This window comes from Gopherus evgoodei, chromosome 9, assembly GCF_007399415.2.
Source record: "Gopherus evgoodei ecotype Sinaloan lineage chromosome 9, rGopEvg1_v1.p, whole genome shotgun sequence".
Classification (NCBI taxonomy): Eukaryota; Metazoa; Chordata; order Testudines; family Testudinidae; genus Gopherus; species Gopherus evgoodei.
This window is the reverse complement of record NC_044330.1, coordinates 12798510-13086867: the sequence shown is the minus strand read 5'-3', so window position 1 is coordinate 13086867 and position 288358 is coordinate 12798510. Positions and strand designations below refer to the sequence as shown.

General features: G+C 42.9%; 1 protein-coding gene and 2 long non-coding RNA genes across 5 annotated transcripts; all 3 read right to left on the bottom strand.

Moving 5' to 3' along the window:
• Positions 1-74824: 74824 nt before the first annotated feature.
• Positions 74825-102706, bottom strand: TBL1XR1 (transducin beta like 1 X-linked receptor 1). Its single transcript, XM_030574699.1, is given in 16 exon segments — positions 74825-80171; positions 83052-83153; positions 83843-84008; positions 84232-84359; positions 88477-88551; positions 95082-95203; positions 96227-96289; positions 97730-97758; positions 97760-97783; positions 97785-97825; positions 97928-97979; positions 98789-98819; positions 98822-98929; positions 99022-99035; positions 100160-100295; positions 102511-102706. Coding segments are annotated over 16 exon segments (1281 nt in total). The 5' UTR covers positions 102674-102706; the 3' UTR covers positions 74825-80144.
• A 1921-nt stretch (positions 102707-104627) lies between these two features.
• On the bottom strand, positions 104628-260579 carry LOC115657222. Of its 3 annotated transcripts, XR_004001925.1 has the most exons (6): positions 260182-260579; positions 192421-192485; positions 144728-144795; positions 128149-128303; positions 108934-109035; positions 104628-104714 (listed from the first exon to the last, which is right to left on the bottom strand). It is a non-coding gene; the product is annotated as an uncharacterized LOC115657222 (long non-coding RNA). The 3 variants fall into 3 exon arrangements; XR_004001923.1 differs by lacking the exon at positions 128149-128303 and having other exon boundaries at positions 260182-260571; XR_004001924.1 differs by lacking the exons at positions 128149-128303; positions 144728-144795 and having other exon boundaries at positions 260182-260569.
• Positions 145633-166136, bottom strand: LOC115657223. The gene is made up of 3 exons (XR_004001926.1): positions 166127-166136; positions 162601-162609; positions 145633-145732 (listed from the first exon to the last, which is right to left on the bottom strand). It is a non-coding gene; the product is annotated as an uncharacterized LOC115657223 (long non-coding RNA).
• Positions 260580-288358: the final 27779 nt, after the last annotated feature.

Here is a 288358-nt window from a genome sequence, read left to right as displayed (position 1 = left end):
ACATGTAATAAATATTTCCCTAAATTGTGCTGGCAGAATCGATATCTTCTTTTAAAATATATTGCTCCCAGTTTACTTATTACTTTGTGCTGGGTCTTGCCCATTAAAGAGAAATATTGCTTGAGAATCCACTCCTCATTTAAACAAATCCTATTAAACCAGAATGAGAAGACACTAAGGAAGCTACCAAAAAGGTTCCATAGCTGCACTAAATCAAAGCTAATAGCCTGAGATAAAGAAACTGTGGAGTTGGTCTTCAGTTCTTTGTCAGTGTTAATATTTTAAGTTACAACTCCTTGCTAGAATTTTTTTTTTTTGCCGGAATTTCCATGGAGCAACCCTAGCGAATGGCTCACTCCTTCATTCTTCATGTTTGACTCGAGCTTCCAAATGAAATGCCTCCAGTCCATGGCATTAGTGGGTTTGCAATACTGCTCTCTGTGCATTCAATTTCTCCATGCTAATTACAACCGAGCAATGTGCCAACTGAAAGCATAGTTTGCCAGGAATATGTGGCCTGGTAAACTAATTAGGACAACATGGAATGCTAATGTGTCTGTGCCTACTTCACAGAGAGTAATAAAGTCAGGAACTGAAAGTCCTTGGGAGCTGTTATTGGTGAAACAGAAATTATTTCCTGACTATTTTTCTTCCACAACACATACAGTTTCCTTCTCTCTGGTCCACACTCATCCCTCAGAAGCATCCTGGAGTGACTATCTTCACGACCTTTTCCCCCCATAAAGAGGAATTCTCTTCAGAATCTCTCTGCTGAAGCTATTTTCTTGAAGAATTAGGCCATTTTGGGTAGCTCTGAACACTGAATTTCTCAAAGGCAAGTGAAACTTCTGTCTGACATATGACTGTAGTTGAGCTTGTGATATGATGAAAACATGAGTTTGATTTATTCAGTAATTGCTGGGAACCATTCACCCAGTAAGTTCTTTGCCAAATTATGAAAATATGAATTTGCAATAAAAAGTTACATGGTAAGTGTCAAAATTCACCCGATAAATTATTCACTGTGAATAATTTGCCAGTCATCATGCATCACCCACCTGCAACTGGTAGCTCAAATCCTCATGGGTTTTATCAGAAGGTGGGGGCACTGATGAAAAAGTAAAGGCTTCTGGAAACATTCCAACCACATCTACGTCACGCCAGCAGCCATTCCCTCCACACCTCTGCACCCCGGCTGAGAAGCCAACAGGTTCACTTAAATGGCATAGACAAAAAGATGAAAATCAAGAAAAGTAGAGGGGGAGCGGATTTTTTTTAATAGAGGAGTTATTTTAAGTTGTTAATGGTTTAGACAGAGAAAAGAAGATAAATGGTTTCCATGAGGTGGAAGCCAGGCTGATGAGAGAGAGGGAAAACACGGATGGAAAACACGGATAATTGTACTGGGGCCCTGAGCTCAGAAGGGCTCCCAAAACATCTGTAATGTCTCCATAAATAAAGTGAAATGGGAAGGGGTGGGATTCCAGCAAACATGATATACCAGTGCCCCAAATTTCTCTCCAATGACCTAGTGGAAGAGGATTCTCTCAGTATAAGATCCAGCAAACCAGCTGCCTGGAAATACAGAAGTGCAATGCAAAGAGAGCAAGAAACGTATATCCCCCTCTACCCACTCAAATGCGCATTATGTCATCTGGGGACAGCCCTTTGTAGATTATTGAAAGGAGTGTGTGGCAAGCATGGGCCAGTGGACAGGGCACTAGCCTGGGATTCAGAAGGCCTGTGTTCTATGTCCACCTCTACCACTCATCAATTGCATGTCCTTGAGCAAATCTCTGCCCCTTGATTTCCCGTGCCCCAACCTATTGGCTGTCTTGTCTAGTTAGATTGTAAACTCTCTGTGCAGGAATTGATTGTGCAGTACTTACCACAATGAAGTGCCACTTTGCTTGGGGTCTCCAGGCACTATTGAAACAAAGGATCAAAATCAGGTTTATGGTCTCTTAAGATTGTAAGCAACAGGGCAAGGGCTTTCATTACTTCTCTGTCTTGAATCATGCCAAGAACAGCAGACTGGGAGTCAAGGAGAAAAAGATATAAGAGGTTATGTCAGATCCCTCACTTCACACCAGTGCAGTTTGAAAATGGAAGATCATCCTGAGGAATAATTGGGCCCTAGCATTGCTTTTATGGGGGAAGTCATAATTTAACATGGGAGTAGGGGCAAACCTCTACTTCCCATACTCCATTTAAGCACCAGTTTCTTCATTTACTTGCTGCTCTGACTCTAAGGTTGCATATTTAGACTGATCCTTAGCCTACACTCAGATTGACTTACTTTCCAAGAGACAAGCTTGTTATTTGGTGTTGTGAAAGCAGAAAGTGGGTGTGAATTCATTTACTGTTGACTGACAGCAATTTAACGGCGTTATTGAAATGAAAGAGACAAAAGGGCTATTTGAAACAAATACAATTCTGGAACTTGCAAAAAACAGCAGCTTCCTACGGTTTTGAACAAATACAAAACTCATTTTTAGAAAAAGGGCAAACTCTGGATGTCACCTAAGTTTCTGACATGTGAACAACAGAGTGAATAAATTATTCAGTTCCAACTGCTTTTGAAATTAAGCAGCTCAGAGCTGCTTAAAGCCTGTTATTTAGGTTCTAGTGTAAATCACTGAAGCATTTAACCAACATACTAATCTTCCTTTACTATGTGAACCTGAATTGACTCTTGAAAGCAAAATCAATTAACTAGATTTACCAAAGGAATGAGTACCAACCTACAGCGTAATCATGAGATAAGGAGGATTGGCACCACGCGCACTATTGTCTTCTATGGAAACAATAGTTTCCACTTGCTTGGGAGCAGGCCTTCTCATGCGGATTAAGCTACAATAACAGCTCTACAACTCCAGGAAGCTTTGTCATCCCCCGATTCTGTATTGATTTAGTCTTTTTTATTTGCAGTATTCTAGGCAATAAAAAGTACCATGTCATCATCCCAGGTCACCATGATGTAACCAGTGACCTGAAAACATTTATTTGGGGGTGGGGTGGAAGAGACTGGAGCATTAATTGTGGTGTTGAGGAAGAAGGGTTGGTGATTTTTTTTTAAACTGTCATAAACAATAGTTAAGAGTTAATAGAACAGAAGTACTTCATGTCTCTTTTGACTGTAAAGGGTTAACAAGATCAGTGAGCCTGGCTGTCACCTGACCAGAGGACCAATCACGGGACAGGATACTTTCAAATCTTGAGGGAGGGAAGTTTTTGTGCGTGCTGTTAGAATTTGGTTGTTGTTCTCTCTGGGTTCTGAGAGTGACCAGACGTGCAACCAGGTTTCTCTCTAATCTCCCTGATACAGGTTCTTATAGATTCAAAATAGTAAGTACTAGGTGATAAGGCAAGTTAGGCTTATGTTTGTTTTCTTTATTTGCAAATGTGTATTTGGCTGGGAGGAGTTCAAATGTGTATTTGGCTGGAAGGATTTTAATTTGTACTTGTATACTTAGCTGGGAGGGTATTCCCAGTGTCTATAGCTGAAAGACCCTGTAACATATTCCATCTTCAATTTACAAAGATAATTTTTACTGTTTTTCTTTCTTTAATTAAAAGCTTTTCTTGTTTAAGAACCTGATTGTTTTTTTATTCTGGTGAGACCCCAGGGGACTGGGTCTGGATCCACCAGGGAATTGGTGGGGAGAAAGGAGGGGAGGGGGAGAGAGAGGTTAATTTCTCTCTGTGTGTTGGGATTACTTTCTCTCTCAGGGAGAGTCTGGGAGGGGGAGAGAGAAGGAGGGGGGAAGGTGAATTTTCCTCTCTGTTTTAAGCTTCAAAGAGTTTGAATCACAGTGATCTTCCAGGGTAACCCAGGGAGGGGAAGCCTGGGAGAGGCAACGGTGAGGGAAAGGGTTTACTTTCCTTGTGTTAAGATCCAGAGGGACTGGGTCTTGGGGGTCCCCGGGCAAGGTTTTGGGGGGGACCAGAGTGTACCAGGCACTGGAATTCCTGGTTGGTGGCAGCGCTACAAGTACTAAGCTGGTAATTGAGCTTAGAGGAATTCATGCTGGTACCCCATCTTTTGGACGCTAAGGTTCAGAGTGGGGAATTATACCATGACAAAAACACATTCCTATGTTGCATATCTGGATTAAGGAGTTGTTGTTCTCTACCACAGTTGCAAAATACTTTCTAGTGAAATGTCTTCTGGGCAGTTAAGCCTTCTGATTAAACGAGGTTGCCTCACTGTTAGTGTTTCTTTAATCTACTTCAAATATAAGATTGGTCATAGTCAGGATGGTGTTTCTGGAGCTGTTTTAGTAATAGCAAGGCAGATGATTTGTTGGCCTTGATAGCACTGACCATGAAGTGCCGTTAATACTTTCAGGGGATAGCCTGGGTGGAAGAAAGTTGACTTAGAATGGTTTTAGTCACTTATGTCCCAATGGAGAGCAAAATGCAACTGTTCTTCCTCCCAGAAGGGTCATTTTTGTCATCCCTCTTGTTCAACATGTATGCAAAGTCATTCTGAGAGGAAACATTGCCTGGGGATGTCGTGATCAATCTTGCAGGGGTGCTGTAAGACTTAACTCCGTAGTGCTTGAATAGTCCTTCAAAATCCTTGGCTAAAAGGCACTCACTACCAAGTTAGTATCATATATACAACTGTAATTGTACCATAGAGAAACCTTATCATACTGTTGCCCCTTTTTGATCCAAGCTTTTAGTAAAACTTTGGGGCCCTGGGGATGATCCAGATAGGAGTAGAATTTGATGGTGGAGTCTAGTATTTTCTTTGATGCCATCTTGTCTGTTTTCCAAGGAATATACAAAGTCCTGCTTCTCCAAACACGGGAGGAACCATAACCAGGAGATAGTTTCTTTGCTTAGAGCCCAAGTTTTTTTTTGCAGCCAGCACACTCAACTCAGAAACTTCCTCTAGGCTTCTCCCAAGGTCACACCAGACTTACAGGCTGCTGCTTGACTTTCATGCTGCCTTTGAGTCACTCTTCTGGCCCCCTACCTAGGCTTTTTCCACACCCCCACTTGGTCAGAACAATGCCCAGTGGAACCTTCTGCCCACATGGTGCTAGTCTCTGAGCAGACTCTTAGGTCTTACTTTAGGTGAGGCCCCTTAACTGTCTCTCTTATAGCAATCTTAAATGAAGGGCACGTTCCCACATCAGTTTCAATGAGGGTTTAATTCAACCCATAGCAAGTTTTAACCCAGCTCATAACATTACTATGGATGCACAAATATTGTGGTGACAAGCACTGCCTGCCAGTAAATACTGAGATGGAATAGACAGTACTGTTCTGCTACTTTAGCAGGTAATTTGCACTTATCCTCATGTTAGAAATGAGGGTAAGTTAAAACTCATATTGCCATTTATGTCTATCCCAAATTTGGCCCAGTGTATTCTACCATTATGATGTCCTTATTCCTATCAGTACTGCCTGGGGGCTGATATCCTATGGCACTCCACAATGCAGGTCTCTCAACGTATAATGAACTCCTGGTACCGTGTCTCCAAAGCACATCTTCTGAAGCCCTGCTTACATCAACAAACAAGGAAACAAAAAAGACAAGGTGAACTGCACATATCAGATGGGAGCAGAACAACAATAAGCAGGAGTCCTGTCACTATTGTGGAATAAACTGTGATGAGGCAACACACAAACAGGTGAAAGCTCACTTGGATAGAATTGCTTAAAAAGTAACGAGACTTCAGCTGAACATCTGACCTCACTGAAGACCACAGATCAGAAATTCGGTGATACCCACAACATCCACATATTCTGTATTCATATACACAAATCTACTTCCTTCACTGTTTCTTATTTGTTAGCTCTGTATAGCTAGACAGCTTGTCTCTTTCACCAACAAAAATTGGTCCAATAAAAGAGACTTCCTTACCCAATTTGTCTATCTAAATCTTAAAATAATTGGGAAAAGGCTCGAGCTGCTCAAGCTCAGATTCATCTATCTTTAATGGAGGGCTCCTTATCAGAGGCTGCTAACAGTTTCTCTTTCAAACTGATACATGGTAGATGCAAAAAAACAGATGCCCTTGACCCTGTGAAGCTTGTTCCAAAATGTCCCTGCCTGGCTTCATTAAAGAATTTTCAAAATAGTCTTCCGTTGCTGAAGCCAAGTTTTGGGAGATAACTCAGAGGCACGCAGCATTAGGCTCTGACAACTGCTTGCTGATGCACAGGGCATTCACCAGCCTCATTAGTAGCTGGAAGGTAGATTCAGGAAAGTTTCTTGCACACAGCATTTTAAAGTCCAACCAGATCATCTTCTGCACTGCTTTTCAAAAGGGGGAAATAGAGATGATCCTTACATTTTTCATTTGATCCCTGCGGCTCTTCCATTTCAGCTATCATTACTATCTGCCTACAGAAAAGGAGCTGGTAAAATGACAGAGAGAATAGCTGATTTCTCCTTTGTTTTATCCATGGTTCCCTAAAACTAGAACCATGTAAAACTTGTTATGTTTACAGTGATTCAAATCCACAGGACTATTCCTAATCAGCGAGCACATGGCACTGAAGAGCAGTGCAGCTCTCACCCGGCCTATGAAGCTTGAACAATTCGTCTTTACTAACAGCAATCCCCAGGTTTCTCCCAATTCAAGTATTTGGCACTTCACCATTAACAAAGTCAGGCAATCTCAGCCCTGGCATTGCTTTCACAGTGCCTAGCAGAGGCTGTATCACATGTGCAAGGAATGAATCTGCAATCAGCTAGAAAGCAGACAAACATCTTGTTCGGTTTCAGTTGTAAAACTTGTGAGCTGCATGCGCATCCAAATGTAGAATTTGGCTCTTTCAGAGTATGGTTCTTATAGTACTGTATACAGGCTGGAAATGAAACTCTGCTGAGATTTTCAACAGAGGATTTAGACACATACTTTAAAATATAACGAAAGATGCATCTGAGTCCCTTAAACTCCCAAAACTTTCCTGGCATGGAAGTTCTATGACCTGATCAGATATAAAATAATCTCTCAGATAGGATATATCAAGAAAGTTGCACAGTCACTTCTGTAGAAGAGAGTAGATTAAGTAAATATATTCTAATGAACTGGCTTGTGTGTACTATTACTTGATGCCCTGCATAAAGTCAGAACTGTTAAGTTTTACACAGGCACCTTTCACCATGGAATCTAAGCACCATGCTCAATTGTGGAGGGAGGGATAGCTCAGTGGCCGGGGGGGAGTATTGGCCTGCTAAACCCAGGGTTGTGAGTTCAATTCTTGAGGGGGCCACTTAGGGATCTGGGGCAAAAATCAGTACTTGGTCCTGCTAGTGAAGGCAGGGGGCTGGACTCGATGACCTTTCAAGGTTCCTTCCAGTTCTAGAACATAAATAAAAATAATTAGAGATATACCTATTTTTTAATTGTGTGCCATAAGCCTTTATACTGTTAGCAGCTGGTAGAGGTTCTCTTTGATCTCACATTCAAGGATTGCGGTTGTGGAGCACAGAGGATACGAGTTTCACCCTTGCTGTCACAGCAAAGTTCCAAGTTGCTAAAGTGTGACAACTGCAGAGGTAATAGAGTGTTATGGATCTGTTACACAATACAGTAATTCCAGATATTATATATTGTGACAAAGTTCCTCCTCTACCTTGGTGGGTTCTGCACTTATTGGAAGATTTGCTCACCTCAGTGATCTTCCCCACAGTCTGGGTCAACTCCTCCTGTGTCTGATCAGGAGTTGGGAGGTTTGGGGGAACCCGGGCCCGCCCTCTACTCTGGGTTCCAGCCCAGGGCCCTGTGGATTGCAGCTGTCTATAGTGCCTCCTGTAACAGCTGCATGACAGTTACAACTCCCTGGGCTACTTCCCCATGGCCTCCTCCAAACACCTTATTTATCCTCACCACAGGACCTTCCTCCTGGTGTCTGATAACACTTGTACTCCTTAGTCCTCCAGCAGCACAGCCTCTCACTCTCAGCTCCTTGTGCCTCTTGCTCCCAGCTCCTCACACGCACTTCCTCTCCTCTGGCTCCCCCCCCTCCTCTGCCTGACTGGAGTGAGCTCCTTTTTCAACCCAGGTGACCTGATTAGCCTGCCTTGATTGCCTGCAGGTGTTCTAATCAGCCTGTCTGCCTTAATTGGTTCTAGCAGGTTCCTGATTACTCTAGTGCAGCCCCTGCTCTGGTCACTCAGGGAACAGAAAACTACTCATCCAGTGACCAGTATATTTGCCCTCTACCAGACTCCTGTACCCCACTGGTTTGGGTCTGTCACAATATATATATATGGGGACTAGACTAGAGAGAGAGCGAAAGAGCATGTCTAGTCCATAATGTATCACATACACACTGTATGTGTAACTAAAAGAAAATACATTTTTAAATATATATATTTGCCTTTCAATGTGTAATCTCTTCAGATCTTGGGCCTCTAGCCTGTGATTTTCAAGTGCAAAACAGTCTCTGAGTTGACTATTATATTTTCCAAGAAAAGTTACTTCTGGTGACAATAAAACTGAAATACCCTTATGTTGGCAACTGGAAGAACCAGCTCAAAAGGCAGTAAATAGAACCTGGTGTGTTGGAATTTGTTCCGTTATTAGTTCATTCATATTTGTAGAAAGATCTTCATTCTCATTGGCTGTAAAGTAGGCTTTTTGAGACTTTGAAACCTAAGGGAGAAAGGAAAACACAATAAGCAATATTGTAGCAACAGTTGTCCTATAGCTTCATAAGTGTTTTTCCCATCAAACAACATTTCCCTTCCTAGGAGTTTTGATGGAAACATTCACATTGTGTTTAAGAGATCCATCTGTTTCTTCAGTACTGGGTCCATGTAAGATTAAATTAATTCTAATAGCTTTTAAGGTACAATTTATTACATAAACTCAAATAAAATAGCCGAACACACACAGTCTCTTGGCAGAAGACTATAAAAGGTTTGTTTAGAATTCATAGGGAGATGTTATCAAAATTATCACCAACACCAGGTTGGTGAAGGCATATTTGTTTGTGTGAAACAGAAATCAAAGATATACAGCTCAGAACAAAAAAATATTTGAAGATAAGTCACAAAAGTGCATTAAATGGCAGCTCAAAAGAGCTTTTTGGTAGTTTGACAACTTTTATAATATGTAGATCTCTAGAATCTGAAACTGCTGCTGTTACAGTGAGATGACAAACCCATATGGTGTTTTCTTGGCATCAAATTTTCAAAAGAGCTCAAATCCCATTTACCGAGCATGTTGAAATCTTCTCAAAATCTCTCCACTGTGTCAAAATGGGATCTTTTGGATGTGGAGCCCTTCTGAAAATTGCGGGTGCTGAGCAATTCAAAATCTGACTCGGTGCAGAGCTCAGCCAAAAACATAGCAGCACTGTTGTTCTGATGAATCTGAGATAATAAAGATGTATAGTTCAAATTATACCCATCATCAGTAGGCACTCCATAAATCAGTTAAAAAAACCCACAACACTGGAATCCATTTATATTGGCCATATTTTCAAGTTTTAAAATCAGATCCGTTTGAATGCTAGCCCTAGTGTTAATTTATTTAATGTAAAACTCAAATGCTGTGTCAGGTTTTCAGCTCATGTAAATTAGCGTAGCCTCGCTGAGATCAATGAAACTACATCAATGTACACCAGCTGAGAATCTGACCCATAGAATTTCAGTTACCACACTATGGAACAGAAGGGGTCATCTTCAAATCAAACATTTTACAGGATATGCTTGAACAACATTGTTTTTTCAGATTTTTTTTTTAATGAATTAGGCCAAATTCAGAAGCATGTATAAGGAAGAAAATGAGATCACTTTGTAGGTGGAATACAAGTGTGCACAACCACCTTCCCCCTACCACCCCCAATTCAACTCCTGTGCAGACTCTAGCCTACTCATGTTCTGGAGTGCGTGCCTAGGAACGCAGCGCTTTCTGAGTCTGGGCTGGCAGCACAACACATTTGCAGCTATGTGATGACGCCATCATCATCACCAAGTAACAGCGAGAGCAGGTTGGGAAATGGTTTTTGTCCCTGTGAAAAATGTCATTGAAAAAGAAAAAAAATCATTTTCATCAACATTTTTCCTCAAAAATTCCAAAATTAATTTTTTGACTTAATGAAATCTTATGCCCCGGCCCCCCAAATTCAATATTTTCCAAAGAATTTCTGTTTTGATAAAAAGTCATTTTTCATCAAAATAACCCACAAAACATTTTGAATGAAAAATTTTGACCACTATTAGTATTTTAACTAGTCATAATACTAACACTGAATTCACAAAGGTTTGACGTATTCCAGCCACCTCAGACAGATTCTGTTTCCTATCCTGTTTCCCCTTGGGATCAGGCCTTATCTCATCACCAGGTTATGAAGGGTTCTGAGAAACCTTTGCTGCAAGACCTGCAGCAGCCCATGTTCATTAAATGACAAGATTATATGACAGGGTGGCCTGTGTTCTCAGGCAACTAGCAGGTCCCTTCCAGTTCTATGTTCATTTTAGCCATGGTTGTTAAGGCATTCCTTTCAGTGTAGCCCTTAATCATCTGTCAGAAGATACTGATTTTCAACTAACTGAATAATTTTGAACATTTTTATGTGCCTATAGCTTGTGAAATGAACTGGCTTGACAGCCTTAGAGACTGGACTCTGGTTATCCACCAAACAAGTACAGAATGCAAGCTTCCTTTTCCATTGTGCCGTGCTCCTGATCGCTCCAGGGAGGAAAGATTACTTCAGTCTCCGTGGCCCACTCCATTCTCCACTTCTTTGAGGAAGTTGCCAATCTACTAGCAATTTAGCACATCTAGCACTCTCTGCAGTCCCCAACTCTTATAAAATGGCTCATGTCTCTCCCCCTGGCCTTTACTTATGATCAGTTCTATATACTTGCTCACTTCACTAGAAAACAAGAGGGGATTCTGGGACAAGCAGACTTAGGGAAGGATAAGTGAGAAAAGGGGCAGACACACAAAGAGCTGGGGTTAGACTAAAAAGAGGAAGTCTAGAGGGAGACTCATGACAAGAAGCCTAGGAGAAAAAGAGTTCAGATGATAGGCAGAAGAGAAGCTGAGAGGAAATTGGTTGCACACCTGTCAGAACTGCTCCTGCCTGGACCAAAACCATCAGGCTCATTTCCACTAAACAACCACCAGGGGTTTTTGGTCACTGTTGATGGAGGCAGGTTCAGAAGTTGAACCTCGAGGTGAAAGACCAGCCCCTCTCCAATCCACCAAATCCCCCTCACTAGCTTACGTCGAACTTTTTACTGGCACTGAAGGAATGAAAGATCAAACCAATCTGCCTCTCTCTTCCAACTCAACCTCTTTAATAAAGGCCTTGATAAGCCAATCCTAAATAAAGCATGTGTGTAGTTGTGACAACTTGCTCCTTCGCAACACAAGCAAGGCAGTACCACAGAAGGCTTTATGAAGTTGATATTTAACCACACAGGAAGCAGAGCAGGAACAGGTTGCTATTGTTCTGAAATGTATTTATTATAGCAAGTAGAAACCAAAATGTGCTTCACAGAGCACTGTCTGTGGCCTTTCTGAGTTCCAGTATCGTCACAGTAGCCCTGTCTTGTTGCACCTGATGGATAATGCAATAATAGGGATTTTGGCTTGAAACAAATTAACTGTTAATCTTACATGAATGAAAGAGACAGGTTTTTGTTTTTGATAAACTGCCCATGCCGCGAGCATTGTTAGCAAGCAATAACATTAGTGGCTCTAGTTCCCTCATTTATAATTAAGGTGACACATTTCAGTTATATATTCAGTAGGACTGGAGATTGTGCGGTGGCTCATTTCAACAGCAGGATTTTAATTCCCTCGCCCATTGTTCCCTAGCAGGGAAAGTGGAATGCACCGCACAACTCACTGGGGGTGGGAAGTGCAAACAACGATAACATTTAAATCTAGCAGAGGATTTAAGAATGTCAAAGCCTCAGCTGTCCAGCTGGCACAACCACGACTCAGTGTTTGTTATTACACTAGAATACGCTGACCTGACCCAAGCAAGAAAAACTAAAAGACTCTCCCCACTTCCGCCAAATGTTAAAGTTAGGCTCCCCTGTGGAGCCATAATCCACAGCAACTGTTTGATAACTAAGGACCTGGGAATAGGGTTTTGGTTTGGTTTGGGGTTTGTTTTTTTAATCCAGGGTTTGGCACAGCAAACACAAGAGGAAGGATGAGCTAGTGGTTGGAGCAGCAGCCTAAGAATTGGGAGACCTTGGTTCAATCCCTGCTGAGACACAGACCAGAGCAAGTCATCTAGCGTCCCTGTGCCTCACTTCCCCAGCAGTAAGAGGATGATAATGGTAGTCCCCCGCCCCACAGAGGTGTTTATCTTCACAATACATTAACAGATTGTGAGTTGTTTAAATACTAAGCCACTGGGGGCCATGTGGGTACCAGATCAACAGAGTTCCTTCATTTCCAGAGATGATTCAATGGCACTAAGATGGCAAATAGAGAAGATTTCCTTTATACCTCTCATTATCTATCAGTAAATATCGTAACTTCAAAGGGTGTTTTCTTGTGAAGGGGAAAAAATCCCACATGCAGCCCTTCATGATAGCTTCCTTCATAATCTGGATGCAATTAGCTACGGATGTTAAAGTCATACCAAGTCAGACCACTATATCGAGCTCCCATTACTTCATGGCATATTTTAAAGAGTAGATAAACAACTATTTCTTGGTCAGTTGGGTCCTGCAAGATAAAACTGTTTTGATTACTGTAGTCCTTTACCTAACAACTAAAGGCTTTTGTGAGAACACCAATGAGCTAGTCCCACATCCCCATCTCATGGGACGCACGTAGCTTTTATCTTCTTAAAACTACCAATCTAATTCATCTAAAACTGGCATACACTGCTATTTCTGCATGCTGGCATTTCTCTTTCCCATGTGAATTGTGGGAAATAGGGTCTGTCTTTAGGCAAAGTATAATACAATAGTCTACGTAAACTTCAGTGTACTTAAAATAACATTTCTCCTTTTGTTCTGGCATGTTTCAGCCACAGATTGATACCCTCAGCTCTGATTTGTTTTCCCGGTCTCCTGGATATCACTCGGGTGCTTGTGCTTCTTGGGTGAAACCCTGGAAGTCAATGAAAGTTTTGCCATTGACTTCCACAGAGCCAAAATTTTACCCCTTGCCTTGATCAACACTCAACTCATTTACAGTGGTGTCCATACCTGCTGGAACTAGGAGTGTGGGAGGTGCTGCCACAAGCCCTGGCTTGAAGTGGTTTCCATTATGTACAGGGTTTACAGTTTGGTTCAATGGCTTTCAGCACCCCCACTATAAAAAGTGTTACAGCTCCCTTGGTGCTGTCAGCTTTTTGAAATAGCTCTCACAGCTGCAGGAATCCTATCCCAAATCTTTGGGGGTTTCCCCTGTCTCATCAGTAAAATGGGAACCCATGCTTGGATTACCAGTGAGTGTGGGAGGGCTCTGGAAGGGGTATTTCCTGTAACAGAAGCTACCTCTCTCGTCAGTAAATTAATGTTAATAGTCTTTCCCTATTAAACCAAACTCCCTCTTTGAAACTTCTCTCTCTTCCATCTCTCACATTTTTGGAAGAAAGTTTTGCTATTTAAACAGCTGCCAGAGTTTGCAGACTGAAATAATTGCAATTTACAGTACTTACTAAATCATTTTTCGGCTTAAAATGCATAGGACAGACAAGGCTCTAAACTGACATCCTGTCTTTTATGGACATTAAAAGGTTTGATCTCATGACATTCTTTCAAAAGCATCCCCAGTGCCCTGCCAAATCATCCCTACAGTGCAATGTATTTTTCAGGGACAGACATAATGATAACAACCTGCAGGTTTGTACAATCCACTGTGTAACTGGTACGGCTGAGCTAGAGGAGTTAGGTCAGAATCAAAATCACAGTTTGTGAAACATGTGGAGCATGTGCAGAATGTTTGCAGCTCTTCCCTAACACCAGCTTTTGAACACCAGCTAACAAAGAGTTGGCATTACAGACACAGGCCCAATTCCTCAGCTGATGTATACAGCTGTAGTACTATTGAAGTAAAGGGGGTTAGGCAGAGTTACACCAACTGAGGACCTGACCCATGGGTGCTGCTTTGTTGGCTCAAGTATGAACCTAAACTCCCCATTTCCCTCCATCAACTTAACACAGGGAGCAAAGGAAAAGCAAATTCATGGCCTGTCCAAGTCTTCCCAAATAGCAGCAGGGCCAGGGAATGATAGACTCTTCTTTCATTGTTTTAACCCCCTATAGTCCCACAGGCAGGCGCAATTAGCAATGACCATTTTTTTTTAATTTTAAAATCTCAATGACTTTTTCCCCATAAAAAAAAAATCTGAAAAATGTTTGTTGAAAAACAAACAAACATTTTTTTGCCATTAAAACATTTCCACTAGTTTCCCATCAGCACAACTGCAACTATGGCCAGATCTACATTAAAGAGTTAGCTTGACCGTTACATCAGTCAGGGAGGTGAAAAATCCCCATGCCCTCCGCAATGTAGGTAAGCCAACCTAACCCGTGGTGCAAACAGTGCTAGGTCAATTTATAGACTTCTTCTGTTGCCCTAGCTATATCCTCCTCGGAAAGTGAATAAACTCCAGGAAAGAGAGTGTCTACACCAGTGGTTCTCAAACTTTTGTACTGGTGACCCCTTTCACAGAGCAAACCTATGAGTGCAACTTCCCACCTTATAAATTAAAAACACATTTTTTATATTTAACACCATTATAAATGCTGGAGGCAAAGCAGGGTTTGGGGTGGAGGCTGACAGCTCGCAATCCCCCATGTAAGAACTTCGTGACCCCCAAGGGGTCCCGACCCCCAGTTTGAGAACCCCTGGTCTACACTGAAGCATTACAGTGGTGCTGATGCAATGTTTCTAGTGAAGACATTGTCTAAGTTGGCACCGTATGCCAACAAGTATGCAGCTGGGATACCTGGTGAAGTTACCACCCACTCACATGCTTCTCACTCAGTTGCCTGTACATCTGGAATGAAAGTCTTGCCCAATTGAAGTCAATAGGAGTTTTGCTATTGACTTTAGTGGGGCCAGAGTTTCCCACACACACACCTTCTGTGATCACCATTTACCTCAGTTAGAATAATATTGTGAAAGCTGGCAGCACTTTGAGTTTTGTGTCAGTTAATGTTTTTCTTAAAGCCCCAGCTCCTAGAGTCATGTGATTACATGGGACCCTTGCCTTTCATTAAAACAAAAATAGTTTCTTATCCCTCATCCCGCCACACGCACACACATACACACACCTGCAGATGAAAGCTTGAAAATCTGACCTTCCCAAAGGGAATTAAAATGAACACAAAATTTATTTCTAAACTCATTATTTTTAAGCTAGCTTCCTAATTTTTTATTTTTGGCACTATTACAACTCTCAAACTTGTGATTACCAGTTAGCACATTCTGTAGCTTTGCTCTACACCTGCTAATATTTTTGGGGCTACCCACTTCCATGCAGATTTTTCATTTCCATTTGCAACTGTTCATATACATAGCTGCTTGAAGAGTAGGATAACCTTTCTTAGGGGTCAAGAAAGGACACAAACTGCTTCTCCAGGTCTTTCATTTTCACAGAGTTTAAGGGTTTGAGGGAACCTCTCACTACCAGGTTCTGAAAAGAAAGTTTGTCCATCACAATGTTTATATTTTTTTTCACACATTAAGGGAGCTTCTTCACTCTGTCTTAGACAGTTTTCAATTCTACAGACTCTGGGCACCTCTCTATGATAAAGAAATCTGCCATTAAGCAGTCAGCCACTGAATCTGAGGTCTAGGATAGAGACCTGGAGGGGAGACATAGGAAGCAGGATGTATGCAGGCAGGGCTGGCTCTAGCCATTTCGCCTACCCAAGCACGGCGGCACACCGCTGGTAGTGCTCTGCCGCTCGCTGGTCCCGCGGCTCCAGTGGACCTCCCGCAGGCGTGCCTGCAGATGCTCCACCGGAGCTGCGGGACCAGCGACCCTCCGCAGGCACGCCTGCGGGAGGTCCACCGGAGCCACCTGCCACTCTCCCGGCAACCGGCAGAGCGCCCCCCGCGGCATGCCGCCCCAAGCACGTGTTTGGCATGTTGGGGCCTGGAGCCGGTCTTGTATGCAGGGATACCGGAACTTGGGGTACAAAGGTGAAGTAGTAATAACAAACTCTAAATACATTTTCCATGGTTTCCATCAGCAGCACCCCTGGATGTATGTTGCAGTGCTAGCTTCTTCCATTCTCCTGCCACATCCTACTATACGAAACACAAAACAAGCCACTCTTACCTTGAAGAAGCATCCCTCTAAAATGGCAAAACAGCATCTGCAACTGGGAGCATAGGAAAAGCTGGCAAAGCCTGTTCCATGTTAACTAGGAAAACACCATTTTGAATGATGGGAGTGGCTGTGGGGAGAGCGTCTGATTTATATTTGCACACACATGGTGGCAGGAATGCAGTATTGCAGTTGCCCATTGGATAGGAAAACAGTAAATACCAACTTGTGTTCATGCTGTTTCTTTCCTGCTCTTCTCTTCTATTCCTCCTTGTTGTTATTATCTTTAATATGGTAACACCCAATTGAGATCAGGGCCCCATTGTGCCAGGCCCAGTACATACATATAGAAAGAAACAGTTCCTGCCCCCAGGAGCGTACAATCTAGACAGACAAGAAAAACAAAGGTAGGCGGGAAAACAAGCACAGAGATTTTCCAAAGATTATAGAGTAGGTCAGTGTCAGAGGCAGGAATATGGAGCTTAGGTCTCCTGACTCCTAGCTAAGTGTCTGAGCCACTAGACTAGCAGTGCACAAACTCTTTCAGTCATGTCCCCCACATCATTAATGGAATAGGTCAGTGCCCCCCTGGCCCCTCCATTTCTGTACAGCCAAGGCTTCCTCACCAGCGGAGCTTGGGCTGAAGGTGGAGTTGGGGGCAGAGCTGGCAATGGGGAGGGAGCTGGGGATAGAGGCGGAGCTGGTCTGGAGGCAGAAAGGGAATGAGGCAGAACAGAGGGCAGCATGGAGCTGGAACAGGGGGTGGATCTGGCCTGGAGGCAGAGCAGGACAGGGGGCTAAAAGGGGTTGAGGGCAGAGCTGGTCTTAGGACAGAGTGGGGATGGAAGGATGGTGCTCCCTTCCTACCCCCAATGGGGGCTGGCCCAGGCCTGGAGGCAGAGCAGGACTGGGGGCTGAACAGGGTTGGGGGGAGGAGTAAGGCTAGGGATGGAGCAGGACTGGAAGCATGGTGCTCCCTTCCCACCCTGTGGGGGCTGGCCTGGGCCCCACTGGGTGCTTCCCGGATGTTCCTATGCACCCACTTAGGGGGCCAGGCCCTACGGTCTGGGGACGATGGCACAGACCACGCTGCCTTCTCTTCACTGGCAATGGTAGCGCCTCCCTTCACTCTAGCCAGAGGAGGTTAAGGGAACATACAGGGTTTAATGGGTTTTTTTAAAGGTATGGCGGGGAAAGGAGACTAAGACAAGGTGGAAGGGCCTGACTGAAAGGAACCAAAGATTAGAGGAACCCTAAGTAGGGCAATTCAGTACAACAGAAGCATCCTCCATTTTAGCTGGTGGAACCTAGCCTTTTAAAAGAGGACTATCAGATAGAAAATGACAGCATACTGATTTGTCTTCGCTTTTCCTCCTCACACTGAACCAGCAGGAGCCCCTAACCCTCCCGCTCCCAAAAAACCCATGCCAGATTAGTACATAACTGACACTCTCCTATTTTCACCAGAGTCAAGGCAGGCTAAAAGATTTAGAAGTCCCTCTCTTCATGGAATCCAGGCTTCTTCTAGAAAAGATCCACTATACATTGATTTTCACTTGCACTGTCAGAGCTGTTGCTTGCGGTTATCCAAGCCCCAAGCTAAGCCTGCTGCTTTGGAGTTCAGTCTCCACTGTGAGAAGGCAATACTGAAGTGTAACCACATACGTGTAACAGCATCCGATTGAAATTCCAGTCCTGCCTCTGGATTTTCCTGTATAACCCTTCCCATAAAGGGGAACCAATCACTTGTAAGTCAATTATAAATTAGCTGGTCAAGCCACTTTGTGGCATAAATTGACATTTCCCTCCCCTAACATTTTGAAACAATGAAGTTGGCAGCATTGCATGTGTGCATCCTGTAGAATGAATTATGGTCACTAATATACCAAAAGTCACAGTGCAGCAACCTAACACAATAACCAGCTCATCTCAAAGGACCAATTTTGTTTGCTCTTTTCCCCCAATTTTCTTGTATCTTTCTATAACTTTAAAAAAAACAAACAGTGGTGCAAACAAAACCCTTAACTGATTGCAGAGTCAGCTTTCTACCCCCACTTGATGGAATAACTATAGGTGGATCTATGCATAATTGGTAATGTGCAAACCTCAAAAAATTCGAAGTTTGTACTTTAGTATGGGTAATGATCCCAAAGTTCACGTGCCCATCCAGCTATTCAAACCACTGAATCCATAAAATTGCACTTGAGAACAACAGATTTTCTTGCACTGCTTATTGCTTTTCTTCTCACAGCTGCAAACAACAGTCCCAACCCTGGAAACACTTGCACACAGAAGTAACTGTATCTACCTGAGTTGTTCCATTGAACACAAAGAGATTACTTAACTGTACAAATGTTTGGAGGATCAGGGCCCAAAAGTTGGGGAAAACTGTATCTGAAATCTGTAGTGCCTCAAAATTCAATTCATTTCAAGATCAGTTCAAAAGACAGAGAGGTGGAATTTTACATATTTTTTTCCAAACCAGACTGGCTATTTCTAATGACTATACATCTTCCAAATAAGCCAGATCCAGGTGTTTCATGGAAAGAAAGGCTACTTCCCATTCTGAGGAAAAGTCTACACTGTCTCACAGTTGGGATTATTATAGGGGTGTGAATAGCAGTGCGCACCAAAGTGCTGCGCTGTAACTCCCTCATGTGGACACTGCAGGTATGAACTAAAAGGTTCTTCGTTTGCATTAATGTAATCCTGTTTGAATAAAACTGGGAACCTTTTGGTTTGTGCCTGCATCCTCCACGTGGGGGAGATACAAGGCAGCCCTTTGAACACACGGATATTCACATGCCATAGTCCAAATTCCGGGGCAGCGTGGAGATAGTCCCATTCTCAAATTGAGGGAAAAATGTGTAAAGAAACCAATATTATTAAAAAAATAAAATCACATAAATGAAACCAATGCCTGGAGGAAAATGATTACTTTAAATCTGTGACTTACATTGGCTGTATGTGAAATGATACCAAAGAAATTATTTGGTGATTAAACAACATCAAGCAACTTCCCTCTGGACTTACTTGTTGCCTCTAATCACATGAACCTTCATACACATCCCTTATCAATCAGTCACACACTCCAAAAACTGAAATCACAAAACTAATCAACATTAATAATAAACTCTGATTCACTACCATTAAACCCTCCATCGCCTTTTCATTACATTTCCTCATTTTAAAATTATTGCTTAAAGGAACAGCACCCCGATCTCCCCTTCTCTTTAACAACAGCGTTAACAGAAGACATGTAAAATATTACTGCTGTCATTATTGTCCTTGTACAAGCCAGCCATTCTGAAGAGCATAACTTCCCAGAGCAACAAACCTAAATGCAGAGCTAGGACCAAAAGAAGCGGGCTGGGGCAAATTCCACTACTAGTTACACCATTGTAAATGACAGCAGAACTTGAGCACTTGATTTCAATTACATCAATGGAATTATTGTTACTAATCATTTTGTGACAGGGATTGGGACATGTTGTCCTAGTCACTGTAGGCACACTGAACAAAGAGACAGTCCCTTCCCCTAATTGTTCACAATCTCTTTACTCATGTGCATGAGTGTATAAAGAATCAAGACCATAATGTACTTACACTCCACAACAGTCCTGCATTTTACAAATGGAGAATTAAGGTAGGTTTTCCAAGTGGGTCAGTGACAGAACCTCTTCTAGGACACTGAGGTGAGATTCCTGCCCTGCTCTCACCCCTTTAAAACCAGATGAAAGGTGCAGAAGTTGTGTAAAGAGGTATCTAAAAGCCCAGGTCCTGACTGGGGGAGAATTTCCCCTTTCATAGGAACTGCAGCGGACTGCCATAAGGATGCCTTTAGAGGATCCGCCTACACACACACACACACACACACACACACACACACACACACACGCAAGCCCAGGCAAGAAGGTATGCCAGGGGCAAAAATGGGGGCAGGAGGGGTGTGTCAGGGCAGGATCACAGCACAGAGTGCTATGGAGATTCCAGGCAATGCTGTAGCCCATGAGAAGACTCCAGGAGCCTGCGGGTAATTTAGATGGGTTCCCAGTCTAAATTGTATCAGGGCCGCTGCAGTCCCTGAAGCAGCCCAGAATTGTGAGGACACAAAGATGGCTTTAACCAGCATTGCACTCCTTCCCCCTGGCCTGTGAGTTCTTTGCTGTGTGACAGCACAGAATCTCAACCCAGGAATTTTTATGATCCACTAGAATGCACAGCTTGCCTGGAATGCAAATCCTTCCCCATAAGCAGACGCTGTGTTGCCGCTGCCAGTGGAAGACTGACCTTAGACCTTTATTCCTGCTTTGTTGATGACATGCTGGGCAGTTCAGTTCCTCCACTGATTACGGTCAGTCACTAGTTGTGGTAATTCTTCCCAGGTGATACCAGCTGATTCAATATCCTCTGTCAGTTCTTCCTTGACCTTCCTCCTGGTTCTCTCTTTCCTTCCTTGAGTACCCAATGCTTTCTTCCCATTGTCCATATGCTGTACAGGTTTCAACCATTTGAGCCTTCCTTCTTCTGTGATATTTTCTAACATGCCCTGCTCTGTCAGTTTCCCTCATTGTCGCGTTTGTTATTTTGTCTTTCCATGAAAGTTGTAGTATTGTCCTCAGCCATCTGTGATAGGCAGCCTCCACCTCTTTTTGTTAGCCACTGTCATCGATCAAGCATCTACTTCATGTAAGAGCACTCTCAGAACAGATATAGTCTGACCTTTAGTTTAGGCAGCGATCTCTTTGATCAGATGTTGTTCATCCTTCCAAAAGTGGTGTTGGCTTCTCCTAATCTCATATGACTATCTCATCACACTCCCCATATAGTAGAACTCTCCTATCTGCTCAATTATTTTTTCCATTCCATATACACGTTTGCATCTGTTGTTCAGTTTCTTATCTTCAGAATCTTGGCTTTTTCAGCATTTACTTTCAGTCTAGTTTTTGTCGCCTCCTGTTCTACCTCGGATTCAGGCGTAATCATTCCATTCCACATCACACTTAGTAAAACAATGTCTGCAGCAAAGTCAAGGTCATAAAACTCATCTGCACTAATCCATTTTATGCTCATGTTGTATTTTGTTTTCCACTTCACCACCCAATCTACTGCTAATATAAAGAGGATTGCTGATCACACATCCTTGTGTGACTCCAGTCACAATAACAAACCACTCACTCAGACCTGTATCTCATCTTACTACACATCTACTTCCATCATATAAACTCCTTATTTTGCTGATCACCTCATCTGGTATCCCATACAAAAATAAAATAATCTAGTTTAAAATAAATGTCTCAATTGCATTGATTAAATCCCATTCTTGTACCATTGACAGTAGCAACAGCAGTGCTTTGCACCCATGTAGTACTTTCCAGCCAGAAATCTCAAAGTGCTTTATAGAGTAAATTTAGTCTCGCATCACCCCCGTAAGATAGGTAAATCTTTACCATCTCCATTATTCAGATAGGGAAACCAAAGCATATAGCAATTAAGTGATTTGCCAAAGGTCACACAGCAGGCTAATGTCAGAGCTGTGAATATAATCCAGATCACCAGGCTCTGAGTTCTTCCTTTCCCCACAATCTCCTTTACCTTTTGGAATTGTGTGTGCTCATCACTCATCAACCATTTTTATCATGGATCAGCAAATTATACAGGTGAGGTAGTACTAGTCATGTCCCATTCCACCCATTTTCTGTCCAATCAATACAACAATCAGATCTACACAATAAGTCACTTCTAACTGTGGCCTCAGATATTAATTGCTGATAGGGAACAACGATGAATTGTTGATAGAGAATTCTCATCTCAGACAGATATGTATTGTGTTCTCAGCCAAATAAATAGTATTTTTAGGGAATTAAATTTTGAAAGAGACACAGGGACCTTTCTTTCCTATGAGAATGAGTACAAACAGCTAGCATAATGAGCTACAACAATTTGCATAACAAATACACTTCATAAGAAATTGCATAATATGCATCTAAGCACTGTAAGATGATGAATACTTTGGATAAGTAAGCAGAGCAGAGAATGTAAATAGAACAGAAGAAAAAATTAAATAATCCTTGCTGAGGCTCCTTTTTGATCTATAAATGGAAATCCTGGATGGTGGTGTACATACTAATCTTTTCGCTTTAGCTTGTCCTCCTTTCTTAAGGCATGTTGGCCTAAGTTTCCGGTTGCAGTTGTTTTAATTTTCTACCACAATCATTGATGAGTTGTATCAAGTTATTTAGGCCCAAATATGCAAAGGTATTTAGGAGCCTAACTCCTATAGAAATCAAAGCTGTAGTCATTTTTTTTTCCATAATGGGCTACACAACATCACCAACCCAGAATAGTCAAACATCATGAGTCTGGCTCCACAAAATCATGAATTTGGCTTAAAAATCATGAGATTTAAAAAAAACATAGTTGGGTTCTTGTTTACTTTCTTGCTGATTTTTTAGCCTCTAGGTCATACTTGCTTTGTGTTTCAGGCTTTTCTTGGCAACTGGGGGGGCTAGATTTTTTTGTTTCTACAAGAACCACAGCTTTCGTTTAATCATGAAATCCCAGCAGACACTAAAGATCACAACAGTAACGATAAAATTACTAGAGTTGGCAACACAGAGCTAGCCCTTCTCTGAGGGTACATGTTAATTTTATTTCTGTCATGAGAACGGTCAACATGGATTTCATTATTTTAGCACAGGAACACCGATAGCCCCCAATTGGCATCAGGGCCTGATTGTGCTATTCCATAGGAAAGATGGAAGTTTTGTCTCTTTTGCAGCAAAGATGGGAGCAACAGAAGGCCAGAACCATGCCTAGTACCATAGAGTCCCAGTCCATAAGTAGGGCTCCTATGTACTATGATAATAAAAATAATAATAATGCGTAGTACCCCTTTGCTTCTGCACCATCTCTATGGACCCAACCCCTATTCCCAACTCCTAGTGCATGTCTGCTTGGTTCGCATAGGGAGACCATGGAAATGTTTTAAGTTATTTGTATTCAGATTGGAAAGAAATGTTTTCATGACTAACAACCCCGCAGACAGACGTCAAGGGCTACATTCACAAGCCTTGTTTTTTCCCCATTGTGTGTGTTCTGGAAAATATAAACCTTCAGTCATTTCAGCACAAACATTATGAAACTGAGTCATTTACACAGTAACAGCCAAAGGTTAAATTCACATATTTTACTGCTGACTTCACTAGTCTTAACCTTTGAAGCTTAATGGTGAAAATCCCTTGCTTTTTCACATAAAAATCACACAGAAAAATTCAGACAACTACAGCATTTGAGATTACACGGGGATGTTAAAAGATGCAGTAACTTTCTCTTTACCTCACATTTTCCAGCAACCCCTGCAGAGTCACATTCCAAAGCCTTAGAGCCTTAGGGATCTGGGGGAATCATGACCTGAGGATTTGGAAGTGTTGTGCTGGGCAAAATGATTCTCTCTATTTTATGAGGGCAGATCCTCAGCTGGTGTGAATGGTCATAGCACCACTGACTCAACAAGGCATTGGTGAAAGAGAGCCAGGAGTGGCAGATTGTGAGGGGAATGGGCTCTTCGTTTCCGGGAGAGGAAGAGAGTCTGTAGGAGTGAGTGGGTGTGTTTTCAACCATGCTTGGGCACCACAAGTTATTTACATTAGATCTAGTTGCAATTAAACAGATGATGCCATAAAGCAGGACAACACAATCATAATGCCCCTAGGCCCATCATATCTCTCAGCTAGCACTGGCTAATGAAATAGAGAGTTACAGGCATTTGAGCATCTGACCCTAGTTCCTAGCAGATGTTTGTATGCCATACAAGGCCACTCGGCACCTATTCATGGAAGCACAGGAATAAGAGGGGAAGTCTGAACAAAGCCTCCTTCACACGGTGGCTGAGGTTTCCCTAGCTACAGACAGAGGCCTCAGGAATATTTCTAAGACAACCTCTCCATTTCAGTAGCTCCTATGACAAGCCACACATAAAGAGTTGGGGGCACCTCAGCTTTGAGCGGTGAAAACAAAGTAGAGCAGCTGGGCAGGATCTTTTTCAGATCCTGCTGCTTCAGTTTGGAGGAATAGGCAACATCAGCCCTCCCCTACCAATCCCCACCAGCTTTCAGTGATTCCTACGTATTGGAGAGGGCAGCTGCTCTAGGTCACAGCGGGGGAAGCATCCACAAGGTTCATCCTGAAGAGTTAAAGAGAAATCAGTTTAGTGATGGATACTGGAGAGAAACCAGAAAGGAAGTTGTAGGCAGCAGGCTGCTCACCTGAAGACACACAGGGCGCATCTTCACTAGGGGGAAAGGTGTGTTCTTAACTCGAGTTAGCTAATGGGAGGGAAAATCCTAGTGAGAGAGGACAAGACAATCTGTAGTTTCACATATGTTTGCAGGTCTAGTTAAAGAGTAGCAGGGAAGGGTTTACCTTGACCCGTCAGCTTCTGTGGAACTGGAAAGTACAAACTGTCCTGTCCTCACTAGGTTTTTCCCTCATGTTAGGCATGTCCTCACCTCAGGTTAGTTTTCTCCCTAGTGAAGAGAAGGGATAGAGGCAAAAGGGCATCCATCCTGGGTTTGGTGAGTGAGAGGGGGTGATAGAGATCTGAAGAAAGGGGCTTTTTGAGTTGGGATGGGAAAGAATGGCCAGAGGAGTGAGTGGGAGATCTTTTCAAACAAATGCAGGACTCCAAAAACTTTCTAATTCCCTTCAATATTCTCCAACAAGGGCTGCTGTTCAGAACAGCCAGGGCATTTTTCAGTTTGGGTGCACCTCTCTAGCAATTTGTACAGGAGCATCAAATGATCCTAGAATTAAATATACACCTGTGTTTTGCGGAGCTTGGATCTAAAGCCAAAATGCCCTGTAGTTTCCCCTTTCCCCTCCCCACACTTCTTGATTGTTGATCTAGGCAGCCTACTCCTTTGGGAACAGCCCTGGACATGCACACGAAGGCGGTATTTTCTCCACCACCATTGCCTCCTGATCAGAGAACATTTTCATTGCAAAAATGTAAATATTTGTAGCAAACCATCAATTAGAGAAACAAAGGCGAGTTCTGAGCTATGAATGGAAATGTGCCTGCAACTGTTCCTCTCTCATCAAATGTGTCACCTCGTACTTCCTAAGGGGTCTGATCCTTCTCCGGAGACATGCACATTAACGGGAGCAGCACACAGGCATCCAGGAGAGAATTAGACCCCTCGAGGGTATAGCAAAACCACTCAGCATTATTTTGCAGCCCTGCAACAATGCTCTTGACAAGAGAAGAGATGCAGAAACACATCCATCGATGCCGTTGATAGCATATGTCAACATCAGTGCTTTCCATGGTTATAAAGCATTTGATTGAATAAAGGGCCATGCGATGAACTACAGGAGTGGGTCAATCACACGCCTTTTATGCCCTGGAGTATTACACTTCAGATTGGTGACATGAGCTACATCCCATATATATTAGCTGTCACACACGCAGAGGAAATATTTAATTGTATTTTAACAGATGCACATTCCCCATTCCCATCAGAGCCCTGAAGTCCATTGGATTGCAACACATTCCTTTGCTTCATGTGTGATCTCAGCATGGATAAATGAGCCTGAGATATTAAAATGTAATTTGTTCTGATCTTTGCCCTCAGGGCGAGCCCTAAGATGCTGTCATCAGCCAGAAAATTTGTGATCTAATTTAGAAGCAGTGAGGCATGCTCTCTTTTCTTTGAGGCTTTGGAAAACAAAGCCAGGTTCTCATTTTTAAATGGTCTATTAAAAGTTTTTTTTTCTTTTAAGCAATAAACAATGTTCTACCTTGCATTGGAGCGCACCAGGCTAGCATGTGAACATATTTTGCTGTGAGGTGCTGGCCCAGCACATTATTCTCGGTCATAGCCAGGATGGCAGTTATTATATTTTGATTATGAGTTTGCATGGCGTCTCATCACCAAGCAGTCTGAGCTGCTGTTTGTGATTGTGGCTCATATACTGGGCCAGAAAGGATGGAGGTGGGCTATTTTGATTCATTTCTACTGCCAGCCAGCCTGTTAAATATTTAAATGGCTGTTCTATGATTTTCTTGTACTTCTACAAAGTTCTTACGTGGGTTGAACAGAGTAGAGTGCTATGGCTGTAAGTGGGGATGGCCTCAGATGGTTTGAGGTTCAAGATTGGTTCAGAGAAGCATCCACGTTTCAGCTGTTTTTCCAAACAATCCAAACCTCTTGACTTTGCCAAATCTGGGCTAGAAACATCATCAAACCAGGCTGTCTCGTGGACATAGGGAGGGTGTGTAGGTGAGTGTGTTCCCCTCCCCCAACAAGATTTCTAAATACATTCTGCTTCTTCCAGGCAAGCATGAAGTAGTGAAAGAAGAGCTGCTCTCACTGAATTTTGGAACTTACAAAGAGAGACTTTCCTAGGAGTCACAGCATGGGATTGAGAGTCTTGACTCATGTGTTCTACACTCAGCTTTTCCATTGACTTGCCATGGCTTGGTCAGCAAGTCTTTTAACCTGGCTGTATCTCATGAGAAATGTCATGGCAGATCACACAGGTAGGCCATCTACTCCATTGTCCTGGCCCTGAAGATGGTCAGATGCTTCAGAGAAAGGTGCAAGAATCCCCAGCAATGAGCAATTACAGAAGGACATGCCATAGGGAAAGTTTCTTCCTAACCCCCATCAGTGGTTGGGAGTTGGTGCTTGTCTCAAATTATGAGGGACAAGAGTCATTGTATATTCTGGGTGGAATTTTCAAAAAGTACATAAAGGAGCTAGATACCCCAACTACCATTGAAATTTAATAGGACCTGGTCACCTAAATCCTCTATTAAGTAATTTGAAAAGCAACTCTTTCATCCTTGTGTAAATGTGGCTATTTATTGTTACCATCTTCCCAAGGCTCTTATGAAAAGACCTGGTTGGGAATTTTTTAATTAAACTTGTTTTTTCCCCCCCTGTCAGAAGATGCCAATACATCAGACCCAACACTTTGGGAAGGGCAGGAAAGGATTGGTTTTGATGAATTTTTCAACTTAAAATATTGGAGAAAAAGTTTTGAAATTGTTGCAACATTTCATTTTGCCATTTCTGAAGCAAAATATTTGAACTAATTCTCTGGTTCAAAATGACGTTTTCTTCCAATTGGTTCAGATGATGTTTTCTTCCTAAATTTAAGCTAGTTATAATAAAATTTTAAAAAGTGATGAAGATGGACCCAAACTGGATTTATTTATTTTTTTAGTTCACACAATTCTTTTTAGGAGATCTACTTTTTGCCCCAATTTGGGATGGAAAATGTTTCAATCTCTCAAATGTTCATGGGACAGGAAAACCATTTCCCACCCCGCTCTACTTGTGAGGCTTCCTGAACTGATGCTTGTAATGAGCTTTGAGATCCTTAGTAGGGAGATAGGGGTGAGATTCCCAGCTCGAGTAGACATGCTTGTGCTAGCTCTCATTGACCTGGTGAGCTAAAAATAGTAGTGTAACCATGGCAGCAAAGCCAGTGGGGGCATAGGTTAGCAGCCCTGGCTTACATCCACAGGGTTTGTACTGATAGCAGCTAGCTGCAGCTGCCCATGCTATTACAGCTACACTATTGTGTCCAGCATGATAGCTCAACGCATGCTACCATGAGTATGTCTACTCAAGCTGGGAATCACACCCCCAGCTCCCAGGACAGGCATACCCTTAGATTAGGGGAAGCAGTGTTTCCTAGTAGATAGAGCACTGGAATGGAACTTGGGAGATCTGGGTTCAATTCTTGGCTCTGTTCCTGCTTTGCTAGGTGACCTTGGGCATGTCATTTCACCTCTGTGCCTCAGTTTCCCCATCTAGTAAATGGTGATGGTAATACCTCCTTTGTAGAGCACTTTGAGATGTATGGCTGAAAAACACCATGTAAGAAATATGTATTATTAGTATTAGAAAATGGCAAAATAGCAAAGTGAATAAAATGTTATTCTGCTGTCCATGTCTGCAGGAACCTCAGAATGCAGAAATACACATATAACAACAAATAATGGCACAAACCACTAATTAATGGAACCTTTCAGAACCTCAAAGTAGGCTCTGGTCCTACAAATATAACATACCCAGTGTGTGTTATGTTTCCGCAGCCCCCTGACCAACAGAGAATGCTTTTGCTACCATTCTCAGGTATCAGAAAAGATGGCAACTGTCTCCCAAAGACGATGCATATCTAACTTCCCCATTGACGTCAGTCAAACTACACTCAATGCATCACGTTAAGCACATGCAGAATCGGAGCCTACATGTGGAGAGGTTTTTTGTTGTTTTTTTTAAATTATTATATCCATATCAATTCCCCTATCCTTCATTGTAACCACCACCAATCCAAGAATTTTGAATGAAGGACTAATTAATATAATAGAAATTATTGCTTTTTCCCTATTGAAACTCCTAAGAGGTAAAACCGCTAATTTATAAAAGTCTTGCTGCTGTTGTGAAATTCAACATTTTTCATCTACATTAAATGCAGCTTAACACAAATGACTGAACTATCCATGTTTCCAGGCTTTAAAAAGTTAGTCAGACATTCAGTGGATTCAAACAGACACAAACCAAATCCCCTTTGTGAATGCTAATTTCCTAAGAGCTTCTTAACTATACAATAAAAAGGTTTTCCAGGCTTTTTTCATATTCCACCCTGCAATTCAAGTGTAATACTGGCAGGAAGGCAAATATAATTCCACGGCAAATGTGTTGTGGTAATGTATTAACAAGTGAGAAATAGGTGTTAGCTGCTTGTATGGCAGACAACATCTGTACCTTCAAACAACCTTAGCAATGACAACAGAAATCCATCAGGAGCACATTTTAAAATTCCATTCACCTTCTACCCGAGGTTCTGTCTAACTTAAAGTCTCTGTTGCAGAGTTACTACAGAAAAGCAATTCAGTCTGAAATTACATGAAATTGGGCACCTCCAGTAAATATTTACATGTTTGATTTCACCTTTCAAATATGATCTCCCAAGATAAGAGGTTCTTGAGTGCTAGCTGCATAGAATATAACCACCTAGGGCAAGGTGAAGAGGAAGAACAGTGTGCTTGGATAGTTGCAGGGCACAGCCATCCCACAAATACAACTGTTCCATTTCTTCCCTGTTGATGGGGGGGAAGCTGCAGCATTAGGCAATTCCTATTGTCCTCCCCTCTTTAAATCTAGCGTGAAACCCATTCAAATTATTTAAAAGAAAGTAACTTTGTAAGGGCCTCACCCAAAGCTCATTGAATTCCATAGGAAGGCTCCAGTTGATTTCACAGGGCTTTGGATCAGGTTTGCAAATACATGCATGTCAGTTTCTAGGAACAGGAACAAACTATTCCTTCCACCTCTTGCCCACCCCCCCCCCCTGGAAATTATATCAGAGAATCTAAACTAAAAAAAGTGTGTTCTCCGACCATAGCATCTAGTGTTATACTGTACTTCTCTAAACATATTTTATATAGCTGGTGATTGTTCATCATGAATATAAATACCATAAGCCACATCTCAAAACACCACACTCCTGGCCCCACATTAAAATAGAAATTGCACAAATTGTTGCTGGAAAATTATACAGCCATATTACCAGCATTTCAAATTGTACTGATTAATTCTTCATAGACCCAACCCATTTTACAGAGATAATTCGGTATCTTATAAAGCCCTGGTATTATAAAATCAGAAAAGTACCAGCCTAAGCATTGTCTGCCAGTCGAGACCATTTCTGGGATGTTTATAAATCACGAGTGCCACCTGGTGGCATTTTGTAGAAACTGCAAACCAGCCTAAGCGATGAAGTGTAATTGGTTTGGATTTTCAATATTGCAGGGTACTGCAGACTAAACATCCTTTCTCCTGCTAGAAAAACATCCTGGAGATCTTGGGGTGGAATTTGCACCACATCCCAACTTGTTGATTTGTCTTGGTTAGTCTTGGTCATTAAGTGCCTGATTTTCAGAGTGACTAGGCACCTGCAATTCCACTTGAGGTCAGTGGGAGCTAAGCACCCCTCAAAACTAGGCTTTAGGGGTTGACACTCCAATTTAAGAGCTCTTCCTGAAAGACAATGAGTGCCCTTCGCTTCCAGGAGCTTCTCGAAGGATCAGTTTGCTTTTATTTAATGGAGGAGAAGAACAATTGGGTCACTTGGGAAACAATCTGTCTAATCAAGGGCCACAAAATGCCTGTATAACTGCACCTTAACACATTCCCTTCACTAGTTATCATTATTGCTTTTTTGCAGCTCCCAGGATATGGGAGAAAGAAGGAGGATGAGATCATATATTTTTTGGGATCACGAAAGAGAGAAGCTTTCAGGTTTCACAGTCTCCAGACTCAGCCCAAGTTGGCTGAGGTCTGTGAACCAGTCTTACGGCAAAATTGAGTTGAGCTTAATCTTCATAGGCAAGCCCCGAACCAAGTAAAACGTGCCTGATTAGGAAAGCTTTGCGCAGCTCCACATGGCTGCTGACTCCCAGCCTCCTGCCATTAGCCATCATCAAGCCCAACTTCCTCTGGGGAAAAGGGGAGGGGAGAGAAGAGGCTGTAGGAGTTGTTGACATGGCTGTAGCACGTTTTTGCATGCCGCATGCCATTCTTTCAAAGCAACAAACAGTTGTTTACTCCTCCTGTGCCTCTGAACCGAACCACTGAGTGACATGGGGGAGCCACACAGGAGCCTCAGTGGCAATGCTCCTGCTCACCTCCAGGGATTCCCCATTCCTCTCCCCAAGACTTCTCCATGCAGCTGTGATCTGCCTCCTGCACTGCCAATTACCAGCCCTAGAACTAAGGCTGGGGGTGGGGAGCACATGACAGGAGCTGCTACCCCCGGCCTCCAAGGCTGAATCTGACAAGGAACTTCGGGAGACAACGTGATACACAGACCAGTCTGGTGCCTGGGTAACTGGGGATTGCACTGGTGTCATTGCACTAGTGACAGGGAACGACACACATTTGGCCTTAATCTTACACATGTGTAGGCCTGTGGTGCAGCATAGGAGCAGTCCTGGTGAAGCCTAATTACAGTCAGAAGGCCAAATGCAGCCCTCTGAGTTTTATAATGCAGCCCTCGGATGGGCTCATTACACCTCTATACACTGCAGGTCCCAGTATGCATCAGGGAGGCACTCACGTGTTGTACTATGTGAACACCTCCCAAACATTAATAGCTTTTATCCTCCCAGCACCTACAGGAGGTAGGGGAGCATTACACTAGCTTTACAGATGAGGCCATGAGGCACTGGGTGGAGTGACTCACCCAAGGTCATGAAGAAAGTCTGTGGCCGAACTGGGAATTGAACCTAGTCCCGGTGTTAGGCTCACTCCACTAAACCACTCTCCCTATCCTTCAGCGGCTACGTGCCTCACGTCAGTATTAAAGATGAGGGTGTTTGCTCCATTTTATGCTGTTTAGAAGAGGCCCTTTGGTTTCTGAGCAATTTCCAATGGAGTCCAGGGTTGGGTGAAATTAGGACACTCTTGGATCACACTGTTAAGAGGTGGATAAACAACATTCATTTACTAGGCTTTTCCCTTGTCTTCTCACAACAATATTTCACTTGTGGGGGATAGCTCAGTGGTTTGAGCATTAGCCTGCTAAACCCAGCGTTGTGAGCTCAATTCTTGAGGGGGCCATTTGGGGAACTGAGGCAAAAAAAAAATTGGGTTGGTCCTGCTTTGAGCAGGGGGTTGGACTAGATGACTTCCTGAGGTCCCTTCCAACCCTGATATTCTAAGAATTCTATGCGACTTCATTTTGAAGGACCATTCCGCTGTCATTAGCATGATCGTGACTGGCAGTTTTCTTTTTGTTCTGTTACATGCTGCAGGTCTGAAGGATGTTCTGGTGGCAAATAGCTGACCGAGTGTCATCAGTCACAATGCTGGCACAGGGAGCCAGCCTACACACATTGAGAGGAAAGATCAGGGTGGAATCCTGATCCCTCTCAAGTCAATGGCTTTTAGAGAGCCAAGGTTTCACCTCGGAATCTAAAGTCCTTCCCCTTTGGAAGAGCCAGATATATCTCAGTGTTTGATGTATTATATATGACTAAAATGAGCTGTGTGGCTTGGAGGACAAAGATAAATGTCAGCTCTGGAGATTTAGATTCAAGCCAAGGTCATGTTGTAAGTGAAAATGAAGATTCCTCGTGAACCTTGGTCCATGTTATGAAGCCATCACATCATCTGGTGCGACTGTCCATCCTTCCTCAGAGGTCTGGATAGAAGGGCAATGGAAAATGCGTGTGGAGAAGCTGTCCCTGTCACCAATTGCAAGGCTGTTAAATATAATTTAAGGAGTGCCTAGAGGCCCTGGCCTAGGTGGGGACTCCAAGGTGTTAGGTACTGTACAAACACACAGACTGTCCTTCCCATGAAGACAAGACAGATGGGTGGCGGGGGGGGGGGGCATAGGGAGGTAAAGTGCCTTGCCCATGGCTATGCAGAATGTCAGTGTCAGAGGCAGGACTAGAACCCAGGTTCCATAACCCCAGTGTGCTAACCACGCTGCCTCACATTCATAACATACTAGTTTTAGCTACCGTTATTGCAAGTTAGAAACACGCACGTATATTTAACGTTAAAAATGTAACATTTAAATCCTTTGAAAAGACAATACTAATGGTCCAAATTGCTACTGTAAAAGTACTGTAGAACATAATGATTTGATCTATTCATGTTCAGCAGTGTCATTGTTAAATGAAACAGAGTATTTACTTTCTTTTCATTTATTGTGGGTGCCAGGAGAGACTCACTTCCATCAGGCAAGGAATTGCAGAATACACTGTGCATTACTGTTTCTTACTTTATACCATTGTCAGCAAATGAGAACCGATCTCCAAAGGATAGTCTTCCCCTAAGCCAGTTGGCATCTGAGATAAGAGCTGCTATACGGAATAAGATGCAAACATCCTTTATGATGTATTTCCTCCCTCCCCCACCCTGGTCCCCCTCAATCCTTCCTTTTGATTCTAGATGTATTGAGGATCACCTCATTCTTCCTTCCTCACCTCCAGCACCTTCATAGGCCTGAGATTCAGCCTTTGTGACGTAGGATGAGTCACTTGACCCATCCTGGGCCTTAGTTTCCTATTTTTAAAATGGGCATAAAGAGGATGGGCTTCCTTTTGTGCAGCTATCATTTCCAGTAATAAGTCAACCAGAGCGGCTGCTGTGAAGGAACATATGGCGATGTTTCCTTCCACCTCCCATGGCAGGGCCTGAACTTGCTACCTTTGCAGCACTCCTAGCCTCCGCCAGCTGGTGATGATGAAAACGAGATACGGGAATGTGCATAGCAAGGCGCTGAACCACATTTCCACTGAGTGATCCACATTTGAAAATCTAATCAGAAGCATCTGCAGCTGTTTCATACAAACATTTACATTACTCTGCAGAATCTATTTGCGTGCGTGCGTGTGTGTGTGTGTGTGTAAGAGAGAGAGAGAGAGAAGTGTGCCTGTTAGCCAAGGGAAAAAGGATGTTCCCAGGCACACAGCAAGATTCCCTACTGTTCACATACAATTTCCCTGATGCCACCAGCTTGAGCTGAAACTGCTTTGGGAAGAGAGTAAACTAGGGACAAATCAAATCCTAAGGTTATGAAATGTTAACTTTGAATATTATTTTAAGAATATCACTTTGCCTTTCTAACGGTGTTTTTCATCTATGGATTTCCAATACAAACACTATTTATCTAACCTCCAGGCCATTATAAGGTACATTAAGTAAGTAGTATTGCTCCCATTTAACAGATGGATAAATTGAGGTACAGGCAGGGGAAGCGACTTGTCTAAAGGTCACACACGGCAATCACTGGCAAAGCCAGGAATAGAAGTTGCACCCAAAGTGCTGATTACCAATCCTTTTACTATGAACACCCTTCTGGCCATTTTGCACTACCCATATGAGGCTATGTGATCAAATCTGGCCTTAAGCAGCCAGCTGAGAATTCTTTAAGCACAGAGAAGCTTTCGGCTTCAGTCAAATTACAGCTTGCCAAAAATATGGAATTCCTATCCCGAGGGAAATTCCAACATTCTGGCATTGTGTTTTCATTCTGATTGAAACAAGAAGCATTTTGTTTTCATTCTGAATTGGAACAAAAAGCCAAATTTTCAAAAAACTCTTATGGAAAAGAAAGTCTGAAAAATGTTGATACAGAAAATATGAATATTTCATTTCAATAACATCAAATCATTTTGCCAGGACAAGGCCAAACTATTATAACATAAAACATTAAATATAATGTGTTGCAATATTTTAAAATAAAAATTTCAAAATGAGAAAATTATGGCATTCCTGCAGAATGTTTTGGTATTGACAGAATTGCATTTTGCATTAGAAAACTGTTAGATCTAATTTTTTGTTTTGACTGGTTCTATGTAAAATTAGCCTAGCCAGCTTCCAGAACAACTACACCCAGTAGTCTGTTATAAGATGTAGAAAGGAGTGACTCAGGGCAAGGTGAACCTGTGCTCCTCCAATTCTCAGCTTGACATATGGTCTCCTGGGGATCTTAGCCAGGATGCCCCTAGGCTGCTCTAATTTATGCTGATGGTAGGGCTAGGGTAGATTAAGACTGAGGCAGCCGTAAATGGTTTCCTGACTGTCTTCTCCCCCTTCTTAACTAATCTTGGCACAAAAGACAATCAGGTCCACTAAGTTCTACATGTAAGTAAATGCTAGATATAAGCAAACTACATAGAAAAAAAATCTCTCCAGACACATTTTAAAAATTTACCTGTTACTAATTTGGGACTTGATTCAGATCCCCATTCTCACACTGAAGTCAACGGGAGCAAGATTAGGTAGGCCTATGGTTAAAGAATTACCATGATCTAGGTCATGCACAATAGCGTGCATTTAAACTCATCACCAGGCACATCTTCCAAACACACCCTGCTGGCATTGCCCTGCCGTGTGTCCAGAAGTTCCCTGGAAAACTGCAACATAAAGAGCTTCCAGAGCCACAGAAAAGGGTTAAAAGCAATAGCTACAAACTCCCCCCACCAAAATCCCTTTTTGGTAATGGTTCAAAAGAAAATTGCACTCATCAGAAAAAGCAAACATAAAATAGTTATCTCATTAGAATTACAAAGCACATACAGCATTTGAGAACATCTAGTCAGTTCCATTTATGCTATCCCTGCTTCTAAAGTAGTATGAAACCATCCTGGCTGTGCAAATGGGTAATTAAAAGGAGGCGGTTTACTGCTTACTGAGTGGCTTGTAAATCAAGAGGAAAATAGGAATAAACTGGTCCCATTAGTGCTTGTCGGCTAAGAGTTCCCCTCCACTTTCTTCTGTATTGCTGAAGAAGCTTCATACCACATTATTCCTAAAACAGGATTTCTTTCATACCTTAACTATTGCAGCTTTCATACAAGTGTTGGATTAACCCTTCCTGCAGCCGTGGGCTGGGACCAAAAACGTTGCCACCCCCATCTTCTCCATCAAAGGTCAGGAAATAAAAAACGTGCTGCCCTCCATTGCAGGCTGCCGAAGATATATGTGCCATATTGATGAAGTGGACAAAATTTCGGGTATACACAAGGGCAACCAATGAGCCATTGCATCATACTCGGGGAATCCATGGGGTATTTCTTTTACTTGAAAAACCATGTGTCCCCCTTTTCTTTCTCTTCCGGCCACTGCACATCAGGGGTGAGATGTTAAATAAGCACTGCTCTGTGCTCCTGTTGAAGTAAATGGGAAAACTGCCATTGGCCTCACTTTGAACAGAGTTTGGCCAACGCTGAGAACTTATGAAAATTCTGCCTCCAACAACCAATCCAGAGCTTGGGAAACGGAGAGAGGAGGAGGAGGAGAATCGGGCTTCAGATAGTAGCCCTGGATAGTAGCATGAGAAAGAATGTTTATTTCTTGCGCTACATCCCTCTCCCCTCAGCTGCATATTGCCTGCTTAGATTGTTAGCCTTGGGCCTGACTTTCAATAATTTTGTGAATGCTGCAGTCTGCCTATTATAAAAGTGTCCAGAGTTCTGTCGGCTTCATTCCTATTAAATTCTACAGAACTTGGCCACAGTGGGTAAGAGTAGGCTTTATGTCTTGAAATCAGACATTCATCAGGCCTCACGAATAATAAGCTCCCATCCTGAGGCCTCGGCTCTTTCTCACCATCAGACCACATCACCAAGGTACCAGAAGCTTTCTCCCATCCATGTTACAGAACAGAAAAAAAAGATACCAGGCTGGTAGGGAAAGACATTCATAAGGTCTGTGGGCTAACAATAACAAAGAGTTAAAACAATCCAAGTCCAGAGGAGCCTGTGATCCCAAACAACTCATCCACTTCAGCTCTCCAAGGCACCCTGGGGAGGTCAGAAAGCAGGTATCTGACCAATTAATGTTTTTGCTGCTCTTCTTCATCTCTCCCACCTACCTATGGAGGAAGACCCCAAACCTTTCCACTCCTAACTGCGTAATATTACACAGTACGGCAAAGTTTCTTCCTGAGGCCAACTAGTGATCAAGTTTACGCTGTGAAGAATGAGGACCGATAAACCTGGGCTAGAGTTTAATAATTTTACTTCAATGCCTGTTTTCTTATTCTCATACATGGATGGATGTCTCCCAGCTAAGTCACTTGGGTGTTTGCAATATCAAGTAGTCTGCATTGTTTTCATTTCTCTAGATCCCAGTATTGTATTATTTTTACAGCTGACAAGCAGCTTTAGCCTGCAGATAAGCTGTAGAGCCAAAGGAAGATTGGATTTGCTGATTGCTAGTTATTTGTGCTGCTCAAACAGAATTTTTTTCCCCTATAATACATCTGTTTGTATATTCGATAAAGTTAATATCTGTGAAATCAGTCATTTCCCTCCGCTCTAAATTATACCACAACAGACAGAAGATTGACTTCATTGTATTGACAAGAGAGAACTCTCAGTGCTTATTATTTGTGATGGTTTGGAAAGATTACAAAAGCACACAGAATTACTTTATATATAAACCTGATAAAATGATGTATGTGCATTGACATTGCGAATGGATAGTTGACAATTTTCACCTATTTCACAGTTTAGGGAGAAAGAACTAAAGAGACAATGTATTTCAGTTTATCTTTACCTTTCTTTTTTTGTGGTAATTCACATAGAATTCATGTGCAATATTTATGTCTACATAAATAATTCAGTGGCTAATTAATCCAATTCTTTTATAATTACCTCTTATAATGGCACACAGCCCAAATCCCAGCAGCTTAATTGCTACTGAATGGAGATATTTATGACATCAATGCTAGTAAACAATATAGGAGCACTCTCATTTTTCTTTAACTAGAGATGAGGCTGGAGCCACTAAAATCTAGGTCTGAATTTTGAGTACTTCAAAAGCTCTTGGATGCAGAGATTGAGGGTTCTGCTTCTAGCTTATTCCTCATTTAGACAATGTGGGTTTTCTATAGGTTTCAAACCCTTTGTTTTAAAGGTGATATATAATTCTGACATTATAGCAAAACTCATCTACATTGATCATGAAGCACTGTAGTATTTATTTTGTAATTGCACTACAACTCACAGAGGTGTTGGTATAGTGTTTTGATCCAATGCTGTAGAATGTATCAGGATGTTTTTTTCCAAGCAGGTAGCGCTCTCTCTCTCTAGTACTGTATGAACTTAAACAGCTCAGCCCAAGTTCTCAAAAGCTCTGATCAGCTCAGCCCATGTTCTCAAAAGCTCTGATCATGTGCCTTGTTCAATCTGTGAGAGCAGCTTGAATTTTTACATCACTAAAGATCTCAGAAGGAAATGACACAGAGTAAAGCCTGCCTTAAGTATTCCATGGACCAACAAATTAGTTTCTTAATGGACATGATCACTACTAAAGGTGGAGCAGAACTGTACTCCATATATCTGTGGATACTTTAGAACAGTCTCTTAAAACAGATGATTTCTTGCACTATGTTCACTGTAGTCAATTAGAACATGATCAGGGTCGCAGACTCTAATATTTCTACAGATTCCCAATTTATATATCTAATTCATAGCTTATCACTTTCCTTCTTTAGCCTGTATTTCTGTCCTCCAATGTACTGGGAATCCCACAGGTAAGAATCCAGTTTGGATAACTAGAAGATGATCTCTGAGAGCTTCAACCTCATGATGTGAAATGATACAGCCTCTTTTTTCCCCTCTATTTTAATGGTGTAAGTAAATTGTCAATGCCTCGCTTAATGCTGTCTCAGCAAAGTTGTTATAATCTCCATATATTTCAGTTTAAAGAATTAAATCCTTAAACACTATCATGGTAGGTGCCCTAAAATTCCATAGATTCTATGAGACAGGCCAATCATAAGGCCCTCCAAGATTTCAAGCTGCCTATGCTGAAGTCTTCTCACATTTTCACCTGCTATATGTTGCATTAGGCATACTATTTGTTATTATGATTGATGATACAAGAGCACTTCGAGGCACCAGCCACGATGAAGGACAGATGCTACAAACACAGAATTAGAGACAACCAAAAAGCTTAGTCTAAAACAGACGAAATGGGAGGAGAAACAGAGGCACAGAGCGATGAAGTAACTTTGTTCAAGGGCACACAGTAGGTCAGTGGCACAGCCAGGAACAGAACACACCTTCTCACCCCTAACCTACTGCCTTCTCCACTAGACCACATTACCTCCTCATGTCATGTGACAATTGGGTCATGTGACGTATGATATAATACAGCAAACCCCAGTGCTTAATTTGTGCCAGAGTGAGCCCCAGCACCTCTAGGCTTTGCAGTTCATAGTCCCGACATCTCTGAGTTTACCACTTCAGTTATGAATAGAGTGACCAGATGTCTCGATTTTATAGGGACAGTCCCGATATTTGGGGCTTTTTTTATATGGGCTCCTATTACCCCCCACCCTCCATCCTGATTTTTCATGCTTGCTATCTGGTCACCCTAGCTATGAAAGTAAAAAAATTGCGCAAGCCCCAGGGTCCTCACTGCTTGAGCCCCGGCACCTCTTTCATTACAAATTAAGCGCTGACAAGACATCCACATAAAGCGAATAGTCACCAAATTACAGAAAGCAAAAAACACCCAACACACCATGAGGTAAGAAAATAATTTTTTAGTCTGGAGAAAGAGCACATATTATGCTACAATCTCTACCCAGAAATTCATCTGCAAATATGCCCAACAGATTTTTCTCTTCAAATATCTTTTTTCTTCTTCTATATGATTTAGAAATCATCTGATAATATTAGGGAAAGATTAAAAATTTCCTCCTACAGATACCCCAAATGAGAGTACAGATCTACCACCCTCCCTACCCCCCCCCGCCCCCCACAGCCTTTAGATTGGTTTTCTTAACAATGCAATGTCCTCTGTGCAGACATGAAGTGCAGGTACACTTTACAAATTAAGGGCCTGATCCTCACACACAGAAACCAGAGCTGAGAATCACTGGGCTGAAGGGACCACAAGGGTCATCTAGTCTAAATAAATAAAACAAACCAGGAATCCTGCTTCCTAGTCTCCTGCTGTAATCTCTAGACAATGCTTAGTGAAATGTTACTCAGGGGGATGGCTCACCACATCCTGATGTATAAATATCAGCCAGTTAATATCAAGATAATTAAATAACATTGTGTGTTCTCATGAACACACAGTGACTAAAACATTTGATTCGCTGGTTTAAAACTCCAGAGGATATCTTCAGATGCTAGTAAAAATAAAACAATCATAACGTTAACTGACATTCCGTTTGAAGCCGTATTCCTGGGGTTTTGAATGCTTTAATATGAGATTTCCATAAGCATGTTTTCAAATGCGTTAGTGCAGCCCTTAGAATAATTGGGCTCCAAGCCCGAGTCCCTTGGATATTACTATAATATTTTATCATAACTTATCCTTGTTAGTTATCTTCTTGTAGTTTGTTACATCCTGTGGATACTGTAACAGGATACCAGAATCTAGGGGTCTGATTCTGATTTCAATTGCACGGACTTACAGTGGGGTAACTTCAGCGGAAGTGAGATCATAATCAGATCGGAGGATGGATTCTTCCCCCAATTAAGTCCAATGGCAAAAAACTCACTGACTTCAACATGACCAGAAAAGGATCCTCTGACGAACAAGAGACAATGGAACAAAATCCCTTATCAGTTATACCCTGAAAATTTAGAGTAGGTCCTTTGACTTCAGATGAGTTAGTAAACTCTGGCTATACACAAATTAAACAAAGAACAGAATCTGAGCCAAACAAGTGCAGAATTAAAATGCAGTTGCCTAGCTGGCAAGTGGTACATAGTCCAAAAAAAAATTCTTTCCTCTTTATCATGGAATTTCCAAGTTTCTTCTTCAGATTAATTTTGATGCTACTCTGGAAAGAACAAGAACATAAAAACATCCATACAGGGTCAGACAAAAGGTCAATCTAGCCCAGTATCCTGTCTTCCGACAGTGGCCAATACAGGGTGCCCCAGAAGCAAAAAACAGAACAAGTAATCAAGTGATCCATTCCTTGTCGCCCATTCCCAGCTTCTGGCAAACAGAGGCTAGGGATGCCATCCCTGCCCAACCTGGCTAATAGGTCCATCAATGGCTATCTTCCATTAACTTATCTAGAATGATAGAAATACACATGTAGTTCATACACCTTCAAATATAGTTATTATTCAGTATATTCATACCTCTGCTCATACATATATGACCAATTTTCACATAGAAGTCCCATTGAATTAACAGCACAGACTAGAAATTTCCCCTCTCTATTTAACAATTAGAATTCTATGGTAATTTCACAATCAACAATGCCTAGTGTTAAGGATTTCATTACTGAATCTGACTGAATATGATTAAATATGACCCATGCTTTCCAAAATGGGTTGCATGATAGATTTAAATGAACTCATTAGTGGTTAATGCAAAAAAGCTCTTTCTAAATGCTAATGTTTGGCTGCCTTTGGCTCATTAATTAAATTTGAAGATTGTGTAATTATCAGAGCTTTCGATTAGCATATGTCTGCTTCCTTTAATTGCCAACAGACATTTGTTTGCATGTAACTATTAGAAATTAAATTACATTTATAATGGAAATAGGACATCAAACTGCCCCATAATGCACGGGAACAGACTCTTCTTTAAGGTATTTTGATCCTCAAAAAATGATGGTCCAAAATGAGTAGCTTTGTGTCAACACAGACAACTGGTGGAAAATGCATGGCTTGACTAGATAACTACACTCTTTGGATTAGTTGCGAGACATGAGCAGCATTTGAATGGGGTTTGGGAAGGAGTAATGGGAAAGGTCAGCTTTTAGACCCTTTTTTTTAAAACCAGTAGCAGTGAGATAAGGGGATACGGCATAACATCCTTCGTACACCCTCCCCAGTTTGAGACCTGCCAGCTCCAAGACAGACAAGTACTTGGGACAATCATATCACTGTTTCATACACCAGCTCCCTAAACAGAACCTACAAGCCTGAGCTGGGGGGTTACGTGTGCGTGTTTCAAAACCATATGGATAGCAGACCTGAGTGCCCTATGAAGCGTGCGAGAGTGATTCTCTGAGAATGAGTAGGCTGGCAATGCTCCTTTAAACAATGTGAGAGTATAGCAATAGGGGGGAAATCACCTATTAGGCAGATTTTAGATGCTAAGAGTACGTCAACACTGCAGCTGAGAGTGAGCTAGCAAAGCTTGAGTAAGCATGCTAACAATAGCCTCGTGGACGCTGTGGCTTGGAGTTTCAAACCCACCCAACCCCCTAGGCTTGAGAGGCCAAACTCCTGCCTGAGCTACAAGGTCTGCACTGCTATTTTTAGCACGCTATCTCAAGCCCTGCTCATGTGAGTCTGTCTACCTGGGCTGGGAGGTTTGCACCCAGCTGTAGTGTAGACATACAGAACCATTACTGCGATAAGGCAAGTTAAAAGAGATAGCTAACGAGAGCTGCATGAATTACTGTAATAAAAGCTTATGCCTATTTGAACAGAGCCAGGGGTCTCAGGTCTGGTGCTTTCATTAAAGCTAATGAACATAGGGTGGGGCTGAGGCTGTCCCTGAATTTCCATAAAAGATTCTGGAATGGTAGGCTCCAGGACAGGAGGAAACTAGAACTTCATCTTCTGTCCTCCTGCAAACATCTGAAATGATGCAGTGACCAAAAATTTGAGCTGGCCACAATGCTTGTAAAGGGGTCTTTGATTTCTCTAACAAGTCTCCACACTCATCTCCACTGTGCATTTGGAATTCAGATCAGTCCTCTCCGCTTTTGACAGGAAACATGTTTGTCATCAATGCATTTTGTTTCCACTAAATACGAGATTCACTGTTGTAATTATCCTGAACTGTAATCAGCTAAAGTGGCAGCAACAGTGCTGGAGCCAGAATAGAAAAATCTTGGGGGTTCATTAACATGCACACAACCACAAACTAACGGCCTCCCAAGGAACCTCTTCCCTTCAAACAGCTGTGAGACCAACACAGCGCTAACCTGCAGAACCATTAAGCACATTAAGTGATTATTATATTTTCTAGTGAGATGGAAAAACATCATATTCCCAAATAGTGAACTTGGATCATTAAAAAACCAAGATGCATCGTTTCAGATAAATTATTTGATCGGCTTTTTTTTAAAATGTATTTTAATCGTGGGTGTTTATCCTTGTGAATTTTTAAGCTGTGATAATTTATTACTGCAACATGAATATTTAGCTATGATTTTAAAAAAATAGTTCTTCACATCCCCAATGGCAATTTTAAAAATAGCCTCATCTATCTAGATGATTAAAAAATAAAACATGGCACACATGATTTTTAAGCAACTGCTTGCTTCCCTTCCAAAAAAGAACAAAAGGTGCATTTTTTCATTGGGATAATCCACCCTATACCCTACATCTGTGGTTGATGTCAGACAGCTATCTAGAGGTAAAAAATGCAGTGCCTTGTTTCCCCTAGGACTTTACAATGAGACAGTTTCTCATACAAGGTTACTTATCTTTATCTACAAGCATTTTTCTGTACTGAAGATATAATCCTTAGTTTTACTGTAGCAGCACACGCAGCAAGGCACAGCCCAGTAAGTTACCAGTTGCTCAGAAGCCCTTACTAGTGGCCTGTACCATCTCAGCCTCCACTTTCCATTCCCAAGGATGGTTAGTGTGTTGCTTTGCTACATATCCAAGAGAAAACCAGCCCCCAAACACTGGCTCACTGTCATGATTTGCCACTCACAATGCAACCATGTTCATTCAGTCTGAATGATCTTATTTAGAATAAGGGCAAAGAAGAGAAATACAATCTCCATGGACAAGCACAGTGTGTCTCTTCTAACATGCTGCACCAGCTCTCCCTGCAATGGCGCTTCCCCCTGCAAATAGCCAGATTCCTTAGAAATGTGAAGGTGCTATACAGATTTGGTTGCCATCCCTCCAGGATTATCCTGGAGTCTCCCGGAATTAATCTTTAATTAAAGATAATGTCATGTGATGAAACTTCCAGAAATTCAGCCAACCAAAGTTGGCAACCCTATGTACAGAGATGATGATTGGATGCTCCATCCATTCAATACATGTATTCACTGAGAGAACTCACTGGAAATGAGCACTATGGTCGTTTGCTGGAGCAGTTCATTCAAATTTCCCTTCCACCACAATTCCAACCCACACTGTCATTTCACTAGAGACCACATACTACTTAATGTTATATCAATCAAGCAGAGATTACAATTAGCTGACAAAAGCAGAGCGCACATGCATCATATGGGTGCCCAACCTATGCAGAACTAAGAGGAACATTGGCAACTTGCCAGGTGCCAGAGTAAAATTTGCATATCATTTACAAAAATTGTGCATCTGTTTCTTTACTTGTTACTCGATTTCTTTTCCTTTTCCTAGTCCTTTGTCACCATTTTCCTTTGTCTAGTCTCATCACCTCTTTCCCCCTCCATTCTTAAACTGGCTACTTTACAGTATTCTGCTCACTAGCTTCATTTTACTCTGCCCTCCTTCATCATCACCTTCCTACCACCTCAGTTTTTCCTGGTGCTTCATCATCCTTTTCAACTTTCCACCTCAGGGCCATAGACAGTTGGAAAGAACCTCCTCCAAATGGCCAGACTGACCAGAGCCACAATGCACTGAATACAGGGCCATGCTTTGCTCCCACTGGAATTGGTCTTGTGTGTATGAGGCATGCCTCACCCACCCAGTGAAAGGAACTCATTCTGCTCTTTGCTGACTGGAGTTGGCAGGTGCAGAGAGGAACTAGCATTGATCAACCACAGGAAACAGGATTGGAATAAAATAGCTGATAGCTGGCTAGGAAGATGGGATGTCATATTTCCTTAAATTAATGGTTTAGTGTAAAATGACTCTAGATATTGCTTTCCCTCAGAAAGATCAATTTTTCCCTTTTCCAAGTTAAAGATTTAGAACATGCTTCTTTCCATATGGCCCTAGAGCAGTGGTCCCCAAACCATCGGGCATACCTCCCTAGGGGCAGAGCTGCCCAGAGACTTCAGGGGGTCTGGCGTCTTTGGCGGCAGGCAAAGACTCAGCACTTCGACGGTGGGTCCCGGAGCGGAAGGACCCCTTGCGCCGAATTGCCGCTGAAGAAGCTCTGGGGGCCCAGGCCCCGCGAAAGTTTTCTGAGGACACCAGAGTGAGTGAAGGACTCCACTCCAGTGGCCCTGAAAAGCTCTAGTGGGTTTGCCCCACTTGCCCCCCCCCCCAAGCGGCCCTGCCTGGAGGGAGGGTGCAGCCAGGGTTTTTGGCGCCCTAGGCAGGTCATTGGCACACCCCCCGGTCATTGGCACACCCCCCGGTCATTGGCAGCAATTCTGCGGTGGGGGAGGTCCTTCCGCGCTCCCGGTCTTCGGGGCACTTCAGCAGCAGGTCCCAGAGCGAGTGAAGGACCCGCTGCAGAATTGCCGCTGAAGATCTGGAGCGCAGAAGGACCCCCCTGCCATCGAATTGCCAGCGAGGACGGCAAAATGCCACCCTCCCAAATCCTGGCACTCTAGGCGACTGCCAGCCCTGAGTGCAAAGGCATGTTGGGGGGGATGGGAGCGAGTCCTGGGTCAGCCCCCACAGGAGGGAGCTCCACCCAGCCCCACTCTGCCCCAGCCCAGTCCCAACCCCAGCTGCAGCTTCATTATGCCCCCTGCACTGCTCTCAGCCCAGCTCTGCTCCCAGCAACAGCTCCACTCGACCCACTGCCCAGCTCTGCCCTCGTTCACTCTCTGCCTCCAGGTCAGCTCCACCTTCAGGACCAGGGCCTCTGCTGAACCAACTGTGCAGTAATGGAGGGGAAACACAGATAGGTCCCATTACCGATAACACTGCTCTAGAGCCAAAATGCTTCTGAAATAAATGTAGTCCAACTTTACTAATTCTGGCTCACTGAGAACGAAAACGATGCTTAAAATTGTTGATTGGCTCTAGTTTTCAAGCTATGCTATTGGGTCAGTATATATGACCCTTGACTTGGGAATGGCGGAGGATAAGTGAGTTATAAAGGGAAGGGATCTCAATTTAAACCAGAAATGACTAAAATACATCTTTGACTGGATCTATGAATAAATCTATGACAGGGTTTGGACAGTACTTGCTTTTTAGGCAAAACAATGAATGATGCAATCTGAAGCTGGTATTGTGTCATACATGATATGAATTGCATCATGTTATTCCTAGAAGTCATGGATGATGCAATCATAACGAAGCTTCCATCACTCTGCTGAACAAATTGCCCTATATCAGCTCTAGAAATCATACAGTGTCGTGCTCTCTTATTTGTCAGTGTTTGATTTTGCAAAGGGACACATTTCTGTTTAGCCAAAGTGAGCAGAGATGCCTCGTACTTGTGTGAACAGTGCAGATAACTTCTGCTATGTTTGTGGTGAAGTGACTTTTGCATCACAAAAGCGCAGCATAACCACTATGGTTAAGAAAGCCTATCACTTTTATTTTGGCTGCAAAATTGGAGATCAGGACAAGAGGTGGGCCCCACACATATGCTGCAACACCTGTGCAACAAATCTTCGCCAGTGGTTGAACAGGAAAAGGAAATCTATGCCTTTTGCAGTGCCAATGATTTGGAGAGAGCCAACAGATCATACCAGCAATTGTTACTTCTGCATGGTGCCTCCAGTTGTGAAAGGTGTGTCAAAGAAGAAAAAGTGGACTGTGCATTATCCAAACATTCCATCAGCTATACGCCCAGTACCCCACAGAGAAGGACTGCCGGTTCCTGATGCACCAGAATCATTCTCACTTGAGTCAGACAAGGAAGAGGAAGAGGATGAAACTTCTGGTCCTGAACCATCAATGTGACAGGACCCACATTTTCTCCCATCCTCCTCCTCTGAATCACACCTCATAACACAAGCTGAACTGAATGACCTTGTCAGGGATTTGGAACTACCCAAGAGTAAGGCAGAGCTGTTGGGCTCCAGACTACAGCAGTGGAATCTCCTGGCAGGCTATCAGGGCAAATGGAGCCCATCAATGCTTGCAGACTATTGCTGGACAGTGACAAGAGATGCTCCATTTAATGAATACAAGAGACAAGCCATGAAGTGCCGAGTAGACACTGAATAGTACTAAACTATGTACATAATAGTTTTTTGCCTTTTGTTTCATAATAAATTTTATTTATATAACCCTTTTGCTGATTTTTAAAGTGTTACATAAGCAGGACAGGTGAAATATCATGTAAAGCAACTATAAACACATGAAAAGACCTAGGTTTACAATTTATGATTAAAACTTTGCTATCTACACAATATACATAGACATAAAATGTAAAAGCTTAAATATCTTCGAAACAGTAGCCAATCAGTTGTTTTAATTGTCATATTTGAATTCAGCACATCAAAATACATAATAAATATCATATTTTATCTCTGAAGCAGACGACTTCTCAAAAATTGTAGACCAGTGTAAGAGGAGGCACAATAGGAAAAGTTTGGGCACCAGTGGCCTAGAGTACAGCTAACTCAGCACCCTGCACCTGAATCAAGCCCTTGGCATTAGATAAATGCTAATGCCAATTATCATGTCACCAATGGCAAAAGATGGGAAAGCAGCAGCTTTTAGGGGAGAACTGTAACCACCAACACAGGTATAGGTCCTACCAAGCAACTGTGATGAGGTTCTAAATCCACTTCGTAGATTTAAAATGGGTGCTGCCTACAGTTGGAGTCGTGGATTGAAATCCTGATCCCATTGAAGTCAATGGGAGTTTTGCTATTGACTTTGATAGGGCCAAAATTTCACCCTGGAGCTTTGTATAGTCCAAAAGGAGAAGGCTCCTTCTGACCACAGTGGATGCTCCACTTACCTAACAGGTATACAGTTGGCAAGACATCCAGATATTACTTGTTACTGGATTGCAGGCAATACGCCCAATTTTTAGATTGTAAACTCTTTGAGTGCAGGGGCTAGTTGTTTGCAATATTGCTGTACCTTGTCCTCCTTGGCTGTTTCTGCAATAAGCTATATAGAGACATTGCTTAAAGTCTGGCGCTTAAATACTGGCCTAAAACTGAGCTGAGGAAGCTTGCAGGGCTGCTGCCCATGCTGTACCAGTTTAGAAGATGAGCAGAAGATCTGAGGGTGAGATTTTCAAAGGCAACCACCTTTCAACAGGGATTAGGTGCCAACTACCTTTTGTGCCTTTGAAACTCGCCCCCTCCTCTATGAGGCTGACACCCTGGAACTTTTCATAAAGCACCGAACACATATATTCACGCACGCACTCCTGCTGTATATTGTTAAGATTTCATTTCTGAGAACCCATCTGTACAGACATCAGCTCTAAGGATCGTGGTCCCACTGTATAATTTTCTGCATCTATCTTTAATCTTTCTTTGAAGAGTAGGATTTTAAGGATGCTTTGGAGTCTGCGCTTCTCTCGCTAGCAAAGGCTGTACACTATCATTTACTCAGCAGACTATGAATCTGACTGCCTAATCTGAACTTTTTAACAGCTGTGTTTATTTACTAAAAGTAGTAAATTGTTTCCTCTAACGCACAGCGGGGTTGGTTTGAACAAACTAAAATCTCTGCAATTTGGTCAAGGATCTTTCTTGCATATGGCTTCACACTACACATTTTTCTATCACTGAAGGATCTGAATTATAGACAATTTTAGGATGCAATCTTCATTTTAATGACTCCTCCGGCTGTTGTTTTGTACAGTGGAGAAAGAAGGCGGGAAGTACAGCAAATTGGCTTACAGGAAACTGACATAATAACACCACTTATATTGTGAATCTTCCGAAGTTCACTCATATTCCAAGAAGCATTTCTGCTTCCTATTCAGGGCCTCATTCTGATTACACACATCACTCAAATGCATATTTCATTTAATCTCTCTTTATACATATAGGAATTATACATTGCACTGACACTAATTAAAACCAACTAATAATCCGGCTCAAAAGGGACATCAGAAAAACTTCCTTAAGAGAGAGATCTGCAGCCTGAAACTCTTAACTCCATCCTATAAACCCAATCAGTTCCTCCGTCCTGTGGAAACAGCCTTGGAAAACAGGTGAACCTTGCAGGGTGTGTTGGAACAGGGGAAGGATTTAAAAGATGAGAACTCATCCCTGAAACTAGCCTGTAAGCATCCATTCCTAATCAAACTAGGACGGGCAGTACCTTAGATGCCTAAACTGAATCCAATGACAGTATGACCTCTGGAGAGACAGGCGGGAGAGAGAGGTTCTTTTATTTTGTCAGGAACTGAACCACTAAAGGTTTTATTATAGATGCAGTACAAACCTATACCTTAAAATTTACCCAGAAGCCAGATCAGACCACACAGTGCATGTTTCATGTGCTCACTGCAGGAAATGTTGCTTAGTAAGTGGGCAGATATAGTCATAATTATTAGAACCTGAACTTGTCAAACAGTCTAAGGTGGAACTCCCTGAAGTAATCCAAATTGCGGTGGCAAAGATCTGGGTAATTGTGTTGAGGCCTTCATCCGATGGGAAAAGAATACATCCTTCGTACTATGCTTGATTGATGAAACCCAAAAACGATTAACCTTCCGTAACTGCTGCTGTTCAAGCTGTGTTGCTCACGTCCATTCCACTGTAGGTGTGTGTGCTCGTCACATGCACCGGAAGTTTTCCCCTCACTGGTATCCGTAGGGGATGGGCTCTAGCGACCTGAAGTGGTGCGCGTATGCACTGGTACAAGGGGTGCCGCTGGCTCTCCCCTCCCTCAGTTTCTTCTTGCCAGAGCTCTGACAGAGGGGAAGGATAGTAGGTTATGGAACGGACATGAGCAACACATCTCGAAGAACAACAGTTACAGAAGTTTAGTAACTGTTTTCTCTTCAAGTGCTTGCTTATGTCCATTCTATTGTAAGTGATTCCCAAACAGTATCTCTGGAGGTAGGAGTGGGTAGGAGTTCATGGACATGTCACTTGCAATACAGCTTTGCCAAAGCCAGCATCACCTCCAGCCTGATGACATAATGCATTATGAACATGTGTACGGAAGACCACATTGCGGCCTTCCAGAAGTCTTGGATTGGGACACGTGCCAGGAAAGCAGCCAAAGACGCCTGAGCTCTCACAGAATGAGCCTTCACTATCGGTGAAGGCACAGCCTGCGCCAACTCGTAACAAATACGGATGCAGGTGGTGATCCAATTCAAAATCCTCTGAGAAGACACCGTAAAGCCCATCATCCTGTCAGCTATCATGATAAAGAGCTGAGTCAATCTGCGGAATGGCTTGGGTACTTGGATCCAAGTACAAAGCCAGGGCACGCTTTGTCATGTGAGGCTTTGGACAGAACACCATGAGGTAGATATCCTGGTTGACATGGAAGTGTGACACCACCTTTGGCAGAAAGGCTGGATGGGGCCGCAGCTGAATTTCATCTTTTTAGAAAATCATGTATGGGGGCTCTGAAGCAAGGGCTTTAATCTCAGTGACTCATCTCACCAAGGTAATAGTTATAAGGAATGCGACCTTCCAGGACAAGTAGGAAAGGGAACATGAAGCTAGAGGTTCAAAGGGCAGGCCTGTGATCCTGGCAAGGACCAGGTTGAGGTCCCATTGGAGAACCAGGTCTTGGACTGGTGGAAAGAGTCTTTCGAGGCCTTTCAGGAACCTGATTGTCATCTCATTTGTGAATACCAACCTACCCTTGACACAGGGATGGAAGGCCGATATGGCCGCCAGGTGCACCTTGATCAAAGAGAAGGCAAGGTCGTGGTGCTTCCAGAGAAGCAGGTAATCCAGGATAGAGCGTAGAGATGACTGGGCTGGGAAGATATTCCTTTCTGACTCCCAGCAGGAGAAACACTTCCACTTTGTCAGGTAAGTTACCCCAGTGGAGGACTTTCTAGTGTCCAAGAGAACCTGCTGCACCACACTAGATCAGGCTTGTTCCTCTGGGCTCAGCCACGCAGCATCCAAGCTGTGGTGGAGCGAGGTGAGGTTTGGGTGCAGCAACCGACCATGATCCTGTGAAAGTAGGTCCAGGTGGCTGGGAAGTGCCCGTGGGGCTGTTACAGCTAGGTCCATGAGCATGATGAACCAATGTTGGTGAGGCCAAGCCAGGGAGATCATAATGACCCATGCCTTGTCCCTCTTAAGAGGACCTTGCTGACGAGTGAAATTGGCGGGAAGATGTATGTCAGGTCTCCAGACCAAGACAGGAGAAAAGCATTGGAAAGCAAGCCTCTGCCAAGACCTTGCAGAGAGCAGAACTGATAAAACTTTCCGTTCTGTCTGGTGGTGAATAGGTCCACTCAGAGAGCTCTCCACTTCTGGAAAAGCGTCCTGACTACCTCCGAGTGAAGGGACCACTCATGGTGAGAAAAGAAGGACCTGCTGAGGTGATCTGCTAGCGTGCTGCAGACATCGGGGAGGTGCAATGTTTCCAGGTGGATCACATGCAGGATGGAAAGTCCCACAGATGGAGGGCCTTCTGGCACAGAGCCGATGAACAAGCTCCCCCTTGCCTGTTGACATAGAACATGGAGGCTGTGTTGTCCATCAACACCTGCACCACCCAACCAGACAGATGGATAAGGAACACTCAGCAAGCCTGACGGATGGCTCTGAGCTCCCTGACATTTATATGTAGTGCAAGCACCTCTCGCGACCATAAGCCCCGACTTCTCAGGGTGCTAACATGCACTCCTCAACCGAGATCAGATGCATCTGATATCCAGGAGACCGTGGTCAACGGTTCACAAATGGCACACCCTCCAACACCAGAACTGGGTCAGACTACCACTGCAGGGAGGTAAGTACATGCAGCAGGATCGTGAGGACCTTTTCCAGATGATGCTTGGCCAGGGAGCAGATCGACACCAGTGACATCTGTAGGGGATGTAGTCTGAATCTTGAATCTTGCAAGTCGAACAAGGTGTGCGCAGACCCAGGTAGTGGTGAGCGGATAGGCAGTGATGCCAGTGATCAGATCTGAGACTGCCCTGCACCTGGCCTGTGGCAGGAATGCTCTGGCTCAGGTAGAGTTGAGGACCGCTCTGATAAACTCTATCCTTTGACCTGGAACCACTGTTCATATTTTTTCATTTATCAACAGGCACAGAGTTTGACAGATGGCTCGCAATGTCTCAATACTGCACTGGACGTGGACCCTGGAGTGGCCCTTTATGAGCCAATTGTTGAGGTATGGGTCAATCTGGATACCCGGACGTCTGAGGTAGGCCACCACCACGACATGCACTTTGTAAACACCTATTGCTAGGCCAAAAGGGAACACTGTGAATTGATAACGAGAAGTCCTGACTGACTGTGAATCGTAGGAACTCTCTGTGACCATGAAATATTGTTATGTAAAAGTAAGTGTCTTTCAAATCAAGGGTTGTGTACCAGTCTCCCGGATCCAGGGAGACCAAGACGACCATGCAGAACTTCAGCTTCTTGAGATACCTGTTGAGATTTCACAGGTCAAGAATGGGGCATAGATTCTGCCCCTGGTCTTTGGGATAAAAAAATAGCAGAAGTGAAACCCTTTTCCCCTCATGTGCAAAAGAACTTCCTCCGTGGCTCCCACCCGCAGGAGGTTTTGCACCTCCTGAGTGAGCAGACACTCATGAGAAAGGTTTGTGAAGAGGGACAGGGAAAGAGGGATAGAAATTAACTGGAGGGTATAACCCCCTGCTGAGGACTCACTGGTAAGAGGAAACTGAGGGAGCGGGAGCCAGCAGCGCCCCTTATACTAGCACATATGTGCACCACTCCAGAGGATGCCAGAGCCAGTCCCCTGAGGGAAAAACTGCTGGCACCAGTGACGAGCGCAAACACCTACAATGGAATGGACATGAGCAAGCACTCAAAGAACTCCTAGTAACCACTCCTATAACCAGAAGCTCTGAATATAATAAATCGCCCAGGTTGTGAACCTTAGCAACCAATAGTTAGCATTCTCCTTCAGTTGGAGCTGATATAGCTGCCATATCTTCTGGCTAATTCCCTCATAATTGGACTTGCGACCCCATATAGTACCCTGGGGTGCCCAGTTGCTGAAAACTACCTTCTGTGATCTCTCAGAAAGCATGGACCACCACGGAAAAGTGCTGGTGTTCTTTCCATGTTTTTAAAGGAATTCTATTTAACAATGAGATTTCCCTCACATTGTACAAGTTGTCTGCATTGTCCTTTATGTGAATATAGTAACCTCCTGTTGGATGCACCCAGCTAAGAGGCCCAGGTCCAGTGTAATCTAGGATACAGCACTGGATGGGGAGTCAGGAGACCAGCATTCTAGTCCTGTCACCAACCTGCTGTGTGACCTCGGCAAGTCACTTTCACCTATCTGTGTTTCTGTTTCCTCTCCCACCTTTTGTTTCTCTTGTCTATTTAGATTGCAAGATCTTTCGGGAGGAGACTGACTCTGACTACGTATATGTGCAGTGTCTAGTCCTACGGGCCCCTGACTGGGGCTTGTAGATGCTATTATAAGGAATAGATTCAGAGGTGACTTTCCAGTGGCTTACAGCTTCCCAATCCTGCCCTCTCACCATCACCATTAGGACTGAAGTTTCTTGTGTTTATCTTCAGTATAGAAGCAATTTTTTGGTTGCTATTCACTCATTTATGGGTGATTGAATGCTTATTTTACATACTGGGGTCACAAAAGTGGGATTTTTTTTTAAAAGCTTCCCACATAGTACGTGCTTTGTTGTCTTTGAAGCCAAGGGCTTTTGGCATCTTTAAAGGAAGCTGATTGGCAGAGAACATACCTATGCATTTAGACTCCCCTGGTTCACCCCTCAGATGGGAGCAACTTTTGATCAAAAGCATTTTTTAAGTATGTTAGAAAACACTTAGTGCCTGAAAGCGTGCTTAACATAAAGTGGCAGAGAGTCTGTCTCAGTACTTATACCAAACCTCATTACCATACTATCGAAGCACCTTATCAATTCAATTCTTTTATAAAGGTATCATGTACATCAACAATTTCTGTGCCTTCCCCCCACAATATTACTCCTTATGGAAAATGTTAAGAAAATACAGTCATGTCCTTGAGAACATATAGGCCAGATTGTGCCCTTCTGCATTAAAACCCAAAGCCAGGAAAGCCCTGGACCTATCTTTCCAAAATGAGGTGGTGTCTGTTAGTGGGGACGGATCCACTCCATGCTCACCTATGGGGAAGAGGCAATAATCCCCCACCATGTTTTGAAGTAAATCATCCTAAATATAGTAGAGTAGAAAGGCAGCATGGTCTAGCGGGTAGAGCACTGGTCTGGCAGCCAAGAGACCTAGGTCCTATTCTGAATCTGCTGCTGACATGCAGTGAGAACCCAGAAAAATCACTTCACTCCTCTGTTTTCCCTCTTACTCTTTTGTACGTATTGTCTATTTAGATTGTAAGCTCCTTGAAGCAGAAATAGTTACAAAGTAGTCCCAATTCATGTTGATTATACCATTTCATTCCCAGTGTTTTTTCCCCTCTCTCTTTTACTTATGGGAGTGGCCTCATTTATTATCAAGAAGAAGTGGACCTCAGTCCCCAGTCGAATGTTTGTCAAAAAGAAGAGCAGCTGGTGTTGGTGGACTGTGTAAGATGCTCATTCACTTTAGTTTTCCTGATTACTTGATTTATTTGTTTTATTACAGAAACCCAACAAAGGAAAATATCCAACATCAATTCTTTTTAAAAGTCCACCTAAAAGGAATAGCATGAAAAATACTGATGGTGATAAAAAGAATGAAGTGAAGTCCCTTTGATATAAGTTCAGTGATGGAATCTCTAGAAACCCTTCATCTGCACAGGAAAATGATACAGTAACAAAGTCATGTAGTACATTAATGTTCAAATCAACATTCCAATGCCAGGACAGATATTTGAGCTCAACTTACCTGCTATAAATAAAACATATGACAGAAACCACTGGGTTGATTAATCCATTCAGCCAACAAAACGATAATTGGCTAGGAGACAAATAAATGGGTCAACCGGTATTTCGCACTTCAGTGTCTGCATAAGAAATCACAGACGTGAAATCCAAACTCAGAGGCATACCTGCAGTCTGAGAAACAATAAACCATATCTCTGTTTAAAAGACATTTTAAATGGGTTTCTGACTGCACATTTCAGCAATTTAAAAGCACATAATGGAAAAATTTGATAACTCTGGGGATTTGTTTTCAAGTAAAAATATAATGAGATTTATTAGATAATGACTGATGCTTTATTAAACTAATTGCAAGAACCAGAATGTCTTTTATGAAACAACTGATAGAAAAGACGGTTACTCACCTTTGTAACTGTTGTTCTTCAAGATGTGTTGCTCATATCCATTCCAATTAGGCGTGCGCGCGCTGCGTGTACGTTTGTCAGAAGATTTTTACCCTAGCAATACTCGGTGGGTAGGCTGGGTCGCCCCCTAGAGTGGCGCCGCCATGGCGCCAGATATATACCCCTGCCGACCCAACAGCCCTTCAGTTCCTTCTTGCTGGCTACTCCAACAGAGGGGAAGGAGGGCGGGGTTTGGAATGGATATGAGCAACACATCTCGAAGAACAACAGTTACAAAGGTGAGTAACCGTCTTTTCTTCCTCGAGTGCTTGCTCATATCGATTCCAATTAGGTGACTCCCAAGCCTTACCTAGGCGGTGGGGTCGGAGTGAGATGTCACAGAGTGTAGAACTGCTGATCTAAATGCTGCGTCATCTCTGGACTGTTGAACCAATGCGTAATGTGTCGCAAAGGTGTGGACCAAGGACTAGGTAGCTGCACGACATATTTCCTGGATGGGTACATGAGCCAGGAAAGCAGCAAATGAAGCCTGAGCCCTGGTAGAATGGGCAGTAAGGTGGCTCATAGGAACATAAGCCAAGTCATAGCAGGTGCGGATGCAAGATGTCACTCAAGATGAAATCCTCTGGGAGGAGACAGGTAGGCCCTTCATCTGGTCTGCCACTGCGAAAAAGAGTTGTGGTGTTTTATGGAAGGGCGTTGTTCGCAAGCCCTACAGATGTCTAGGGAGTGCAGTTGTTGCTCCCGGCGTGATGAGTGTGGCTTTGGGAAGAAGACCAGAAGGAAGATATCCTGGTTGATATGAAGGGCCGATACCACTGTAGGGAGGAAGGCCGGATATGGTCGCAACTGTATCTTGTCCTTATGAAACACTGTATACGAGGGGTCCACCGTGAGAGCCCGAAGCTCGGAAACTCGTCTTGCCGATGTAATGGCTATGAGGAAGGCTGTCTTCCAGGACAGGTACAGCAGCGAGCAGGTTGCTAGCGGTTCGAAGGGAGCAGTCATAAGTTTGGCTAGAACTAGGTCGAGGTCCCAAGTTGCAGCAGGGCGGCGTACGTGTGGGTATAATCACTGCAAGCTCTTGAGGAACCTTGAAACCATGGAGTGAGAGAAGACCGAGCAGCCGCTCTCCCCTGGGTGGAAGGTAGAGATGGCCGCCAAGTGCACGTTTGATGAAGATACCGCTAGGCCATGCTGTTTGAGAGACCAGAGGTAGCCCAAGATGGTAGGGATCGGAACCTCGGTGGGAATAATATTACGTTGGTAGCACCAGCAGGAGAAGCGCTTCCACTTGGCCAGATATGTTAACCTAGTGGAAGGTTTCCTACTACCCAAGAGCACTTGTTGCACTGAGGCAGAGCAACGTAACTCGGACTGGCTTAACCACGCAGTAACCATCCTGTGAGGTGAAGAGACTGCAGGTCTGGGTGGTGAAGTCTGCCGTGGTCCTGAGTTATCAGGTCTGGGCAAAAGAGGTAGAGGGATTGGGTTGGCTATTGACAGGTTGAGCAACATGGTGTACCAGTATTGCCTTGGCCAGGCTGAAGCGATCATGATGAGGTTGGCTCTGTCTCGGCAGAGCTTGAGCAGGACCCTGTGAACCAGCGGGAATGGTGGGAAGGCGTAAAGCAGATGGCTCGTCCACGGTATCAGAAATGCGTCTGAGATCAAGCCCTAGGAGAGACCTTGGAAGGAGCAGAATGTCTGGCATTTCCTGTTCTCGTGGGAGGGGAAGAGGTCTATGCGGGGAAAACCCCACTTCTGGAAAACAGAATGGATAACTTCCGGACAAATAGACCACTCATGAGACAGGAAGGATCTGCTGAGTTGATCCACCAGAGTGTTCCGAATCCCTGGGAGAAAAGATGCTACCAGGTCTATCGAGTGGGCTATGCAGAAGTCCCAGAGCTGAATAGCTTCCTGGCAAAGGGGGGAGGAATGTGCTCCTCCCTGCTTGTTTATGTAAAACATGGCCGTTGTGTTGTCTGTGAACACTGAGACACAACGGCCTTGTAACTGCCCTTGAAACGCCTGGCACGCAAGGCGGACTGTTCTCAGCTCTCGCACATTGATGTGCAAGGCCAGTTGCTGAGTTGACCAAAGGCCTTGAGTGCGGAGATGTTCAAGGTGGGCACCCCAGCCAAGAGATGACGCGTCCGTTGTGAGGGTCATTGAAGGCTGAGGCGGATGGAATGGCATCCCTGCACAGACAAGGGAGGGCGTCAACCACCAGTTCAGGGAGCCTAGGATGTGCGAGGGGATCATGAGGATCGTGTCTATATTGCCTCTGCCTGGGTGGTATAGTGAGGAGACCCAAGTTTGAAGGGAACAGAAATGTAGTCTGGAGTGTTTGGTCACGAATGTGCAGGCAGCCATGTGACCCAGGAGGCTGAGACAAGTGCGAGCCAAAGTTGTCGGAAAGTTTTGGCCTTGTATAATTGATACCATCGCCTTAAACTGAGGCTGTGGTAAGCAGGCCCTGGTGAGATTGGAGTCCAGAATGGCCCTAATGAATTCTATTCTTTGTGTGGGAACCAGAGTGGATTTCTCTATGTTGATCATCAGGCCTAGTTGCTCAAATAGGTCCTTGACGATGCCCACATGACGGGTGACTTGGGTCTCGGAAGCCCCTTGAATGAGCCAATCGTCGAGATACGGGAAGATGTGTGTCCGACGACGACGGAGGGAGGCGGTGACTACAGCCATGCATTTTATGAATACCCATGGGGCTGCAGAAAGGACAAATAGAAGGACTGTAAATTGGAAATGTTGATGGTTGACCACAAACTAGAGGTACCGTCTGTGCGGACGCTATATGGCAATGTGAAAATATGCGTCCTTCATATCAAGGGCAGCATACCAGTCTCTGGGATCCAAGGATGGGATGATGGTCCCCAGGGATACCATGCGGAACTTCAACTTTATCATGACCTTGTTGAGTCCTCGCAGGTCTAGGATAGGCCTGAGACCTCCCTTGACCTTGGGGATTGGGAAATAGTGGGAATAGAAGCCCTTGCCCCTAGAGTCCTTCGGTACCTCCTCTATAGCTCCCAATGCAAGGAGCGTCTGTACCTCTTGCAAGAGGAATTGCTCGTGAGAGGGGTGAAGAGGGACGAGGATGGCGGGTGGGGGGTGAAATAAACTGGAGGTGGTATCCGAATTCTACTGTGCGTAGAACCCAACAATCCGAAGTTAGTTGGGTCCACGCAGGGAGGACAAGGGAGAGGCGGTTGTAAAAAGGAGAGGAAAGCTCCTGGGAAACAACTGGTACGCCGTCCTCGGGCGTGCCTTCAAAAGTTTGGTTTCAGTCTCGCAGGTTTGGAGAGACCCTGATTCTGACCCCCTTGGGGTCCTGACTGCTGTCTGCGATTGCCTCAGCCATGCCTTCTGCCGAAGTCCTGCTGTGGCCTAGGTGGGGGGTAAGGGCGGTGAGGTTGGGGATGGAAGGATCTGCGCTGAGTCACCAGTGTGTGCATTCCAAGTGAGCGCATGATCACCCTGTTATCCTTTAGGCTTTGCAGCCTAAGGTTAGTCTTTTCAGCAAATAGGCCTTGGCCATCAAAGGGCAAGTCCTGTATTGTGTGTTGCAGTTCAGGTGGAAGGCCTGACACCTGAAGCCATGATATTTGCCTCATGGCAATATCTGAGGCCAGAGTTCTGGCATGGAGTCTGCTGCGTCCAATGAGGCCTGGAGAGAAGTTCTTGCCACCTTCTTCCCTTCTTCCAAAAGGGCAGCAAACTCTTGACGAGAGTCTTGGGGGACTAACTCCGTGAATTTTCCAACCATCGCCCAGGTGTTATAGTTGTACTGGCTAAGCAGGGCTTGCTGGTTTGCCACCCTGAGTTGGAGGGCCCCCGCAGAGTATATCTTGCGGCCCAATAAGTCAATGCACCTAGACTCCTTTGATTTTGGAGCCGGAGCTTGCTGGCCATGGCGCTCCCTTTCGTTGACTGATTGCACGGCAAGGGAGCAGGAAGGAGGGTGCACGTACAGGTACTCGTACCCCTTAGAGGGTACCATGTACTTCCGCTCAACTCCCCTGGCCATGGGCAGAATAGAGGCTGGAGACTGCCAGATGGTATCGGCATTTGTCTGGATCGTATGAATGAATGGCAAGGCCACTCTTGTGGGGGTATCAGCTGACAAAATATCCACCACTGCGTCCTAGATCTCTGGGACCTCCTCCACCTGAAGATCCATATTCAGGGCCACGCATCTCAGGAGGTCCTGATGTGCCCTCAGGTCAATTGGAGGAGGGCACGAGCAAGATGTCCCTGCTACCGCTTCATCAGGAGAGGAGGAAGAGGAAAGGCCAGGGACAAGAGGGTCCTGCACAGGCTTCTGTTTGTGGGCGACGTCAGGCACAGGTGGAACCTGAGAGTCTGTTGACTGCATGGGAGCTTCCTCCGTACCTGCAGGAGGGGGGCGGCTGACCGTTGCCTCCGGCATCTGGGGTGTTCCAATGGTACGGAGCGTGATGACACTGGAGGCACACCTTGGGCTTGGTGATATGCCCAAGATGTCCAAAATGACCACGAATGAGGTCCTTGTTCTTGGGCCTGGGTCTCCTGGAAGACTCGGCTGGGCACATCTGAGTCACAGTCCTGTGCATAGGAAGCACTGTCCGTGCGAGATGACACTGATGTGTGTCGAGACGGCCACAGAGGAGCTGAAAAGTCCTGGGAAGGGTCCCCATCTCTAAAGGATCTCTCTCTCTGCGGCACCGGGTTACCGGGAATGAGACCGTGACCTGTGACTGGAGCGGTGCTGGGAGGTTGACCGAGATCTCGACGCTTGATGTCTGGAGCGGCTGCAAGAGTCACGGTGCCGGGAACGATGCCGAGAGCTGGATCGGTGCCGGGAGTACCGGGTTGGCAAACGGGATGCTGAACAGTGCCGCGAGTGCAACCGGTACCGAGATGGATAGCAGTGCCAGGACTGTGAGCAGCGATGAGACCGGGATCGGTGACAAGACCGAAAGCGCTGGCGGGACCGCGATCGTGATCAATGCCTCTCAGCGGTGCCGACCGATGATGGTCTCAGCAGGGCAGGCTTGCCAATCGATTGTATAACCCGTGCCGGCGGTGCCGGGGGTTGAGGCAGTGCAGACTCTGTCAGCGCAATCAGCTCCCTCACCGTGTAGAAGGTCTCCGGCATGGAGGGAATAGTGAGCTCAACCATGGTGTGCGCAGGGGAGCTTTCAGGCACCAGTCTCAATGGCCCTTGTAGGACCGAAATCGACAGTGCCGAAGCTAGCGGTGCCACAGCAGGTGTCGGTGCCGGGCGGTCCGACTTAGGTGGGTGCTCTGACTGTGGTGCGGGCGGCACTGATGCAGAAGAGGTCTTGTTTCTTAACCCACGGGGAGAGGAAAAGGTGCTGAGAAGACATCTGTGCCGGCGACGGTTGGTGCCGAGGGGCCTTAGCGGTACCGGTGCGATCCGGTGCCAAAGAAGCGCTTCTCCCTGGTATGGACTGTCTGGTGCTCGGTGCCTAGGGCGGAGTAGTAAGGGCTGCCTCCACCAGGAGCTGTTTGAGACGAAAGTCCCGCTCCTTCTTCGTCCTCGGCTTAAAGGCCCCAAGGCACTTAAGATAGGAGTCGTGGGGAATCTCCCATTGGCATCGGCTTGTGGCAGGCCGAGCACGGTTTGAAGCCCGGTGAACCAGGCATGGGCCCTGGTACCGGTTGCGGGGAAGCGGCTAATCCCCAAATCCCTGTCAACTATATACACTAACTATATTATAGAACGAATAAAACTAACTACAACTATTGAAATTATAACTATATACACAAGAATTAGTAAGAGAACTACGAGTTGCTAGGGAAGTGGAGATCAGCTAAGCCACGCTCCACTGTTCCAACAACCGACACGGGCGGTAAGGAACTGAAGGGCCGTTGGGTCGGCAGTGGTATATATCCGGCGCCATGGCAGTGCCACTTTAGGGGGCGACCCAGCCAACCCACTGAGTGTTGCTAGGGTAAAAATCTTCCGACGAACGTGCACGCATAGCGCGCACACCTAATTGGAACCGATATGAGCAAGCACTCGAAGAAGAATATTTAATTTAGAAAATTCACCCTGAAATTTCAGTTAAAAACTACTTAATTGAATATGTAATTATACACAATGCACTTGTAACAAACTACTGACATTAAGAATATAAGAATGGCCGTACTGGGTCAGACCAAAGGTCCATCTAGCCCAGTATCTGTCTACCGACAGTGGCCAATGCCAGTGCCCCAGAGGGAGTGAACCTAACAGGCAATGATCAAGTGATCTCTCTCCTGCCATTCATCTCCATCCTCTGACGAACAGAGGCTAGGGACACCATTCTTTACCCATCCTGGCTAATAGCCATTTATGGACTTAGCCACCATGAATTTATCCAGTTCTCTGTTAAACACTGTTATAGTCCTAGCCTTCACAACCTCCTCAGGCAAGGAGTTCCACAAGTTGACTGTGCGCTGCGTGAAGAACTTCCTTTTATTTGTTTTAAACCTGCTGCCTAATAATTTCATTTGGTGACCCCTAGTTCTTATATTATGGGAATAAGTAAATAACTTTTCCGTATCCACTTTCTCCACATCACTCATGATTTTATATACCTCTATCATATCCCCCTAGTCTCCTCTTTTCCAAGCTGAAGAGACCTAGCCTCTTTAATCTTTCCTCATATGGGACCCTCTACAAACCCCTAATCATTTTAGTTGCCCTTTTCTGAACCTTTTCTAGTGCTAGAATATCTTTTTTGAGGTGAGGAGACCACATCTGTACACAGTATTCGAGATGTGGGCGTACCATGGATTTATATAAGGGCAATAATATACTCTGTCTTATTCTCTATCCCTTTTTTAATGATTCCTAACATCCTGTTTGCTTTTTTGACTGCCTCTGCACACTGCATGAACATCTTCAGAGAACTATCCACGATGACTCCAAGATCTTTTTCCTGATTCATTGTAGCTAAATTAGCCCCCATCATATTGTATGTATAGTTGGGGTTATTTTTTTCCAATGTGCATCACTTTACATTTATCCACATTAATTTCATTTGCCATTTTGTTGCCCAATCACTTAGTTTTGTGAGATCTTTTCGTTCTTCACAATCTGCTTTGGTCTCAACTATCTTGAGTAGTTTAGTATCATCTGCAAACTTTGCCACCTCACTGTTTACCCTTTTCTCCAGATCATTTATGAATCAATTGAATAGGACTGGTCCTAGGACTGACCCTTGGGGAACACCACTAGTTACCCCTCTCCATTCTGAGAATTTACCATTAATTCCTACCCTTTGTTCCCTGCCTTTTAGCCAGTTCTCAATCCATGAAAGGACCTTCCCTTTTATCCCATGACAGCTTAATTTACCTAAGAGCCTTTCGTAAGGGACCTTGTCAAAGGCTTTCTGGAAATCTAAGTACACTATGTCCAGTGGATCCCCCTTGTCCACATTGTTGACCCCTTCAAAGAACTCTAATAGATTAGTAAGACACGATTTCCCTTTACCGAAACCATGTTGACTGTTGCTCAATAGTTTATGTTTTTCTATGTGTCTGACAATTTTATTCTTAACTATTGCTTCGACTAATTTGTCTGGTACTGATGTTAGATTTACCGGTCTGTAATTGCTGGGGATCACCTCTAGAGCCATTTTTAAATATTGCCATTACATTAGACATTCATATGCTCTGGCCCAGGGAATTGGCTTCTGGCTTGAAATTACTTACTACTGGAAAGCACATTGTCTGTATTCATTTTTATCAGCATCAAACTTATCTGACTTTTTCTCACTGCTACAGTATCTGAGCAAATTGAAGACAGATGAGACTTGCAATAGAAAATGAAGGAATTGCAAAACTTCCAAATAGCAGCTTAAAAAAGAAATTAAGTAAAAGTAACTGGAATTCTTCACCACCATCTTTGTGCTATGAAGTCATAACTTCTTAATGGATAAGAATTAATCACTTACCGGTAACTACAGAGACATGTTCAAGTAATGCATGTCCTCAACATTTATATATTGTAAATACAAGAGTTGACAAAATTCTAAAACCAGCAGAAATGTTTGCACTTTTAAAATTCAGCGGAACTATATTACAACAAAACCGCAAACAGACATTCCCGCCCCTGCAGCAAACACCACAGCTCCGTGCTGGTGTACGAGACTCAGAAGGGCCAAACTGACTCTGTAAAGACAATGCACAATGTCTAGTTTGTTTTCATTGTCCAAGCAGAGACAAGCTCAAAGTGTGAGCAACTTTAACAGGAGCAGAGTTCAGACAATACTGAGTGCCCTGGAAAATTCCTCCCTGCAATTCTGCACAGAAAGCACTGTCTCATCAACCTGCAGCAAAAAAGGAGCAATTCATCAAGCTACCTGTCATTAAAGAGCTCAGTCCCCGCAATTGCTCTTCAGCAAACTTCTGCAGATAACCAACTAAAAACAGAAAACTAACCTCCCCTAAATGTAAGGTGCAAGAAATGCGAGGTGGGTAAGAAATCATGACTAATAGTTGGTAGTTCGTATTCTCTGTTCTGAGCCTCCTGGGATTTTTCTGGGCTCCAGAGCTCCACACAGTGGGCCTAGTTCTGATTTTGCCCACACCAGCTTTTCACTGATTTCAAAAGACACACTTCTAATTTATAGAAGTGTAACTGAAATCACAGTTGGGCTCAAAGCACGGCTGGAGTGAGCTGCCCCTTAAAACAGAGGTAGGCCTTACTTACATCGTAACATTCCAAATTACTGTCCTGTTTGGGGCGTGTCTACGCTGTCCTGCAGTTTGCATTACGGAGTGTGAATAGCAGCATGCATCCAAGTGATGTGCTTTAACTTCCCCTCTGCAAGAGTGAACTTAAAGGTCTCAAGTTTGCTTTTGAAAGAGACCCATCGCTGCCCATAGCCACTGATGGACCTATCCTCCATGAACTTACCCGATTCTTTTTTGAAGCCAGGTATACTTTTCATCTTCACAACATCCCCTGGCAATGAGTTCCACAGGCTGATTGCACGTTGTAAGAATCACTTAATTTTGTTTTAAACATACTGCCTATTAATTTCACACTTCAGTTTCTTAAACCTTGAGTCCAGTGCTGTAGCTGTCTTTAGAAATCTCACACTGGTACCTTCTTTATGTTTTGTCAAATCTGCTGTGAAGGTCTTCTTAAAGTGAACAACATGTGCTGGGTCATCATCCAAGACTGCTATAACATGAAATACATGGCAGAATAAGGGTAAAACAAAGCAGGGAACATACTATTTTCCCTCAAGGAGTTCAGTCAAAATTTAATTAACACTTTTTTTTTTTTAAATGATTATCATCAGCATGCAAGCACATCCTCTGGAATGGTGGCCGAAGCATGAAGGGGCATACAAGTGTTTAGCATATCTGTCACGTGATGCGGCTACAAAACTGCCATGAGAACGCCTGTTCTCACTTCACAAATATTGTAAATAAGAAGCCACGAGCATTATCTCCCATAAGTGTAAACAAACCTGTTTGTCTGAGCGATTGGCTGAAACAAGAAGTAGGACTGAGTGGACTTGTAGGCTCTGAAGTATTACATTGTTTTGGTTTTGAGTGCAGTTATGTCACAAAAAAAATCTTAATTTGTAAATTGCTCTTCCGTGATGAAGAGATTGTACTACGGTACTTGAATGAGGTGAACTGAAAAATATTTATTTTTACAGTGCTAATATTTTTAATAAAAATAATACAAAGTGAGCACTGTACACTTTGAATACTGAATTGTAATTTAAATTAATATATTTGAAAATGTAGAAAAGCATACAAAAATAGTTACTAAATTTCAATTGGTATTCTACTGTTTAACAATGTAATTAAACCTGTGATTAATGATTGCAAATAATTTTTTTAGTTAATCACGCGTTAACTGTGATTAATCACCAACCCTAATTTGAATATTTCACAAGTTCATTTGTCAATGTCACCTGTATATTTTACTTGAAAATTTTGATATTCTTATTCCTGTATTCTGACTAGCTCTAAAGGTTTGGAACCTACAAACTGTGGCTCTTGGTGTCAGGTGCACTTTGGACCTGCAATTTTGCTATTTTTAGCCCATAGGAGAGCCCTTCATTGGTTTCAGTCTAGTACTTTAGTGTTCTCTCTTCCTCAGTTAAAGCACCAAGGAATTTTGAATGGGCTCTTAGTTGATCCCTCAGAAGGAAATCTTGGCTTCATGGAGCATAATCTGAGTTGATCTGTTAGACAGTCATTTTTAAGACCCTGTTGTTTAAGAGGGTCTTAAAACTAAACCATAACAACAAAAACCCTAAAACAAAAAAGCTGCAGGAGTAAAAATAATGGAGGCAAAAGTCCAGCAACAGAGTGGGGGCTGTCTAATTTATTGCACTGACTGCAGCATGTACGATTACCTGCCTTGTGGGCAGATGGCATATGTGTGAACCTAGTTTAAGCAGCTCACGGCCTTCAGAGACCGAGTACAGGCTCTTGAGACCAGAGTGGCTGAACTGGAGGACCTGAGGGAGACAGAGAGGTACATAAATAAGACTTTCCAAGACACAGTAGAGTCATCTCAAGAGCACAGAGGCTGTCAGACTGGGGGTGGGAAGGATGAAAGTCTCTGGAAAGGAAAACATCAAACTGGAGTGGAGGGAAATGTTCCCATAATTGGGACCCTCCTGCCATATGATAACATGGTATCCTCACACACTGAGGATACCCCTTCTAGGTGAGGGAAAAGACAGTTACCTGTTCCGTAACTGGTGTTCTTCAAGGTGTGTTGCTCATGTATATTCCACAGTAGGTATGCATGTTTGCCATGTGCACCAGTGCCGGAAGTTTTTCCCTTAACAGTATCCATTTCGGGGGAGCACTGTGGCAACCCCTGGAGTGGCGCCTGTATATCACGCTATAAGGGGAGCCACAGGCTCCCCCCACCCTTGGTTCCTTCTTGCCCGACAACTCTGACAGAGGGGAAGGAAGGCGGGGTGCAGAATAGACATGAGCAACACATCTCGAAGAACACCAGTTATGGAACAGATAACTGTCCTTTCTTCAAGTGATTGCTCATGTATATTCCATCACAGGTGATTCCGAACAATATCTGCTGGAGGTGGGTAGGAGTTCACGATAGTTCGGAATGAAGTACCACCGTGCGAAACGCGGCATCCCTAGACTAGGAGACGATTGTGTAATGCGAAGTAAATGTGTGAACTGAGGCCAAAGTGGCTGCCCTACAAATGTCTTAGATAGGGACATGGGCTAATAGGCTGCTGATGAAGCCTGAGCCCTCGGGACAAGACCAGGTTTAGGTCCCATTTTGTCACGGGGGTCTAGTGTACGGGAACAAACAGTCAAGGCCCTCCAGGAAATGGGAGGTCATCGAGTGGGAGAACACCAAATGCCCTAACACTGGCAGGTGGAAGGCCGATATGGCCACCAGGTGCACCCTGATCGAGGCAGGTGCTAGTCCTTGGGCCCTAAGGGATAGTAGGTAGTCCAGGATAAGCTGGAGAGGTGCAGCGGAGGGAGAGACTCCCCCCTCACTCGCCCACCTGGCAAACCTGGACCACTTCGCCACATACATTCGATGCGTGGATGACTTCCTGCTTTCCAGGAGGACTCGCCTTACCTGCTCGGAACACCTGTTCTCCTCGTTTAGCCACGGAGCAGCCACGCTGTCAGGTGGAGCGCGGCCAGATTGGGATGGAGGAGGTGGCCCTCGTCCTGGGAGGGGAGGTCCAGGTGGAGCGGCAGCGCCCTTGGGGGAGCCACCAAGAGGCGTAGGAGGGGCCCGTACCAGTGTTGACAGGTCCACGCTGGGGCTATGAGAAAAGACGGTTACTCACCTTTGTAACTGTTGTTCTTCGAGATGTGTTGCTCATATCCATTCCAGTTAGGTGTGTGCGCCGCGCATGCACATTCGTCGGAAAACTTTTACCCTAGCAACTCAGTGGGCTGTCAGGTCGCCCCCTAGAGTGGCGCCGTCATGGTGCTCGATATATACCCCTACCGGCCCACCCGCTCCTCAGTTCCTTCTTGTCGGCTACTCCAACAGTGGGGAAGGAGGGCGGGTGTGGAATGGATATGAGCAACACATCTCGAAGAACAACAGTTACAAAGGTGAGTAACCGTCTTTTCTTCTTCGAGTGATTGCTCATATCCATTCCAGTTAGGTGAATCCCAAGCCTTACATAGGCAGTGGGGTCGGAGTGAAATGTGGCAGAATGAAAACCGCTGAGCCAGAGGCTACAGCATCTCTTGACTGTTGAACCAGGGCATACTGCGAAGCAAAGGTATGGACCGACGACCAATGAAGTTGCGCGACAGATCTCGTGGGTAGAAACACGAGCCAGCAAGGCGGCAGATGAAGCCTGAGCCCTGGTAGAATGCACGATGATGTGGCTTGGGGAAATATGAGCCAAATCATAACAAGTGCGGATGTACGCCATCACCCAAGATGAGATCCTCTGAGAGGAAACAAACAAACCCTCCCTTTGGTCTGCTACCGTGACAGAGCTGGGGCACCTTACGAAATGGTTCTGTCAGCGCAATATAAATGCGAGCACTCCACAGATGTTCAGGGAGTGCAATGGTTGCGCCCATTGCGTTGAGCTGTGGGTAACATGAAAGGCCGAAACCACCTTAGGGAGGAAAGCCGGGCGCGGTCATAACTGCACCTTGTCTTTGTGAAACCTAGTGTACGGCGGACCCACCGTAAGAGCTCTGAACTCGGAGACCCGTCTGGCCAATGTAACAGCTATGAGGAAAGTTGTCATCCAAGACAGGTATAGCAGAGGGCTGGTCGCGAACGGCTCGAATGGGGGAGACATAAGTCTGGTTAAAACTAGGTTGAGGTCCCAGGTTGGGGCTGGGCGGCGCACCCGAGGATGCAAGCGCTCCGAGCCCTTGAGGGACCTCGAACCCATTGAGTGTGAGAACACGGAACGTCCACCTTAGCCTGGCTGGAAGGTAGAGATGGCTGCGGAGTGTACCCTCAGCGATGATACCGCCAGGTCCTGCCGCTGAAGGCCAGAGGCAGGCCAAATAGAGGGGATCGAGACCTCAGTAGGAGCAAGATCGAGCGTATTGCAGCTGTAGAAGAAACGCTTCCACTCGGCCCGGTACGTTGACCAGGTGGAAGGCTTCCTGTCACCCCGGCTCAGTTACGCAGCAGCCACACCGTGAGGCGAAGAGGCTCCAGGTCCGGGTGACGAAGCTTGTCGTTGCCCTGAGTGAGGAGGTCTGGGTGGGGTGGCAGGTAATTGGGTCGGTTATTGACAGGCCGAGCAACGTGGTATATCAGTGCTGCCTGGACCACTCTGGAGTGATCATGATGATGCGCGCTCTGCCCCCTGCAGAGTTTGAGCAGGACCTAATGAACCAGTGGGAACAGTGGGAAGGCATAAAGGAGTTGGCCTTTCCACGGCATCAGGAATGCGTCCAAGATCGATCCCGAGGAGAGACCTTGGAAGGAGCAGAACATCTGGCATTTTCTGCTCTCGCGGTGAGCGAACAGGTCTATGTGAGGAAACATCTCCACTTCTGGAAAGCAGAACGCCTCACATGGGGCAGAGTGATCACTCGTAAGACAGGAAAGACCTGCTGAGTCAACGCGCCAAGACGTTCTGAACGCCTGGGAGAAAGGACGTCACCAGCTCCATCGAGTGGGCCATACAAAAGTCCCGGAAATGGATGGCCTCCTGACAAAAGGGGGGGAGGACCATGTCCCTCCCTGGTTATTTATGAAGCACATGGCCGTTGTGTTGGCTGTAAACACCGAGATACCACGGCCTCGCAGCTGCCGCTGGAACCCCTGGCACACCAGGCGGACTACTCTCATTTTTGGGGCATTGATGTGGAATGCCAGCTCCCAAGAAGACCAAAGGCCTTAAGCTCGGAGGTGACCATGAGCACTCGAGCAGAGAGATGACGCGTCCGTCGTCAGGGGCAGTGAGGGCTGGGGTGGATGGAACCGCATCCCTGCCCACACCAGGGAGGGAGTTAGCCACCACTCTAGGGAGCCTAAGGTGCTCGAGGGAACAGTGACTACCATGACCATTGGCTCCCTGTCCGGGTGGTACGCCGAGGTGAGCCGGACTTGGAGAGGACGGAGGCGGAGCTTGGCGTGTTTGGTTACAAACTTGCGGGCAGCCATGGACCCAGGAGACTGAGACAAGTACGAGCCGAGGTCGTTGGGAAAGCCTGCAGACCTCGGATGATTGTTGCCATCGCCTAAAACCGCAGTTGTGATAAGCAGGCTCCGGCTAGGTAGGAGACCAGGATAGCCCCTAGGAAGTCCAACCTCTGCATGGGAACCAGAGTGGATTGCTCTATAGTAATCATCAGGCCTCAACCTGTGAATAAGACCGTGACGATGCCCACGTGCTGAGTGGTTTGTGTCTCGGAGTCTCCTCGGATAAGCGAATCGTCCAGATACGGAAAAACGCATATCCGACATCAGCGAAGGTAGGCGGCGACTATGGCCGTAAACCAGAAGTACTGACGGATGGCTAGAAAGCGGAGGTATCTCCTGTGCGGAGGGAAGATGGCGTTGCAAAAGTACGCGTCCTTCATATCGAGGGCAGCATAGTAGCCCCCAGGAGGCAAGGATGGAATAATGGTTCCCAGGGATACCATGCGGAACTTCAACCTTATCCTAAACTGGTTGAGTCCGTGCAGGACTAGGAAGGTCTGAGACCTCCGTTCGAGTGGGGGACTAGGGCATAATGGGAGTAAACCCCCTTGCCCCTTTCGTCAGTCGGCGTCTGCACCTCCTGTACGAGGAATTGCTCGTGAGAGGAGTCCCTGAAGGGGGACAGGGCTGGAACAAATTACAGGTGGTACCTATGCTCCACCGTGCACAAGACCCAGCGATCTGAAATTAACTGGGGCCACGCCAGGAGAAAGCGGGATTGGGATCCCGGCCTGTGACTGGTATACCGCCCTCAGGCGCACCTTGGAAGGTTCGTCTTTGGTCCCAGTGGTAATTGCGAGGGACCATGACCGTGGCTCTTTAGGGGTCCTGACGTTCGTCTGCGACCACCTTGGCCTCGCCGTTTGCCAAAGTCCTGTCTCTGGCTAGGCACAGAGTATGGCGGCTGGGGACAGAAAGGCCTGCGTTTGGTCGCTGGCATATGTATGCTGAGAGAGCGCATTAGGACCCTATTGTCCATCAGGCTTCGCAGCCTGGGGCTGTCTTTGCCGCGAAGAGGCCTTTACCAACAAAGGGTAAATCCTGAATGGCATACTGCAGCTCCGGCCGGAGGTTTGAAACCTGAAGCCATGAGATGCACCTCATGGCGACACCAAAGGCCAGAGTCCTGGCTGCTGAGTCTGCAGCATCCAACGAGGCCTGGAGGGACGCTCTGGGTACCTTTTTCCCCCGTCCTCCAAGACGGCAGCGAACTCTTGGCGGGAGTTTTGAGGGAGAAACTCCATAAACTAAACTACCTTCACCCAGGTGCTATAATTATAGCAGCTAAGCAAGGCTTGTTGCTTTGCTACCCAGAGCTGCAGGGCCTCTGCAGAGTACACCTGGCGGCCAAGCAGGTTCATTTGCCAAGCCTCTTTCGGTTTTGGGGCTGGCGCCCGCTGGCCATGCCAATACCTCTCCTTAACAGACTGAAAGACTAGTGAGCAGAGAGGAGAGCGGACAGACGAGTAGTCGTACCCCTTAGAGGGCCCCATACCGGGTCCTCTACCTCTGGGACCTCCTCCACCTCAGGTTGTCGGGGGGCGTATCAGAATCGTGGTCCTGAGCATAAGATCTGCGCATGTGGGATGACACGGATGCGTGTCTGGATGGCCACAGAGGTACTAAAAGGCGGCACGGGCAGAGTCTCTGACTCTATCGGACCTTGCCCAACTCGGCACCGGGGACCGGCACCGGGAGGCGTACCGGTACCTGGAATGAGATCCAGACCTGCAACCAGAACAGTGCTCGGAGGTCGACCGAGATCTCGAGGCTTGGGGAGAGGCTACATGAGTCAAGGTACCTGTCGCGGTGCCGGGAGTCGGAACGGTGCCGATAGCGGGTCAGCGAACGGGATACCGACCGGTGCGGCGAGTGCGACCAGTACAGATGAGGAAAACAGCACCGGGACTGCAAGTGGCGTCGGGCGTGCCGACAGGACCTGGAGTGTCTGCGGGACCGTGATCATGAACGGTGCCTGCTGTGCTGAAAGAGGACGGTCACATGAAGAGACTGTATTACCCGCCCCGGCGGTGCCGGGGTCAGGCAGCATCGACTCTGTCATGGCAATGAGATCCCTCGCCGTTGGTAATGTCTCCGGCGTGGAGGGAACAGCAGGCTCAACCACAGTGCATACTGGGGAGCTGTCAGGCACCGGATTCGACGGCCCTCGTGGGACCGGGATCGACGGTACCAAGGTTGTCAGAGCTTCGGTAGGTGTCGGTGCCGGGCGATCCGACTTAGATGAGCTCTCTGGCTGCGGTGCCGTCGGCACGGAAGCAGCAGGAGCAATAAGCTCAACCACGGCGCGTGCCGGGGAGCCGTCAGGCACCGGATTCGACGGCCCTTGTGGGACTGGAATCGACGGTGCCGACGTTGTCGGTGCCTCAGAGGTGTCGGTGCCGGGCGATCCGACTTAGACGAGCTCTCTGGCTGCGGTGCCGTTGGCACGGAAGCAGCAGGAGCAGTAGCTCAACCACGGCGCGTGCCGGGGAGCCGTCAGGCACCGGATTCTACGGCCCTTGTGGGGCCGGGATCGACGGTGCCGACGTCGTCGGTGCCTAAGCAGGTGTCGGTGCCGGGCGATCCGACTTAGACGAGCTCTCTGGCTGCGATGCAGGTGGCATGGAAGCAGCAGGAGCAGGGGACTCAACCACGGTGCGTGCCGGGGAGCCGTCAGGCACCAGCAGGAATCGTAGGCTCTCTCGACCTCGGAGGAAGGAAGCGGTAACGAGTCGACTTCGGTGCCGGCGACGGCCAGTGCCGAAAGGCCTTGGCAGTACCGGTGGGGTCCGGTGCCGAGGAGGCGCTTCTGCCAGCCGCTTGACCATCGCTCGGCACCAAAGGTGGAGGGGTAAGTGAAAGTCCCGCTCCTTTTTGTTCTCGGCTTAAAAGCCTTGCAAATGGGGCACTTAGCTGTCAAGTGTGATTCCCTGAGGCACTTCAAACAGGAGTCGTGTGGATCTCCCTTCGGCATCAGCTTCTGGCAGGCCGAGCCCATTTTAAAACCCGGTGAGCCGTGCATGGGCTCCGGCACCGGGTTCATGGAAGGGGCTACTTCCTGAATCCCGCTAACTACTACTAAACTAACTATGTTAGCAAAGAAAAAACGTATAACTATACAAATATATATATAAAAGGATTATAACTGCATAACTATATACGAGAACTACGAGTAGCTAGGGAAGTGGAGGTCAGCTACGCCACGCTCCACTGTTCCAACGACCGACACGGGCGGTAAGAAGGAACTGAGGAGCGGGTGGGCCGGCAGGGGTATATATCGAGCACCATGATGGCGCCACTCTAGGGGGCGACCTGCCAGCCCACTGAGTTACTAGGGTAAAAGTTTTCCGACGAATGTGCACGCGCGGCGCACACACCTAACTGGAATGGATATGAGCAATCACTCGAAGAAGAATGAACCAACTACTTCGGTACCCGTGACGGCGACGTGAGGTCCAGTGTCCCGGTGCCAAGGCACCCTGGGGGGAGTCTCGAGCGCGACATCTAACTGATTGGGAGCTGGAACAGGAACAACGGCATCTATTCCGTCGAGAGTGGCTGCGGTATCCACGCCGCGCAGCGGCGCGTTCCTGGTGCCTCTTACGGTGCCTAAGCTCGCTGGCAGGAGGTGTCGAGGGTCCCCACGACTCCTGTCCCTACGGCGACCTGGATGGTCTGGCTGTGTCAAGGGTGCGTGGGAGCTGCAAGATGAGCGGCCACTGTGCACCGAGCAGTGCAGGGAGCGATCCTCAGAGAGGGAACTGCATCACACTGGAAAGGCCTGGTGAGGACCCAATAGAGGCTTGCCATGACACCTGGGGCCCAGGCCTGGCTGAATGCTCAGGACCGGCAGGCACATAATGTCCTTTGCAGCCTGCATCGCTTCTGGCATTCCTGGCATCTGTACTGGTGGGGATGCACAGGCCGACGGTGCCGGGCTGCTCCGTTCCACACGAGTCAGAGGCCTTGAGCCCGGAGGGGATCGAGGGCTGCGCAACGCGGGACCAGCCTCCTCCTTTTCCTTGTTATGGTGCCACTGCGAGGCAGGGCCCTTCCCTTGCTTTTCAGAGGGATAGTGGTGCCGACTGGTCGAAGGGGCCTCGCTATGCACCGATGACGCAGCAAGTGGTGCCGAGTCCGATCGGCGCACTGGCGTTGTGACCAGCACCAACTCCATCAGGAGAGCTCGAAGTCTAATGTCTCTGTCCTTCTTAGTCCTTGCTTTGTAAGACCTGCAGGTCATTCAACAGTCGCTGATGTGAGTCTCACCCAGGCAGCGGAGACACTCAGCGTGCGGGTCACTCCTAGGCATAGAACCGCTGGCGACAGGAGTCACACGACTTGAATCCTGGGACATGCCCCAAGCCCACTCTAACAACTGAAGAAACGATCCAAGAATGGTACGACTAAAGTTGAGAAGAAAAAGGCTGCAGTAGAGCTGGAGCACAAACTTTCGATTAACTTCACTGGTGGCAAGAAGGAACTGAGGGTGGGGGGAGCCCATGGTTCCCCTTATAGCACAATATACAGGCGCCACTCCAGGGGTCACTGCGGTGCTCCCTCCAGTACAGGTACTGCTAAGGGAAAAACTTCCGGCACCAGTGCACATAGCGATCATGCACACCTACTGTGGAATACACATGAGCAATCAGTCAAAGAAGAACCTCAGTTATTAGGGAGACAGGTAATAGTAATAGGGGATTCAAGCATTAGAAATATAGACAGTTGGGTTTGTGATGACTGGGAGAACTACATAGTGAATTGCCTACCAGGTGCAAAGGTTGCAGATCTCTTGAAACATCTAGACCAACTTATGTGCAGTGCTGGGGAGGAGCCGGTGGTTGTGGTACATGTTGGTACCAATGACATATGGAAAGTGATTTCTTCTTCACTGTTGTTCCTCTCACAATATTCAAGCTATAGTAGACAAGTCCTATAAAGAATTCATGTACCAATGTGGATGGAGACCAAGACTGATTTTGTATTTAAATTACTACTTCCCCACCCCAAGATGTTTTTTTTTTTTACTTTTAACACATTAACTAAAATTTTGCAACAGAAGTTTTAACATGTTAAAATAAAGTTACACTTTGATAACATGTTAGATTAATTTTAACCATAAAAATAACCAGACTGAGTATCATTACTTTTTCCTGAATGTGGTACAGCAAACAGACAACTATATAACAAAGCAATAATTCCATTTCTGAGATCTACTGGCATCAAAACAAACAAATAAAATCTAAATTTCCTCTTTTGGTTTATGATAGCAACCAAATTTTGAAGGAATTATAGCTTCATTATATACAAATGGATGCACATTATTCCATATTTAATCTTAAAATTTTTTCCAAATGTCTAAAATAGAACAGGCATAAAAATATTCTAAATAAAAATATAAAATGGCAGCAGTCCCATTGAAACCAAGGGGGCCAACGTCCCCTGCTGAATCAAGGTCATAAAGCACTCCTGCTGCTATGGATCTGTTAAGAGTACTACCCCTGTAACATTACATAAAGTGTTACTTTACATTATTTTAAATATAAAGAACAATAAGTATGTCCTAACATAGACGTAAACCTATTGTAACATTTCTCTTCTTTTTACTAAGCCAACTATTTGCAACTATCCTCTATTTATTAAATGTTTTACAGAACATCCAGCCAACGTAATATCAAAATATATTTTATTCTGGACCTCTTTCAGATCTGATTCAAATTACAGTTGTCAGAGCAATACAATGCAAAGGGAAACTGCAACAGAAAATGTGCCTAGAAGGGATATGGGTTTTGGGGACAAATCATTGTGATGTAGAACCAAAATAACATCATAGTGTAATTAACATGGTCCAGGACAGTATAGAACATCTATATCAGTCTCCTTTAGACAATAATCATGAAAACTGAACAATAAAAGTCCTTTAAACAAGTACAAAAAACTGTCATGGGCTGGTTTACACTTTTACAACAATTGTAGTTTAACTGGATAACTGAAGAAATGATGCAGACATTTTAATCCAGTGCTATAGGAAGGCTCACAGAATTAGACCCAAAGGATGTGTAACTTCAACTACAGTGTGAATGTCAGGAGAGAGAGAAAAAATTATTTCTGTATTCTAGGATTACTAATCTGCACACTGCAGTCTGTTGTGAAACAAGACTGCAAAATATACTGGACTAGCAACAACATGCAGACTGTTTTTCTGAATTTATCCTCTAATGCCAGGAAACCATTATGAAGTAAAAATGCTTGTTACTTAAAAGAAAAAAGTAATTAATATCCTACAATATCATCAGGCCTCAACCCTGGAAACTTAAAGGATGAAAAGGAGAATTTTGTAGCTCTTCAAAAACTACGGAGCTGAAGCACTATTAACACAAAATCTGCAATTTTTAAAAAGAAACGGTGCACTTTTCTGTTGTTTTGCCTGCCTTCAATCATATTTATGTTGAAAAAGTTACTATTGAACGTGATATTTCAGAGTTTGCACTAGAGGAAGGAGTGAAAACTGCATCACACCTTCCTCTTCACCAGGGAAAATGCCAGGCATCTTCATGGAGATTTACTGCCATCTCCCAAACCAGTACTTTCTTCCAGCATGCCACAATATTGCTCCTGCTTTGTGCAGACTACTGGAGATCCCTCTTCATACAATTCTACAGGCATTTTCGGTAGGAAGAGGAAGTCTGTAGGAGAGTACTGCTTGCCAAGCAAATGGAATACTGAGCTAAAGCCTGCAGAGCTTGCCCAGGCACAATTCTCACTAAGTTTTTCCTGGCCCATTATACCCAAGTGTCACACTGTCCAATACTTAGAAGGACCCAATCCTCCAATGATTACTTAGGCAAAAGCTTCCCCTTGAAGTGAAAAAGTTGATGGGATTTTTGACTGAGTAAGGACTGGAAAACTGGCCCCTATGTCTTCTCTTTACTAAACAGAGGAAACATACAACCTTTTATTTACAAGCTGAAAAGCCACTTTTGAAATTCTAATGAAATTCCTTTATAAGACCGAATTAAATTCATTAGCTGTTAGATTACTCTATAGCTTTAAGGTGAACTGGTACAACAGCCCTATTGTACCTACTACACTTCCTAAAGTTGGAGAACGCTTTAAAGTCAGCAATATCTCCTTAAATACCCTAACATGAGGTAAGCAGTGTAAGGAAAAAGGAATGCATTTAAAAACAAAAATTGAAGTTGTTACAAATCTTTGGCCTTTCTGTTAAGATTCACTAAAGTGTCCTAAAATCCAGAAACATGTTTCAACTGTCATGTCATTCAAACTCTGGTAATTATTACTTCCTTCCCTCAACCCAGAAAAAGAGGCACTTCTAGTATTTCATACAAGAGTTCCAGTCCTCTGCCAGACACACCATTTAACCCCCTAAAGAAGTATTCTCCAAACAAACTGAATTATCAAGACCACAAAAGAATTTAAAAAAAAAAAAGTTTCTATGAGGACTTAATTACTTTGTAAACAATAGTACAAAGTCAAAGGGTTGGGACTCTTTACATCAATTTTAAATCACAGGAGCCAAAGTAAAAATAGAAAATGATGATATCTCCAGGAAAACCTGGAACTCCTTATACAGAAATGGAAAAAAAAAATACTAAGTTGATGATAAAAAAAAGATTGCAAACATGACAGCAGGCTGTGCCTCATCCCATCTACAAATGTGACCCCAGTTTTCCCTAACTGAAGTTCCCTCCCAAGAATTCACTCTGTAAGTCAACATTTCTTCCAGCAAACATATGCAAAGATTTATACACCTTTAACTTCACATACTGGGAGCAGCCCCACTGGATGTCAGTGAGACCTTTAGCATGTAAAGTTAAACATGTGCTTAAGTCTTCACAGAATTGGGGCCTTAATAACATTAGGCATGTACCCCTTAAAAGGAGGAGTGTGGAAAATCTACTTTGTTCTACTATATACGAGTCTCTGCACTAGAAAAGAATCTAATGACCATGGTACTCCTCCTTGCCTCACATAAAACATGGAAATGAACATCATGCATGCACATGGTTAACTCTGTATAAGACATGAGACAAGAGGAAGTTTGTGCAGAACAGGAGCAGCACTGTGGCATGTTGATACAGAACAGCAGCAAAAAATATACTGGCCAGATCCTCATAGCTCCATTGCAGCAGAGCATTGGTGATTCACACCAGCTTGATGTCTGGCTCATGTATCCAGAGACACCCAGGCCTATGAAACTGATATTCCTGCAGTGTATACAAACATCTGAAAACCCACAGTCCTGTGGTAATGAAGCTCTGTATTTTCTAACTGTGGATACCTGACATTATGCTTAAGCAACTAGATTTACTCAAAACTAAAACAGCTGAAGATTGAGAAAAAGAATGTGGCAATACCATCAAACATGGCTGTGGTTTAGCAGTTATGTCACAGAATTCCACAACATTTTTTTTTAAATTCGCTGAAACAACCATCCAATAACTTGTATGAAAATGAATAAACTGTCCATATTAAAATACAAAAGTACTATCAAGAATCACCTCTGACTTTCAATTTAAATTCAGTGCAATCGACAAATGCATTGCTAAAGGAAAAATGCAGCTTAAATATACTCAAAACATTTGTGTCTATTCCTGGGAGCACAGTTTAAAATTATTGCACAGATTTTTTTTTTATTTTTTCTTAATAATGACAGAGGTCAGCCACAATCATGGACCTCCAGCAATAAAAGCGATATTTCAAGTGCCAGACACTCAACATATTAGGTTTCCTACATATTGTAACTCACTGGGTAGTTGTTCTAAACAGTAATATGTTCCAAAACCCTAAAAACAGCTGGCACAGAACCATCATGGATGACTGCCTTTATGGATATGAATGTTTGGTTGTTATTAGATTCGTGTATTACCTGCCCCACTGATAATAACTGGGGTACATATTATGAATGCATGTATTCTCTTTACCACCGGCAAACTGCCACCCTACCTTAGCCAAACTCAGACTTGCTTCAAGTCATGTTAGTCTCTGGCAATAGCAGAAATCAATCCCTAAAGAACAATTCTGTTAAAATGTAAAAGCTGCATTATTTGGGTTAAATCAATTTATACTTAACTACAGAAGTTAAAGTTAAGTGATCATAAGCCACAAAATTAATTTGTGATTGAAATAGTGTTATAAAACTGATAACTTTGCAAAGCTTTCTAATATAAATCATTTCTTAAGTAAAATGTTTGTGACATAGATTTGACAACCTCTTTTTATAGAGATTTATACGCCTAGAATCTTAAGCGAGACAAAACCCTTTCAACTCCATATAGGCATAAACACGACCCTCATGCTATAATTTACAAATAAAATCACTATCAATATACTTTTAAATCACATGAGCAGAAAAAGGTTTGCCACATATATGTCGCTGTAAGAAAAATATTTGATATTGTAAACAGAGTAAAAGACACAATATAGTAGTGATTATTAAAAAAATAGCAGCTTACATCTACCTTATATTTGGGGAAAATGTAGTCACAAGATACAACAAATTGCAGGACTGGAGCAGCAGGGGAATTAGTGCAAGTATTCATCTCTTAAATAAGCTGAATCACTGCTATTAAAATAAACTTGAAGCAAGTCTTCTGTTTTAAAGGTTTTTTTTAAATCTAAGGTAGTAAACATTTTGCCTGATAACGGCAGTGTTATCAAATATATGCCAAAGATTTTTTTTGTATAAGGAAAAATTACATTAGATACTTTTAATACTGGAATTTGGTTACATTAGACATCTGAGCTCCTACGAACAATGATGGGCAAGTCTTGTAGAAGCTGTGGCATGAACCCGCATCCAAAAAGATTTTAATCTTTTAAAAAAGCAAACAAACAAAAAACCAACCACCAATCAACCACCCCCCTTCTCAAAAAAACCCCAAAACTACATTTTGCTCCTTTTCACAATAGTGCACAATTTAACCATAATTTAGCTATGGTCTCAAAACAACAGAAGATGCATATTTTTATTTATTTATTTGCATCCCTGTAGTGTGTGTGTGTGTGTGTGTGTGTGTGTGTGTGTGTGTGTGTTGTGTGTGTGTGTGGTGTGTGTGTGTGTGTGTGTGTGTGTGTGTGTGCGCGCGCGCGCGCCCCCTTCTATTCTTAAATTTGGCAGAATTATGTCCCAAATAAGAAACTACTGCATTTCAGCCATGTCACTAGAAAAAATCCACAGCATTATACCCATTGCTGACGTACTTTATAGATTAACAGGACATGAAATGTCACATCTCAGAGGTGAGTTTCTTTTCTCTCTCACCCAGTAACACATCTTCCACACCCCCCTCAAAATTGTGCTCTCGGAGCCACAGAATGTACCAAATATCAAGTTCACTCTACCTCTTGAAATAATGCATTAAAATATATTTAAAAGAAGCTCTGTTTAAAGGTGAAAAAACAAACAAGGAACCGATTCACTCCCTTACTTCATGCATCCGTAAACTTAACCAAAAGAAACAAAAAAACCAAATGTTTAAAAGCAAAGAACAAAATACCGCTGCAGGTTTATGCAAGTCCATTTTCTCTGTACACGCAAACTGCTCAACTACTGAGAAGGGGGAGGGGAAACAAAACCACAAACCATTGCGACTCTGGATTAAAAAGGGAGAAATAAAGGCTGTCATTAGTATCTTCCAAATTTGGTACATGTATGGTCTGCTCTTGTATGGTATATTTCTCTCTCTTCTGTTTTTCATACGCGAAACTTCTAAATGTTATTTTGGGGCACAGGCAGATTCCAGCACTTGGTGAACAGGATTCACAAGCTGTGACAAAACTCTGTCATCCTCTTCAGGGTGTAATCTTTATTTTATTTTATATACAGTATATGTATATATTTCTTTTAGATTTGGCTGTACTGGACTGGCCATGGTTCAACTGGGACTATAGCAGTACATGGGTTAGGGACAGTCATTTTGGCTATGTACACATTCATAGTCGGTCCATGGCTTCCAACTAGTAGCGCTATTTCCGTAGGTCTAATACACAAACCTGTAAGAAAAAAGAAATACATATACAGAAATGCACACTGCACAGCATTTTTACAGCTATACAATTCTATATGTAATATAAGGTCATAACAACAACAACAAACAGGTTACGCAAATCAACCATAAACCTATTATTGGGAGGAAAAATAAACCCATGAACAACATTGTGCATCATCTGTAAACTATGAATACAATAGACAAAACCAAATGATTCTGAGTAAAATTTTCAAAAGGACCAAAGTGATTTAGCAGCCAAAGTCCCATTGACTTTTATGGACCTGAGGCTTCTAAGTACCTAAGTCATTTTTTAAAATGTGATTTAGGTGCTATTGAAAGTTACCCTTTACATTGTTATTCCCTGAGTATTTCTCCTGGTGCCCATTTGGTTAAAAAGTGGCAAAAAAATTTTACCATGTGCTGTGTTAACAACATGTAACCAGGTGCTCCTAATACTGCCATCCTTGTCTTCCGTTCCACAATCTCCAACCCCTGTGGTATTCTACACCCCACTGCTGTGTCTTGTCCTTCTTTAAACTGCAAGCTCTTTGTAGCAAGGTCGTTCTTTTTTCTTTTATGTTTGTACAATTCCCAGCACGCTAAGGCCATATTAAGGGTCTCTGAATGCTTTGCTAAGATATATAATAATCACTGCCATGGGATTCATCGAATATTGTGACAAAAATAGCTGGTCTCAGGTCATTCCTATGCAAAAGCAAAAGTTGCTCATAAATGACAATGATATTGAACTACTGCATTTCTTTTGCCCCATGGAGAATTCATTAGCATGTAAAGAAACACAATGGTTAATGAGAGGTTTCATATGGATTTTGCTTCTCCAGATTAAAAAAAAACCAAGGGATTAACATGGTTATATCCCAGTCATTCAAAACACGACCTAATTGGAACTTCAACTGTTTCTTTTTTGTTATGGGAAACAAACAAAACCAACAAAAAAGGATACTGTGAATTGTTTTGCTTAATATGTGGTAGTTAAAAGCCAAGGAATCTATTTGGAGCCAGTCTGTGAAGTACTGTAAGATCTCATTAAATCTCCATTGTGGGAGAGTGAAAATATTAGAACAGACTGGATCAGCCAAGAAAAGAACACATAATAGTACACAGTTTCCTATTATAATCTAATCAGAAGATGGATCAATTGCTAGAGCCTGGAGTTCCTTCAGGTCTACAAATTGAGATTACCCTACCAGAAAAAGAAAACCACATGTAAACTACATTTGCATTCATCATTTGTTTCATTATTACCCAGTTTATGGTAGAACTAGCTCTGGATTAGTGGGGAAGCTGTGGGTGGATTTAAAGATATCATTTTACTAACAAATCTCACCAGAGACAGTAGAAATAACAGTTTTTTAAAATGTTCAATTAAAACATGAAACATGAACTTAATGGGGAGATATCTGTACATTTTGAATGAATATATTCTAATTATCTCCCCTTTAGGATAAGTAGAGGACAAATCCCTATGCTTTCCCAGCAGATAATTTAGGGCTTCCAACACCTTCCTAGAGATACCAAAATGCCAGCTACTCATTTTTACATGATGCAGACCATATGAAAACTTCCTTTCACTGAGATGAAGTCTCTGCAATGTGGTTTCATTTCTTTTCATATTCAAGAGAGCTGTCCACTTTCTGTTCTGAACCACAACAAACCAATCTATTTTGGCCTTCCCAAAAGTTGTTCTCAGTTTATTTACTTTATCAAATGTCCTCTTAAAGGGTCTGAAAGGACCATTTTCTATCATCCAGAAAGATTTAACTGGAAGCCACTTGACTTCATTGTTTGAAGGAATACTTCTTGGTATCAAAGAGATAATCCTGCCTTTCCCCAGCTGTGCTCTTTCCTTCTGTATCTATATGTATGTGTGTCAGAAGCTGGGGGGAGGGAACATGCAGACTTTTTGGCATGTGGGCTATCAGATCATTTGAGTCTCTGGACTGTGAAGGTACCAGGTTAGCTTCTCTCACTTACTTATTTATGGCACTCCTTCAAGCTACCAACTCCCAGAGTACATGCCCATAATAGCTCTTACCCAATGCTCTTATTTCTGATTTGTGTTGGGCTTGACCCCTGTCTCTCTCCTTTCTTATTAACCCATGAGATTAAGAAGTCACTGTTTGCCTGGCTGCTGTGCAGAGTCACACATGAATATTTTTAATGCGGTGTTGTTGCAGTCTGACATCAAAAGAACTGAAGGCCACACTGTCACACTGCTACAGGGAAGAAAGGGCAGATTCATGCTTTATTAGAACTTACAAGCTCATCTCCTGGGCACTCCAAACAATGTAAGCAAAACGTTACTTGTATAAAAGGGACCTGTAACCAAATGAGTGCTCAGAAATTCATATCTTGACTTAAATTCTCAACAGCAACTCAAATGATACTTCATTCATATCAGATATAAAAAAAATGCCCCCCCCCCACTGATCAGTTCTCTTGAAATGAAAAGGTTGCAAGCAAGAACTAGCTTCCACACTGAAATGAACAGAGCAGTTATTATGTACATATTTCTATAGTACATGTTGTTTTATAGCCTCTCCTGGCTCAAAATCGTAATATTTCACACTTGCATCTGACAATTTTAAAGGACTTGACAAATCAAAATGGATTACACTTCCCAAAACCCCTGTGACCAAGAGAGACAACTTCCAACCTTGCCTTAATTTCAGATGTTAATTTAAGTGGAAAACAAGTGCAGCTTGTTTATAGGTAAAATTTTAGATAACTGGCTATTTGTACTCATTCTTCCTTAGAATAAGCACAATTTCTCTCCATTTAGTCAATAGTCCTCCAGCCCATCTGATTGTCTAAAAAAATATACACGTGTAAGAAATGTTGGAGATTGTTCTACTATACTTACTGAACCATCTGAAGCACTTGCTCCAACTTTGTCTCCTGCTGCATTCCAGCAAACCTCAAAAATCCCTCCTGTTCCCCGATAACTGTGAACTAAAGCACCTGTCTACACGGGGGGGAAAAAAGATATGCAATTAGAATAATAAAATGCACACGAGTAAGTAGAGTTTGTACGGTATGTAGAACTTCCCTGTTACTTTTAAAGGGTGAATTCTCCCCAGGGGAAGTGATCCATGTAAGATCTCACATACAACTTAAGCATCATGTTAAAACATTTATGAAACTCTGTTATCCTGTATACCAGGATATCCTAGTACAAAGGTCTCCTTGCAAAACAGCAATTACTTTTCAGAATTTCTGGATATACAGCTATTCTCTTCTGGAACTGGATCCAACACATGCAACAACATCATATATCACTGACTGTAGCAGCTTTGGATAATAGCTGTAACTATGTATGAACAAGTCACCTATTTATACTTTTCAGAACCCAGTGTATGCGTGTGTGTTGAATCCTTATGCTGAAGCTGTGACACTGAATAAATATGCCTGTGAGAATTAGTTTGTGGTTTACAGAGAGAAGTCATATTTTAAGTTTTAAGTTTTACCTTGTCAAAAATTTGCAAAAAGACCCATTTGAACTGAAGAAAGCTACTTTCACATACTATATTTAATATTTATATTGAATATACAAAGCTACAGCAGCTGAAACAGCCTTAGAACAATATATGATTCACTGAATAAGTCTGAAACACACAAATCAAACAAACTGGTTCATATAAAAACAGCATGTACCTGTGTATTCCAGATGTGAACACATTTGTCAAAAGAGCCACTGGCCAAGTACCTGCCATCAGGGCTGAAAGCTACACTGTACACAGGTTCTTGATGTTTTGTTAAAGTGTGGATGCAAATTCCTCTGTCTACATCCCATAACCTAACAGTAGAATCAAAGGATGCACTGCCAAAGGAAAACAAATGGATTACATTTCAATTTTATTCAGTTGTTTTCCTTTGATGGTGTTAAAGTCTCTCCTTTAATGTCAGAGTATCTCCTAAAGTAGAGGTTCACTTAGTGCTAACATTCATTTACAAAAGGAGAAAAGGGGAGGGAGGGGGAAAGGGGTAGGTGCAGGGGGAATTGTCAGCTTCTTGACTGGTATGATAAAAGAATTAAATATTACCTTGCTAACATAAGATTGGCATTTGGATTGTTTGTTCCTGGTCCTGTAGGACTCCATTTGATAGTATAAATTTCTTTGTTGTGTGCTTGTAAATCATGGACACAACTATCTTGTTTCATACTCCAAATCTAGGGTAAAAATGAAAGGAAAAAAACAGATTAATATCCTAAACATAAACACTACACTAGAACATACGGATTCTCCCACCCTCTTCCTTGCTCACAGCTAACAAGGCCCAACTGACAGCTTTTTAGGTCACCCAAATCATACACCATCGCTGGTTGCTTTAGAGTGGAGACAGGTGTATGTTTTCTTTAAGGTTATCAGTACAGCATGGGGTTAAAAAATAAACAAAGGAGTGACATGCAATGTTTCCTACCTAAACAAATGCATGCATGCTCATTGAGAATCCAATCCAAAGACCACTGAAGTCAATGGACATGTGCTAAGATACGGCATGCATATAGTGGTGTTTGTGTCAAAGTTGTATGAATGGATTATCACAGTTATCACTGAACTTTGTTTTTAAATAGACTTTGTGCTACCAGGGTAGGATGCAGAAAAGGATATTGGGGAAATATACTTCTTCAAACAGAATAATATAAGCACAATGGAAAACTGTTAAGGTGTTTGACTTGGTAGGGTAATATGACTTTACTTAGATTGGGCAGGGATCACCTTTTTGTTCTGCGTTTGTACAACACAATAGGATCCCAATCCATGACTAGGGCTTCTACATGCTATCATCACACAAATAATGAAACAAAAACAAAGTATTCTTTTAAGGGTTTGTGTTTTCATTACAAAAAACAGGTTTGGGAGCGTTCATAAAGCTTTGCATACATTTGAAACTTGATATTCATTCAAATTACTTGTACAAGTGCATTTTTTTCCTTTAATGATATCTAATTTGGTGTAATTTTAGCTCGCCTCACTTTAGCTGTGACTCGGGAAAGCATTTAAACATACTCCTAAGTCCATCTCTGTTACGGCCAGCACTTAAACATGTGTTTAAAGTTAAGATGCTTTCCTGAATCAGAATCACTTTAATGACAGCGGGAACCGGGAGGGGAAAGATTTAACTATATTTCTGATTTAAAATGGCTGGATCTAAACATAAAATCTAGTTCCTTTTCCCTCATTGTGAAGAACATTCAGCACCAGTAAAAGTTTCTGTATGAAGAACCCTAGAGACTTCAAAAAGAAGTCTGGGATCCTATTGTGTTGTACAAACGCAGAACAAAAAGGTGATCCCTGCCCAATCTAAGTAAAGTCATATTACCCTACCAAGTCAAACACCTTCGTCTTCATTTTATTCACTGGTTTGAAAACACATTGGCATCATCAGTCCAAGGCTCCCCTTACCACCATATCCAGGTGGCTCAAACATAACCTGGAAACAAAACCTCTAAACATGAGTAGTTCAATCTTCTTCCACATTCACTCCTTGGGAAAGGCCAAGGAGTGTGCTAACTGCAATGGAAAGGGGGTGGGGGGGTTTAATGATGTGGATATCTATCCAATAGTAACTACAGTGGAAGACCACGAAACATCAAACAGCTTGTGAAATGGTGAAACGAAGAGATTGCTGTCAGTCTGGTTTAAATGTGAAGCAGCAACCTGGAGGTGAAAGGCTCTACATCGAGAAAGAGCTGCAGAGTACACTAGGCCCTTTTAATAAATAAATAAAATATAAACAACAGAGTTTTCCTGGTTTGAAACATTTGCAGTATCTATTTGCATATTTCTGTTATATAAAGTCTTAGTAAAAGAAAAAGCACTGATGTGTTGTAAGAGTACATCCAAAATCCCAGTTATATCACAATTAGAGCCATAATGGTCAAAGTGTATTTAGAGAGAATCTGAAGGGACTGTGACCTCTGTATTAACAAATGTAAGACAACATTAAATGCCAGGTTCTCATACTCTGACTCTGGTTTAGCTACATCTTAACTCCATAAATAGTTCTACTGACTTCAGGGGGATTCCTTGTAAAGTAAGATATTATTCAATGTAAGGAAGGGTATCTTAACCTGTCCTTCAGGGAAACTGAAGAATGGTGGTGCCCACTCTCAAATACTGTGACAAAGTTCCTCCTCTACCTTGATGGGTCCTGCGCTTATTGGCAGATTTGCTCACCTCAGTGATCTTCCCCACAGTCTGGATCAACTCCTCCTGTGTGATCAGGAGTTGGGAGGTTTGCGGGGAACCCAGACCCGCCCTCTACTCCTGGTTCCAGCCCAGGGCCCTGTGGATTGCAGCTGTCTATAGTGCCTCTTGTAACAGCTGCATGACAGGTACAACTCCCTGGGCTACTTCCCCATGGCCTCCTCCAAACACCTTCTTTATCCTCACCACAGGACCTTCCCTCCTGGTGCCTGATAAAGCTTGTACTCCTTAGTCCTCCAGCAGCACAGCCTCTCACTCTCAGCTCCTTGTGCCTCTTGCTCCCAGCTCCTCACACGAACATTCCTCTCCTCTGGCTCCTCCTCACCTGACTGGAGTGAGCTCCTTTTTAAACCCAGGTGCCCTGATTAGCCTGCCTTGATTGGCTGCAGGTGATTTAGTCAGCCTGTCTGCCTTAATTGATTCTAGCAGGTTCCTGATTACTCTAGTGCAGCCTCTGCTCTGGTCACTCACGGAACAGAAAACTACTCATCCAGTGACCAGTATATTTGTCCTCTACCAAACTCCTGTACCCCACTGGTCTGGGTCTGTCACAATACTTAGGTACAAAAGACCTGATGTTCCAAAGTATTGCCAAGTGTATGGAATGTAATAGCAGAATGTAAAACACCTGCCACTAGCTTAACATAATGAGGTGAGTAAATGAAATGATACTGGAAAGTATCAACTCTAAAATGAGAATGGTCGAGGCATTCAAGTCAATTCAAGTCCATCTTCAGTTTTTCTAAGGTACCTACCACTGTGGGATCTAAGCTTGGACTCCTAATGCAATGGCAGACCCTTCATGCTAATCTATTTCCATAGTTTCCCCCAGTTAAACAAGCTGTATTGTAAGGTGTCATGCGGCTGTAAATTATTCATGTGCATAACAAGGAGTCCTGCTGAGTCAGCAAGGCCAGAGGACTGCAGACAATCTTTCAGGGAAACTGTGTAGCAACTAATATGGTAAACGTGATCATGTTGAGAATGTTTCTTTAGACCCATTTACAGGTACTTGCATGGCAGGCAGACAGGTTGCATGACGAAAGACGCTACTGCTCACTTGTTAAATTCTCAGTCAAACACCTTTATGCATTTTCCCACATTGCCCCATGTGCATGGGAGAAGGTCTCTGTAAACATCCGCAAAACTAACTTATCATCGTCCTTCAAATGCCTCCTTAAAACTTTCCTCTGCCATGGTTCCTACAGAAAAACCTAATGAAGGACAGGCTGAAACCACTGCCTGTCATGACTCCTTGTTTCCTTGTACTTCCCCATCACTCTATCTGTTATCGCTTGCCTAATACTTAAATGGCAAAGCTCTTTGGACAGGGGCTGCCTTTCTGTTCTGTATTTGTGCAGCACCTTGCACAATGAGGGCCTGGTCCATACCTGGAGTTCTAGGTGCTATGATAGTACACCTCTACTCGATATAACGCTGTCCTTGGGAGTCAAAAAATCTTACTGCGTTATAGGTGAAATCATGTTATACTGAACTTGCTTTGATCCACCGGCGTGCGCAGCCCCCCCCCAAGCACTGCTTTACCACGTTATATCCAAATTCATGTTATATCGGGTGGCATTATATCGAGTAGTGGCGTACTACCAGTAATACTAAGACAGCTCTGAAAAAAGCCAGCACAGCAGCTAACTATAGTCTGGTCCTACATAAACCATACACTACACTGATTGTAACATTTCTCTTTGAGCAAGACTGAGCAATCTCTCTATAACTACAAGTGTAAGTGATAGCACAATTATTAATGGGCCCGATCCTGTAAACCGCTACATGTGTATAGTAAATTATACTCAAATTCCCATGAAGTCAATGCATAAATTCACAGGGCTGGGCCCTTTGGATGAAAGACTGTCGTTAACAAATAGAGATATTTTAGGAATGTCTGTGTCAGGTTTTTTAAAAAAGGAAAAATGTTAAAGAATAAAATAATGACATTAAAATTACTGAACTGCCAAACAATAAGGCTAGTAGTGCACATGGTAGATCTCTACAAACAAACACAGAGGTTGCAGTGTACAATAACTATAAAATGGTACTATTGCCCAAAATTGCAGTTACCTTTAAAGTCATGTCATCAGAACAGGATGCCAGAAGATTACCAGTAGGATCCCATTTGATTGCATTTACTTCATTCTAAAATTGAATAATGAAAATAAAGTTGAAGTCTTTGTTTCCATTATAAACCACAGCTTACAAAAATAAAGTTAGACAGTACACAGGAGTACTTGTACAGTTACATTTCAAAATACTATCAACTCCCATTTCTACTCCACCAACCATACCAACCCTTATTGCCCAATAGTCAAAATTTTCCCAAAGCACCTTTGTGCCTTCTTCTGCATGGGTGCATCTCAAAGCCACCTTTTTACTCTCCTTCAAATCTTTCTGTTAAGCACCACAGCATAGGGGAACTTCAAAATCACTTGACAATGGTAAGGCAGCTGGTGTGCTGTGGCTGCTGATTACTCTAATCATAAATGATTCACTGTTACCTTGTGCATCCTACCCTGTTTGTGGTATCTACCTATTGTCTCTTGCCAAGGACTGGTTGGATGTTATATATGCATATAGTACCTGGCACAATACAGCCCCCATCTCTGATTAATACTACTAATAAAAGACGATTACTCACCTTGTAACTGGTATTCTTCAAGATGTGTTGCTCATATCCATTCCAGGTAGGTGTGCGCGCCGCGCGTGCACGTTCGCCGGAAACTTTGTTACCCTAGCAACTCCAGTGGGCCGGCAGGTCGCCCCCTAGAGTGGCGCCACTATGGCACTTGATATATACCCCTGCCGGCCTGCCCGCTCCTCAGTTCCTTCTTGCCGGCTACTCCGACAGTGGGGAAGGAGGGTGGGTATGGAATGGATATGAGCAACACATCTCGAAGAACACCAGTTACAAGGTGAGTAACCGTCTTTTCTTCTTCGAGTGATTGCTCATATCCATTCCAGGTAGGTGAATCCCAAGCCTTACCTAGGCGGTGGTGTCGGAGTGAGAAGTCGCGGCCTGGAGCACTGCAGAGCCAAAGGCCGCATCATCTCTGGACTGCTGAACCAGGGCGTAATGGGAAGCGAATGTGTGGACCGATGACCAGGTCGCCGCCCTACAAATGTCTTGGATCGGCACGCGGGCAAGGAAAGCCAGCGATGACGCCTGTGCTCTGGTGGAGTGAGCAGTCACATGGCCCGTCGGAACGTGGGCCAGGTCATAACAGGTCCTGATACAGGAGGTAACCCAGGAAGATATCCTCTGCGAGGAAATCGGTAGTCCCTTGACCTGGTCCGCTACCGCCACGAATAACTGGGGGGACTTGCGGAATGGTTTGGTCCTGTCCACATAAAATGCTAGCGCCCGATGGACATCTAGCGAGTGGAGCTGTTGCTCCCTGCGGGATGAATGGGGCTTTGGGGAAAAGATGGGGAGGAAGATCTCTTGGTTAATGTGGAAAGCTGAGACCACCTTGGGAAGAAAGGCAGGGTGTGGTCTCAGCTGCACCTTGTCTTTATGGAAGACTGTATACGGGGGATCTACTGTGAGGGCCCGTAGTTCCGACACCCGTCTAGCTGAGGTGATGGCCACTAGGAAGGCGGTCTTCCATGAGAGATAGAGCAGGGAGCAAGTAGCTAACGGCTCAAATGGAGGACTCATGAGCCGAGTTAGGACCAGGTTGAGATCCCATGAAGGGGCAGGCGGGCGGATCTGTGGATAGAGACGTTCCAGTCCCTTCAGGAATCTCGCCACCATAGGGTGGGAGAAGACGGAACGTCCGTCCCCTCCAGGATGAAACGTGGAGATAGCCGCTAGGTGAACCCAAAGGGACGACAACGCCAGACCCTGGGCCTTGAGGGACCAGATGTAGTCCAGAATAGTGGTGATGGGAATCTCCATAGGGAGAAGACCTTTCTCCGAACACCAACAGGAGAACGCTTCCACTTAGCCGAGTAAGTAGCCCTGGTGGAAGGCTTTCTACTGCCCAGGAGAACCGCCCGAACCAGGGTAGAGCAGTGTAACTCGGAGCCTGTCAACCATGCAGGAGCCATGCCGTAAGGTGCAGAGACCGAAGGTCCGGGTGACAGAGCCTGCCGTGGTCCTGGGTGATCAGGTCCAGATGAAGGGGCAGGGCAACTGGGTTGGCTACTGAGAGGTCCAGCAACACAGGGTCCAGTGTTGTCTGGCCCACGCTGGAGCTATCAGAATCACACGAGCTCTGTCTCTGCGCACCTTGAGGAGGACCCTGTTTATCAGCGGAACGGGAGGGAACGCGTAAAACAGGTGGGTCGCCCATGGGATCAGGAAGGCATCCGCTATAGACCCAGGCTCCCGACCCTGAAAGGAGCAGAATGTTCGACATTTCCTGTTCTCCCCGGATGCGAAGAGGTCCATCCGGGGACAACCCCACCTCTGGAAGAGTGAGAGGGCGACGTCTGGGCGGAGGGACCACTCGTGCGAGCGGAAGGACCTGCTCAGTCGATCCGCTAGAGTGTTTCGTACTCCCGGGAGACAGGAGGCGGAAAGGTGAACGGCATGGGCTATACAAAACTCCCAGAGACGCATCGCCTCGAGACATAGGGGAGAGGACCTGGTGCCGCCCTGCTTGTTGATGTAGAACATGGTCGTCATGTTGTCGGTGAACACCGCGACACAACGACCTTGAAGGTGATGGACGAACGCTTGACAAGCAAGACGGACCGCTCTCAACTCCCGTATGTTGATGTGGAGGTCCAGCTCTGAGGGGGTCACAGGCCCTGAGTTCTCGGGCGCCGCAGTGCGCCCCCCAGCCCAGATCTGAGGCGTTCATAGTCAGGGATGCTGAGGGCTGGGGCGGATGGAACGGGAGTCCCGCACAGACTACGGACTGGTTCCAGCCACCACCGAAGGGAGTCCAGTACCCTTTGGGGACAGTGACAACTGTGTCCAACGAATTTCTGGCCGGCCAGTACTGCGCGATGAGCCAAGATTGAAGAGGCTCATGCGGAGTCGGGCATACGCTGTCACGAACGTACAGGCCACCATATGTCCCAGGAGGGCCAGACATGTTCTAAAGAGGTTCAGCGGGGCCGCCTGCAAGCGCAGAATGATGGCGACAGCAACTGGAACCTGGGCAAGGGTAGCAAGGCCCTGGCTAGGGTAGAGTCCAGAACGGCCCCAATGAACTCTGTCCTCTGCGTGGGGAGCAGAGTAGACTTGTCCACGTTGATCACGAGGCCTAGGGCAGCAAAGAGGCTGCTGATCCCTGCGGACGTGGTCACGGAACTGCAGCTCCGATGTGCCCCGGATCAGCCAGTCGCGAGGTAGGGGAACACGTGAATGCGGCCGCGCCGAAGGTATGCGACGACGACTGCTATGCATTTCGTGAACACCCTCAGGCCCGTAGAGAGGCCAAACGGGAGGACCACAAATTGATAATGTTGGCGGTTGACCACAAAGCGGAGGAAACGCCTGTGCTGGGGGGATATGGCGATATGGAAGTAAGCGTCCTGCATGTCGAGGGCGGCGTACCAGTCTCCGGGATCCGGGATGGATGATGGTTCCAAGGGATACCATACAGAACTTCAACTTTACCATATACTTGTTGAGTTCCCGCAGGTCGAGGATAGGCCTTGAGCCCCCCTTGGACTTGGGGATTAGAAAGTAGCGGGAATAAAAACCCCTTGCCCTTCTCGCTCTTTGGAACCTCCTCTATGGCTCCCTTGACGAGGAGCGTCTGCACCTCCTGACGGAGGAATGCTCGTGAGAGGGGTCCCTGAAGAGGGACGAGGATGGTGGGTGGGAGGGGGGGCGATGAAAACTGCAGGCGATAACCGGCCTGCACAGTGCGCAAGACCCAACAGTCTGATGTTATTTGGGTCCACGCCGGGAGGAAAAATGAAAGACGGTTGGAAAACTGCGGGAGGATCCGGAGGGGAAACTGGTACTGCGCCCTCGGGCGCACCTTCAAATGAAGGCTTGGGTCCAGGAGGGCCTTGGCGGAGCCTTGGTTTTGCCCCGTTTGGCCACCCAACTGTCTGCGTCGGTTGTTCCTGCCGCAGTGCCTAGTGAGGTCCTGCCGCGGACGGAACTGAGGATACGGCCGACGCTGCTGTTGTTGGTTCTGCTGCCGGAATGGCCTGCACTGTGTCGCAGGCGTATGCATCCCCAAAGACCGTATTATGACCCTATTGTCTTAAGGTCCTTTAGTCTGGGGTCTGTCTTAGCAGAAAACAGGCCTTGGTCTTCAAAGGGGAGGTCCTGGATAGTATGCTGGAGCTCTGGCGGAAGGCCAGAGACCTGAAGCCAGGAAATGCGGCGCATCGTAAGCCCCGAGGCAAGGGTCCGAGCGGCCGAGTCCGCAGCATCTAAGGAGGCTTGTAGCGAGGTCCTCGCTACCTTTTTGCCCTCATCCAGAATGGTGATAAACTCCTGACGGGTGTCCTGCGGTAACAGCTCTGCAAATTTTCCCACCGCTACCCAAGAGTTAAAGGAGTAGCGGCTAAGGAGGGCCTGCTGGTTCGAGACCCTGAGCTGTAGCGCCCCCGCTGAATAGACCTTGCGGCCCAGGAGGTCCATCCGCCTCGCCTCCTTAGACTTGGGCGCCGGGGCCTCTTGACCATGGCGCTCCCTGTCGTTCACCGACTGGACCACAAGGGAGCAGGGTTGTCGGGTGAACGTGCAGGTATTCATAGCCCTTTGAGGGGCCTGTACTTCCTTTCCACTCCTCGAGCGGTCAGAGGGATGGAGGCCGGTGACTGCCAGATAGTAGCGGCGTTGGCTGAATAGTCTTGATGAAAGGCAGGGCCACTCTGGTGGGCGCATCGGCGGAGAGGATGCTCACCACAGGGTCCTCGATTTCAGAGACCTCCTCTGCTTGAATGTCCAGGTTTTGCGCCACGCGTCAGAGGAGGTCCTGGTGTGCCCTAAGATCTAGAGGGGGAGGGCTGGAGGACGAGGTACCCGTCACTGCCTCATCAGGGAAAGACGACGAGGAAACCCCTGGCAACAGAGCGTCCACGGGGGGTTCTGTCTGGAGCTGCACCTCCGTCACTGGAGGGAGCTCTGGGTCCTGGTGGCTGAACCTGTCTTCTGCTTCCGGGGAGGGAGGGGGTCTAGACACTGTTGCCTCTGGTAGCCTGCGTTCCGCCGCAGGGCGGGGAGTGATATGTTGCAGACCCTGGGCTTGGCGGTACGCCCATGGGGTCCAAAACCCCCACTGTTGAGGCCCTCGTTCCTGAGGTGGAGGGTCCTGAAACAGGCCGAGTGTCTGTCCTGGCCAGCGTATAGGCGCTCTCTGCCTGAGAGGACACGGATGGTTCCCTTGAAGGCCACGGAGGCGCTGAGCCAGTTTGATAGACCTCTCTATATGCCGACGCCGACGATCTCCTCGGTGCCGAGGATCGGTACCACGAGCCGTACCGGTGCTGGGATCGGGACCGGGAACGGCGTGGTAATCGGTGCCGGGATCCGGATCTGCCTCGAGGTCGGTGCCGAGAGCGGGGACTGCGATCTTTGTTCAGCGCGGTGCCGGGATGGCAGTGGGGACCGGGACCTGCCACTGACGCGGTGCCGGGAGGTCGACCGGGATCGGGACCTACCACCGGCTCGGTGCCGGGAGGTCGACCAAGGAGCTGAACGCCGAGGTGAACGGCTCCTAGAGTCTCGGTGCCGGTGGTAAGAGGAGCCAGACCGGGACCGTGCAGATGCTGATCGGCGCCGCAAGTGCGACCGGTACCGCCGAGGAGAACAGTGCCGGGACTGCAAGCGGCGCCCTGAGCGCGAGCGTTCACGTCTCCGGGGCGATCGGTGCCTGGACTCCGGAGACAGCGCTCTCAGCATCGGTTTTGCCTCTGGAGGTTACCCGTCCTGGGGGTGCCGTGGTTTGAAGCTGCGATGGCTCCGTGAGCGCTATCAAGTCCCGTGCCAAGGCAAAGGTCTCCGGCGTAGATGGGACTAACAGCTCGACCCCTGATCTCAAGGAGGAGCTAGGAGGGGCTGGACTCGACAGACCTTCCGGAGCCGGAGTCAACAGCAGCCCTGCAGGCGGTGCTGCGGCCAAGGTAGGTGCCGGGCATTCCACTCAAGCCTGCCTAGATGGTGTTGCAGACGTCGAGGGTCTTGGATCTGCTCCCGGTGCCGGGGATGGACGGTGCTGGGGAGTCTTGCCAGTGCCGGCGCAGTCCGGTGCTTGAAGCCCGGCGAACCAGGCATGAGCCCGGTGCCGGGAAGGGCAACGGCCCACCCGCGAACAAGTTATACAACTATATACAATAAACAACTGACTAATATACTACTTTAAACTGCTATAAACTATTTACAACTACGACTACGAACAGTGTACAAGAGAGCTAGGTACGTGGAGGACAGCAAGCTGCACTCCACAGTTCCAGCAACCGACACGGCGGTAAGAAGGAACCGAGGAGCGGGCGGGCTGGCAGGGGTACAATCAAGTGCCATAGTGGCGCCACTCTAAGGGGCGACCTGCCGGCCCACTGGAGTTGCTAGGGTAAAAAAGTTTCCGGCGAACGTGCACGCACAGCGCGCACACCTACCTGGAATGGATATGAGCAATCACTCGAAGAAGAATATACTGATACTATCAAATAGCAAACACACATTTTCCAACAAATTAAGTAATAAGGAGATTTTAAAACTTCATTCAGTATATAGAAACCAAGTCACTACTTACTGTGTGACCCTGGAAGGTTTTGATAGGTCTATCTTGTCCTAATTTACAGACATGAATACACATGTCTGTGCTGCAAGAAGCAAATGTGTTGTTACTCTGCCAGTCAACATCTAGCGCTGGTGCTAGAAAATAAGGAGAGATATTTAAGTTAATATGTACCTTGGAAAGGTTTGATTTGTGAGTCTGTCAGTGCATCAGCCTTGTAACTTGGAACAAATGCCAACAGGGAGTGACTAAATCAAGTTGAAGAATTAACAAAGGGTTTTAAATATGTTAGAGCAGTGGGAAATGTAGACCAGCAAATGCAGTTTAATGTAGACACATGAAATTAAGTTTAATAGGAAAGAATCAAAACAGGGAACATATCTGAAATGAAACAACTCTACAGAAGACAAGACACACATTGATGTCTAATAGCACAATAAGCCACTATGAACTGATCCAAATTTGAGACAATCATGGTCCTTGCACCCCAGCTGGCAGGAGCTGGAAGCTCATTGCAAATACTACTCCCAGCTCCTTCCAAGTAGCCATGAATGCTTTACATTATTTAGTAGTGACCCCTCTAGTTGTTGCCATGCCATTAAGTCCATGAAGTTAAGGGAGTCAAAAAGGTGGGAACATGAGGGAGTTTGGAACAGGCACCAAATGCCATACACTTTGCTTCCTCTGCTCCATCTCCCAAGCCACCAGGGGTAAAAGAAATAATGAAATGGACTTGTCTGTTTTGATTTTTAAATAAATCTATTTTAATTCTGGATCATCACGAAGATATAAAACACAAACAGATCTTAATTTTGGGTAAGTTCTTAAATACACTCACACAAATGATACGAAAGTTAGTTTTCATTAATGTTTCATTTAGCAAGAGGGACATGCCAGTTTACAATAATACATGTCTATTATAGTTTTTCCCCACATACAACATAACAGACTGAAATACAGGTTATCAATGACGGTAGCAGACACACACAAAATTGGTTTTTCAAAGGGATATTACTAGGACAGTTTCTGTGCTGTCAGATCCAAATTAAAAAGCTATAAATAGGTATATTAGATTTGAAAAAGCTCAGCACGTTAACATTTTAAAACTTTTTATTCTGTTTTTGACCAATCTGAGCTGTCACCTCCAGAGAAGTACTCACCAGAATGAAAGGGAAACTGCTGCTTGGCTTCTCCAGTATGGGCATCCCAAATAATTGTGGTCTGAGTTGAAAAATAAACAAACTTGTAAAACTGCTAACAAATCATAGGCCTTTTCCATCATTAATGTCTATTAGGTCCTCTACACCCATCTTCCTGCTGGCCAGGATTGGTCACTATTGTACACTTTCTAGTGTTTTATCAAGTCTAGTTTCACACGTCCCAAACAATGGGTCTTCTACCACTTCCTTTCAAAGACTACCCTAATATATTTTAATTGCCAGGAAGCAAGCAGTTCCTGACTGCATCTTAATTTTTTCCCTCTTTTAACGTAATCACATTACTCATAATTATACCTTTTTGTCTTATCCTAAATAATTCCTTTAACTTCAAATTTTGTATGGCCATTATGTGCTCTCTGTTACTGACACTTAGAAGAACTATACATATTTCTAGCTTTTAAATCTATTCTCTAAATCAACTTTTCAGCTACTAAATTATTTCTGTTACCTTCTTAAACTCTCTTTGAGCAGTTTGCTAATACTCTGGCATCTTTCTGCTATACAAATATTTCATATGAGTAAGTCAACTATTACGGCAAAATAAACATATTTTAAAAATAATTATATTATATCCTATCCTATGGGTCTGATTCTACTGTGACAGAAGTTAGTGAGGATTTTGTTACTGCACTTCAATGGAAGCATGAACAGACCTGATATTTTCTTACAGAAGTTAGGTCATGTATTCTGCGAACTTTTTCATCTCTCAGATAATATAGAATATTTTCTGACACTATATTTCAATTGTATTCTCCAGTTGAGTTTTAAATGATTGAAGCAATGAGGCTTCTACCTCCTCTTTTGGGATATCATCACAATCAAACTGGATCTAATTAAATTTTTCCTGACAGCAAAGCCTGCGTTTACCTTTGCACATTTTGTACCACCGCTCTGAGTTATAAGCCCAGAAAATCCTAAACAATCCCTCTCAATCCTTTATGCTGTTACTCTTCAATACCTCCCTGTTCTCACTACTGTCTGAATGAGAGGTTTTCAGAAACAGCTTTACCTCTTCCTTTATTTTTCTTAAAGATGTGGTCTAAACCTGATTCAGCAATGATTGCCACTGCACTGCACTGCACTGGCCACTTCCCCACATTTAGATACATTGCCATTTTTCGTTCTTCCATTTTTCGAGATACTGTACCTCAGAAAATAAATCCTAGATACACTAGTTTTATGCCACTGATTTCAGGGAGTTACTTTTGACTACATTGTTATAACGAAGAGAACCAGGCCCACTTATCCACTGCATTCAAATCAACTAGTTTCCCAACTCTACATCACATGATCAAGTTTATCTAGCACAACTGGTTCTTTATAAATCCATACTTTCTATGATCTTATATCTTCTACGTGTTTACCAAATTCTTATTTTAGTGTTTGTTACGCATAATTAAATCATGAAATAAATAATTTATTTAGCCAATAATTATCTCCCCTTGTCCACTCCGGAACTTAAAATGAAGTTCCTTCTTGTTCCATTTTAATGCAAATAGGTCCTTTATGTTGCCCTAAGGTGCTGGCAAGATTACCTGAAAATTTACATTGAAATTATTACATTCTAGAACTGAGAGAAATATGTGTGGAGGCCCTATGCAGAAAAATCTAATGGAAATGTAAAGCATTTCGATACCATCCTTTAGTCCATATTCTTGCAAATCCATCATACGACCCAGTTGCTAGAAGCGTACTTCACTCTGTCAGCAAAAAGTTATTACATTATTATACAATTCAAACCTAAGGGCACAGAGCAAACTGTCAGATAGAAAATGTTTTGCATAAGGGTCATGCTATTTAGTCCAGAACCTGCAGTATATTAAGAGGAGTGCATACGATAAAATGAAAATATAATTCTGATATGACTCTAAAATAGAAGCACTTAACAGCAATAACAGAAGATGCAAAGCCCTTGCCATTTAGGGTATGTTCATGCTGCAACCAGAGGTGTAATTTCCAGCTTGGATAGATGATCAAGCTAATGTGCTAACAGTAGCACAGTGTAGTTGTGGTGGCCTGGGTAAGTTAGCTGCCAGTGCTAACTGCGGCTTGGTCCACACTGCAGACTTACGTCAGTATATCTGTATCTCTCAGGGGTGCAGAAAATCCACATCCCCTGGCGAGGCCAGTTATACCAATTGAACTCAGGTGTAGACAGCACTATGTCGATGACATTCTCCCGTTGACATGCAATTGCCTGTTGTGGAGGTGGAGTATCTCTGTTGGCAGGAGAAGCTCTCCCGTTGGCCTAGACAGCATCTTTCACTAACCACTGCAGTTGTGCGATGTGCTATATGTACAGACAAGCCCTCAGACTCTAGGTACGGGTGGTTAGTTTGTCACACTGCAGCTGTGCTGCCATTTTTAGCAGATGTTAGCTGAATAAGCTAGTACTGCATTCATCTATCCAAATTGGAAATGGAATCTCAGTCCCAGTGCAGATGTACCCCTTAGCATCTGACTGTGCAAAATTGCATTTTTTTCTTCAGGTTATTCAAGCACTTATAATTTCCACTTACATTCCAATCCAGGATGTCACATCTTTGTTGCTTGGTACATCTTGCCACCTTCTCGTATACAATGTCGGAAGAACCAACTGCGTGGAGCCACTAGTGCTGTTTTCACTGAGGTTCCATATCCGTGCTGTGAATCTCCAGATCTAAGCACTCAAAATATACATTCAAATTAATTCATAACAGAAAAGACAGTGTCCTTTTCAACAAGCATGGACATACTAGTGTGGTCTCCTCTTTAGAAACTGAATTTTCAAAATGTATATGTTATATATTTCCATAAAACATTCAAAAACACATCAGTGTTAAAAAAAAGTCAGTAGATCTGAGAGCAGGTCCCAGTTAGAGCACTCCAGGGACAGTTATAATAGTCTGGTGTGATCAGACTCATAGGAGCATTCTCGCTTCATATACACGTTTGTTTCAGTCAGAATTTTATTCTGTAGGCTTTCCCTTCCTGATAGAGAAGATCTGTAAGATGTGTGTAAGTTAGCCCAAACAAATCCTAACATTGTTATCTTCTCAATCCCCTACAAATTAGCATCAGAATATCTAAATTATTACACATATCTCAAGTACTGGAAACTATAACTGAATTTCTAAGGGAGATAATGATTCAGGTAAACTGGTCTGTTCAAGATTATTAGACAAAAATCCAACCACTACTGGTCTTTAGTACAAAGTAAATAGATTTACAAGTACATACAGAGCGCTCTGAACATTAAATGATTTAATTGTCACAACATTCACGTGAAGTGGGAAAAGTATTACTATTCCATCTTACAGATGAGACGCAGCAAGAGTCAGTGCCTTCTTCAAGGTCTCATAGTGCGTTGGCATACTTGCAACAGTCCTGATCTCAGCTGGAGAGTCTCCAGCTTTTATCCTCCATCTCAGCTGTCTTATATTTGCCCTGAGTGTCCTTGCTGTATTTCTCACCCTTGCAATGCAAGGCCATTGTTTTCACTGCTGATGGAAAACCAACTCTGCTTATATAGAGATATAACTATCAAGGAGTTGACTGCTTGCTCGAAATCTGGGGGATGCTGTCAACTCAGCTATGCATCTGACTAACTGGCCTTCCCCTGTATAGCTGGAGAGGGGGAAAGGAAGCCATATATCCCTAATATTTAAAGTTCACCCGCACTGAGTACACTGAAAATCTAGCAGCTGGATGCTGACAAAGCGCTCATACCTTGCACGGAAAATTGTTCCTAGGGTAAAAAGTTCTAATGTCAGGAACTTCAAGACAGTGGCAGAAGAGATACTGTTTATGGGGCATAGCGTATCGTTGTTCTGCAAAGTCTATGAATAACCCAGTTGCAATGAGAACTGCAATTTTTGTTCCTTTTGTGAAAACATACCTGAGGCCAGAAGGTCGCTAACAGGGTTCCAGGCGCAGATGAATACTTCAGATTCATGACCACGCAGCACCACTGCTTTGTTAGGAGGGATTTCGGACATCTCCATCACTTCCATCATCTCCGTATGATTATCTGAATTATGGAAAACAACAGAAGAGAGTTTGGATTTTTACAGCTTGGGTAATGTATTTCATCTGCTGAATATTAACTGGTAGGTTTATTCGGAAAGGTAAATTCACAGAACCTATGGCTAAGATTTTTGAATGTAACAGTGATTTCAGATTCAGATATCCAATCTGAGAAACCTTAAAGGGACGTGAATTACAAAAAGCACCAAAAGCCTCCCTTAAGCCTCCTTAACGTGTCTCACACTGGGCACCCAAAACTGAAGCCAAGTTAATAACCACTTGTGAAAATCACTGTAAAAATTGTATTTAAAAAACCATACTCTCGCTATTTGTCAGGCCTTATACTCTCTTTTATTCATCCATTTAGTACCTGATTTCTATCTTATGAATGTGAAATCAATTGCCTGTACTGTACATGAAATAGCAAACTTCTGCATTTTAACTTTAAATTAATGGCTATAAATGAGTGTGAAATCAACATTTCAGCCCCTTCACTTCTAAAAACTATTTTAATTAACAGGCAGACATTTGGTTTTCTTGATACATGGTACACTGATAACTGAGATTTTTATCTTATATTGACAGCTGGTATCAAATTATGATTACATGTTGCTTTTCCATGTGGAAGGTATACTGAATCCTCATTGTTCTGTAAAATATATTCCGGGTAATTCATCATTAAAAAACAGCTTTATTGCCAGCTACCACCAATACTGCTCTATTTTTAAAAATATTATTTCACATCAAGAGAGTCTTCTTAGAGAAAACCAAGATGAATATCAAGAGTGGTAAACATTAAACTGCTCCACATTTATCCATGGCAGTCACTGTATAACAAAACACTGTACATACACTGCTTAAATTTAATAGTAAAGGGTTTTAGCGGCGTGTGTGTCAGTGCTTGTGTGTGAGAGAAGAGAAGAAGCCATTACAGCATCATATAAAAACTGTACTGATTGAACAGAATCATATCAATAAGATTTGGTGTTCCAGCCAGTAGGGGTTGCTGGTATATCATATTTTACACTAGCTTAGTAGAATAGTTCTAAAGCTTGAGGTTATAACTCACAGTTAACAAGGAAATATTACTATGGAGTTTTGACATTTATAAAATTTATGGAGGCAGTTTGTTTTTCCAGATCATTTATTGTAGATAATAAATTAAAGAAACTAATACAATGCAACTGTAAAGCTGGGCAAATAATGCATAAGATTAAGTGAATATTCAGTCAAAATTTTCTTTGGCTGCTCTTGTGCCTGATTGCATTCTTTTTCACTAAAACATTCATGTAATCAAGCCTTTCCAGAAAGCTACATTTCTATTCTGGGAGCTTTCACACTATGAACCTGATTATACGAGTAAACTTATCCAAAACTATGATTTATATGACTAATCACAACTAAACAGCACAGCGCCACACACTAAACCAGTGAGTAAATAAAATTTGCAAGAACTTGTGTCAAATAATTTCGAATAATGAATCAAGAAAACTGATCTGTACTGTTGCAAGAAGATAGACACATCTTTTGGTATCAAAGTGATTTATATTCAATTTCCATGCAAGGCTGGATTCTTCTCCTTTGCAGTTGCGATCTTCTTGGTGTGGCCACCAGGAAAGTGGTTATAGGTGCCTGACTGAATAGGCCAGTCTGACCCTGTGCTGGCACTGGTATGAGTCAGAGTAACCTCGGCACTACTCTAACTTAGACTAATTGAGGATTGATGGAGTGGAGTTAGTCCCTCCGTGCTCCCTATCCCCGTACTGGGGTGAGGGTGGGGAGAAGCAGTTTTCAGAGGAGTCACATCTGATGGCTTTATTCAAGCTGAGAGCTCCCATACCCTGGGGGGAATTCTCAGATGGAAAGTTACAGCAATAATCCCCAGTGGCACAAAGGAGCTAGGCTGGAAATGAGAATCTGGCCTACAGTATTGATGGCCCAGAGTTTATAAGTCTCCATCCCTACACACTGTAGAGAAACTGACTATTAAAGTATCACATATAAACTTCTCCACAAGTCATGGGGTTACAGATACAAGCCCGTTTATCTGATGGATGCATTTACTATCTGAGGGGTACACTACAGATACAATAAGAGGCTGCATCTACTGATGAAAAGTATTATCTAAGAACTAGGTATCATTATTATTATAATATATAACAAGGATATAGCCACACAATTGTGTACATAGGTGGAGATCTTTTTCTGCCTCAACTTACTTGCTATAGTGTGCGCTCCATTCTCCTCGCCGTTTGCAGTATTTTCTCCATTTTTTGCAGAGCCCTGTTGGTTAGCTGCAGCTGCAGCAGCAGCAGCTGCTGCCTGTTGTTGTGCAAGTTTATCTCTGTAGGCCTGTTGTCTTGTTTGTACCACATCAGGCATTACTGCATCTATCAGTGAGAGAGACTCTATTGCCTACATCAAACAAGGTAAATCCTAATTCGGGGAGAGGAAAAACACACAGAAAAGATAACACCCCAATGTTAGCTGTCATTAACACAAAATTCCAGGGAAAACTGTGCATTCCAAAATTGTAATTTAGTATAATAAAAGGCAACAGTCACAAATGCGAGAGAGACATGCTATACAGAAATTGTCATCATTTATTTCTCTGCAGCTAGGTCTGGAATTTTACTCAAAAGTTAGAGTGATCATCATATATAGTGAGTAAAACAAGCCACGGTAGGCCTCTAGCAGAGACTCTGGGACAAAGTTATATGCTATTCATTTGAAATAACCTTTTGTAAGCTACTATGAATATTTTAAATGGAGTGATTGCAGCCAAAAAATCCAACTGCTTTGAAGAGCTGCATACATTGCAAGTTTAGACTATGGCTTATGAAGTCCTATGAAATTTTCCATAAACACAATATCTGGTGCTTTGGAGTAGTTTTTCTTTCTTTTTTAAACAGTGTTAGCATAATTTAAAAACAAAGAATTTTATCATGAATGGGCAAGACTCTGTCAAAAATAGTCTCATGTTAGTTTAAGGCCTTATGAGGGTCTGTTTTTTATAATCTAGAGGGATTCCTAGTGACAAATAGAGGTTTCCTTCTCCTGCTCTGAGCACTTGCTTTGCGTTTATGACCCTTCCTGAGGAAATGGATTTCCTTTCACTCAAGCTGCGGAAGCTGCAGCTAAACCAACTCAAAGACCCGAGAGAGACTGTGAGGACACCAGAATTGATGCACAATCTGGCTGCCATAGCTTAATTGATAAATATAAAGGCCTCTACTGCAAGAAGCTGATACCTTACAGGATCAACCTTTTAGATATGTATCTTTCTCCACTGCTGGAAACACACTCATGGAATAATCATGGAAGCATCACATATAATAGAGCCAACTAGATAATAAGCCAGTTCAGGCAAAATACGAGTCTCCCTGGCACATTCATCATTCCTGTCCTAACCAAATTCAAATGTTTTCTCCATTTAGTCAGCCCTTCCTTTCTCTCCATGAGCCTTCCCCAATGGTAGGCCCCTGACAGAGTTGTACGGGTCTTCTCCTCTTCCTCCTCACCCCCCACCCAACCCACCTTAACAGGGGCTCTAGCTACAACAGTTAGTGGAGCCCTGTAGCCTGTCCTCTCCTCTCTTGAGCCTCTCTACTGAAACTGGGGCTTCCCCAGTACTTTCATTCAGGACACACCATAGACTTTGGAAATCCCAACAAACAAGGCCATTTATTGAAAATCCTGATGCCACTGAGAAGGGAGCAACAATTCAAAGATAAGGAAGTTTCTGAGCCTATTGATAAGTAGGTGGTGGTGAGAGGGAGACTGCCCCGAGTTGAAAGAGGGGATAGTAAATCTTAAAGAATTTGAATAAGTCCCCAAGCTTTTGGACTACTCTCTACACTGAACCCCAGAACCTTTAGATGTTTGCCTATCATTAATCTCAGTTCACCATGGAACGAAAACCTTCAAAGAGAAGTTAAGAATTCTTGTTCTTTTGTACTATTATTTTATAATGTGCGTATTTTCTGGATTAACTACAACATTATATTAGGGAAAAAAACTCCACAGATAACGGACCTTTAAGCAATGAGCCAGCACACCATGCCTGGTGTTGTGTGGCTGCACTGGGCAGAACCCCTACACAGTTATGTCACTCCATTCTGGTTCCACCAGTGGAGTCATGGTGAACACCAGCAGTAAGGAATCTGAAGTAAAAGTAAATAAATAGGACACAAGAGAGTTAAGAAAAAAATACCAGTATTCAAATGTAATATAAGCAAGCACATAATGCTTTTGTAGGCATCAAGAAACCTCCTTACCTCATTAATACTGACTTCAGCCTCTACATACTGCAGACCTTTCTGGATGATAGAAATCAAAGCAGCTGGTGGCACCAGAGCACCATTTATATTAGACTGGCTGATATGGCTCTCTATACCAAATGTAAATGCTGAATGAGAAAACCCTAAAGACAAGGGGAAAACTATCAGAACTGATTTACTCATATACTGACAACTGTTTCTCAAAATATTGCAAGATCTTCTGGTTATAGAGACAAACAAATGTTATAGCAAATATATAAAAGAGAAACTTCAAACATGCCTCTATTATATTTTATTTTAAATGTGCAAGCAATACAAACACAAATACAGAAAATTTCAGTTATATTAGGTTTGTATTTGCAATACTCGTGGTAGGATTAAAAAAACATTTAATATTCTCTTTTTCTATTTTATGATACTTTTCCTTTTATTTTTGTCTGTTTCTGTTTTGTTAATTCTCTCTTGAAAACTGCATAGTCCCTCAGTAAAACTGATTACAAGTTATCAGGTTATAAACCAATTAAAGGGCTCTGCTGAGATTTACCTGTTACTTTTCTGTGCTCAGATTTTTTTTTATTACATACAAAAAAGAATAAAATGTCTACGCAGCAGAGAATTAAATTCATGACAGAGCATTTTATTTGTGTATGCTGGCACTTAAAATGACATGTTTGCTACACACGGATTCAAGAGTGGACAGTTTATCACAATACGACACTGGTATTGGAAATTAACCTGTTATGTATTTGATTGTCCTGAAAAGATAAATTTAACATGCAGAAATGTTTTATTTTAACCAATTAGCCTTCCACTTACGGACAATTATCCCCTTAAAATTCCCTTCTGGGAAACGCCTTTCAAACTTTATATATAGCACTACTTTTATTAAAACAACATTCTGCAAATGGAACAAGAATTTATGATGGTTTTCTATAAATTCATAAAGAACATTGACTGTATTCCTTTTTTTTTTTTTTGGAAGATAGGCACCGAAAGAGTTATCCATCACTGCTTCTTGGTGCGCGCTCTCTCTCTCTCTCTCTTTGAGGAGTCCAGGAGCAGTGGGCAGATGTTGCATTATTCTCCATCATCTCAGAACAAAGCCCACAGATCAAACCACAAAATCCCATTCAACAGAACAAGAGGAGGATTTTATGTTGGAACTGAATAAATGACAATAAATCAATATAAAGCAGAACATTAATGGTTACTGAATAGTGGGTGGAACTCTCTAAATGGGTGACTATCTAGCTATCAAGCCTTATGAAGTTTCCTGATATTTTTCAAACCCAATAGTCCATCTGATGTCTTGATCAATGTATAAGGGGTTGATAAGTTGCCCTTATAGAAGTATGCAGCTCATCTTCAGCTCATTGTTACTGAAAATATGCTAAGATACAGTTTGAAAAGCACAAGGAGTTTGAGAAAAAATGAAAATCCGTGAAACTAAATCACCCAGATCAAAGAATTAGTGACCCAGTAACTAGCAAAAAATTTTAAAAATTAATTCTGTTTTTTTTCTCCCCAGACTCACAGAGTCACGTGAACAAAACTGTCCCTGACAAGTCCTTGATGATCTAATTGAGAGAAATGCTTCTACACCACCGATTTTCCAAAAGGAGCATCTTAAATGACAGCTAATACTCCAAAACTTCAGGTTTTCAAAAAGTCTGGAGATTACTAGATGCCACTGAGCAAAACTCAAACTCAGACGCTGGAATAAAAGGGACCACATATGTCAAATCCAAATCCCTGCACAGAGTGTTCTTTAAACCAGTGATCCTTCCCTACTAGTATCAATAGTGATACTTCAGGCTTTTGTACCTTAATGATCAACAATTGAGCCATTGGCTGTAGCAGAAGGGACCCTCTTTGCTTGACATTAAATTATGCCTTTTCTAAACCAGGAACAGAAGTGGGCTACTCTGACTCCCAGCATCACAATTGTGAGGCTAGTATTTGAAATTGTTCAGTGTGAAATGGAGATCAGAGCCAAAGCAGCTGAACAGTAGCAATTAGGCACTGGCTAATAAAGCAAAAGTTTAAGGTACAATTTTCAAGCACATGTAGGTGACTTAGGAGCCTAAGTCCCATTTTCAAAAAGTGATGCAGGGTTTTCAGAGCCTAAATCCAACTTACTTGCACTGAGATCAATGGGAGTTAGGTGCCCAACCTGCTCAGGAGCTTGTGAAAATCCCACTAGGCACCTCTCTGCATCTTTAGGTGCCTAAATACCTTTGAAAATCTGATCCTTAGTCACCAGGCATTTCTGAAACTTTTACTTTTAGTCTACTCAACTGAGATAGGCTAAACTAAAAAAAAAGAAAAAAAGAAAAAAAAAAGAGGAAGAAAGTCTAAATGTTCTGCCTCATGTTTGACAGGATGCTCAGTAAAAGGTGTGTTACACCAGAAACAGTAGAGAAATACTATTAAGGCTATCAAATGTTCCCAAAGATCCTGAAGATAGATAGTCCAAAGGCAGTAAAGCCGCTCATAATCAGGTTCAACCTCTAAGTGCCTGTCACTGGAACTTAAAACAGAATGCATGTATTTAGCATGCTAGAAAAAATGTCTTCTTTTCATATTGCACTTGCCATCATTAATGGACCATGGAAAGTTGTGCCTATTGATGAAGATGGCCAGCCTTTGAGCTTGTCTTATGGTCACAAAACCTTGGTGTTAGACAGCTTCTTGAAAATTGTCTCTCTTTTCAAGCAAATCCCCAAAGCAGTATTCCCTTGAAGCTGAATGAGAAGAGACATAGAAGTCATCTCTGGTGAAGGATGGAGCCAGAGGGGGTCTTTTTTTTTAGCTTCTGCGCTGAGCTGCCATGCTGTAGGAAAGACAAAGTGGGTGAGGTAGTATTTTCTATTGGACAACTTCTTTCCAATAAAAGATATTACCTCAACCAACCCAGTCTCTCTAAAATCGTGGGACCGACACAGCTCCAACTACACTGTTGTAGTAAACGCAGGCAGAGACACACAAAGATGCAATCACATAGAGATACAAAAGGAACAAGGGATATGAAAATTAGCCTCCAGCAGATGGGTTGGAAGAAATAGAAGAACTCAGCCTAACTAGTGTATCCAATAAGACAGTGAAGGATTTTGTTGTGGCTTTTGTTCTTCAGACAACACCACAAAGAAACCATATAGGCACAGCTGCTGGTCCCAAATAACCATGTTCACAAAATATACACAAATGTGCATGTCTAGCTATATATTGTTACTCTGACTGGTTTCTGAGGGCTTTTGAAAACATAGAAAACAGTGAGCACAATTAGAGGACTCAAACTATTTAAAGGGATTCTACCCTTGTAGTAAAAAGAACGTGAGTACTTGTGGCACCTTAGAGACTAATAAATTTATTTGAGCATAAGCTTTCATGGGCTACAGGCCACTTCGTCGGATGCATGTAGTGGAAAATACAGTAGGAAGATACACACACACACACAGAGAACATGAAACAATAGGTGTTACCATACATACTATAAGGAGAGTGATCAGTTAAGCTGAGCTATTATCAGCAGTTTACCCTTTTAATGTATACTACAGATGTCATTGCTCTGTATAGGCACAACTGGGGGGGGGGGAGAAAAAAACAAAACACCTTCCTTTGTTTATGACAACAGCATTAGACTTTTGCTTTACCCTGCTATCCTCAAGAGCTAGGAGATTTCTGTTAGTCTTGCACTAAGGAGCAAAGACTCACACATGAGAAACCTATACAGATAGTGTCTTTAGAAAAGGGAATTTACTTCAGAGATTCTAAAATACATTCCTGGTAAAAATCTATTTATCCACATTTACAGTATGACAAATTCTATAATTCATTATTGTCTCATTTACTGATGTTTCCTTGTTTGAAACAGAGTAATATCAGCTTGTTCTATTTTCCTGCTTTGCCAAGGAACTCAGTTGCACAAGATCAACCTATAGGAGTGTCTTTTGGAGGACTCCAGAAAGGAAGCATACCACAAGAGTATTTTTCTGCAGCAGACCTCTTCAAGTGGTCCAGAGCATGAAGAGTCTTGGCCATCCAGCACATCAAAGCTTCTTCTGAGCAAATGAGTTTCCTGAGACTCAACGAGCCCTTATTTTATTAGTAAGAAGCTACCAAATTTAAAATTACTAAAGTTGATTAAGTTGCAAGAGGCAACTTAGCAGACTCGATCCACATGATGGAAACAGATATAGAGAGAAAGCAACAAGAAGCAGTTCACATCTAGTGGATGAATCCCCGGGTTAAATTATAAATCCCAACACCATGAATCTGACAAAGCCAATTACAGATGAATTATTTCTTGACTATCAAAGCAACTAAGAAATATTAACTTGATAATCATAATCATGTACTCACCTGACTCTTGCAAGTATCTATATACCAGGAAGTTAACTCATCACTGCTTATACTCATCTTTATTCCCACTTAAACCATGAGGTCACGACAAAGGATATAACCCTAAAAATAAGTAAAGAACCGTAAATTAGATAGGTATTTTTAAACAACCAATCCCAGTTTCTCAACAAATGGTATATAAAAACAAGACACTCCTATTCAGAATGTTGAAAATGTGGATTTATTTCACAATGTAAAGTGTCTGAATTTCCACCTTTAAAATGCCATTTATCTCACACCATTGTAAAAAATTACTCTTTTTAAAATCAAGCCAGGTACACAACTGATGTAAATTGACATAATTTGATGGCACTATTTTAATTAACAGAAGCCAAAGGACTGGCCTCATTTAAAAAAAAACAACCAAACAACAACATGATATAGGTAATGTAGTTTGTAGCAATCACATAATTAAACTAGAATTTATCTTTCACTATTCAACTTCTTTCAACTTGGACAATGAAACTAAAATACTTGCTTTAAACACTTATTTTCTAATCAATTTTATTTTCAGGTTCTCAAGCAAAATCACAACGCTGCAATATATAGGCTGCAAAGACTGCAGGAATATATTTGTTCAGGAAAAACATACTTCTGTTAAAATAAAACCATGTAATACTGTGGCTCTGTAAAACCATTATATTTTGGGGGCAATTTTGACCCAACAGCATTCCTTTTAATAAAAGCTTTATTCCGCTTTTATTAACATTTGAATATATATTTCATTTTTTTATTTGAGGTCTGCACAGTAACAATGATTGTCAGTAGCATTTACCAACAAAAATAACTCCAAGTACACAGTTTCTGACAGAAATTTGGCAATATTTGTGGCATGTCATCCAAAACAACTATCTGAAGGAATCTTAATATTTATAACAAAGTTAACACACTAGCCTTTGCCTCTGAAGACCTAGGTTAAAATGCTAATTTAGGTTACAGAGAAATGTAGTGGCCTCATCCTGGATTCTCAATCGTAATCAAACTACCACACAACATGCTATGACTGACAGTGTGTATTCAAGAAACAGCTGTGATAGCAGAACGGTGGCAAGTTAAGATTGAGGTATGTTTACACGGCTGTGAAAATCTTTCACAAGGCCTGATCAAACTTTACGTGTCTCTAACTAGTGCTTGTACTCCCTAACTTTAAGAAGTCTCAAATTCACACAAGAAGAAGGGGGACAATATGGAGGAATAGCACAGGTCTTATATAAGGTCGAACTGCACAGTCCATGTTATTCATTTCTACTATGAAACCAAACCTGTTAGCCCCCATTGTGCTATAGAATCCATCAGGCACTATCTTGCTAACAGTCCTGCTCTTCCTCTATATCTACACGTATGGTGCAACTATAAATGCACAGCTCATACATTAAATCAGAGACAGTGAATCTGCAGATGTAGAGGGGAAAATCAATTTTGGTCCCTAAAATAAAAAAAACGCAGGTATATTGGTGCAGAAAATCACTCAATACCATCAACCATAGTGCTGCCAATTATTGCAATATTTGGTGTTTTTCTTAAAAGTCCCAACAGCTGAGGTCAAGAGACCGTGTCAGAATCCCTGTTTCCACTTTAAAAAAAAAAAAAAAAAGTTAGTTTCTAGCTCTGATAGTTGCAGAGAAAAGCTTTAAAATGTGAACTGAGCGTACCCTAAAGGCTCAGAAACCAGAAGACAAGATACATTTATGGCTTTGATTTTTTTAAACATTATTTGAATGTTTTAGGTTGGCAATACTGAGCTCACTGGTATCAGAGTTTGAAAAAGTTAGTCAAAAATGAAAATACGAGATCCCTCTCCCCACAGCTTTTGACTAAAGGTTAGTCAAAAATGATTTTGCAACAAGATCTCATATTGCCTTATTGTCCTGGCACCAGTAAAACATAGAAGGAAACAGTAGAGAATAGGCCTTCTTAGATTGTCCAAAATGAATATCACTTCACAAAATAGGAATGAAACCTGTTGGCTTCCTCAGCTGGCTCCTACTATAACTTGTAGGACGGTTGTGTGGTCATTTGATACTAACGGTCAAGGAGAGGGAACTAAAAGGGAAACAATAGTGATGAAAAGCTAAGCAAAACAAAAACAAGAATAAAACAAAGAAACTCATAAGACCAGGGTAACTAGATAGCTGAAATTTAAAAGACTTTACATTCTTTCTAGGACATAATTTTTCTTTAAAATGAGAAAGAGACCAAATTGCAATTCTATGCTACTTGAATCTTTTTCATCTCTCTCTTTCTTCTGAAGGCATAACAATGCTTACAATTGCTAGTTCGCAGGAACCAATGTCCAGATTTTAAAAGTATGTTGATAGCCTTTTCTTACAAATAACACTTGGAAAGTTTAGTTAAGTAGCTTACCTGAGAGTCACAAACATGCTGATAATGAAAAGAAAGAAGTGGGCAGTTTTTCTTGATAAACCCACAAACTAAAAGGTAACATAGCTAATCATTTCTGGGGTTGACAAATTTCTGAAGAGCTGTCCTGCTGCAAGCTTAGGCATTTTGCCTTGCAAAAATACTAGAACAAATGTGTGAATTCTATCATTTCTATAAATCATTTGGATTTTAAAACAAGTTTAAATATAATTTTTAAGGCTCACGTTGCTAAACAAAGGGAATATATGTACTCTTCAACTATGTTGTATGTATCAGCAACTCCATCTAGCATAAAAAACCAACATCAAATACTAGTCCTTTTTAGACAGACTGTCAGTTGTCAAATGTACACTATCCTATTACCCCAAACCACTAGCTAAAGGGAAGGGAGTTCCATGGCAGAGGAAACAATAGTCCTCTATTAAAAAACAAAAACAAAAAACAAACAAAAAAAACGTAGTTGAGTTACAGAGGCCAATGTGGAAGTCTCCTTATGTTATATACCCACACACCCTGCAGAAATTCATAACACTGGCGTGGTGCCCCTACTACCATTTTATAGATTTTTCAGATTTCACTACATCATTAGAAAAATAAGAGATAGACAATATGGAGAAATCAGGTATGAATACAAATATTTAATATTTAGCAAATAAATAGCATTATTACTACCAAGAGGGCTAGCTATTCAAGCAGAATTGCAAAACTGTGATACAAATGTACCAGCCACCTGTTCTTTATCCTGATACGTGAAGATCAAGGAAAAACTAATATTTACTTGTCTGTCAGAAGTGTTATTCACCTTAGGCATGTAAGCTAGTAACATTTAGCAAGGCTGGTTCAAAGTGTTCTCCAGCAAGATGTTCAGTGAAGTAAGGAGAAATAACTGGCATTTGTCCCACACGAAAACAGGTTTTAGATCTCATTGCCAAAACGTGGCAGAGTATAACACAAACTTTTGAAATACTGAACACTGCTTGAAAAATAAGAAAACGTGTTAAATAAGCATAGAATCTGCCCAGTGAGGACATTAAAATAAGAGAATTATTACAAGAAAAGTGTTGCACAAGTTTCCAGATTCTTTCACAGTCTTGGTTTTAGCCATTTTCTATAGCGCTTGTTTAAAATTGCTACCGATTCCAACACCTCTATGTCAGCTTTCATCCCAAGGGATCCCAGCTCTATACATGCAAGAAACAATTCACTACTGAATTCCACTGACCTCTATGTAGAGAGTAGAGAGCAGCAGTCAAGCAAAAGAACCAGCACACATTCCGCTGTACAACAATGGGAAAAGTGGGAGTTCGGCAAACTTTTGACATAGAATTAAAGGCAAAATTCAATGCAGGTGAAAATGTTTACATAAGCACAGAAGGTAATCAAGATGCCACTAAAACTTTCCTTTCCACAAACTTCTACTTCATGAAAGTTCCATGAGACCTTCCTGCTGTGGGCAATTCACACTGGAGTACTACTGCAAAGCAGCTGCAAAGCTGGCTTAGCCAGCTAACCCAATGCACAGAACTCTCCAGGAGTAGGACCAGCATAGCCAGCTCTACATGGCCCGTCTTCATTCTCGCTGACATTAGGGTGACCATTTGACCGGAAGATCCGGTCAAAAAGGGATCCTGGTGGCTCCGGTCAGCACTGCTGACTAGGACGTTGACTGTCCAGTTAGCGGTGCAGCGGGGCTGGCAGGCTCCCAGGAAGCACCCGGCATGTCCTCTCTCGGCTCCTATACGTAGGGCAGGGTTGGGGGATCTAGGGCCTGCGGGCCAGATCCGGCCCTGTGGTTAATTTCATCTGGGCCATGGGGCAGGGGCCATGAGCGCCATCTTGCCCCGTTGTGGGGGATTGGGGGAGCCCTGAGTCTTGGTGCTTCCCTGCAGGGCTGGAGCCACAAGCAGGGGAAGTTCTGATGTGGCGTGGCAGGAGTGATCTAGAACTCCAGCAGTTCGCATGTGTTGGAATGGCCTGGGAAGCTGTGACAGCCACACACCAGTTCTATCAGCCTTGAGGCAATGAGGAGGCTGAAGCCTTATCAGGTAACAACTGAATCCAAAGCAGCCAGCTATATTAATACATCACAAGCGCTCAGCTCAGCAGTCATCCCATCACTTTCTCCTGGAACATACAGAGCTACATAGGATTTCTGCCAAGGAAAATAATAATAGGAATATAAATACATTAAATTAGCTAACCTACAAATTGACTGAATTTGTTTTTCCCAGAATTAGAACAAGGCCCAAAGTGGTGGTGGTGCTTTGTGCTGTTTTCTTTGGGGGTGGGGGCAGCAAGTGGAATGGAGACAGACAGAATGGGCCAGACATAAAAAGAGTAAAAGAACAGGAAAAAATGAAAGAGAAAAAACTAAAAAATTACTGTCCATAAACAAGTTAAGGGACTGCTAATACATTTAATTCACTGATTTCCTGTGTATATACTTATGTGCTCGAGGGAAAGGAATGAGATGGCGAGTACTTTTCAGCACTTGAAATTATATTAATATTGCTCTTTATTCTGGATTCAATTAAATCATTGTGAAGAGACGGAGAATATTCATTATTTATTCATTCATTCATGCAGAATTCTGTGGCAGATGAAGGCCTTATCAGATCTTAAACCCTCCGGTTAATTTGAAAAAAACTGTCCACTGAAAATATTTTTTCAAATTTTGGCAGTTATGTATTGACCCCACAGCAGAGAGGCCTCTTGACATTCTAAAAATTTAACAGTCTGGCCCTGCCAAAAATACTAAATCTGGTCCTGACAACATTAACTCGAAACAGAGAAAATTTTTCCTGGAATCCACAATTTTTCAATAATATTTGGAAACCATTGAAATTTTTTCAACAAAGCCTAAAAGTCCCATTTTCAAAAGTGACTTAGGTATCTATAAGCCTATTTCATATTGAAACCAATGCCTAGGTCACAGTTAAAAATGGGACTTACAAGAACAGAGTTATGAAATTTAGATTGAAAAATATTATCTATGCCAAGAAGTTACAGTTCCTAAGCCAAGGATGAATGGATTGGGGGTTCCTCATCCCAGCCTAAAGGGAACACACCGGCCCTGATTAGGCACATGCCTAATACCTTCCTTTAAATCAAAAAACATCAAAAACAAACATCATCTTAAGTTTCCTCCAGTAACCTAGAATTTCCCTCCAGGATCTCCTGTATCCTACTTCCCGCTTCCTAAAGGACCACTCCCACTGCCTGTTTATCCTGGGTAGAGTTAATGAGGGGCACCTACCACCATGAATGAAATTTCAGCAGCTTCTAACACCTGCTAACTAGGGGGTCAACAGTAGAGCCCTTGACTTTGTAAATACAAAATATTTCTCAAAATGCAGCAAAGGAATTATTTCGTTCTGGTAGGTTTTGACTGCACAACAAAGAGGTCTATCCAATGCTCCAGGCCTTTGAAAAACTTTCATAAACAGACTCCTGCATTTACTCATACATAATGGTACCATGACCACAAGATGAATATCTCCGAAACGTACTAAACCCCTCCAACAAAGACACAAACATTAATCAGATTCTTTTCCCCACTTTACAAGAAACCCTGGAAAATAACTTCTATTTTATTTTTAAGCATGCACACACAAAGGTGGAATCACATTTTTTTTTTTTTTTAGATTCGTACCATTTTTAGGACCATGCTCTTTAAATAAAACCAACTGAATTAATGAATCTGAAAAGGTCCAGATACTTGGTTTATTTATAGATTCCAAGGGGACCATTGTGATCATTTAGTTCAGGGTGGGCAAATTTTTGGCCCCAGGGCTACATCTGGGTATGGAAATTGAATGGTGGGCCATGAATGCTCACAAAATTAGGGATTGGGGTGTGGGAGGAGGTGAGGGTTCCAGCTGGGGGTGGGGGCTCTGAGGTGGGATCAGAAATGAGGAGTTCAGGGTGCAGGTGGGCACACTGGGCTGGGACCGAGGAGTTCAGAGGGCAGGAGGGGGATCAAGGCTGGGGCAGGGGGTTGGGTGCAGGACAGGGTCAGGGGTTCAGGCTCCAAGTGGTGCTTACTTCAAGCAGCTTCAGAAGCAGCAACATGCCTCCTCTCCAGCTCCTATGCAGAGGCGCAGCCAAGCAGCTCAGCATGCTGCCGTGACCACAGGCACCACCCCTGCAGCTCCCATTAGCCGCAGTTCTCGGCCAATGGGAGCTGTGGGGGCAGCATGTGGAGCCTCCTGGTTGCCCCTATATGTGGGAGCCAGAGGGGGACATGCCGCTGCTTCCGGGAGCCGCATGGAGTGGAGCAAGCCCCTGACCCTGCTCCCTGGCTGGAGCACCGGAGTGGGGCAAGCCCCGGACCTGCTCCCGGTGGGTGCTTGAGGACCAGATTAAAATGTCCGGAAAGCTAGATGCAGGCCCTGGGCCATAGTTTGCCCACCCCCAATTTAGTTAGACCTCCTGTTATTACACAAGCCACAGAACTTCCTGTAAATAATTCCTTCTTAAACTACAGAATATCTTTTTTTTTTTTAAATGATCTTGATTTTAAAAATTGCCAGTGATGGAGAATCCACCATAATCTTTGCTAAAGTTCCAGTGACAGTAAATTGTTTAGCTAGATAAGCACTGAGAAAAGAATATGTTTATTTATACAACCTTTCAGAAAGTTTTATTTCAACTCTCCATAGTTTACATAAACACCATGTACCGTAAAGGGATCTCCCCAGCAATACACCATTTCTCCAAAGGTTATTCTTCACAGTACTTTGCAGATTAATCTTAAGATCCATAACTTATGGAACCCCATCTGCTAGAGATTGGTATCTCTATATGAAGCAAGCAATACAACTTTGCTATCACGGGCCCTGGGCATCTATACAGAAGCTGCTTAAGCATCATCAAGGAAGGTGGAGGAGCCTAGAGGAGCAGTGATGTTTCACCTTTAAACAGATTCAAGCTAGGTTCAGTGCAGAGATTGGGCTGAGGTTGAGAACATTTTTTGTGGCTGATGTGCTTTCCCCATTCTTAGTAAATTCCAAATGAAAAGTATTTCAGATTTCCAGTTTCAGCACCAAGTTCCAACTTCAGAGTTAATGTTTATGGGCAAGTTATAAAACTTCAGAACACAATAGCAGGTCTTAACAAGAATGCCAATACATTCTGTGCTATAACACTGAATTTCACTGGTATTAAAAAAGTGCCGTTTCTCAAGATGTAAAAACTAAAACACGAAGAGAAAGTTTAACAAAATGCTTGTGCCCTATATTTATAAAAAAGTTTCCCTGCAAGATCATGTCTGAAGTTGATAAGAGTTTCTTATGGTAAAGAGTTGGCCCAATTCAAAGAGAAAATTGTACTGTGGATGTATTTATTAAGAAATCAGTTTTAATTATAACTGGCATTTTCCCATTTTCTCTTAAGTCTTTAAATGTTGTCTCTTCTTTGATTATACTATTGACTTACTGCCCCAAAATGTTCTGTTTGTTTTCACATTTTCATTTGAGAGACTTTTTCCTACCATCAGGCACACTATAAATTGGCCTTGTTAGGATTCTTATGGTTTCTGACAATGCTGTTATTAGAGAGCCTCTCTAACCTTCTGAATTCAAAGGAAAACACTTTTAAAGTCCTTGGTGGATAAGAAAAACTGGCTTTGTTGTAAGGTTCACATAGTTCAAACAGAAAAAGTATCACTATTTCTGAATTTACTCATCTCTTAACTGCTGTTATTTAAAAATATTCTTTTGCTTTCAAAACTCAAGAGGAGATGTCAAATATGAAAATATATTAACAAACTTCCCTGTAATTCTACTTAATGAACCCTCCCTCTTACTTGCATCCCATATAGTCATGCTTTAATTGTTTTCCACCTAGCAGTCTAAAACATGAGCTGCTTTTCACATCTTCGTCTTTTATCTCTAATGCTTTGGTCTTATTTTTAAATCACTATAATACAGCTCTATTTTCAAAATACTGAAACATAATTTTTCTTTTCCCTGTCCGACTTTTTTCCTTAGCTCACTCAGTAAATATCTGTATAAATATTCAGCTTTACTGACCTAATTTATGGCAGCAATCTCCATCTTTCCATGCCAATTTGAGTGTACAGAGCACACAATGTGACACAGACTGTTTGGAATTTCCTGAAGACAGAGAATTACAACCCTAAAAGAAAAATGAACTAAATGATAACAAGATCCTCACAAGCTTCAAATCTGGGCATTAAGGCCCCAGAAACACCTAGCATAGTTCTAACGTAAGGCACAGATATGGCTTATTTCTTGTTTTTGCCTAAGAACATAACATAAGAATGGCCATAATGGGTCAGACCAAAAGGTCCATCCAGCCCAATATCCTGTCTACCGACAGTGAGCAATGCCAGGTGTCCCAAAGGGAATGAACCTAACTCCTGCCATCCATCTCCACCCTCTGACAAACAGAGGCCAGGGACACCATTTCTTACCCATCCCAGCTAATAGCCATTAATGGACTTAACCTCAATGAATTTATCTAGTTCTCTTTTAAACCCTGTTATAGTCCTAGCCTTCACAACCTTTTCAGGTACGGAGTTCCACAGGTTGATTGTGCACTGTGTGAAGAACTTCCTTTTATTTGTCTTAAAACTGCTGCCCATTAATTTCATTTGGTGGCCCCTAGTTCTTATATTAGAGTAACAGGTAAATAACTTTTCCTTAATTACTTTCTCCACACCACTCATGATTTTATATACCTCTATCATATCCCCCCTTAGTCTCCTCTTTTCCAAGCTGAAAAGTCCTAGTTTCTTTACTCTCTCCTCATATGGGACCCATTCCAAACCCTTAATCATTTTAGTTGCCCTTCTCTGAACCTTTTCTAATACCAGTATATCTTTTTTAAGATGAGGAGACCACATCTGTACGCAGTATTCAAAATGTGGGCGTACCATGGATTTATATAAGGGCAATAAGATATTCTCCGTCTTATTCTCTATACCTTCCTGTTTGCTTTTTTGACTGCCGCTACACACTGAGTGGACATCTTCAGAGAACTATTCATGATGACTCCAAGATCTCTTCCCTGATTAGTTGTAGCTAAATTAGCCCCCATCATATTGTATTCACCTAAAGCAAAACAGTATTTAATTACTGAACCATGAATCTCTTCCCCAAATTCATATGCTATAGTGATGCAGGAGAACAGGCCCCTAGATATTATGGTAATATCAAGTTACAGTATATTCAGAATTGTATTTGGATATTATGAGTTATGCAAAGCTAGCAGCTCCATATTTTCTTAGGGAAGTAAAATTCTGGCTACCACGGTCAGCACAAATCATATAATGAAAAAATGGAATTAATTTGTCCCCATTTTACAGCTTCAATGAGTGTTACTTATTTTAAATCAAGGAGAATATTCATTTCTGAGAACAATTCTTGGAAATTGTTTCCTACACTGAAGATGTATTTAAAGGAATGTATAAGTAATAGCTAATGCTGATCTGCTATACGTACCTACATTTGTTTAAAGGATTAACATTATAAGCTTAGATGCTAGCAAGTCAGTCTCAACTCTGAAGTTACTATTTTTCATTAGCTCCTGACATTTTTATCATTGTTTAAATTTATGAAACTCTTTTGGCTACTAAATGTACATTTCTTGTGTTGGGGAGGGGGTTTAAAGTTAGTGATATCTAGAGCCTTTTTACGAAGAATTTTTTCTAGTTCAATATAAATTGGTGTATTTCAAATGCAGTCATTTAATGTCAACAATTTGTTAACTGCTTCAAAAAACATGGGATTTGTTTGTACTTTCTTTAATATCTGTAGACTAAAATGCACTAAAAATACTCTTTTACTTACTTTATATTTCAATATTTATTTAAAATTGTTTATCTGAGCTAGAGTTAAAGGGAATACTGTTCTATGTGAAGTCAGCATAGTCCCTCAAGACTACCCAGCTACCATCAGAAGTTATAAAGAGATCTGTTTTGTGTGCAACCATCTTACTATATAATATTTCACTTGAATATTAAACCTCAAGCAACAGCTCTTATATATATTTCCATGGAATTTTTATGGAGTGGAAGGGGCTATTATCCAGGGTAGCTGTAAGGTTAGATAAAGCTAATTTCAGTATTTTTAAAATGTACTTCTTGGTGGCCATGGATTTTGTAAGTGTCCAGAGTTGATTACAGTAATATTTAAACTTAAATTTAAATACTAATTTTTAAATTTAAATATTTAAACTGAGGCTTTATGTCATTCAATGTTGTTTACATGCTTAGATTCTTGTTACTCTGTTACAGACAATACACCAGATCAATTGTCCAGACCTGACAGACAACAGATTTACTCTCCTGATTTCCTTAATGTGGTGATACGTATTTTCCTATTCTAAGCAACCTTATCACAGAAGCTATTAGTTAAATCTTAAAGGACAAATTTTGGCTGCTCAGTGCACGTAGGCACATGGCAGTAAAATTAGGGTAGAGGGGGAAACACTAAGTGGGAGTTTTCTGACTCAGTTAGAATTATCCCCCCCCAAAAAATGAAAGAAGACACTGTCAGATATCTCTGATGGGAACCAAGAAGGAACATTCTAGTAGAGGGATTCAAGGTCCAATGGCTTTACTGATGAAGACCCCAACCCCAAGGTCTAATTGAATTGCCCAGCAGTAACTATAACTAATAACATTAAAAGAGAGTCAACCATAGCCCCCTCAAATAATTGGGCTGTCGTAAGAGTGCATAAAGAAATTAACAAAAAATTAAGAAATTCCTCTTGACCGCACTCCTGTGTAAATCCAGCCGTTGTGTGTGTGTGTGTCTATATATATATATATATATATATATATGGGGGGGGGGGGAAGAATTACCTCAGAAATGTAACCTGCACTTTCCAGATCCCATATATGAGGCTATATCTAGCCTGTAATGCCTGAGTAGAAGTATAGAAGCCCACCTTGTTGCTTTCTCTGCCCCGAGAGTTGGCTTTCCGAAAAGCAGTAGTCTTTCCTTGGCCAAGTAAGCCTCTGTGATTCCACCCTTAAACCATTAGAAGAATGTCCTTTTAGATATAGTAAAGCTCCTTTAGGATGCCTACTTAAATTCAATAAGGCTCTTGTAGTCTGGACACAAAGATGCCAACTTAAACATGTGTTTAGGTGCTTTCTGAAAAAGGGACAGAATAGGGAGATGCTAAGATTCCTGGGATCTGGACACAGATGATGGAGACACCTCAACTACAAGAAAGGAGAAAACTGGGATCAGCCCTGACCACTGCCTTGTTTTAGGACCCAGTCGAACTCAACAATTTACTGTGTGCATAACTTTAAGCATATGAATAGTCCAATTTGAGTATTAAAAGTTGAGCATGTGCTCAACTGCTTTGCTCCACCAGGGCCTAAGTGAAAAATTCACTCATGGTTAAGTAAGGAGAGTGCTTGCAATTCCATTGCTCATCATACTGAGTGAACAGCTCCCCAGAACACAGTCGTCAGAGAAAAGAACTGAACGAGAATGCTGATCTGATAATCAAAGGGCTGGCCCATGAAATCATTCAGGAAAATCCCTTTATTTGGGGAAGTAGTGTGTCATCTGCTCTTGAAAAATAGAAAAACAAAAACAAACAAAAAAATCCCCAAAACCTGCAGAAAAGTCCCTCTGAACCGGAAATGGAGGCAAAATGCGTACTATTGAGAGCTTCTGCCTGGACTCAAAAGAGACGAACACTCACAAACGTCCTCTGTGTGTGGCAATGTACCACAGAAGAAGAAGGGTGTGCAAGCAGAGTGACTGTGTGATTACCAGATCCAAAAATTACAGAAATCTATACAATCAAACATTTAACATGATCATACAAGGTTTGTACCCTCACAGCTCATTTATTCCTGTCTCCACCCACTAGAAAACCTAGTGTGTAATCCAGCATGTGAGAATGATCAAGAACATTCTATTTTTCCAAATATGTTGCTACTGATATTCCCACAATAGATCATTCAGAGCTCTATTTAAGAGGTTGTGTCAATTGAATTGAATTATATGGTCTCCTGCTGGTACATAAAGTGCAAAGGCAAAGCTGAGGGGTTTATTTTCAAAACAGGAGACATTGATCCTATGACAATGTTCCATTACAGTGACTTTATTTCTATTAGACACAGTGATTACATCTACATGAATCGTTTGTACTGATGGATACTGGGTGCTCTAAGAGGTGCACTGTTTTCTCACTATATGTTACTGTTGATCAGTTGCATACTGACTGGTTTGAGAATAGACTTATTCAGAGCTTCAAATAATAACTATTTATCTACAAGGAAAACGCTTAAAGCTATACTAGACATATAAATTAGCTGGTTTCTGACTGACTGACAGGGTTAGTTTGTTTGTTTTGGAAACCCTGTTAGCAAATAGCAATTAATGACCCAGCAATCTGGCATAGGTCCATTTGTTATGATTAATATAGTTAGGTTACTGACAGTAATGATAGTGTCTCTGTGGTCCTTGCAACTGTTTTCTGCTGAAGGAATCCTTGATACTCCTGCAGTAGTATTGCTATCTTGACAAGAGATTTCAGACAAAAAGGTAGATGAGCATACCACTTGAGTTTTGGTAAGAAATCAATTATCTGTTTTGCGGTCGCAGAGATAGATCCTGAAACTCACCACCTGCTTTGTTTCCCCTTTCCCACTAATCTCACCATCTACAGTTCCAACATCTTTACCTATTCTTTTTCTCCTCCCCATCCCTATCCCCCTCCTTCTTCTAACCACATAAATCCAACACACTCCTCAACCACCTCCTCCTCACCTCCAGTGACATCTGCCCCAAACCTGGCCCCCCATCCACTCCACTCCACCCCACCCCACCATCACCACTTCTGCCCCTTTGGTCCCTTCCTTACTAGCCTCATGACCAGCCCTCGTCACCTCTTATCTCTCCTTCTCCTGCTTCCTATGGGATGCTTGCCCATCTCTAAAAGCATCACAGCTATCTGTGACCTCTTCACTTCTTGCCATGGCCATCTCCAGGTTCCAAGAGAGATCCGGATTTTCCTGGTGAAACCACCTCAGCAGCTGCAGTCTCTTAGAGCAACTTCATTTGCTCCTGCACTCTGTATCAAGAATCATCCCCTGAGGAATGTGGTGGGGATGTTATGCTTAGCTTCTCCTGCTCCTGCTGCTTCCAACTTCTCCCTATTCTTACTCCTTCTGTAACCAGCACTCCTTCTAGCTCTTTTCGCTTCTTCCCCCACAATGCTGTTATCAGGTTTTGATTCCTAGCTTGCCATCTTCCTTACATCAATCTCCACCCGTCCTTGATGACTTTATCTTCCATGCTGATGGCCTCTGCAAACCACTAAACACCCACCTTCTTGCTCGCATCTCAAATCAATTCTTCCACTGACCAAACTGACCACTCACTTCAGCTAGATCTTCACCAAACATTGCTCTCTCTCTCCCTCACTCTGGTCTCTCCATTGCAGAGTTCCTTTTTTCGATCATCAACATCAATAACTTATCTTTCTCTCTCAGCTCCCTCCTCCCTAATCTCTCTTTACTTTCTTCCATTGACATTTCCTTTATCACCATTCCATGCTCTCGTCCACCTCTCCCACCACAAGGTCTGTCCTGCTATTCCCTAGTCATAGCTCATTCCCAACAAGCTGTGACTTCTGCCTTCTACTAAGCATTGTACATTTGATTGTTACCTCATCCTCTTACCTCCACCACTTCCAGCCTGTCTGTTTTGTTCACCTGTTGCATACTGCCTGCCATGTAGACATTAAGCTCTCTGGGGCAGCTCTCTATGGCTTTTGCTGTTTGTCTGTACGTCACCTACCACAACGGAACCTGGATTAGGATTTCTCAGTGCTACCATGTTACAAAAATAATAATAATAGATCCAGTGTTTCAAGTTTAGGTCCTAACAAAAACAGGCAATTTGTCACATACCTAAATAAAAACAATCCACCTCCATCAATGGATCCGTGGGAACTAAGGAGGCTATATACACTGATGCCCGTTGATGAAATTTGTAAGTGTTCCTAGATTTGGAACACTTCTTGAAGTTCTCTGCTTCAGTGTCTTGATTTGTGTCACAGAATGAAAGGAAAGGCCCTGTGACCAACTGGCTAACTGACAGAAAAGGAAAGTTGTTTAAGGTTTTATAAGGCAGGGAAGAGTGGACAGGAGAAGAGGGAGATTGAGAGTTTTCTGTGAGAGAGAGTAAGGAGCATCAGGGGAGTGCTGCTGGAAACAGAGATGAGGAGAAGGGAAGCTGAGCTCCAACATGATCTCTGAGGAAGCAGTGGGGGAAGCCTTCTGGCATCCTGGCCTGAGACTCTAGAGAGCAAAGCCCAAGAACAGTGGCCTGGCTATCCCAAAGACTGGGCGAAGCCAGGGAGGACTGAGATGCTGTACTAGCTGGGGAAATTGAAACCAAACCTCAGAGAAAAGAGACTATGAAAATTTAGCCAGGACTCAGAAAGGAGAGGCCTCAGTGGAATACCTCAGAAAGAGACTTTATTTGAATCTGCAACATAGACAGACCTTCAGGAAAGAAGGGTCTGTATGCAGTGGGAGATGGGACGAAAGAGACCAAGTTTGAGGAAACAGTAGGTTAATAAACTAGTCCCCAAGGTGTGTTGGTATGCAACACGAGCCTTGGTGGACTTACTGGGGTGCTCCTGGGTGAAGGAAAAATGAGGCTGGGTGCTGCAGAACAGGCATACTAATTGACAACTTGCCTCAGCATGCTGCTTTGGTTATTTGTTTTTTTTTTAATTATTATTTTGTTTAAAAAGAAGTTGCTAGAGGTACTAAGGACTCAAAGTACCCAGAAAAATCCTATGCTCCTCTACAGCCCATTCCTTTTTTTCCAGTGATTGAGGGCATCAGATCCAATTACACTGGTCTCTTAGAGAAGGCTAAGTGAACATGACCTCCTTCAACAGTATGACCTTGAAGCATCACTAGCATGTTCGTTTTGCTCTGGCTTAAAAAGCCACAAACGCAAATTACCCCATATGGGTCTTTTTAAGCAGTTCATATGTGAAAATAAAATGTCTTTTGGACCAGCACAAAAATCAGTCAAAACTAACCTATTAAAGATAAATACTAGCTAAAACTATACTAGCAACATAAATCAGAAGCACACATGAGGCAAGGAAAACGTTTCCCAAGTGGCATGGCAGAAAGAGAGGCACAGAGAATCATTATGGGGTCTTCTATAACCACTATTGGAATGGAGGAGTCATGCATGTTCTGTAATTGTTAAACTGCTTCAGAAAAGCTCCTGGGTTGCCAGGCACATCACACAACTTCTGCAGTGGCGATACAAGCAAGCAATTTGATTATTTTTTTGGGGGGGGGGGAGAAGAGGAGAGAGAGAGAGAGAGAGACAATAACGAGGTGGTCTGTTCACAGAGCAAGTGGAGAGAGTTTGATCTTTTCAAAATGCAAATAAAACGGACTTGCTTCCTCATTATTAAGACTGTTCCTATATGCTATTCCCCAGGAGAAAGGTTTTAGAATTATCAGCTCTGCCAGCATCTAGTTTAGGGATAACAAATACTTCTTCTGAAATTCTTGTGTGAGAAAGCTGCCAAATTTTTCCTGAGGCAGATGTTCTGTTGAATACTAACTACTATGAGTCCACTGTCTCTGAAAAATGAAGGGTGAAACAGAAAACCCCTGTGAAAAAATACCATAATGAAAAAACAAAATTTCATGGGATTGAGAGAACTTTCAGCTCCAATTTTTGAGGTTTTTACTACTGAAAATATAAACTTTTAACAAGGGAGAAATATAATCTCCATTTTTAATTACCATTAGTTGAGCATTACTACTTCAGAACCTCCTTCTTATCTAAGATTAGGCCAGATACATTCCCCTGCATTTGGGATGAAGAAGTAGCTAGCAGCATACTAGTGGGAACAAAGTGAATTAAGAGTGTTGCGATGGCACTGAGTATGTTTCTATAATGGCCGCCATTTATTAGCATGACGGGTATTACTACCCATGAGTCTTGGACTGATGTCAAATATGCAGATTCATGCTTATGAATATTAATGATAGAAATACACTATAGTTTAGACTCACCCCTTTCCCTCCCCACATTAACCCAGATATTAAACACACCGAGAATGTATACTGCACTTGGACTCTGGTATTTAGTAATGAAAACATGTGCCACCATAGGGAGAAGGGATAGCTCAGTGGTCTGAGCACTGGCCTGCTAAACCTAGGGTTGCGAGTTCAATCCTTGAGGGGGGGCATTTAGGGATCAGGGGCAAAAATCTGTCTGGGAAATGGTCCTGCTTTGAGCAGGGGGTTGGACTAGATGACCTCCTTGGTCCCTTTCAACCCTCATATTCTGTGATCACACAGACTCTCCAAAGCCATAAAACGAGCCACAGAGCCTAGAATAAATTAAACTTAAGCTATCTGGACAAGCTTCCCTTAGGCCTAGGTAAACATCTTGGGAAGAGTTAATACAAGTAACCCAGAATTGACTTATTTGGTAAAACAACAACAAAAAGGGTAACAATAATATCAAAACCAGACTTCAATGAGAAACTGCAGAACTGGAATTAATTTGCAAACTTAACACCATCAAATTAGGCCTGAATAAAGACTGGGAGCGACTGGGTCACTACAAAAAATCATTTTCCCTCTATTGATACTCACTCCTTCTTGTCAACTGTTGGGAACAGACCACATCCACCATGACTGAGTTGGCCTCATTAGCGCTGACCCCCCCACGTGGTAAGGCAACTCCCACATTTTCATGTGCTGTATATTTATACCTGCCTACTGTATTTTCCACTCCATGCATCTGATGGATGGGTTATAACCCACAAAAGCTTATGCCCAAATAAATGTGTTAGTCTCTAAGGCGCCAAAAGGACTCCTTGTTTTCTGTTTGTTTGTTTTTAATAGTTTAGAAGGGGACTTTTCCTTTCCCACACACATTTTCAATACCATCTTTGCTTTTTTGGATAGTTAACTCTGGAAAATAAGCCACTTTTCTCACTATCCCACACCCCACAAATGATCTGCATCCAGGCTACGTTTTCATTCAAAAATGCTCAACCATGACAAAAAGCAAGTGTGTTACCAATGCAAACATGATCAAAGGACATTTTTGTTTTTTAAATAATACAACCTCCAATCTCACCCCATACATACCTATATGCAATTAAAAGGCTGACTAGTAGGAAGAAATAATTAAATCAGCACTATCTCAGAGTTTTAACAAGGGGGGACGCGATACTTAAAACAAAATAACTGCTCATACTGTGAAAATGAATTAGAGAAGGGAGGGTTACAAAAATTAAAGAACAACAAACATGCTTCTGGACTTCAAGATTTAACGAGAATGACATTTTAAATAAAATGTCAAGTAAAATGTTCAAACACATCCACATGACTTAGAAGCCTAAGTCCCATTGACTTTCATTCAGAATTAGTCTTAAGCTCCATGGGGCCAGATTTTCAAAGGTATTTAGGCACCTAAAGATGTAGATAGGTACTTAGTGGGATTTTCAAAAGCACCTACCTAATTACCATTGATTTGGGAGTTAGGCAACTAACCTCCTTGGGTGCTTTTGAAAGTCCCATTCAGCATCTATCTTAGGGCTCGTCCAGACTAGGGGGGGGGAATCGATCTTAGATACGCAACTTCAGCTACGTGAATAACGTAGCTGAAGTCGAATATCTAAGATCGGATTACTCACCCGTCCAGACGGCGCGGGATCGATGTCCACGGCTCTCCGTGTCGATTCCAGAACTCCGTTCGGGTTGATGGAGTTCCGGAATCGATATAAGCATGCTTGGGGATCGATATATCGCATCTAGATTAGATGCAATATATCGATCCCCGAGCAATCGATTTTAACCCGCCGATACGGTGGGTAGTCTGGACGTACCATTAGATAACTAAATATCTTTGAAAATCTTTCCCCAAACTGCCTCATTGTTGAAAATAGGACTTAGACTCCTAAATCATTTAGGCACTCTTGAAAACTTTCCCCACCATGTTTTGTTCAACCATCTTTTTATTACTTAAAAAAAAAGATACAAGCTGTCAAATGTATAAATGCAATTTAAAACACTAAGGCCCAGTAACCTAAAGAATGCAGTAACACTGGAAAACCATGAATTCAGTCAATTCATATTATACCTGACAACAGTGAGGATGACACCAGGGTTGCACGTATACCCCATTACTGGGTAAAGTTACAAGATGTAACATACCCTTTTTCAAATACACTTTTGTTTACTTAACATCTGTTCAACCATGGATTGCAAAACAAAAACAAAAAAAGTCTTTTAAGGCCAACTTCAAGCTTCTTTCAAAACCAATAATGGCTATTCTGAGAAATAAAAAGTATATGACAAGTAGTACGTTTCTGGCACTGTGAGATTCCAACCAGCTTTCCCCCCGCATTAAATTTAGAGCAAATTTCATAGTAGCAGTTTGTCACTGGTGATCTTAACTCTTCAACCCAGGCCTGGGAACAGTTACATGTGGATATGACCTAATGGAGTCATAGGCAAAATGGCACCCACAGCTAGTCTGGTTTTACACCTTTGTACAGAAGGATCAATTTCATTACTGCCCTACTTCATAATTTACATCTCTTCGAAAAAAGAAGGCAAGAACTGATAAAGCATTCACATACCTTCTCTTATTGCACTATATGCAGGATTCCAGTCTACAATCCTTCCTATTAGTGCAAATTATTAGCAATTCTTTGAATAAAACAAAACAGTATAAAACAAAAAACATATTTCACACACGTCATAGCTTCCAGGGCAGTTGGATGTGTGGGTACCTGAGGCCTGTGGTTCTTGAATTAGGGGGAGGTCTGCTGCTGTTGGGAATTTCCAGGGCGGGTGCATATGAGGGTACCTAGGACAAAAGAGCTGGTAGTGGTAGTTTCTGGAGCAGCAGGGCCGGGAATTTCTGGGTTACTTGGATGAGCAGTGCCTGGAGAAAGGAGCAGAGGATTACTGTTGGCGTTGGCAGTTCCAAGTTGTCATAAACAGATAGCTAAGGGTTAATGACTCTTTCGCCTAAAAAAAAAAAAAAGTAGCCTGAAGCACCTGACCAGAGGACCAATCAGGAAACCAGACTTTTTCAGATCTGGGTGGAGGGAAGTTTGTGTGTGAGTCCTTTGTTCTTGGGTTTTCTGCCTGTACTCTCTCAGCTATGAGGAGTGTTTTTTTCTATTTCCTGCTTTCTAATCTTCTGTTTCCAAGTTCTAAGTACAAAGATGATTTGTTGTTTTGTATTTACATGTCTATAGTTGCTGGAGTGCTTTGAATTGTATTCTTTTTGAATAAGGCTGTTTATTCAATATTCTTTTAAGCAAATGACCCTGTATTTGTCACCTTAATACAGAGAGACCATTTTATGTATTTTTCTTTCTTTTTTATATAAAGCTTTCCTTTAAGACCTGTTGGAGTTTTTCTTTAGTGGGGAACTCCAGGGAATTGAGTCTGCAGCTCACCAGGGAACTGGTGGGAGGAAGAAGTCAGGGGGAAATCTGTGTGTGTTAGATTTACTAGCCTGACTTTCCATTCCCTCTGGGTGAAGAGGGAAGTGCTAGTGTTTCCAGGACTGGAAATAGAGAGGGTGGACTCCCTCTGTGTAGATTCACGGAGTTTGCTTCTGTGTATCTCTCCAGGAACACCTGGAGGGGGGAAGGGAAAAGGTTTATTTCCCTTTGTTGTGAGACTCAAGGGATTTGGGTCTTGGGGTCCCCAGGGAAGGTTTTTTGGGGGACCAGTGTGCCTCAAAACACTCTAATTTTTTGGGTGGTGGCAGCTTTACCAGGTCCAAGCTGGTAACTAAGCTTGGAGGTTTTCATGCTAACCTCCATATTTTGGACGCTAAGGTCCAAATCAGTGGTGGGATAGAGAGAATCCAGAAGCCAGTAGGAATATTATATTTTTCTTTTCTCTGCTAGGGCTTTTAAGCAGAGAGAAACAGTTTGGTATTAAAGGGAACCAGAGAGAATTTTTTTTCTGCTCTCTCTGGCAGTTGTGGCTTGCATATTAAGCAAGAAACCATTAAGGAACTATTAAGAGTCTTTTGTCACACAACAGCACTCCCATTAGAAGTCACATACCAGCATCAGAGGGGTAGCCGTGTTAGTCTGGATCTGTAAAAGCAGCAAAGAATCCTGTGGCACCTTATAGACTAACAGACATTTTGGAGCATGAGCTTTCGTGGGTGAATACCCACTTCTTCAGATGCATGTGGTGGAAATATCCAGGGCAGGTATATATATGCTAGCAAGCAAGCTAGAGATAACGAGGTCAGTTCAATCAGGGAGGATGAGGCCCTCTTCTAGCAGTTGAGGTGTGAAAACCAAGAGAGGAGAAACTGGTTCTGTAGTTGGCAAGCCATTCACAGTCTTTGTTCAATCCTGAGCTGATGGTGTCAAATTTGCAGATGAACTGAAGCTCAGCAGTTTCTTTGAAGTCTGGTCCTGAAGTTTTTTTGCTGCAGGATGGCCACCTTAAGGTCTGCTATAGTGTGCCAGGGAGGTTGAAGTGCTCTCCTACAGGTTTTTGTATATTGCCATTCCTAATGTCTGATTTGTGTCCATTTATCCTTTTCCGTAGAGACTGTCCAGTTTGGCCGATGTACATAGCAGAGGGGCATTGCTGGCATATGATGGCGTATATTACATTGGTGGATGTGCAGGTGAATGAACCAGTGATGGTGTGGCTGATCTGGTTAGGTCCAGTGATGGTGTCGCTGGTGTAGATATGTGGGCAGAGTTGGCATAGAGGTTTGTTGCATGGATTGGTTCCTGAGCTATAGTTATTATGGTGCGGTGTGCAGTTACTGGTGAGAATATGTTTCAGGTTGGCAGGTTGTCTGTGGGCAAGGACTGGCCTGCCACCCAAGGCCTGTGAAAGTGTGGGATCATTGTCCAGGATGGGTTGTAGATCCTTGATGATGCGTTGGAGGGGTTTTAGCTGGGGGCTGTATGTGATGGCCAATCCATGCAACAAACCTCGATGCCAACTCTGCCCACATATCTACACCAGCGACACCATCACTGGACCTAACCAGATCAGCCACACCATCACTGGTTCATTCACCTGCACATCCACCAATGTAATATACGCCATCATATGCCAGCAATGCCCCTCTGCTATGTACATCGGCCAAACTGGACAGTCTCTACGGAAAAGGATAAATGGACACAAATCAAACATTAGGAATGGCAATATACAAAAACCTGTAGGAGAGCACTTCAACCTCCCTGGCCACACTATAGCAGACCTTAAGGTGGCCATCCTGCAGCAAAAAAACTTCAGGACCAGACTTCAAAGAGAAACTGCTGAGCTTCAGGTCATCTGCAAATTTGACACCATCAGTTCAGGATTGAACAAAGACCGTGAATGGCTTGCCAACTACAGAATCAGTTTCTCCTCTCGTGGTTTTCACACCTCAACTGCTAAAACAGGGCCTCATCCTCCCTGATTGAACTAACCTCGTTATCTCTAGCTTGCTTGGTAGCATATATGTACCTGCCCCTGGATATTTCCACCACATGCATCTGAAGAAGTGGGTATTCACCCACAAAAGCTCATGCTCCAGAACGTCTGTTAGTCTATAAGGTGCCACAGGATTCTTTGCTGCTTTTACATACCAGCACTATACACATGCAAATAAAGTGGTTTTTCTGGTTTACTTTACATTGAAAACATTAGCTAGAGGAAGAAAGGGAAAAAGGCACTGTTGCTAGGCAGACCCCAGGAGGCAACAGAGCCTGCAGTTCAGACAATAAACACCAGAGGGCGCCCCAACACAAGAAAACAGGAACCATGCCTACCAAGACAAAAATGGAGGCCGAAGTACAAGTCAAAGAAGCTCAACACAGATGAGAACTGGAAAAAAGACTACAAGAGATGGAGCTGAGAGAAAGACAAAGAGAGGCAGCCTACAACAGAGAGAAAGCAGCCAAAGATGCAGACCACCAAAAACAGCTGGAACTCCAGAGGGAAGCCCACCGACAGGCCATGGAATTAGAAAAGGCTAAGCAAAACACAGCCAACCCTAACAACCCTGCGCCAATGGTTGTTCCCTATCACAGGAAATTTCCCACCTACAAGGCAGGTGATGACACCGAGGCCTTCTTGGAAAATTTTGAAAGAGCCTGTCTTGGCTACCGCATCTCGGAAGACCAGTACATGGTAGAATTGAGGCCACAGCTCAGTGGACCTTTAGCAGAGGTGGCAGCTGAAATGCCTAAGGAGAACATGAACGACTATAAACTTTTTCAAACCAAGGCCAGATACAGAATGGGGATAACCCCGGATCATGCCCGTCGGCGTTTCAGAACCCAAAAGGGGAAACCAGATGTGTCATTTCCCAAACACGCCTACTACGTTGGGAAAAATTATGACGCCTGAATATCAGGACACAATGTTAAATCCTTGGAAGAACTGCACCTCCTCATACAAATGGAGCAGTTCTTGGATGGTGTTCCTGAGGACATAACACGGTACATACAACATGGAAAACCCAAAAATCTCGCTGAGGCGGGGGAGATTGGAGCCAGATGGATGGAAGTGGCAGAAAGCAAAAAAGCTACTGTCAAGGGGAACGAATACCCCAGGGGGCACACCGAGCATAAACCCTACAACCAAGGACAGCCAAAGACCCCACATACAACCCAAGTCAAGCCACAGACGCCCTATTCTTCCACCTCACCAGTCTCCAGTAACTCACCTCGGCCCAGTGACCCATCAGATGGAAGATGAACTGGGACATATCGAGGCCAACTGTCCAAAGAACGCCATCCGAGTGCAATTCATTACACCACCATCACCCAAAAGATCCCCAGGCCCAGATGCCTCTCAAATACCCTTGGAGCGAAGGGAAACTTTGAGAGTGGGCGGAAAGAAGGTTACTGCGTGGAGAGACACGGGGGCACAAGTGTCAGCTATTCACCAATCCTTCGTAGACCCCAAATTCATCAACCCAAAGGCCCAAGTGACAATTTACCCCTTCATGTCACAAGCTGTAGACTTGCCTACAGCTGAACTGCCTGTCCAGTACAAAGGCTGGTCAGGAATGTGGACTTTTGCAATCTATGACAATTATCCTATCCCCATGCTACTGGGGGAAGACTTGGCCAACCAGGTGATGCGGGCCAAGCGAGTGGGAATGGTTACATGTAGCCAAACCAGGCAAGCTCCCAGACCCATTCCTGTTCCTGAGCCGTCCACAGACGCCCCGTCTGTGTTACCAGAGACCCAGACAAAGGTAGTGGACCCGGATACCATGCCAACCACTGAAACAGCCACAGCCCCTCCAGTCCCAGGCCCAGAACTGGAACAGCAACCAGCACCAGCAATTGCAACCACATCTTCAAACTCAACGCCAGAGGGCACCAGCGAGCCAAAACTGGCAGAAGCAACAGTCAGCCATACCCAAAAGGCTCAGCCAGAGCCTGAAATACCCTCAGGTGCACCAGCGGAGAGTGGTTCACCAGCAACGGAAACAACCCCATCACCTACATCGCTTCCAGAGGGACCAAGCCCAAGTCCCCAGTCTGAGGAAGAACTGGTAACCCCAGCCTCAAGGGAACAGTTCCAGACTGAGCAGGAAGCAGATGACAGCCTGCAGAAAGCTTGGGCGGCGGCACGGAGCACCTCACCGCCTCTCAGCTCTTCTAATCGATCCCGGTTTGTTATAGACCAAGGACTTTTATACAAGGAGATTCTTTCTGGTTGACACCGGGAAGAATGGCAGCCGCAAAAACAGTTGGTGGTTCCAACTAAGTACCGGGGGAAGCTCTTAAGCTTAGCCCATGATCATCCCAGTGGCCATGCTGGGGTGAACAGAACCAAGGACCGGTTGGGGAAGTCCTTCCACTGGGAGGGGATGGGCAAGGACGTTGCCAAGTATGTCCGGTCTTGTGAGGTATGCCAAAGAGTGGGAAAGCCTCAAGACCAGGTCAAGGCCCCTCTCCAGCCACTCCCCATAATTGAGGTCCCATTTCAGCGAGTAGCTGTGGATATTCTGGGTCCTTTCCCAAAAAAGACGCCCAGAGGAAAGCAGTACGTACTGACTTTCGTGGACTTTGCTACCCGATGGCCGGAAGCAGTAGCTCTAGGCAACACCAGGGCTAACACTGTGTGCCTAGCCCTAACAGACATTTTTGCCAGGGTAGGTTGGCCCTCCGACATCCTTACTGATTCAGGATCTAATTTCCTGGCAGGGACCATGCAAAAACTTTGGGAAACTCATGGGGTGAACCACTTGGTTGCCACCCCGTACCACCATCAAACCAATGGCCTGGTGGAAAGGTTTAATGGAACTTTGGGGGCCATGATACGTAAATTCATTAACGAATACTCCAATAATTGGGACCTAGTGTTGCAGCAGTTGCTGTTTGCCTACAGGGCTGTGCCACATCCCAGGTTAGGGTTTTCACCGTTTGAACTTGAGTATGGTCACGAGGTTAAGGGGCCATTACAGTTGGTGAAGCAGCAATGGGAGGGGTTTACGCTTTCTCCAGGAACTAACATTCTGGACTTTGTAAGCAACCTACAAAGCACCCTCCAACACTCCTTAGCCCTTGCTAGAGAAAACCTAAAGGATGCTCAGGAAGAGCGAAAGGCCTGGTATGACAAACATACCCGAGAACGCTCCTTCAAAGTAGGAGACCAGGTTATGGTCTTGAAGGCGCAACAGGCCCATAAGATGGAAGCATCATGGGAAGGGCCATTCACGGTCCAAGAGCGCCTGGGAACTGTGAACTACCTCATAGCATTTCCCAATTCCTCACTAAAGCCCAGAGTGTACCATGTTAATTCTCTCAAGCCTTTCTATTCCAGAGACTTACAGGTTTGTCAGTTTACAGTCCAGGGAGACGATGCTGAATGGCCTGACGGTGTCTACTACGAAGGGAAAAAAGACGGTGGCGTGGAAGAGGTGAACCTCTCAACCACCCTGGAACATCTGCAGCGGCGACAAATCAAGGAGCTGTGCACTAGCTTCGCCCTATTGTTCTCAGCCACCCCAGGACGGACTGAACGGGCATACCACTCTATTAACACAGGTAATGCTCACCCCATTAGAACCCCACCCTACCAGGTGTCTCCTCATGCCCAAGCTGCTATAGAACGGGAGACCCAGAACATGCTACAGATGGGTATAATCCGCTCATCTACCAGTGCATGAGCATCTCCAATGGTTCTGGTACCCAAACCAGATGGGGAAATACGCTTTTGCGTGGACTACCGTAAGCTAAATGCGGTAACTCGTCCGGACAACTATCCAATGCCCCGCACCGATGAGCTATTGGAAAAGTTGGGACGGGCCCAGTTCATCTCTACAATAGACTTAACCAAGGGGTACTGGCAAGTACCGCTAGATGAACCTGCCAAGGAAAGGTCAGCATTCGTCACCCATGCGGGGGTCTATGAATTCAATGTCCTTCCTTTCGGCCTTCGAAATGCACCCGCCACCTTCCAGAGGCTGGTAGATGGTCTACTAGCAGGACTGGGAGATTATGCAGTTGCCTACCTCGATGATGTGGCCATTTTTTCAGACTCCCGGCCCGAACACCTATTACACCTGGAAAAGGTCTTTGAGCGCATCAGGCAGGCCGGACTAACCGTTAAAGCCAAAAAGTGTCAAATAGGCCAAAACAGAGTGACTTACCTGGGGCACCAAGTGGGTCAAGGAACCATAAACCCCCTACAGGCCAAGGTGGATGCTATCCAAAAGTGGCCTGTCCCAAGGTCAAAGAAACAGGTCCAATCCTTCTTAGGCTTGGCCGGGTACTACAGGCGATTTGTACCACACTACAGCCAAATCGCTGCCCCACTGACCGACCTGACCAAAAAGACCCAGCCAAATGCAGTTAAGTGGACTGATGAGTGTCAAAAGGCCTTTACCCAACTTAAGGCAACGCTCATGTCTGACCCTGTGCTCAGGGCCCCGGATTTTGACAAGCCATTCCTAGTAACCATGGATGCATCTGAGCGTGGTATAGGAGCAGTTCTCATGCAGGAAGCAATGGATCACAACTTCCATCCTGTCGTGTTTCTCAGCAAGAAACTGTCTGAGAGGGAAAGTCACTGGTCAGTCAGTGAAAAGGAATGCTATGCCATTGTGTACGCCCTGGAAAAGCTACGCCCATATGTTTGGGGACAGCGGTTCCAGCTACAAACTGACCATGCTGGGCTAAGGTAGCTTCATACTGCCAAGGGGAACAACAAGAAACTTCTTCGTTGGAGTTTAGCTCTCCAAGATTTTGATTTTGAAATTGAGCACATCTCAGGAGCTTCTAACAAAGTAGCGGATGCACTCTCCCGTGAGAGTTTCCCAGAATCCAGTAGTTAAAAAGTGTTCTTAAACTGTAGAAGTCTGTTAGTTATATACTTAGTGGTATATGTAACGGTGCATGTGTTGTATTAATCTGTTTAGTTTAAAGTTCTAGGAGGAAATCGCCGCCAGTGAGCTTTCCCCACTGTCTGCAATTTGGGGGGCGTGTCATAAACAGATAGCTAAGGGTTAATGTCTCTTTCACCTAAAAAAAAAAGTAACCTGAAGCACCTGACCAGAGGACCAATCAGGAAACCAGACTTTTTCAGATCTGGGTGGAGGGAAGTTTGTGTGTGAGTCCTTTGTTCTTGGGTCTTCTGCCTGTACTCTCTCAGCTATGAGGAGTGTTTTTTTCTATTTCCTGCTTTCTAATCTTCTGTTTCCAAGTTCTAAGTACAAAGATGGTTTGTTGTTTTGTATTTACATGTCTATAGTTGCTGGAGTGCTTTGAATTGTATTCTTTTTGAATAAGGCTGTTTATTCAATATTCTTTTAAGCAAATGACCCTGTATTTGTCACCTTAATACAGAGAGACCATTTTTATGTATTTTTCTTTCTTTTTTATATAAAGCTTTCCTTTAAGACCTGTTGGAGTTTTTCTTTAGTGGGGAACTCCAGGGAATTGAGTCTGCAGCTCACCAGGGAACTGGTGGGAGGAAGAAGTCAGGGGGAAATCTGGGTGTGTTAAGATTTACTAGCCTGACTTTGCATACCCTCTGGGTGAAGAGGGAAGTACTTCTGTTTCCAGGACTGGAAATAGAAAGGGTGGAATCCCTCTGTTTAGATTCACGGAGCTTGCTTCTGTGTATCTCTCCAGGAACACCTGAAGAGGGGAAGGGAAAAGGTTTATTTCCCTTTGTTGTGAGACTCAAGGGATTTGGGTCTTGGGGTCCCCAGGGAAGGTTTTTGGGGGGACCAGAGTGCCCCAAAACACTCTAATTTTTTGGGTGGTGGCAGCTTTACCAGGTCCAAGCTGGTAACTAAGCTTGGAGGTTTTCATGCTAATCCCCATATTTTGGACGCTAAGGTCCAAATCTGGGACTAGGTTATGATACAAGTGTAGCGAGTTGTTGTCAGTAGTACCTAGGGCACACGAGGGACAACTGAAAAAGGGGTTTGATAATTCCTGGAGCAAACACCGTCTCCCCAGAATATTCTCTCCTCCCTGGCATGAGTTTGCAGGGAGAGTAGTCACAGGGGAGGAGAGGCAATGAGCAGGCACCACAGCTGCCACTGGGTGTTCGGGAGGCTGAACAGTACAAGGGGTTGTGCTGGATACATGAGATTTCAGCAGGGATGCAGGCAACTCTGACAGGGCTGCCAAATGCATGTATCCCAGGAGATGCCTGCCACCTGGAAGCCCTGCAACTAGAGAGATCTTTTTTTTTTTAAAAGCCTACCTCAATGCAATTCTATCCACAACTTCTACCACACATAGATTCCTCCATGGCACAATAAGCTCCCTTTCATTTCCAACACAAACCCAACTACAGTGCACACATCCAATCTCCAGTTCCTCTCAATCACACTCAAGCATGCTACCATAACTTCATTATGTACAAAGTATGTGGTCAAACACCATATTATTTAGGTTCTGCCACTGTGTACCTTTGTAGGAAACAATTCTTAATCCAACCGAGGTTGGAACTCAGTGTGATTGGGAGGAACTGACTGTATGCTTTTTGGTTGGTTATACATTGAAATTAAAAAGGGAATTTTTTGTGTGGAGCTGAGTAGTCTGTAAATGCAGCTGGGTACTGGAGTTTAGGTAAATCATGAGAAATGAAGTTAATATGGATATTAGTGTAAACTACTGATCTCCTCAATTGTCAGTGATTGTGTTGATAAGGAATGCACTTGAAGACCCTTTTCTCTATTGTGCTTTGCATATGAATATGTACTGATGATTCCCTTCAAAGGTGTTGGTATGTTTTTGACAAGACAACATATCTGTGCCACCAGCAGGCACCTATTCTTTTGACTCTTAGGCCTAGTCTACACTAGGAGGGGCTAGGGGAGGGGGAAGGGAAGAAGGAAATCGATCTAAGTTACGCAACTTCAGCTATGTTAATAACGTAGCTGAAGTTGACGTACTTAGATCGACTTACCGTGGTGTTTTCACCGCAGTGAGTCGACTATGGCCACTTCCCCGTCGACTCTGCCTGTGCCTTTCGTGGTGGTGGAGTACAGGAGTTGACGGGAGAGCGCTCAGGGGTCAATTTTTTGCATCTAGACAAGATGTGATAAAATCGATCCCCGCTGTGTCCATTGCTGCCTGATGATCCGGTGGGTAGTGTAGACATACCCTCACTTAATTCTCCTTAAAGTTAAGCATGTGTTTAAGTGGTTTACTGAATCAAGACCTAACTGGGCTCCACTGTAACACATATACATAAGATTTTATTACTGTGTATATGAACACATGCAAAGGTGATGTGCAGCTGATATGTTGTAGAGTGCATGGTAAATTCCATCATCTCTGACCACATCTCCTATGCCCTGTACCGAAATCAGTTTCTGCTGGGAGTTATTCTAACACTTTAAACTTCCAAGCAGCAACCCAATTTCTTTTAAAAATTTACCTGCCACAAATTTGCTTACTCCTTTGCCCCTCGAGACCTATATTCCCTAACTGAAACCAAATATTCTTAAGGCAGGACATAGACAGTCCTAATCCAGTGGCAAAGTCAGATCTTGCAACTTTGCAAATCTAGAAATAGGAGGTTTATACCACTGGAAAGGGGAGATTCTTTGGTTTCAAACACTTGGTTCTAGCCCCAGATGGTTCCTAGATACTGGACTTTTAAATTATGACACTTTTACATGTAAAAATCTATTTAAAAGGTTAATTTTAGAGGATTTAAGAATGTATTATTTTTTCTTTCCTTCTAAATCATTGTAAAGATAGCCTTTTACTACCAAGGCAGCCTGCTTGTACATGTGATCAGGTACAACAATTAGTCTCAATAAAATATTCAAAGCCATCATAATTTTTAGATACATTTTTGCTTTTCTGTTAAATATGCGAGATACATAGAATTATGATAGTGTACTTGTGAGGAATACAGCATATTCAATTCCTTCAAAGCCTTTATATCATACCATCATGAAGTCTTCAGTGCATCTCTCACACATGCACACAAAAGATCATTTCTACATTTAAGCTCTGCACTAATTGCCCATGCAGGAAAACCAGTAGGGTCTGAAAAAGAAGCTATTCATAACAGTGGTTTGAAAGGCATAAAGGAGCCACACAAGAGGAGAAGTTGAAAACCAGTGCAATGCTTCCTCCCCCTTATTGCTTAGGACAATGTCATATGTCTGCTTTTATTCCTGAGAAATTTCTCAGTTCATCCCAACTGAAAAAAATCATTATTCAAAACTTGAAACCAGAAACATTTAACATGATATATAAAATTGAAATGTATTTTTATGTATATAAAAGACATATTAAGATGGTCTGTGAGCCATTTACAAAGAAAACATATTTTGAATTAAACATTTTCTCCAACCTAACTGTAAAATAATTACATGTTCACAGAAAAGTATTCACATTGCTAAGGTGCAATTAGAAATATTAGCACTGTTCCCCCTTTTGAAAATTTACTGTGAAGAGAAAATATTTGCAGTTCGTAAAAGCTAACCAGCAGCAGTGACGGAAATATGCTGCACCTTGTATCCACAGGCTAGCTATTATACAGGCAGCTGCAGTGAAGATGTCTCCTAATTGCCCCACAAATGACCTCTTCTGTTTCTTTTGGGGGATGAGGTAATTACAGTAACTACCTCTGCCAGTTTACTCTTAGGGCTTCTCCTTACCAAATGCTGCCATATTACATGAGATAGCTTTTCAAATATAGCCAATGCTTACAACAGTGTAAAGTGAACTCCCCTCAAACATTTGAATCACAGTTTCACAAGTGCAAATGGCAGCTCTTACATTTCTACGATTCTAAAAACATGAACACTTTTAAAAACATGAGTCAGTAAAATAATAAGTTAATGGGGGTGGGAAAGCCCACTAACTTTTCTAGCTTTCATTATACTCTAATAAATACTGCTCACAGCATTTAAATCATTTTTACAGATTCTCAAAACTATATTTCTTTGATCCCAATGACTTTCTGACATCTTTACCTGCAATTAGTTTATATACTTACAATGTGAATGCTTTTCAGAATTTCCCTATGTTATAGCTGATTAATCTGGGGGCACTCAAAGCTACGAGCATATCTCCCAGGTGGTAGATGGGGAGTATTCACATGTGGACAGCTCTGAATAATGAATAAGGACCCGTGGACCTTGGGTTGTACTTAGGGCTGGTAATCTCTCTACATAAAAATAAATGTACCACAGAAAACTTACTACCGGAGCCATAATGGTATGCAGCAGGCTCGAACACGAGATCAACTTCAATTGAAGAATATGATGGACATTGCCCAAACTCATAAGGAAATCTATGTCCTGAAAAGTCCTGTTGCTCAAGACCAGGTCAGTAATGAAAATCAGATTTTGGAATCTGAGAACAGTGTATGAAGCTACTAAAACTGCTCAAGTAATTAAAGAAATGGATAGATACCATCTTGATGCCCTTGGAATCAACAAATGCAGATCGACAGGTTCAAACAAACAATACTTTAGAGAAACAAATAAGACATCATCTACGCCGTGAACATCAGTAGTAGACATGACGCTAGCATAGCAATCCTAATGGTGAATGAAGCAGAGCAGGCACTGACAAAGTGGGAATCAGTCAATGAAAGAATTATTAAAGCTAACTTTCAGACTAGAGTCTTCAAACTAACAAGTCATGCAATGCTAAGGTGACCAGATGTCCCAATTTTATAGGGATAGTCCCGATTTTGGGGTCTTTTTCTTATAAAGGCTCCTATTACCAAAAATCAGGATTGTCCCTATAAAATCAGGACATCTGGTCAACCTAGCAATGCTATGCACCAGGGAACAAAAAGCCAGATGAGTAACATTCTTTTTAGGATTTGTTATAGGATGTGTTAATCCAGGTCCCAAAACATGATATCCTAGTGACTATAGGCGATTTTAGCGCAAATGTTGGCAGTAACAATGATGGATTAGATAAAGTTATTGGCAAGTGCTGCAGGGATTTGGACATGAACCAAAATGGTGTACGGTTAGTAGAAATTTGCAGTGTAAACAACACCATGATAGGTAGAACAGTATTTCCTCATAATGAAATCCATAAGGTGATATGGAATTCCCCAGATGGTACTACAAAGAACCAGAAAGAAAACTTCTGCATTTCAGTAATGTTTCGCAGCTCATTAGCAGATGTACGTGGGTACAGGGGAGCAGATGTGGGCACTGACCACAGTCTTTTTATCACTAAGATGAATATCAAGTTAAATAAAATGAAGAAGGTTAAAAAGACCTCACATCAACAGTGCCCCATTAAAAGACCCAAACACAAAAAGTGCTTTTCAGCTTGAACTGAAGAACAGGTTCAGTGTTCTAATAGAGTTAACTGAAGAAAACTAAGACACTGATACTCTGTGGGAAAACATCAAAGACTGCTATCTAAAAAGAGCTAAGATGATTCCAACAATGAAATCTAAAATGGAAAAATGGATTAGCAATGTTACTTGGGCAGCAGTGAAACAGAGAAGTGTAAAGCAAAAAACTCATGCAGGCTAAGAGAATGCATGTGGTAAGAAGCATACAGAAGTTCGGATAGAGAGGTAAAAAGGAACACTAGAAGATCTAAAAGGGCATATATTGATTCAAAAAACATCAAGAGGCTGAAGATGCTTGCTCAAGACATGACCTTACAAACTTGTATAAGATAATTAAACAGCTAACAGGAAACTTTAGCAGTGCTGGAGACCCTATTAAAGATGCAAATGAAAAGACTCTTAGTATAGAAGAAGAACACAGGAAAAAAATGGGCAGAACAGTTTCAGGCTGTTTTAAATAGACCAAGCCCAAGCAAACTACTAGAAATACATGATGAAGACCTACCACTAGAGCTTGATATTGATTCAGGAGATATAATAATGGGGAAAAAAAAGTTAGAAAAGCCATCAGTACATGCAAAAATGGGAAAGCAATTGGGAGAAGATAACATTACTGAATTGATACTTTAAAAGAGAGATACAATAGTTCTCCAGACTTCCTTTGTGTTTTGGGGTAGAATATGTAATGAAGAAAAGAACCCAAGAGAGCTGGAAGAGAGGCTTTATAATGAAATTGCCAAAGAAGGGTGATTTTACCAATTGCAATAACGTTACACTCGGTACCTGGAAAAATCATGGGCAACATCATCCTGAAAGATCTCAGGAAGCAACCAGACCTTCAATTTAGAAGGAACATCCAGGTTTTAGACCTTGAGATCAAGTGCAGACCATGCTGTTGTTCTCAGATGTATTACATAATTAAGTGAGGTGTGGCAAGCATCTCTTGTAATAAATTTTATAGATTTCCAGAAGGCTTTTGACAGAGTACACAGAGACAGTCTTTAGAAAATTATAGCATTCTATGAAAAACCAGCAAAAATAATCAGAATCACCAAAGATCTATATAATGCTGAATGTGTAGTCGGAGATGGAGACATCATCAGTCAATGGTTTGAAGTGATAACTGAAGCAAGGCAAGGGTGTATTATATCCCCATTATTGTTTGCACTGGTCACTCACAGTCATGAGAAAAGTAACTGCAGAAGGCAACCAAGGAAATTTATGGACAAATGACAAAGCACAACTGAATTATCTTGTTTTTGGTGATGACACTGTTCTCCTTATTCAACATATCACTTAATGGAAGAAAAGCTTTTGGCAGATAAAACATACCAGCTTGTTTTGCTGTATCAACAAGGGGAAGAAAATATATGGCAATCAGTGTTCCAAAAGTAATCCTTAGAGTGGAGGAAGAAACACTAAAAGAAGTCAGTCATTTTACCTATCTAGGGAGTGAGATGTGCAAGGACGGTGACACCATGACACCATGCTAGATGTCAAACAACAAATATCAGAAATAGCAAACAGCTTTCATACACTTGAAAAGATTTGGAAAAGTAGCTTGATTGGTATGGACATAAAATATGAATTTAACACCAGCATCTTGTCCTCCTTAATGGAACAGAGTTACTGCAGTTTACTACAGAAATTGAGAAGACTAATTCATTTCAAAGTAAAGGCCTGCAATAGGTCTTTGGAGTCCATTCAAAAGTGCTTCTTTCAACATCAGAAATTCTAAGTAGACCAAGCCAATCTAAAACATCAAATATGGTAAGATATGGCAATTTAGGATATGCTTTAAGGATGTTACTAACACAACTTCCATAGCAAGTAATAGTATGTACATCACCTGGAAAGAGAAAAAGAGGGCGACCTAGAGAAACATTATGCAGAACAATAAAGAAAGAAGCTAAATCCATCAACATGACAGAAGCCTGAACAGACCAGCACAAGACCGAAATAAACAGCGGAAGCTGACGGAGGCCCTATGCACCTGAGGGTGCAGGATGATAAAGAAAAAGAATAGCTGATTAATGTTACTCAAACATTAATTATTCCACTTTTCTTTTACGTAAGTCTGAAGGGCATGTCTTTCAACCTCCCCAAAACACAGACATCAGAGTGTGGAAGTGCGTATTATTATCTATGCTTATGCATCTGTGTATATATTCCATACTCTAATAAACATAACTGCATGTTGAAAAACAGACATGCATACAAGCATGTTCAAATTTTAAAGGTATACTTGTATGCACAATCCAGTGATAACAAGAAAAATTGCTTCCCTCTTTATTCTTATCAGCATAAATCTACAAATGGATGTCCCTTTCCTCATTCTTAGCTGTGGGCCTCAGCACCACCCAGTTCCAACAAACCCTACTCCCACACCTAAAGATCTTCCTACTCCCCCCCCTTTTTTTTTTAAAAAACCACAAAGAAAAGGTGATCCCATTTGGAATTCTCAATGAAAGCATGGTAGTAGCCCCATTGACTTCAATTGCTCAAGTGTTTTGCTGGACTGGGGCTAGAGTAACCAGACACTTCTGGGATCAACACTTGAAGTCAGGGAGATCCTTCTCTCTGCTCTGTTCCTCTGTACACTTGAGGTGGCTCATTGAAACAACCAACCTGTCTTTGAGTGTCCTCTGTAGACGTATGATTCCTCACAACGAACGGTTACTTTAAACTGTAATGAATGGTGGGGAAAAGAAGTCTGCTACACCCACAAGACATTTGTTAAGTTACAGCATATATTAAAAATTCCATAGATACAAGTACAGTATCAATTACCTACTGCTGCAAGAAGAGGCACAATTGTGCTCTCACATAGTACATGAACATTGCTGTTGGTATACAGTTCAGAAAATAATCTTGCCTTTGTTAAAAAGGTGAGGTAATCTCATCTCTATTATGGTTCTGGCCATGAAACGGACAATAGACTAAAGAGAAGAAGGTAAAGAAATATTCAAGAGGTCAAGAGACCAGAGGGGGAATTCATTTATATACATATATTTAAAAAAAAATCAAAACAAAAACATTATTGTAGTACATTAGAATCAGGGAAAAGAGGACTAGTAATGGTACAATTTGTCTGAGTAAAAATGCTTTTTTTTTAAACCAGCCAAAGTTTTAACACTTCAAATACACATCCTTCAGCCCATGTGCAATATCTTGTGTATGAAACACTAAAAAAAAAAAAAAAAAGTACAAAGTTGATCCATATTAAGATGATAATGGCTCCATACTTCAGGGAAACAATAAAGCTGCTGCAAGTGTTTTGTCAAAGATCTATTTAATAACATTTCCATACTATGAATTGATGTGTTATATTATAACAGCTCTCAAGGAGACAAACATGGATTTATATATTAGAACATAACAGCTCCAAAGGAACTGTTAAAAACTATCAAATAAAATAATACATAATGTAAAAACTCAGCAGACTGCAAAAATTAATACCTAACCAATACGGTGAATTCATATAGAGTCGGATACCCATTTATATCAAAATAATAGTCCACCTCTATTTAAAAAAATGTATAAATCATTGAGTGTCCTTACCAGAACTACTCTCTGAAACCTCACAAAATTGTGATGTGGCAGCAGTGCAGCCCTTGGTATTACACCACCTGTAACACAAACCATATTATGATACTTTCTGTCAATATATATTTGAAAGAATGATGGAAATAGTATAAGAGATATTTTTCTACTAGACTTTTTTGAGGAATCTATTAAAGCAACGTTCATAGTTTCCTAAGGGGCAAACCAAAATATTATACAAACAACCGTATCTTAATTGCTTTAGGAATATGTTCATTTTTTTAAAAAAGAAAATTCCAAGTAAAGTTTCAACTCTATTCTCGTCTCCTGCTTTTATGATAAAAACAGAAGCATTTGTTTCAGATTAGAAAGTTAGAAATGCCAAAAAATTCCATTCAGGCTGATTGCTCAGGATGACTACCTAGAATTTTACAACAATCCAACTTAATCATTACCAACATCTAAGTAATGAGACAACAATTTAGTGTGGACTACAATGGCAAAATAATCGCCAAGATGACAAAACATTCTGCCAACTACGGATGTTTTCTTCTGATTTTTATTACTTATTGTTTCTGATAGTTTCATCTCTTCAGCGACATCTCCAGTTTAACAATATTTGTATACAGGAATTTCCACAGGTATGGGGGTGCAGGGGTTAAAATATAAAGCTGTCAAGAAAAAAACTGGTTCCTCTGTCAGAGAACTATTTATGTTGCACCATATAAATTAACATTATAGGTGTTGCAATTCATGCCTATGTGTTTACTTAAACTGTTCCAACATTTTTCAGCCTGGCCACTTTGGAAATGGACTTTAAGTAGGGTGACCATATTTCCCTATGCTGAATATGGGACACCTGGTAAAATTACAGTAACTCCTCACTTAACGTTGTAGTCATGTTCCTGAAAAATGCAACTTTAAGTGAAACGATGTTAAGTGACTCCAGTTTCCCCATAAGAATTAATGTAAATAGGGGTGGTTAGGTTCCAAGGAATTCTTTTTTTACCAGACAAAAGACGTCTGTGTGTCAGCAAGCTCCCTCTGTCCTGAGCCCAGTCGTGTGTCCGCCCTGCTCTATGAAGATGGGGGAAGCGGGGTGCAGGAGTAGGGGGAGGGGGACACCCTGACATTAGCCCCCCTCTTCCTCTCCTCCGGCACAGCAAGCAGGAGTCTTGGGGAGCAGCTCCAAGGCAGAGGGCAGGAGCAGCACATGGCCATGGGGGGAGGGACAGCTGCAATTACTAGCCTGCTGGGCAGCTGCTGCACAGGGAACTTAGGGGAGCGGGAGCTGATAGGGGGGCTGCCGGTCCACCCTGGTTCCAAGCCCCCACCAGCTAGCTGCAACAGGCTGCTCTTCCTGCAAGCAGTAGACAAAGCAGGCGGCTGCCAAACAACGTTGGAAGGGAGCATTGCACAACTTTAAACAAGCACGTTCCCTAATCAGCAATGTAACAACAAAACAACATTAAACTTTAAGTGAGGAGTTACTAGACTTGTATTCAAGTGAGTTCAATGACAATCAGAACTATGCAGTACAAACATTCAAATTAACATCAAGTTGACTGAGCCCGTTAAAAAGAAATACCGCGTAGTGGGATTCTTTTCATTTATGTTTTTATCTTTAAGGCTTTAGGGTTCACATGGGGAGAGGTGACACACACACAGGCCGGCTCCAAGTATTTTGCCGCCTCAAGCAAAAAAATTTTCAAGCACCCCCCGATCCCGCCCCAACTCCGACCCATTCCAACCCCTTCCCTAAAACCATGGCCCCACATCCTCCCCCAGGCACGCTGCATTTCCCCTCCTACCCCTCCCTTCCAGAGGAGCACTCAGGGGAGGAGGCGGAAGTGAGCTGGGGGGTGTGTGTGGCAGAGGAACCGCGATTCTTCTGCCCCACCAGGGTTACTTCCTGTGGCCCTCCCCACGCTCCCCACCACCGCAGCTCACCTCTGCTCCGCCTGCTCCCCTGAGCGTGCCGCTGCTGCTCCACTCCTTCCTCCTCAGCTTGTCGCACAAATCAGCTGATTCGTGCAGCAAGCTGGGGAGGGAGGAGGGAGAAGCAGAGCGGTGGCACACTCAGGGGAGCAGGCAGCAGTGGAGCGGAGGTGAGCTGGCGGGAGCGGAAGCGGTTCCACTGCCCCCCCGCCAGGGTTACTTCCTGCAGCCCTCCCCGCGCCCCCCATCACCGCAATTCACCTCTGCTTAGGGCCAGCTCCTGGGTTAGAGCCGGCCATGGACACACACACACTCCCATACACCTCTCTCACATGCGGGGGTGACTGACCCGACCCGACCCTCTCTGGCCAGAGCTCTCCGCCCTCCATACTTGGCTGGGTCCCTGGGATGGGCCCAGCTCTCCTGGTATCTGGCACCACATGTTCCCAAGGCAACATGTTAGGGGTGGGGCACGCAGGGTCGCAAGGCCACCCTCCCCAGATTTCTGCCAGGGTTCACACCAGAATGTGGTCAGCAGCAGCTTTCCGGCACAGTGAGAGAGAGAAGTGATGGGAGCTGCTTCGAGCCACAGGGGAGTAGGGGAAGGGGGAATGACCTGGCCCGTGTCTTTGTGGATCTCATCTCTTCCCCCTCCCTACCTCCCCACATCCCCTCTCTCCCCTTGCAGCTGGAAGCAGCTTGTCCCTTCCGCCACGCACAGTGTTAAAAGGCAGCTAACACCTCCAGGCTGCTCCTAGCCACCAATATCACCCAGCCGCCTCTTGTCCCCAAGAAGGGGTTAAGCTCTAAGGATGCACTGTGCACCAGGGCCTAGGGAACCTGACTGCAGAGGCTTCAGCGAACCTGGTCAGAAAGGTGGCTCAGCAGGGAAGGGTGATGGAGCAGCCCCGTGCTCCCTAGGGGCAGGACCCAGGGCGGGCGCGTGCGCAGGTGAACAGGATGCTAAGCTCCTGCTTCAGGGGCTGCTGTGGAACCTACAGGTTCGGGCAGGAACAGGCTGGAAATCGCTTCCCTCCCACCACTCCAGAGCTTAGCTGAGCAGCAGAGAGGCTTCCCTGTGCCAGTGCTGTGCGGAGCTTTGGCACATGCAGGGCTCAGTTCCTCCTGACCAGCGCCCCGGGCTTTCCCAGGGTGCCAGCCCAGCCAGAGGCAGTGGGGGAAGGAAGGAGCCTGCCGGCCAGGCTGATGGTGAGCTCATCACTCCAACCAGGGGCTGGTTTCCGCACAGCGCTGGGTGCAAAATATGGAGGAGAAGAGGGGCTGGTGTGGGGGTGTGTGAAGGGGTAAAGTAGGGAGAGGCTAGCAAGAGGGGGAGCATGTAAAGGTGGGTAGAAACCCGAAGCAACACACAACTGGCTGCTGCCTGGCACCAGCTTGCACTCACCAGCCACCGCAGCTCACAGCGTGCAGCCAGTGCCAGCCAGAAACGGGAATGGGGATAGGGCCCTGCTGGCCGAGAGCCAACATGCAGCGGGGGCTACGCTGACGGACCAGCAGGGTGAACGGCTGGCCCCACGCGTTGCAGCTTTTCCCCACCACCAGCCTTGCACGCCCACCCCCATCGTTGGTCACTGGACCCCCACACTCACCGCTGGTGTGTGGGCAGCTGGCGAGCAGGGAAACGGCTATCAGCAGGAAACACTAGTACTGATGGGGGCAGACAGAAAATACGGGACAATTTGCCCATTTTTTAAAAAGAGTCAGGACACCTGTGGGAGGGCTTAAATATGGGACTGTCCCTTTAAAAATAGGACGTCTGGTCACCCTAACTTTAAGGAGTTTCCATGCTTCACAAACCGAGCAAATGTAAAGCCTCTGAATTATATAAAAGACCCTATGGAGTCCATGTGGAGGTTAGAAGTGCCACAAAAGTCCCTATAAGAATCTCTGTGTTTTAGAAAAAATGCTGTTTTCAGTGAGACTAGGATCAGATTAGTAGTAAAAAGAACCATTTGTAATGGAATACTCATGATAATTTTGGCCAACGTTCAAGGCAAAACCTCAAAATGAGTGGCTGATGGGTATGAATGCTAATTATTTTCTAGAGGCTGAGCTAAGCAGAACTAAAAGCCATAAAACAGAAAAAGACATCACAGATAACACAGACTTCCCAAAGTTACTGCATATCTAGGGCTGAACACGTAGAAGGAAATACATCAGAGGGCATTTAGTACTCCAACATTTCCGTTCTAAAACCAACCACCCTTGACATCTAAAATAACCCAATTATAAAATACCTAAGTCTTATATCAGCATTTGAACCAGAATTTAATGTGCTGTTTTTGGTTCTGAATGACAAAAATGTAGTTCATTTTTAAACAGCGGTCAACAATCATCAGACATGTTGAAATTTCCCAAGAGATCTAGCTAATACATTGTAATCGTCAATGACCAGATAACAGGTTGCACCAGCATGGTTCATTCCTAAACTTCATAACAGGAGTTTTAAGAAGCTAACAGCTATCACTCCCCTTTTGGCATTCCTGACAGCTGAAACACTCTATATGGATGGAATCTTTTAATCTATGGAAATAACTAAGCAAGAAAGAGAGATGAAGTTGCATTTTATTGAGATGGCCCTAGCACACATTGATCTATTTTTGTATTACTTGTATGTACTGAATGGTTTGTGTGCTCAAAGTGCAAAGATATCAGTAATTTATAAATTAAATGTTAATAGATATGTAATTCATACACCCACTTGAAGTCTGACATGATATTAGCAGCTAATATTAAATGAGACACTAGAGTTAGAGATTAATGCTTTATACCACTTGAAAGCTAGGTATCAAGCTTTCGGAGGCAATACAACACTTGGGTCCGTATCATGCAATCAAGCCCTCCTGAATGGATCCAAATGCAGGATTAGGACTTTGTTTTCTACTTCTAGAAGTCCAAGACAGTGGCTTCTAAAATGATATTGGAATTGAAGTGTAAGAGAAGGAAAAACAGGGAACAGTAGCAGCAATCTAAATTACTTGATTTTAAGGCCAGAGAGACCAATGGCACTGTTAAAATCCAAACTATTGTGACCTATCAGGGCTTGACGAAAATGCTACCACTGGAAAGCAGAGAATCACAGGGCTAATAATGGGTAACAGTGGACTTTTAAAGTGTCACTAGTCCTTCATTCTAGCAATGCTTATCCATAGTGCCTCATGACTGAAAGAAAAGGTCCTGACCTCATAACCAATATAATTTACATTTTCTGCTAGAGTTTAATATCTGTGTTCTGATGGCTTCCTATAAACCTTTCTGGAGAGGTGAATTGTATAGCATCAGCACCTACTAGTACTGCTAAAGCTGGCATCAAAAAGTTAACATTATAAACACTGTTTAAATCTCAGATATAAAATTTAGCTCCAGGCTGAATCTTAGTAAACTAAGATCATTAACGGGATAATGATCCTTTTGTCTAAGCAAACAAGGGGAAACAAGCAAACAAGAGACTGAAATGTTTATAGAAGCTACACTAACTTCCAAATTTTTAGTTACAACTGCAAGTATTTTACTTTCATAGTAAAATTATGCTTCGTATTACCAATTCATATTGTTTGCTGTGGTTATGTCAAACAAGACAGAACAAGGAGGCCTGAAAGGAAAGCAATGAACTGAACAGAAGCCAGTTTGAGAGGAATCCTTTTCCTCTTTACAATTTCTCATAGAGCATACACAAAAAAACTGTACAAACAGAAAACTGGAAATTCATCCATCAATTAGCCTCCGTTAGTACAAACAGGAAACCTGTTCACAGTCAACTGATTTGCCACAGAGAGAGGGAAACACGGACTAGGTAAAAGGCACACGGATTCAACAAGATTTTAAAAGAGTGACTAAGCAACAAAGTTGCATTTCAAATAGACCCTAAACAACTGGACACATGCTGCTGTAATTTACATTGATAATCTAGGGTAGTAACTCAGCCAACTTCAGCAGTGTTGCTTCTTCACCCGTTTTACTACTTCAAAATTTAATTCAGTAAGTTCATTTTTAGCTTTTTAAATACTTGTCTACAATCAGCAATTTTTACCTACTGCCTGACTTGTGTCCTTGGTAAAAAGGAATTAAAAACAACCCACAACCTCCCAAAAAAAACATAATTTTGCAGTTTGTTCAGTTTTCAGTGCTTCTGTATTTTAGGCCTTGTCTACACTGCCAATTTACAGCACTGCAGCTTTCTTGCTCAGGGGTGTGAAAAAACACATCCGAGCGCTGCAAGTTTCAGCGGGGTAAAGTAGCAGTGTAGAAAAGTGCACCAGCACTACTCCCCTTGTGGGGGTGGGTTTTTTACTGTGCTGGGAGTGCCCTTTTCCAGCGCTGGTGCCACGACTACACAGCCATGTTAAAGTGTTGCCGTAGCTTTAACGTTACTAGTGAAGATGTACCCTCAGATTGTTAATTCTTTGGGGTAGTGGTAGTAGTGTGGCCAAGTGTCTGGTTTTCGACCGGAAGATCCGGTTGAAAAGAGGACCTGATGATATCTGGTCAGATTTAGTGGCTGGTTACAGATCTGGTTCCTGAGGGTGGGAGAGGCGTGTAGATGCCGAGTCATCACCCATGCCAGCACCCACTCAGCCAGGGCCACCTCCTACTTGCATCAGGCGGCTGCAGCTCCCAACCCCAGCTCTGCAGACAAGTCTCTCCTGACCAATGTATGGACGGGGCGGGAGCAGAAAAGCAGTGAGTGATGGAGGGAGGGGAAAAGAGGAGCAAACAGGGAGGTGGGGCTTCAGTAAGAAGAGGCAGAGCAGGTCCTCAGGCAGAAGGGGGACGGGGGGAAGAGGAGGTTCTGGCACTCCTGCTGGAGGTCCAGTTTTTAAATATTACGAAGTTGGCAACCCTAAGTGGTAGCCTTTATTTTTCAGTACTGTAGAGAGCTAAATACATAGATGATGCTAAATAAGAGACCGTACCCAAGGAACAGCAGTGCTCAGGGAGGAAACTTAGGCTAAGGTTTCTGTTATTAGTTTTGGGTCACCAATTTGGCCACAAGGGGGAGAGCTGTGGACACTAACTCAGGGTCTTGAGGACAGGGTAGGAACTTAGTCTATTGACAATCTCCTTTTAGATAAAAGCTGGGCTGTGATTTCTTTTGGTATACTGTACCTCTACTTTTATTACAATAAACTGAAATTAAAGTCAACATTCTCAAAACAGGTGAAACACACACACCTGAAAAAATGTCCACACCACCCTTGCACAACCAACAGTTGTACATGTTAACAGAGTTGCAGAATATGCAAGTGTATACTTGCAAGGTGGGGCTGGAAGTCCAGAGGGGACAAGCAACAGGGCTGCACAGTTTTTGCCATTGAATCCATTAAGTATAGCTTTGAAATGCTGGTCCTAACTTTTTTCAGTTTTGAGAACAGGACAAGGATGGCAGGTTTTTATTACTACCAACCATCCATAGCTTAATATTGTGTAACTGAATAATAAAATTAAATGGGAAAACACCAATCCCCAAACTAAGTTTAATGCTAAAGGGTAGGGCTATAAAATTAAATACTCAAAAGTAACTGAAATCCCTAGAATTGTATTTACCCTGCCTCGTTGCAAATCCCATCTATTTTATAGTATTCAGTAACAACAAAGGTCTTCATCCAGCAAACACTTACGCACTTTAACTTTTCATATAGCAAGTGGTTCCATTGACTTGGAGTATGAAATTAAGCATGTGCATAAGTCTTTGCAAGATCAAGGCCAAAAATGTTATATTTAAATAGAAGTTATTACTTCATGCAATGGGAAAGAATATTAGAATTTTGGAAAAGAATATTTGAACCTCAAACTTTTACATTGCCATAATGCTAGAAAGATGTTTTTTAGTTTTTGCATTTAACATCTAAAAATTCTTTTTTAAAAGGAAAACCTCAAGAGGCAGCTGGCTTGCACAGCTCTTGCAGTGAAACCAAGTCTCTTGCTCTGCAAAAGGGCAGCCTTGTAAAAACAAAACAAAAAAAAGGAGATGAAGGGGAGGGGAGAGGGCAGGGGAGTTTATGAAATGAAGGAAAAAAGTCACTCTTACGGAACTCAAACATTCTGAGAAATAATTCAACATCAGACAGAAGCAAGGCACAAAATATTAAGGGTAAAACATATGTTAATGTTTCTGAAAATTATGAGCACCATTGTTGCTTAGCTATTCTTTTAAATTTTATGAACACAAACTTGTTCATAACTTAACTATAGTAGGAGCTACTAAATGCCTGCTATAAGAAAGTTTGGGCACCATGCAGTATTGAACATTTCCTCTCCAGTGCTTAATGTGTCTGTACATTAAAAAAAAATGTAAACAAAAAAGAGGGAAATACATATTACTTATATGCTTCAAATTAATTATGAAGCTGCTTTGTTATTACAGGACTCTAAATGCAGGTAGTTTTGACAGCCGCAGAAAAGCAGAGGTAGAGATACTGCATTTGGTTTGGCTAAGCACTGCAGTGTTGTGTGTATATATATATTTTTATTTTTTTTCAGTAGCTTTCACGTTTTCTTTTCTTTTTTAAAGAGTTAATGGACATTTATGGCAGGATTCCATACCAAACCATACTACGCATGATGAAGCTGTCAGTAGGACATGCTGCTGGATCAGCATGGAATTTTACACCCTTATTAGAGAAGCAGCACCTCACTGAGATGATAAACTGGCATAAACTCAGCCATCCTGTGTAAACTCGATTCCTCACAGTTAGCAGAAGTAACCTTTGGTTAAAGAGAAAAATGTTTGTTGACAGAACATTATAATAAAAATTGTTAAAATCCAAGTTTTTCTGAGTTCTAGTGTTGTTTGCAATGCTATAAAGAGGTGTAAGCAATTCCTTTACAAACTCCTCTTTCAGGTGACCAGTACTCAAATATTGATTCTAGTGGAATTGGGCCTATACACTTTTTAGCTTAAAACCACTTTTTAATTTTTTTATTTGGTTTTGTGATTAAGGGAGCGTATAACTTTTTTAGGTAAGCTTTTTTTAAATTTAATTATAAACAAAGCGAGACCCAGTAGTATGAAAATCTCTGCTGACAAAAAATGTGATTTCTGTTCTCACAAAAATTACTTCTGCCTAATTAAATAATTACTGTCTGTATAAAATACAGTATTTAATTTTATTTTTAAGAAGAAAGAACGCCTTGCTATTCTCTTCAGCATTAGAATAAATATTAGTAACATTTGACAAAATTTTTCTTTCTGTATCGTGAATATATCAAAGAATGCCCCCAAGCCAGCCTGATGCAGAAACAGAAATAGAGGAGAAAAGGCACTCAAAATAAAAATGGAAAAATAAATAAAATAATGTAAGCCCCCGAGCTGCATTGAGCTCCATATGAGCACTGGTTTACTTACACCAGGGGTAGGCAACCTATGGCACGAGTGCCGAAGGCGGCATGCGAGCTGATTTTCAGTGGCACTCACACTGCCCAGATCCTGGTCACCAGTCCGGGGGGCTCTGAATTTTAATTTAATTTTAAATTAAGCTTCTTAAATATTTTAAAAACATTATTTACTTTACATACAACACCAGTTTAGTTATATATTATAGACTTATAGAAAGACCTTCTACAGATGTTAAAATGTATTACTGGCACATGAAACCTTAAATTAGAGTGAATAAATGAAGACTCGGCACACCGCTTCTGAAAGGTTGCTGACCCCTGACCTACACTGAAGTCAGTCCAGCAGAGGGGCTTTGTTTTTAGACTATTGTGCATATGTAACCCACACACCTTCTGGGCGTGCTGTTCTGTCCCATCTAGTGGCACTGAGACCACTTAGACATGCAAGATTCATAGATTCCGCGGCCAGAAGGGACCATTATGATCATCTAATCTGACTTCCTGTATACATAGGCCATAGAATTTATTGAAAATAACTCCTAGAGCAGATCTTTTATAAGAACATCCAATCTTGATTTTAAAATTCATAGATTCATAGACTCTAGGACTGGAAGGGATCTCGAGAGGTCGTCGAGTCCAGTCCCCTGCCCTCATGGCAGGACCAAATACTGTCTAGGCCATCCCTGATAGACATTTATCTAACCTACTCTTAAATATCTCCAGAGATGGAGATTCCACAACCTCCCTAGGCAATTTAGTCCAGTGTTTAACTGCCCTGACAGTTAGGAACTTTTTCCTAATGTCCATCCTAAATCTCCCTTGCTGCAGTTTAAGCCCATTGCTTCTTGTTCTATCATTAGAGGCTAAAGTGAACAAGTTTTCTCCCTCCTCCTGATGACATCCTTTTAGATACCTGAAAACTGCTATCATGTCCCCTCTCAGTCTTCTCTTTTCCAAACTAAATAACCCAATTCTTTCAGCCTTCCTTCATAGGTCATGTTCTCAAGACCTTTAATCATTCTTGTTGCTCTTCTCTGGACTCTCTCCAATTTCTCCACATCTTTCTTGAAATGCAGTGCCCAGAATTGGACACAATACTCCAACTGAGGCCTAACCAGCGCAGAGTAAAGCGGAAGAATGACTTCTTGTGTCTTGTTTACAACACACCTGTTAATGCATCCCAGAATCACATTTGCTTTTTTTGCAACAATATCACACTGTTGACTCATATTTAGCTTGTGGCCCACTACAACCCCTAGATCTCCTTCTGCCATACTCCTTCCTGGACAGTCTCTTCCCATTCCATATGTGTGAAACTGATTGTTCCTTCCTAAGTGAAGCACTTTGCATTTTTCTTTATTGAACTTCATCCGGTTTACCTCAGACCATTTCTCCAGTTTGTCCAGATCATTTTGAATTTTGACCCTGTCCTCCAGAGCAGTTGCAATCCCTCCCCTCCCAGTTTGGTATCGTCTGCAAACTTAATAAGCGTACTTTCTATGACAACATCTAAGTCATTGATGAAGATATGGAACAGAGCCGGTCCCAAAACAGACCCCTGCAGAACCCCACTTGTTATACCTTTCCAGCAGGATTGGGAGCCATTAACAACTACTCTCTGAGTACGGTTATCCAGCCAGTTATGCACCCACCTTATAGTAGCCCCATCTAAATTGTATTTCCCTAGTTTATCGATAAGGATATCATGCAAGACCGTATCAAATACCTTACTAAAGTCTAGGTATACCACATCCACCACTTCTCCCTTCTCCACAAGACTCGTTATCCTATCAAAGAAAGCTATCAGATTGGTTTGACATGATTTGTTCTTTACAAATTCATGCTAGCTATTCCCTATCACCTTACCACCTTCCAAGTCTTTGCAGATGATTTCTTTAAATTACTTTCATTATCTTCCCTGGCACAGAAGTTAAACTAACTGGTCTGTAGTTTCCTGGGTTTTATTTCCCTTTTTATAGATGGGCACTATATTTGCCCTTTTCCAGTCTTCTGGAATCTCTCTTGTCTCCCATGACTTTCCAAAGATAACAGTTAGAGGCTCAGATACCTCCTCTATTAACTCCTTGAGTATTCTAGGATGCATTTCATCAGGCCCTGGTGATTTGCAAGCATCTAACTTTTCTAAGTGATTTTTAACTTGCTCTTTTTTTATTTTATCTTCTAAACCTACCCCCTTCTCATAAGCATTCACTATGTTAGACCTTCCTTCAGACTTCTCAGTGAAGACTGAAACAAAGAAGTCATTAAGCATCTCTGCCATTTCCAAGTTTCCTGTTACTGTTTCTCCCTCCTCACTGAGCAGTGGGCCTACCCTGTGCTTGGTCTTCCTCTTGCTTCTAATGTATTGATAAAAAATCTTCTTGTTTCCCTTTATTCCCATAGCTAATTTCAGCCCATTCTGTGCCTTTGCCTTTCTAATCTTGCCCCTGCATTCCTGTGTTGTTTGCCAATATTCATCCTTTGTAATCTGACCTAGTTTCCATTTTTTATATGACTCCTTTTTATTTTGTAGGTCATGCAAGATCTCGTGGTTAAGCCAAGGTGGTCTTTTGCCACATTTTCTATCTTTCCTACCCATCAGAATAGCTTGCTTTTGGGCCCTTAATAGTGTCTCTTTGAAAAACTGTCAACTCTCCTCAGCTGTTTTTCCCCTCAGTCTTGATTCCCATGGGACCTTACTTATCAGCTCTCTGAGCTTACCAAAATCCGCCTTCCTGAAATCTATTGTCTCTATTTTGCTGTACTCCCTTCTACCCTTCCTTAGAATTGCAAACTATGATTTCATGATCACTTTCACCTAAGCTTCCTTCTACTCTCCCTATTTGTTAAAATCAAGTCTAGAACAGCTTACCTCCTAGTAGCTTTTTCAACCTTCTAAAATAAAAAGTTGTCTGCAATGCAGTCCAGGAACTTATTGGCTAGTCTGTGCCCGGCAGTGTTATTTTCCCAACATATATCTGGATAGTTGAAGTCCACCATCACCACCAAATCTTGGGCTTTGGATGATTAGGTTAGTTGTTTAAAAAAGCCTCAGCCACCTCTTCCACTTGTTTAGGTGGCCTGTAGTAGACTCCTAGCACAACATCACCCTTGTTTTTTACCCCTTTTATCCTAACCCAGAGATTCTCAACACTTCCATCTCCTATGTCCATCTCCACCTCAGTCCAAGTGTGTACATTTTTAATATATAAGACAACGCCTCCTCCCTTTTTCCCGTCTATCCTTCCTGAGCAAACTATACCCATCCACACCAACATTCCAATCATGTGTATTATCCCACCAAGTTTCAGTGATGCCAACAATGTCATAGTTGTATTTATTTATTACCACTTCCAGTTCTTCCTGCTTATTACCCATACTTCTCGCATTTGTATATAGGCATCTAAGATACTGGTTTGATCTTGCCTCCCAGTTTTGCCCTGACCCTCCTTTCTCTCTGCCATTATAGCCCACGCTCCCTCTTGTTTCCGACCCATCTCCCAGGTCTTCATGTTCCCCACTTACCTGTGGGCTTTGCTCACCTGTCCCTGTCAAACCTAGTTTAAAGCCCTCCTCACTAGGTTAGCCAGTCTATGTGCAAATAGGGTCTTTCCCCTCCTCAAACGGTGAAAGCCATCTCTCCCTAGCAGTCCTTCCTCGAATAGCATCCCGTGGTCGAGGAAGCCAAAGCCCTCCTGGCGACACCATCTTCGCAGCCAGGCATTCACCTCCATGATGCATCTGTCTCTGCCTGGGCCCCTACCTTTGACAGGAAGAATCGAAGAGAATACCATCTGCGCTCCAAACTCCTTCACCCGTACTCCCAGAGCCCTGTAGTCACTCTTGATCCGCTCAGCGTCACACTTCGCAGTATCATTTGTGCCCACATGTATGAGTAGCATGGGGTAGTAGTCAGAAGGCCGGATAATCCTTGACAATGCCTCTGTAACATTTCAGATACGGGCCCCCGGCAGGTAGCATACCTCCCGAGATGAAATGTCAGGGCGACAGATGGGCGCCTCCGTCCCTCTCAGCAGAGAGTCTCCGACCACCACTACCCTATGTTTCCTATTTTCAGTAGTGGCAGCAGACCTCCCAGCCTTAGGGGTACGAGGCTTCTCCTCTTTACTCTAGGGGGTGATTCCTTCTCTCCTGTATCAAGAAGAGCATAATGGTTACCTATTTCCACGGCAGGAGGGTTCGCAGCAGGGGTGGAGCACTGGCCACTGCCAGAAGTAACCAACTGCCAGTGTCCACCCTGAGCCATCTCCTCCTCCACCTCCTCCTCCACCAGTGGTGTGTCAGCAGTCCTGTGAACTGGGACAGCTACCTCAGCTGTCTCCACATGGACACTGTCCAGGAATTGCTCGTGGATACGGATGCTCCTCAACCTAGCCACCTCCTCCTGTAGCTCTCCCACCTGTTGCCTGAGAGATTCCACCAGTAGACACCTTTCACATTGGATGCCCCCCCTAGCCTGGATATCGGTAAGTGGAAATTGCAAGTTACAGTCTTTGCAAAACCACACCAGAATCTGGGTAGAAGCATCCATGCTCTGGTGCTCTGTCTGGCTACAGGCGCAGGTGGGGGAGACAGAAGCAGTGCTGCCACAGGTGTTGCGGGTCTTCCTAACCATCGTAAGCCTCCCTCTGTCAAACTCCCTCTCAGACTCCCCTGTCTGCAGCTCCCCGTCCGCTCTGCTCTGCTTTAAAGAGAAAGGATTTGGATGTAGTTTGGTTTATAGGTTTTCAAGGGACTAACGGGTCATGGATAGGACCGACAAGGGACCCCCACTCCCCTCCTACTCCCCTTCACAACTCCCTTGCGAAACTCCCTGTTAGCAGCCCCTGGTCACAAAGCTCCCTGGTCGCTTGTGCACCGCTTTATAAAGCCCTGGCCTGAGTGAATGCTCCGCCCACTGGTTAAGGCTCAGCCAATTACCAGAGGCTTCTAGCTTTCAAACCTTCCTTTGCAGCTCAGCCTCCAACTGCCAGCTACAGCACACAGTCCTTCAAACAATCAAAACAAACAAACAGACTGACAAACACAAGCTCAGCACACAGCAAGTAACCCACAAACACAAACAAACACACACACTGCAGACAGTCACTTACCCCACAGATGCTGTATTTGCTCCTCCTTCACTTGGAGAACTCCCTTGCAATTGTCGTTGGAATTGCTGGTCCACCTCTCCCTCCCTCACTTGCATAAGAACTTTGTCACTGAATAGTTTGAGTTACTTCTGCTCCTTATTCCCTGCACGATGCTCTAATCCAGAGGTTCTCAAATGGTAGGTCGGAACTGCAAAGTGGTTCATGACCCTGTTTTAACGGGGTTGCCACGGCTGGCTTAGACTTGCTAGGGCCCGGGTCTGAAGCCTGAGCCCCACCTCCTAGGGCTCAACTGAAGCCAGAGGACTTCAGCCCTTAGCTGCAGGCCTCAGGTTACAGGCCCCCTGCCTGGGGCTGAAGCCCTTGGTCTTTGGTCCCCCAACTTGGGGTAGTGAGTCTCAGGCTTTGGTCCCCCCCTTCCTGGGGTCATGTAGTAATTTTTGTGGTCAGAAGGGGCTTTGAGAACCCCTGCTCTAATCCTCTGTTTCGGAGAGCAGCAAATCATCAAGCTGAGAATCAGAAATTTTAGTTAGGCATTACCAACAGGCTGGTTAATATATAAAAAACAAAAAAGATCCACTTTTCAATTCCATTCTAGAAGGAACGAACCCCTCCTCCCCAAAAAAATAAAACAGGGAAAGCGTGTTAGAGAAAGCGAAACACATAATTAGAATGATCTCTAATTAGCATCTCAAAATTGTCCCATGAGACACCAGTGGGCCTTTTAAAAATGCATTTTCAGTTATCAAATATATTACAGATGGCACACATGGATTTTAATTTTATAATGTAATTCAGAGATAAAGATAATACAAACACACACACCACCAGCATGTTAACTGAACAGGCTGTCATATGGCACAAAGTCGGTACAGTGCTTTGAACATATAAAATCCTATGTAAATATTATTGACTGACAATATAAACGTTATAAGTGGTATTTCCTTGGTAATGGAACAAATAATATTTCTAATTTTCTTCTACAAAGAAAAAAAGGCAAACATTTCTAATCAGAATAAGGTGGACCCAGAAACCATTTACAGCCCCAATCCCGCAGACTTACGTATGTACTTAACTTTAAGCATGTGAATAGTAGTCCCACTGATACCAGTGAGACTACTTGCTTACAGTTAAGCACACCGCATAAATGTTGACAGGATCAGGGTTCAAGATATCTAGAATAGTCGTCACTTCTAATTCCTGAATGTGCGTGGTTCCATTATCGTGTATTTGTAAAACACTTCAGCCAAATTCTAGCACGTCAGTTTTCAGCAGAAGTGAATTATAAATCTTCTGCTAGATAAAAATGATACAAGGATCGAAATGCTACAGACAAAAAACATGTTAAGGAAGGCTTCAGAAATATTACATTTTTAAATAAGAGATCACTGAATATTATTTGTTAGCAAAAACTCTTCTCCCAATATTTGAAAATCAAACTCTATTTAATTTGAAATCGCTCTGTAAAACATTAGTTTTCACACCAAGGTCATGTTCCAAGTTAATTCTGCTCTCCTCCTAATCCCTGTCACTTCCATAATAAATCTTTTAAAAGATTTAAGAAGATTTACTTTACTGAAAGAGAATAGGATACTATCCCTTTAAATAGAGAGTCTTCTGATGGTGCTCACCATATTCTATATTGGAGAAGTTCACAGAACCCAACCAGAACAGCAATATATATATGCATATGCCTTAAGTATTATATATTCAGTAAACAGGATTTAAAACCACATTGTGCTGTGCGATTCCTTTGTTTTGTTAAGAACAATAAAAAACCAAACATCTTCCAAGCACTATCAAAATATCTGCATTACTTACAGTCCAGTCTTCCCTGCCCACACAGATTAGGATTTGTGTAGTGACTCCATAAAGTTTAATTAAAATTAAAATTCTGACTCATCTCCAAGCCCTCAACTTAATACTTTTTTTCTGATAGGGCATCTCTCTTTTCTGCATAAAATTTCCCATGGTTATTCTCCAATCAGGGCCCAATTTTGTGTGTGAAAAGTTCACAGTTAATTGGTCAGGCTGCTTTGGAGACAAGATACCAAAACAGTGTCATTTTCTTCATTTTTTAAAACTGTTTTAACTGTTTTGCCTAATTGTAACTCAAACGACTTGAGTTAACACCTTTAGCTTTTAGATACATAGTCCTGTAAATAATGAGGCTCTCTTTTATCAAACTGGTGTATTAAAAAGTGTTTTGTTTTTAAAGGTTGTCTCTACATGTACTATAACTTTCTTGACTAGTCTTGCAAATACTATAAGCACGGCTTCATTTACCCGTTTGAAAAAGATCTCTGAAGTCTGCATCCCTTTTGGTTGCAATAGCAGCCCTCAAAATATAAAGTGATCAAAAGGCTTGTTTGTCTGTTATTTTTTCTGGAAAAAAAAAAATCACCATTTTTTCCATGGTGCAATTTGGGGGGGGGAGGGGGAATCACTCTCCTCTCCCATTTTGCACAGTTGTACTCTCGCCCACCTGTCTCCAGAGCCCCTACCCTCAAGTTTTTGCTTATGGCAGCTTCCATCATCACTATCACCATCCCATAGAGAAAGACTACTTTATTCTCGGTGAAGGCCCCTTGGGGTACATCCACACTACCCGTCAGATTGGCGGGTAGCGATCGATTTATTGAGTCTCGTCTAGATTCAATAAATCCATCCCCGAACGCACTCCTATCGACTCCAGAACTCCACAGGGCGAGAGGCGGAAGTGGAGTCGACGGGAGAGCCACAGCCATCGATCCCACGCCATGAGGACGGGAGGTAAAATCGATCTAAGATACGTCGACTTCAGCTACGCTATTCTCGTAGCTGAAGTTGTGTATCTTAGATTGATCTCCACTCCCCAGTGTAGACCAGGCCTTGGATACATGGCACAGGTTCAGCAGCTGCTTCAGCAGTATCAGAGAGCAAAAACTGACAATGCTCCCCTCCCCTTCCAGCCACCTCCATTGTACCCAACTACCACCACTTCCTTCGCTTTTATCTAGGGAGATGGAGTCAACACAATGTGAGTGAGAAGGGTTGAGAGATAATAGCTGCTGTAGACTTTCCTAGACACTGAAGAGATGGAAGCCGCAGAGAGAGATATTCCCTTTCCCCATCTCACCCCCCACAAGTTTGAAACCATTCTCCTCATATGTATATCTGTGGGAGTGAGGCACCAGAGCTATCCTCCATCTCCTCCCAGCAGCAGGCTCATCTCCCCTCAGAGGCAGCTGAGAGTAGATACCCCCAGCACTGGGATCTTTACTCCCTCTGTAGGGAAACATGTGGCAGCAGAACATTCAGATTCTGTACGAGAGTGGGATGAAGAGGCAGAATTTTCATACACAAACACACCCCAAGAGGCAAGGAAGTAGAGTGTAGTTAGTCCCTGGCATAGTGGCCTATTTATACCTCAGCAACATGAGGCTGCCCAATTCTGTCTGCTACTGCTTCCCCTCAACTTTTGCTCAGACCAGTCAGGTAGGTCACATAATATAACTTGAGGGGGTTCAGGTTCACCAATTTCTCTATTCACTCTCTTTTCTATACTCAGCCTGGGTCCATGTTGCACTAGCAGCTCATCAGCTGAGCAATGACTGTTGTCAGAGTTGAGACTTCCCTTCCAGCATGGGGCACTGATTCCAAGAATGAACTTTAAACTGCCCTGCCACTCCCAAATAAGTAGGGGAAGCTGAACCCAAGTTAGGCAGGAAGCAAGTTATATCACTGTACAACTGAAGCCATATCACTGGAATTCAGATAGCTGTCAGGACAGACGCAAGTTTCACTGGCATCCAGTGAGGGTTTGCAACCCATAAGTGGAAGGTGGCTGAGACTAGGAGGTCACAGTTTAAGGCTGATTGATCTCGTTTCTTTTAATATAGCATTCTACTAACATTGTGTCAGAAGGAAATATACGTTAGTTTTAATTCTGAAGGCTGGAGGACCAAGGATAGCTTTCAACTGCCTTAAGGAGTTGTGACAAATAAGATTAATGCACTACTTATTTATCTCTGGAGTCCCTAGTTAAATTCCTGGTTCAGGTTTCAGTGAATATCAGTTGGGTAGATTTAACCTAGCCCCCTCCTCCGCATTTGTTCATAAATCACATCACAGCAGCAGCACATAGTTTGCTATATTGGCACTCTGGCTCAAGAGATTTCTATAACAGCAATGGAGTTTCAAGTTAGAACAGAGGCAACCTGACAAGCTGAAAGAAGATACTGTTACCAGGCAGTTACTTATCCATTAAACCTGAATCAAGCCAATGTTTCAAGCCCTTGCTTTGAAGAGCAGCATGATTCATTCACAAATTTAACAAAAACAATAAAAACGTCCTTGCAAAGTCTCAGCACTTTACCTCCTCATTACAAAAAGGCTTTTGACAAGGCTTATTTTTCTCCATTTTTAACTGAGCAAAAACATTATATATTTATATATTAAATGAAACAACAAGTAGTTAAAACCCACACAAGAAATTTCATGCAACTTTTTTATACCATTGGAATCTCGTTATAATCTGATTACATATGCTGCCACTTTCAAACCAAGCCTACAGTAAAACCAATGTGAGTTAGGGAAAAACATTTATCCGCATTTTACAGATGGAGAACAGAGGCATAGAGAGGTTTAGTGAATTCTTTGAGGTTACAGAAGAAGTCTGTGGCAGAGCCAACAATGGAACCTAGAGCAGCCCCTTAAATGTAAGCCCATGCTCCTCACCACAGCCACTCCAATTTTACTGTACCAGTAAAATTGTTGTCCTTGGTTCTCCCATAGGGGAGAACGTGCGTGTGTGTATATATGAAAGAGAGAGAGAGATTGTGTGTGTGAGTGATGCATACAAAGCGAGTGAGTGAGCACAAGAGAATGCAGAGTAAAAAAAAAGCACGTAAAGTCTTTACATTTATAAGACTTAGATAACTGCAAGAAAATGGATATAAAGGGTTTCTTTTTCATATGTACATATTAGAGGTTTTTCCCTTAATTGTACTCTTCACAGCCATGAAATTCTATGAACTAAATTCAAATAATATTCCTTTGGGTGGCTGGCAATGGAGGAGAAATTCAAAGGTCATCTTCAAACAACTATCAACTAAATTGTCTTACACTAACCACAAATGTACAGTAGAAATATCTAATGGCAAAAGTGTAACTCAGGCCATGTCTACATCTAAAATTTTGCAGCGCTGGTTGTTACAGCTGTATTAGTACAGCTGTATAGGGCCAGCGCTGCAGAGTGGCCACACTTACAGCAACCAGCGCTGCAAGTGGTGTTAGATGTGGCCACACTGCAGCGCTGTTGGGCGGCTTCAAGGGGGGTTCCGGGACGAGAGAGCAAACCGGGAAAGGAAACCAGCTTCCCCGCGGTTTGCTCTCTCGGTCCCGGAGCCAGCCAGCAAACCGCAGGGAAGGAGACCTGCTTGCTCGGGGTTCCGGGACCGAGAGAGCAAACCGGGAACGCCGCGGTTTGCTCTCTCGGTCCCGGAGCCACCCAGCAAACCGCAGGGAAGGAGACCTGCTTGCTCGGGGTTCCGGGACCGAGAGAGCAAACCGCGGCGAAGCTGGTTTCCTTTCCCGGTTTGCTCTCTCGGTCCCGGAACCCCGAGCAAGCAGGTCTCCTTCCCTGCGGTTTGCTGGGTGGCTCCGGGACCGAGAGAGCAAACCGCGGCGTTCCCGGTTTGCTCTCTCGGTCCCGGAACCCCGAGCAAGCAGGTCTCCTTCCCTGCGGTTTGCTGGGTGGCTCCGGGACCGCGAGAGCAAACCGCGGCGAAGCTGGTCTCCTTTCCCGGTTTGCTCTCTCGGTCCCGGAACCCCGAGCAAGCAGGTCTCCTTCCCTGCGGTTTGCTGGGTGGCTCCGGGACCGAGAGAGCAAACCGGGAAAGGAAACCAGCTTGATTACCAGAGGCTTCCTCCTTCCACGGAGGTCAAGAAAAGCGCTGGTAACTGTCTACATTGGATTACCAGCGCTGGATCACCAGCGCTGGATCCTCTACACCCGAGACAAAACGGGAGTACGGCCAGCGCTGCAAACAGGGAGTTGCAGCGCTGGTGGTGCCCTGCAGATGTGTACACCTTCAAAGTTGCAGCGCTGTAACTCCCTCACCAGCGCTGCAACTTTCTGATGTAGACAAGCCCTAAGTTAATTAGTAAACCTTTGGAACCAAAAGTAGGTTTTTCTCATGCTTGTAGCAAGCACTGGGAAACCCTGAATGCAGAGGATTAAGATTTCTGTCAGAAGTACCTTTGATGATATAATTGCATCAGGCCGTAAATTTCACCAGCTAGTATATTATAATCTTGCGACACTTCCAGGGACAGGGTTAAATTTGTTATTACAGTGTTTGTTATGATGAATAATTAGCAGAAACTAAACAGACAATGGAGGGGAAGACTTTTTTCCCCCATAAGTGAACATTTGTTTTCCAGTGCTCATTAAGTAAAGTTAGCGAGTGTGAACGTGTGTGTGTATGAGATATTAAAAACAAATACACACACAGACATTTACTACACAAGAGAAGTCGTGAGCCAAAATTTTGATGCGCTGTTATGTAAACTTTGGTGACATGCATTTAAAACTATTTTAAATGCAACAAAATAGATCCAAAGCTTTTTAAAATGTTGCTTGACGCCACCTTGTGTTTTTGGCTAGTTCATATAAAAGGTACTACATGCTCTCCATTGAAGTAACTTCCCAAAAATAAATACCATATGCAGTCAAAACTATCAGGCAGTTCACATATAAACATCTCCCATCCCTATTCTGATTTAAGAACTCATTAAAAGGCCAGATTCATTAGAATTCATTAAAATTGTACAGATGCCCTATTAACTTATGGATGAGTATCCATGGGAGGGAAGAGAGACAGGAGGGAAGTGGACAAGGTAGGAGAAGATACACATCCCACATGGGGTGCCCCATCTAGCAGACAACACCAAGAGATACTCCCGGTTGGATCCAGCTGGCCCCACAGACATGGAGCTTGCAACATGCATGTGATTTATAGAGCTGTACATATGCACACTCTTGAAGAATCAGATGCTCTTCATGAGAGCCTCCCTCTTCACTCGTCTTTGATTTGCATACAAGCTGATCATGGGGGGAGGGGGCGCTCAAATTCCAGCCTATACATACTAGTAATGCAGTTCTATTGTCACAAAGTAAGGTGCTAGGTAACCAAAACACTGTTCTGCTTCCCCTTGATACTCTGTTCAACACAGGTGCTTTTTAAAATTTGTTTTGCCTGATTGCTATTGTTAGCTACAGAAATTGTCATCTGAAAGTGATGTTGAGGGATACTCCACTCTTGCCTTTGACATTCTGACTTCTGTGAAAACTGAAACGCCTTTTTAAATGTGAATATAAGTGATACACACTTTGGGTTTACTTTCAAAACCAAACTTGCATGCAGAGAAGGATAAATACTGTACATAAATTCGAAGTTCCTTTAAATGAGCAGAAAACTATTATGTAACACAATCTGAAATGGACACACTTTCCTGTAAAAATCTATAGCTAGAGTAAAATCTAAGTAAGTTTACTAAAGACCATCTGATTTGTATGAAGTCATGCTCCTTTATCCTCATACATAAAGATGAGACTCTCTCTCTAAAGGCACTCATATGCCAGCTAGGCCAGGGGTTATGAGTCTCCCTTCCAGGAAATGGGAATATAAAAATCGTGGAGCTTTTATGGCATCACTTCTTGTTTAGCTCTGCATTGCACAATCTACCAATAAGCCTTTAACAACTTCCACTAACAGCATCTCACTAACTGGCACAGGAGTGATGTCTGCACTGGGAAAGAACTGTGCCAAAATGTCAGATGAAAGGAAGTGCTCTCCACCACTCCCCAGCTGTTTCAAACCATGCACACTGCTGAGCATGCACATTGAAATGTGTCCTTTGAAGGATATTCTGCAGTTCTCCCAGGAGCAGGGAGAGATCACTCTCTGTATGGTCATCAGTCACATGGTGCTCTAAATGGAGAGTTCTCCACATACACACTCTCCTGTCAGTGGCCTATAGGCAGAGCGAAGAATGAGACAATCCATAAGAGAACAATGCCCTCCTGCAGCTGTTGCATTACTGGTGAAGCACGATGTATTCTGGGGTGTCTTTAGCAATCCAAGTGGCGCTGAGGAATTTCAGTGCAGGGATGCAGTCAGGAGAAGAATAGAATTTCTAAAGGATGTGGAACACGCCAGGGGACATTCCTTCTAATTTTCATTTTTGCAAAACATTCCTCTGCCCGCCCCCACAAATATAACCGACTCTGTCTACGGTGATCTCATCACTGTGTCTAGGTTCAGCCTGAGCATTCTGCGGAAGGCCAACAAGAGGATTCTGTTTAATACATTCCAAACTGACAAAGCCTCCTGCAACAGAAGTGGAGCCCATCTGCTTCTCCAGGGGCCATTATCCAGCTGCCAACTTGAAAAGTGAAAAAAAGTTTTGCAAGAAACAATTGTCCAAATAAACTACAGTAGACGGAACACTAGGCTGCCTCGGCCACTGGAGAGCATTCTGCTGAACATTAGTACTTTTACAGAAAAAATAACTTTATTAATAGTCAGGAAACCTCTCTACGGTAGCGTGCAAATTAGAGAGTGCCTCTGACCCTTGCTTTTAGGCTTTTTGTGCACAAGAGCAGGTGGCTGCACTTCAGAGCAATCAGCTCAACTGCAAGCAAGCAGCTGGGAGGGACGTCAAGGTGGCGCTCGTGGCATCCTGTGCAGTACTTGTTCCCACAGCCACATGGCTTCAGGCCCTCCCCAGATCAGAGGGATCTGTGACCACAGTTTCATTTCTCAGAATTGGTTTCCATTACAAAGAAAATAGCTAAACATTATCTTCTCCTTCCTTTGTTGTTGTTCAATGAAAGATGAGATTCAGTCCTGACATTTCTAATTTCTCCCAAAAAATTCATGGGAAGGGATGAAAGCTGGGGTGCAGTCACTGGGCTTTCAGGGTCTCTTATTTGCCAGCTCTGGTTAGTGGGACCGTCCAGCCTAATTCATTTTCTTTCTCATGTTGAACTTCAACTTTAAGGTTACAACTGTTACAGAATGGAGAAGTCATCAGCCAGAAGGAGGGAGGAGAGGGGAAACTAAGATACAAGGCCAGCTGGGAACCCAATAACACATTCATCACATCACACATTTTTACCTATTGTATATTTAATCATTTATTTTTACTACTAACTGTCATATGCAAGCAGTAGAGGAGCAGTACAATTCCTTAAAAGGAGATAAGAAAGGAAAGGTGAAAAAGGCCTCTCAAGAATTAGATGGATGCTTCTTCCATACCTTCCATCCTCCGTGCCGAGGTTTTCCTTTTGGAATGTCTAGAAATGATTTTGAATAAATCATTTCAAAAGCATTCTAGAATAATGCACTGATCATCTAAAACTTCTCAGTCTGAGTAGATGTTATTCAAGCAATGTCTTAAAAGGGTGGGTCAGAATCAGAGCCTAACAGGGAGGAGTATGAGGACCGGAAGTATTGATAACTTACATTGCATTTGCATCCATAAGAATACAGTCAGAGAGGTTACAAAGAAAGCCGCAGTTAGTGTTTTTTTATTTTACTCACATTCAGAATCATTTACAATATTGATCAATTTAAAAATACATATATACTGCCTTTTTAAAAATTGTTTTACGATCATTTTTACATCTCCTATCCCTGTCGCTTGTGACAGATATTTGGCATAAAAGATCAGTACATTCCAATAATCCCATTTAGTACTAGGGCTAGAATCCAGAGTTCTCTAGGTGCTGAGGAGTTGCATGGAGGTGGAATTCTCTCTGGGAGGCCATGGCACATCTTGGCAGCAACTCCAGAGAAACCTCGTCACTGGCGGAAATAGCCTACCTGGGGCACTGACAGCACCCGTCTCACATGCAGCTGCCAAGATGGCCCTAGCGTACTCAACCCCTAACCACTGGTGGACAGACATCTACTGTTTGTATGTGGTGGTGGTAGTGGAACGACAATAGTTCTATTTCAATGGCAGAAGGAATGAATGATTTGCCCTCCCATCCCTTTTGCTGAACTCCAAACCTGGCTCTCCTTACAACTTGTGACCCGTGTGGTACTGTGTAAAGAACACACATGGCTATTTACTTACACAATCTCCTGGTGATGAAATATGGGGTGAAAATGTCATTCAGACATATTCACAAAGGAAACTGAGGCAGGACACTAAGGGCAAAATGTGCAAGAGCATCTAAGTGACTTAGGAGCCTAAGTTCCGTGGACTTTCAATGACAGTTGGGCTCCTACATCACTTAGGCACCTTTTCACATTTTACCCTTGTTCTCATTTCAGGATGGGCATACTTGTCAGTTAATATGCTTAAGATTGTGAAGTAAAAGGAAACACAAATACCCTACAACATAATTATTAAGGCACAGCTCATTGTGGCTAAAAGAAAACCGTGGAAGCCTTATTTTTAACATAAGCAAAGCCAGCTTTGTAAGGATTATCCCACCATACAACATATATGTTGTAGAATCAATTAGTCTATGGAACTACTCTTCAGCTTTACTTCCACCCATGTAACAGGGAGGAAGCTATTTCAGCCCTGACTGCACAAAAAGTACAACTGTGCTTTTGAAAATACCTGACCCAGTTTCCAGAAACTCTGCAAGCTGTGTTCACATGGCACCATTTTTCACAGCATAATCACGTTAGCTATGTTGTTCATCCATATCTATCATGCTGCCTAACTGGGTTTGTATCACTGCACTCTGGGAAAAACCAGATAGCTACCAAATAGTGCCTCAGCACTGGAGTGTGTACACAAGAGGCACATGGGGCAAGGCACTCAGAAAATGACCTACTGCTCAGAAAGATATGAGAAAGAGGATAAGCCAAACCAGTTACATAGGCCCAGTTAGTGGGGAACCCATCTGTACTGCAAAACACAGTATGCCAAAGACTGTCACCACATACCAGCATAGGTAAGAAAACACAACACTCTTAGGCAACATGTTTATTACTGGAATATGAATCACACTGGGATGCAAACTCTGTTTAGAGCCAGCAAGGCCTCAAACTGGTAACACGCTTTGTTAAAAACTGTAGTGTACCAGGGCCGAAGAAAACAAAAGTTTAAAAAAAATAATCAATAAATAAAAACACATGCCACCACATAATACTGGGACTTGATTCATTCTTCGTTTGTTTAACATTTTTTTCCTCTTCTATTTCAGGCATCCATCTTTTTGCTCAGAGAACTTACACAACAATTAAAAACAGAAATTATGAAATGACCACTAAACACTATTTGTTAGAACTGCAAATACCCAGCTGCCCAAACACCCTTTTCAAGATCACAGCCCCATTGTGCAAGTTCTGCATAAGCATCCAAGACCTACTTTCTGCTCTGAAGAGATTGTAATTTAACTAGACAAGGCTGATATTTCACCTTTATGTTGTTTGTCAAAAGATAAATCTCCTGTGCAATGTTTTTTTGTGAAATACATTTTTCTTGAACCATCTGCTGCAGCCTTCTCACTGACCAGAGACCCAAGTTGATCTGCTCTACACCTGTTACTACTGAATGTACACTGCCTGCCATCCCACAGAAAGAGATTCAGGTTCACTGTGTGATAAAAATAATCAAATGGTGCCTGAGGTACTGAAAGTGCCAAACAGCAGCATGACGTTTCCTAGCATTCTGCAGTTCTTGCTGTAAGGTCCAGTTGGTTCAGGGGCGGGATAGCATCTATGCAGAAAATAATCACCATATATTAAGATTAAGTTATGATTGTCTGCATCTATATACAATAAATTCCATGCATACAACTGACATGAAATGCTTCCACTACCGAAACAGATTTAATAATGAATCCCTTGTTCTGGGTATAGATAGGGCTAAAAGACTATTAGGAAGAGCTTTTAATCAAAACAGTACTGCACTTGGGACAAAATAACATGAATATAATTAGCACAGCAATAAATATGATTTCTGCAATTTTAAAACAGTATGAGAAGAATCAGTTCCTGGTCTTTTTTTTTTTTTTTTTGAACATCAGTCACACACTCTTCTGCTTGCTTAGAATTTGCTTCTTATTGGCCTTAGAAAATATATTTTACAGATTTAGATTTCCAAAAAGTATGACACTATATTTTAACAGATACCAAGTTTGGCTAGAAGTGAGGGTAAGAGCTTTACTTTCTATAAAGATGTTCTGTTCAGAGTCCCTAAATTCTCTTCTCTCACTCCGAGCCACAGGGCTGAGGTCAGGAAACAAAAATGTTTCCTCATTCAAACACTCTTGCACTCATTTTTGGCCTTTGGCACCCATCACCACAAAAAAGCCCCAGCCTCCACTCTTGATTTACAATATAATCTCGGTGGGAGCAGTCCCTCTTTTTCTGTACAGAGCATCCTTCTTTGCATTTAGACTAAGAGGTCTGCTAAAAAAAATTGTTTCATAAATAAATCAGAATCCAGAAATTCTTTACCCATTGGTACATCACACTTTTTGCAAGAACATGTTCTCTCTTGTGTGGTCTTTCTAGGATACTGCTGCTCTGTAACTACGCTTCAGCACTTGCACTAGTGTTATCAAAATTGTCTCTTCAAATTGTTCTAATTGTTATTCAGCTACCTGTGCTATCCAATCTAAGTGCTATGACATTGCCTCCACTGGAGGCGTAAAGGGGAAAAATTAAGAATAAATATTTCGATTATCATTTGTATTTCAAGAGTGCCTAAAGGCCTCAAGAAGGCTCAGGACCCCATTGAACTAGGCACAGTGCAAACAAATACTGACCAAATTCCACTGGTGAGAACATAAAATGGGTCCAGAGCCTAAATAGTCTTCACCCATTTCCCTCTCCAGACAACAGAAACCCACACAGCTGGATCTCTGTGCAGTTTTGGTCAGAGTGTCCAGCTGGCAAATAAGTTCTGGGGTGGTGGCAGCCATTCTACATAGCATCGTCTCCTGACAGTCACATTTTACAATGGAAAAGTCACAGGCAGTTACTGGCTACCATCTCCTGAGCAAGCATCCTGCAAATGGATAAAGACAGGGCATCACGAATGGCCTGAGACCTATACATATCTCCAGGCACCTTCACCTACACACACGGCACTGGCCATCCACCATCCCCTCAAAAACCACAGACCTACCCAGGTGTCAATTAATTGGAAATGCTGTAGTGGAGCAAAGCATTTCCCTTCCTGCAGACTTCCTCAAGAGGATCTGGGTCTCTATCTTGAAAACTTCCTTTGCAGATACGTCATCAATACTTGCAGCTCATCATTTCTAGAAACAATCTGTTCAAACTTTGTTTCCATTGACATTTCTCAGTGCATACTAGGTAGAGTCCCCTGCAGGCTACAACAAAAAAGTCTAAGATCAACCTGTGATGTGCAGAGACAAGCTTAAAAACACCCATACAAATATTTCTCTCCCTCTTTGTTATACGTAGGTACTTTGGTGTCTCATTTGAAGGACTTCATAAATTAAAAAAAGTTCTTTTTCCAATAACTTCAAGCCGGCTGTATTTACACAACCAATTCAAGTTAAAGCATATTCAGATCACTTTTTATTTATTTTTATTTTTTTAAGAGAAAGGCAGCCCAGCTATGGTTCTGAATTATCTAAGCCAGGATTTACCCTTTATTTTAAATTACTGTACTCTGATTTTTTTAATTGACTTTGTAGGCCTATTTCATTTTCCCAGGTCTGCCTATATTTTAAAAATATTATATGCTTTATTCCAATCATCTTTATCACGCCCAAGACAGACAAGATAGGTAAGGTAATCTCTTTTATTGGACCAACTTCTGTTGTTTGAAAGCTTGTAATTTCCACCTACAGAGTTCTTCTTCAGGTCTGGAGAAAGGGTTCAGAGTCTGAGCTAAGTACAAATTGGAACACACAGTTTAGCATAAGGGGTAACACAAGTTGCAAGAAGTCACTTAAGACAGAGTGGTCAAAAAGGGTTAGATTGTTATACAAAAGGGGTTTGAAGTGGGCCATTAAAGTTAGCAGACAGGTGTGTATTATGGTTGCAATGAACCATGAAACCAATGTCCTTGTTAAGTCCATGGTTTGTAGTGTCCAGCAATGTTATGAATTTAAGTTCCCAGGGCTTGCTTTTTGAAGGGGTTGTGCAGGTGTCCTTTGGGCACAAGTATTGAAAGACCATATATGGAATTCATCCAATAAAAAAATATTACTTTACCTTCCTTGTCTCTCATATCCTGGACCAACACAGCTACAACAACATTGCAAACAGCCATGGAATGCATCATTCCTGTACAGACAACCTCACTAGAACACACACCAAATGTGTTAGCATTTCAAAGGAGCAAAGAGTTTCCCCAAAACTGATTCAGAAAATATGAAAACCTGGACATTGAGATGGTTAAAAAAAAAAAAAAAAAAAAAGGAAAGAAGAGAGAGAGGCTACAGCAAGGAAAGTACATGCACTGTAACAAATAATGGAGTCAGATATAGGAATTGGCACAACAGTCACTCCAAAGTTTATCCGTGTCTGCCACAACCATCCCCCAGTTCCCTCGCAAACCAAAGCCCATGTTGCGGGGGACTCCAAAAGGGGGGGGTGAGTGGGGCATGGAGGGCAGATCATTGTGTCTGCACTGACTATAACATTTTGAAGAACCTGTTACTTGTTGTCTTTTCTTCTTCAATTATGTGTATGACTTGATGACTTTATCCTCTGAGGCTTTAGGTGGCCTGTCCACATGGTAAGACACTTCTCCAACTGGAGTCATTGCTTCTGTTAGATGAGCCACTCTTAGTGCCAGACGTGAATACCTGAGATGTTATCGTTGGTTTCGATGTGGATACCAGGTCTGATCTCAGGGTCATCCTCTCCAGGCTGGTCTTTGCTATCGCTTGTCTACTAGAGAGGTTATGGGAGGAAGCTGGCCTAACTGCTATCGGGACTCTAGAGTTAGTCTCCTCGGGAACTGAAGAAGCTGTCACAGATTACGAGAGGAGACGAACCTTCAACTGCGTGTTTTGTGACTTGCCAGTTCTTGTGGAGAATGACAGGCTCACTGAGCATATGCTCAGTATGTGGGATTCTCCTAAGCAGGAGAGGCACCTGCCATGTCCATCTTTCAATGGAATTAGTCTATTTAAGGAGGGGCAGAGCTTGAAACCTACAGGTTTTCTCTCTGTCCTACTGAAAAGCCTAATACAGGGAGGTCTGTAGAGGGAGGACGCAGGAAAGTTGACTGTAAATATTCAGTCCAGATGAGTCAACAGTGTTCACAGTAGTCATATGTTAGAAAATCAGAAGGATTTTTGAAGTATTATGAAGCATTTGAAAGAATTTAACCAAAGCTAAGAACAGGGTGGACACTCAAAAGTGTTTATCTTGCTACCGTGGAAAGAGGGAACTGAGGAAGGGCCACAGATGCTCCACCCTTTGTGCTCTGATACGAGAACGCAAGGAGTCACAGGGCACATGTGTGACCTTCATGTATGCTGCCATTCAGAAACAATCTAATCTCACACATGTGCGCGCTACAGTGGAACATTCTGAGAAGAACCAATGTTAACACAACGCTAAAGGTATGCAATTTGGCTCATAAACATCAGCAAATGCAAGCTCATCTCAGCCTCATACGTTATATGCATATACTGCACTACAATATGATCTTTAATAACTGATCACACAGTATTGCTTAAATACAATACACCTGCAACACTATTTTTCTACAGTATAACATAACAGTTAGCAATAACAGTAGTAAACAATTATAGTCTGGTACATCTCAAAAGACCCATTCAGTAATATAAATGTTTACTACAGAATTGTGCTGGGTGGTGTACAAACACAAGAAAAGGAGACAATCTAATGAATATACTGAAGTAATGTTCATTGAAGTAATGATCCATGTGCATTTAACATGGAAAAAGAAAATGTACATACAAATACACAGTAAACAGAATTAAGCCATATACTTCATGCATACTATTGTGAAACAGAATAATGAAATACTAACCGTGGCAAATATACAGGGCCACATTTAAATTACATGACATATGAGAAAAATATTAAATCTGCTGTGATTTATTCATAACTAACTATAAAACTATCAAGAATTTTACATACAATTAGAGTCTCTCCAGCAAGCACTGATTCACATACACTCTCACTGGCTTTATTTGGCTTGGGAATAGGCCCTGATTCAAAGGGACTACTCTCATTACTCACAAGCACATGTGATTTCAAAATTTGCCTTAATATGCTACGGCACTGAGAAATTCATAAACTGATGAAGAAATTATTTTTGTGACGAATTCTCTCATTTCTCTTTTACACATGAAGTCAAAAAGGTATAGTTAAACTGAAAGAGGGTTCAAAAAGTACTACTGGATCTGAACCCCATCAGCCCTGCATTTTGGGGAAATCATGGATCTGAACTGGATTCTAGATACCAATTTCATGATTCGGTCCCATCTCTAAAATCAATGCTGTTTAAAAAATAGCCACAAATAAACATGTTATGATTAAACAGCATTAAAAGAGAAGATTATACCCCTAGGTGAAACCTTATTGATAAAATGTTATATCCGCCCATATAAAGAACTAAAATTAAACAGCTATATATAAAATGATTTATAATAAAGCAAATATGAACATGTACACCTCTTTTTTTTTTTTAATAAAATAAAATCTTAATAGGGACACCTTGGCAAAACTGATTTTCAGAACACAACTATACCAGGTAATCATATCTGTAGGTGTGCATAAACAAAAGAAAATACTCTTCATACTGCAGTTCCAATACACACATATAGCTCCCTTAAGTTACAAAATTAACCTTAATGGCACAAAAAAACCTACTGATATATAAATAACTCAATATTGCTGAAAACATACCAATAATTATGAAAAAGTGCAAGCACTGAGCATGTTGGTAGCAAAATGTTAAATTTTTATATAGGAATTAGTTGCAAAATAGCACCATTCCATTTACTCTTGGGGACATTCTGTGCCAAAAAAATAAAACTTTTGCAAAATTCTGCAAATTTTATTTGTCAAAATAACACTGCATATTAATGCCAATTTCAATTATTTTGGCAATTTATTTAAAAAATACCTGTCCTTAAGGTATGTCTGTAACAGTACAGACACACAGAAATTCCCCCAGGAGCAGAGAATTAAAGAAACCCCTGACAACCCAGTTCCTGCTTCTCTGCCCCACCCATCCCCGAGCTAGGGAGCCAGATACCCATGCCCCCTGAGCCCATCCATGCCCCCTCCCACATCAAGTCCAGACACCAATACGCCCTATCTTCCCCACTCCAGAGCCTAGGAATCCAGAGTGAGAAACAGCCTGATGCTCATTCCCAGGCTTGCACAGAGTTTCCTGTGTGCTACCATCTCCTTCCCTCAGGGCATGCTGGGAACTGCTGCTGCTAGGAACCCTTTACTGCCTTGTATGCGAACTCGCCTTATATCGGGTCGCGTTATATCGGGGTAGAGGTGTATAACATGAAATACATGGCAGAATGTGGGTAAAACAGAGCTGGAAACATACAATTCTCCCCCAAGGAGTTCAGTCACAAATTTAATTAATGCATTGTTTTTTTTTTAACAAGCATCATCAGCATGGAAGCATGTCCTCTGAAATGGTGGCTGAAGCATGAATGGATATATGAATGTTTAGCATATCTGGCACGTAAATACCTTGTAACACCAACTACAACAGTGCCATGCGAACATCTGTTCTCACTTTCTGGTGACATTGTAAATAAGAAGTGGGCAGCATTATTTCCTGCAAACGTAAACAAACTTATTAGTCTTGGTGATTGGCTGAACAAGAAGTAGGACCGAGTGGACTTGTAGGCTCTGAGTTTTACATTGTTTTGTTTTTGAGCACAGTTATGTAATAAAACAAATCTACATTTGTAAGTTGAATTTTCACAACAAAGAGATTGCATTACAGTACCTGTATGAGGTGAACTGAAAAATATATTTCTTTTTTTACAGTGCAAATATTTGTAATAAAAATAATATAAAGCAGTATACATTTTGTATTGTAATAAAAATCAATATATTTGGAAATATAGAAAAACATCCAAAATATTTAATAATTTTCAGTTGGTATTCTATCGTTTAACAATGTGATTAAAACTGCGATTAATCGCAATTGCGTGAGTTAACTGTGATTAATGGACAGCCCTAGTTATTACACAAGATTGTTGAGACAGAGTAGGGTGGCTAGCAATTTGGGGGTGGAGGCTAAATCTGAGTGCATTTCCCCTTCGCTCAGGTGGGAGGGTGAGGGGTCTGTATGACCCTGGCTGGCTATGAGAAGTTTCTTCTTACCCACTGAGGATCCTGACAAGTCTCTGAAGAGGACAGAGGTTGGAGCTGCAGATGCAAAGGGAAGGGAGCCCCATTTAAACTACTTCTTGCAAAAGAGGCGGGGAGGTTATGAAAATGCACTCTCCACCAGAAGGAAGCACCAAGGCTGAAGAGATCTTGCTCAGTCAGGGTTTGGTCCCCTGGGTGCAGGAGCATTCCTTACTGAGAGGAACAGCTGACGGATTGGGACAAAGATACCTCTGTCTCGATTATGAATCCTCCTCTGTGACCTCCCTCTGCCGCCCCTGACTTGGAGGCAGCTGCAGGGCCAGCTGCAAGCCTGGACAGGGAACTGTGCTGCGTTCCCCTAGTTCCAGCCCACTAGTGCACTCACTGCCAGCCAGCTGAAGTCAGTGTGGAGCAGGCTGTGGAGAAAGAATGGCTGAGATAAATTGCAAAATCTGGACCTACTCTGGAAGCTGTGACAGGTTGGAGCAGAATAGAGGCAGAGCTGGGTTTATCTAGGCTACAAAAAGGTGGATAGAGTAGAGCAGGGATCAGCAACCTTTGGCACGTGGCCCGCTAGAATAAGCACCCTGGCGGGCCGGGCTTGTTTGTTTACCTGCCGCGCCCGCAGGTTCAGCCGATCGCGGCTCCCACTGGCTGCGGTTCGCCGCTCCAGGCCAATGGGGACAGCGCATCCCTCAGCCCGCACTGCTTCCCGCCGCCCCTATTGGCCTGGAGAGGCGAACTGCAGCCAACAGGAGCTGCAAACGGCTGAACCTGCAGAAGCGTCAGGTAAACAAACTGGCCCAGCCCACCAGGGTGCTTACCCTGGCGGGTTGCATGCCAAAAAGTGCCGATCCCTGGAGTAGAGAAACTTCAGCCAGCAGGAACCTGCTGCATGGAACAAGGAACAACTGTGCAGCAAAGCGGGGATGATTCAGAATTACACAGTCTGGGCTTCATAATCTTCTCTATCGAAACTGACACTCAGCCTTACTGGCAGAAGAAAGAGGGAAACACAGTGGTCTCTAAACTTGTTTGATCATGCCCCCCCACCAGTAAAAAATCTTTGAGCACACTCCCCTTGCTGTGCCAAAGCATCCTCACCTGAACTGCCGAAGCACAAAAAAAAAAGAAAAGGTGCTCCTCCTGTTGTGCCCCCACCTCCAAGGATCTCTTGCGTACCCTCTGGGGTGGACACACCCCACTTTGGAGACCACTGCTGTAGAGGACATGAATTATGTAGAAATGCCCAGTTTGCACCACACTGCAAGCATGTTGAAGCAGGGGCTAACCCTTCTTAAATGTCTGGAAAGCACCTTGCACCCTATGAGTGATACCATAAACAAATACTAATTAACAATCACCCATTTGACGCAAAATCCATTTGTCTTTCGATTTATATTAGCAACAGATTATTTCATGGAGATCTGCTGCCCTTAGCTATACCACCGGTCACCAGCTCTCCAACCCTCAATCCCCAGAAAAGACCCTGTTTCTCAAGCATTTGTTGTTTAAAATCCAGTATGATTGCTCATTAGTAGAATAAGTTCTCACTTGTTGGGACAGTGGCTACTGTAAGCGAGTTTTATATCAAAACAGGGCCTTATGTAATGAAGATGAAATTCCAATATATACAATTGTCTTTTAATGGGAAAGTTGACATCAAGCGTTAAGTTCATTTGATTATTTTTCTGTATATGTGGTTAGTAATCAGGTTTTCTGGCTCTGTTTTCTGTTCTAGTTGAATCGTACAGTTGAATTACTTGAACTTCTGGTGAACTGCACCAAAAGGGAGGAAAAAGAACTAATGCTTCATTTGATCTTGTGACCATAAGCTTGTGTTTTCGTTCCTTTAAACTTTTGACCATCTATTTTTCCACTCAATTTATGCATGTACCTGATATTTTTATATTTTTATTCATGAAAACAGAAACTGCTTAACAGCTGATTTCTCTTCCTCTCATTTCTTAACTATTTCTAATTTCTATTTTATTTCGAGGTTATCATTAATTAACACAAATTTAAAGCTGTTTTCTTCACAACCACGCACACCCAACCCCGACTAGATGTGTGTCTCTTTTCATTTTAATACTGCACTTGAGGTAAAGCGAGTGTAATTCACAGAAAGAACAGCAATTTTTTCAACAACGAAAACAAAAATAAATGATGAAACCGCCTACGTTAGTTTTACAAACTCTGCTATGCCTAATTACCAGATTCAGACTTTCATATAAATTCTCTTTCTTCTATCCATAATAGGAACTTGGGCTCTGTTCCTGCTATTGTTTTTAACTGTTTTATGACATAGTTGTCAGATATGATTACATATGAACATTTGTGCAAACGTGTTAAATCATGCATTAAGAAGACATGCAGCGCCCTCCTGCCTATAGGAGTTTTTAATATTTTGTACCCTGGGTGTTCTTTTTGTGAGGACAGAAATTCCAAACCATGGGGGACATCTTGATGTGAGTAGCTCCCATTCTTGCAAGCACTGAAGTCAGAAACTGTTGCTCTGTGTGAGTACTAAACCTCGGATTAAGATCAGAACCTGGATTAGAAGAACTGTATTAATAGGCTTCAGATTCTCCTTTGTTCTGAACAGTTCTGTATGTGGACACTCCAATACAGCACAGTGCTGCCAAAACCAGAGCTCAGTATGTGCACACAAAACCAGCTCCAGGGCCCAGTGCTGTAGCCTTTAATTCACATAAGCAGCCACAATGGAGATGTAGAGACTTCTCAAGTAGATAAGGGCTACAAGATCAGGCATCCATATTTTGGTGCTCAAGAACAAAGCTCTTGTTCTGCTGGGACTGGAGGCTCTCAAAATCTAGTGACTTAAGAAAAATGTTCATACTGAATAGCATTTCACCAAGGCCTATAGCAATCTACTTCCTGTTGCTCTACAGGGGGTGTTTGCTGAAATCCAGAACCTACATAATGGAATGGGAGCTTTGCATTTGACTTCAACAACAGCAGGACCACGACCTGGCTGCAGATGTGCACCACATTGAAGATTTATGTTGCAAAGCAATTAGCATGCTGCTTAATATGTATGCATCCCTTAAATACCAGGACACAGAGAGATGGTCTATAATGAGGTTTCGTCTGGACTTTTCCTCCATCACATGTGTTTAGCCTCCAGTTTAGGCTTATTTTGTTGTTTTAGTACGCCACAAAAGGTTAGCCATCTGTCAGGTTATATTTGGCACTAGATTTCTAACACACTTGTCTAATCATTCACAAGGGGAACAGGGGTCATTTCAGTTGATAGGACTTTACCATGGGCATATGGCATTGAACCAACATTGTAGGAATTTAAAATTCCCCTCCTTGTAGGACAGATGGGCACACTGATTACTAGAGATATAATCTAATGCTAGTTGTACTACTAGTGTTAGACCCTTGAACTATTACTAGTTTAGACAGTAGTAAAGCAAAAGAGAAACACATGAAGGGAGAGCAACGAGACAGAACATGGTGGAAGAGAGAGAAGAGAATGAAACAACAGTGGGAAAAAAAAGAGACTAAAATAAAGGGAAGAAGCCACATCACAAGAAAATCCCTGGAAGTAGAAACAGCCTCTTTTCATAAAATCACAGGACTGGAAGGGACCTCGAGAGGTCATCTAGTCCAGCACCCTGCACTCATGGCAGGACTAAGTATTGTCTAGACCATCCCTAACAGGTATATGTCTAACCTGGTCTTAAAAATCCCCAAATGATGGAGATTCCACAACCTCCCTACGGAGGTTCAGTCATAGATACACGATTTAGGCATCAGGAATGGGAGAAGCAATAGGAACAGACTAACAATGGTTTTCATTTTCTCTTTTCTAGTACAGAGAATGTTCCATCAGTTCTGTTCTTGGCCCTGTGCTTTCCACCCCTGTGATTCCACTGCACGGGTTACCTGCCAGAGGCTAAAATATTCTAGCTATTTAGATGATGACTTTTTCTGAGAATTCTTAGTCAAATCCTATTTCTAAATTGTAGAATATTTTGAGATTGGACAGGACTACTTCAATAAATGGCACTGTGAGAAGAAATGGTAACTACATTTTGTTTGTAAGCACAGTGACTTCATTTTCATTTGATTCCGTCCATAGTGAACTTAAACTCATGGCAGGAAGGATGTGGCTTCTCTCTCTGCTCTGTTCTTTTTGGGGAACAGTCTTCCTTAACGGTTTACTCAATAATGGATTAACAAGTAACTTCTTACACATACCTATAAACAGATTCTTCCAATTCATTTAACTTGATATCTGCACACCAAAACCTTCCATAAACTGATCAGGATGCAGCAATGTACTTGAATTTTTAGTTCCTGCCAAAATTAAAACTTACACTGCCCAAGCAGCCTTCCATACTGGCACATAGAAACCTTTTAAAAAGGCCATCAAACCATTATGGGATAAAATGGTATTTCAAATTAATCCTCAAATGGGGGGAGAGTATTTTCATAGGTCCTACTAAATCTACATACCAATTGATTATCTGTTACAAATTCATGTCAGTCCTATAATGATGTCCTAGAGTCCTTAGTCCATATATGTTATAACTGCTCAACCATAACCAATCAGACAAAAAATATTGCACCTTCACAACCAGTTATCCTTATCCCATAATAACTCTCATTGACTTCAGAGGGAGCAGAAATGTGTCTTAAGTAACAAAAACCCCAAGTTCTAGTGAAAACCAAGTCATGAAATGACTTTTCATAACTTCATCAAAGATGGATTAGAAAAACTTGACTGAGGTTCCCTTGCATAATATGGCTACATCACTGGTAAAACCTTGCTTCAGTTTCATGCGCACATGAACTTTTCTACTTAAAAAAAAAAAAAAAAAAAAAAAAAATTATATATATCATTGTGATCTAAATTCATACCTGCCACAATTCTCTACTCTTTTTTTAATTTAACCCTAATCTGCCACTTATGTTCTGTATTTAAACAAAACTTCTTGTACTAGTAAATGCAATACTTCACTGTATTTCATAATTGCCAGTGTTATGATAATAACATGCTATAAAATGCCAACTGAAGCAGCATATTAGTCAAAGGTATAAGGTGGATTTTCTTACTCCTCTACTCCCAATACATGGAACATATGTGTCATGGATTTCTTGGCCAGCGCTTTATTGCACCTTAAATATTTTACCTAACTTTTTAAAATACTGCAGAGTCTAGGGTCCTAGTTTAAATGAAGAAATTTCTCTGACAGAATTTTTATTGATTACTAGTTAAATTTCATATTCTGTGCCAGATTACTTTATTGTATTTTGCCACTTTTCCAGTGGCTTCTTGGGCTAGCACATTCTGATTCATAAAAGAAATATTTTAGAATTATCAATCTATTATTTTGTCACTGGGTTTACTTTGTTCCAAACTTTTGTAAACAAATACTTTTCTAGTTATATTCCATAAACTGTGAAAGCAAACTGGCTTAATAATGAATTTCAGGAGCAATTTTAAGCCCCATTCCTGTAAACACTTTAAAGCACAATTAACTTTAAGCATGAGTGGTGCTTGTTTACGTCAACGGAATTATTCATGTGCTTAAAGTTAACCAAATGTGCAAGTATTTGAAGGATGAGGGCCTTTATCTTTCAGTGTTATTTCTTGTAGTGCTCCTACTTGCATCTCTGCTGTTAGTCATCTGTAACACATGCTTAGCGCCCACAGTGACTTGAAGGATCCTTAAGAGAAAGCTAAGAAAAAAAACAGTTACCTACAGTAACTGTTGTTCTTTGAGATGTGCTGTGCACATATACAGTCCACTGCAGGAGTATGTGAACCCAATGCGCTCGAACTGGAGACTTCTGCCAACAGTACCACGTGTGCCTGCTCTCCTCGTGCATTGAACTGAGGCCATAAATGGGGAATGTCTGCTGCCTCCCTCTCCATTCCTTCTCGCCACTTATGAAATTATTGACCAATATGTCAGGGAAGTTGGGAAGGTCAAGGACCATATATGTGCACAACACATCTCACAGAATGTAGGTAAGTAACCATTTTTTTCTCCTCTGAGTGACTGTGCACATATACATTCCACTGCAGGGGATTCTGTAGCAGTTCCCTTACAGGTGGTGAGACTGTAGGATATCTGGACAGAGACCGTAATACTGACTTGCCAAAGTTAACATCGTCCCTAAAGTTACATACAGATAATCATGCTGGTCTCTGCAGATATCTGTTATGGGAACATTGCTCAGAAAAGCTGAGGAAATACACTGAGCCCTGGGGGAGTGAGAAGTTATTTTCAGTGGAAGAGAGACTTTGTCAAGATCTTAACAGAATTTGATACAGTCAGGGATACAGTGCGAGATATGTTGAGCTATCAATGGTTTGTCTTTGACTCTCTTGGCATAGACTACAAAGGGTGTGCGAGAGGCACTGAATAACTTAGTGCAGTCAACACAGAATACCAAAGTTGTACGGATATACAAAGTGTGAAGTCTTTCAGCCTGAGTCTGACCCTGACTCTTGCTTACTGAACCTGGCTCTTGCGATTCCTCCAGCTCCTGCTCAATAACTACTGTCCCTGAAGTGCAGACTCCAGCCCAGCTGTGACAGCTGGGCCAGACCACCCAAGCCTCAATTCCTACACCACCATGAATGTAAGAAATCCAGATTCACAATGAAGAATCATCGACCAAAATTCTGAATGTACTGATGTTGGTGAGACAGAGTTATAAAATGGATCAATCGCTTTGAACCTATAGTTCCCTAGAGATTTTCATTGTTCTAGAGTTCAGAGTGACAAACTGAAAAACCTAGAGTCCCACAAAAAATTACACACTGTTTTAAAACCACACACAGCATAGAACAGTAAATCAGTCCTTTAAAACTGAGGTTTCAACAGTACTAACATCCCATCTCATGTCTACTGAGCCAACAACTAACATAAGTGGACTAATTTATTGGCACTGCCGATACAAGCACGTGTGGGTCTCACCCCATTCTATTTTCTGTGCCCAAAGGCGCTGATGGAATCTTTATCTTTCCAAGGTTCATATAAAAGCATTCTCCGCAGTTTCAATCCCCTGACAGCATACAACACAGACACTAAGGACACCACAAACCAGCATCTTGGACCCCTGGTGGATTCCCCAACTAGGAGTTGAGGATTTCAGTACGCAGTGTTCCCCTGCACCTCAGGAAAGCATTTACGACAGCTGTGCAGCTCCTAAGATTCACAGGAGAAGCCCTTGGAAGGTATGTTGGACAAGGTCTTCTGATGGCCTCTAGTCAAATATTTCCAAAGTATGGAATTTGCACCCTCTATTGCCAATTATTATTTTTTTTTTATTTTTTTTTTTTTTGCAAAACAGCAGAACTTTGGACTTCTGGAGAAAGAGGCTCCAGGCTGAACTTTGTTACTAAAAAGATATTTTTCCTAACAGAGAATATTTGATATGGAAGCTACCGAAATACAAACATTCCCCTTTTCTCCCCTCTTTCCCCAGAGTTAATTGTCAATTTGCAAATGGAAAAGTTGAGGTGTTGGAGATTCAAGATTTATCTCAATCCCCCTTTCTTCTTGGATACCAGGAAATATTTGAAATAGAACCCTGTGCCCTGAAAGGCTGCAGAGACTAGTTTCACTGCTCCTCTCTGCAGGAGGAAGTTTACCTCTAGGGTAAGCATATTGTTGTGACAGTGATCCTTGAAACAGGCTCAGAGCATGGAGGCAGTGTCAAATGACAACCAGGACCCACTTGTCCATTGTTATCATGCTCCATGCTGATAGAAAGTTTGTGATGGCCCCCAAAGGGGGTGATTGGCAACTGCGTCGGGATATAAAGTGGTTGGTGGTTCTCCAGAGGCACTCAGGAATATTGCTTACGCAAAGATTGGGTATGCTGTGCAGAGGGCTGCACTGGTGGACCAGGTGGACAAGACCTGTGGACCTTCGGGAACTTCTGTGGAGGTTCGTAGACTTGTTGGTTGTAGCACTGCGTATTTCTATAGCATTATGTAGGCAATGGGCAATAAAATGTTTGTTTCAGCACTGGCATATATGTATTATATAGAGAGAGATGCCATGGGATTGCAGGGTGGCTCTATAGTCTTTCAATGACTGTAAGGAATCATCCATTAATACTTAGTCCAGCCTTGAGTGCAAGGGACTGCACTAGATGACCTCTCGAGGTCCATTCCAGTTCTAATGATTCTATGATCTTCTGGTTGAAGGGCAGTAAATTCATCAAAAGGGAGGTCCTCAACTGTGCTCTGTACTTCTCCAGAGAAGCCTGAGGAGTATAACCAGAATTCCCTCCTCAAGACTATTTCAGTCACCGCTGTACGTGAGGACATGTCCGCAGAATAAACACAGCCTCGAGTATGTCCTAGAGACCACCTTGCCCCCCTCCAAAATAGCTTAGAAGCAGGCATGATGCTACTAAGGTAGCTTATCTGCAAAATCTGCCATCTGCCCATAGTTAAAAAAAAAAAATCATATTTGGCCATCAGTGCTATGTAATTTAAGATACAGAACTGGAGGCTGGCTGAGGAAAAGATCTTTCTACCCATAAGGTCTAACTTTCTTGTCAGAGGGGGTGGAGTGTGGATGCTGTTGCCTGCCCCATTCCATAGCAGCCTGGTTCACCAGGCAGAGATGGGAGAACAGAAACAGACCCTTTGGGTGGGAGGGGGAGGGGGAGAGGGCAGACGACATAGTACCTCTTTACCATCACCTTTCGGTGGCGGCACACATGACTGGGCCATGCCACATGGTGTGTGCTGGTTGAAGAATGCCGTTTCTGATTAGTAGGGCCACTCTGGCTGGTATTGATGCATTGATGCTAGTAGTTAGTGCTGACTGTCTTGCATTTCCTCCAATGGAATCTGAAGAGCCTTAGCAAGTCTCCTGAGCAGCTCCTGAAATTGACTGTAGTCGCCCAGTAGAGAAGAGGGGGTCAATGATACAGCCACATCCAGGGACGACAAGGGGAATTTTTCTGGATCTGTCAGTACCAATGGAGCCGAGCTGACTGGCGCATCATCCGGTCCCAGTTCCAAACATCTACTCAATGAAGGATGGGGTGGTGAGACAGGGGATTTCTTCCAGATTGAGCAAGACGGTTCTGAAGATGAATATATGGGCCACAAGCTCCAATATAGCCAACCTGGTTGATCCTGCTGTTGCTGCAGCAATGTCCATAGAGCCGGGTATCAGTGGCTTCTGGGCTGAGGCAAGAGAGGGTACTGTCACGGTGGCGTCGGAACCCTCTGTTAGGGTACGTCTACACTAACCACCAGATCGGTGGGTAGCAATCGATCTATTGGGGATTGATTTATCGCATGTAGTGTAGACGCAATAAATTGATCCCCAATCGCTCTCCTGTCGACTGCTGAACTCCAGCTTGGCGAGAGGTGGGAGCAAAGTCAACGGGAGAGCAGCGGCCGTCGATCCCGCGCCACGAGGACATGAAGTAAATGATTCAAAGTCAATCTAAGATACGTCAACTTCAGCTACGCTATTCTCATAGCTGAAGTTGTGTATCTTAGGTCGATCTCTCCCCCCCCCACCCCCACGCAGTGTAGACCAGGCCTTAGTCATACCTTCAGAATGGAAGCAGCAGACCACTGGTAGTATCCGAATCCTCAGACTCGGAGGAACCAAAGTCCTGTATGAATGGGGGCACTGACGGGGCCGATGGAATGGGGTGTGCTGTAGGAACACAACCAGTGGGCAGCAGATCCAACATAGAAGAAGGGGCCCTCTTAGCAGGTGAATGGACTGGAACAGGTGGAGACATCAACCATTCCAGGACAAACTATTCATGAGGCCCTGAGCACATCCAATTCTCCATAGCATTAACAGCACCCAGTCCACAGAAAGAACCAGGGTCAGTAAGGGGCCCTGCCTTGGGACTGATGCAGAAAGGGTACACAGTTCAGGAACCGGGACCAGCAGATACAGTGAACGATGTGACTTTTTTTTGCTATTGTGGGCCTTGGAATGCACCCCTCCTCCATGGCTAGAGCTCATGGGTGGTGCAGAGTCTTTCTTGGACCTGGAAAACGACTTACTGCCATGCTTATGCGCATGCTTCGATGGTTCATGGTTAGGCCCCAGCACGGGGTCCACAGCACTGGTACCTGCAGAACCCAACTGGGACTCCGTGAAGGGAAGTGCATTCCTGGACTGCTCAGGCTGATGTACTGGGGATGGGGAAGGAGGGGGCTGGTCTTCATCCAGGATCCAACAGTAGCCCCATGGCAAGCTCCATGAGGTGCTTCCTAAGGTGTAGGCCCTAGCCTTCCTGGATAGGGACAGGGAAGGAGCAGCAGATACTGCACCTGGACATGACATGGGCTTCCCCAAAGCAGTACAGACAGCTATGTACAAGAATAGAAACCGTTTTTCTGGAAAATTTGGAAAGTGCATCACCAAGGATGAGAGAAAGGTGGAAGCTCCGACTCGGATGATGTAATGATGAGAAGAAATTGAAGACGCAGTCACTCTATCCCACCCTTTACCACCTCAAGTGAAACCACAAGGCAATGCAAGGTCGCATGCATGGACCGATGGAAGATACTACTTTTAAAAGCTCCAGCTCCAGGAACACAGTGCATGCACATAACCTTCAGCGGAATACATAGGGACCATCACTTGAAGAAATAAACAGATTGTCCCACTGAAACATAACCTGTGACAATTGAAGCAGAATAAATTTCTTGATTTGTTTTACATAGGATATTTCTATTAATAAAACTCAGCATAGCATTTGCCCTTTATGCAACACATCACATTGTTGACTCATTCAGCTGATCATCTACAATAATCTCCAGCTTATTTATGGCCCGCTGCATTCGCCCATTTTATATTTTTCAGTTTGATTATTCCTTCCTTTGTGAATCACGGACTCTCATTTTATTGACTTTTAGACTATTTCTCTATTTTATCAGGGTCATGCTGTATTTCAGTTATAGTCTCCCAAGTACTTATGTTGCCTTCATGCTGGTTTCAGATTCGATTAGTATACTCTCCACTCCACCCAATGGAAATATTAATAAGTAATAATTCTTATGTTTATTGGTGGTACTAACAACAAACTCCTATGGGATCTCATTTAAGATCTCCCAAATTCAAAGAGAACTGTTACTAATTACCGTTGGCATTTGATTTTTATAAAGCTAATTGCAAACACCTTATACAATTATAATTCTTTATAGTTCTCCAATTTCCCTATGAGAATGTAATCTGAAACTATACCAAATGCTTAATTTAAAGTCAAGATGCACTTTGAACGCTGCATATCCTTTCTCAAGTAAGATGGGTAGCCTATTAAATAGCAAAAAAGAAAAGTTAGTCATGATGATCTTATATTGCCAAACCCATATGATCCAGTGATTAGAGAGGAGACAAATTTTGTACTTGACACATTCACAAACTATGTGAGACCTTGAGTAAATATGTACCTACTTCCCTATTCCCGTAGCTGAAGTTGTGTATCTTACATCGAACCCCCATCCCCCCGTCAATGTAAACCAGCCCAGTTAGTTACTTTTGCACAGAGTGTACATTGAATCAAGTTTAAATTAGAAAGGCACAAATTAGAGAAATTATGAGATTTTTGCGTTTTATACTCGTTCCTGACTGAGAATCTTGAAAGGCCACTACACTACTAAAAAAAAAAAAAAAATGGAGGAAAAAAAAACCACAAGTGTTGCTGGATCCTTAAATAGGAGGATCAGACATACTTGGGACTCAGTCCTACAAAGGTACTAAGCATAAGGATCCTGATCAAGCCACATATTGAAGTTTGTGCATTACTATAAATATCTGAGTAGTGCCAGGGATCTGGGAAAAAATCTGTCTGGGGATTGGTCCTGCTTTGAACAGGGGGTTGGATTAGATGACCTCCAGAGGTCTCTTCCAACCCTGACGTTCTGTGATTCTGTGATTTTATGATTAACTTCAATGTGACTAGTCACACGCTGAACATTAGAGATGTACTTTAGCTTAAGTGCTTTGCTGGACTGAGTGTTTGGCACTTAGTACCTTGCAGAATTGAACCCTATATCCATAACCCAAGACAAAGGTGTTTGGGGGGAAAATGAAACTTGTTTTCAGGTCACCTACTATCACTATTTTATCTACAAAGTCCACAAGAAAAATAACTCATATAGTAATACTTACCTTTGGGAAGATGGAAAACTTGTCTTATCTGTCTCTTAATAGTATTAGTATTTGAGTATAATTCTAATTAAAAGATAAGTAACTGTTCTGAAATAGTTGGAATAGAAAATATGTCCCATCTCTGCAGTGAGAGCAGCTCTTACGACAGTACTGAAGACCATTTCTTGATGCTCCACGTAGCAGTTAAGTATCTTTTATTATTACGGAACCAAATAGCATGCCCTTGAGACTGTACAATGCTGCGTTTGATATACTTTGTGGGGAGAGAAAATTAGGACAGAATGCAACGAGATTTCAAATACAGATCTTCTCAGTATTTTAAAATTTAATGAGGTATTAAGACTAGCTTAATATGGAATGAGTCATGTTTTTAAGGGATGCAACAACAGAGCGGTATTTCAAATCTTGGCTAAAAAGATGATGTTCTTAAATAAAAAGAAAGCAGTATTGTTTTCTGGTGGAAAGCAGTTGAGATTAGCAATAAAATTCTGGAGTGAATAGAAAGGTCTGAGGGTATAGCTAGCCTCATGCTTTTGGACAGTGAGTGCCATTCTACCCTGAAAAGTGACTGGGCCAGCATATTGCCTATGAAATACCCATACCCCCATTTTAAGGGTTTAGCTGAGACTTAAGTGGTGCATAGGATTTGCATAGGTCAGGAGTGGGCAATAATTTTTGTAGGGAGGACACTCCACGAATTTTGATAAAAATCATCATGGGCTGCACATTTCTACTATATTAATGGAGGGGATGCAGGGTCTAGGAGGGAGTCTGGGTGCAGGAGGGGGTTCTGACCTGGGGGTGCGAGGTTCAGGCTCTGGCCAGGAGGTGCTTACCACAGAGTCCCCAGCCATCAGCGCAGCAGGGCTCTGGCAGGCTTCCTGCATGCGTGGCCCCATGCTGCTCCCACAGCTGCTGCTGGCATGTATCTGCACCCCCCCTTCGGGGGGGGGCCCTGTGGACCTCCATGCGCTGCCCACACTCACAAGCACCGCCCACTCAGCTGTGAGGATGGTGCTGGGGGCGAGGGCAGCAAGCAGAGCCGCCTCCCCACCAGCCAGGGGCACGCAGAGACACGCCAGCAGCAGCCGGCCACTTCCGGGAGCGATGTGGGGCCACGGCCTGCCTGAACACCCCGCTGCGCTGCGAGACTTTTAGCAGCCCAGAGATCACAAGGTGGCAAAGAGCCTAGTGGACCGGACAAAAATGTTAGATGGGCCGGATCCGGCCCATGGGCCGTATTTTGCCCACCCTGGGTGTAGGTCCTCTGCACAGAGGTGTTTCTCAGAGTTATATTTGCTCCGTTTAACAGCAAGGTAATATTGCATTATGTTTCACTCCTGGTTGTCTTGCCCAGCCAATACAGTTTTCCGTCTTATGCATTATCAACAGAGTTGTTTACTAAATTCAATATCAGGACAAAATCAGTTATATCCGTACAAACTCACTGCCTTTTTTGGTGTTACTAAGCACAAGATGAAGGCAGTGAGGTTGTGAAACTTTAACTAAGGCCATAATTGATTTGCATATCTTTTAATACTCATGATTATACAAAGTGAAGAACCTGGTTCAACTCTCAGAACCCGGGGGAATTTTCAGGGCTCTCAGTTAAAAAAAAACAAAAACAAAAAAAAACACTTTTTTTATTTGTGAACCAAGCATATTTGTCACTTTTCAGGTTAAAGCTACAGGTTATGATTAAAACTGCTGCACTGTGACAAAAGAGGACATCAAAATTACAAGGAAAGCAATCACACATGGAGCTGATCAGAGGTAGAGGCAATAATTTGAAACCCTTTCCCTGGTCCTCACTGCTGTGACTTTCTCCCCTAGCCCTCACTTCTGCTCTCAATCTGCTCAACCACTAAAAAAGCAACAGTAACTTTAAAACAGTCTGCAAAGTTAAACTTGCAATAATCTACAACGCCTGTTAACATTACACAGAGGGAGTGAGAAAATATGACATCAACCTTGCTGCCTATTTCTGTGAGCAAAGAGTAACCTCACCAGTTTTATGCTGGCAAATGTGTTGAAATAAGAAACCGCTGGCACTGCATAGCTTTTTAACAAGAGAAGCTGTTAGTATTGAAATGAACTTTCAAAAGCATGCTACTGCGGGTAGTAGAATATCTAGCCAAATCAACCACTTGCCCATGCCCTTGGTCAGAAGTAAAAACAGGAAGTTACCAACAGTGTGAAGATACTAATAAAAGGTTATCAAATTAAACTATTTGTTGAAAACAAAAATATGTTGCTATATTTGTCCACAGGATTAAATCTGGAAATACTTGTAAATTCCTTTGTAAACTGGTATAAAGCTTTGGTTTTTGCTGCAGATAATTCTACTTGCATGCTAAAACTAAGCCCTGGTCTACACTACAGGGCTACGACGGACAGAAGATGCCTAGTGTCAACCTAGCTGCAGAAGCGTCCTCACTTAAATTCGGCTCCCGCCAATGTAAGTGCCTCCACAAGTGGCGTAGCATCAGAGTTGATATAATTAGGTTGACAGCGTCAGTGTAGAACTGCGTTGCTTACGTCAACTGTTACTGGCTTTCAGGAGCTGTCCCACAATGCCCCACACTGACAGTATAATCTATACAAGTGTTCCTGTTGAGCACACGCACCTCCGGCACAAGGAGTCAAATACTGTACACAAATAAGCGATTAATAACTGCAGTGGCTGTATGCTGACACAAGTTAGGTTGTTATAATTTTATAGTGGAGACATGGCCTAAGACTTTCAAAAACATGATTTACAGTATAAGATTGGCTTACAACGGTACTGGAAGGCCTACTTTTTTGTAGGCCGTTAAAATTGTATTTACCATTGGCAGTGCATTGATGTAGGGAAGTTCTCCTGTCTGCTGCCTCCAGTCACAGGAAGATGATGCTGAGAAAGAAATGGAGAGACAAATAAAAGGATAAGATTTAACATTTAAAAGCAGATGTGCTAACAAAATAAAACACAGATTAAAAACCAGTATCAGTTGTGGGACCAGATGGCTCAGGGGATCAGTAAGGGACACCAACGTTTTCACCTCAGAATGTATATACAGACTAAATCAGCAGTGATTAGGCGTGGTAATAACAAGAAGAATTAGTTTCCCTATCAGTCCTGTTGCAGGTGTCCACATCATAAATATTACCCTTGCAGAGGTACAGAATTTATGACTAAATAACTATGGGAAATGAACTGTCTTATGTCATTAGGCCACTGGACACTTGCATCCACATTCAGTGGAAATCCACATAGACAAGGATACATCCTTGAGAAGCTTATAGCTGGACCGTGCCTTTTGATATATTTATCCAGAGACGAGTTCTTAGATGTTGGCATTCTTATTGCCCATGCCAAACCTGTTCCAGGAATAAAAGACTTCAGAGGAAATTGATATTTATGTAGCACCTTTTGTAAGCACTAAAACAAAAAAAAATCCTTCCATTGATTTGATTGTAGAACATTCATCTTGAATGTTTAATTGGGGTTGGAAGAGGCAAATTATAAATTTTCCTAAGGCATACATTACATTAGTCAATATAAGTATGCACATTTAGAAGAACGTGCAAAGCAGTTAAATTTACCAAGCTGTACAATAACTTAGAAAATTGAGGAAGTCAGTTTATGTTAGCTGCATGGATACATTTGAAGAAAAACGTTATAAAAATCCTGCAGGTAGGACATTCAAGAGCAGACTTGTATTGAGGCAGATTTTTTTTTTTTTAAGTCTACCAGCCTTAATGTGTCTTTTTAAATAAAATTAAAAAAAAAAATTGACTCCATTTCCTGTTCTCTAAATGAATGTTTTTAAAGCCACAAAACTCAGTAATAATTATTGAGTAATAATTAGCTCATCCAGAGGTAGAAGAAAACTGCAAAACAGTAATTCTCAAGCATGTGTTTGATATCCAAATAGCTGCTCACTCCAGCCATGTTCATGCCCCTTTTTATTCACTACTTACAAACGAATTTTTGTTCACATAAATGGTTGGAGAGGGGCTGCTCTCCATTTGAATATCTGTGTTTGCAAGATTTGCTATTGGCTATTTAAAAAAAAATTAAAAAAAAAATCAGTCACTCGATCAGAGAGCAGAAACAACATCATGTGACTTAGGGTGACCAACCATAATGGGTAACAAAAAGTCTGCAAATTTCCCACAAACTAAAATTTGTTCACATGAATTGTTTGATTAATTATTAGCAACAAACAACTGAATTTGTAAAAGTTCATTCACCCACAGAAAAATTGTTCATTAATCCTTGAAAAAAATTGACCAAATTGGTCAAATAAGTGGTCTGTCATGAAAATGTCAAACAACTCTATTCAAAAACAAGCATCCTGTGCAGCAGAAATTAATGAGTTTACACTATTCCCAGAACATTTTACAAGCTATCCATAAATACGCATCAAAGAGAAATGTAACCTTCATAATGCAAGTATATGGAGGCGCCACAAAGGATGAGAATGAATGCAAAATATGTTGGGAATTCAAATATTTGCAAATATGCTGTTTCTTCTTTGCTTAGTTGCATTAGTAATGCAGAAATTATCGGAATCAAAAGAGGAAAAAATCCACTTGTTAAGTGGTATGATTTTTTATGTGGGAAAAGTGCGTGTATCTTTTTACACAGCTAGAGCCTCATATTAGGACAGAAAAGAAATCTTCATCACATCACTCAGCATAAACAATATATAGACACATTACTTGCCTATAATTGGAGTTCTCTAAAAGATACAGAGACACATGCTGTTAGATCATTATGCTTACTTTGAAAGCAGACTAAATCACTTCAAGGTTTTGTTCATAATGGAATACGTTGGTGGACAGTGAAAGATGATAAAATCCAGCTCTGTAGCCTAGTTATAGGTGCAACACATTTTGTATTGTTTTATTTATGAAGATAGTAGAGTTGTGAGGAAACAGATAAAAACAGTCAGATACAAAAAGAGAGGCTTTCTTCAGCCTAAGTTAGTTGCCAGGATTGCCTCTCTCCAATTCCTTCCTTTCCCAGTATTCATTTCAGAGAGCAGTTCTTAAGGTCAAAGCTATAGAGAGAAAGCTCTCACTCTGCTCTGTGGGAGGGGCTTTATGCCATAACTGTCGTCATCGTCCATTTTAAATCTAAACACAGTCCTGACAAATTGAGCAGCTGAAAGCAAATGAGTTACAAAAGAACACAGAATAGGAAAAGAAAACAAAAAAGGCGACTAAGTAGGGCAAATAAAAAGTGAGCTCTCAGAAGTATTTCAGGACTCCGTCATAGCCTTTCCCCTAGTTTGTCAAACCCATAATTCAAACAGGAAAGATAATCTGCCACTAATTTTGCTTACCAGGACAATGAAGAATGGTAAAGGCGCAGAGCTGTAGAGCAAAGAACCTCCACCTAAGCCTGGGATTATACTCCTTCACAGAAAGTAGCCACTCAGTGACAGGTCTCCACACTGAACACTCGCTCACACAAGGAAGTAATCTCTCAGACTATCCAATATCCACTTATTTGCCATATATTCACTTTTGATGATAGCAAACCCAGCATTGGAAGCAAGGAGGACTGGCAGTTTTTCTCCATTCTTTTCCTGCATTAGCAGTACTTCAAATAATACAGCGGATAACCAACAACTTCACAGGCAGATCAGTGTAACATCCAGACCTTTCAGGACTAGATCACCGCATGGGCAGTTTTTCATCCCTGGGAGAACTACTTCCCAATCCTTAAATTGCAATGTCAAATGTATGAAACTCACTTATCTGAAACCCCCTTTCTTCAGTATCTCAACAGGGTCATATCTCCTGCTGCAGTCAGGAGATGTGACCATGGTTCAGGTAATAGGAAATTTCAGAAAAGCGAGTATTGGATAATTCAGTGAGAAGCATCCTTTAGCTAAATTGATCAGGCTAAGCAAAAATGCTTTAACTAAGGACATCTAAAGAACAACTGTAAATCTATAGATGTGTATGTAAAATTGTATACCTCTGATTATTAGGGTTACCAGGTGTCTGGTTTTCCACCAGAATGCCTGGTCAGAAAGGGACCCTGGCAGCTCTAGTCAGCACTGCTGACCAGGCCGTTAAAAGTCTGGTCGGCAGTGCTAAAGCAGGCTAGTCCCTACCTGTCCTGGCTCCACATTGTGTCCTGGAAGCAGCCAGCAGCAGGTCCAGCTCCTAGGCAGGGGTGAGACAGGGCTCATCGTGCTGCCCCTGCCCCGAGTACAAGCTCCACACTCCCATTGGCCGGGAACCACAGACAACGGGAGCTAGGGGATGGGGCCTGCGGGCAAGAGCAGTACGCAGAGCCTCCTGGCCCCCCTGCCTAGCAACTGGACTTACTGTTGGCTGCTTCCAGGCGCAGTGTGGAGCCAGGACAGACAGGAAGCCTGCCTTAGCCCTGCTGTGCCACTGACTGAGAGCCGCACAAAGTAAGCCCACACCCCAACCCGAGCCCCAACCCCCATGCCCCAATCCTAAGGCCCCCCCAACCCCGAGCCCTCTCCAACAGACCAAACCCCTCATCCCCAGCCCAAAGCCCACAGTCCAGCCAAAGCCCTCATCCCCTCCCACACCCTGAACCCCTCATTTCTGGCCCTACCCCAGAGCCTGCACCCACAGTTAGAGCCCTCACCCCAATCCCCTGCCCCAGCCCAGTGAAAGCGAGTGAGGGTGCGGGAGAGCAAGCCACTGAGGGAGGAGGAAATGTAGTGAGCAGGAGATGGACCTTGGGGAAGGGACGGGACTAGGATGTTCAGTTTTGTGCAATTAGAATGTTGGCAACCCTACTGATTATAGTCCTTTCTCCATACATGCTTCTTATGTTGCTTGTCTTCTTAGATTTTAAGTCCTTTGGGGAAATGTCTATATATATTATTGTGTCTCTCTACAGCATCTACTACGATGAGGCCTTGATTCTGATTGAAGCCTCTGGGTGCTACTGCAATGTAAAGGGTAAGTAAATAATAATGGAATAAAGTTCATTTCTTTAACTGTTGTATTAGTGATACAGGTAAGGGGATTTGATTTATTAAATGCATTTTTTAACTTGACATTGCCCCTTTTAAAAAGGGCCTACAAGAACAATGACAAAAAATCAATCACCTTTTGTTTGGCACAGCCCAACCACCAAATGCATTAAAATATAAAGTAGCTGGTTCAGCTATAAGAAAACAAAACAAGGTAAATTGAAAGGGTTAAGTGTTACAGCACCCCTACCACAGTAAGAGACCATCACTGTGTCTGATCAAAAACCAAAGGGTCCATTGAGCCTGTTTAACTCCCACTTGTGTTAATTAGTTGACCCCAAACTTTGAACATGAGTTTTCTAGATGTCTATATTGCCTTTTAAAACTACTCTGGGTTTATGGTTTTTTGTTTTTTTAAATCTGTAACTGAGTCCTTGAGGACCAAGTTTTCAGAGTGAAGATACCTTCTTGGAAAGCTTTCACAATCTTATTCCAAATTATCCCACTGCCATTTGTTAATTTGATGCATGCCTTTAAAGACCAAACTGCAGGTGACTGTCACTATTTATTTTATTATACTTTAGAATATCTATCCTATTATCAGTATCACTGCTTATCATGCAATTTGGACCAGGTAACTAATACCAATAGCAACTTAAATTACACAAAGCGAATGAATGACAAAAATCTCTCCAAAAGTGTCACACAGTAAATGAAATAATGTAAGGTTGAAACAAACTGGCTTTAAGTTTATGCCCTGTATACACTACAAGTGAGATTTTTAAAAGCACTCAGCATTAGGCTAACTGCTTCTGTTAAAGTCAGCTGCAGCGGGAGCAGATTAAGGTCACTATTTAATGCTTCTGAAAAAGCCCACCTTACAAGTGCAACTGTTTTTGGAGTTTTGTTTTGGGTTTTTTTGTAGCTCATTGACCTAATTCAACAAATACTGTTGAGTTGTGTCTACACAGCAGCTTCCTTTACAACAAAATGATGTGCTTACTGTTCTGTCTGCTGACCTAAATAAATATCAGTACATTCTGGGAAGCTATCCCCCAATGCTTCACCAGGGAAAAAAATATCAAGAGGTTATTTACACAGAGCAGCAGGAATAACAGCACAAGGAGTAATGAACTCTGAGATATGCTGCAGAGACAGCTGGAAGAAAGGAGCTCCAACCAAACTGGTCACACAAACATGCTTAAAAAGTCCTATCTACACTGCCAAAAACAGTATGCCAACCCAGTTAAAGAAAGACAACTACATGCCAGCCTAGGCTGCTGCTATGGTGATGCACTCTTAGATGCCATGGTTACCAGCAAGTGTTAATCATGTTGCATGTGGATAAAACCACAGTTAAAGCCAATCACGTCACCAAATGACTACACACTTGGTTAAAAATGTGCAGTGTATATGCAGCTTTGTACTACTCCTTTAACATAGTTCTGTTTCCAGCCTAACCCATTGGCAGAACAATGATTTTCCAAAGCTAGCTGTCAGAGTGCTTAACCATTCAGTCTACAAACACTCTCCCCTCATCCATTTCACAATGGATTCTACATGGAAGAAGGTAGGATCAGTTCTACTGCTAAAACACTGAATTTAGTGTGGATAATAAGAAGATCGGTTCTTCATTTGAACTTGTGCTCATGTTTTTTTCTTCTAATCCTTTTAGGAATATATTGTTTACATTTCAGTTGGAGATGCTGCTTTCAAAGATTTCTATATTGCTTGAGTTTTCACAAGAAAAATTTACTCATTCAATTTTGTTCTTTGTGGACTACAAAAGTCTTACATACCTGCTAGACTCTCCCTTGATGTATTGCTTTTTTCCAGCTATAGTACTTGGAATGGGAGCCACAACCAAAATGAAAATACAGTTAGGTACAGATATTCCTCTACTCCCCACCCACTAACTAAGCTGCAGAATCATTCAGAACAGAATTTTAATTGTCCCTAAAGCGAAAAACACAGCAAAAACATGTTTGATGACAGGTAGCAGAACAGTGTAGACAAATGAGTCAGAGTGAGATTATATTTAAAGAAAACCCAGAACAATGAAATCCATAGGAATAAGGAAGCAAAGAAGCTAGCTACATGGCAGGTGTGAGAGTGCTGGAAGAGAAACAGTCTTGATCAGACCCAACAGCAACATAATGCACGAAAGCAATCTTCTGTCAATATCAGTTAATGTGTAACACTTGGAAATTAGAGGAAAGAATAAATGGAGTATATGCGGCAGGAGCTACTTTGCACCATAGTTCACCTACTATTTATTTAAATGAAATTCACTGAATTTCAGCTGAGACCATCTGTTATCACCATCCAAGGTCTGAACATCACATGAAATACATTTAGGTTCATCACTGATATTGTCAGATCAAAAAGAAGATGCACTTCTGAGTGGTTCTTAACTTTCTCATTTCACTTGGAGACGGATCTATATTTTTCATTCCACCTAATTCCCCTGCCCAAAACACGGAGTAAAATATCCTCTATAATAGTGCTACTGAAGGGAGTTTGATAACATCTACTTCATAAGGGTAAATTCATGTTTATAAAGCACTTTGAAATATTTAGATGAAAGGCATATAGATGTGCAAAGCATTATCATCAGTGCCAAAAAGTGGCTACATTTTATCTCAGCATTGAGCAGTCTTCAGTAGTCTTATTTTATACCCTAGACTCGGATACTGAATTAAAATTCACTGCTGGAGAATTAATCAGAGAGGATACTAATAAAAATCAGGCCAGTGCACACAATGGGTCTCCAGCAGACCATGATCTCAAAGCAGCAAAAAAAAAAAAAAATCAACCAGTAAATTGTGTAGAAACAGCTTACCTCACCCTATGTAGTATTTGGGGACCATTCAAGCCATAAGATCATCAAGAATTTAACACACATACGTACAAATCTGAACTGAAAAAGCAAACAAAAGGTACATCCATAAAGACCAAAGCATACTAAGGGAATTATTTTTTCAGGAAATTCCATTTCATAGGAGAACAGTTACAGGTTTTCCACCTGCTTCCAGCTTTGCTGGGCAGAATCAGAATCAGCTTTAGCTTTGTGACAGTCCCTTGTTTCACCATGAAGAGCCTACTAAGAGGTGCAGCTAAGCCACTGTAGTATGCACTGGAGACATTTGCTACAGCAAAGGAAGGGTTTTTTCTCCAGCCTTGTAGTAAATTCATCCTCTCAGGAGGTGGTAGCTGGGGACCCAGTGGTGTCTTTACTGGGACTTAGGTTGACTTAACTGTGTCTCTCAGGAGTGTGAATTTTTCACACCCCAAGGGATATAACTAGGTCAAAACTAAATTTTACATGTTGATCAGGCCTTAGATAACTTTCACAGCTGGATGGAGTTGGATATCTTTTTTCTCCCCCAATCACCATGATCTGTTTGTTGGAAACCAATAGCAGCAAGATTACTAGGCCTTTCTGAACAGCCCTGAGCCTGGAGATTAGGAATGGCATTGAACAGAGCCACAACAGCATCTCTGGCTATGGTACCATCTTCATTGCTGCCATTTTTTACTAAGTGATGAATGACTTGGTCATTGCCATATATATATTTACACACACACACACACACACACTTTTTGGGTGCTAGGGATAAAATAAACCTGAACTTGGAGGTTCACAATAACCCTGCTGAAGAACCATACTGGATTATCTCTAGAACTAGAATTCATAGTGGGGCAATAGTACCACTATAGTTAAACAGTAAATTAGTTTGAAGTTTAACAGCGAATTTTACTTAAATGCACTAAAATCCACATGGATTCTCAGATTGTCTTGAAAATTGCTGTGCTTCATGGGGGCCCTGGGGTAGGGCCAACTGATCAATTTTGAAGATGTCTGAGCAAGGGACTGCTTAAAAAAAAAATCACGTGGCATCTAAATCACAGATTATCAGGGTTGGAAGGGACCTCAGGAGGTCATCTAGTCCAACCCCCTGCTCAAAGCAGCACCAATCCCCAACTGAATCAGTCCAGCCAGAGCTTTGTCAAGCCTGACCTTAAAAACCTCTAAAGGAAGGAGATTCCACAACCTCCCTAGGTAACCCATTCCAGTGCTTCACCACTCTCCTAGTGAAAAAGCTTTTCCTAATATCCAACCTAAACCTCCCCCACTGCAACTTGAGACCATTACTCCTTGTTCTGTCATCTAGTACCACTGAGAACGGTCTAGATCCATCCTCTTTGGAACCCCCTTTCAGGTAGCTGAAAGCAGCTATCCAATCCCCCCCTCATTCTTCTCTTCTGCAGACTAAAAAATCCCAGTTCCCTCAGCCTCTCGTCATGTGCTCCGGCCCCCTAATCATTTTTGTTGCCCTTTGCTGGACTCTTTCCAATTTTTCCACACCCTTCTTGTATTGTGGGGCCTAAAACTGGACACAGTACTCCAGATGAGGCCTCAACAATGTCGAATAGAAGGGAATGCTCACATCCCTCGATTTGTTGGCAATGCCCCTACTTATACATCTCTGCTTAATCAGTTCATTTCTGTGAAAGCTCTTGTTTCTTCAGAAACTCTTCTGTGAGGGATACTCACTGAGTGATGTACTCACATAGTGGCTTAGTTCTGCCCCTAGAATTTAAGGGCCACAACTTTAACTCCTCTCCTCTGAAGTGCTGCATTCTGTGCATTCAACCCGCCTTTCACTTAGTGTCTGGGGCCACAATGGGAATCACAGTGCAATACTTTATATACAAGATATATGCAATGATGTGCTATAAAGTGAACCAGACATGAAACAACACAGAAGCTGTGACTGTATGAAAACGATTATTGTTCTGGTAGTGCAGGAAGTCTCTCCAAATTAGTCAAACAGCAGCGCTGAGCACTGTGACTAATAGCATGGACTGTGCAGTTACACCTACCTGTCACTCAATCAACACAAGAGTCACATAGAATCTTAAAGTGCTGTAGTTTTGTGAGAAGGACCTGAAGGAAATGTCAGACTCTAGAAAAATTTTAGTCTCAATACCATTTTTGAAACACAAACCTCCAATGATATTCCCCCACCCCACAATCCACCTCCACAAACAGCTATAGAAAAATGAGGCAGCACATAGAATCATAGAATATCAGGGCTGGAAGGGACCTCAGGAGGTCATCTAGTCCAACCCCCTGCTCAAAGCAGGACCAATCCCCAGACAGATTTTTGCCCCTGAGCCCTAAATGGCCCCCTCAAGGATTGAGCTCACAACCTGGGTTTAGCAAGCCAATGCTCAAACCACTGAGCTGTCCCCCTGAGGGATGTTTCTCAAGACCTGTGGTAACAGGGGAATGGGAGGAAAGGCACATCTGAGATTGTCTGTCCACGACAACAGGAGAGCATGGTCCTGGAAGCTGTCACCTATTGCTCCTCTCGAGAAGTACAAGTGAAGCTTCCTGTTCATTTCAACTACAGAATATTTAAAATGATACTCTAAACCCCAAAACACACTTTTGTAGATCTTATTTACCCCCTGTTAAAATGGAAATCCTGCAGTAACCATAACTGTGGTGGCACTATCACTCCACCACATTCGGGTAAGCAAAAGGTAGAGTTGGTGATGCAAATCGGGGACATTTGGTCAAGGAGTTCAGCAGATAAAAGCCCTTACAGGGGGAACTGTAACAATCAAATTGCTCTAAAATCAACAGATTGGCTTAAATCTATGCCACACAGGCTGGTTTAGAGTTTGGGATGCAAAACTGGGGGGGGTATTATTCCCCAACGTACAGCTCCGCACAATGAGCTTCTTTTAATTTTCAACATGCTCTAAAATCCACATCCATAGCGCGATTATCCTGGATATTAGTCTGGCAGAACAGGGGCAGAGGTAAACTTCTGTGTCTAAATTTGAAGTCATTTGGTCAAAAAGGTTCCTGAGATACAACTTTCTACACTCAGTAAGGAAATTATTTTAATATTCAAAATGCTCTGAAATCCATTTGACTCAGTGAGATTGGCTTGAAAATTGATATTCCACAACAACTTCGGTGGCAAAATAAGATCGCCAATGATGGATACAGACTGAACATCCACACACACCATTTTAAGAACCTAGCGTGAGGTTGTTCCAGATGGTACTCCATCTGCAAGTAGGCTACTTCTATTTGGGATATGCCTTGATGAACAGGATTCCGTAACAATGGCTGAGGTATACTTCGGAGAGAGGTCGGAGGAGAACACCTACTGAGATTAGTGAATCTGTTAACACTTCTCCAAGCTATTGTGCTGTTAGGCTGTATTAATTTCCAGGAAGAGTTCTGATTCATCTCAGAACATCCCATGGAGATGAATGAGTCACTTCATACCTCTGCAATCCTTCAGTTAGATTCTCTTGCAGCTATGCAGATGGCTTTGTGGCTTCTTCGGAGTCAGGAGTCCACAATTCTGCCCATTAATTCCTATTGAAGGAAATCATCTTGGTTCAGTGTTCCCTGTGTGGGAAGGGAGAATGTCCTGGATGGTATGCTGGTGACCTTTGTATCCACTGGGCTACTGTGCCTGGATACTAGCCACATAAAAAGAAAAAGCGCTACCTGGAAAGGAGCAAGAGGAGCTATCCTCTTTGTTTGCCTGACACATGGGTACTGGCCTACAATACTTGCAAAAATCTCTGGTCACTGGCATTGTACCACGTGGGTGGCTTCTCCTGCAGAGTCAGAAGGTGCTTATTAATTATATTTATAGCATCTCAACTGTGTTGATCTTCTCCTGATATAGGAACAAATTTATCTCAACAGACTGGTGAAAGAAATATTACACATTTTGTAATCATTCAAAGTACCACACTAGAAAGATGTTCTCAAATTAAAGTTGAATGCTGAAGTCAATATATGCATTTTGCTCCCACTGAAAATATTGCCAAATGAATGATACATCATCCTTCCACTACTGTAGATGCACCATTCAACCAGCAGTCGTCATTTCAAAACAAGTTGTTTTATATGTATATAAAAATAGACTCTTAACCGAAGAACTCCATGTTTGATCACAGTTCCATTTATTATGTTGCTTCACCTAAAAACATTTTTACTATTGCTAGAGGAAAGTTCCCCCATTTCCTCTGTGAATATTTCCCCACCCCGCCACCCCATCAGATTTAACAAAGCTACCATTTTGCCTTTGAGAAATTACGAAACCCTAAAAGGGGAAGTCCACAGGGTCAACAGCTATACAAGAAATATTACAAGCAAAAATACAAACAAGCCAAAAATCATAACGAGTGTTGGTACTGAAATAAAAAAAAAAATCTGTATAATACTGTTTTTACTGTGACATACTGAACAGGAATTTGAAACAAGAGAACGTAGAGTGTTCAGGACTGTATTTACAATCATGCCACTCAATTTCAACAGTTTATTCCCAAAAGAACATTGGCCTATAGACAGTAAGTTTTCGTCAGCAAAAACAATCAGCAGTTCCTTACAAGTTCCTTCTAGGAAAGCTGTTCTGTTCTCAATCTTATCACCATGGTAACTTGACTGAATGCTCTCCTCAGAGTCTCACCTTTCCACTCCTACTTTCTGTTTTGGTTTTCATTAGAGTTCATCATAAAAGATTACACAATCTTATTTTTCACTGTAACATGTTTCCACCACTAATGGCAGAGTGCATTCTAATGTCATCAAGAGTGACTGGAATTTAATTTTATTTAACCTGTTCTGAGTATAATAGCTTTGATTCACCACTTTCCAAAGTACTGTACTTAGAAAAGCTGAGCAATGTCAGGCACATTACCTACATTTTTTTCTAAAACAAAAAACAGTCAATATAGTATAGGCTTAGCTGCCACATCTTGCATTTATCAACGCACAGATTGTCAACATGTTGATTTTTTTTAAAAAAAAAAAGAGCAATATAAGCACAAGTCTTGCTGTTATCTTATCAAGCCCTTAATGATCTACGCCTGGGATACTGGGAAGCTTCTAGTAAGGATGGGGCAAGGGACAATTAAAAAAATATATTTAACAGGTCTAGAGATCCAGGAGGAAGAGGAACTAAGTGTATGTCTACACTAGAAACTTCAAAGCGCTGCTGTGGGAACACTCTCGCGGCAGCGAGCATTGGGAGAGAGTTCTCCCAGTGCTCCTGGTAATCCACCTCCATGAGGAGATTAGCTCCAAGTCGGGGCCCATCTACACTAGTGCTTTAAAGTGCTCGGACTTGCTGCACTCAGGGGAGTGATTTTTCACCCCCCTGAGCCAGCATGTTAGAGCACTATAAAATGTAAGTGTAGACAAGCCCTACATAGAGTGATTCAAGAGGGCATAGCTGGAGCCAGTGGGATGACATTAGAAGGAAAATGTAGGCTGAATATCAGCGAAATCGTCCAAACAATGACATCATGCACATTGAGGAACAGCTTCTTAAGGTAACTTGTGGAAGCCCTATAGCTTGGAACATTTTAAACAAGAATGAAGAATAGACATACTGTAGCAAGTAAACCTCCTTTGGCTGGAAGACTTCATATGCTCCTCTTCTTCTAGTTACTATTTTTCTTGAATGAGAGAGTTCCTCCCATGCAGTCAACATTGGCTTAGTTATACTTGCTGGAAATCTCACTGTTCAAAAGAGATCAGGCCAGGAGAGCAGATGTCAGTTCAGGGACCTCCTCTATGGAATCCCCTCTCAGAGGATGTCTGCTAGAATCCCTCAACAGTTGTCTTCAGGTCTTGGTGAAAGCCTTTCTATTCAGTTCAATTTATCTGCATCACTATGATCTAGTAGACTGACCAGGGAACAGGAGCAAGGAACACAAGAGTTCTAATCTCGACTCTTATTGTCCAGCTTTGAGCAAGTCACTTAATTTCTCTCATTTTTCCCCATCCCCAAAATAGGCATAATACTCAAAAACCTCGGAAAAGGTACTATAAGTCAATATCTATACAGCATTTTTAGATTAAATGTGCTATATGATTCTCATTATTCTACAATTATCCTCGTTCCTCTCATACACTTTTTTTCTACCCTGCCTTTAGCTTGGTTTTACTGGAGCCACTAATAGCCTAACTTTATCTAATTATGGTTTTAAGATCCACGTGATGGGTGCTTTGGAAACAAAAGAAATGTGATAAACGTCTAATATTCCGTGATTTACTCCTTTCTTCATTTTCAGTTCCAAAGTACAGATCACCATAGGTGCCGACTCCATGGGTGCTCTGGGGCCGGAGCACTCACAGGGAAAAAAAGTTGGGTACTGAATATCCACCGGCAGCCCCCCCGATAAGACTCACCCCCCTCCCCCCAGCGCCTCCTGCCCACTAGTGGCCCAACCAATCAATGTCTCCCCCTCCCTCCCTGAACCTCCTGCCCACCGCCATCAGCTGTTTCACAGTGTGCAGGAGGCTCGGGGGGGGCAGGGGGGAGAAGAGGGGAGGCATGAGTACACAGTTCACTCGGGGGAGGGGCAGAACAGGTGGGAAGGGGTAGGATGAGGGTGTAGGAGGGGAAAAAAGCTCCAAGGCCCTGCTGGAGGAGGTGGAGTGGCGTCAGGTTCTGGGTCAGAGTCAGGGATCGAGCACTCCCTGGAACATTGTAAAGTTGGCACCTGTGCATATCACTCTCTGTATCGCAATTTACTACTTTCTGTGGTGATAACAATAAAATATGCTACATAGCCAAGCATGCAACTGTCTATTGCTGTAGCGAGAAGAGTAAAATAAATGATGTTGTCACAAATACCCTACATATTAATTTTATTTTTTGTTTGATATGTCACAGCCATCAAATATTGTGGCATGGCTCTTATTTGCTTTCTGAATGAATAAAACCTTATTTCCTATTTTACACTTTCATCCATTTAGATTTTTTTATATAGCACTTTGTAATTAAATAACACAATAAGTATTATTAAGTGCTATACAATAGATAGAGAATTTGGCAGCATAATAATGAGATTACATAAATATCTGATTTACTAAGGTCCAGAAAAGTTACTATTTTTTATTTAAATACTTGAACATTGGAACCATAAAAGATTCAAGAACTTGAACTTTCTGCTTTCTTTAGCAGAAATACATAATAGAGGCATTTATCCTGATATTGTATATCCAGTTCCCTCCCATCATGACCTCAGTCTTAACCTAAAGAAAAAGAACAGAAAGTACTTGTCAGATATGTCTGTATGAGAGGTTAATTGTGAAGCTAAGTTTGTCTATCTGAATAAGTTTCTAATCAGTGCCATCCCTGGCACGTCTGCTTCACAATTTCCCCCAGTCCATGAGTGGGACACCATTTATGCATTCATGCCAGTGCACAGCAGACAAATGACAACAATGCTCAATGTATTTTCCACAGGGTGGAGGGGGCGGCAGTGAGGCGACGCATGATGTGGGAACTTCAATAATTTGTCAAAGCGTTTCTGCATCTTCCTATTACTCTAGTGCAGTGGTCACCAACCCCATCGATAGCAATTGACTGGTTGATCCTGGCAATTCTCCCAGTTGATACGCTCCTGTAAGCACCGCCCCTCCAGGTCCCATTGGCCAGGAACGGGGAGCTGTGGCCAATGGGACCTGTGGGAGTGGTGCTTGCAGAGAGAGGAAGCATGCAGTGCGACATGCCCCCCCAGGGGGCACGTTGGTCCCTTCCAGGACAGCATGGCCACTGTGAGGCACTACTGGCTGGCAGGGTGGGCGGGGTGGCCTGGCTCGGCTCGTGATGGGGAGGAAGTGCCGATGTGCCTGAGTGGGGTCAGGACAGGCAGCCTACCTTAGCCCTGCTGCACCGCTGACCAGGAGCTGCCGGAGGTAAGTGCCCCATGGCCCCCCAGCAGGAGCCCGCACCCCAACTTCCAGCCCTGAGCCACCTCCTGTACCCCGCAGCACATACCCCCTTCCTACACCCATACTTCCCCTCCTAGAGCCCACATCCTGCACCTCCTCCTGCACCTCAACACTCTGCCCCAGTCAGGCATCCCCTCCTGCACCCAAACTCCCTCCCAGAGTTTGCACACCCCCTGTCTCAGCCCGGAGCCTCCTCCCACGCTGTGAACCTCTTAGCCCCAGCCCAGAGCCTGCACCCCCTCCCGAACCCCAACCCCAGCCCAATGAAAGTGAGTGAGGGTAGGGAAGAGTGAGCAACGGGGTGGGCGAAGCCTCGGATAAGGGGCGGGGTAGATTCTGGGTTGCCTTTAAAATTTGAAAAAAAAAAAGAAAAAAAAGAAAAAAAAAAAAAAGGTTGTGACCACTGCTATAGTGTCTGACCCAGGGACAAGTGAAGTTTTGGAATTACAAAATTATTGCACACAAATTCTATGCCAATGTAATACCTTATCTATTTTCTTTGAAAGTTTGTCCAAGTGCACGCTTATTTTACTTATTTCAAACCCTGAGCAACCACCTTCCAATGAAAGCAGGAATACAGCTACTAATCTAACTTTGAACACTTTGGGCTACATTTTCAAAGGAAATTCATCCTGGTCTCACAAATTTTGCCTGTTATTTAGAGGGAAAAATCTGTATATGTGTACACACACACCCTCCAGATGACATTTTGCTAACATAAAACTCAAATACAGAACTACATGACAAGTGTTAGAAGCAGTTAATGGTTTGATTTTAAATCAGACCGAGCTGAATTATATGTGGTATTTTTAAAATATAGTGCTTTTCATATAATGATTCAAAATACGTATTACTGCATACCTATTAACAGTAGTAGTAAAAGTGAAGAGACAGCATTTAGTCTCAGAAACTACCAATATAGATTATTTTTATAATGTATCATTTGTTTTACTTTGCAGGTGAAGGGTTAATTTGGATTATTATAGCTATTTAAACATGTGGGCATAATAAAGCACAAATACAAAAAAATCATGTCAGTAACCTAGGTGCTTTCCTTTCCCATTGCTAACTCCACTCTCTCAGAGCAAAAGATATGTCCATAAAGGCTATCAAAAGGCAATGGAAGTGAATTGTAGAAGTAATGCAAAATGAAACCCAATGCTCTATATGCACATATATGATGGGGAAAATGTATATATGGAGATGGTTTTATTTGGCCTGTTTCAGCTTTTCACCTCCCCGCCTGGCATAGAGCAAAATTGCCAGTGGGGCAGGGATTTGATTTCATGTATGGTTCTGTGCCTGTGTATAAATCTCTCATACCCCAGAATTTTTTTTAAAGTAGGGACACATACAAATTTTAAATAGATGATTCTATTTGCATTTATTTCAGTTAATTATCTAGGTTATAGGGACGGAATACATACATACATACATACATACAGGAAACACCCTAACAAGTGAGGGGACCGACACCATTAATGCCTGCAGAATCCTCCATTTTTTAAAAAATTAACTATCTAGCCCAACTATGAACCATGTTTAAACAGAAGCAGTATTTGCATCTACAAATGAGGAGGTTACTCCCCAGTAATTGGAGGTTCTTAGAGATGTGTGGTCCCTAGCTGTACTCCACTGAGGGTTACGCATGCGCACCACACACCCAGAGTTGGAGAATTTGAAAGTAGTGTCTGTTGGTCTGCATATGCGCCGTGGCTCGCCCCATGCTTCCACCCAAGCTGATAAACGCCGGGGCAAATCAGCCACGTCTCCAGTTCCTTTTCCATCCTGAATCAGACAGATCCGCAGCAGAGGGGAAGGAGGGCAGAGAAATGCCGTACTGAAGGAGTTGTCTGCCAAGTCCTGCACTGACTCGTGGTGAGCTAGGAAGGTGTGCACAGAACTCCATGTGGCCGCCCTACATACGTTCATAAGTGACACGTCCTGAAGGGAGGCTGCAGTCAAGGGTTGAGCTCTCATGGAATAAGCCCTCACCCCTGTATGGGGAGTTGAGCTTGACAGTTGGTAGCAGAGTTTAATGCAACCCAAAAAACATTTGGAGATTCTTTGGGTAGAGATGGCTTTCCCCCTCCCCCACCGTCCCCCCGAGTCTTTCAGCTACTGCAACAAACAACGTAGGGGACTTCCTGCCAGGTTTTGTTCTCTGTAGGTAGAAAGCATGGGCTCGTTGGTCATCTAGGGAACGGAGTCGACATTGCTCTGTGGATGTGTAAGGCTTCAGGAAGAAAACATGTAAGTGAATGAAATTATTGTGAAACTGGAAGACCACTTCTGGTAAAAATTTGGGGTACAGATTTAGGGGGACTATGTCCTTGGGGAAAACCATGAAAGACGGTTTGACATTATAACTCCAAACTTGCCAACCCTTCTCATGGAAGTGATAGCAACAAGGAAGGCAATTGACGGAAAGAAGGGACATGGAGCACGATGCTCACAGTTCAAAGGGTAGTTTCGTTAGCATGGAAAAAACTAGATTCAGGTCCCATTAGGATGCGATCACTTGGACAGGTGCGAAGGTTTTGATGAGGCCTTTCAAAACCTAGTAGTTAGTGGGTGTGTAACGATGGCATAACCTTCCACAAGAGGGTGGAATGTGCTAATCACTGCCAGATGAACTCTCAGAGAGTTGACGGTAAAACCTGATGACTTCAAATACAGAACAGAATCCAGAATAAGGGGGATCTCTGCTGACTAAGGTAAAAGTCCTTTTTTGCTGGAGCCAAGATGAGAAACATTTCCAGTTCGCTCAGTTACACTGCCTAGTAGAGTCTTTCCTGCTGCTGGAGAGGATGTCTTATACAGCTGGAGAGCACGTGTGTTCTAAAGCAGGTGCCCATCCAAATACCATGCTCTGATGTGGAGCACATGTGGATTGGGATGCTTGATCTTGCCATTGTACTGAGAGTCAGCCTGTTGGGGAAGTCGTGGAGGTGCGTAGGTGGGTGGGCTGACATGCAGAGGAGATTGAAAAACCAGAATTGTTTCAGCCAGCAAGGGGCAATCAGAATGACCATTGCTCTGTCTCCTCAGATCTCGTGCAGTACCTGAGGTAGGAGCAGCAGAGGAGGGAAGGCATCGTTGAATTGGTCACAGGCTAGACAATCAGGGAATTTGGAGGAGGGTGCGTAAGAAGGAACTCAGACCTTGTGGCAGGGATATAGTTATGGTTTTCGGCCTCTTTTAGCAATGCATGTAGCAGGGATGTGCCAGACTGTCCTGGCAGGCTCCAGGATCGTGTCATTAATTGGCAGTGCAATTCTGGCCAGTGCTGATGTATGGAGGATATCCAGCAGCTTATTCTGGGGATCTTGGATCTCTTCCAGGGAAATTTGGAATGTGATGTTGCAGTCTATATGATTTTATTAAAAAATATGCTAAATGAGTGAACATAATGTAACTGGAATATGCTTCATGCAAAAAGTCTCTTGTAAGGTATCATTACAAAACTTATAATATACTGAATGTGTTCATCCTATTTCTATAAATGTATCACTCATATCTAAAACTAGAAATATGAAATATAACTCTGAGGGCCTATTGTAACTATGCAAAATATGGGCAATTAATGGTGGCTTGGAATCTTGATGGGTCCCATCAACCAGGACAACTGACTGTGGGTGACTCTGTTTGCAGAAAAGCCTTCCTGTGAGTCAGGCTGGAAGGAATGAAGGCTTGAAGTCTTACAGTGACATGTGATCGTGTCACCTGAACTGGAATCTATCTTTAACCTGGTGTCTTTCCATTGAGAAGGAGGGGGTGGGAACCCAGAAAGGGACAAAGGATTCTGCCTTATGCAAAAGTTATATAAATGGGTGGAACAGAACAAAGAGGGAGAAACCATCATGATGAATCCCCTAGCTACCACCTGAGCTGGAACAAGAGCCATACCGGCGGAAAGAATTGTGCCCAGGCCTGGAAGATGTCCAGTCTGAGGAAAAAACTTACTGAAGCATCTCTAAGGGTGAGATTATCTGTATTCAATTTGATTAGACATAGATTTGCATGTTTTATTTTATTTTGCTTGGTGACTTACTTTGTTCTGTCTGTTACTACTTGGAACCACTTAAATCCTACTTTCTGTATTTAATAAAATCACTTTTTACTTATTAACTCAGGGTATGTGTTTATACCTGGATGGGCAAACAGCTGCACATCTCTCTCTATCAGTGTTATAGAGGGTGAACAATTAATGAGTTTACCCTGCATAAGCTTTATACAGGGTAAAATGGCTTTATTTGGGTTTAGACCCCATTGGGAGTTGGGCATCTGAATGTTAAAGGCAGGAACACTTCTGTTAGCTGCTTTCAGTTAAACCTGCAGCTGTTAGGGGACATCGTTCAAACCTAGGTCTGGGTTCGCAGCAGGCTAGCGGGTCTGACTCAAACCAGGCAGGGCACTGAAGCACCAGGCTGGCAGGCAGGAAAGCAGGGGCAGAAGTAGTCTTGGCACTTCAGGTGGCAGCTTCCAAGGGGGGTTCTCTGATCCCCCCATTACATGGAGTTTCTGCAACATGACTCTCTGCAACAGTTCCTGATATTGCCTAAAGTCATCCAGTGGAGAAGGGGATGCTGCAGTCACCATTTCATCCAGAGAGGAAGATGGAAATCTTGCCGGAATCAGAAATCACCACTGGGATCAGACTAAGGGGTTCTTCCTCTACCAGTGGATCAGAGTGCCTGCTAGAAGGATCCCTTAGGGAGGAGGCAGATGAAGGGTCTCTTGTGGACCAAGCCGGTTCTGAGGGATGGTATTGGGATCAGGGTTCCAAGTATGACTAGTAGGTTGGATCTGAGGGAGGTTGTGGTAACCCCAATGGCATGAGGTACTAATGGCTCCAAGGTAGAAGTGGTGGATGCGGCCATGGATATTGTGGTCTCCATAAAGGAGCATAGGGATAAAAGGGCATGGCCAGTTCCTCTACCGCTTCTGATTCGTCAGCAGAGGAGAAAGCGGACTCTGTTTCAAAGCCAGCAGAAGCAGAGCAGATGATGAGAGTCCTGTTCTGAGGTAGAATCCGTGGCAGAGAAATAATCTCTCTAGACGTGGAAGGGCCTGACGGATGCAGCGACTCCAGGTCTGGTAAGGCATGCACATGTTGCGGCTCAGCTACAGTTCTAGATCTCCCCAGTGTCAGACACACCCTTCTCTTTGCCTGGTGTCAGTGCCAATGCTATGGATTTTTCTGGACTGGAAGGGTCCTGTATCTTGTGGGGTGCTGGTAATGACAGTACCGGTGGACCAGAGCTCAGGGCTGCCAGATCCTTTGTTTGTGGGATTTCTTCTCATGCCTGTTGGACTTAGTGCAAGTTCCATCGCCATGACTTGAACCAACGGAAAGGATGTTCCCTTTATCACGCTAAGTCCCATAGGAGGGAAAAGAAATCCCACAAACAATGGGATCCAGTGGTCAATATTTAGACTGCTTTCTCCCTATGCCAATAAGCCTATCTTCTTTAGGGGAACAGGGGCTCTATTTTTGGGGGGGTTGGCTTTATAATTTTGTTCTAAAGTAATCTGGCAAGTCTGGAAATAAATTCACTTCTGGAATAAAACACAGAACAATACTTGGATGATGAGATTTGCCAATCTTTAAAATATTACATTTATGAAGCGTGGGAGAGGGAGAAGACGACTACACACATGGTGTCCCTCTTAAGTGTACTGTATGGTAAACATCCTTCGTCCACTGTGTGTATTCAGCTTAGAGGACATCTATTTGTGGCCCATGACTTCCTTCATTTATACACTAGACACAGCTAAATCCTTCTTATTCCTGCAGCCAGGTCTTCTCCAAATGTTAACTTTGAATAAAGAAAAGCTACATATGTACCATCAAGATCACAACAACCACCCTCATCCAACAGCCTCAGGCTATTTCCTCCTCTGTGTCATTTCCGGTGCTTCGATAATTAAAGAACACAATTTTTAATACAACCTTACACAGTATTTACTACAAAGTATGGCAAATTTGTTCCCATTTTTACAGTGGCCAGTAAAAGATTATTAATAGTACTAAACATTTATGTTGCAGGAAAACTCGAGTGCCCATCAGGATTGGGGCCCTACTGTACTAGGTGCAACACAAAAACACAGCCTGCAAAGTTCCCTTAAAAATCAACATCATCCCACCACCAAAATAACCAGGCTGATGGAATCCAGGGTATTTCAGCTGGTGGCAATGTAAACACATCTTTGAACATTATGCTAAATAAACTGTACCGTAGCAAATATTCAGACGAGCCAAACAGATTGGAATACATGAAAGCTGCAGCCTTAAAACATTAATAAAAACCAAGATTTCAAAACCTCATATCCACCTTTTCAAAATCAGGGCATGTGGTGGCAGGGATGCATGTCAAAAAAATTTTTTTTCTGGGCATTCAGGATTTTTCTCAGTTCCAGGATAACATTTTATGAAAGGAATTTTAATTATTATTATTATTATTTTTAAAAAGGGCTTATTTGATGATCTGGTTTGCATCATCACCAGCACTGGGACAGTCAAGGAAGTAGGAAAATTTCCCTTCGTTAGCAGATGTGTCCTCCTGACTAGTTTTGGAAGAATTTTACTCTTTCGGTAACTAAGTCCTTTTAGATCATTGCCCCAAGGCTCATATAGCCTTATTCCTGATTTAAGGATATTGGGTGATTAGCATATTGCTGAGTCACTTCTTTCTGTGAAGCAATCAAACTCAGGCACACTGGTATCCAGAGGTAGAAAATGCATAGGAGGATCAAACAAGACTGGATTGGCATCTAATTGCCACTTTGGCTCGATCAAGTTGCTGTCAGATTCACTTTTATTCAGTTCAGTGCCGGAGAAATTTCCAAACAAGGCAGAATGAACCTGCCAAACTCACGTACATTCACACCAGAATGAGTACACTTACTGGCCTGTTTCTAGGAACGGGCCACTATTTGGGAAAGCTAAGAAAAACAACTCATTAGAGCACTAGGAGAAAAAGTATTTCTCCCAGGAGACCACCATGCCATTTAATAGAAAGTGCTATGAAACAAAAGTGATCAGCTGCAAATACACACAGATAATGTATCAAACAAGAAACCAGTTTGCAGTTAAGACAATACAAATTACCATCTGTGGACAATTAAACATATACTGGGGCAGGAGAGGGCTTATGGCCCATAAACTAAGGAAACAATTGAAAAAAGTCTCTGACTATATTTTGGTTTCATCAATAGAAATTTGAAAAGACAAAAATGAAAGATTATGGTTGTATCAGTCATGACCTTCGAAAATAAACAGGACAAGTAACCAAAAGTGGAAAGAAAGATGATTAAAAGCACCTGATGCCACCAGGGCAGAAGAGAGATCTTTACAGACTCAGAAAATCCTTTATGGAAGAGAAACTAGGCAACAAGGAGAGGTGTTAGAGAAGGAACATAAATCAAGAAAATACAAACTTTTTCCAATTTGATCATCTCTGGCATAAAGAGGCAATTATATCTACAGGTTGACTCCAAGCCCCTTAAAAAGACTTTTGTTGACTACACTTGCAGCCTGGTCTACAATGGGGGGGGGGGAGTGGGAATTAATCTAAGGTATACAACTTCAGCTACAAGAATAGTGTAGCTGAAGTCGACGTATCTTAGATCGAATTAAAATGACTTACTTCGCGTCCTCCCAGCGCTGGATCGACGGCCACGGCTCCCCTGTTGACTTTGCTTCCACCTCTTGGGCTGCTGTAGTTCAGCAGTCGATGGGAGAGCAATCGGAGATTGATTTATCGCGTTTACACTACAAGCGATAAAATCGATCCCTGATAGATCAATTGCTATCCGCTGATCCGGCAGGTAGTGTAGATGTACCCGGTGTTTGAATCAGGCTGCACATATCACTCACTCATTCAGAATAATAAATACAACAGAGTCTGAAAGAGAAGCTGAGTTCCACAAGTGCTTTCCCACAAAGACCACAGTCCCTCTTGCATCACCCTTCTCTATATACGCTATGGTGTTCATAGACTCAAAACTTTAAGTCAGAAGGGACCATCGTGATCATCTAGTTTGACCTCCTGCACATTGCAGGCCACAGAATCTCACCCACCCACTCCTGTAATAGACCCCTAACCTCTGGCTGAGTTACTGACATCCTCAAATCATGGTTTAAAGATTTCTGTGGCTTCTTCTCTCAAGGATCCTATTCCCAAAGCGTGGCCAGTTTACACTTTGGGAAGACACTCCTGGATCACACAGATGTGCCTACACATATGAAACCAGATGATATACAAAATATTTCCCCCTATTTCCATCTTAACCGATCATTACAAATTTGTGTAGTATCCTTTCATATTAGATTTTAAGCTCCTTTAGGACCAGGACTCTGCCCTGTACACGTTTGAACAGAAGGCCATAGATATCTCGGGTGTAACATGAATGTCAAAAAAGAAAAACCTAACAGAATAATAATGTGTTTCTAACTGCTTCCACATTGGTCAAACACAATGAGAACTACTGAGGAAGATAGTCGTTTCCTTTACCCAAAGTCCATCTCCAAGGTTACCTGCTCCTCGCCCTATAAAGGAATCTCCAATTATTTCTGCTGGAAAACTGAAAGAATTGGGGCGGCAGGATTGCACTATTTTATTAGAGGGGAGCTATACAATCACAAACCTTTGTGATTTTATTTTCTATCACCACACATTTGCTGGTAGAGAGACTCCATATTTCAAAGTCAAGAGAAACGTAATGGAAAGTTTATTTTTAACTGTATAGTTCTAAAAGGGCATAATGAGTCTATTATTGTCATACTATAATGATAATTGGCAATAAAAATCATATTCTCTTCTCTTTCTCAGTTCCTGTTCCTTTGATAAGTGAAGAGTAAAAAGAAATTGTCACCCAGTGCACTGTTTATTTAACACTCCGATTTCTTGAAGCACAGTTTTCTTCTAACGCAAAACAGAAATGTTGATGACCAATTATTTAGCAATCTCAATTCAAGCAAAAATTTTACATTACAGACACACACACTTTACCACGACGACCACATTATTTGTGTGAAAATACAATTGCAGCAATCCATACAAATGAACATGCTGCATTAAGTCTCCAGTTAAAAATCTGTCCTGAATGGACACAAAAATTCTTGTAATGGTAATGTCACTGACGCATAACTTACAGGTATATATGTACAAAATAGCTGAAGGAGGCTCACATAAAACTACTTTAAAAACTGCTCCAAAGAATACTTAGATTAATATGATCAGTAGCTCCTTTAACTCAATTAAAACTGATTTCAAGTACTAGTGTGTGTGTTTAAAAACAATAGTATCAAATAAATGAAAAAAGTTAAAGGCCATTTGATAGCTATTTTAGTAGGCAATTTTGTGGCAAGGTTTACTGAGAGACAATCAGACCTAAGTTTTCAGAAGTAACTAGTGGTGTTTTGTGCCAAATTTTGAAACACCTTAAAGGAACTGGGTGGCTCTGGTTTAGTACTTTCTGAAATTCAAGACCCTACAAAACATGTCTCAGGTTTGGCACCGAAGAAATTGGGGCACCCAAAATCAAGTCTCTTTTGAAATTTTAGGCCATATATGTTTTTATAAAAAAACACACCACACACAAATTATGCACGTGTATAACATATACACACAGATAGAGACACAAGGTTGGGGAGGTAGTGTCTTTTATTGGACCAACTTCTGTTGGGGAAAGAGAGACAATTTTCTAGCTACACAGAGCTCAGACCCGAAGAAGAGCTCTGTGTAGCTCGAAAGCTTGTTTCTTTCGCCAACAGAAGTTGGTCCAATAAAAAACACTACATCAATCACCTTGTCTCTCTAATATCCTGGGACCAACGTGGTAACAACAACACTGCAAGCAATATACACATAGCCCAGGTCTACACTAGCAGAGGGGTCGACCTAAGATACAAAAATTCAGCTACATGAATAGCGTAGCTGACGTCGGCGTATCTTAGGTCAACTTACTTGGCCATGAGAACGGCGGCGAGCCAACCGCTGCCACTTCCCCGTCAACTCTGCTTCCGCCTCTGGTGAGCTGGAGTTGCAGAGTCGATGGGGAGCGCGATCAGGGATCGATTTTATCGCGTCTACATTAGACACGATAAATCGACCCCCGATAGATTGATCACTACCCACCTATCCAGTGGGTAGTGAAGACCTGCCCATAGACTTGCATTTTATTGGAGGAGGAAAGGGGAACAAACCATATAGCAGCACTGCCACAGTTTTCATGAAAATAAAATGAAATTATTTACCAAACGCTAACATTTTAATGTTAAATAACTTCATATTTAATTTTATACAGTCCTATTTACTCGTATGAAAGCCAATGTTAAAACAATGGCTTTTGGTGTATTTATTTGATCTGTCAAACCACAAGAAAACAGGAAATCATTATGGTTTCGGTAGCTCTAGAGAAAACACTCAAAAATTATAATTGAAATATAATGAACTCACAGTATGTAATAAGTCTATGGGGGAAAAAGAAAACAACAGTATGTTTGCCTAAGGAAAAGAACTACATTTCTTTCACACCAACTGCCTAAAAACTACAAAATAAAAACAGTAAATTATATTACTCAGCAGAAATTATGTATTTGAGCCAGCTACCGGTTTTCAACTAGAGATGGTTTCTCCAGGCCGATATCTATCGTTCTATCAATCTAATCGGATTTTATGTACTTATATGCCCCCCCCCCATCTAGTATCTGAGCACTTCATAATCTTTCATTTACCTTTATTTATCCTCACAACACTCTTGTGAGGAAAGGAAGTACATTACCCCCATCTTATAGATGGGGAACTGAGGCACAGAAAGACTAAAGCCTGGATTAAAGATGTTTAGGCAGTGCAACACCTAACTGACTTATGCTGAGTGGAGCAATGCCTGAATACATTTAACAATCTGGGCCTGAACAACTTGTCCAAAGTTACACAGGAAATCTGTGGCAAAAGCTAGACTCGAAATCAGGTGTTCCAAGCAGAAAGCTAGCACCCTAACCATTGAACTATCCTTACATTTAAAAAAAACCTATGGGGGAATTTGCGCCTTTGCTGGCCATGCTATATCTAGTATGCAGCTAATCAATGGCCTTCAGGCTCCAGACCTGACAAATACATTTCTCCTCTATACCAAATTCTCAAAAATGTATCTAATTTTTAAAAGAGAAAGAAAAAAAGTAACACCTGGGAATTTCAAATTTAGTGTCAATGGAATAGAATGTTGTCTCAGAATAATGAGCTCCTGCTGCTACATAAGTGACCAGGAAAAAGAACTAGACATTTATAGAAAAATGGCATAAGCAAAGCTGAGATGTTAGTTTTCAAAGCAGTAGACATTGAACCTGTGACAATACGCCATCCCAATTATTTTTTTTTCATACCAATAATGGTGTAAATTCATTACTTCATCTAAAAGGTAGAGGGTTCAGTAGAGTGACAGCTGTTCACTACATCCTTGTTAACCTGCAGCATTCTGATTAGCCCAAGCACAAAATAAGTCTCTTGTCTAACTTAGAAACCAGCTTACCACAAAAGGTAGGTTTCAGAAAAGTAGATTGTACTTCTCAGGGGCAGCTCTATGTATTTTGCCGCCCATGCACGGCAGTCAGGCAGCTTTCGACGGCGCGCCTGCGGGAGGTCTGCTGGTAACGCGGATTCGGTGGCATGCCTGCGGGAGGTCCACCTGTCCCACACCTTCGGCTTGCCGCCCCAGGCACACACTTGCTCCACTGGTGCCTGGAGCCACCCCTGGTATTTCTATAAACTTCTTACAGACTAGTCCAAAAAAGTTCAAGTTCTACTATTGAACAGGGATCCAACGAGATGGCAGATATTAAACTGGATGCAATAAGCCATAATACAAGATGTAAGTTATTAGCCAATTATAAAATGAGCTATCAGTACAATTTTGCTATGAGTCCCACTGCAGCAAAAGAGTGGCTTTTCTTTAAACCACTAATGGGAATAACAATTCTTCAAAGAAAGGTGCCTGAGGATAATGCCTGATGGGGATTTTGCTCCATTTACATGATACACACTATTTGAGGTGTCTTAATTGTGACTACCTAAAGTGCTTGTGATGCTACAGTTAAGTAGCAGTATTACAGAGTCTGGAACCTCCTCCTCTACAGGTAAATCTCATTACAATAATAAATGAAAACCTACATCAACATGACACATTCCAATAAATCAACAACTTCAAGTCATAATAAAGGCCTTTCTACAACTATTTTAACTTTTTCCCTTCCGCTCAATTTCATTCCCCTCACCCCCGCATCTTTCCCCAACCTCATTTGTATAATTTGCTCCCACTCTCTGCTCAAGATCCCTCCTGCTGCTTTTGCCTGTGGCTCACTATATACGTGGAGATGTGCATTAATGAGCACTAATTCAGACTTTTATGCCTTATTACTTATTTAATATTTAAATGAACACTCCCTCATCTTCCTGCAGCTCAACCAGACAGAGATTCTTCATGATTCTCCATACTCCTGTGGCTCCCATATGTGGCCCGCAATGTGTTACATGGGCTGCAGATTGAGGACCACAGTGCCCTACCCTCCCCCCCCAAAAAAATCCACAGTCCCCTATGCCCAAAGCCCCCACCCAGCGTGGAGCCAGGAGCAGAGCCATGGGTGAGGGCCGGGCAGCCAGGACCCAGACCCACCATGTGGGGCTGGGGCCAAGCAGCAGCCAAACCTGGACCCCACCATGTGGGGACAGACAGCTGGGACCCCCAGCACTGGGCCAGGAGCAGAGCACCTGGCATGGACCAGCAGCCAGGAGCAGAGTCCCACCTAAAACCTGGGGGTGCTGTAGCTCCCTGAAAAACCTGTAGTTCCCAATGTCACCCACCCTCTCACTGCCCAGAGCGCCCCCCCCCCAAACCTACCCACACACACACACTCTCCCGCCCTCTGTGGCACTCACCAGCCTCCTGCTGGCAGGAGCACTGGTGCAGACTGTAAGACGCTGTCTCCCCCTCAGCCAGCCCTGCCCCCTGCCAGACTGGAGCAGTAAATTTTGAATTTTTTTAAGCACATAACTAGGCCACAGCTGTGTGCTACGTGGGCCACACGTGGCCCACAGGTTGAGAACTGCTGCCAAACACCCATGCTATCATGCCTGTGCCCCATATTGTAGAGGATTTTATGGTAGCATAGAAGCAGCTTGATAATAATTGATTCCCCTATCACCCCCGTGGGATGTGACTGCCATAACTAAAAGAAGAGTGGGTTAGCTTGACTCTTGACTTTAGACCCAACGGCAGAGGATGATTTAGCAAGTATATCTGATGTACATATGGTTATGAGCTGAGTGAAACTTTGTTATGAGTGGAGCCAGAACCCCATTGAGATTGACAGGTGTGAACACACTCTTCAGTTAACATCATTGTATGCACAAGTCCCCACCTAGAACAAAACAGTGTCTGAGAACCTGGCCCAGAAACTTTTGGCTGGGTATTGTTTTGGGTAGCTGTGTGCTTATACCAGGGAAAAGAAATCACACAGAAACTGACAACAGACAAGAACAGAAAGAAATGGAGAGGCAAGAAAGCCAAGTGGGAGCTTTGTAAGCACAGTCTGCTTGGAAAAAGCTACAAAGAGAGCTCTTGCGTCTGGTGTTGGCTAAAGAGGCTTGGTTGCTGTAAGCGCGTGTTCTTGGCTCCTTCTGCATTCAGAGAGACACAGGACTTTGTGCATTCCTTGTAAATAAACAAGATGGAATTAAAAAAATTACCAGACTCCATCAATTTCTACTTCCAACTAGAACACTGGTCCCCAAAGCTTCAAACTTTGCCTAGATGCTTCGGTCAAAAAGGGCAACAGTAAATTTACATATACACACACGCACTAACTGGCCAAAACTATACTGGGGTTCAAAAACAAACTACGTAAGTTCACGAAGGACAGGTCCATCACTGGCCATTAGCCAAGATGGTCAGGGATGTAATCGCATGCTCTGGGTGTTCCTAGCCTCCGTTTGCCAGAAGCTGGGAGTACACAACAGGGCTGGATCACTTGATGATTTCCTGTGCTGTTCATTCCCTCTGAAGCACCCAGCATTGGCCACTGTTAGAAGACAAGATACTGGGCTAGATGAACGATTAATCTGACATCTACGGCCATTCCTATGTTCTCAGTTCTCCCAAAAGGAAAAAAAAGAGCTGACAGAGCAGCAGACAGACTCCACTGAGTTCCAGCTCGCTGCCTATGGTGGTCAAAAGGAACACAATGACAGCGGAGGCTGTGTCCGCATGTTATAGGCAAGGCAGAAGCACCACCTATTATTAGGGTTGATCAACACTTCCCATAAGACCCTGCTTTCAGTTGGCTATAATTTTGCAAAACTTTGACTGTTTGGGCTAAATTCTGTAAGCTGAATGTATACAGTATATGCAGCAAATATTGTGCATACGCAAGGGAGCCAAGTTATGACTGCAGTGGGAATTTTTGTTGCTAGTCATGGGAATTCCTTGAATTTTGTGCATTTAAATTCCATAATCATAAAACTGTATGAACAGAGCTCTATTGCAATTAATACCTTTGTATTTTCTGATGAGGCATGTGAGACTTTAGTAATTACACTGTCAGGTAAACACAACCAGTCATGTTTATCTGAATGTTCGTAAATACACAATGGCACACATAGAAAAACACAAACATACTTATTTCAGCATGCAAGGATCGTTCTCTCTTTTTATAAATACACACGCACACCTCTCTCTTCCCCCCCCCCCCCGGAACTCAACCCATTTTTATAAATTTACTGGAAAAATTGCACACTGGGCAAGTGCAACAGTCTGTTTGTGAACACCTAACTAGTTTCTAAGCCAACCTCTGCAAATCTGTCCAAGGTACACGGTCACATAGAAAACATAAAAGTTTTAAAATAGGTGTTTTAGTTACTGGAAAGTAGCAGAAATGTATTGGCAGCATGAAAAAAATTTATTGGGAGTATACAAACCAGTCCTTCTCTGCTTGCCTTTCCCGACATAGACAGAGAACTCAAAAATGACAAACGAGTTTTACCAAACTGCCTGCACACACAGTCACCTTTTGGCAGGAAACAGAACTAGCAATGGCACAAAAAGTATGTTTGAAGTTAAACTGTAAGCCTCTGGGAGGATAAAAAGAGGAGGGAAACTTCTAATGCAAGCATCTTTGCAAATTTAAAATGCAGCATTGCCATTGCACCCCTGGAAACCACTCAAAATTTCCTGCAATTCAAGATATTTTAAAGGAATGATGTCAGATAATTTCAGCCCAAACTGTGAGATACCACTAAAATTGTCCTGATTTGCTGGGAATATTTTTCAGAATTGAAAAATCTACTTTAAATATTTTCTAATTATTATTCATGACACAGACAACATGTTTGTTCAACTTACAGATAGCAGCATACTTTGCTCACTCTTCTTTTTAACTATACTTATGGTTAATACATGTGTCTTCCCCCTAGTAAACTGAATCTCTTAATATAAATCATAAACCATGGCTTCAAGGATTAATGCTTCGAAACAGATACTTCTATAGATACCCGAGGCATAGCTTGCTAATCAAAGCATCCTCCTCTAGAATAATGGTGCTTTTGGAAGGGAAAAAGCTCATCAAAGTAAATGCCTGGAATGCCACTTATTAAGCATTCCAAGTTCCCATTTTAAATTTGGTGTATATTGCTTCTCATCTCCCACCGATGTCAATAAGGGTACATCTACACAGCTATAAAAGATCCACGGCACAGCTGCGGCTGGCCTGGGTCAGCTGACAGGCTCTTAGGGCTATAAAATTGCAATGTAGACTTCAGACTTGGGCTGAAGCCCAGGCTCAGGGCTTATCTTCAGTACCGCACTACATTGGCGGGAGAATGCTCTCCCACTGATGTAATTACTCCACCTCAAGGAGAGGTGGAAGGTGTCAGCGGGAGAGCGTCTCCAGCCGACACAGCATGGTGTGGACACCTCTTTAAGTTGATGCAACTTACATCCCTCGGGGGGGGTTCTTTCATACCCTCTGAGCAACGCAAGTTACAATGTGAGAGTAGTAGACAAGACCTCAGAGACCCTCCCCACTCGAGGGGTCTCAGAACCTGGGCCAAAATGTCTATACTGCACTTTTATAGCCCTACAGCCCAAGCCCCATGAGCCAAAGACAGTTGACCCATGTTCTGAGATTCGGTGCTGCAGTTTTTTTAATTGCAGTGTAGACATACCCTAAGAGTTATGCAGCTAAAACTGTGTATTCTGAAAGTTTATTCCTCTAATGTTCACAGAGGAGAACGAACAACTTTGGTTACAGAGCTCCTGGTGCCCTTGAGGTATGCACTCAGGGGATCCTTATATTTTGGGGCAGGTGGAAATAAAAAAAATTGAAGGTTCTCTCTACTTTAAGACAGTTCTATTAGATGTTTAAGGCCAGAAGGAACCAATACCACCATCTAATTTGACCACATGTGTTACACAGACAATAGAATTTCACACAGTAATCCCTGCATCAAGTCCACATCTTTTAGTTAAACAACAACATATTCTTTAGAAAGATGTCCAGTCTTCATTTACAGTTTTAAGTGATGGAGAATCCACCACAGTTGTTGTAAATTGTTCCAATTTATAATTACCCTCACTGTTAAAAATGGGCACCTTATCTCTAGCTTGAATTTACCTAGTTTCAACTTCTGGCCACTGGATCATGGTATACCTTTGTCTGATAGATTAACGAGCCTTCTACTATCCGAAATCTTCTCCCCATGTAGGGTCTGTTTACTTGAGCTCACTGTTTCCCTTCCTTTTTTCCTCTGGAGACTGCTACTCAGAACTCCACCACCACAATGACGATGACTTAATCACAGGAAGGCTATTACTTCAGAATATCACTCTCTTAAGGTCTGGAGCTCCCCTGACCCTATGGAAACTCTCTGACCCACTGATGAGTTCAAAATGTGTCCTTCAATCTGCCACAACTGCTCCAGAGTATGCATTCTGAAAATGATCCCAACTCCAGATAAAGAATCCTGTCATGTTCTGTTCCTTTGTTACATTTCAGGTCATAGCAAAGCACTATTTCTCAGCAGGACCTCCAATACCAGAAAGAGACTGAAAGCAAATGAGAAGGAACAGCTACTTGATTAGCCATTGATAAGTGAAGGACTGAAACAGACAAGAAACTGATCACCTCTTACTATGAGACGGTAGCACCTAACTGGAGAAAGAGAAAGGGTGGGAGTTATCAGTTGCTTACACTAGAACAGTTTTACCTTAGAGATACCACACACAAATATGAGCTACAAACACTGACGCATCCACACTTTATTTATTAGCCCTCACATTCAGGTAATATCTGAACCTTGCAAAATCGTTGCGAACAACATCTCTACAATATGGCCTTTCCTATCCACACAACTAAAGCTCATCATTTCTCATCTCAATTGCGGCAATATCCTTTTATCTGGCCTTGACAAATGCAATCCTGCCCTGTTTACATCCATTCAGAATGTTGCTGCAAGGATTATTTTCCTAATTCTTCATTTTGACCATTTCTCTCTCTCTCTCTCTCTCACACACACACACACACACACACACACACACACACACACACACACACACACCCCTCTTTGCACACCTCCACTGACTCCCTCTTCTCTATTGCATCAAACATAACGACTTGTCTTCACCTTCAATCTCTCCTCAGTGGGCACAGACCCTTCTCTCACCATCATCTGTAACTGCATCTCAACCTCTTTGGTCCTAATGCTTCCTAAATGCTTCACTGCTAAACATTAAGCTTCTCGAAGTAGTAATACATGTCAGGGCCTACTTTGCAAAGGTGCTGTGCATTTACAACTCCACTGGGAGCTATGGGTGCTCAGCAACTCTGAAAATCAGGCACTAACTCATTGTCGATAGCGAGACTGCCCTATTTGAGAGAGCTATCCAGTCCTTTGGGAAAGCAGCCCATGGGATAAGCCTTAATTGCAATCAGTGCCAAAAGCATGTAATATTCTGGCAGGCCTTGAAAGGAGATGTCTGTTAGATATTGATGATCTTTCAGGTTGCCTGTCCAGATGTTAAGCAGATAAGGGAAACCTTTCAATATAAAGATTCATTATTACTATTTATGTGTATTATCACAGCATCCAGAAGCCATAAGGTAAGTCTACACCTGCAGTAGTACATACAGACACTGCACTGCTAGCACTGGTATAGGTAGCATAGGTATTAACAGCAGTACAGACAGCAAGGCACAGCTTATGCATGTGGAATAGCATGCCCTACATGCCAGAACTCTGTAGGTATGTACCCTACATGGCTCTCTACATGCCCAACCAGTATCTCCCTTCTCCACAATGCTATTTTAGCAGCGTAGTATCCCATTCCTTGAGCCTTTCTCCACTGCTTCTCCTCTGCCAGAACCTTTCACTGCCACAGTTAAAGGCTCCTGCAGCTCCCACCTCCCAGTGCCTTTCCCTCTAACAGCGAAAGGCTCCAGCAGCAGAAACAGACTCTGAGATGGTGGGGAGGCAGTGGAGAAAGGCACCAGCAACAGAGTATTGCCACACGTAGCTACACTCTGCAGTAAGGCTGGACACAGCCTACCTTCCACTGTGGTGTGTAGTTACACATACCCTACATGCCACTTCATGTGTAGAAAAGGTCATCATTGTGGACAAGAACTCCATTGTGTTAGGCACTGTACAAACGAGAAGCTGGATATGAGTCAACAGTGTGCCCTTGTTGCCAAGAAGGCTAATGGCATTTTGAGCTGTATAAGTAGAGGCATTGCCAGAAGATAGAGGGATGTGATCATTCCCCTCTATTCGACATTGGTGAGGCCTCATCTGGAGTACTGTGTCCAGTTCTGGGCCCCACACTACAAAGAGGATATGGAAAAATTGGAAAGAGTCCAGCGGAGGGCAAACAAACATGATTAGGGGGCTGGAGCACATGACTTATGAGGAGAGCCTGAGGGAACTGGGATTGTTTAGACTGCAGAAGAATGAGGGGGAATTTGATAGCTGCTTTCAACTACCTGAAAGGGGGTTCCAAAGAGGAAGGATCTAGACTGTTCTCAGTGGTACCAGGTGATAGAACAAGGAGTAACGGTCTCAAGTTGCAGTGGGGGAGGTTCAGGTTGGATATTAGGAAAAACTTTTTCACTAAGAGGGTGGTGAAGCACTGGAATGGGTTACCTGGGAGGGGGTGGAATCTCCTTCCTTAGAGATTTTTAAGGTAAGGCTTGACAAAGCCCTGGCTGGGATGATTTAGTTGGGGATTAGTCCTTCTTTGAGCAGGGGGTTGGACTAAATGACCTCCTGAGGTCTCTTCCAACCCTGATATTCTATGATTCTATGAAACCCCAACAGTATCACCACAGGCATATGACACTATTCACAAAATACTATTTCTCCCCCCCTTGACACAGTTGTGGCTGGAAGATGGGTGCAAAATTTACATGATGGAACAATACAAAAAATTAGATGAACTAACCACAAGTAATAGATCTCAGAAATGCTTTTTAAACTTCCTTTTTGTTTTGTTTTGCTTTGGTGTTTGGGGAAAATAATTAACTCCTCACAAAACTGCCTGAAGGAAGTTGTATTTGAGTTCTAAGTCCTCTCGTTGTATGACTGACTGTTTCCCTGCCTTGGAGGCATACCTAAAACTGCCAAGGGTCATTAAAGGTATGTCTACATACCTACATTAATGGTAATGTACTTAAGGGTTAATCCAGACTCTGATTTAGGTTTGAGCCCAATCTCTGCTTCCATCCACACACAACTCAGTCTGACTCAGGTCAGCAAGCTTTCAGGACTCAGTTCCTAGGGCCCTGAGAGGAGTGTGTGTCGGAACCCAAGTCGCACTGTGACTTGTGTCCAAACTCTGTCATTTTGCAACATGGATGCAGGTCAAGCTACAGGCCCGAGTCAGAAGGTCTGCATAATACAGTATGGATGCCTTACATGGCTGTGAGACACAGGCAAGCAATTGTAAATCCAGGTTTTCAATGCAGTGCAGGCTTGCAACCATGGGCCTGGAAACACTGAATCCACTAGCTCAGGTTCCACAGACTTAGTGTGCAGCGTAAATCTACTCAAAGCCGCAACCAAATTCTTCTGGATATTCTGAGGGAGTATTCAGTGAAGCCTGAAGGACAGATTGCCAAGGTCAAAGAGCCAAAACCTGCAGAGATGGAAAAGCTAATCATTCACACCAAGTAATTTTCACATCTATATGTAACTAGCATAACTATACACAATTATGCCAGAAATGCATTTATAAGAAACAGCACCATACTTGGTTTATTTATTACCCATATTTTCCTCTCACATTGTGAGGAATGTGTCCATGTGTTTCAGAGTCTCAAAGAAGAGCCGAGTGTCCTAGAGTCATTACATGGATCACGATAATGCAAAAAAACACAACACACAAAAAAAAAACCCCACAACCTGGAGATACTTCTAGTAAACATGTCTTGAAAGTTATATCTGTAAGGTACAAATAGAAATCTCTCCACATGCCCTGAGAAATAATACCCTGGACCTGCAATACAGAGACTAATTCCAAAGATAGACAAACTCCATAATTGTAGGGCCAACTTTTTCCCTTACATCTGGAACCCACACGTGAGTCAAACCTGCTAGAGAAATGTAAGTCTTTATTCTAATGGTTGTTAATAAAGTTATGTTCTTCTCATGTTTCACAAGAATGTCTTAGCTTTTCACAATAGTCCAACAATGCTGGACTGTGGATATTCCATGTATTGCGAGTTCTTGCCATCACTTATACCCAAGAGCCTTTCCCCATATCCACCAAAACAGATCTGAAGCCTTGTGTAAAGGACTGAATAGTTTTGAAAAGCATTAGAAACATTTCTAGTTACTGCATATTTAACACAGAAATGTAGGGTTGTAAGGGACCTTAAGTAGTGATTAAATCCAGGCCTCTGCACTGTGGTAGGACCAAGTAAAACTAGACCATCCCCTAACAGCTGTTTGTCCAGCCTATTTTTAAAAACTTCCAATGATGGGGATTCCACAACCTCCCTTGGAAGCCTATTCCAGAGCTTAATTATCCGTATAGTTAGAAAGTTTTTCCTAATATTAATCTCCCTTGCTGCAGATTAATCCCATCATACGTGTGCTATTGTTTTGCCTAGATCTGTAGATCTCTCATGCTGTCAAAAGTAAAGAGTAATTGTGCAGGAAGCCTTTGCAAAGTCTGTGTGTTCTGTGCTTCAGCTATCACACATCCCTGGAGAAGTGAATGGTAACCATAGTGCCAACAAGGGTGGAACTCTGGGAAAGAACGTGAAGAACAACTGATCACAGTACTCCTTATAACAGCCCTTAACATATTTGAAGACAGTTATCAGGTTCCATCTCAGTCTTTTCTCAAAATTAAACATGCTCAGTTTGTTTTTGTTTTTTTAACCTTTCTTCACAAGTCAGGTTTACTAAATCATTTAATCATTTTTGTTGCTCTCCTCTGGACTCTCCCCAATTTGTCAGCATCTTTCCTAAAATGAGGCACCCTGAATTGGACATACTACTCCAGCTCAGGCCTCACCAGTGCTGAGTGGGACAGGTATCTCCCATGTCTTACATACAACAATCCTGTTAATACACCCCAAATGACATTTGCCTTCTTTGCAGCTACATCACAATGTTGATTCACATTCAATTTGTGATCCACTATAACCCTCAGATCCTTTCCATCAGTACTACCACCTAGACAGTTATCCCCCATTTTGAAGTGGTGTATTTGATTTTTGTTTCTTAGGTGAAGCACTTCGCACTCGTCTTTACTGATCTTCTATTTTGTTGAATTCAGACCAATTCTCCAATTTGTAAAGGTTATTTTGAATTCTAAACCTGTCATCCAAAGTGCCTGCAAAAATTTTTTAAGCGTATTTCCATTCCATTATCCACATCATTAATGAAAATACAGAATAGTACTGGACCCAGAACTGACCCCTGTAGGACGCCGCTAGATACGCCCTCCCAGTCTGACAGTGAACCACTAATAACTACTCTGAGTATGGTCTTTTAAACAGTTCTGCACCCTCCCCTCTGATAGTAATTTTATCTAGACCATAATTTCCCTAATTTGCTTAAGAGAATGTCCATTTGAATGAGAATTCCAAATTTTATCCACTTTTCTGTCCAAATCACTATGCATGGGGAGCCTTTTGGGGCCAGTGAGAGGTGACAAAAGGGCTTACTTACACTACTGAAAAAGAACGGAATTGCCAAAAACCATGAGTAACATCACCATGCTATAAGGAAAAATATGATGTCTCACAAATTTTGATCACTTATATTCTATCTTACTGAAAAAAGTAAAGTAAATCTCCTCATTCTAAATGTCTCATCCCCACTGCAGCCTTAAGTGCATGCTAGTACAGTTGTCTGCTCCCTTTTGGGGTGGTTTCATATTTTGTTTTTACTGATTGTGTCAATCAGACAATGCAGCTCTACAAAATAAAAAGAATGTTGCAGGATGGGCCACCACCTCAAGCATGGCAGATAATCGTACTAGCACATTGTTGTACTTAAACACCAGAAACCTGCAGTGAGCTCTGTGCAGGTGATTCCATGCTCTCACCTGGAGACCCAGTCAATAAGGGTATGTCTAACTACGGGATTATTCCGATTTTACATAAACCGGTTTTGTAAAACAGATTGTATAAAGTTGAGTGCATGGGTCCACACTAAGCACATTAATTCAGTGGTGTGCGTCCATGTACCGAGGCTAGCGTTGATTTCTGGAGCGTTGCACTGTGGGTAGCTATCCCGTAGCTATCCCATAGTTCCTGCAGTCTTCCCCGCCCATTGGAATTCTGGGTTGAGATCCCAATGCATGATGGTGCAAAAACAGTGTCGCGGGTGTGTGACGATGAGGTTCTGGCGGGACCCAACTGAGAGTGCCAATTCAGGACCAATTGCTTAAACAGGACAGTTACAACCCTAGGCTGGGGTTTTTCCACCTCTAAGGCAAACCAAACCAGCCAGACAAAAATGACTTCGGTTTCACCCCACTGGCTAACCACAAGTCACATAAGCAATTTCCTTAGACACTCCTGTCTCCCAGTATCACCACCAGTCCCACTCGTCCTGGGATGAATGGTTATGAAAACCAAAACCCCAATAAAAGAAAAAGGTTCTCTCAATCCCAAAGGACCAAGCCCCAGACCCAGGTCAATATACACATCAGATCTTACCCACAAATCACGCTGTTGACAATCCTCTAGAATCTAAAATCTAAAGGTTTATTCATAAAGGGAAAGAGGTAGAGATGAGAGCTAGGATTGGTTAAATGGAATCAATTACATACAGTAAAGGCAAAGTTCTTAGTTCAGGCTTGTAGCGGTGATGGAGTAAACTGCAGGTTCCAGTCAAGTCTCTGGAGAACATCCCCCGTTGGGATGGGTCATCAGTCCCTTGTGTAGAGCTTCAGTTTGTAGCAAAGTCCGTCCAGAGGTAGGAAGCAGGATAGAAGACAAGATGGAGATGAGGCATCAGCCTTATATAGGCTCTTCCAGGTGTAAGAACACTTCTTTGTTCTTACTGTGGAAAATTACAGCAACATGGAGTTTGCAGTCACATCGGCCAGTTCCTGCACACCCTGCTGAGTTACAAGGGGTATCTGCCTCCTCTCAATGGGTCAATTGTGTAGCTGATGGTCCTTAATGGGCCATCAAGCAGGCTAAGCAGAGCTAACACCAACTTGTCTGGGGTGTCACCCAGAACTACAGCATCAATTTGAAATACAGACAGTATATAGCCAACTCATAACTTCAACTACAAAATGATACAGACATACAGACAACATAATCATAACCAGTAACCCATAACCTGGTCTTAGACACCTTATATGACCCCCTTTACATAAGATTTGGTGCCATTACAGGACCTTGGTTGCAAACCATATTCTATATGGCCCCAGTTTATATCAATAACGTCACAGGATGATTCTGGGTAAATGTCATCACTCAATCCTTCCTCTGTGAAAGCAATGACAGAGAATTATTTTGCGCCCTTTTTCCCCTGGATTGCCCTGGCAGATGCCATAGCATGGCAACCATGGAGCCTGTTTTGCCTTTTGTCACTGTCACCGTATGTGTACTGGATGCTGCTGACAGAGGCGGTACTGCAGTGCTACACAGCAGCATTCATTTGCCTTTGCAAGGTAGCAGAGATGGTTAATTGTAAATTGGCAATGAGATGATGGTTTTCAGTCATTTTGCACTGTTTGCAATTGGAAATTGGCGAAGACAGTTATCAATCATTTTGTACCGTCTGCTGCTGTCATGGGTGCTCCTGGCTGACCTCGCTGAGGTCGGCCGGGGGTGCATGGACAAAAATGGAAATGACTTCCCAGGTTATTCCCGTCTTTATGTTTTGTCTAAAAATAGAATCAGTCCTGCCTAGAATATGGGGCATACTAGAGAGCCAGAGAGCATAGCTGCTTCAGGACAGAGCCCCAGAGATCCTGCAGAAATGAATAGCAGCATGCCATTCTAGAGGATGCCCCTGCAACAACCCCACTCACTGCTTCCCTCCTTCGCTACCGTTGCAATGTCCCTCCATTTGTGTGATGAAGTAATAAAGAATGCAGGACTAAGAAACACTGACTTTTTAGCGAGATAAAATGAGGGGGAGGCAGCCTCCAGCTGCTGTGTTAGTCCAGGCAGGACATTAAAGGGTGGGGGGGGGGGAGAGGAGCGCAGCCTCCCGCTGCGATGATAGTCCAGGGAGTACAGAATCTTTTCTTTAGACACGAAGTGGGGGGTGGGGGCTGATGGAGCTCAGGCTCCAGCTGCTATGATGAGGACGGTTTCCAAGCATTTTGTACTGTCTACCAGGAATGACAGGGAGTCATTCCCATTTTTACCCAGGCGCCCCCAGTCGACTTCACCGAGGCCAGCCAGGAGCACTCACAGGATGATGACAGTTTTCCACCATTTGGTACCATCTGCCATCAGGAAAGGAAGGGGAGGGGATGCTGCTGTTCAGCGCCGCAGCACCGCGTCTACCAGCAGCATGCAGTAAATATACGGTGACACTAAAAAATGGCAAGAAAATTTTTTTCCCCTTTTCTTTCACGGGACGGAGGGGGGTAAATTGATGAGATATACCCTGAACCACCCCAGACAATGTTTTTGACCCTTCAGGCACTGGGAGCTCAGCCAAGAATGCAAATGCTTTTCGGAGACTATGGGGACTGTGGCATAGCTGGAGTCCTCAGTCCCCCCTCCCTCCCTCCATGAGCATCCATTTGATTCTTTGGCTTTCCATTACGCTTGTCACACAGCACTGTGCTGAGTCCCTACTGTGGCCTCTGTCTATCATAGCCTGGAGATTTTTTCAAATGCTTTGTCATTTTGTCTTCTGTAACGGAGCTCTGATAGAACAGATTTGTCTTCCCATACAGCGATCAGATCCAGCATCTCCCGTACAGTACATGCTGGAGCTCTTTTTGGATTTGGGACTGCATGGCCACCCATGCTGATCAGAGCTCCAAGCTGGCCAAACATGAAATGAAATTCAAAAGTTAGCGGGGCTTTTCATGTCTACCTGGCCAGTACATCCGAGTTCAGACTGCTTTCCAGAGCAGTCACAATGGAGCACTGTGGGATACCGCCCGGAGTCCAATACCATCGATCTGCGGCCACACTAACCCTAATACGACATGGCAATACCAATTTCACCGCTACTCCTCTCGTCGGGGAGAAGTACAGAAACCGGTTTAAAGAGCCCTTTATATTGATATAAAGGGCCTCGTTGTGTGGACGGGTGCAGGGTTAAATCAGTTTAACGCTGCTAAATTTAGTTTAAACGTGTAGTGTAGACCAGGCCTAAGTCTCTGCATGGGATCAGGGCTCTGCTCACATGGAGCTCAGAGTAGGACGATGGTTGTAATATAGACAGCTCTTAAATACAGTTAAATGCAGCATGTGACTACTGTACCCCATATGCATTCAGTGCTCTAAATTCACATACATACACATATTTTAACCTCAGTTGACTGGAGGCATGGCATTGCAGCCAACAATACATCACCATTCAATTGGCTGGAGGTTGCTGTTGAGTCATGCAAGGGATTATGTCCCACTTGGAGATCCAGTTTGCTGTTATAAAATCACTATTAAACCTGTCAGACAGAGTAGGACAACAAGACCAAAAACCAGACTGGCATCAAAACATTAAACAATAACCTAACCTCACCTCATCTTTCATCTCTACTACACTAGAAAGACATACACTCCCACTTACACGTTATCAACAATGCTGTCCTTGTTCATCCATTTGTCAAATTTTCTGACAAGCACCACCCTACAATCTGCCCCTCATGCAAGGAAGAAGCGCCTTGTAAAAATCCACAAGAATTCTAACAGGATAATAACCCAGCACTGAACACCCCGTGGACCCAGGTTACCCAATCTTACCTTTCGTAACTTATTTGGTGAAATTTTTTAAGCACAGATTTTCCGAGCCCCAGTACTTTTCAGTCAGACCATTAAATGTTCTTCTCATCTAATTGAGCTCATTGTAAGCAAACATGTATTGGGATCTTACCTTTTCTTTCTGACTTTGAAGTCATGTGCACTCTGGTGTACCTAGACTCATGGCACATTCGTTCTCCATTCAAAAAATAGATACCTGCTATTAAACAGACACACACACTCTAATCCAATAGGACAAAAAGCGTTTTCTTTCTATTGTGGTGTTGAGATAAGACTAAGAAAGAAAAAATTCTCTAATATAGCCTAGCATACAGAAGATAAAATGCCTCTCTTACACTCTAGCAACAACCCTCTCCCCCAAAATAAAACAAATTGGCATTCATAGCCTTTCTTGAATAATTCCTTAGCATAGAGCCCTTCCCCAAAGCCAAACGCAATTTCTCTCCTAAAGAGTTATTTCCCTCTCCATGTGCTGAAATAGTACGTGACCTCCCATATCAACTGTAAAAGCAGCATCAACCTCTCTTTGTACCAATTTCAATCTGACCTGCTCATTATCCATGACAACCTCTCTCTTTTTCAATACCTACCAGATATGTTCAAAGCCATCCAAACCCAATCTCTCTCTACCCATTGTAAGACGACCTACTGGACAGTCATACCAACTGAGTCTTCTGTCAGGGTGGTTAAGCACTGGAATAAATTGCCTAGAGAGATGGCGATTCCACAGTCATCGGAGATTTTTAAGAGAAAGTTAGACAAACACCTGCCAGGGATGGTCTAGATAATACCTAGTCCTGCCGTGAGTGCAGGCGACTGAACTAAATGACCTCTCAAAGTCCCTTTCATTCCTATGATTCTAACCATTTCCTATTCCATTTCACATACCACTTTTTAATGGTGGTGGTGGCAGCCCAGCACTAACATTATTCTCTTGTTGCTGGCTTTCACCCTAATTTAACTCAAAGGTTTAGACCTCTGGCTCCTATAGCAAAATTTTCGGTCTCAGACATCAATTATTGACCTATTCCTATAACAAGGTATGCTGGGAAGGGGTGCCCATCCCAAGCAGTGGGGCTCCCTTTCTTGCTGGCCGTATGGAGATTAGAGGCAGAGTAAAATACCTGTCATACACTCAGTATGTGAATAACCACACAGTCATCCAGCAGATAAAATAAAAACACACTCTTGTAGAGCTGGACAGTGATACAGCAAAGGGTGACTGAGTTCTTAACCAGTAGGTCAGATCCCTCTCACGGAGGAAAATCTATACTTTTATTCCTTTGATCACAGAAGAAAAGACTGAGAAGACAGCTTCATGGGGAAATTATCAGGTACACCATGTAGCATTCCTGTTAGCAAATATGCCAGATAGCTACAGCCAAGGAATTACATAAAAAGGGACAAATTCTAAATCACAGACAAAGGAATCTAACTTCAAAGGAACTATGGTGATTACACCACCTGAGGCTCAGACCCTTATTTGGGAGCCAAAGAGGACAGGAGGGGGAATGTCAGTAACTGGCCTGAAGATCCTGGAGGGCAATGGCACAGAGCTGGGCATCCAATCTAGTCTCCGGATGCCTTGGCAGTCTCCCTCTTTCTCCTTTGCCCCAGGCTCAGAATCACAGTTCCCCGTGAGTACTGTTGCATAAGTCAAGTTCCATCCAACCAACCTGATTTTAGTTTGTGCTTCTTTGAAAGTGGAGTGCCATGGCTTCCAAATTAACCCTGGCCAATAAGGATGGAGTAGTTGGCAAGACTCTTGATTTCAGTGGAACTGTGCAGATTTAAACTAGCTGAGGATCGGGCCCTGAACCTAGACAGAACTGCTCTGTTCTCCATGGCAGTGATCTGTGGAAACAGCAGTTTTATCTTTTACACACTTTTAAATTCTTACTACTGGCACAACAGTACTATTGGAGAGATAGCTTGAGTCAGCTTTCTGCCACAAGGTGTTTGCACTCGTTCACTGACTCAGTACTGCAAAGTATGGCACCTTGCCCACCTTCCTGAGCACTGCACAGCCTGCAAAGAGGAAACACAGTAGTGGGAGCTAAACACACTGTTTCTAGAAGAGCCCACCTTTGCCACAGTATGCAGAATAATGAGAGCAAACGAGCAGTTTGTTAGAAATCAGACGTTTACTCCCACAGTATTCAAACAAACATTTGCATACTCTTTATTATTTCCTTCAGTTATTTGCATGCAAAGCTTAAGGTTCAGACACTTTATAAAATGTAAGAAAACCTAATTCATGCAAAGCAATCATATTGGGGTCCTACACTGAATTAATTGTGGCATAAATCAATAAAATGGACTGCCAAACAAAAATATATCCTTAAAACAACAATGCTCATCAGCATCCCACTCCCATTCTTATTCCAACCCCTCTGCTCCCTTCTCACTGGTCCCCTAGATACCAGGACAATCTTGTAGTTCAAATCAAACAGAATATGGCCATTTCATTCATTAAAAAAATCAGTGTCCATTGCCAGAGAGCAACAAAACAAATATGCAGACCAATGTGATTTGTAGTGGTTTTGGACAGCACCCAGCACATTATGGGTGCTACCTCAGCGTACATAAATGAAAACAAAATTAATAATGACAGCCATTAAGTTAGACTGATTTAGGAATGTAGGTGGATGACCTAGAGCATAGGATTGTTGTCCAGTAGATGGAGACCTTTTTTTTTAATTCTCAGCTCTGTCACTGACTTCACAAGTTACTTCACCTCCTCCTCTGCTTCCCTTTCAGTTCTACGTCTGTCTCCTCTATTTAGAGGGTAAACTCAGTGAGGCAGGATCTCTCCCTCCTTAGGTGTTTGTACAGTCCCTAGCACAATGGGGCCATGATAACTGTTAGGGTCTTTTGGCTCTGCAGAAAAGCAAAAAAGAAATAAGAGCTACAGGTTGTAGGGCAGGAGTGGGAAAACTATAGCCTGCGGCCGCATCCAGCCCATCAGACCTTCTAATCCGACCCTTGCGATCCCGCCAGGGAGCGAGGTCGGGGGGCTTGCCCAGCTCCGCGCAGCTTCCAGAAGCAGTGGCATGTCCCTGCTCCAACTTCTACACATAGAGGCGGTTAGGGGGCTCAGCACACTGCCCCCGCCCCAAGCACCAGCTCTGCAGCTCCCATTGGCTGGGAACTGTGGCAATGGGAGTTTGGGGGCAGTCGCACAGAGCTGCCTGGCCGCACCTCCACATAGGAGCCAAAGAGGGGACATGGCACTGCTTCCGGAAGCGTGCTTGAGGGAAAACGCTGCTGGAGCCTGCACCCTAACCGCTACTGCAAGCCTAACCTCCTGCCCCAGCCCTGATCCACCTCCTGCCCTCCAAACCCCTCGGTCCTAGCCCAGAGCACCCTCCCTGCACCCCAAACCCTTCATTCCCAGTCTCACCCCAGAGCTCACACTCCCAGCCGGAGCCCTTACCCCACCACCTCATACCCCAACCCCCAGCCCCAGCCTGGAGCCCCCTCCCACACTCTGAACCTCCTCATTTCTGGCCCCACCCCAAGAGCCAGTACCCCTTCTTCATAGTAGAAATATTGAGGTCCTTATTAATGCAATACCCAACCTGTTCTTAGCATCAGTGTTGGTAGAACACCAGCACAGGTAATATAATAATGATTTTTCTGTTACCACCACTACCCCCCCTTTTTTTCTTTTTGGCATCATTCCCTGTCACAGTAATGCTGCTACACACAAATTCCAAGGATGGTCACCGCTCAGTAAGTGCTTGTGCAAGACTTGTAGGCCAGATAGTGCAGTCTGGAAGGCTGAATGAAGCCTCCAAGCTGCTTGCTGTATTCCAAGGAGCCATAAACAGCCTGGGACTGGCCTACCTGAGAAACTGCCTCACCTCCTGCCATACTGCACAACTTGCTAGAAAGGGACACTGTATTAAGAGCCATTATGTTTTCTTGTTTAAAAAAAAAAACAAAAAACAAAACAAACAAGATTTGTAAATCCTATATCACTTCCCTGAAAAAGGATGGAAAGCAATATGGGCAGGGAGCTGGGTCCTGGCAGCTGAGACTGCCTGACTGTTACAGGAAGCAGAAGACTTCTTTGACTGTCACCCTGGTGGGTACAACCTATGTCCCCCCAGGGGTACAAGGCACTGCTCTCACCCTGATACTGGGCACTCCTTTCATCTACCCCCTGACCTGGCCTCAGTGAGGGGGACATGTATGGGGCATGAATTTCCAAAGTGGGCACCACAAAAAAAGTTTAGGAAACTCTGAACTAGATGATTTGAAATCATAGAATCAAAGGAGTGGAAGGGACCTCAACAGGTCATCTAGTCCAGTCCGTTGCACCCATGCAGGACTAAGGATTATCAAGACCATCCATGCTCTTAAGATCTCCAAACTACCCAAGGCAATTTATTCCAGCGGTTAACCAACCTGACAGGGTAGGAAGTTTTAGATGCAAAAAACAAAAGGATGGCCCCTTCTGGGCTTAAACACTATGAAACTATATGAGTGTCTACACTGGCAATTAGATATCAGTGGCAGCTTCAAACCAAATTCACAGTACTCGGCTGCAAAGCTGTTTAATTGTGGTGTAGACATATAGGCATGGACTGCAGCCCAAGCTCTGTGATCCTCCACTTCACCGGATCCTAAGCCCAGGCTCAAGCCCAAATGTCTACACTGCAATTTAACAGATCCTTCGCCCAAGCCCCATGGCCCAAGTCAGCAGGCATGGGCCAGCTGCAGGTTTTAATGGCAGTGTAGACATACACTATAAGGCCCTGCTCAAGCTTCCCTTCAGCTTTTGCCCCCACTCCCTCCTCACTTTTGCACCTTTCCATTCCTAACAAGAACGCACACAGCCTAGATTTATAGTCCACCTCTGCCATTCTCCTATAAAGTTGGTTTCCCATCCCAGGTTGAGCTTCTAATGTAAGTCACATGGCCCTTCTGATTAGCCATCCAAAAGAGTAGTCAGTGACCCACAGCAACATGACAACAACTGGAGAGGAATTTGAGGGTACGTCTACACTACAGGATAAATTCGAATTAGCTTAAACCGATTTTATAAAACAGATATTATAAAGTCGATTGTGTGCGTCCACACTAGGCACATTAATTCGGTGGTGTGCGTCCGTGGTCCGAGGCTAGCATCGATTTCTGGAGCGGTGCACTGTGGGTAGATACTGTAAAATAATGAGGCTAATAACGTCGATTTGCGTCCACACTAACCCTAAATCGATATAGTAATATTGATTTAGCGTTACTCCTCTCGTTTTGTAGGAGTACAGAAATCGATTTAAAGAGCCCTTTAAATCGATATAAAGAGCAGTGTAGTGTGGATGGGCGCAGTGTTAAATCGATTTAACACTGTTAAAATCGGTTTAACAGCGTAGTGTGGACCAGGCCTCAGTTTCAGCAGTAGGTGCAGGATTCAGTGCAGACCTGAATCAGGACACAGATTTGCCTCCCTACAGCCAGAATCAATTCCTTTTCCACAGTACAGTTCTCTCCCTCTCCCACCTCCATTCCTCAACCGACTTCCCAGGCTCCCTACGGAAACCATCCATCCCACCAATGGCATAATTCAGATTTGGACAGTTCTATAATGATTTAAATGAAACAGACAAAATTAATGAGTCTGTTCTTCCAAAATATTTTTGTATAGAATATATGTAATGGTGTTAATCACCCATCATTATAAGGAGAAAATATAAACTTCAACAAAGGCCTTCAAAGGTAATTGACGTTTTGGAGAAAATAAACTGGAAGTGTACATCAAGGTGATGAATACATTAAGTCAAAATTCTTTGTAAGAACAGTCAGTGTTTAAGAATCTCATCCCTTTCATCCTTATTAGACAATGTTTTGTTGTAATTTGTTAGATATCTTCATAAATGTTTGATGAATATTAACTCTTTAAAATAAAAAATTTAGTTTCTTGTTCTATCTTTGAGCATTCAGTTATGTCCTAATTAGTGATATCTTGCTATTTTAACTTTCAAATAAATATGCATAAAAACTACATTAAAAGAATATTAGTCAAAGCATGCAAAAGTTGGGAAATGCCAAGGTGCCAAATTTAAGCAGGGACGATAAAAGACATACCTGACACAGATGGTCATCAGAATGTTTAAAAAGGACAAAAATTAAAGAATAAAGATATGGGAAAATAAAACAGATTAACTGTTTTGGCTGAAATTTAAAAAAAAAAATAAAAAATAGCCTGAAACAGTCACTCAGTATAGAAAATTTTAGCCCAAATGGTTAAGGTTTAGTAAAGTTATAAAGTGAAAATAGGGTTTGATAATGGGATGTGTGAGGCAACCTTAATGATAGGCAGCACTAGCAGCCCAGCCTAACAGTACAGTCTGTTATTAAACTGATACAAAACATTGTTTCATTTTCAAGTTTTTTGGGGGTTGTTTTGTGGTTTTTTTTGTTTGTTTGTTTTAAAAAGGTACTTGGTAGAGTCAGGCCCGAAACCAAAATCCCATATCCAAAACTACCACAAACTTGGAGAGAGTGAGACTCCAAATACAAAGTTTACAACTGTCCCTTATCACTAGAATATCCTAACACCAGCTCTAAACAACTCCAAACTGTTTGGCAATACACATCTGGATCTGTAGGTATGGCTTGGGCCCATCTCTAACAATTTCTAATTATTATAGTATTTTCAACAATCACCCAGTATCCTCAAAAAGATGGCACTTTAGAGACTAACAAATTTAGTCAGTCAGTCTCTAAGGTGCCACGAGTACTCCTGTTCTTTTTCCGGATACAGACTACTACTCTGAAACTTGCCAGTATCCTCGGTATGCCTCATGCACCAATTTAGCTGCATAATCTGCTGATAAATTACTACCATTATCCTCCACATACTTAAACCTATACTTGTAAAATAAATATTGGCCAACGGGGGGACTGATTAAATCAAGGCGATTTCAATCATGGTTTAAGTCACCAAGTGGAAAGTCTAAATTTAAATCATCAATTTTTAATCAACTTTTCCACTTATACTTCAGTTATTTTCTGAAGAAGGGTGAATTCTCATTAGTTGACACAACAAGACATCTTGATTTACAATTCACTACAGTCTTTACACTAGTTTTGTACATCTTTTTGCTATCTAGGAGGGTACACTATAACTATATACATGTATTTAGCAATTATATAGCTTAATATTTTCAGATTCTTATTAATCGTACATTTCTAGTATGTTAGAAAATAATGAATGACATATTGCTTATTTACTACATAATTAACTTTTTGCTCATGGTTTGTGCTTGTTTAAATTCCATCTTAATGTAACTTGACACAAAACATAAAATTTATTTTTACTAAACGAAACATGCCCTTAATATACTACATGACTTATTGTGTCATATTTATAAAGCTTGACCTCAAAAGTTAGAATCAGACGCAAAACAACTTTCTTGATGTAGAAATGCTGCCTTTAACATAAAGATTTTGATAGAGGCTCATGGATTGAGGTTTTTTTTTTAATAAATGTTTTAAGAGATTAAAAGTAGTTTAAGACTTAACATTTTATATTACTTTGAGATTTCCTTTAAAACATTTTTAAAAGAAAACAATTTAAGTAATGCCAAAAAATCTGATTTTTATTTTTCAAAAAAAAAAAATCATCTGTTTACCCACCCAGTTGGCCAAACAGTATATGTGTGCTGCTCTGTGTCATGAAATGAAAAACCCTGACAAAATGTTGTTTCTTTTTATGCTTTTTCTTCCACCCAGCAAGACTGTTCTAAGAGTATGCTGTGCATATAGCCCAACATTTGTAAAATGCTCACCACACAGGATTATCAACAGAACAGAATAATAGTGTGAGTAATACTTTATTTAATATATATGTACACCATGGCAAGCAATTGATAAGCTGGATAGTTGGTGTTATTTCCCTATATTTTGTTAATTTGCATTTGTTTTGGACAACCATATATTTTTGTATATTATGTCTGTACTAAAAAATATTCTTAGCATTTCATACACAGATGTCCACAATAGTGGATTATATTATTATTACATATTATTCAGTCTTAGTACATACAAGAGAGCTTAATTAACAGGATTGCATATTACATCTCAAACAGTGAGATAGTCTAATCATTTTTCTTACAATCAGATAGAAAAAAAGAGATCACTTTATGCTATATTTGTATTTGTTCTTTTCGGTAATTTCATTTTTGTGATGGCTCCATATGTCTTTGGCATTCTTTTTATCAGTTCTCTTCTCTCTAAGGTATGTAATTAGTCAACAGAAATGCACTATACAATTTATTTTCAGCCAACAGCACAGCCTGGGAAGAGGCAGTTAATGATAATTCATCTGCAAATTTAGGTGAGCTATTTCTCTGTTACTCTACTTAACATGAAGTATTTGTATAAGAACAGTTTCTGTAATTTTATATAAATGACAGCAAAGCCCTGATTCTTCAATGAGCTCTGTGTGAGCGAACCCGCAGCCCCACTGAAGTCAATGTAAAGCAACTTGCAGGATTGAGGTTTAAGGTAGTCTGACGTACAGAGAAATACACAGTACAACAAGATGCTAGAAATAATTCTATGATATTGTATTGCACCATTTGTGAAATAGTATGCGATCATAATTAAAGATCATTTAGTGCATACACACAAGGAATGTCCTATGGTGTTTGTGGCTGGATGGTGGTTTTTAAAGAAAATTCCATAATCTGGACCTCTACATCAAGGTTCCACCATAACAGTGTATCCCATAAATCACACAACGTCCACAGAAGCAAACCTTTCCTCTATGAACCTTAGAAGGCATGATTTGACCCAGAAATAGGACTCACTGAGGAATGCCTCAGATGGGTGCTACATAAAAAAATATGGCAGCTCAGTCAGCAAGAGGGGCAGCCCACTTGATGAAGGGCTTGTAACCTGGCTGGTGTGCTGCTGCGCAACGGAGCTAGGGTGTACACCTACTGGCCTATATCTTCATTGGAAGGTGAGGGGCCAAGTGACAAATGGGGTCCTTCTGGTCTCTAACAGTATGTCTGCACAGCATTTTGGACCAAGCGGGAGTGAGCATCCAAGCTTGGTCCACAGACTCAAGCTAGCGGGGCTGACGCTAGTGTTCTAGAAATAGCTGTGGACAGTGCTTTGAAGTTGCGGCTCGGGCTGGAGCTTAGGTTCTGAAGCCCATGCCCTCTTCCTAGGTTTCAGAGCCTGAGCTACGACTTCAAAGCACTGTCTACACAGCTATTTCTATAGCACTAGCACAAGCTCTGCTAGCCTGAGTCTATTGACCAGGACTGGAAGGCTTGCTATGGGCTGGATGGACATACCGCTACTGGCTTCTTGTCTCATCTGGTCAGGGCTGTCCTGGCTCTCTGCTCTCCCAGCATGTCTTCACTACAGAGTTAATTGCAGTAATTGGCACCTGGGTGCAAGCAGCTACGCTGCAAAGATCTACCCATGTTATTGTGTCCCCACAGGTGCTGCACTCCTCCAATATGTCACTAGGACTCCTTGGAGCATATGCCATAGATCTTTGTACTGCAGTAAGCTGAGTCGCTCTAAGATTCCATCCCAGTGAATTGTGGGAGAACTTGTGTGTTCATGACAGACAGGAGAGTTGTGGGAAGGCACTAGAGAGCCATCAGCAGTTGAATAATTTAGCCTGCGTCATCACTGCAAGTTAGTAGTCCAAGTGAAAGTTGAACTTGGACTCTAAACCAACTCCTCAGCCATGCCCAGGTTGAAAGCATCACTTAACTCAAGTGAGAGGTTTGCACATGTGAATGGAGGAGGGTTGGTGCAACACCCAAGTAAAAACTCAGGCTAACTCTGTAGTGAAGATGGACTCCCAACAGGACTTCTGCGTCAAGGAGAGGAAAAGCCTGAATGGTACAGGTTGAAGGGGCATTATCTCAAACACCCTTTTCTGGAGCTCATTTTCCTAGGAGTCTTGGTGCCTTTTCCAGTGGCTTTGGGATGGTGGGAAGAAGAAATCTTCTTGTCTTTGGGGCACTACTCAATCCACCCCGCCTCAACCCCACAGTAAAGAATCTGCAGACCTGAAAACTGATTTCCCTTTGACCCAGCTTATGAGCCTTTCAGAATTATGAAAAGCGTCTTCCGCTTCTCTGGAGTGTCACTAAGCAGCAAACTTCCCAATAGGGTACATTAAATGGTGTACAATTGCTGAGGGCCTGCTCACTTTGTCTGGGTATCCACAGGACATGTATATAAAGTGCAGCTTTCCCTAGCTGAGCATTTTAAGCCTGATCCAGAGCATATTGCAGTTTTTGAAGATAGGCCCTTTACAAGACTAAGCACCAATCCTGCACCACATATAAGGCTTAACTTAATATTATGCACATGGGAAAACGTGTGCAGAACTGAGGCATTAGCACAAATTATCTTGTTCCAAAATTAGCACATACGCTTAGACCACAATTTTCAAAGGCTCACAGCTTGGTCAAAAAAAACCAATGTTCACCAGACTACACAACTCCATCTACTTTTTTACATTACAACTCTCCAAGAATCTTCTTGGCTAGGGCACTGCTGTGCCAAATTTCACCAAAAGAGATGGTTAAAAAAAATTAACAGCAATCTTTTTTTTAGTCTACTGAAATAAACACACTTACACACACCCTATCCCCACAAAACTGTTTTTTGTTTTTAATTCATCTTTGGATAGAGACAAAGCCTGGAAAATTGCAGCCCCAAATATGAAAGTTTCAGAGTCATAAGAAACTGAAAATGGGTTGCTGCCTTTCTTGTTATAATATGGTAAGGGAGCGCTAAAATCATGGTGAACCCAGTTTCCTTTCCCCTCCCCCCAATAATGTCAGTTGTCCTAATGTTAAGACCAGAGGTTCTAGAGAATTTTTAGTTGGGTCAATTAGTATCCCCTTGAAAAATATCACAGCCCCCTAGAGAAGACTGTCAGGAGAATGTGAAGATACGTCTGAAAGGAAAAAGGGCTTCATTAAGGTCTTTGAAATATGTTAGAGGCCAAGGATCATGCACACAAGTGATATTTTTAACCACTAACGAAGTTTTTAAAAAAATTTTTAAATAGATCAAGCAAAAATGCTATGTAGATTATGTTCAGAGTAATGTACAAGCTTCAGTACTTTCTGGTATACATCTACATAAGGTACAAGGTAATAATATGTATTTTTAAAAGAAATTCTCCCGTAATCCAAAAATCCCTGAAGAGATTTTCCTTAAACTGTTAAAAAACAGAATGAACCCTAACTTCATCATCAAGCAGGGATGGAAAAATTTAGCCCAAAAGACGAAATGTGAAAACAGGGTGTTATAAATCTTTAGTAAAGCAGGCACAAGCAGGCAAACTATACACACGCACAAACGTCAGTTATGGTGTTGGATTTGTTTTTTCCACCAAAGACCATGATTTGCCTTCTAGAACCTTTCTAGACAGCCAGAAGTTACATGGTGGGAAATTGTCTTATAACATAGTAGTGCCTTGTCTTATATTAATTTTCATGCAAGATGTACACTTTCATGACAAGGCTTGCAAAATTCTATCTGCCCCAGGCCATGTATCTCTTTGACAGGCAAGTAAAATACCATTAGATTTTTCATTATCAAGAATCATAGTGAAGGGCACACATGAACATTTTGTGCCTGGGCTTGTAAATTTTCATAACTATTTTGCAAGGCACATAAACAAACACAAAAGTGACTTTATCTTGCTTGTGAATACCAGACCAAACTGTGGTATAACCATGTTACTAAATCTTGTTTCAGGAACATGATTATACTGCCATTTAGTCACAGCTACACAAGCAAGCCCAAACAGGTCAGGATACCATCACGTTGTGACATGATCACCAGACACAGGAATTTTGGAAAAAACTGTCTTCAATTCTAACTGACCCAGTCCTACAAGGTCAGTTACGAATATACATAACTGTATGCATGTACATATGCCTAGTACTCCTACTGACTTCAACAGGGCCTTTCACAGTGCAGAAATTAAAACACAGTAGGCAAGTCTTTGCAGACTCAGGTCCCAAATTCTGTCCAACTTGGAGAAAAAAAATCCTGTCAGACTGTAGACCCAGCATGGAAAATATCAGCATGAAAGGAATATTTTTGCCTAAGCTATGAACTCAAAGTTAGCAAATAAAATTAAATAAAATGAAAAATAAAATTAAAAACTACTTTGCACTTCTAGAGAGCCTTTCATCTAAAGATCTCAGAGCACTTTATACACATGGCCTGAAAAATCCCTGTGAAGTACAAGATCAGTTTTGCATGAGTAAAGTTATTAGTCATTCACCAAGATCACACAGGAGCAGATCACAGGGTAAAACCCAGGGATTCTGACTCCTAGCCCCCAGCCCTAACCAGGGGGCAGTACTTCATTTTCTGTATGGAAACTCTTTACTGCAGTAAAAAAAAAGTTAACATAGCATCATATATATATAATTAGTTTAAAAATAGGAATTCTACAAGATGTTTGAGTTCTCTAGAGTTCCAAGGACATACAATGTTGCTGCAATGGAGGTGTGGAAGTTTATGGAAATCTGCAGAAATAATTTCTATGACAGCAGTGGGGATTAACACTGAACTGCAAGATAATTCCATGGGCCCTTCCTTCAGTGCCCTTCAAAAACTGCAACTTATTCTCTTTGAACAGTTCCTGAAAAGAGATTGTCTAGGCAAACAGCATTGGTACAAAAAAAGCTAAAATCTTTAAATGATGACTCATCTATTGATGTTCAGTAATTCTATAACAACTGCATTAGGAATCCAAAAAAAAACTTACTGTTGGTGCTGTAATAAAACTATAATAATATTTTACCATTTATCTATAAGCCACCAGAAGAAGTCATTTAACAGTAGACTATAGTGACTGCTCACAAAGGTGCAGATTTCTCAGCTGAAGGCACATCAACATGAAGTCAACAGAGCTATGATAATTTATACTGAGGATCCATAGCTTTGCAAGCATCCTAATAATACACAGTACAGAGCTGTCACAATTTAGAGCACATTGGTGGATGCTATAACACATACTGGAAGCATCAATGGTTAATAATTCAGACTTAGTGTTCCCCGCCCCCACTCCAAAATATTTTATGTCTCAACCCAGATTGCAGACTAATGACCTGAAAAATGTTATTCTAAGGGTTTGCCTACACTTACAACACTGCAGCTGTGCTGCTGTAGTGCTTGGTGAAGACACTTCTTATGTTGAGGAGAGCTTCTCCCATCAGCATAGGTACTCCATCTTCCCAAGAAGCACTAGCTATGTCGACAGGAGAAGCCCTCCCATCAACATAGCATTGTCTACACTAGGAGTTAGGTCGGTAAAACTACATTGCTCAGCAAATCCACATCCCTGAGTGACATAGTTATAATGAGATAGCCTTGGTCTACACTACAAACCTCAGAGTCAAAAACATTGAGTCAGACAAATAAATTAAACTATGTTTGGCAATAGTAAGGCCATGTCTACTCTACAAAATTATATCAACCTAACTTATACTGGCATACAGCCATCACAGTTATTAAATTGCTTGTGTGCGTGCACACTTGGCTCTTTGGGTCAGTGGTGCATGTCCTCACCAGGAGCGCTTGTATCGATGGTATTGTCATTGTGGAACAGCTCCTGAAAGCCAGTAATAGTCTGCATAAGCAACACAGTGTCTACACTGATACCGCATCGACCTAATTACATCAAGTATCACTCGATGCCACTTTGGGAGGTGATATTACTAAATCAGCATAGAGGGACTTGTGTCGGCAGGAGTCAAATTTATGTGAACATACTTCCATGGCTAGGTTGATGAAAGGCAGCTTACATCAACCTAACCCTTTAGTATGGGCCAGGCCTCAGAAATGGAAAAACAACAACAAAATAAATAAATAAAATTACTCCCAGGCAGCGGATCCCAATCCTTCAGTTCTTATTCAGGCAAAAATCCCATCAATTCCAATGGGATTTTTCACCTGAATACAACTGTCTATTTACACCCAGAGACTTTACATGCCAAGTTTCTGGCTGGAGCAAGTTTCTACATTATATACTCCTGAATATGGAAATTTGTAAGTGGCAAAGAGTGTGGTATTTCAAGAACAGTAATCTATGTAGAGTCTACGACCTATGGACAGCTAGTGCTATTTTTCGGTTATGTGTTGACAATGTCTCTGCACCAGAGAGCTTACAATCATATTTTAAATATGTTCAAGTAAAAACCATTTTACCGCCTTCTATCAAAGTACATCTTATTTTCTCTCCTGTGATGCTTGTGTACATTTCAGAGAAGGGGCGCACACGCATTATCAGAAAGATTTTGCTGGGTTTACGACGTATCAATTTTCCCTCCTTTTATTTTCTTTAGTTCCTGAACAACTACTCAACCAAATCAGTAATGGTCACTTTCTACAGATTAAATATTAAGCAGAATATTTCAGGCATTACTGCAGTTCCTGGACACAGTTAGACTGTAGGCTCTTCAGAGGCTGTCCTCCAACATTATAGCTGCAATTCCACAAATTGATCTGTACTGGTAGAGGCCCCTACTAAAGAAGTCTGTTTACAGACTTCAGTTTCTATGATCAAGGTCTACAACACTTACAACAATGGGGCACCAATCCTGATTGTGGTTTCTAGATACTACCATAATACAAACTAGGTGAGCCTATGACCGAATTCATTATGGCTGACTTTGCTTTTGTTGCTTTAAGTCAGAATCTGAATGTCACTTATTATAGACAATCTTTATGCTAAAAAGCATGAGACTAAACTGCTCAAAAAAGAAAAAACACCAAAAGGTTTTCATTTAATCCAGTGCAGCTTTTGAAATTCCTACTAAGGACTCAAGCTACCTCCCATTAAAGTCCCCTGTTGACTTTAATTGGAGTTGGATCAACCCTTAGTGCCTGAAGGCAAGTTTATTTTTATTAAATAAAAGACACTGCCAAAAGTTGCCAACTTGGTTTCCTTTCATAGCTGCCCCCCTCCAGATCTTACACTCTGCAACACAGGCTGCTGAATGAAACTTACTCATGTCTCCAGTAAGTTTCACTCTGCAACACACAATGAAATTGAACAGCCTGACACAGTGCAGGAAGAATGCCCAATTTTGCTGTCTTCACACACAGCAAAATGCCTATTGATTCAAAGATGGCACAAGATCACTTCCACATGCATAAGTTGGACTGGGGGAGAGAGGGCAGATAAGTTCGGGGAAGGAGAGAAGACAGAAAGAGTAGAGCAGAGAAACCATAAAACAGTAAATAGAGAATAGGCTGAGAGGACTGTTTTGGCTTAAGAGCGTCAAATACAAAAATGGCTAGGGAAAGCCTTTATAGTAACAAAGAAAGACAGGAAAGACAAAATGATAACAGGAAATGAGAGAATGGGGGGGGGGAGTGAATGAGATGGAGGAAAGGAACAGAAAGAAATGTGAAATGCCAAGAGAAACATGGAAGTTTTAGGTCTACATAAGAATATCATCATCAGAATGGCCATACTGGATCAGACCAAAGGTCCATCTAGCCCAGTATCCTGTCTACTGACAGTGGCCAATGCCAGGTGCCCCAGAGGGAGTGAACCTAACAGGTAATGATCAAGTGATCTCTCTCCTGACATCCATCTCCACGCTCTGACAGACAGAGGCTGGGGCACCATTCCTTACCCATCCTGGCTAATGGGCATTAATGGACTTAACTAGATAAATTCATGGAAGTTCTCTTTTAAACCCTGTTATAGTCCTAGCCTTCACAACTTCCTCAGGCAAGGAGTTCCACAAGTTGACTGTGTGCTGTGTGAAGAAGAACTTTCTTTTATTTGTTTTAAACCTGCTGCCCATTAATTTCATTTGGTTGCCCCTAGTTCTTATAGTATGGGAACAAGCAAATAACTTTTCCTTATTCACTTTCTCCATACCACTCATGGTTTTATATATTTCTATGCCATGGCCCCTTAGTCTCCTCTTTTCCAAGCTGAAAAGTCATAGCCTCTTTAATCTCTCCTCATATGGGACCATATGGGAAGTCTATTAACTTCATTTTATTTATTCATGTGACAGCAAATAGAAAGCTCATCACTGGCAGATGGCAAATGGGGGTGAGTTTGGGGGAGAGAGAGAAATGAAAAACACAACATTTTGCCACAATATTATTGCTGGGCATGTAATGGTTTTGTTCGGGGTTTGTATGTTTTGGGGGGGGGGAGGGGCAGGGAAATGAGGGGTGGTGTTAATCAGCACAGAAGTAGGTAAGAAGGGGGAAAAAAAAACTTTAAAGCTTAAGACAAAAGTCTAGATTCTCCTGGAATAAGCAATGTGTGAACAGAAATGGGTGTGTTTCAAAACACAACAACATTACACTGACAGGCTTTTGCCATTTATACTACTGTCAAAGCAAGCAAAGTGCAAGTCATTTTCATTCAGTCTCTCCAAGTCAAATTGCAAAAGTGCTGTCTCTCTTTTGTACTCTGAAAAAAAACCAACTACCTATTCCAAAATGCAGTAGTTAGACATGGAACAAGGGATGGGGAGCTCAACTGAGCATGCTAATAAATGCATACACAAACAGGATTTTACAGATTCCAGTTACATGCCTGCAGGTTTTTCAGTTCTTCACTGGGGTCCAGCTGAAGACTGGCCCTTAATGTTAACAGTTTTGGTAACTTAAAATGACAAAAAGCAAAACATTTCAGCCCATATAACAGAAGCACTAGTACTAACAGATACCGGATATGCTAGGTGACATACCAGCAAGTCTCTGGTATGGAGCCATAATATTAAAAGAGTTGGTCAGAAAGTGGATAACATATTTATAAATTATTGCCCCCACCCTATTTTTCATCTAATTTGTCTTCAATTTTTGATGAGCCCTAGTCAATATAAATAACATCCAGAAAGCTGCTTTTTTACTTCATATTCATGAGCATTCAGCATGTCTCTCTCTCATGTGATGTCTAACCAATACTGATCAGGCCAGGCCCTCAGGATAACACTGCTTGCTTAACATTTGTCCCCTCCTGTTTTAAACTCAAGAATATTCAGTGGAAATAGCTAGTAACATCCACCCGACTCACCCAAAGAGGGTGTGTTTGTTTGCCTTTGGAGCACGTACGAAGGCCTATCTATTCACCCAGAAGATAGAATCATAGCACCACAGGACTGGAAGGGATCTCAAAAGTCATCTAGTCCAGTTCCCTGCACTCATGACAGGACTAAGTATTATCCAGACCATCCCTGACAGGTGTTTGTCTAACCTGCTCTTAAAAATCTACAATGATGGAGATTCCACAACCTCACTAGGCAATTTATTCCAGCGCTTAACCACCCTAACAGGAAGTTTTTCCTAATGTTCAGCCTAAGCCACCCTTGCTGCAATTTAAGCCTATTGCTTCTTGTTCTATTCTCGGAGGTTAAAGAGAACAATTTTTCCTCCCTCCTCCTTGTAACAACCTTTTAGGTACTTGAAGATGAAAAGTGGATGTTATTTATGTGCATGGAAAGCTCAATTGGACTGTTGAATGGTCTGAGTGGGCAAGGTTTTTTTGATGGTGGAGAGTCTTGAGAGCCTATGATATAATGAATACAGTGTGTACCGAGGAAGAAAACTCTGAGAACTTGCATAGGTACTGATGACTGGAATAATAAACCTTATAAAAATAACATAGTATGAGGATATACAGGAAGAACCAATTAACATGGATTTTGCCAACATGAAGCACATACATGCAAGGATATTTCCAGTAAGGAACCAAAGACCTTTTACAATCTACACAAGTAGCAGATGCAATAATGAAAAGACAAAGATGGGTTCTACAACTCACCCATTTACAGGTAAATATTTCCAATAATGGAGAGAGTGTCCTTAAGATAACATAAACCAAGAATTTTAATCTTTAAATTTAGCAGCAGATCTCTTTCTGCCACATCAAGCCTATCTAAAATTGCTTGGTGGGACATTTCTTTGGAATGTATAGCCTGAGAGGTATTTCACTTTAAAACGTTGAGGTTATGTTGCTATAAACTTTCTGCTTACACAGTGCAATGAATTCAGAATTGAAACAAGAAATATCAAACACTTACTACATGTAGGCAGGTTAACCACACACCTAAAATGAAATGAGAATCAAGTGCTATTGCTACACAATTAGCCTGTTTAAATCAAGGTGCAGCCTGTTTCTCTAATCCATATCAGGGTGTTATATTAGCAATGAGAAACAGCTAATGTGTTGCTACCAAATATATGTTGTTACCATAACTTGTTTGGCAAGCTGTTTATTAAAGTTGATGTCAAATGTTTCTCTGCCTTTTCATTATCTACACCTGTGCAGTGAATTTTTTTTTTTAAAAAGTCACTACAGTATTAAATTTGAAAGTACACTCTGAAAAATAGGATGTGAAAAGTTCTTGCAGATCACCACTGCAAGTTCTCTATTTTTGTAAATGATATTCCAATTAAAATCTAGGTTTAAGAGCTTTTATTTAGGGATGTGTGTTTATGTTAAGACTCCCAGCAGGAACTTCTGTAATAGAAGAAGAATGTTGACAGCCATACAAAAATTAGCTATGATTCATTGTTTAATAGTAGTAGTCTCTATACAAAACACTGCAGATTGAGGGATTTATTGCTAAATGGAGTCACCAATAATTCCCTTAACCTCATATGGGACAAATAATGCTCAAGAACTTCTAAACCTAATTTTTATCACTGACTTCCTTTACTGCCCACACACCTAGGCTAGATCTACACTGGGGGGGAGGGAGTCAACGTAAGATACGCAACTTCAGCTACACGAATAGCGTAGCTGAAGTCGGCGTATCTTAGGTCAATTTACCTGGCTATGAGGATGGCGGCAAGTCGACCGCTGCCACTCCCCCGTCAACTCCGCTTCCGCCTCTCACCACAGTGGAATTCTGGAGTCGACTGCAGAGCAATCAGGGATCGATTTTATCACGTCTACACTAGACGCAATAAATTGTTCCCCAATAGATCAATCACTACCCGCCAATTCGGCGGGTAGTGTGGACATATTATACAGACAGAAAAAAAATTCATGCAGTATCAAAACTAAATCCTCCCAAGCATTTTTGGCTAAACCTCAAATAGAAAGTCATCTTCTTAGCTGAGCAGATCTGGAATGTGGATTGGTATGAAAGATGGAGGCACATCTTTGCAACAATTTGTATTTCGGGGTAGGAATTTCAGATCACTCAAAGGTGGGCCAACTGTATCTCCACTGAAAGTCAATGACAAAATGCATTTGCTCCAATAGGAGCAGAGGCTAGGCCAACATAAAAAAAAAAAAAATCCTACCTTTGTTATCATCTATTTGTACAGGAAAACAAATACTTTTAGAAATCATCCTGATACCTTGATTGGCTCCTCCAAAATAAGGGACAAAAGGTAACATCAGCAATTTGGCTCCTCAGTCAGGCCACCCAGCATCATTCTGGCAATAAGTGCCCTTCAACACAGTCCCTCAACTTTCCCTGCCCAACTCTTCCTTTTGAGCCACTGGGGTGTTGACATTCACCTCAAGCGTGTCTGTGTTTGCAAGAATCCCCAACTCACTTGATTTGGTGGCGGTAAGTTGCCTCTCTGAAGAACATGAGCTTTAACACTGTCTGTTTGAATGTCAAGGGGACAACACATTCAAAAAATTAAATTTAGAGCCTCTGAAGGCTGACATCTACAGTCTTCATGTCAGGCACAGCATTTAGCACCGCTCACTCTTAAACAGTAAAGATCTGACCCATTAACTTCTCCCCTTGAATACGACTCCAGAAATACACTGTGCTATGTAGTTTCAAGCCACTGCCAATGAACAATGCAACTGCATATGTAAAAGAAAAAGCAAAGTTTCCATAATCAGTTTGATAGTTTTAATTCATAAAACCTACAATGGTGTGATGTCAGTGGGAGTTCAACATGAGCTTTATATGCAACTTACACTACTGGGGAGGTAATTCAATAATTCTGCAGCCTCACCAATGGGTTAAAAGCAGCACTACCATCAGCTGCAAAAACAGCTGCTTGCCTGCCTCGCCAGAGGGGGTGGGGAAGCCTAATACACAGCTCCAGCAGACCAACTAAAATGTCTAGCAATGCAGTTCCAGCTATCCAAAGTAATATTCCAAAATGCTTGCTTATGGCAGACAGGTTCTTTGGAGTTTCTCTGTAATGTAGTACATAGAAAAGAGGCTGAACTGGATTTTGGATCATAAAAGAAACAAAACAAACAAGACACCCAGGATGTTCTGTGGATTATTCTGAACTTCGATATTGATTTTGATTTACTGCTAGATATCACTCTTTTGCAACATAGCGAAAAAAAATTACAACAATGGAATAAAACACTAAATTTCAAGTCACAGGCTGGGGGGGGAGGGAGGCGGGGAAGAGGTCATAGTTTTTCACTATCATGAAACCCAACAGAAATAGGACTTACAGCCTGAACTGAAGTTTGCAAAAGCCAGTTAAATACACTTAGGGCTTGATTTGCAGAGATGCTAAGCACATAGAGCTCCCACAAAACTTCAAAGTGAGCGATGGGTGCTCAGCATCTGAAAACATGATCAATGTCTACCCAAGATTTTCTCTTTTCCAAACAAAGGTGTTAATTCATACTCTTAAAAAGAAAGATTAATGCATTAAGCAGCTTCGCAGTATAAGTTCACCTTTTCAGATGTCAAAACTAGGATCTTGCGTGATGGCTCAGTAGTGGCATGGAAAACCGCTAAAGATGCATGAGTGCTGCATGTTGTGGTGTTGGTGACTCAGTAAGCAGAAATCTTCCTTCCAAGTCAGTCCTGACCTAAACCCCTAAACCCCTTCAATATGATTTTCAGCCAACGGTACCAGTTCACTTTATCTGTACAAGCACACTATTTCCCATTTAACGGTACATTCTCTGATCCGCAATGCCACTTGGACTGGTTCACATCCAATTCCTGCCACCACATCACAAGCCCAGAACAGAGGTTCATTACAAAGATAGGGAACCTAAAGAGTCTCACAAGAGCCTGGAGTAGCAGTACCAGTATCCAAATCACTGTTTTAGGAGGCATCAGGCATTATGATGCTGGAAGTCTTTCAGAGATAGCTAAAAACTAAAACTTCTGACCACTCATGGTCATTAAAAATCCCTTGGCACTTTTTGCAACCAACTTCGGCCTTGTCTGAACTATGAAAAAATGCGAGATGAAATCCAAGTGAATACAAGGCAGAATGTAGTTTTCGTATGAGTTAAATGGTCGAGTTCAAGACCAGGCTCCCTGATAGTCTTGAATTCAACCTGCCAACTCACATGAAAATTACCAACTGCCTTGTCTTCACTTGGATTTCATCCCACATTAGTTAACTGGAATGGAGAGCACACCTTTTTTCATAGTGAAGAGACAGCTTCAGTGTCCTAACAAGTTACAATTGGATAATACATTCTGCCAAAATAAATACTATATTTATACAATTGACCACAGTTAAATATTGCCAAATATTCCAGCAAGACTTACATGGTGGCCTATCTTTGTGATTATATCACAGTGACATTCTTCCATTTTTTTCAGAAGTTCATTGTGTTGCCCATTTTTCTGAGTTAAAATAACTCAGTTAACTAACTTTTTATTTTGTAATAAAGGCACAAGTACCTACGGTTATGCCTACAAAGGACCATAAAGTCTTATTCTTTTTGTGACTGTTGTTCCTGTTCTTAAAAAAAAAAAAGTTTAAAATATTTGACTATTTTTGACATTTGACCAATATTTCACCAGTTAATTGACCAACTATTTTTGCACCAGTCAAATGCCCAACCCTGCAGACTCTCCTGAAGCTTCACCTGGATAAAACATTTTCAACTTATTATCTTGCCATATTTTATCTCATAGGACTACATTTTCATGATGGGTTAAGCAGTCCCCCATCTACCTTGTTTGAGATCTTCAGATGAAACACGGTCTGTGAAAAACCAGTTGTTATCTCTAAGTTTCTTTATGGAAACTAAAATAATTTAAACAAAAGAACATCACACTGAAGTGTTCAGAAAGTTGCATATGGGGAAGCCAAGATTTTTGGTGGATCCTGAGCCTACAAAAGGAAATCAGGAGCTATTATTCCTTTATCAGCTATTCATTTGAAGATGTGATATTTTATACTTAGAGCCCTACCAAATTCAAAGCCATGAAAAATGCATCACGGACCGTGAAATCTGGTCTCCTCCAGTGAAATCTAGTCTTTTGTGTGCTTTTACTTTATATCATACAGATTTCATGAGGGAGACCAGCGTTTCTCAAATTGGGGGTCCTGACCCGAAAAGGAGTTGTGGGGGGGAGGTGGTGCGCAAGGTTATTTTAGGAGGGTCACAGTATTGCCATCTTTACTTCTGTGCTGCTTTCAGAGCTTGGCAACCACAGAGCAGCAACAGTTGGCCAGGCACCCAGCTCTGAAGGCAGCTCCCTGCCAGTAGCAGCACAGAAATAAAGGTGGCAATATCATACCATGCCACCCTTATTTCTATGCTGCTTCCTTCAGAGCTAGGCAGCTGGAGAGTGGTGGCTGCTGACTGAGGGCCCAGCTCCACAGACAGCAGCGCAGAAGTAAAGATAGCAATACCACACCATGCCACTGTTACTTCTGCACTGCAGCTGGTGGGGCGCTACTTTCAGAGCTCGGCTCCCAGCCAGCAACCACTGCTCTGCAGCTGCCCAGCTCCGAGGCAGCGCCACCACCAGCTGCTGCACAGAAGTAAGTGTAGCAGTATCACATACATACACCCTGCAATAACCCTGTGGACCACTCCGCCCTACACACACACACACACACACACACACACACCCTACCTTTTTGGGTCAGGATCCCTACAACTACAACCCCATGAAATTTCAGATTTAAATAGCTGAAATCATGAAATTCACAATTTTAAAAATCCTATGACTGTGAAATTGACCAAAATGCACCATGAATTTGGTAAGGTCCTATTTATACAGCAATGCCACACACAAAAATTTATTTATTCAACATGCGGTCATTTAAAAGGTCCACTAGTCATGTCATTCACCTTTTAATGAGCTCTACACTCACCAAATACTAGTTCAGAAGAATTTTTACCCTATCAACAGAAATAACAAGCAACAAGCAGTAAATATATTCTTTTGGTAGGAATTAATTGTACTCACCAAAAAAGTCATCTCCCTTCTCTCACACACACACACATCCACCAATATAGTTTACAGAAATTATAGTTAATACCCTGATCCTGCAAACACTCTCATGATCAACTTTATGCACATATACAGACCCTATTCAAGTTAAGGTAGTAACATATGTGCTTAAAATTAAGCATATGCATTGTATTTGCAGAATTTCTGACTTCAGTGTGGGTCTGTCCAGATGGAACCTCTTGTAGGACGGGGTCTTAATTTGCTTCTATAACATTTATAACAGTGGGCATCTGACTTTAATGTGAACTCCTGTGTAAATAACCATTCAATTTACTTTACATGCACTTGGATCTGTTCTTCGTCAATGAAAAAATTTAACTGAAACAAAGTGAATATACACCCACACAAAAATATATACTATTCGTGTTTTGACCATTTCAACTTACTCCATCCAGCTCCTCACGTTTGTAGGATTTAACAATATTCTCTACCATCACATCTGAGTGATAAGAATTACAGAGTCACAAGTAAAGTTTTACAATATTGAGCACTTTACAATGCCTTATAACTTCAAACCAATGTACGAAACATCAATCATTGGAAGAAATAAAAGCAGCATTTGTAAAAATTTTCTTTCAGAAAAAAATTAACTGCTTTTTTTTGGGGGGAGGGGGGGGGGAAAGGGGGGAGAATCTTGACCAGCAAATAGGTGTAATAATTTTGATCAGCATTTATTACTCTCAACGAAGCAGGGAAACATTTAAATGAACAAAATCAATTGTAAACTCTTGTATATTCTAAAATTACACACTCAAGTCCTAACTACTTTTACATGTTTAAAATTGTATTTTCTTCCCTTCCCCCTTCCCTTATGGAGTGAACACTAAATATTTTCCAGGTGTTCAGAATATATTTTGGGAGACCTGCCACAAAGTTCCCAAGATACAATCCCATATGAACCATGTGGTCATGGAGACAAGCCTGCACTTCCCTAACAAAATTTAAGAGACCATGAGAGTGTAGTCTCAGGTGACCTGTGATTACTAATAAAATACAGTGCTATTTCATTAGATCTTAACCAAAAGAAAAAATTAATCACTTTGGGAAACCATAGAATGTTTATTATTTACATAACACCAACAGCATACTAAGCAGATTTACCTTGACAGTAAAGCTTTTTATAAATCTCAAGCTCTAATCCTTCAAACACCTAAACACATGCTTAACTTTAAGCTCATGAATAGTCTCATTAAAACCAATGGGACTACTCATATGGTTGAAGTTAAGCATCTGCATAAGTGTTTCCAGGATCTGAGCCTTAATAAGTTTGAACGATATGCTGAAAAGATAAATATGGAGATGTCCAAACCAAGGCCAGACATCTAAGCTTTTGCAAAGATCACTGCACAATCAAGGCCCAAAACTTGGACAGTCCTAAAACTTCAGGCATTATTCAAAATCCAAACCTGAATTCTGTCAGTAGCACCTCTCTCTATGTAGGCTCTACCTAAAGCCCAAGGTTAACATCCAGAGAGTGTGGCCCATCTATAATAAAGACCCTTCCCTTGTTAATATGCTTTGTGATGTTCTCAAATATCTATTTTATATACTAAGGTATCAGCAATCAGGCTCAGCTAATTTTTATGTGACAATACTGAATTTTCAAGATCACAACTCTTTACCTCCCATGCCTTAACAGCAAAGAATTGAGTATATTTTGTGATCGCTTCCATAAATCAGTTAAGTCTTGATTTATACAGACAGCAAAATGAGGATGTTGGGTACATCTGATAGTAAAAACTCTATGAGCAAACTTCACTCTGCAATCCTACACAGCAACCTACAGATGAAACTTATCTTGAAAACTCAACATACAATCTCAAGCAACAAGACTCTGCCATTAAGCACAACTAAGGCTCGCTCTCTCTCTCAAAAGAGACTTTTTTATCTCATAAGTTTTCCTTAAAAAGGAATTTGGTGATGAAAACTGAACTCATCTGGAACAACTTCAATGTACAATTTAACCCCATTAAATAGTATAATGAACTACGTATTTTGTATTTACAATGGATAAATATATTCAATTAACAGCACAGAAAAAAACATATAACTTAGGCATTAAGGTCTTTTTGAAAATATAGCATGCACAGAACAAGACTGCCTGCTTCATTTTGGATATTTGATACTATTAAGTTAAAAAATATATACAGCCCATTAACAGGTATAAAAGGCTTATTTCCATAACTAGGGCCCATGTTTTGTCTTTTACATGTGGCCTTTACCCTGTAAAAGAAGATGTGATCATGTTCCACCCAGAATTTAACAGGAAACTGATCAACAATAACTTTGGCACTTTACACTTTAAAAAAAAATACATATACAGATGTTTTCTTCTCTTAAATCCAGGGCTACATCTCCAGGGGAGTTAAAAAGGAAACACATCCCTCTAAGCTACAAATGAAAACAACATACACAGTCGAAAAGAAAGGAAATTAAAAAAAAAAAATCACACAGAGGAAAGTATGGACACAGATTCCCCTCCCCCACTCCAGCATGAGTTCAGACACAAGCACATTTCTCCCCCAGCTTTTCTTAACATTATACATTGCAGACACAAACCATAAACCGACTGCAAAATAAATACAGACCTAAGGTCACACTTTGGGGTGGTCTTCCTCCCCCCCCCCTCCCGGTTTTAGAAATAGTAAATATGCACGGTGGGGGGGGAAGGGAGGGAGGATTCTTCTTTACAAAAATCAGGCTAAAAATAGGCTATAAACCAGCCTGCCTCATGATGGCTCCTTGATTCAATTTGCTGCAAATTCTTTTTTCCTTAAAGCCTTTAAAATAAAATCCAATGGGGGGGGAGGGGAGAAATAAGAAAGGGGGAAGAGGGGCCAGAAAGCCCCCTCCCACAAGCTTTAAAAAGAGGTGCCATTTACAATTAAAACCACCAGCTCCCAAAAATACATTTAAAAAAAAAAAAAACACAGGGACCCAAGTTGAAAAATAAAGACATGTTACACTTGTGCCCATCCCCCACCCCAACTAGCACAGACCAACACAGCTCCCTCCCCCCAGCCCTGATCACTTCCCCAAAGCCCTCCCAGCCTCGCCCCCCCCCCCCAAAGCTCCATAATAACCCCCCCTTGGATGCACTTGATCCAGCCCAGGAGAAGTAAATGCTGGTGCAAAATACAAAACACACACACAACACCCCAAGTCCTTACCTGGTAGCTGATGGCTGAGTGGCTGCTTTTGCCCTCCCCCCTTTTCCTTTGCAATGGAGGCAAAAGAAATGCACCCTGGGCTTCCTCCTCTTTACACAGCTAGGGACACATACACGCTCCCTCTCAGCTGAGGTGCCCACTCCAAGCAAAAAAACAAAAACAAAATAGAAAAAGGGGGGGGATCAATAGCCCCCCAAGGGTGCTGTGATAGTCAATGGTATCCCAAGCCGGGGGGGAAGGGAGGAGAGATGAAGTCCCGAGGGGGGAGGGCAGTAATCTCTGTGTGTGTGTGTGATTTAGATGGAAGAGGAATTGAGGCAGAAGGTAAAAGCTGTTACTAAGGGAAGGAGCCAAACGGTTCGGAGCAGCCAACGGCTCTCAGACACTCCGCGCTGGGGGAGAGCGGGGTGGCCAGCCGCACGGAAATGAGAGCGAGAGACGGGGAAGGGGGAGAGTGGCAGGCCGGGCGCCGGCTGCTGCACGGCACAACCAGCCTCCAGCCCAGCCAGCGCTCCCCGTTGGGGGGCCTGTGGGGGAGGGGAGACCCTCCCCTTTTCACACCCCCTCCCCCCCCAGCAGGCTGCTTTAGGATTCGACATGTACAAGCCACCAGGAGGGTGTAAAGCGGGGCCAGGGGTGGGTGGGGATAAGTGGGGTTCCCTGACTGGGCAGAGAGACACCTTCCTCCCCCACCTTCCCTGTTACACCCATTCCCAGCCCCTTGCAGCAAGCTGCACAAGGCCATATGGCCAGGCAGGGCTCCTGTACTGTGATGCATTATGCTCCCCACCAGCTAAGCAAGCAGGAGTGGGGGACACCGAGGGGCAGTGGGGTGAGGGATGACCCTCCTTCTTCGCGCCCTCTCGCAGCCCCTTCCATAAGGCAATATTGCCAGGCGCTGTTTATTATTAAGTATATACAGACTGCCAGCAAAGCAAACAGCGGGGTGAGGACAGGGGGACACAGGGGTCCAATACACTGAAGGGAGACCCTCCCTCTTCACAAACACACACACCTTGCAGCAAGCTGTATCCGGCAGTATTGCCTGGGGTTGTTTTGTTATTAAGAACATACAAGCAAAGCAAGCAGTGTGCATGGAGGGGGAAGCATTCAGGGAGAGACCCTCCCCTGCCTCGAGGAACACACACTCCCAAGGCCTGGCAACACTTTACACTAAGCCACAGTGCCAGGTGGTGTTGTCTTATTATGAATGATGTACAAACCATCAGCAGCCAGAAAAGCAAGCAAGGAGGAGTGGGGGTGGACGCTGGGGTTCCAGTCCAGAAAGAGATACATTCCCTTAAGACTATGCTCATGCACCCAGGCGGCCATGAAACAGCCTGCACAGGGCAATAACGCTTGGTAGTGTGGTTTTATTGTTAATCATATTTTAAGCACCTCCAGAATATGTTTCCTGTCTGATGCACTTACATAACATTAGCATTTAGCATGTATATAATGCCTTATTGTTTTAAAGACTTTTCTTTTTTTTATCACTAACAATGGCATTTGAGCCCCAATCCTACAATTGGTTCTGAATGGGCTGATTCCAGGGCTCCACCCATGCTCAGGGGAGCACCTGCCTGGATCCAATTGCATCAGGGTACAGCTTCCTTGTTTAATATAAAATGCCTTATTGATAATAACGCGTAGCCCCACGCGTGTTGTTTGTTTTAGGATGCTTTAATACTATTTAGCATTTATATCACAGGGGGTTTTTAAAGTAAGCTTCATTAATGTGAATCGTATTCATCCTTGCACTTTGCTTTACATTTTAAAGCACTTTGTGGACCACACCGACAGGCCCTGATCCTGCAATCAAATCTGTGTGTGCAGAAGTTTGAGCCCACACAAAGCTCTACTCCCTACAAACCTCAGGTGGAGCAGACTGCAGGATCAGGGGCAAGGGTGAAATTCATACCACTGGGGAGTGTATTCATGAGGACCTCTGCACCACCCAACTTTGTGATAAGGGTGCATGGCAGGGGGCTCCATATCGATGTGCTCCATGGACTTGTGCTTGTGTCAAGTCTGTAAAGTGAGGTGTGTTCAGCCCAGTAGATGGGACACAATCCTATCATCACAGATAAGTGGCATGGAGGGACTCAGTTGCTTTTCCAGCCCACAGGCTAATGTAGCAGACTTGGGGAACTGCACTGTAGCTCCAACTTTGCCACACAGCAGGGGCAGACTTTGCCTTCATCCTAATTCCATGGGCTTGATGTGGGATCCCACCAGCTAAGCCTTACAGGTGGACCTTTGCAACCCCACTGGGCTCTACCTGGACACTGCACCATTCAGCTGTGGAGGGTGAGGGCCCTGGTCCTTGTCTTTGTTAAATGTTTTGTTGTTATTAATAATAAATATTTAGCCCCCATGGAGGAGAGCACGTTCTCTTTTCAAGTTATTTAATTCTTGGACCAAAATAACTCAAGGTTATCAGCCTTTAAGGCATGCTGCAAAGTCCACCTGTTTGTCTGGAACTTTGAAGACAGCTGAATCATATACAGGGGTTGAGGACTCTGCAGAAGGTGAGTTGTATAGTCTTAGGTAAAGGCCAGGTGATTTGGGGGTTTATATTGGTACTGGATAGTTATATTTTTAAACATTGATTTTTAATTTTGAAAATTGTCAAGGGGCCTAAAACAAGTAGGTGTGTATTTGTGTGTCTATATATAAATATAATAATTTATAGAATTTGCACAGTACTTTTTAGTACATAATGCTTTAATAATCTTAGCACTTAAATAATTTTAAAATAAAAATTATGTATTGAGGCCCCAGTCATTGCTTAAACAGTTGCTTAACTACAACCATGTGAGTAGTCCTCATGGAATCAATAGGGCGAGGCACATGCTTAAATGTTTGCAGGGCAACATTTGGTTTTGACTTGTAAAGCCCTAAATAATTTAGGACCTGGCTTCTTGAGAGACCACCTCTTTCCTTCTTTGATTCCACAACCGTGCTGTGCAGCAGGGGAACCTGTAGTTCAGGGGTTCTCAAACTGGGGGTTGGGACCCATCAGTGGGTCATGAGGGTATTACTTGGGGGGTCACGAGCTGTCAGTCTCCACCCCAAACCCCGCTTTGCCTCCAGCATTTATAATGGTGTTCAAAAACGTTTTTAATTTATAAGGTGGGTCACTCTCAGAGGCTTCCTATGTGAAAGGGTTCACTAGTACAAAAGTTTGAGAACTACTGCTGTAGTTCAATAGGACTGGGGTATATGGAACTGTACTTTCTATTATGAGTCTATGAGTTTGGAATGCTCTTGCCCCTGCATACGACTGAACTCAGTTTGCCAGGAGAGGCTATGTTGAGAGATAGTGGGTAATTGGTCAATGAAGATTCTTTACGGTGGGTTGTTAAATGAGTAATCTGTGTTTAGGGTTTATGGAATTGGGTTATATGTAGAACTTGGAGCGTCACATTTAATTAAATAATAATCTTTAGCACTATTGTTTTTCCAAGCCCTCTCATGTTAATAGAGAGAGGACCAAACCACAAAGGTTCCATCAGGAACCAGATCCAAAATCTCATAAAGTTTGGGTCCATAGTTCAAGCACATCTCTGAACAACAATACACTTTTCATTTTTGAGCACTTTAGTGTAGCGTTGTGCATCACTTTCAGTCTCTCTCCAACTACAGTAGAACCTCAATTTTACAAACACCAATCTTATGAATGACCAGTTGTACAAACGATTTTCCTGACAGAAAACAAATCACATACCAAAAGTGACGGTGATGAAGAACAAGTCAACATCCCTTCATATTCCGATACGGTCAACACATTGGAAATTGCTTTACAGGGGTTTGAAGGACAAAAAGAAAACTCTGCAGAGCACTATACTGCAATACCGTAGAACCTCAGAGTTACAAGCACCTTGGGAATTGAGGTTGTCCGTAACTCTGAAGAAATAGTTATTATGGACTTCAGCCACACAGGGGGTTTGGGCTGCAGTTGGGGGTGGGGGTGGACAAGGGAGTTGAGGCTTCTGACCTTTGGGGCTCCAGACAGGAGACTCAGGGCTTCTGCCTGGCAGGAGCACTGGGGTTCAGCACTTTAGAGCTGGGAGGAGCACTGGGCCTTGCGTCTTCAGCCCCACTGCTCTGTTCCTGGCATCAGCCCTGCCAGGGGCACTGGGACTTGGGGCTCTCCACAGCTCCAGTCCTGGCTTCAGCAGGGGGAGGGATAGGGGGAGAAGATCAGGGCTCAAGCTAGAGACGGGAGTGCTGGGACTGAAACCAGCGCTTCCCTGGTAGCTAAAGCCCTAAGCCCCAGCCTTCCCTGCGGGGAACAGTGCCACATGGCTAAAGCACTAAAGCTCCACCTTGATCTAAAGCCCTGAGGCCCTGTGCTCCTGAAGGTCAGAAGCTCTGACCCCCACCCACTGCAGGGAGCCTTGACCCCCCTCCACCCTGTGGCTGCTGTCCCTACCCTCCCCCATCCCTATGGATAAAATCCAAAGGCAGCACAGTATTTGCCTGTTTTTTTCTTCACCTCCCCTATTGTCTGTGCTGCTGCCTGATTGAGGCCTTCCAGTTCCACATCATGTCTTGTTGACTGGTAAGTCCATTCCTCTGGTGTCCGTATCTCTGAGGTTCTACTGTATATTTGTTGTATCTACTGTAATTTTAGATTTATTAATTCCATAATTCCCAAACTGTATAGGAAAATGTTCTCCCTTTGGTATCTGTCTGCAGTCTCACTGCAGTTGCTGCTGGAACTATGAATGGTGGTGACTACCATGTCCTGTAGCAAATAGTAGCAATATCAGGCACTGTATTTGTACAGTACCAAGCACATGGTCAGTGCTCCACAAATAATAATACTTGGCATTCATGTAGTGGTTTCCATTTTCAAAGCACTTCAGTCATAATTCTGGTTTCTTACATGGCATTTTACATCTTTACAAAAATTAATTAACCCTCCCAGTGCCCTGTGAGACAGGTAAGCATTGAGTGTATCCCACTCAAAAAAAATTCTGGGATAGCATTTATCTGTAATATGTGGTTTTACTAACATTTTCCAGCAAATTAAAAAAAAAAGCAATGGCAAATTTATATAGTGATTTCATTCTAAAACGATTTTGCAGACCATTACCAATCTGAAGACTTAATTCTACACCACGGAAATCTGTCGGAAGTTGATCATTGACTTAAATGGGAGCAAAATTAGTATTAATCATTCAACAAGGGGTCTATGGGTTGGAGTAAGAGTTTCTATCTATGCCACTGGAAAAAAAAATACTAATAATGGTCCCTATACTGTTAACTTTGTTCATGCATTTTGCCCTTGCTTATGTAAAGAGTCCTGTGGAATAAATATATGGGATGAGTTATAGAATTGTGTGCTATATGTATCATTGTACTGCGCACATGTTCAAAAAAGAAAACAAGTTTTTGAAGGACTCCTTTTATGCCAATTGTAGCTCAACAAAATGAATTCCATTTTTATGGGCCAAAGAGGCAAGATGCTAGTTTGCTTTGGTGCTGCTGAGCACCTTTGGGGATCTAAACCTATACCTCTAAGTTAACTTAGCAATTGCTTAGAAGTAATGCCTTAAATAGTTTGAAAAACAGCCAACATCCTATGCTTTCTTTCTAACATGCGTCTTGGACATGTGCCAAAAGTTCTGAAGGGCTTTTTTTTTTTAAGCAGCTAGTTTAAATATACACAGTATTTTTTCATACATATATATTCACATGTTGAGTCTATGAAGCTGTTCCACTTAATTTTGTAAACGGCTTGCATTTTAAATAATGTGACTATCTACAGAGCACAACTGATTCCATCACAAAATAATATGCTGTTTGTCAAACAAATATACACAGAGATCTAAGAGACTTTTCTGGTTTCTTGGGTAAGTAGTAAGAGTAATAACAACATAATAAGGTGAGTGGTCAGTTCTCTATACACTGTGGGTACATTGTGTGACCCAAGGACAAAGGCCGATTGCCTCCTGTCATTTGAAAAGTGCAGGTTTCTAGTCTGACTGCATTTCTTGGAGTACTGTCCTAAAATGTTTTTATTGTGCATTTGTAACAATTAGCTAATGATTCCCAGTCTCCTGTGAGCCTTAAGTGGGGCCTAAGCCTTGTGCTGGGATGTCTGCGCAAGGGTGAATTTCACTCACTGTTCTTAAAGGTCATTGTCAGGGTTGGCAGGTCATAAACTTTACAAATCCTGAACATTGTAATATTGAATCTATTACTGGGTTGTTAAGATACTGATCAGCCTTCCAAAAAGTGGGCCCAGTACCAAACTCAGTTCCTGAGCTGCTGACCCATCACCCACAAACCTAGCAACATCTTTAAGGGATTTTGTTGTTGTTGCAAATACAGATGTGGGTGTGTTTGTGCATGGACACACTGGCAGGAGCTGCTTAAACCAGTGCCAGATTAACATACTTTTAAAGAAAGTGTGAGACTACAAGAGTGGGGAGTCAGTTGAGGACTCCCACCACTCCCTTTCTCACAAGGGGAAGCCACTTTCACCCTATTTTATCTTTTTCCTGTTTAAAGAAGCAAAACATTTTTTCCTTGGTACTCCCAGCCCCATCATTTGTCTGTCAAGAGGTGGCAGGGGAATTGCCATGTGGTTCCATACCAGGTCATTACACATTGCATTCAGCCTCCAGCAATGGCCAGTTCCTGATGCTTTAAGAAAAAAAGTGAAAACCCTACTTGGGGGTTCAATCCTGCATGATCGGTGTCTCCTGGAACATGCTGAACACTGTCCACACATCTCAAGATCGGACCCCTAAACAATTGTGCGGTGCTCTACCTGAGTAGGAAAAGGGAGGAAGAACGGTGAGCAAGCAGGGAAGCCAAATTGAAGTTATTTTATCCTGGGAGTTAATACATTTTTCTCTGTCGGGGGACATTAATAACTTTTTTTAATAGAGTAGGTTAATGATTATCATTTTAGTGGTCTGTGAATTATGATCATATGTCTTTGAAATGCAAAATTCTGACAAATGCACACCATGGCAGCGTTCGTGCTAATGTTAAAGCAACTTCTGTTGCAAGCACACCCAGCAATGCAAGATCACACTGTTCTAAAACATCTGCAATAATTAGGCACAATGAGTTCAGTTAAGGACATGGTAGCAAATTTATTTTGTTACTTTAATCTTGCTCCTAAGGTATTTAACATACTTTTTTTTTAAAGTATATGTAAATAGCCACGTTTTTAAAATGGAAAAACACAGTTTGTTACTTTTCAACTAGAAATACTAAGAAGTACCTTGTAATTACAGTCACAGCAAAACTCTATGGCAGGAGTTATAACCCAGATGTACATCATAAAACAGCTAGGCAAATCCTGACTTGTTTTATTTCAACATTGTTACAAAAAAGGGTGTGGTACAATGGGATATCACACACCTTTGGAGCTTTAATCTGACAAGAAGCATTTGGCTTTGAAGTGAGATATAAGTGGAGTATTTCAGGGTGCCAGGATCTGGTTGCAGAAACACTCAATATTTTAAATGTCATGATTCATAATGTAGTCTAAGTTATTTGACATAATTATATAAAATAAACAAGCTTAAAAGTACAAAATGTTTTAAATTAATCTCTAGCACATTATTTTCATATTAATTGCCAGCTCAGGAACCCAGCCAGTTTGGGATATATTCTTATCTGTTGCTGACACCTTAAATGGTGCTTTTATGTCACTGTGACTACACCATTCAAATTATTTTATTTGGATCTAGTGGTGTGAACACAGAACTAGGAGCCAGGAACTCCTCAGTCTTAATCCCACTTCTGAAAAAGACTTTAGGTGGCCTAAGGCAAACCATTTAACCTCAATGCATGAGTTTCGCCATCTGTAAAAGAGAGCCAGGCCAGAAGCTGGAGCTGGGCAGTGATAAGAGCGGCCCAGGGACCCCAGGCCGCTGTGGGAAGCCCCAGACCATCCACTGCCAGGGGTAGGGGCCTGAGAGCAGCCCCCTAGCCAGTGTCCCTGCCCCCTGGGCACACTACCCAGGGCAAATTGAGAGTCTGGAGCCCCCCACAGTGGCCCAGCCTCCCTGGGCATCTCTTACTACTTCCCAGCTCCAGCTTCTGGCCTGGCCAGGGCCTTGGGGGGAAAAGACCTCATGGCTAAGGGTAGGTTAAGGCCCACCTCAGCCCTTCCCGCACTGGGAAGAGGCTCATACCACATCTGAGCTTCACGTAGGTGCAGAGTGGCGCCACAGGGAACCCAGGACTAATGCTGCCCTGGAGTCATTCAGCCTGGGACCAGAACTTGAACTCTGCAGGCCAGGACTGTCCTGCCCAATTCGGGACAGGTGGTCACCCTACCTGGGACACCAGTTGTCTGGTTGGGCCTCAGTGAGGATATCAAAAAGCTTTAGAAAAAATTGATATATTCAAAACAGTTAAAAGGGAAAGGTTAGAAATGCATTTTCTTATTCTTTTAATAGGAACTACTTTTCATAGTAGAAGGATGTGTTGCATTGACAGCCACAAAAGTTGTGTGTGTGGGGGGGTTGTTTTGTTTTTCAGTATTCCAAGTATTTTTATTAATTAAATGTAACATTAATGAGCCACACACTAGTAGCAAGAGCTTGCTCACCTACTGCAGTGCACGCATGATCTCCGGTGCTTAAAGCACTAGGACTGCTTTATCCCAGCCCCCCTTGGAGTTGCTCCATTGACTTCCCTGAGGCTGAAATTTCACCCTAGGTCTTTAGTCTTGTTTCACTACACACCAGTAACCTATGAAAGCACACCTTGGAATGGCCTCATGCTACATTATTTATTTTATTCAGTATTCCAGCTGTCATTCTTAAACAGCAGTAGCTGGTACTCCCCTCAGCAATTAGTGTTCTGACTGGATCAGAGCTAAGCCAACCAGCCTTTTGGTGGCCTATTATTTTTTACTGTATCAGACATCCATTTGTTCCCGTCTTCTATGTGTGGGTTTCTGATAACACACCAAACTTGCTTGAGCCAATGACATTCTTCAGAACCTCTGATGCTCATTGTGACAGCACTGACTGTGAATTGCTGAAGTATATTAAGCAGCGATAGTCCCACAAAACATTTCCAGCATGAGATCAAATTTTATTAGCTGTGTGAGAGTTGTGTGATATTTCTATCAGGTACATAAAATGCTTCAGGGTAATCCAGAAAGGACACTTGACTGGGGAGACCAGGGCGATGGAGTTTTGTGAGTCACGATTTTTGATGTAGCAAATAACCTAAACTAGCAAAAGTGACACAGGACTAGGCTTGTGAGAATGTACTCTGGATCTAAAGGACAGAACAACCCTTGTAACAGGGAACAGCTGAGAAATATGGCAATTAATTGCTCTTCACCAAGCATTCTAAGAGTGTGTCCAGTGATCATGGGGGTGAAATTGACCTAGGAAGTTAAAGTTGAAGTAGGCCCCAATACAGTGGAACCGTAGTAGTTCCACTTTGCTGGAGGGATGGGGACTGCATGTAACTGTGGAGAGGACACATGGGCAAATTTCATACTAGCTCCACATACCCCAGGGCAAGCTTTAGGGAATATTTGTACGAAGAAGGGGGATAGTTAGGGGCAGGCAAGAAAAGGGCTAATGACACTACAACTGGGTCAGATGTCCCCATTTTATAGGGACAGTCACAATATTCGGGGCTTTGTCTTATATAGGTGCCTATTACCGCCAAACCCATCCCAATTTTTCACGCTTGCTGTTTGGTCTACCCCCCACCCAAACACATGGCAATTGTGCAGGGATCATGCCTGCTATTTGAGTCCAGGGACTAGACTAATGGATGCACTTGGATGGAATCAATTTCCCACCAAACCCATTTACTTTCATGTGCAGCTCACCCAAAGAAAACAATTTCTACTTAAGAGGAAGAGACAGGAGTGTATTTGTAATTATATATTGTCTACTGTAAACTGTTAACATATATGACAGACTAAAGGACTGGAGCCATATAATGCCACATGTAAATTTAAGATCAATGTGAAATAGTGGGAGTTAAATGATAGACACCGTAGCAGCTCCTCTCCCCACATCTGGCCCACAGGATTTGCCCAGGTGAAAGGGAATGTAGATGAGATCTCTAGGTGCAGTGAATAACTCCTTTTGGCTATAAGCAGCCAGAGCATGGTGGACTTGTTCTAACTTGAGAGTGGGGACTGGATCAGCACAAGGCAGCCTCAGGATCAAGGGGGCATAAAGACAACTTAAAGTCACCTTTTGCACACACATCTCTCCTCCAGTCAGAACTTTGCCATGCTTGAGGATCTAGGCTGATAACTAGATCATTTATTTAATCAGGTCTTCTCTGCAGATGCCCTTAGGATCTGAGATTTAATCTTATCCCTCAAATTCTGTTTTAGTCTCTAATTAATTGTCCCTCTCCCCGAGCATTTAAGGTCTGAACCAAGGACTCATTAACTTCAGGGGGCATTGGATCATGCCTTTAAAGGAGTAGTAGCTTAGGCAAAGAAAACAGTGCAGAAGCACATTTACCTTTTAGGTTCTGTTATTTTTACCAGGATGAGGGCCCAAATGTGCTAGGAGCTGTACAAATCCATAGTAAGAGCTTGCAATACAGATAGCCCGACCTAGAGTGAGAAGGAAAACAGGCACAAAGTGAGGAACCAGCTCGCCCAAGGTCTGGAAGCAAGTCAGGGCAAAAACCAGGAATAGAACAAAGGTCTTCCGAGTCCCATCCAGGTCACTAAACAGCAGACCACACTGGCTCTCTTCAATCAGATTTTTCAGGCAGGCTTTTTTTCCTGAGCCCATTTTTAAACTAAGTTATTTACGTTCTTCAGGAAATGTCTTTTAAAAAAAAATCTATTACGATGTCAGAAATGTTTAATTTCCCACATCCTGTCATTTAGCAGCTATATTTTGAACAATGAACGATGACAAACCGGAGCAACAGTTTTAACGGAGGTGGTATTACATTTACCATTGCTGTGTGGTTTAGTGGACAGCAGGACAAATACACACTTCTCTTACTCTTTCTGTGTGCCAACTCTGTCCCCTAGTAATTCCTAACCACACTATCAAAGGGTGCATTGAAGCTAAGAAGAGTTTCACTTACAAACCTTACTTCTGGTAGTGACCTGCTAATACCTGATGTCTCACTAGAAAGCAAAGAAAAACCCTCACAGCATAGTTTGTCAGTGGCATAATGACGTACATGCAGGAAAGATTATCCTGACCTCTGTGGTGATCAGCTTACCATAGAATTTTAACCAGGGGCTAATTTAGTTAGATTGCATTTTCCTCCACGAAGTAACAGGAAAATATAACCAAACCATTAACTTTATCTGTCATACAGTACTTGAATAGGCTTAAGTAATATCACTGCATTCACTTTATTCATGCCGCCTCTAAATTCTTCCTATTAATGATGATTCATTGCTGTAAACAGTAATGCTGTTTAGAAACCTGGACACAAAGATATTCACCAAGGACTCTGTCCTGTGCTGACCTTATACAGATAGATTTTAATGTACAATCACACTACTTAGATTCTTCATTTACAGATACTATATACTTGCTATGTGTTCCACAAATATTCATTAATTGAACCAGTGAGGCAGGTAAGTGTTGTCCCTGGCAGAAGGACTCATCCAAGGTCATACAGCAAACCAGTGGCAGAGCTGGGGATTTAACCCAGGATCCAGAGCTTTTGCTCCTGTACAGCTGCTTTACATCACACCAGCAGCAGATTATGGCCCTAGACCTGGTGTAGTTGGGTTTGGGGTCACCCAAATGTAGGAAAATCCAACATGGGGTAGAATCAGAATTGCAGCCCCTACACTAATTAAGCCAATGAGACTTGGGTGAGTAACTGCTTCCTAGAGCAGTGTTTCCCAAACTTGGGATGCCGCTTGTGTAGGGAAAGCCCCTGACGGGACGGGCCAGTTTGTTTACCTGCCACGTCCACAGGTCTGGCCGATCGCGGCTCCCATTGGCAGTGTTTCGCCGCTGGAGGCCAATGGGAGCTGCTGGAAGCGGCAGCCAGTACGTCCCTCAGCCTGTACCACTTCCAGCAGCTCCCATTGGCCTGGAGCAGTGAACTGCAGCCAGTGGGAGCCACATTCAGCCGAACCTGCAGACAGGGCAGGTAAACAAACAGGCCCAGCCCGCCAGGGGCTTCCCCTACACAAGCGGCATCCCAAGTTTGGGGAACACTGCCCTAGAGTGATTATTGATTATCTACTCACTTCTGCCTGCAGAAGAGCCATGACTAAAGGCATCATCTCTACACCTTGCTGATTCCCAACTGCCATAAAAACTCGTTATGGTCATTGGCAGCTAGTACCTTTCAGGCTGCTCAGACCTGCCAGGGACTAGCCTGGAGAGCAGAGTCCAGATGGAGGGATACACAGAGGCCACTTTGGACCCCCACTTCCTGAGCTGCACTGGTGGTAGCCAAGGTTCTGGGCCCAGGTCTCCTGACTCACAATCTATGGCTCTAAGCATTAGCCCCAGCTCCCTTCATATGCCCAGTTGTGAGGACATACACACACTGTTGTTGTATCAACCAAGCAAGGTACTAACAACTTCAACAGGACTTTATTTTTACAGTGGAAACCTCTGTACCAAGCTGCTGCTGCACTCTCTATAACTCTCACTCCGCCTCCTCAACTCCTCTCCCCTCCTTCCTGTTTCCTGTCCTTTCAGACTCCCAACAGCCAGTGCTCCCAGTTCTAATAATTACAAGCACATCTAAACACCACAGCTGTCTAAGCAGAAACATTGAAAGATCTTTACTTGGTAGTTTTCCTAGTACAAACTAGGGCCAGCTTCCAACAAGACACTTAAGCACATGCTTAACCCTAAGCACACGAGTAGTCCCATTAAACTCAATGGGATTGAAGTCATCTGCTTGAGGTTGGGGTATGGGTTAACACTGCACACTTCTGGGGCCCAATTATCCTACCAGTTGCATGTTGCTCAACTTTAATGGATGCCAAAAGGATTATAAATGATGGCAAAATCCAGCCCTTGGTTTACTTGTAATATATCAAGTGACATTTTTTATTTACTATTGTGGATCTGTGCAGTCATCAAATCCATTAAGGAGAAAACTCAGGAATCCACTGACTTAAACCAGTAGGGGACCCAGGCATGTGTTGAAAGTATCTCATGTCTTGTGTGCATTTTGTCACGTGAATCCCTTATGACTGGAAGAGGCACAATTAGTCAACATTCCTGAGTCTCCTTTGCACACAACACTAAAGTGTTAAAAGAAACATACCACATAAGATAAGCTCTCTCAGGCAGCTGCCTTCTTGCTAACATCAAGTAGAGCATCAGTGCAGCAGGAGACTATATCCTGTATTTGCAAAGTGCAACATGATCATTGTTTCCAGAGAACCCCCTCATGTCCCAGGATAGCCCTACAGATAGGTCCCTTGGGATTCTCTGAAATAATTGACTTCCAGACCCCAGTACTGAGAACAAAATCCCCCTTTCATGGAGTCTGACTTATTACCTGTTATATGGGGTACAGATATCTTCTTTAGCCCCACACATCCAAACTTTTTTCTCCCTGCTTCAGGACTCCCACAGCCCTCCTTGTTTCATTGGCCCTTTGAAGTGCTTTTCCTAATTAGCTCTTCTTTACTTAACTCCTTGCCTCCTTTTTATGAGGTCTGAGGAAGCATATATACTGCCCTTCTTCCCAGGGCTCATCCCAGTTGACTGAAAGAGTGAGGACCCCTGCTCTGACCCTGCACTACCAGGCTCCTGGTCCTGGGCCCTTAAAGAAACAGTAGCCTTGGTTTTCCCTAAGCACTGACTGATCCCCTGGGACCATTTCCCTCTCTCCCAACACCTAGCTCTGCTTTCCCAAGGTCTTCATCTACTCCAAAATTCCCAGGAACCTTACAGAGAGACACTCACTGTGGACCAGGGATTAACTGACTCTTGGCCCCTGCTATCCTTACTGGGGACAGTCACCCTGTTACAAAAAAGAAAGGTCTTGATGGGTGTGTCTGGGATGAAGAACCTGTTTTTAAGGTGCAGAACTAAGCATTAGCAAATCTGAGGTCTAGTCCTATCTCTTCCACAGATTTTCTGTGTCCTTAGGCAAGTCACTTATCCCCACTTTGTAGCCATGGAAGTGGAGAGTAACAACTTTTTCCCATTTCACAGGGGTGGGGTGAGGACAGCAGTAGGTGATTAATGTTTCTAAAGCGTACTGGCACCCTTAGGCACTATAGAAAGGCAAAGTGTTATAGTAGGACTTTTTTTTTTATCCTAAATCCCTATGAAATGCTTACACAAGCCATGCTTTCTATCTTTCAATTTACAGTGTGTTATGTAAACTGTTTGATGGCCAGTGTTGTTGGTATGTATAAATCTGTACCTGAACTTTGTCTTTGTGCTGCTCCATTTCATGAAACAGGGTTGGCAATTCAGTAGATGCTTTTATGCCTGCAGGCTCTTGGGTCATCTTTGATTTTTACTCTTTTCAGAGTTCATGGTTCCAATTAATGGTCCTTCTCACTACTAGGGCAACTAGATAAAAGAACATGTAAAATCTTCTTACTCTCCTAGAAAAAGTGCTGTCAGCTCCAAAGGGCCAGATTGTGAACCTCTTAGTTCCATTGGTAAGCAGTGACTTGGATGAGTAATTCCATGGAAGAGAATGGAACTACTTGTGCAGGTTACTGCTCACTACTGGGATTATGAGATGCGCAATCTGACCCATAATTTGCTATTGAGGATCAGGGATGATGTTCAAAGTTGTTCAAGATTCCTCTTCTATTTAGAATGAGGGAAATACTAGAGTATTTTAAAAAGCAGTAGTGTGTGTCACTGGTTCAAATCCAGCTTGAGTCTTTCGGAAGGCTGGGTGATGGCCCTTGAGAACTTAGTAGGTGGTGTCAGAAGAGTGGAGATGCTGTTTATCTCACAACCACCACCTCAGCTGAGACACACAATCACCTGTATTCTCACTTTTTGCATAAAAACCAAGAAGCAAGAAGATTGAATTACCCTCTCACCCTTTGAAGGCAGTCCCTTTCACAGAGGGCTGAGGTGCCCTGGTTAGAAGAGCTGGAGAAGCTTGCACAGCAGCTGTCAGAGTTTATTTATCCCCAAAATGGGTCCAGCACTAAGGCAGGCAAGTCAATACTTGAAGTTCACTGCATTTTTTAAAGTCGTATTGGAAACCTAGCAAACAGGATCCGCAAAGCCCAGCAAGGATAGTGGCAGTAAGAGCCTGCATGCACTCTATTGACAGTAACACCCAGGCACCATTTCTTCATCTATGTCTGTAAAATGCTATGTACACCTCTAGCACTGAGAAATACTAAATAATAAGCTGCTGATTTAAAAGTGTTATCAGTAAATTGCTGTCAGCCCACGCAGCATGTAGAGAGAACATTGGCTCACCAATGCACACATCACAGCCTGGAAGGGAATAACATTTGCATCTAGGCAGCATAGACGGAGAGAAGCGCTCTGAGACATACAGTGGGAGGTGCATCTTTGTCACAGCACTGCTGGAATGGCTAGGCCTGAGAAATTATCGCATGCAAATGCAACATCCCACACAGAGCATGGTTGAGTACCTCACAGAGATGCAGGCCACAGCACAGAAATCACAGCCAACTGCTCTCAAGCGATGTTGACTGGATCCAGTGCACTTGGAATTACACTCTTCTAGCATTTCTGGTGAGCGCACGTTGGCGGCAGGAGGAACATATATTGTCAATATTGGGGTAGTCTTTAGGAGCTCCAGTCATGGACCAAGACCCCATTGTGTTTGCTGTGGTTTTTCCTCTGGCCATGCCTGAGGTTCTGTTGACCACATTCATTTTCAGTGATCCATGGACAGTGCACACTGCTAGCACATAGTGCTACCCTCAGTGCACACAAGGGGGGCAAAGTCTGCCTGCAATGCAGTGATGAAAACCCCACTGACTTCCCCATTTACTTCAAGTGTAAATAAAGGGTAGAATTTGGCCTGGAGGCAACACACCAGTGCTCCTATTCGAGTGTACCTTATTCCCTGATGCGCTACACAGCTTATTTTCCTTTTAATGGGTCATACAATCATGCTTGTTTTTCCCCCATCCCCCAAGCAGGAGTTTGCAGCCTTTCCTTAGTGACCCTAAGAGGGCCTGATCATGAGTTCAGTTCTGTAGCTAAGGGCTCTAATCTTCTAGTTTCAATAGTGCTTATATTATTCACCCACAAATGTTACATAGAAATAAAAGAATTAAAGCTTTCTAATAAACTAACCCCCCCTTCCCGCCGCACACACACTGCATTATTCTAATTGCACGGTATTCTAATTCTCTTCTCAGCCTTCTAACTCCATCTGATATAAACAAGCACTTGGCCCTGAATCAGTATTTCCATGAAACAGCATCAGTTTAGAGCAGTTCTAAAGCTCTCTGTAATATTTTTGTAAATGGTACATCTTGGGACCAAAGTATATTCACTGTAAGAGACAAGATTTCTGGAAGTCCTTTATTTATTGCATGAGTCATAAACTGCATTCAGAATAAAATCCATCCCTATAAATAACTCTTCTGTTTGTGATTAAGTGTGCAGATAAAGACTATACACTATAGATTTGACTGTATTACATATGGATATGAGGAAATTGAGCTAGGGCTGATGATTTTAACTCACCCCATAATGCCTAAATATAGGAAGATGTGTCTTAAATCACTATACATTATTTACTGGGAACACATTTTGGCCCACACCTGATAAGCATCCTCCTATATACTTTGCAAAACCAACATTAGTGTGCACCTATATTCTAGCCAGCATGGGCTCTGCATGCAGCTCAAATCATAGATACTTTAATTGGGAATAGCGTGTTTACCCAGCATATGTATCTAAAGTCTACTCAGGGGCGGCTCCAGGCCCCAGCACGCCAAGCACGTGCTTGGGGTGGCATGCTGCGGGGGGGGGGGGGCTTTGCCAGTCGCCGGGAGGGCGGCAGGCAGGATGCCTTTGGCAGCATGCCTGCGGTGGGTCCTCTGGTCCCACGGCTCCAGTGGACCTCTCGCAGGCGTGCCTGTGGAGGGTCCACTGGAGCCGTGGGACCAGGGGACCCACCGCAGGCTTGCCTGCGGGAGGTCCACCAGAGCCGAGGGACCAGCGTGCTTGGGGCTGCGAAATGTCTAGAGCCGCCCCTGCAGTCTACCAACACGCAAATGTAGACTATACATAAGAAATCTTGTCCAAGGCTTAAAATGGACAGTTCTCTTACTATGTGCCAAATAACTTAGGTCTGTCACGTCCTTTCTTCTGTTTGAAACAACAGTGCATTTTGCCTTCCTCCTAGCACACAAGATCATTCAACTCTCCCCCTACCTCTACCCCCAATTCAACTTTCCTAGTTCCAAGACGGATGCAGTTCTATTTAGGGGATTACCTGGTATCATGGCCATGGTGTAATGAATAGTCTAGTGCAGCCTAATCTGACAAGCCCACGTGCAGTGAAAATGTAAGAAATAAATTGCTCAGCACATGTCTAATTCAGGTACCAATAACGGCCCAACCCAAACATTTACAATTAGTCCTAAGTACACTGAAGGAACCAGCACTGTTTATCATTGTTCACAAAACGGCTAACATTTTTCCAGCACCTTTGACACTTCTTTATAGTGAATTTTTCATTTGTGTTTGGTTTGGTTAGATTGAGAACTCTGGAGATGACAAATTTGTAACAAACAGAAGATTTCAAAGTCTCTCCCCCCCCCACCCTTTTTAATTAACTGGCTACAAAATATCAGGCCTTACATTTAAAAATAAGAAAGTTTAAGATAAGGAATACAACTCTGGGTAATAAGAACTGGGACAGGATGTGCTGTATTTATATTATGAGAATGATTTGTCTCCGTCACATCTGTCAGTTCTGTCCATGCAGTACCACTGCAGCTCATGAGCTTTCACGCCACACTACAGCAAATTCCAGAGCAGAGGAGGGGGGTGCAGGGAAGGACCCAAGACTAAGTCCAGGAGACCTGGTTTATGATTGTGGAAAAGGCAATTTGGAGCCTAATTCAGCTCCAGTCAACAGAAGTCTGTCTTGTGACGTTAATGAGATAAGGATCATGGTGTTAGAAATTATCAATTTGATATTGATATGTTGTGATAGAATATATCAAGTAAATTAGACAATTTCTCATATATTTGACTGCCCAGGACACGAGGCCTTTTCCAAAGCCCACTGACATCAAAAGGAGTCTTTCCATTGATCTCAGTGGTCTTTGGAAGGGCCGCTCGGGGGGGGGGGGGCAAGTGGGGCAATTTGCCCCAGGTGCTGTGCCCCGCAGAGGCCCCCACGACAATATAGTATTCTATAGTATTGCAACTTCTTTTTTTATGGAAGGGACCCCCGAAATTGCTTTGCCTCAGGCCACCTGAATCCTCTGGGCGGCCCTGGTCTTTGGATCATCCCCATAGAGTTCCAGCTCTGTGTTCCAGTGGATGAATGACAATACCCAGTCACCTCTAGTCATTGTGGATGCCATTTGTGTGGTATATATACCCATGTGGTGCACCACATGGGAAAGGAGAAGCACATGTGTCCATGATGTACCACTTCTCATAAATTTATCTGTCATCTTAGCTTGGTGCCTGTATTCACTTTTTACAACTTGGGGCTGACTGTCTATTTTACTTTCAAACCAGAAGAACAGAGGAAGTTGTATTGGATCATCAACCTGAAGAGTACAGAATAGTAGTTGTATTGGATCATCAACCTGAAGAGTAGTACAGAAACATTTTGGCCAGCTTCATAATTCTAGTCTCTTTCATTCTATTTTTAGAACCCATCATGAAGGGAACATTGGTTACAGAGATTACATGACATCAGGGGGGTTTAAATGTCAGAGGGAAACAGAAAGAAAACAGCAGTTGGAATGTCAAAGCTAAGAAGATGACAGAGCATTGCTAATTCAGTGCTTTTCCAGAAGAAGGCCAGAAACTATCTAGATGTCCTTTCTTGATGTACATTATGGAGCTAATTCATTAAAAAACTTCCCCCTCCCCCCGGAAAATTAGGTTTTTGACTAATATTTGTGAAAACTGCTTGCTTTTTGTGGTAAAATTAGATTGTATCAAAAGAAATACTCAACAACCGAAAAGATTTCAGTTTTTGACACAAAACCAATGTTGATTTGAAAGAACTGGCATGGTGCATTTTGGGAGATGTAGTTTGGGTACCTTATATCTCAATTCTCTTCTGTGGGCTGAGGAGCCCAGACAGACTACATCACCTATAATCATCACAACTAGTAAATCCTATGAGGCATGCAGTGGGTCAGCAAAAGGGGAGATCGTGGAAGCTGTAGTCTGGCCTGAGAGCTTCTGGAAGAGAATGGGGGAAAATGAGACATCATGGCAGAATTTCCAAATCCAAAATTTCAGTTTGAAACCAAAATGTTTTTGGCTGAAATTTTTCAGCTTTCCATTTTTTGCCAAAATTGAAGCATTTCCAGGGAAAACCCCCTATTTTCTGACCAGCTTTAGCAGACAGTACTGGCAAGCCTTTGCAATTCATTTTTATGACTCATGCGTTACATGAAGAACGAATAGTCGTTCCCAGTTTACATCTCAAGAATTTTTTGCAGGTTAATATTTGACATGGAGGAAGCTGAACAGTTTTGTTTGAACTGCCATGAAAACTAACAAAGGAGATAACTATAGTATCTGGGGGGAAAAAAAAGTCAGAAAATAGTTTCTTCCCTGCTATTTGATCAAAGAAGACCATACAGCTGTAGAAAGCGTGCTTACTGAACAACAGCTGGGGAAGAAGTTTATGGAAGATGCTGAAAGCCATGGGGCTGGTTGTTAGCACCTAATCCACACCTCCTCAGAAAATGAATGTAAGTTCAAAGTCTGCCCTCAGTGTAACAAATCACAAAAGTCAAAAACTGGAATACAGAGTGAAAATTCATATTTATTAGTTTTCCTTATTACATATAGGAAATTAACAGACGTTATGGGAAAATCCTCAGTTATACAGTACTGAGGCCATTTAAGGATACATATGGCACAGAAGCCACCTGCATAGACATGGGTGCCAGGTTTCTATAACTTTTGCTGGTGCCCAGAACAGGTCAATTTCCCGCCCCCCCACACGAACGGGAGAAAGGCCATGTCTCTGGGAGGGGCTAGATGGACAGAGGTAAGGGGGCCGAGGCTGGGGACACAGCTGGAGATGGGTGTGGGCAGGGGACCAGGCCTGGCTGGCAGCGGAGCCCCAAACATTGGTGGAGCTGGGACCATGAATGCATTTAACAGGAGTGACAATTCTCTAAACTATGATTCACCGGGTTCAAGAGTTCTGGGTTTTTCTGTCAAAATGGTTCAGTGCAAAATTAATCTTTCTGAATATTGGTGGAGCACGGACACCACAGGCCCATATAACTTGCTGCCTGTTTGCATGGTTGTATTGTCTCTGATGATTACTGTATATATCCACTTATAATCCAGTCTGTGTACAGGCCAACTCTTATTTAAGGACAGTGACTTAGGGCACAACTAACCGATGATGTGCAAAAATCCCTTCACTCCCAAACCCCACCACACTTGCACATGCTTTTTTAATTGATTCAAGCTGCCATGGCTTCTGTCCAACCTGTAGAAGTTTTCCCAACCTCAAACTGGTTGCTAACCCAATGCTACTCTGGTCCTGGATGTTGTCTCAGGCTTTCCCTCTAGCTCTTTGCAGTTTTCCCAAAGTCGGTGTGGCTTTTTCCAAGTCCCTTTGCCACTCTCCTTCACCTACTTGTGTAATAGGTAGGTCCCCATAACTCCCCCTAAATGACAGACTAGCACAAATTACTCAGTGTATATGCTACCGGTGTATGGTCACCTCTTCTTATCACCATCTTTCAGCCAGTATGGTTGATGACTCCCAGAATGGTGGGTCCCATCTTTGAGTTTCTGCTGCCATTGGGAATGTCCACAATGTACCTCAATTAAAGCATCACTTTTTTAAAAAAATGTACTAGGTTTTGATGTAGTTGTTGATTTTAATACACTCCATATTATTTAGGTCACTGACTCAACACCTCTCTCATAGTTCATATGTAAATACCCTACCCAAACACAGTGGACTAGGGGATAGAGATAGCATGATCGATAATGCATCCAGTGGTACAGGGAAAACTGGAAGACATCTGAAGCACAGTATTGTGTCATTCATCCCTGTCACATCAGAGTCCTAGAGCACAAAAAGTGAAAGGTCACCTATTGGAAAAAAAAAACTGACTGAGAAAAAGTGTGAAACTGGTTATGTCCATCCTGTTCCATGCAGTGCCCTAACACTGAAAGAAAAGAAAGTTGTGAACCTACTGTGGGTCTCTGGCTGCAGCTCAGTACATTATCTTAGACTTGTGTGGACCAGATCCTCCGTCAGTGCAAATCAGCAGAGTTTCACGGAAATCAGTTTACACCAGCTGATGATCTGGCCCATTATTTCTGATGCTAGACCACTTTTCTGTAACAACATTGTAAGCTGCATGCTACGGTTTATTCCTTTGTAAGTAAGTGGTCTGTCACGTGACCTGTGCAGGATGTGATATGGGTAGCAGTGTGGTCAGTGAAAGATGATGTTCACTTGCTCTTTGAGGGGAAACAGACAATGTATTTGCAAATATATGGGTAATACGCTCTGGGGGGCGAGGAAGCTGTGTTACAATGTCTGAAAAGTACCTTCCTGGCCATGGGGGAGGGGACGACCAAGCCTCAGTATAGTGAGTCAGTAGCAGCCACTATGGACAAAACAGCCAGGCAGTAGGATTCAGAAGATTCCATCGGAGAAAGGTTTGGCACCGATTTAAACATTGCCATATACAGTATATACATTTGTTACCACTGGAATCTTGCCTTGCTGAGGAATGAGAGCAGATGCTCTTTTGTAAAGAAGCCAGAGCTTTGGAAACATTTGAAGTTAATATACAGTTTGGGTGCTTTGCTTATACCCCTGGTCTGCGAGATGAGGAGCAGGCTACAGTTCAGCCACATGAAAGTTCCGGAGCTACACTTTGCAGCTGGCAGGGGTTGGGCCATGATGGTTCTGATGCATTGTGTTCAATCCCTAACAGGGAGCGGAGTATTTTCTAGCCAGCTGATGGAAATAAATTGATGGGTGTGCAGGGAGCAGCCAGCCCTGCCTCTTTCATACAAGAACTAGAGGGCATCTACCTTGTTCAGCTGAAAAAACACAAAATGCATGATTTAAGTGTCATATTCCAGAGTATGGCATACAAATATTAACACTGGAGAAACTGAAAAAATGTCAGCTCCACTGTACTGTAGACAGTATTTTCACAATAATCCTATAGCTTTTTTTTTTCCTGACCTAGTGAAAACAAGCATGGCTAGGAATGGTTCATGGCTGAAGAGGACAAACCCAAGCCCAGTAATAAAAACTTGCATGTTACTTTGTATGGACCTTAACTTAACCCATTTAGGGTGGTATTTTCTAACTTACCTAAGGGAGGTTAGCCTCCAGTTCAGCATGGAATCAAAGAAATCCTCTTAGGGCTTTTGAAGAAAAAAAAAATCTCATCTTTAACCTCACCAGGGCTTCCTGGTCAATTAGGAAATCAAACTACTTGGGGCCTAATTTCATTTACACTAAGGCCTAGTCACACCATTCTGGCAGTACAAAGGAGTCAGTAAGTGAGAATCAGGCCCTTTACATTCTGGATTTCATTTTTAAACACCAGAGGTACCTTGCAATATGTAATGCATCATGAAAACATATGTACAAAATGGGGCAAAGCCATCTCCATAAAGCAGGAGTAATTGTACTGACGCTGGAGGAGTTATTTTGGATTTATACTAATGTATATGAGAGTAGGAGCTGACTCATTCACTAAAGAAAACGTACTGGACTTTGACTTCAATGGAGTCACTTGGATTCAGCTCAGTGTAAATCCAGAGTACCACTGAATACAGAGAGTTTGGTGATAAGGAATGATATATAAAATCAGATTGCTGTATTAAAGCGAATAAGATCCTGGTAAAGTGCCATGTTATTTAACTGAGCCACTGATTTCGGCTTAGCTATGCCACATTACATCATGCTGATTCTCATTCATTTGTCTTCTGTATCCTGATCATTCAGAACAGACTGTGAGGGTGACTGATTTGGATTTGCTGTCTTTAAATTTAAACCCAACGTTGAATTAAAAAAAATACTAGCCAAATAAAGTCCAGGACGCAGCAAATCGAGGGAAATGCACATCTGTAGTGCAAATGCAGTCTAAAAACCACCTTCTCGTGTCCCTAAGTCCTGGTCCCCCCACAGAAAATGTGATGACGGCAAAAAAGTTTCATCTTTGTCTGCTTGTTAATGTTGCTTTTCTTTCTCGCAAGGGTTCTTGCTGCCTGACAAGGGCCCTGCAAATATTTTCACTCCAAGAGATCGAGCAAGGATAAAGGGAGTGGTTTCCTGCTTCTGAAAGCAGTCTGTGCCAGCGTCCTGTTTCAGCACACTTCACAGTCATCTTCAGCATTAATCAGAAGCCAAGGCAGGGGAGGGCTCGTCTAAATAAAAAGACAGCAAGCTGACCTCTGCATGACATTATTAAGTTACGGTTATTGGATTGCATTTTGTTTCCTTATCCCCTTGTGCATTATCTGCTAAGGCCATAATATGGAGGCAGGGTGTATGTTGCAATAAGGGTCAGAGAAGAATCCCCTGATGGAAGTTACCCTCCTCGTCCTACCCCCAGAGACTTTGGAACTTGTCCTCTAAGTCACGGCATGGCTGTGCCTCACCATGTGCTTGCATGCTGAGTTCTTGGCCTGACTGTGTTGTTTTCCTGGTCACTGGTTGTGTCCTACTGCTCTTTTATAGAAGGAAAACTGCCCTCATATGTTCAGCTCCTCTTCCATTAGCACTTGGCAGTTGTCTGCCAATTTATGCTTTGTGTAGGTTGTTTCAGAGCAGCAGAAAGAGGCAATTTTCTGCATAACTTGCACCCTTCAATTGTACCCATTCTGTCTCCTCCCACCCCCCGCCCGGTCAGGTCTGGTACCAGTTTTAGGTCAATACATATACTGGATACCCAGTGATGTCTGCTCTTTGGCACTGCCAACAGAGGCTGTCTTCCTGTATCTGCCTACTCTAAATCTCCCTCCCTTCCATAGCTACTGCAAGGCATTCTAGTGTGCTTTAAGTCAGCAGTTCCCAAAGGCAGCCACCAGGGGCTTTTCTTGAGGCCACACCCTCCTGGCCTGTGATTGGTGGGGGGGGGGGAAGCAGCAGCCCTTCCCCCTCCCTGTTACTCCTGGATGCACCCTCTTGGTGTTGCTTGCTGGGGCTGCCAGCAGCAGTTGGGCTCTGCCCCCTCTGGAGACACCTAGGGCACAACGCTGGAGGAGCAGGTAGCCGATGAGTTCCCCACCTTTCCCAGGGTGGCTCAGGCCCTGGGCTTCAGCCCTGGTGGGATGGCAAGATCTGGCTCTGGAACTTCAGGGTCCAGCCCCAGGCTCTGGCTGCATGCCTCAGGCTCTATCTGCCAGGCACGGGCTCCAGCCCCCCCATTGCCTCCCCTGCTCCCCACCAATCCACCCCATTGCCCCTGTCCTCCATTGATCCCCCCTATCCAGGGCTTAATTTGTCCCCAGGATCGCCAGAGCTAAGCAAGGCTGCTGTGAAAAGTGATAATTGTATGTTTGTTAATATTGCTTTTCACAACAGACTTATTAGCTAGCATATTTGTTTTTCCTAAATTTAACAAAGTATTTTAGGAAAAATTGTCAGAGCAGCCACCAGCAAGAGTTCGTGGCTGCACCCTGAGGCCCAAAATTTATTCTGAAAATCCTTGCTTTATATCCCAGTCTCATGCTAGCTAGCTCACTTACCCAGCTCAACCAGTGCCTAACATTTGTCTCTTTCTGAAATGCTGGAAGATATGAGCTCATCCAGATCAGCTTTTAAGACAAACATCCTGACAGATTTTGCTAACATTTTCCACAGGTTTCCCTGTGCTTTGTTAAGTCATTAGACCACATCACAGAATGTTCAGAATCGTACATTGCATACTCTGTGTTTCCTGCAAGCAACTTATAATCCTTCTATTTATCTAAAAACTGAGTCAAATGGCAAGAGCAATTGATTATAACTGGATGTCTTTGATAAGCTTTCCTCCCTTCCCACTCAAACTTATTTCTTCAAGAATATGTATGTATCCAGTAAAAAGGATTGGAGGGGTCTGATCTGAAGGACGTAAACTAAAGGCCTCGATTGAAAGACCCTGACCATGGAACTTAGAGTTAGAAAGTCAGGTCTACTTCTTGCTGCTTTGATCCCATCTTTAATAGATACCGTGCGGAGAGGGACAAAGCTACCAATAAGGAGATGAAAAAGAACAAAGAAAAATGTAAGCTAAGCCTCAGGAAATTTTTCCTAACATGAAAAACTTCTTAGCTGCAAGATCTGTTAGGTCACAGGGTAGTCACCCAAGGGAAGTCGTGGAAAGCCCATGGCACGCATCATGAAAAGATTGCACAAGATACTCAAGAATAAGCTGTCGCAAACATCATGATGGCATCTTCTATGTCTGTGAGCTCTGTACAGGACACACAAACAGGGTGAAATCCCAGCCCCAGTTGATATCAATGGAAGTTTGGTCACTGACTTCAGCAGGGCCAGCATTTTACCCATATGCATTCCCACAATACCCAGAGATGGGTCCAAACAGAAACTCTAAAACAAGCCTCCCCTCTCCACCCCTACAAGTGGCAGAGAAGGCTGGCCCAGAACACTCACCTGCCCTTCAAAAGGCGAGATCATGGCTGGCTCATGTACAGACACACAGGGAAGAGGCACAAGGAGTCTTCTCCTATCCCTTGTGTAGCTCAGATTAGCACCAGCCACAACTGCAGTCTTTGTAGTTGGAGAAGGGCAGGGACTGCTCCCTCCATTCGGCCCTGTGGTTAGGACATGGACAATGAATGGTGGGTGTCTCAGCCTCCATTCCTGTCTCTCTACATTGGCCCATGAACTGGCAAGCATAGCAAGCAGGGGCAAACCACACAGTCCCTCAGAGACCTGAAGAACAATCCTTTGCAAGACTCCCTCTATAGTGGTGTTGCCCCACACTACCCCTTGTAGGCTGCAGTTTCATCCTATAGCTGCAGCTAGGGTCCTGTTATATCAAAACAGGTTTATTCATTGCCAGTTATAGGGTGGGATTTTCAAGATTGCCTATGTGATTTAGGAGCCAAGTCCCTTTTCCCCTCTCCCCCAAAAGCTACTTGGGCATTTTCAGAGCCTAAGTCTCATGGCAAGTCAGTGGACCACAGGAGCCTCAGACCCAGATCTGCTAAGTCCCCTTGATTTCAGTGGGAGTTAGGCACCTAAATACCTTTAAGGATCTGGGGCTAACCCACATTCTAAAATCTCACCTATAAACCCTTCAGATTCTGGCATATAATGACAATATGGAAAGCCCTTATACAGTACTTTCCATTGGGCAAGGCTATAATTATATACAGTCAAGGATGTGCTGTATTACATACAGTTACTGTCAAATTAATGAAGTGGTCATCTTGGTGCAATGTTAAGGGACACAAATATCAATAGAGAATTATTACTCTATTGCTGCAGCTCAGACAGGCTGAAATTTGCAGCTAAAGCAGGAGTGGTACTTTTAGCAGTATTTGTTTTTAGGGCACAGTACATTATGTTGAAATATTCACGCTCTTTGTGGACACTTAAAGCTCTGCCTTGCTCTAATGCTGCATACGCTTAATATTAATTCTGGCTCTGTAGAGGGAATTGAAAACGGTGCCCCTGAAGTCATTGCACTGAATGAAATGTAGTGATAGGGGACATTACACAGTAGCTGTGGCCTATAGGGCAATAAGAATTTACTTTGAATGGCTGAAGGGTCCTTTGGGACACATTCAGCACAGGCCCAGGGCTGCAGAAGGGAGGAGTTTGCCAGGAGGGAGAAACAGGCTGCTGACTCCCTTCTATCAGAAGGCCCAAAAGAGGAAGATCTGGTCAGGAAGGCAGTGTGGATGCAGAAGACAAGTGAGACACAAAACCAGCACATCCCCTCCACAAGTAATGCTGCTTCCTATGGAAACCTCATCAGAGACTAAAACTAACCCAGCCGCCACAGAGCAGGTGCCCTGAATGCCCCTGGGAAGGGCTCTCCACTTGGGGAACATAAGGTATCCATGTCTCTAACCCTATCTCTATTCGTGAAACCAGTCTGAGGAGGTCATGTCACAGAGTATCCTGAAGCAGCATACCACATACCTGCCATGTTCCCAGACTCTTCTCCTCCATTAGCAGTCACACACCCTGTTTGGTTCTTTAGAGTAAGCGTACTGTGTAGGAAATACTCAAAGAGATATCATCATGTGTAAGATTTGGTTGTAGCAGAGGTGCTGGAACAATTTGTACCATGGAGGTTCTGAGAGCCATTGAACCAAACTAAACTCTTTATATGATGGAAACCACTTCAAGCCAGGGGGAGTGTCAGCACCCCCAGCACCCCTAATTCCAGCACCTATGCATAGTAGAGCATGGGACAGGCTGGGGGTTGTTACAAGATGGTGGTATAATACTGCTGAGACAGTCCCTTTCCCTCTCCATGCTACCCACCCCTCAACTTTTGTTTTCCCACTAACAAGACTGTTTTAATAAGACCCCATTGTATAAGCTGGAGGTCAGATATTATGCAGCAGACCCAGCACTTCCAACATGTCAGACATACAGATAGGATAGAGAGGATGCACTGGTTTGCATAAAGTGAGAATCATTCTGAGCCATCACCCAACATATTTTTTCCATCCTTGAGTCTGCACATCCTGTTCTCATGGTCTCTCCAAAAGCAGAACTACTTTGACAACCAGAGCAGTTCTTCAGACTCAAAGAGTTTGAAGGAGGTTTGATAAGCATCTAACTTTATAATGCTTATCCAACCTGAACAGCACCTCTAAGCCTCCTGAGGCTCACCCATCCCCAGGGGAGATACTCAAAACTCATCTGAGACTTGACTCAAATCTGGCCCCCCCACTCCCTCCCTCATCTTGCGACCGATCTATATTGGGGAACTCCCACTGACTTCGATGGAACTTTACTGCACGGAAGGGGTGGCAGGAGGGGACTCAAAGAAAAGGCTACTTAATGATAAGGTAGAAACAACTCCTATGCCCACCTCCATTTTAGCCAGCTTAGGACA